At 46.1% G+C, this 288358-nt stretch overlaps 3 protein-coding genes across 14 annotated transcripts; 1 reads left to right on the top strand and 2 right to left on the bottom strand.

Annotated features, from left to right (window-relative positions):
* Nucleotides 1-60068: 60068 nt before the first annotated feature.
* BMAL1 (basic helix-loop-helix ARNT like 1) lies at nt 60069-181448 on the top strand. 10 transcript variants are annotated; one of them, XM_075927849.2, is made up of 22 exons: nt 60423-60527; nt 65651-65721; nt 79607-79695; nt 107815-107904; nt 110878-111017; nt 111606-111753; nt 116126-116146; nt 126960-126998; nt 127348-127389; nt 129575-129732; nt 130204-130283; nt 132135-132227; nt 133366-133483; nt 138458-138607; nt 149378-149624; nt 152825-152931; nt 153318-153468; nt 154058-154146; nt 159854-159962; nt 172907-173000; nt 179648-179750; nt 180790-181448. In XM_075927849.2, the coding sequence occupies exons 6-22, from the start codon at nt 111614-111616 to the stop codon at nt 180948-180950; spliced, it is 1902 nt and encodes a 633-aa protein (XP_075783964.1). In that variant the 5' UTR covers nt 60423-60527; nt 65651-65721; nt 79607-79695; nt 107815-107904; nt 110878-111017; nt 111606-111613; the 3' UTR covers nt 180951-181448. The 10 variants fall into 10 exon arrangements, with proteins under 10 accessions (XP_075783965.1, XP_075783967.1, XP_075783971.1 ...); XM_075927850.2 differs by lacking the exons at nt 60423-60527; nt 65651-65721 and adding an exon at nt 60069-60409; XM_075927852.2 differs by lacking the exon at nt 65651-65721 and having other exon boundaries at nt 60394-60527; nt 110878-111005.
* Nucleotides 181449-182143: 695 nt separating this feature from the next.
* BTBD10 (BTB domain containing 10) lies at nt 182144-243235 on the bottom strand. Of its 3 annotated transcripts, XM_089778614.1 has the most exons (9): nt 243073-243157; nt 240985-241097; nt 207121-207311; nt 194103-194388; nt 191793-191895; nt 189211-189331; nt 187840-188037; nt 185592-185702; nt 182144-183270 (listed from the first exon to the last, which is right to left on the bottom strand). In XM_089778614.1, the coding sequence occupies exons 3-9, from the start codon at nt 207272-207274 to the stop codon at nt 182960-182962; spliced, it is 1284 nt and encodes a 427-aa protein (XP_089634740.1). In that variant the 5' UTR covers nt 207275-207311; nt 240985-241097; nt 243073-243157; the 3' UTR covers nt 182144-182959. The 3 variants fall into 3 exon arrangements, with proteins under 3 accessions (XP_089634740.1, XP_014424367.1, XP_014424365.1); XM_014568881.4 differs by lacking the exon at nt 240985-241097 and having other exon boundaries at nt 243073-243235; XM_014568879.4 differs by lacking the exons at nt 240985-241097; nt 243073-243157 and adding an exon at nt 222070-222539.
* A 38295-nt stretch (nt 243236-281530) lies between these two features.
* On the bottom strand, nt 281531-284934 carry PTH (parathyroid hormone). The gene is made up of 2 exons (XM_075926047.2): nt 284849-284934; nt 281531-284460 (listed from the first exon to the last, which is right to left on the bottom strand). The coding sequence occupies exons 1-2, from the start codon at nt 284932-284934 to the stop codon at nt 284175-284177; spliced, it is 372 nt and encodes a 123-aa protein (XP_075782162.1). The 3' UTR covers nt 281531-284174.
* Nucleotides 284935-288358: the final 3424 nt, after the last annotated feature.

Genomic DNA, 288358 nt, shown 5'->3' with positions numbered 1-288358 from the left:
ACATTTAGGAAAAATCGTAAGTTATGCACGGGTGTGGGTTATACACGGGTTCAGGTTATATACACTATTTTATGGTAATCGTAGCTGGGCGGGTGATGACATTTTTGGGTATAAAAGTACAAAAATAATAAAGCGCTGTAAAACTTAAAACAAAAATTCAGTTTTCTCTAAATTTCAGCATGTTGATGTACCTCCCCCCCCCCCAGACTTCTCTCGAGTACCCCTAAGGGTACTAGTACCAGTGGTTGAGAAACACTGGTCTACAGCCAAGCACTAAGATACAACAGGATCTCTATCAAGCATTCTTGAAACTATAGTACCTACCTGGAGAAGTGAAAAAACAGATTAATAAAACCAGGCAGATATCCAGAGTCACCTATTGCAGGACAGATCCAACAAAGAAAGCAACAGCTAAAACCCCAGCTAAAATCTCTCTTATACATCATCAAGGATCTATATACTATCATAGATGATGATCCCTCACTCTCACAGATCTTGGGAGACAGACCAGTCCTCACTTAGCCCCCCAGCCTGAGACAAATTCTACCAACTTCATATCCCACAACAGAAACACCAAACTAAGAACCAACCCCTGCAGCAAACCTCGTTGCCAAATCTGTCCGCACAACTACCCTTGTCATGCCAGCATAGGACCTAACCATGTCAGCTACACCACTAAAGGCTCATTCACGTGCACATCTACTAATGCAGCGGTTCCCAGCTGCCGGTCCATCACTTGGGGAGGGGGCATGGGCAGGGCTTGTCAAACCCCGGTGAGAGCTACTCGCCAGCCCCGCACTGAGCATGCACCAGACCAGTACTGCGCATGCGCAAAGCGCCAGTGAATGGGGTGCATGGAGTGACCAGCTGAAATCTACTCGCCACGGGCGAGTAGATTCAGCGATTTGTCGAGCCCTGGGCATGGGCATCACCTGGGGAGGGAACAGAGGCATCACATGGGGGGCAGGCAGAGGGGGAATAGGCATAACAGGGGGGGCAGAAGTGTGGAAGTCAGGAGCAATGGCAGCAGGCAGGTGTGCCATCATGCGGCACACACGTTATCACACTGCTGCATGAGCTGGTCCGATGCGCAGTTCTGCCACTCTGCATCCTCCCGGATCTTCTGCTCCAGGGTCTGCTGCATGTTGCACACATGAGGTCTTCCTGGACCCCGGCATGCTTTTGGGTCCCCCAGGCTCTGGTGGGTGGCTCTGGTGGTGTGGCTCGTACCAGCTGGCATGCCCATGTGCTGTGTGCGGCACTCCTCGGTGAGTCTGGCATCATGCCTGCACCCTTGTGGCTAGCCTGCTTCCAGCCATGGCAGGTTCTGGAGGGCCCCCATGGCAAGACATGTGTGGCCTCCCCTGAGCCTAGCAGCAGGATCCCACCTGTGCTCAGGGACTGCCTGCTGCGTCCAAGTGCCACACACTAATGCTGCATGTGGTTGCACATGCGTGGACCTCAGCACAATGTCCAGCCTGAGCAGCCAGAGTGACACTCGCACCCCTCCCCTTCTCTGCCCACCTCCCCCACCCTGTGTGTGTGACAAACTGTGACCACTTATCTGAAGATCCTTCACCAGCCTCCAAAAAGGCCTGGGAGATGTCCCCGCTCACAGGCATTGGTTCCAGGGAGAGGGTCACGTTGTCTGTCTCCTCCTCCTCCTCTTCCTCCGGCTGGCCCTGGTCCTCCTGCTCCTCCTCCACCGTGAACTCCAGCCAGGCAACAATGAGGGTCTGGAGGCCAGCAGCCATGATGACAGGTGGGGAAGATGTTTCTCCACCCCCCAGGATCTGGTGCAGCTCCTGGTAATAGGGGCAGGTTGGGGTCCTGACCCTGAGCACAAGGTGCGCTCTTTGGCCCAGACATATCCCTGGCGCAACTCTTTCACCATGCTCCAGACCTGTTCCAAGGTCTGGGGTGGGTGTCTGTGCTCTGCCATGCTCTCAAATATGTCAGCATTTTGCTGCTTGGAGCATAGATCCTGCAATGTCTCCTCCTCACCCCACAGCTTGAGGAGGGACAGGATCTCCGCTCTGGATCAGGAGGGTGTGTGCCTCTTGGTCCCCATCGGTGGGTCCTGGAACCCCTGGAGCTGTTCTCTGAGAGGGCCAGTGTGATTGCAAGGGGCTTGAGGCTCTGCCATGGCTGGCAAGGCCTATGGAAGAGAGAGCCACGGGGTGAGGTGCTGCTCTCAGGCTGGCTTCCTGCCACAAGGCTTGTCCAGGGTGCCTGCAGCTTTAAGAGGGGCCAGGAGACAGGAACTATAGAGTCCTGATTACTTTGGATGGAATGGACACCAGGGCACCTGTGTTATTTCCTGGAGGCCTCTTTCAAAAAAAGACCCTCCTCCCTGTCCACATGCTTTTTTCCGAAAGAGCCCTTTTGGAAAAAGGCTTCTTCCTCGCAGAAAGAGGATTACCAATGCCGGAAAACCCGCTCTGGTCTTTTGATTTACTTTCAGAAGAACGCGATTGCAGTGTGGAAGTAACACAGGTTTTGTCGGGAAATCAGCCATTTTTCTGACAAAACTCTGTAGTGTAGACATACCCTTAGTTTCAAATCCCTGCATGAATGTGGGTATGTATTACACACACACACACTATTAACTGAATCGTAAGCAATAGGCCATGCCCAGAATAGACCTTCTTTATAAATGACCATATCACTATCATCACCCTTTCTGCTTATTATTTGTTAAACCCATTTCTGTTTTTTCTTAATATTAGACTGTAAGCCCGTTGGGAAATATCTATTTGATAAGGGGCTAGCTGTGACAAATGAAAGGAATAAGTCAAAACAGGTTTAGTGAAAACGACATACCATCCGGCAGTCAGGGGGACTAAGCTGGAACAGCATCTAACCACCTGGAACTCAAGTCAGTCAACTTAGCCGTCAGTGACCTCATATGGACTTCCTGACAGCCAGACGGCCAGCAAATCAAGCCATAGGATTTTCAACAAGAAATTGACTTGCTGTCCTGCGACCAGAGTGGCCAACAGGTGGATTTCCCATTGAATCCTATAGGTTGACCTGCTGTCCCATGAGCATACCAGCCACGAGGTCAACCTCCCATTGAATCCTATTGTGGATTTACCTGGTGCCCTGAGAGGACTCAGGGGCAGGGGAGGAGAGAAGAGAGAGGAAGGCCCCTGGTTCATTCCCAAAATCTGACACAGAAAGGCAAAAAGAAAAGGAGGAGGAAGGTCCCAATCCTCCTGAACTCCAGACTGACCCCAACCCACCACAGGAAGGGTGCTGGCTCAAGAAGGGCCCGCCTCATCCATTCTGCAAGTGCCACATCAATCAGGAGAGAGTCTTAAAGTGCACTGCCCTTCCCTCACCTTGCGGAGAGGGGAAGTGGCCATTGGAGCTCAGGTCCGGGCCGCTAGCTTCAGCACCAGAGAAGGAACAGCGGGGGCAACCAGAGCCGGACAGAGCCGGGAATGGAAGGCAGACTCAGTCCTCCCCTACAATGTCCACCTTGCCCACCCTCCCCCCTAGGGGTCAGGTATGATACCAGGATCAGTACTTCACGCCCAAGCTCACCTCTGGTTCCCGCCATGTGCCTATAGAGGGCCTGGGTGGGCTGGAGGAGGAAGGCTCGGAAACCACCGTTGATCGGAAAGAGACACACATGGGTAACATCCGCCCTGTGACCCAGTTCGGGTCATGTCATGCACTTTGGATCGTTCTCTGGTGGCTCGTGTCTAGAGGCTTGGGTCTGAAAACGCCCATCCTCACCAATCTCTATAGACCCCTCAAAATGTGTTGGGTGAAAATGACACACCTGCCTGTGGTCAGGGGGACTAAGCTAGAACAAGAACAGCTGACTGAGAACTGGTACAGACCACGGGCAGCGGGCTGCTCCAGCACTGCAGGAGGCCCACTGTGGACAGAACAGCCCCTGGCTGTGGCAGGCCCAGGCACCTCACGGGTAGGTGTCTGGAGTAGCCTCTGTCAGTGGCAGAGCTGCTCTGGACTGGTCATGTCAGCAGTGGGGAGGGAGGGCACAGGAAGGGACTGCTCTGGGGGGGGGGGGGGCTGAAGCATCCCTGCCTGTGTTTGGAGAGGGAGATGGGCCGCTCCTGCCTACCTGGGCTGGAGTGGTCCTCCAGTTAACCAATTGAATGGGATTTTACATCCCTGGGTACATAAAATATGGATTAGCTCCATTCCAATTGTCAAGTAATTTGCTCCATGTTTTCAGTTTGCAAGAAGTGATTTTTGGATAACTGAAAAAATATTTTGATTAGCTATGGTACGTAGTTAATCATACTAAGTTTTGGCTCTCGTGGGACAGGAGCGCCTTGAAAGGAACTATCTCATGCTTACAGCGAAAGAGTCCAGCTGACGCATCTTTGCTAATCCGAACACACACACTCACCGTGGGAGCAGCCAGACAGCCAACACAGGTTTCCCCAGAGACGGACAGGCTGTCCCAGCTGGCTCCCATATTAGGAAGGCAGGATAAGGGACCTGCTGAAGGGAGGGGAAAAAAGTGGGATCTCCAGTGAACTGGGGGTACGTCTACACTACAGCGCTAGTTCGAACTAACTTAGTTCGAATTAGTTAATTCGAACTAAGCTAGTTCGAACTAACGCATCTAGAACTAAAAACTAGTTCGAACTAGCGTTTTGCTAGTTCGAACTAGTAAGTCCACATTGAGTGGACTCTGAACAGGGCTTAATGATGGCCGGAAGCAGTGCCGGCAGGGCATAAAAGGAGGACTTAGAGCATGGAGATGCTGTCTCAGGCTAGCCGAGGGCTGCGCTTAAAGGGTCCCGACCCCCACCCCGGACACACAGTTCTAAGGGGTGCCCCGCTTGCAAAGAAGTTCTGGCTTGGAGTGCCCTGAGTGCCCACACTGGGCACATCACACCACTCGGCCATCAGCCCGGCTGCACTTGCCGCAGGCTGCCATCTGGGGAGAGGGAGTAATTGGGGGGCTGCAGGAGAGCTTCCACCCCCAGAAGCCCGCAGAGCCAGCCCAGTCCTCCCCATCGGGGGCTCGTACCCCATTCCTCCCTCACCTCCTTCCACTTGCCCTTCCCTAGCCCCCCTTCTTATTCATGTACAAAATAAAGATAACGTTTCTTCCAACATTGACTCTGTCTTTATTGAACAAAACTGGGGGAGACTGGGAAAAGGAGGTGGGAGAGGGGAAGAGAAAGGCTGGGAGAGGGGAGGGCAACTAACATGATCAGGGGTTGGGAACAGGTCCCAGATGAAGAGAGGCTACAGAGACTGGGACTGTTCAGCTTAGAAAAGAGGAGACGGAGGGGGGACAGGATAGAGGTCTCTAAAAGCAGGGGTTGGGTGGAGAGGGTGCATTCAGAAAAGTTCTTCCTGAGTTCCCATAAAGAAGGACTAGAGGACACCAAAGGAAAGGAATGGGTAGCAGGCTTGAAACTAGTAAGAGAAAGTTGTTGTTGTTCTTGACAAAGCAAATAGTTAACCTGTGGAACTCCTTGCTGCAGGAGGCTGTGAAGGCTAGAACTAGAACAGAGTTGAAAGGGAAGTGAGATAAAGTGATGGAGGTTGGGTCCATGGAGTCCTATTAGCCAGAGGGTAGGAGTGGTATCCCTGCCCAAAGTTTGTGGAAGGCTGGAGAGGGATGGCACGAGACAAATGGCTTGGTCATTGTCTTCGGTCCATCCCCTCCAGGGTCCCTAGGGTTGGCCGCTGTTGGCAGACAGGCTACTGGGCTAGATGGACCTTTGGTCTGACCCAGTACGGCCATTGTAAGCTCAGGGCTCAGTGTCGGGGGTCTCAGTGGACCCCCTTGATTTTCATGCACACCTGGTCCTGGGTGGCCAGGCTGGCAGCTCTCCTGCCCTAGACGGCCACTTTCCTGTGCCTAGTGCGGAGATCGTGGACGAGGTCCACGATGTCCGCACTAGCCCAGGAAGGTGCCCGCCTCTTGCGGTCCAGGGCAAGCTCCCGGGAGCCGCCAGCCTGGTCCCGGCAAGAGGGGGTGGGCTGGGGGGCATCGGGTGGGTGGCTCTGTGCCGTGCCAGGTGCAGGGTCTGCTAGCTGGGTGCTGGCAGGCTTGCACCTGGCACGGGCACCGTAGCCAGCCCGTGCCCCTTTAAGGGGTCCGGGGCCGGGAGGGGGGCATAGAGTTTCCCTGGTGTTGGCCAGAGTGGCCACCAGGGAAACCTGGGGAGGGCTAGCCTCCCACTAGTTCGAACTAAAGGGCTACACAGCCCTTAGTTCGAACTAGCTAGTTCGAACTAGGCGTTAGTCCTCGTAAAATGAGGTTTACCTAGTTCGAACTAAGCGCTCCGCTAGTTCGATTCAAATTCGAACTAGCGGAGCGCTAGTGTAGCGCATAGGAAAGTTAGTTCGAACTAACGTCCGTTAGTTCGAACTAACTTTCTAGTGTAGACATACCCTGGGAGATAGGGCATTAGGTTCTGCACCATAAGGTGATGGGCTCAATCCTTCCACCCATTTAGGCAGTGGCTGGATGGCCAACACCAGCTGCCCCAGGGATCAAGCTGGCTTCATCTGTAAGGTAGCCAGCAGTGTTCCCTGTAAACTGAGTACTTGGGAGCCTGCCCAAGAGAGGTTCAAATGATGTGTAGCTGGGGGTCTGTCTACACACAATGCTATTTTGAGATACCAAAGAATCTTCACAGCAAGCCCATTATTTTGAGTTCACTATTCCGACATCCCTGTTTCCCGCATTCTACAGGGAATAAGAGACGTTTCAGAATAGCGCTTTATTTCCAAATTTGGAATGGTGCAGACAGCACCAAATAAGGAAATAAGTGATTTTGAAGTAGCATCGAAATAAGATACACAATTTGCATAGCTCAAATGATATATCTTATTTTGAGTTACAGTGCTGTGTAGATGCTCCCAGAGCGCCCACAGCCAGCAGCATGTATTTCTATTGGTGGTGTGCATCTGCACTTAATAAAGTTTATTCTGTGCATGGATGGAAAAAATTAGAGGAAATATTGGTAGCCAGGTCCAAAATTATTTCTCTCCTATTCTTTCCTTGAGTTCAGAGTACTGGACTAGATAATCTACTGAGATCCTCTTCGGTTTTGCATTTTTAGGATTTGTGCTCTGTAGATAAGAACCAAATTCTTGAAGCTCACCCAGAAACCACAGACAAATCAGTTGCACATCACAGATCTTGGTATGCAGCATGCCATGGAACAAGTGCCTCACCACATTTTACTCTAGGTCCAACTTCTGAATATTCCAAGCCTGCTGGAGAGTGGGGAGGAACAGGGCAATTTCCTAGGGGCCAAGGTGATTTAAAAGGGTCCGGGGACCCCAGCCACTTCTGCCGCCAGCACAGCAGGGCTAAGGCCTCCCCTCATTCCATGCCACTTCCAGAAGCAGCCACCACCATGTCCTTGCAGCCCTTGGGAGGGTCTTTGCAGACCGCCCCTACCCCAAGTGCAGACTCCACAGCTCCCATTGGCTGAGAACTGCAGCCAATGAGGGTTGTGGAGACAGTGACTATGGGCAGTTGTGACAGGGAGCCTGCCCTGCACTGGCCCTTTAAGACCAGGACTCAGGCCCGGAGCCGGGGCTAGAAAGAAAGAGGCCAGCTGGAGCTATTTGAGGCTAGGGAGAGCCCAGCTAGCAAGGATCCAGTACAGCACTATTGGCTTGTAGAAGCCAGCTGTAATCATTAGGGCAAGTGTGAGCCCAGCTGACAAGGACCCAGCACAGCACTAGTGGCTTGTAGAAGCCAACTGTAATCGTTAGGGCAAGTGTGAGCCCAGCTGGGAGGTATATATAGTGAAGCACAGGTTGCTTGAGGGGGAGCCAGTGGAGAGCTGACTGCAGAGGAGGCAGGAGCTCCTTGGAGGGAGACATGCTGGGGATAGCCAGCAATAGCTGGAAGAGGGCCAGCCAAGACTCCCCTGGCTAGGGGCTGGAGGCAAAGCCCTGGTTTGCAGGTGGACTTTGATACAGCCTAGGTAAGTAGGGCAGTTGAGACAACCCTGATGCCTATGATGAGCAACCCATACAGACTGTAACTTGCCCTGAGAGGGGCTATATGAGGACAGTCAGGGGGCACTGAGGTGCACTGGGGTGTGAACCCCCTGACAGCAGTGATGTGCAGAAGCTCCTGGTCCCCTGCCACAGAGGTGTGCCAGTGGCTTTTGGGAACTGCCTGGAGTAAGGACTGACCCCGTGCTGCATCCAACCCCCTGCTCCAGCCCAGAGCAGTATTCCCTGTAAGCTGTGTGCTTGTGCGGCCACTCAGGAAAGATTCAGACGCCACCCAGATGATTAGCAGAGCGCACACAGCTAGGTTTTGTTCCTACTGGTGGTGCACAATCACACATACCTCATTGCACATAAATATGTATTCAGTGCATAGATGGAAAAATACCACATGTGGATGGAAAAGATTAGAGGGTACATTGGCCCATAGCCTGCACTCAAACTCCTTGGCAGAGCCTGTACTCTGCTCCTGAATCCAAATTCCCTCCTGCACACAAACTACTTTCCAGAATCTGAACCCTCATCCCTTCTGCACTCAAATTTCCTCCCAGAGCCTGCATCCAACACCCCCTGCTGCATCCAAATGTACTATAACGGACAGGTGCAGTACTGACCAGCACCTGGTGACTAAGGGGTTAAACTCAGGTAGCTAGCAAAGGTGTTGGCCAGGGTGCCGGGAGAGCCAATCGAGATAGAATGTTAACATTTGAATTATATAAGTTTCCTTGACTGCTTTCTTTGTGTGGAAAAGTTGAACCAGGAGTGGAGAGACATAGAATGATTTAAACCCAGGCAGGACTACCATGCCTCCAAGATATTTGGGGCATAGCAGTGGACTGAATACAGAGAAGATTAAAAATAAGTAAAGGGAAAAGTGAATCTATTTGAGTTCAGGGTATTTTTTTTTCTTTATTTTGTGGTTTGATTTGAACTGCTCTGTATGACTTTTCTCTGTTTTAATTTGATTTCCTTAGTTGCTCTGTAACATCTAGCAACCAAGTACGCTTTATTAACTTTGTCTTTTGTTGTGTAATAAAATCACTTTTTTAAGGTGATTATTTGATTCTTATGTCCTGGAGGGTCTGTCTGTGTGTATCTGCATGCCTCTGACTGAGAGGTCAGCTACCAGAGACTGCAGCTTGTTATCCTCTTTTCTTTTTTCAAGCTCTTTTTGGGCAAAAGAGGTTGGGGTATGCCTGGGGGTGGGTTCAAGTGTCCACCCGTGTTTTTTTAGAGATAAAAATCACTTGATGGTGGCAGTGATCCCCCAAAATCTTTGTATTTTGATTCTGGGGGAAAGTTTTTGTAACCAGTGCTTGTAGAGGCAAGCCCTGACACTCATCATAGAGCCTGCACTCCCTCATACACCTATGACAGACCAGGCTGGGTCTGGGCACTGCTGAGGGCATCAACTCAGGGTGAGTGGCTCCAAACCAGGGCTACTTACAGCCCTCAACTGAAGACCTTTCCCAAATAGGCCACAAATCACACAGAGCGCTTCAGCTGCCAATCTGACTAGAAGGAAGCCTCACAAGCAAAACTCCTTGGACTCTCCAGCTCTCTCTGTGCCACAATCAGCCCCAGACCTTGCACACAGGTGAGAGGTTATAAAACCCGATCTCACCAACTCCGAACAGATCCTCCCAGTCCCAAAGAACCAGCCACAGTACCTGGTCAATTTACACCTTAGATCTTACCCACAAGAGTATGCTGGGCCAATCCTTTAGAATCTAAAATCTAAAGGTTTATTAATAAAAGAAAGAAAAGGTTGAGAGTAAGATTGTTAAGAAGAATACATTACATGCACCAATCACCAAGTTCTTGATGCAGGCTCTTAGCAGAGATGTTACAAACTGACAGCTTAAAAGTCTCTGGTGTACATCCTGTATTAGGATGGGTCAGCAATCCTTCCCAGCTCTCTGTCCCTAGCAAGGATGCATCTGGAATCAGTAGCGAAATTGAAGACAAGATGGAGACGCCCGCATTGGATTTTTATATTCCTGGAGTCTCCCAACTTGGAGCTGGTCACATGATCTAGTGATCTATTTCTGTTTCACATGCAAGTAGCCATGAGGCACTGGCTAGTCCGCAGGCTCCCAGAAGCATTCCTCAGGTGTGGATTGGCCACTTTGAGAGCCATTGTCCATGAAGCAGTGCTTCATTACATACATCAGCGGAGCCAGAGCCATTTTGTGGGCAGCCAGTGGCTGCTTCTCCAGAAGCCCCAACCGGGACCAGAGCTGGAGCCAAGTCCCAGGCAGCTGCTCAGGTGGAGGATCCTCGCAAAGTGCTATATAGATTAAATGTAGCTACCTTGAAGCTGGAATGTGAGAGCTGGGTGTGCAAACAGGCAACTGACTTTTTCTTCAAAACGTTTGTGTGCTTGAGGAAATAAGTATGCACAAGTCACATATGCAAGCATGAATGTCTATTCTTAATGCTAGTTGAATAGTGCGGGAGTGCAGCAATGCCAAGCATGCTCATGAATGGGTGGTGAGTTGAAATTGCTGCAAGGGGATAAGGCAGGGGCTGGCGTGGAAAGTATAGAATACACCGATGTAGGGCAGGGTTGGGAGCAGCAGAGGATTAATTAATGGGCATCTATGTTTTTTAAACCACCCACCGCACCCAGGAAATGGAGCTGGAAATCTGAGTGAAAGCAGATAACACTTGATGCGTATTTAAACTCAATCTGTTCTTTTGTCACTAGAATGTGGCATGTGTCAGACAGGGAAAGTGAGACACTGGGTGTGACGGGGTGGGCCCCCCCCAGCCCCTGGAAGCGGGCCCACCCCGCACTGACCCGGCAATCGCGTTGTCCCTGGTAGGGAGGGCCAGGCAGCCTAGGACGGTGTGCGGGCCGTACAGCGCCGCCCTGCACACACCGGCCCGCGCGGAAGCCGGCGTTGCTAGGCAACGCGTCCCGGCGGCCGCAGGCAAGATGGCGACCGGAAGTGACGAGAGAGGGGGAGGGGAGGGCGAGAGGGGGTGACGTCAGACGCCGAGTAGGATGTGGGGAGGGGAGAGGCATAAAGTTCCGCGGGGGGAATAGGAGAGAAAAGGGGGGAGGGAGCTAGGGAGTTGGGGGAGAGCTTAAGGCAGGTAGGAACAGCAGGGTGGAAGGAGCCCAGGGCAGGGCACGGATGCCGGCGCACCGGCGGTTAAGGGTTTGACCCCTCCGGTGGGACAGGTCAGAGTGACTCTGTCCTTAGGGCCCTGGGCTGGGGTCTGGGAGTGAGGGTGGGCCCAGACCCCCCACCCTGCAAACCCGCAGTACTTTCGGCTGGCAGCAGGGATAGAGCCGGGAGCGCACCCCAGGGGTGCTCAGAGACTAATAATGGACAAGGGGGACCCGAGGACCCCCACACGTGGTGGAGAATGTGGGTAGGACTGAATCCCAAGGGGTAAGGGGGGATAGAGATATATAGGTTTAAAAAAAAAAAAAAAAAAGGTGGAGGGACACTGAGTAGGTAGGGAGGTGAGGAAGATACGTAAACTGAAATAAGGTCGAGGGTTGAGGGGGGGGGTGCCCCACCCTGGAACATAGGAAAAGAAAAAGACTGGTTAAGGCAGAGCAAGGGGAAGGAGGGGAAGATACACTAACGGTCCGTAAGGCATCTCCGAGCATGGAAACGGCAGAGATGCTTAAATGGCTAACGGAGAATCAAAGACAGCAACATCAACAGCAGACTGCCCTCATCCAGCAGCTCCCGGCTCAGCATCAGGACCAACAGAGACAACTTCTCCAAGAAGTAGCTGAGCAGTATAAATCCCACCAGGAACACTGGGTAAGACAGTGGGGGGGGATGGGCCGGGGCCAACCGGTAGGACAAGGGGGGGATCTAATGGAGGGAGGAGCCCTCGCCCAATTACCCGTGAGATTAGCAAAGATGGGGCCCCTAGATGACCCAGAGGCGTTTCTGGTCACCTTCGAAAGGGTGGCCACCGCCGCTAGGTGGCCAGAGCAACATTGGGTGACGATTTTAGCTCCGTACCTAACGGGCCCCGCACAGTTGGCCTATCGGAGCTTGGATCCCCGGGAAGCCCTACATTACTTTAAGGTAAAAGAAGCAATACTTGACCAACAGACAGGGCCTCAAGTAGCCGAGAAGGTGGTGCTAGAACAATTTATTAACATTTTACCAGGAGAGAGTCAGCGGTGGGTGCGCCGACACCATCCCGTCCTGCTAGGAGAAGCAGTTACTTTAATGGAGGACTACATGGCGGCGGAAGGGGGAGATGGGGTCACGGGAGGGCGAAAGGAGCCTCACATGGGGGTCGGGAGAGGTAGTGGCCAAGTCACACCGCGGTTAGGAGAAAGAGGGGGAGGGGGACCCCCCCCAGCCCGAATAGGAACCTCGGAAGACGACTGGCCCCAGTGTGGAATCGACCGGCAGCCCCCGAGCCGATGCCTCGGCCCGCCCCGCGAGAGACACGCCCGGATAATCCCCCTCCGACCCGAGGATCCACGGGTGGATGTTACCAGGGTGGACAGGAGGGGCACTTCAAACGGGACTGTCCATTTATGGACTGCTCCTATGGGCAGGTAACCATAACAGCGGCCCCGGCGGAGGGGGAGAGAGGGGGGAGGATTTTAAGGATAGTTGAGGTGAATGGGCAGTGGGCCACCGCCCTGGTAGACTCAGGGTGTGGGCAAACCCTAGTCCGGGCGGAGCTGGTGAAGGCGGAAGAACCCAGGGGCCCCCAGTGCATGTGCAGTGTGTTCACGGACGGGTAGAGGCTTATCCCACGACCTGGGTGCACTTGAAAGATGGAGGGCATGAGGGGTGGGCCTACGTGGCTCTCGTGCCCGGGTTGATTTATCCAGTCTTGTTAGGACGGGACTGGAAGGGCTTTGCACAAGCCCTTCGGGAATGGCCGGGACAGGGAGAGAAGGAGGGATTGTTGACGGCCGAAACGGGAATGGCAGTGGAGGGCGAAGAGCAGTTCGTGACCTCGGGAGATTTCCTGAGAGAACAAAGGGAGGACCCCCGCTTACAACAGGCGTGGGAACAGGCCGCTAAAAATACGGAGGAAGGAGACAAACAGAGGGTGGCGAGGACCTTCCCTAGGTTTGAAATACAGGGGGACCGGCTATATAGAATCACCGAGGGGAAAGAGGAGGGAGAGACGATCACACAGCTGGTGGTCCCAGCTAAATACATTCGGTATCTATTACGCCTGGCACATAGTAATCCCTGGGCAGGGCATTTAGGTTATGAAAAGACCGTAAATCGTCTCCTGCCGAGATTTTACTGGCCGGGTATCTACCGTGCTACCCGGGATTTCTGCGAGTCGTGCCCCGAGTGTCAGAAGGCCGGGACGGGGCAAGTACCACGTGCACCACTGGTACCCCTCCCCATAATAGAAGTCCCCTTTCAAAGAATAGCCATGGATTTGGTGGGGCCGTTGGAACCCACGAAAAGTCAGTGTCAGTATATTTGAGTGATAGTAGATTACACCACGCGCTATCCGGAAGCCGTACCCCTACGGAATATCACCGCCTCAACAATCGCGGAAGAACTAGTCAAGGTCTTCGCAAGGGTGGGAGTGCCGAAGGAGATTCTCACCGACCAAGGGACAAACTTCACATCCAACCTTATGAAGGAGTTATGCCGGCTATTCCAGGTCAAGACCTTAAGGACCTCGGTCTATCACCCACAGACGGACGGCTTGGTTGAGAGGTTCAACCGCACCCTTAAAGGTATGCTGCGGAAGTTTGCCCATGAAGAGCCCGGCGGATGGGACAGGGCTCTGCCTGCCCTGATGTTTGCAATACGTGAGATACCGCAAGCCTCTACAGGCTTTTCCCCCTTTGAGCTACTATATGGCCGACAACCCCGTGGAATTTTAGATATAATCCGGGAGACGTGGGAGGAACAGGGGACGCAGGCCATGGGGACAGTGCCCTATATCATCAAACTACAGCAAAGACTACAGAGGGTAGGGGAGTTCGCCAAACAGAACCTCCTTGAGGCCCAAGAGCGTCAGGCCCAATATTACAATCGAAGGGCCAGGCTGAGGGTCTTTCAGCCAGGCGACCGGGTTCTCCTTTTACTTCCCGAACAATCCTCGAAATTACTGGCCAGGTGGCAAGGCCCCTTTGAAATTATTCGGAGGGTAGGAGACGTCAATTATGAAATTAAAATGCCCGGGCGTAGGAAGGCCACCAATATTTATCATGTCAATCTCCTAAAAGCCTGGAGGGCCCAAGAGGGTTTAGTGGGGTTAGGAGAAGAGATAGGATGTAGATTCCAGGTGGGAAGGGAGCTAGCAGAAGGGCAGAAGGAAGAGATCTTAAACGTATTAGACCGATTCCCCCAGGTGCTAACCGAGTCGCCAGGATATACGGAGTTGTCATGGCATCACATTCGAACTGAGCCCGGGTGTACCATCCGCGACCCGGTTCGTCCCCTGCCCCAGAAGCTGTGGCTGACCGTCCGAGAAGAGGTTGATAAGATGATACGGTGGGGGGTGGTGGAGGAATCGCATAGCGCCTGGAGGAGCCCTATTGTACTGGTTCCCAAGTCTGACGGATCTGTCCGTTTTTGTATTGACTTTCGGAAAGTCAACGCGGTCTCCCAGTTTGATGCTTACCCCATGCCCCGGGTTGATGTATTATTGGAACGGCTGGGCACCGCTAAATATCTGTCCACCCTTGACTTAGCCAAAGGATATTGGCAGATACCTTTGACCCACGAGTCAAGAGAAAAAACCGCCTTCTCCACCCCCTTTGGCCTATACCATTTCATAAGAATGCCTTTCGGACTACAAGGGGCAGCCGCCACCTTTCAGCGCCTAATGGATCGGGTACTACGCCCCCATGAGGCCTATGCTGCCGCATACATAGATGACATAATTATCTTCAGTCAGACTTGGACCGAGCATCTGAGACGAGTAGAGGCGGTACTTTCCTCATTGCGGGAGGCCGGACTGACGGCAAACCCCAGTAAATGTTATTTTGGCCAACAGGAAGTTTCCTATTTAGGATATACCGTCGGCAAGGGACGTATCCGGCCCCAAACAAGTAAGATTGAAGCCCTGCGTGATTATCCGGCACCAAACACGAAGCGACAAGTGCGACAGTTCTTAGGGCTAGCTAGCTACTACCGCCGGTTCGTGCCCGATTTTGCGACACTGGCCGCCCCGCTGACAGATCTAACAAGGGACGCGGCACCAAAAAAGGTAAGGTGGGAACCCAAGTGCGAGGAGGCCTTTAGAGGCCTGAAGCAGCACCTAACCCAAGCAACGGTGTTAGCCCAGCCAGACTTCTCGAAACCATTTATCCTACAAACGGATGCATCAGAAGTAGGCCTCGGGGCAGTGCTCTCGCAAGGGGAGGGAGGGGAGGAACATCCCATCGTATACGTGAGTCGTAAGTTGCTGCCTAGAGAACAGAATTATTCAACCATAGAAAAAGAAGCCTTAGCCGTAAAGTGGGCTGTTAATCTTTTACGATATTACCTCCTAGGCAACACGTTCACGGTGGTAACTGACCACGCGCCGTTGCAATGGCTATTAGCCATGAAAGACTCTAACGCCAGGATCATGCAATGGTACCTAGACTTACAGCCGTACCGGTTTCAAGTAAGTCATCGAGCAGGAAAAGCCAACGGGAATGCAGACTTCTTCTCACGGAATATGGTGGAGGACCAAGGGAACCAAATGAGACACAAAAAGAACGTGAGGGGGAAGGTGTGTGACGGGGTGGGCCCCCCCAGCCCCTGGAAGCGGGCCCACCCCGCACTGACCCGGCAATCGCGTTGTCCCTGGTAGGGAGGGCCGGGCAGCCTAGGACGGTGTGCGGGCCGTGCAGCGCCGCCCTGCACACACCGGCCCGCGCGGAAGCCGGCGTTGCTAGGCAACGTGTCCCGGCGGCCGCAGGCAAGATGGCGGCCGGAAGTGACGAGAGAGGGGGAGGGGAGGGCGAGAGGGGGTGACGTCAGACGCCGAGTAGGATGGGGGGAGGGGAGAGGCATAAAGTTCCGCGGGGGGAATAGGAGAGAAAAGGGGGGAGGGAGCTAGGGAGTTGGGGGAGAGCTTAAGGCAGGTAGGAACAGCAGGGTGGAAGGAGCCCAGGGCAGGGCACGGATGCCGGCGCACCGGCGGTTAAGGGTTTGACCCCTCCGGTGGGACAGGTCAGAGTGACTCTGTCCTTAGGGCCCTGGGCTGGGGTCTGGGAGTGAGGGTGGGCCCAGACCCCCCCACCCTGCAAACCCGCAGTACTTTCGGCTGGCAGCAGGGATAGAGCCGGGAGCGCACCCCAGGGGTGCTCGGAGACTAATAATGGACAAGGGGGACCCAAGGACCCCCACACTGGGAAATACAGGAACTGAAATCTGAAAGAGATGCAGGTTCTGAACATCTCTGTTTATGGGATAAAATATTCAGTCACCTGACTTCCAAAATTGTTTATCTTAATCCTTCCATTTTATAACATTGTGGCTCAATGGTTAGTACATGGGATGGTGGTGTAAGAGAGGTGAGTTCTATTTCTGGGTGTGTCACTGACCTTAGATGAGTCCCTGGTCTATACCCACTTTCCTCATCTATAAAATAGTGATGATTGTGCTCTTCTTTGTAAAATATTGTGTGACCTGCTGAGGAAAAGCACAGTGAAAGCTATTTGCTTCTGGATGTGGTAAAAATAATTTTAAAAATATATAAAAGATATCTGTTAGCAACTTGGGTATCATGGTGGTGCACATCTGAAGAAGCGCACACGACCTCTATATTGGTGCACAAGACAAAACTTGCTCTGTTCACAGGTGAATAATCTTAGAGGGAACACTGGTCTGCACCTCCTATTGCATGCCAATGCCTTGCCCCCATCCTGAGCCTCACCCCACACCCAAACTCCCTCCCAGAGCCTGCATCCCTCACTCCCTCCTGTACCTCAACCTCTTGTCCCAGCCTGGTGGAACTGAATAAGGATGGGAGAGAGTGAATGACAGAGGGAGTGGGGATGGAGGAAGCAAGGGAGGGGATGGGGCAGGGAGCAAGGCCTTGGGGAATGAGTTGGAGCAAGGGAGAAGAGATGGGACAGGGCCAAGGCCTTCGGGAGGGGAGGGAACAGGGCAAGGTTCTTTGGGTTTCCACAATTAGACAGTTGACAACCCTACTGGGTGGGCATGTGAAAGCCTGGGCCATGCCTGAAGACTGCATCCAACAGCACAGCTGGTAGCTCACTGGGTACCAGCCAGCATGGGCACAGCACCACCCAAATGTCAGGCAGATGGCATCCATGCAAGTGTGGCTTGTTCGTGTGTGAGGGCCCACTGACCGTACTGCCTTGGGACCCGGAATTACTATTGGCGGGCCTGGAATAAATTCAATGTGCAGTATCCATTGAGAATGCATTACCATAGCCTACTCTTGAAGTATCAAAGACTTATATGACTGCATCAAGGTCCTCTTCACCAATAAATGGTTAGATTTGCTTAACCAAACAGAGCTCGAAAGGTGCCCTCTTGACTACAGCTGCTACCAGTTACTGAAAACAAACAGTCTCCTAAACAAAAAGCCAATTTCTTCTCGCTCTTACCTGTGTAACAGCACTAGCAGCTGTCTAGGTGAGGAGGGACTGCTCTGGAGAGCACCTTTCCAGGGCAAAGAACCAGTTTTGCTAAATTTTCTCAAGTGTAAAGTCGAAGGGTATGTCTACACTACCCCGCTAGTTCGAACTAGCGGGGGTAATGTAGTCATCCGCAGTTGCAAATGAAGCCCGGGATTTGAATTTCCCGGGCTTCATTTGCATGAAGCCGGCTGGCGCCATTTTTAAATGCCGACTAGTTCGAACCCCGTGTTGTGCGGCTACACGTGGCACGGAGTAGCTAGTTCGGATTAGAAGCCTAATCCGAACTAGCTACTCTGTGCTGCGTGTAACCGCGCGGCACGGGGTTCGAACTGTCCGGCATTTAAAAATGGCGCCGGCCGGCTTCATGCAAATGAAGCCCGGGAAATTCAAATCCCGGGCTTCATTTGCAACTGCGGATGACTACATTACCCCCACTAGTTCGAACTAGCGGGGTAGTGTAGACATACCCTTACTGATTTTAAAGGGACTAATTCCTTCTGAAAAGAGAGTGGGATTTGACCCCCAAGCTACATAGTGGCTCAGATTTTCTTAGCCAATGTTCAATAGTATAGCAAAACCGTTATCTAATTATATATTAGAGAGAGTCTGTGTGTCTGTTCAAGAACTCCTCTTGTAGAAGTGAGTGGGTCAGGGCAACCAGCCCTCAGCGCTGCCCGGACTGCACCCTCCATCCCAGAGCACACCGTCTGGGGCTCTGCAGCACGGCACGCGGCTCGACGGTGATTTAAAGGGCCCAGGGCTCCGGCTGCAGTAGCAGCTGCAGTAGCTACTGGGAATCCTGGGATCCTTTGAATCGCCAGGCCCCTGGGAAGTAGCCCCTGGTGTCCCACCCTGTTGATGGGCCTGCAGAAGGCTCTTCTAAGTCTTACCAACTGAGGTGCCAGCAGTAGCTGGGACTCATGGGTTGGTTGTAAACCACTCATTCCTGATTTGCTTGGTATATTGGTGGCATCCTTGAAGTATAAAGAGGCATGGATGCAGTCCAATAATCCCTGCCTAGCAAAGTAGCTCCTTGGGACCACAGCCAGAGAGTGTACACGCTACACTCGTGATAGGGATGGGTTTATTTATGACTCACGTCCCACAATTTCTGGGGAAGCAATGTGAAGTTTTCTTTCCTTTTATGTAGCAGAAAACTCCCTTTTCAATTTCAAGCAGGGAGAAAAGCCAGGAAGCCTTTTTTATCTTCTTAAAATGAATATCTTAAAATATAAAATATTTGTATTTATAAAAATCCTACTCTATACATGTGTGTATTTAAAATAATTACAAATTAGTGTTTATTAAGTTTTTATCTTAAAAGTATTTTAGGGATATTAATATTTAATCCTATGTGTTTAGATAGGTATTACTACACCCATTTTTCTGACATAGAAAGTGTAACGGAACATGTAAATGACTCATCTAGAGTGACAGAGATCACAGTTAGAATGGTACTAAAGTCAGATGTAAAGCTGGTCAGCAATTTTTTTATTACATGTTTTTTCTGGACACTGCTGATTTCAAACCCTAGACCTTTGCCCAGAAACATGTAGATTTCAGCAAAGGTTTTGTCAGGAAGTGTTCTCTTCCAAAATGGAATGGGGGAAGAGGAGGGACTGAGCATCAAATGTCAGTCTTCAGGGCACTCACCTGGGATGGGGGAGTTCAAAATTTTGTTCTGCCTAATTTGGAGTAGTGTCTTGAACCCAGGACTCTGACATCTGGGGTGAGTACCTAGGACTACAGAATCAGTCTCTTCCTCTTGTATGCAGTGAATATAAAACTATTTATGCAAGGTGGAACAGCTCCACCAAAAATATTGACTGTGTAGCCTGATGGTTAGAGCACTCACTTAACTAAGCATGTGGGATATTGGAGACTCAAGTTTAAGTCCCTGCTTCAAAACTTGAGTCCTTGCTCTCCCACCTCCCCAAGATGTGTCCTAACTATACTCTTTTCAAGGACATTTTTACAAGGTCTCAGTTTTGTTCCAATACACAATGAAAACAAACACTGAAACCTCGAAATATTTTGCAGAATGGAATTCTTGGCTTCTGTCCAACCCTAATAGGAGATCCTACTTTCCAATTATGATCATGCTTCTTATACCACATATCTAGATCAAAAATACATGCTTTTGACTTGCACAAATGATTCTTCCTAAAATATTGTACTCAAACAGTCATATTTACTTTCTATTAAAATAACAATAATAGTGATGAAATAAAGAACTTGTTTTTCCTTTTTGAGTAGTTATTTTAATGTTGCTGAAGTTTTATTGTAATTTGAATTATGTACAGGGCACCCACAGCATTTATAGGCATAAAATAGAAATTAAAGTGTATCTTTCTATATGAATTGTACATTCATTTTCATTCACTGGAATCTCCTATTTAAGATTCCCAGATATTCAGGAATGAAGTTTTAGATCATGAATACAATTTACCAGACTGATGTGCACCAGTAAATTCACTATACTTGGAAGCATACACTGAGCAGCCCTACAGCTGAAAAACAAATAATATGCCTGGTATTTGCTAAAAGGATGTTGTCTAGACAGCATCTTCTTTTCTGATGGATCTAATAAGTTCAGCAAAAACTTGAGAATAAATTGTGGTAAAAGTGAGGAAAAACAGATATTAATGTAAGAAACAGGAAATAAATATTTAACCCAATTAGTGTAGCCACAAAACATCTCAGACATTGGTCTTTGGCATACAATTAGTTTTCCTTTCTGCTGGCTCCTGGCCCCACGCAGGACTTCTAGCTCCTAGCCTGCACAAGCCTGCTGTCTCCTGGCCCTGCGTGGGGCTGCAAGCTCGCAACTGGCACAGGGCTGCTGTCTCCTGGCCCTGCGTGGGGCTACCAGCTCCCAGCCGGCACAGGGCTGCTGTCTCCTGGCCCTGCGTGGGGCTGCCAGCTCCCAACCGGCACAGGGCTGCTGTCTCCTGGCCCTGTGTGGGGCTGCCAGCTCCCGATGCACATGGGCTGGGAGCTGGCAGCCCTACAGGGCACCAGAAGTAGCAGCTCTGTTTCCAGCCCTGTGCAGGGGCCCAGTGGGGCTGGAGCAGATACCAGAGCTGACTGCAGGTGGGGGGCTGCTCCCAGGTACTAGTTAACCAATTAACTCACATCCCTACTCCACATTAATGGACCAGAATTAGTAGCTTTGTACATCGTGGAATGAATTAATCAATTCCAAATCTATCCCATTTTTGACAGACTTTAACATGGTAATATTATACCAATTCCCAAGGAGGGAGTTGATCTATCCACTATGACTTGAAATTATTTTGTTATGGAAGTGCAGCATTCAGCATCAGATAATTCAATTTTCATCTGCCAGAAAAGGGCAATGTTTTGTCAGAGTCCTTAATGGTAAACTCAACAGGTCTTAGGGTACGTCTACACTTGCTCCCTAGTTCAAACTAGGGATGCAAATGTAGGCAACCGAAATTGCTAATGAAGCGGGGATTTGAATATCCCGTGCTTCATTAGCATGATCTCACCGGCGTGTTACTCCGCTCAACAGCTGTTTCGAAAGTGAAAGTGAACGCTGGGACATGTTAGTTCCAACCAAATCCCTTGGTTCAAACTAACGTTACTCCTCTTAGGGATTCAGTCCATAATTATCTGTTCCATAGATGGGGCAAGCCCCAAGAAGGTCTTCTGGACACCCTACAGAGTGCTTATTACCTTCAGGAGCAGTTAGCACGAAGTGTTACCAGAAAGCATTTTTTCTCAAGTGAAATCAGGAGTTCCTCTCTGCCAGGGGTCAGGGGCCGCTTACACAAGTAAGAAGCGAAAACAACACCACCACAAAAGCCCACACTGACGTGGTGCCCAACTAAGAAGGAGAAAGACACTCCCCCGTATTCCCGTAGGCAGACCCAGATTAGTAGATTTTGTATGCTCTAGTCCCATGGGGGAACAATGAGGAAGAGGGGGCTGGAGCACCAGTGTAGGCTCCCCAGTGTTAAGAGGGAGCCCAGAGCCTTGGGGGCCAGATCCAGGCAAGTTGAAGGCCGCATCTGACCCCTGGGTCTTAAGTTCCTCACCCCTGCTCTATGCATTCCCTCCAGTTCCACTGATACAAAGTGCAGTTTGGAAAGTCACACAGGATAGAGCCAATACGCTGCTGCTTACCCTGACTCATGTTCACCCCTTTGATTTTCTGATCTTCTGCTCCTGCTATCAAATATACAAGTCCTTCTTACTAGTTTACTGATTCTTTTGTCTCAGGGTCAAGATTCTCCACAGGTATCTAACGTCTTTCCAGCCAGCAGACAAGTAGATTGAGATTGTGCAGCTAAGGTCTTTATTCTTAGAAGAAGCCTTCATCAGATAAATCTACTCAAAGGAGAAGACATTCTCTGTTTACACTGCTTGAAAGAAAGCAGATCCATTTTATTGATGCTTTTGATTTTATTCCATGGAAAAATAACACAAACACTTATGTTGTCCCCTCAATATCCACAGTGATATGCTATACTTTTATAACAATGTATATTTAATTAAACAATAATATATAATACTTTGTACACTTTTTGTTTGACAGTCTCAAACTCTTTTATGAATATTAACACATTTAGGCTGTGTCTACATTGGCAAGATTTTGCACAAAAGCAGTTGCTTTTACGCAAAATCTTGCCGCCTGTCTACACTGGCAGCGAGTATTTGCGCAAGAACACTAACGTTGTAAGACACAAAATCAGTGCTTCCTGCGCAAATACTCTGACGATCCCGCTCAGGGATAAGCCCTCTTGCGCAAGTATTCTTGCTCAAGAGGCCAGCGTAGACAGCAACGTTAATCTCTTGTGCAAGAAAGCCCGATGGCTAAAATGGCCGTTTGAGCTTTCTTGTGCAAGACAGCATCTACACTGGCGCGGATGCTTTTGCACAAAAACAAATCTTTTGTGCAAAGGCACATGCCAGTATAGACGCTCTCTTGCGCAAATACTTTTAATGTAAAAACTCTTCCGTTAAAAGTATTTGCACAAAATCATGCCAGTGTAGACATAGCCTTAGATGCATGACATATGAGAGTGGTAAATGTTACTGGCTCAATTTTACTGCTGGAGAAATTGAAGAGTGATCTGCCCAAGATCACATAGCAAGGTGGTGGCAGAAAGAGCAACAGGATCCAAGACTCCTGAGTTTTTCAGGATCCACTGTAAAGTAAAATGGGGAGGACCACCCAGCTAGTACTCTACTCTACTATGCCAGCTTGTGACTTCCACCTTTAGCTGCGGTGGTTTCCCCTTCGCTAGTTTGTGAAAAATGGTATCTCCTGCTGACTTAAAGTGAAATCACCACTGGCAGTAGATAAAGAAAAAGCACAAGAACAGTGAAATAAATTCAAGAAGGTGAACATGAGACAAGAAGGGAAATAGCAGAGGGAATTAAGATGGGACTGGAATTAGTGGAGTTAGGCAATAAATCCAGTTTCTCTCACGTGTGATGAGGAGGGATGAGACAGGTAGGCTAACAATAAGATCAGGGGAACAACTGGCAATAAACTAATCAGAGAATCTGAAATCTGCTGCAATTGAACCAGACCCCATTAGGACATACAGTAGACTTCCGATAATCCGGCACCTTTGGGACCCAGGGGGTGCCGGATTATCAGATATGCCAGAGTATCAGGAGGGTACTCCGGTGGGGGGCGGGGCTGTGACGGGTCTGCGGGAGGGGTGGGGCTTTGGCGGGGAACAGCATGGCAAGGGGCGAACCCTCTGCCATTTTGCATGGAGGCAGGAGAAGCCCCACGCAGCCGCCGGCAACAGGCCAGCTGGTGCTGCAAGTGGCAGCAGCGGACTTGGGGAAGCGGCGGGGCAGAGCAGCTGGGGGGTTAGTCCCTCAGTGCCGCTCTTCACCTGAGCGGTGCTGTGGGACAAACCCGGCAGCACCCCAGCTGTTCTGCCCTGCCCCTTCCCCAAGTCTTCTGCTGCTGAAACTGACGAGCGGCGGACTTGGGGAAGTGGTGGAGCAGAGCAGCTGAGGTGCTTGCCAGGTTGGTCCCGCAGCACCGCCCTTCGCCTCACCCCCTCTCCTCCGCCACTGCTTGCAGCCCCAGCTGGCCTGTAGCAGGCAGCTGCGTGGGGCTTTCCCCCGCCTCCTTGCAAAACGGTGAAGGGTTTGCCCCTCGCCACACCATTCCCCACCACCCCCGCCCCCCGACCAGCCGCAGTGCGGGTCCCAGCAGACCCATCACTGGGGTATAATCCCCTTCCCCTCTCCTCCTCTTCCCTTTTCTGGCCCGTGAGCATGAATGGGGCTCACAGGAGCTCCAATTGTCCAGCTGGCTGGAGCACTTCCGGGTTCCAGTTGGTACCGGGCTATTAGGAGTGCCGGACCACTGGATGCCGGACAATTGGAGTTTTACTGTAATTCTTCATTCTGTGGATGCAGATGTCTCTCTGCTTTTGATTAACCTGGCATGCCAGGCATCTAGTACACTCCAGCACCAGCAATCTTTATGCTTATGTCAGGCATACTGAACACAAAGTCTGTCAGGGTATTTCAACTGCTCCAGGAGTTCAGCCTCCTGAGTGGGAAAGTTGGCTAGGAAGTCCCACTCTGGTACTGTCTCTGAAGGCCGAACAGAAAGGAAAAACAAGAAGAAAGGCTTGGGTCACTAGAAATGTGTCTCATGATGCTAAGTTTAGTGCTGGTGAAGCGGGGTTATATACCCCCTGTAGAATTAGGCTGATATATTTACCTTTTTGAATCACTATGCACTATAGCGGTAAGTAATATGCATGTTCTCATTATGTTCTGGTGCCCTTTCCTAGCAGATGTCATTTATGCATTAACAGGTATGTTGTGAGCAAGACACGAGAAGTCATTCTTCTGCTCTACTCTGCACTGATTAGGCCTCAGTTGGAGTATTGTGTCCAGTTCTGGGCACCGCATTTCAAGAAAGATGTGGAGAAATTGGAAAGGGTCCAGAGAAGAGCAACAAGAATGATTAAAGGTCTAGAGAACATGAGCTATGAAGGAAGGCTGAAAGAATTGGGTTTGTTTAATTTAGAAAAGAGAAAACTGAGGGGGGACATGATAGCCATTTTCAGGTATTTAAAAGGGTGTCATAAGGAGGAAGGAGAAAACTTGTTCATCTTGGCCTCTGAGGATAGAACAAGAAGCAATGGGCTTAAACTGCAGCAAGGGAGGTGTAGTTTGGACATTAGGAAAAGATTCCTAACTGTCGGGGTAGTCAAACACTGGAATAAATTGCCCAGGGAGGTTGTGGAATCCCCATCTCTGGAGATATTTAAGAGTAGGTTAGATAAATGTCTAGCAGGGATGGTCTAGACAGTATTTGGTCCTGCCATGAGGGCAGGAGACTGGACTTGATGACCTCTTGAGGTCCCTTCCAGTCCTAGTATTCTATGGGTATGGACTGCTGGAAAGATTTTCCTTGTCAACACTCACAAGCTGCATACTATAGAAGGCAATGCTTTCTCTCCCCCCTCTCCCAGTTCCCTCCGCTTTGAGGATGTATGTCTTTGAGGATCATAATTGTGATTGGGTAAGCAATGTCTTATGGGTTTGGTTCATACAGTGGTCAAATACCCAGCATTATTATATGACTCATAAAATGCTTAAAGACATTATCATCTGAATGGTGGCTGTTCCTAATCTTTCTGTGTCTAATAAATTCAGGACTCTCTCCAGCTGGTGAGCAAACCGTTCAATGTCACTAATATAAACAAAGATGTTACTAATCATTAGCGCCATAAGCTCCATAATTCTGATTCTGCCCTTAGAGACAAACAGTACATCAGCAATGCTTTTTTATTCTTTTCTTGCACATTGTTACTAATTCTATTCAAACACAATAGCCAGTTTTTTTAAAACCAGCTCGGTTATATTGTGAGTCTAACCTCAAGCCTTCAAAGGCATTTCCTGTGTTTTCTGTGGGAAGCAATGACCTATGCTGTATACCTTAATACGGAAAAGGCTTCCTACGCTAGTTTTGTCTTTAATATAATTAATAAAGAAACAATCAGCTTTGATGTGTGGAAAATTAATCATATGTTTGTGATTTGCTTTTCAGCACTCCTGTTAGCTTGGTATTAGGCTCTGATCTACTCTCTTTTTATTTCCATGGTTACAAGAAGTCAACAGAATTCTGCTAACCACAAAAAGATATACTGATTATTTCCTTTTTTCCAAGAATAACACCAAAGTAACAGATTCCTTTAAAATGACAATAGACTTCCAACATAGATTATTTCTATGTTGGTTGATTTTTTCTCAAAAACAGCTGCAGGGTGTGTCTAGACTATGGATTTTTTTTTGAAAAAAGTGGCGTTTTTTCTAAAAAACTTCACTTGCATCTAGACTGCCGCCTCGTTCTTTTGAAATTAAATCGAAAGAACACGGCGATTTTTTGATATTGGTAAACCTACTTTTAAGAGGAAGAATGTCTTTTTTCGAAAGAGTTCTTTTGAAAAAAGGTGTTCTTGACCACAAACAGGGCTTTTTCAAAAGAGAGTGTCCAGATTGCCTGGATGCTCTTTTTCGAAAAAGCGGATCGCTTTTTCGAAAGTCTTGAGGTTGTCTAGATCTCTTTCGAAAGAGGCTTGTAGTCTAGATGTACCCTAAGGTATATTTTCCACTTACCATACTCAGAATTATACTCAATTTCTTTGTAAAGTTGAATTTCTGTTCCATTGCCCTTGAAGGCTTTAACTGTTATTTTTGACTCTGGGGAAGTCAGAGGAAGAGTGCTCTTTCTCAGACTTCCTGCTGTGTAGAAAGCACCAAAACCCGAAATAAACTATTTCAACTTAAGCTATGCAATTGACATAGCTGAAGTTGCCTAGCTTATTTCAGTTTTAGGACTGCTCTGTGGATGTGCCCAGAAAGAGCAGGAATGCTCACAGTAGCAAAGCATTACACACAATATTACATTTTTGTCTGTGTGACTGGGTCCCTGGTGGGCTAGGGCTAGGTTGCTGACTAAGCAGGCATGAGAAGAGCCCCCTGCCTACCGTACTCCGGGCCTAGAAATTCCATAGCACTGGCTAGTCAAGTCCTTAAGTTTGGGGCATGATCCAAGAGTCCAGATTACCCTTAGTTAGGGCTTCTCAGTAGGTTCCCCCCTTTTCCTAGAGGGGTGGAGTGGGGGCTTACTTGTTCCCTCTCCTGCTGAGTGAACAAAGTCTGGTTCATGTCCTCAGACGGCTGAACTAGGCTCCTACCTCCTTGCTAGCCAGCCCCAAAATGAGTCAGCTCCTTCCTTTTCTCCTCCCTGCAGACTTGATATTGGTTGCAGGTAAAGCAGGGTGGGGCTAGCTGGGCCCAGAGGTTTTCTTTAACCCCTGGGAGCCTGGGCCCTCCTTTCTCTACTCCCTCACAATCTGACTTCATCATAAATTCAGGTGTGGATGTGTAGAGCAGTGTTTCCCAATTGGTGCTCTATGGAACTCTCGTGCCCTCTCTTAAAGAGACAGACAAATTGTGGCGGGACTCTGCATTTTGGTTTTTTTTATTATTTTTTTGCTCGACAAATTTTACCCTGGCAACCCAAGGGGTTCCTTGAAATTCTTTCAAGTTGGAAAGAGTTCTGTGGAAAAATAAAATTGGGAAACACTGGTGTAGAGGATTGGAGCCTTATTTGGTAGTTTATGTTGATACACAGATACACAGAATTGCAATCTGTCTCTGTGCCTCTTGGTCCACTCATCTGAAAAAGAGGGTTGTGCCCACAAAAGCTCCATTTTTTTGTTAGCCTCTAAGGTGCTACGGGACTCATTGCTTTTTAATTTTTTTTAAGCTACAGACTAACATGGCTACCCCTCTGAGGGTATGTCTACACTACAAAGTTAGTTCGAACTAACTTTGATAGGCACTACACTAGCGCTCCGTTAGTTCGAACTTAATTCGAACTAACGGAGCGCTTAGTTCGAACTAGGTAAACCTCATTTTACGAGGATTAAGCCTAGTTCGAACTAGCTAGTTCGAATTAAGGGCTGTGTAGACCCTTAATTCGAACTACTGGGAGGCTAATGCTTCCCAGGTTTCCCTGGTGGCCACTCTGGCCAACACCAGGGAAACTTGTCTGCCCCCCTCCCGGCCCCAGAGCCCTTAAAGGGCCACGGGCTGGCTACACAGTTTGTGCCAGTTGCAAGGCTGCCAGCACCCGTGCCAGCAGACCCTGCACCTGCCACACCATGAGCCAGCCACCCGAGGACACCCAGCCCTCTACTGCTCCCCAGGACCAGCCTGGCAGCTCCCAGGAGCCTGCCCGGGGGCGCAAAAGGCGGGCGCCCGCCTGGTCAAGTGCGGAGATCGTGGGCCTCATCAAGGTTTGGGGGGAAGCCTCCAATGTCCACAATCTCCACTCTGGCCACATTCCTGTGGCTAGTCTATGGCCGCATGGCTGCCAGCCTGGCCGCCAGGGGCCACCAGCGCAGCCGGGAGCAGGTGCGCTGCAAGATTAAAGATCTGCGGCATTCCTACTCCCGGGCCTGCCAGCCAGGAGCCGACCCGGAGGCCTGCCCCCACTTCCATGCCCTGGACCGCCTCCTGAGGGCTCATGCCGTCCCTGCCCCCCGGGACGTGATTGACCCCGGGGCAGAGGGACCGCTCCTGGAGATGGAGGAGAAGGAGGAGGACTCTGAGAGCCAGGAGCCTGCCGCCAGCCTGCCCGGGACCCGGGACCCCTGAGGCACCCCACAGAGCCGCTCGCCTGTGTCGTCCGAGGCCGGGGAAGCGTCCACATGTGAGTACCCTCATGTTCCCCTTATGTGTACGGGGGGCTAGGGCGAGAGGGAGCCCCGGGACCGTGCGCCTCGGCCTTGCCCACCACGGAGCAGCAGCTGGGGATCCTGCAGGGGCCCTGGCCTTGCAGAGGGGAGCTGGGTTTCACACACCTGGGCCCCTGGGGTAATTGACCGCTGGTCTTGTTGCACCACAGCTGCAGCACCTGGGCCTGCAGGGCGCACCACACCGCCTGCAGCAGCCACCCGCGCCCGGGCCAGCAGGAGAGCCAGAAATGAGGAGGAGTACCAAGGGCGGCACCTACGGTTCATGGATCACCAGCTCCGCACCCAGCACCACTGGGTCCAGGAGGACCTGAGGCTGCGCCAGAGGAGTCTGGAGGCCCTGGAGGAGCAGGGCCGTGTCCTGCGAGGCCACCTCCAGAGCCTGCTCGACCGCTTCCCATTTCCTCCTCCTGCTGCTCCCCCTGCTCCTCCTGCTCCTCCTGCTCCTGCTTCCTCCACACCCCCTGTCCCTCCTGCCCCCCCCCCCCCACAACCATTTCCCACCGACGCCCCCGGACCCACAGTGTGGCGAGACGGGAGAGGCAGCCGGACCCCCACCCCTGAGCTTTCCTTTCCCTTCCTTCCTTCCCTCCCCTTCCAGCTCCCTCATCCCAGGTTTCCCCCTCCCCTCTCCCACTCTCTCCCCTCCCTCCACCCACCCCACTTATGTTAAATAAACATACGTTTTTGTTTGAAAAACAGGGGTCTTTATTTTACAGTAGGTAGGAAGGGGAAAGGGGAAGGGGGGTAGGATGGAAGAAGGCCCCAGTGGGGCATGCAGGGAGAGGTCAGTCCTCCTCCTCCACCAGGAAGCTCTCCCGCAGGGCTTCCCGGATCCGGACGGCCCCCCGCTGGGCTTCCCGGATGGCGGCGGTGCGGGGCTGACCGTAGTGTCCAGCCATGCGGTCAGCCTCAGCCATCCAGGCTGGCAGGAAAGCCTCCCCCTTTCGCTCACACAAATTGTGGAGCGCACAACATGCTGCCACCACGGGAGGGATGTTGTGCTCGGCCATGTCCAGACGGGTGAGGAGGCATCGAAAGCGGGCTTTCAGTTGCCCGAAGGCCCCCTCCACCACGATGCGGGCCCTGGTCAGCCTGGCATTGAAGGCCTGGCGGGAGGGATTGAGGTGCCCCATGTAGGGCTTCATCAGCCAGGGCTGCAGTGGGTAGGCAGCATCCCCCTCCAGGCACACGGACATGTCCACGTCCCCGACCCTGATGTGGCGGTTGGGGAAGAAGGTCCCGTCCTGCAGCCGCTGGCACACGGAGGAGTTGCGGTACACCCGGGCGTCGTGTGCTTTGCCGGACCAGCCCACATTAATGTCTGTGAACTGGCCCCGGTGGTCACACACGGCTTGCAGGATCACGGAGAAGTACCCCTTTCGGTTGACGTACCGGGACGCCTGGTGTTCTGGGGCACGGATGGGGATGTGCGTCCCGTCGATGGCCCCCCCGCAGTTGGGGAAGCCGAGGGCGCCGAAGCCCTGGATGACGGCGTCCGGGTCGGCGAGGCGGACCACCCTGCGGAGCAGCACCCGGTTGATGGCCTTGACCACCAGCGGAGAGAGACACAGCAAAGCGCCAATCAGTGGGGCGCCCGGGTGGCTGGGAGCGTTCGTGCCCTGGCAGTGCCCCACGCCCCACTCCCGGTAGCAACCCCCCTGGCGGCGTGTAGTACGGCCGGGATAGACCTACCCCTCCGGTGCAGAGCGCTTTCGCCTCCTCCCGCCCCCCCTTTGTCCCTGGGTGGCCCATCCCCTCCTCGCAGCGCCCCTCCCCCCCGGCTCGGTGGCCGACGAGTGCCGTACCTGCATGAGCACCGCTCCGACGGTGGATCTCCCCACGCCGAACTGGTTCCCGACGGATCGGTAGCTGTCCAGCGTGGAGAGCTTCCAGAGGGCGATGGCCACCCGCTTCTGGAGGGGGATGGCGGGCCTCATGCGAGTGTCCCTTCTGCGCAGGGCAGGGGCGAGCCACTTGCAGAGCTCCAGGAAGGTGTCCCTCCTCATCCTGAAGTTCTGGGTCCACTGTCGGTCCTCCCAGCGCTCCAGGATGATGCAGTACCACCAGTCCGTGCTGGTGTTCAGGCGCCAGACGCGGCGGGGCACGCCGGTGCCGGGGCGCCACCGCGGCTCCTCCATGGCCCCCAGGGCGGCCAGGTGGAGAGGCAGGGGGCTGACGTGCACCAGGAGGTGCCAGGCAGCCTCGAGCCATTGGTGGCAGGCTTGCAGCAGCAAGTCCAGAAAGTGCACCAGAAGGTGCAGGGCAAGCTGTGGCTCCATGTTGCCACCTGTGGTGGCTTCCCCGAAGGGAAACACCGACACAGACAGGCACAGAGACCAACGCTTTGCTGTCCCTCGGCGAGGTTGGCAAGGAAGCAGGAAAAGCTGAGAACCGGCTGTCCGGGGGGGTCCCTTTAAGCTCGAGCCTCAGATAGCCTCAGACAGCAGCCACACATAGCAACTACTGACCTGATGCCCTGCCAGAACCTGTTTCAGCTGCCCTTAAATGCCCCCCTGCGTCCAATCAGTGTGGACGCGCTAGTTCGAATTAGCAAAATGCTAATTCGAACTAGTTTTTAGTTCTAGATGCGCTAGTTCGAATTAGCTTAGTTCAAATTAACTAATTCGAACTAAGTTAGTTCGAATTAGCGCTGTAGTGTAGACGTACCCTGAGACTTTGCAACCTATTGGTGTAGTGTTAGATGTTCTATTGTACAAGTATTGTAGATATACCTAAAAGGAAGAGTTCACAATGTAGATAAAAAGGGGTTCATTTCAAATGTTGAATTCAGATGTAAAACTTATAAAATATTTCATTGTGAATATCTTTCTTTACAACATTGACCTGTGTTACTGTTTACTGTTACTAATTACTGTTCATAAAACAGAAGTTTCATACTTGGAATACAATTTAATGTCTCATAAATTTAGAGATATAGCAGTAATTGTTTGTACAGTCACCCCAAGCAATTGAGATAATAGCCATGATGTTTTAGCAATATAATTACAAATAAAATGTAGTTTGCTGAACATTTACATTACAAAAAGCACAGTTAAAAATGAAACAGTTGAAAATTTCAAAGATTTTAATGCTATTTCTAAGTACAAGCTTTCTGTGCTTGAACTAATTCAGGCTGAATGCTTGTAACATGAATCTTTATGTTAGGTAAACTTAAAGGCTACGTCTACACTGGCCCCTTTTCCGGAACATGTAAATTTCAGCAGTCGTCGTAGGGAAATCCGCGGGGGATTTAAATATCCCCCGCGGCATTTAAATAAAAATGTCCGCCGCTTTTTTCCGGCTTTTAAAAAAGCCGGAAAAGAGCGTCTAGACTGGCCCCGATCCTCCGGAAAAGTGCCTTTTTCCGGAGGATCGGGGCCAGTCTAGACGCTCTTTTCCGGCTTTTTTAAAAGCCGGAAAAAAGCGGCGGACATTTTTATTTAAATGCCGCGGGGGATATTTAAATCCCCCGCGGATTTCCCTACGACGACTGCTGAAATTTACATGCCCCTTCCGGAAAAGGGGCCAGTGTAGACGTAGCCAAAGAGAAAATCCTGAAGATAACAAGTATTTACTAATACCCATGGCTGTAAGAAATTACTGTATCTGCAATATAAGGAATCTGCACTACTAACTATACAGTACACTGTGTCCAATAAGGCAGATAAGATTACACAGGGACAAGGAAACAACTTTGGGTTTTGTTTTGCTGCTTCCTGTCAATATTTGAAAACCTTCAGGTAAACAAAAATATATTTACGAGTGAACAGGGGGCTGTTAACAGGGAGTTTGGAGAGGGAGTTAGGAAGGGGGTGAGATACACTCACCAGTCTTTAACATCTTTTCACTACACTCCTTCCCTTCAAGGAGGCATTGATTAACTACTGAGGAATCTCTCAGAAGGAAGGCAGGCATGGATGGTGATAGGTCTGCTGTTGTTACCTGCACAGCATGTGCCATGTTTGTCTTCCTTCCAGAAGAAAGAAGGGATTTCATCTGCACTAAGTGCAAGCTGGTCACCATGTTAGAAGAAAAAATTAGAGGACTGGAGGCCCAAGTATCGACCCTACGTTCTATCAGAGAGGATGAAGACTTCCTCAGTAGAAGGCAGCATTTAATTCTGCAGCCACAGCAGGCTGAAGAGGACAGGGCAGTAAAGGACAAGGAAGAAAACTGGCAGCATGTAACCTCTGGAAGGAGAAAAAGGCCACCTCACGTATCCCCCATTCCTGTAGAGGTAAGTAACTGCTTTCAGGCTCTCTCCACAGGCACTGCGGTAGAGAATAATTTGGCAGGGACTTCTCATGGAAGAAATCAGAAGAGAACACCATGTACCAGAAGGCATGGGATGGCTTAGCTCTAGGGATGGGGGTTCCATGACCACCACCCCCAAAAGCAGATGGGTGGTGGTGGTCGGAGACTCCCTCCTAAGAGGGACTGAGTGATCCATCTGCTATCCAGACCTGCAATCTTGAGAAGTGTGCTTTTTACCAGGAGTTCGCATTCAGGATGTGATCGAGAGTCTTACAAAACTGATCAAACCTTTTGATTGCTATTCCTTCCTGCTTCTCCATGTAGGAACTAACGATACGGCCAAGAATGACCTTGAGTGGGTCATAGCAGATTATGTAGTGCTGGGAAGAACGATCAAGGAATTTGAAGTGCATGTGGTGTTCTCGTCCATCCTTCCGGTTAAAGGAAAAGGTCCGGATAGAGATCATTGAATTGAGGAAGTAAAAGCGTGGTTGAACAGATGGTGTCGGAGAGAGGGCTTTGGTTTCTTTGACCATGGGATTCTGTTCTGGGCACAATGATTGTTAGGAAGAGATGGGATCCACCTAACAAACAGAGGAAACAGTATGTTCGTGGGCAGGCTTGCAAACCTAGTGAGGAAGGCTTTAAACTAGGTTCATTGGGGGACAGTGACCAAAGCCCTGAGGTAAGTGAGGAAGTCAAACACCAGGAAGAATCACAAGGAGGAACAAGCAACAAAGGAGGACATCTGATTCAGATGGAGAAAGCAGGGAGATCAACTGGTTATTTAAGGTGTTTGTACACCAATGCGAGAAGCCTGGGAAACAAACAAGAAGAATTAGAAGCCCTGGCCCAGTCAAAGAACTATGATTTGATTGGAATAATGGAGACTTGGTGGGATGACTCGCATGACTGGAGCGCTGTCATAGAAGGGTATAAACTGTTCAGGAAGAACAGGCAGGGGAGAAAAGGAGGAGGAGTTAGTTGCACTGAAATTAAGAGAACAGTATGATTGCTCGGAGCTCCAGTACTTAGAGGGAGAAAGGACTGTTGAGAGTGTATGGGTTAAATTTAGAGGTGGAAGCAACAGGGGTGATGTTCTGGTTGGTGTCTGCTATAGACCACCGGATCAGGTGGATGAGCTGGACAAAGCTTTCTTTGGACAACTGAGAGAAGCTTCCAGATCACAGGCCCTGGTTCTCATGGACAACTTTAATCATCCTGACACCTGTTGGGAGACCAATATAGCAGTACACAGACAATCCAGGAAGTTTTTGGAGAATGTTGGGGATAACTTCTTGGTACAAGTGCTGAAGGAACCAACCACGGGCCATGTGCAGCTTAACCTGCTGCTCACAAACAGGGAGGAACTAGTAGAGGAAGTAGAGGTGGGTGACAACCTGGGAAGCAGTGATCATGAGATGGTAGATTTCAGGATCCTGACCAAAGGAAGAAAGGAGAGTAGCAAAATACACACCCTGGACTTCAGAAAAGCAGATCTTGACTCCCTCAGAGAACTGATGGGCAGGATTCAGTGGGATGCTTACATGAAGGGGAAAGGACTCCAGGAGAGCTGGCAGTATTTTAAAGAAGTCTTATTAAAGGCACAGGAAGAAACCTCCCGATGTGCAGCAAGAAAAGCAAATATGGTAGGCGACCAGATTGGCTTACCGGGGACATCCATGGGGATCATAAACACAAAAAAGAAGCTTACAAGATGTGGAAACTTGGACTGATGACTAGGGAGGAGTATAAATATATTGCTCGAGAATGCAGGAGAGTTATCAGGAAGGCGAAAGCATAATTGGAATTGCAGCTGGCAAAGGATGTGAAGGGTAACAAGAAAGGTTTCTACAGGCATGTTAGCAAGAAGAGGGTGAACAGAGAGAGTGTGGGGCCCTTACTGGATGAGGGAGGTAACCTAGTGACAGATGATGCAGGAAAAGCTGAAATACTCAAGGTTTTCTTTGCCTCTGTCTTTACAGACAAGGTCAGCTCCCAGACAAATGCACTAGGCACCGGAGTATGGGAACAGGTGGACAGTCTTTGGTGAGGAAAGAACAAATTAGTAACTATTTAGACAAGCTAAACATACACAAATCCATGGGCCTGGATTTAATGCATCTGAGGCTACTGAGGGAGCTGGCAAATGTCATTGCGGAGCCTTTGGCCGTTGTCTCTGAAAACTCGTGGAGATCGAGAGAGATCCCGGATGATTGGAAAAAGGCAAATGTAGTGCCCATCTTCAAAAAAGGGAAGAAGGACAATCCAGGGAACTACAGACCGGTCAGCTTTACCTCAGTCCCCGGAAAAATCATGGACGGGATCCTCAAGGAATCCATTTTGAAGCACTTGGAAGAGGGGAAAGTGATCAGGAATAGTCAACATGGAATCACAAAGGGCAAGTTGTGCCTGACCAATCTGATTAACTTCTATGATGAGGTAACTGGCTCTGTGGACAGGGGGAAGTCAGTGGATGTGATATACCTTGACTTTAGCAAAGCTTTTAATATGGTCTCCCACAATATTCTTGCCAGCAAGTTAAGGGAATATGGATTGCATAAATGGACTGTAAAATGGATAGAAATCTGGCTAGACTGTCAGGCCCAACACATAGGCTACGTCTACACTGGCCCCTTCTTCGGAAGGGGCATGCTAATTTTGAACTTGGGAATAGGGAAATCTGCGGGGGATTTAAATATCCCCCGCGGGATTTAAATAAACAAGGCCGCCGCTTTTTTTCCGGCTTGGGGAAAAGCCGGAAAAAAGCGTCTAGACTGGCGCGATCCTCCGGAATAAAGCCCTTTTCCGGAGGATCTCTTATTCCTACTTTGAAGGTAAAAAGCGGCAGCCATGTTTATTTAAATCCCCCGCGGATTTCCCTATTCCCAAGTTCAAAATTAGCATGCCCCTTCCGAAGAAGGGGCCAGTGTAGACGTAGCCATAGTGATTAACAGCTCGATGTCAGGTTGGCAGTTGGTTCCTAGCGGAATGCCGCAACGATTGGTTCCTGGACCAGTTTTGTACAACATCTTTATTAATGACCTGGATGAAGGGACGGATTGCACCCTCAGCAAGTTTTCAGATGACACTAAGGTAGGGGGAGTGGTAGATATGCTGGAGGGCAGAGATAGGGTCCAGAGTGACCTGGACAGATTAGAGGATTGGTCCACAAGAAATTTGATGACGTTCAACAAGGACAAGTGCAGAGTCCTGCACTTGGGACGGAAGAATCCCAAGCATTGTTACAGGCTGGGGAATGAATAGCTAAGTAGCAGTTCAGCAGAAAAGGACCTGGGGATTAGAGTCGATGAAAAACTGGATATGAGTCAACAGTGTGCCCTTGTAGCCAAGAAGGCTAATGGCATATTAGGGTGCATTAGGAGGAGTATTGCCAGCAGATCCAGAGAAGTGATTATTCCCCTTTATTCAGCTCTGGTGAGGCCACATCTGGAATATTGTGTCCAGTTCTGGGCCCCCACTATAGAAAGGATGTGGATGCATTAGAGAGGGCCCAGAGGAGAATGACCAAAATGGTTAGGGGGAGGGAGCACATGACATATGAGGAGAGACTGTGGGATTTGCATTTCTTTAGTCTGCAGAAGAGAAGGGTGAGGGAGGTTCCAAAGAGGATGGAGAGAGACTGTTCTCAGTAGTGACAGATGGCAGAACAAGGAGCAATGGTCTCAAGTTACAGTGGGGGAGGTCTAGGTTGGATATTAGGAAACGCTATTTCCCTAGGAGGGTGGTGAAGCACTGGAATGGGTTACCTAGGGAGGTGGTGGAATCTCCATCCCTAGAGGTGTTTAAGTCTCAGTTTGTCAAAGCCCTGGCTGGGTTGATTTAATTGGGATTGGTCCTGCCTTGGGCAGGGGGCTGGACTTGATGACCTCCTGAGATCTCTTCCAGCTCTATGATTCTCTTATTCAGAATACGGGTCAGAACACATTGGCACAGCAAAATTTCATCTTCGATTTCCAGGAAAACTAAACAGTTTATATCATGTTTCCTGTAAGAAGATTGAAAAGAGTTTGGTGTAAGTCCTCTAATGTACCTGACCTATTTGGGGTGCATCCATGGCTTTCCGAAATTCTTTGGCCTCTTTACCCAATGTTAAAAGTTGCTTGAAGCTGATTTGGCACCAGTTAGAGCTGCTTCAAAGCTGCATTAACTTGTGCCAGCTGGAATTGCCCTCTAAGATCCATTTCATTTCCTCAGAATCAGTGGCTTCACTTGCTATGCCAGCTGGCTCAGGAATAAGTGCCATAGTGGTGGCTATTTAGGTAGCTTTCCTTCCCCTTTGTGCCACAGAAGGGGTTCCAACTGTACAGAATTGGAGCTGAAGATCTGGCCTTTATTTAAAAGAACTCAGAGATAAAACAGTTGCAGAATCAGAAAAGAGGCCATTTAGAGGACTTTAGAGCTGTTTATTGGTCTTTCAAGTTAAGATGACCAAGACTCACTAAGTAGGGTGTCAGTGAATTAAAAAATTCTGGTGACCTTTTCCTTAGGGGCATGTCTACACAGTAGCGTTATTTTGGAATATCAGAAGTTGTTCCAAAATAACTATGGGTATGTCTACACTACAAAGTTAGTTCGAACTAACGGACGTTAGTTCGAACTAACTTTAATAGGTGCTACACTAGCGCTCCGCTAGTTCGAATTTGAATCGAACTAGCGGAGCGCTTAGTTCGAACTAGGTAAACCTCATTTTACGAGGACTAACGCCTAGTTCGAACTAGCTAGTTCGAACTAAGGGCTGTGTAGCCCTTTAGTTCGAACTAGTGGGAGGCTAGCCCTCCCCAGGTTTCCCTGGTGGCCACTCTGGCCAACACCAGGGAAACTCTATGCCCCCCTCCCGGCCCCGGACCCCTTAAAGGGGCACGGGCTGGCTACGGTGCCCGTGCCAGGTGCAAGCCTGCCAGCACCCAGCTAGCAGACCCTGCACCTGGCACGGCACAGAGCCACCCACCCGATGCCCCCCAGCCCACCCCCTCTTGCCGGGACCAGGCTGGCGGCTCCCGGGAGCTTGCCCTGGACCGCAAGAGGCGGGCACCTTCCTGGGCTAGTGCGGACATCGTGGACCTCGTCCACGATCTCCGCACTAGGCACAGGAAAGTGGCCGGCTAGGGCAGGAGAGCTGCCAGCCTGGCCACCCAGGACCAGGTGTGCATGAAAATCAAGGGGGTCCACTGAGACCCCCGACACTGAGCCCTGAGCTTACAATGGCCGTCCTGGGTCAGACCAAAGGTCCATCTAGCCCAGTAGCCTGTCTGCCAACAGCGGCCAACCCTAGGGACCCTGGAGGGGATGGACCGAAGACAATGACCAAGCCATTTGTCTCGTGCCATCCCTCTCCAGACTTCCACAAACTTTGGGCAGGGACACCACTCCTACCCTCTGGCTAATAGGACTCCATGGACCCAACCTCCATCACTTTATCTCACTTCCCTTTAAACTCTGTTCTAGTTGTAGCCTTCACAGCCTCCTGCAGCAAGGAGTTCCACAGGTTAACTATTTGCTTTGGCAACAACAACAACTTTCTCTTACTAGTTTCAAGCCTGCTACCCATTCCTTTCCTTTGGTGTCCTCTAGTCCTTCTTTATGGGAACTCAGGAAGAACTTTTCTGAATGCACCCTCTCCACCCAACCCCTGCTTTTAGAGACCTCTATCCTGTCCCCCCTCCGTCTCCTCTTTTCTAAGCTGAACAGTCCCAGTCTCTGTAGCCTTTCTTCATCTGGGACCTGTTCCCAACCCCTGATCATGTTAGTTGCCCTCCCCTCTCCCAGCCTTTCTCTTCCCCTCTCCCACCTCCTTTTCCCAGTCTCCCCCAGTTTTTTTCAATAAAGACAGAGTCAATGTTGGAAGAAACGTTATCTTTATTTTGTACATCAATAAGAAGAGGGGCTAGGGAAGGGTAAGTGGAAGGAGGTGAGGGAGGAATGGGGTACGAGCCCCCGATGGGGAGGACTGGGCTGGCTCTGCGGGCTTCTGGGGGTGGAAGCTCTCCTGCAGCCCCCCAATTACTCCCTCTCCCCAGATGGCAGCCTGCGGCAAGTGCAGCCGGGCTGATGGCCGAGTGGTGTGATGTGCCCAGTGTGGGCACTCAGGGCACTCCAAGCCAGAACTTCTTTGGAAGCGGGGCACCCCTTAGAACTGTGTGTCCGGGGTGGGGGTCGGGACCCTTTAAGCGCAGCCCTCGGCTAGCCTGAGACAGCATCTCCATGCTCTAAGTCCTCCTTTTATGCCCTGCCGGCACTGCTTCCGGCCATCCTTAAGCCCTGTTCAGAGTCCACTCAATGTGGACTTACTAGTTCGAACTAGCAAAACGCTAGTTCGAACTAGTTTTTAGTTCTAGACGCGTTAGTTCGAACTAGCTTAGTTCGAATTAACTAATTCGAACTAAGTTAGTTCGAACTAGCGCTGTAGTGTAGACGTACCCTATGTGAGTATCTACACAGCAAGCCCATTATTTCAAAATAATATAAGAATAACAGGCATCTTATTTAAGATTCTGTAACCCTCACTGTACGAGAGGTAATGCCTATTCCAAAATAGCTATTTCGGAACAGGGCGTGTATAGACAGGGCAGCTGGAGTTATTTTGAAATAAGAGGACTCCAGGAAGTTCTACAGGTGCCCTGTTGGCCACTCTGTCCACGCTCATGAGAACTCTATAGTTCCCCCACCCCTGCAGCCACATGGGAAAGGGCTTGTGGAGCAGTGAGCCACAGAGCAGCAGCCTGCACAGCACTGGCAGCCACCAAGAGTGACCCTGTTGTTCCCACTGAGCCCTTCACAGCTGCAAAGGAGTTGGCAGCCAGCTCCCAGGACCCTGTCCAGGGATGGAAGAGGTGTGTGCCTTCCTGGTCTGGTGCAGAGATCCTGGGTCTCGCTGATATCTGGGGCAAGGAGGCAAACCTCCAGGATCTCCGCACCAGGTGCCGGAATGCAGATGTCTGTGGCCAGATGGCCAATAGCCTGGCCACCAAGGGCCACATGCTCACCCAGGAGCAGGTGCACATGAAAGTTAAAGAACTTAGGCAGGCCTATGCCAAGGCCAGGGAGCACAGTTCCCACTCCGGGGGCAGCACCACAAGCCCGTCCATATTATGCCCAGCTCCACCACATCCTAGGGGATGGGTCAGACCTTCCCCTTCCCCCCGATCCTCATTGTGGACTCAGGGCTGGAGACGCCCGTTGTCGCCCTCCTTGGGGGGCAGAACCAATGTAGAGAAACAGGAAGAGGAGCCGGATGAGACCAGTAGCATTTTGATGCTTTCCAGCCAACAGGTCATGCTTGCCCTGGAGCCGGTACCGCCACACAGAATGTTTCCCAGGCATTGTCCAAGGCCAGGGAAGGACCATGAGGTGAGGGCCATCACTTTCCCTAGACACACATGGGTAGAGATGGTGGGCAGCGAGGGGCAGTTGCATTCTCTGTGCTCAGCCTTCTCGGCCTGGGGAATCTCATAGGGTATGTCTACACTACAGCGCTAATTCAAACTAACTTAGTTCGAATTAGTTAATTCGAACTAAGCTAATTCGAATTAGCGCATCTAGACTTAAAAACTAGTTCGAATTAGCATTTTGCTAATTCAAACTAGCATGTCCACACTGAGTGGACCCTGAACTGAGGTTAAGGATGGCCGGAAGCAGTGCCGGCAGGGCATCAGGTTAGGATTTAGAGTGTGAAGCTGCTTTTTCAGGCTAGCCGAGGGCTGTGCTTAAAGAGACCCGACCCCCACCCCGGACAGACAGTTCTCAGTCCTGGCTTGGAGTGCCCTGAGTGCCCACACTCGGCACATCACAGCACTCGGCCATCAGCCCAGCTGCACTTGCCGCAGGCTGCCATCTGTGGGGGGGGGTCAATCGAGGGGCTTCAGGAGAGCTTCCACCCCGAGGAGCCCACAGAGCCAGCCCAGTCATTCCCATTGGGGGCTCGTACTCCATTCCTCCCTCACCTTCTTCCACTTACCCCTCCCTAGCCCCCCTTCCTGATGTACAAAATAAAGGACACGTGTTTTCAAAAATAGAAACTCTTTATTTAACAAAACTCGGGGAGACTGGGAAAAGGAGGTGGGAGAGGGGAAGAGAGAGGGTGGGACAGGGGAGGGCAACTACACTATCAGGGGTTTGGAACAGGTCCCATATGTAGAGAGGCGAAAGAGACTGGGACGTTTCAGCTTAGAAAAGAGGAGACTGAGGGGGGATATGAGAGAGGTCTATAAAAGCATGAGTTGGGTGGAGAGGGTGCATACAGAAAAGTTCTTCATTAGTTCCCATAATAGAAGGACTAGAGGATACCAAATGAAATGAATGGGTAGCAGGCTTCAAACTAACAACAGAAAGTTGTTCTTCACAAAGCAAATAGTCAACCTGTGGAACTCCTTGCTGCAGGAGGCTGTGAAGGCTACAACTAGAACAGAGTTTAAAGAGAAGTGAGATCAAGTCATGGAGGTTGGGTCCATGGAGTGCTATTAGCCAGGGGGTAGCAATGGTGCCCCTGGCCTCTGTTTGTGGAAGGCTGGAGATGGATGGCACGAGACAAATGGCCTCATCCCCTCCAGGGTCCCTAGGGTTGGCCGCTATTGACAGACAGGCTACTGGGCTAGATGGACCTTTGGTCTGACCCAGTACGGCCATTCTAAGCTCAGGGCTCAGGGTCGGGGGTCTCAGTGGACCACCTTGATTTTCATGCCAACCTGCTCCTGGGTGGCCAGGCTGGCAGCTATCCTGCCCTAGACGGCCACTTTCCTGTGCCTAGTGCGGAGGTCGTGGATGAGGTCCACGATGTCTGCACTAGACCAGGCGGGCGCCCGCCTCTTGCGGTCCCGGGCAGGCTCCCGGGAGCCGCCAGCCTGGTCCCGGGAAGAGGTGGAGGGCTGGGTGGCAGCGGGTGGCTGGTTCGTGCTGTGCCAGGTGCAGGGTCTGCTGGCTGGGTGCTGGCAGGCTTGCACCTGGCACGGGCACCATAGCCAGCCTGTGCCCCTTTAAGGGCTCCGGGGCCGGGAGGGGGGCATAAGTGTTTCCCTGGTGGTGCCCAGAGTGCCCACCAGGGCAAGCTGGGGAGGGCTAGCCTCCCACTAGTTCGAATTAAGTGGCTACACAGCCCTTAATTCGAACTACTTAATTCAAACTAGGCGTTAGTCCTCGTAGAATGAGGTTTACCTAGTTCGAATTAAGTTTGAACTAGCGGTTGTTAGTTCGAATTAACTTTGTAGTGTAGACATACCCATAGTAACCTGGAGCACCAGTTTGGGGCACACAGTCCCAGGAGGCAGCAACAGAGGACTCTTGTGCGCTGCCTCACAGGGTGTCTGAAGAGGTCTGTCTTACTCGGGACACTGGGGGAGTGGGACACCCTCCTACCCCAAGCCACCTCTAGAAGGAGGTCCGTCTGTCTGTACCCCTCTCTCTCTCTCTCTCTCTCTCTCTCCTCCCTGCCCCCCCTCCCCTCCAGGGACAGTGTGACGAGGCAGAGGAGCATCTGCCACTTACAGACACGTCTCCCCAAATCCTCCCCCCCAGTGGGCAAGGATACAAGACCTTTCCCTGTGGGACACCGCCACTGCTGGACCTGGCGGGTATGCAGCATGGAGGAAAACTCAGCCATCTGTGGCCCCCTCCCCCACCCACACGCTCCCAGTCTGACTAGCATCTTCCTATGCCTGCTTGTCCCTAGAATATGGGGGTAGTGAAGCTCCTGCTTTGGACACCTGTGTCCCTGCAGGAAAGGGCCCACTGTCTAGGCCACAGCTGGCCTTGCTCTAAACAGATCACCTTTGTCTGACCCAAGTCCTTTCAGTCTCAGCTCAGAGATGGGGGCTGGCTTCAGGCACAGCGGCTCCCGGGATAATTGCCTTTCACGCTATTCTCCACAGCTGGACCAGCTGCAAGAGGGGTGCGCTCTAACCTCCCGTACTATCTTCCTGATCTTGCATGACCCATAGGCACAGGCAAGCAGACAAGGACCTCCAGAAGGAGCACATCACCGCTCTATGAGCTCTGCAGCACTCCCTGGACCGGCAGTATCAGAGACTGCAGGAGCACCTACAGCTGCGCCACAACACCTGGCAGAAGCTGCTGCTACAGGGCTGGACCATGTGCATGGCTTTCACCACCATCCTCAACCGACTGGTGGCCGCTCCTCTTGCCCCCCCTATCTTCTCCCCCTAGCTGCCAAAGGCCACACACAAGAGGCAGTGGGACCACTCGAGGCAGACATCAATCCCAACCCCATCCCTGAGCCCTTCTTCTACCCTCCTCCTCCCCCTTCCACTTCCCTCCCCCGGTTCTTTACCCAGTCTTATCCCAGTTACATTTACCCCAATAAAACAAAATCAGTTTATTCTTTCATGTATTGTGTCTGCAGGGGATGGGGGGAGGAAGGGAAAGGTGGGAAGGGAGGAGAGAGAAGGGGAGGAGTGGAGGAGGAAAGGCACACTGGGCCACTGCAGACACCCCTTGTGGGGAGGCCCAGGAGAGAGTCTCACAGCTGGCCCTGGCTGAAACTCTCCCCAGGACTTCTGGGATGCTCATAGGCCCCCCTGATGGGTTTGCTGGATGGCAGCCATGTGAGGCTGCTTTAAGACCCTGCTAAGCTTCATGGCTTCTGTCCCCCATCCTAGCATGGATGTCTTTCCCTTATGTTCACAAAAGTTATGGAGGACACAGCACACAGCCACCACTTGGGGGACATTCTGCTCCCCAAAGTCCAGCTGGGTGAGGAGGTAATGGAACCTCCCCTTCAGACGCCCAAAGGTGACCTCCATCTTAGTGCAGGCCCTGTTGAGCCTGGCATTAAAATGTTCCTTGGTGAGGTCAAATTATCCGGTGTAGGACTTCATCAGCCTGGGGAGAGGGTAGGCTGTGTCCCCAACAATATAGATCAGCATATTCACATCCCTGACCCTGATGGTGTGGTCAGGAAAAAAAGTGCCAGTGTGCAGGTTCTGGAAGAGAATGGACTTTTGGAAGATGTGGGGTGTTGTGCGCCTTCCCCAACCACTGTGAACTGGCTGTGGTGGTTAACAAGGGCTTGTAGGACCATCGAAAAGTAACCCTTGCGGTTGATGCATTTGAATGTCCAGTGGTCAGGGACCCGGATGGGGATGTGGGTGCCATCAATAGCCCCCCGCAGTTGGGGAAGCCCATGTCAGCAAAGCTGGCGATGATGGGGTCCATATAGCCCAGGTAGATGACCTTGCACAGCAGAATGGTGTTGATGGCCTACACCACCTATAGGAGACACACAAAGAATTACACAGTTGTCAGGGCCCTCAGGAGGTCCCCAAGCCCAACCCACCCCCTCCCCCCCCACACACCAAGAGTAACTCCTACTTATCCCATCCCCCGGCAGGGCTTTGTGAGGGTGGGACTGGAAAACCTCCCAGGGAGGGGGCTTCCATCACCACCACCACTCCCCCTTCCCTAGGGATCCCCATTCCAGCAGTTCACCACCCTCCTGGGACAAGAGCATGAGAGCACCATACCGGCATGACCACCACCCCGACAGTCCATTTCCCTGCACCAAACTGGTTCCCAGTGGATCGGTAGCTGTCGGGTGTGGCGAGCTTCCACAGGGCGATGGCGACCTGCTTCTGGATGAGGATGGCGGGTCTCATGTGAGTGTCCCATCACCAGAGGGCAGGGAAACTACTCACACAGCTCCAGAAAGGTGTCCTTCCTCATGCAGAAATTCTGGAGCCACTGCTGGTCATCCCACCGCTCCAGGACAACCCAGTCCCACCAGTTGGAGCTGGTGTCCAGTCGCCAGAAAAGGCGGTGCACAGTATACAGGGAAGGGTGGGAGGGGTGGTGCTGCATGAGCAGCGCATGGAGATAGGAGAGGAATTGCCCAACAATGAGCTGGGTGGTCCTGTTCATGCAGAACTACAAGGGCAGGCTGCAGAAACTGCACCAAGAGGTGCAGCATGAGACGTAAGAGCCGTTGACTGCTTGGGGGCTGGGCTGGTTCCATGGCAGGAGTGCTGTGGTGTCTGCAAGGACAACCAGAGGACACACTGAAAAGGCTTTGTTGTCTCTCAAGGAGATAGACAAAGGAGAAGAGCCTGAGACATGGATGTACAGGGGGGTCCCTTTAAGCATGAGACTCCGCTAGCCTCAGGCAGCAGCTAAGGGAAGTAACTGCTATCCTGATGCCCTGCCTGAAGTGCTTCCGGGTGGCCTTAAATGCGATTCAGTGTCCAATGAGTGTGGACACTCTATTTCGAAATAGCAAGGGGCTGATCCAGCCCTCAGGGGGCCGTGGCAGATAGGGACTGCACTGGCTGCTCCAACCTGGCTGGTGCAGCCCCTGCCTGCCCCTCCAACCTCTGACTAATCCATTAACTGGTTAAACAGAATTTTACATCCCTAGTTTGCAGCTAAAAAATCCAAAACTTCTGTCTGCACTGAGCGTGTTTCAGCTTAAAGGTAATTGCAGCTCTGGGCTGTTTAGGTCACTTTGAAGCTGGGCATGTGAACTCAAAGAAGGGAGTTTGTGTCTCCTATGCTCTCAGCAACCCTCAGATAATGTGGAGAAACAAACTGCCTGATTCTAATGCATAGGCAACAAGAACTGGACCTATGTGACAGGGGTGCCACTGGGGGGGGGCACCTATGCATGCCGTGATGGGCAGGAGGTAATGAGAGAATGGGGAGGGGGGATTGGACTGAGGACAGAGGCTTCAGTAGTGTTACTGAGCATGCTCAGTACAAGTCAAGCACCAAATGTGGAGACTAACCCCATTTGCCCTCCCCCCTCACACACACATATCACCTCTTTCTAGGGGCTGGAAAAGTCTACATTTTTGGCAGACAACTTGCATCTAATTCCTATATAAAAGAAAGAAAATTAAATAAATTTAGACCCACTCAGCTCTAATACTAACATATTCTGACATCTTATGACAAGGCACTTAAGGGACACTGGTTAGCCTTACAATTATAATATCTATTATTATTTTAAACTTTAAAAAAACAAATGGTCTGGCAGCACTTTAAAGACTAACAAAACATGTAGATGGTATCATGAGCTTTCATGGGCACAGCCCACTTCTTCAGATGACCAGAGTTTTGAGTTTAGGGTATGAAGACCCAAAAAAAATAGGGGAGAGAAAAGAGGGGAGAAGGAAAATAAAGGAGAAGGGGGCAAACAAGGAGCAGAGGGTATGAAAATATCAAAGGGAAAAACAAGTAGGCAGAACTGACAATCTATAAGCACCTAAAGATTGGATAGTTAAAAGAAGCAGATACTGATCACAGGACAGCAGTTAGATAGGAAGGGTACTAACACAAGAATCTACACAGACAAAGAGCCGTCGGCACCTTCATTGAATGTTAGGTTGATAATGTCCCAGCCATCCTTTATCTTGATTGAGGAGGTCATCAGTGCGAGAACTGAATTTCTGGATGAATTGTAATTCCAATGCCTCTCTGTGTATTTGGCTTTTAGAATTGGTTTGTGACAAGACACTCTTTTAAAGAGTGATTAGATAGACTGAAGTGTTCTCCAACAGGTTTCTGTATATTCCCTTTATGTATATCTGATTTGTGTCCATTGATTCTTTCCTGTAGAAATACACAGAGAGGTGTTGGAATTACAATTAATCCACAAATTCAGTTCTCAAACAGATGGTGATCTGCAACACTAGATTCCAACAAAAGGACTGTAGGAAGTGGACATGGCAATCGAACAATGGGAAGTCCAAGAATATAATAGATATGATCTTGATAAGAAGATGGGTAATATCAGTACAGCAGTGCCAAACTTTCCAAGGAGCAGATATGGATTCGGTCCACAGTCCAGTGATTGTGAACATCAAGATGGAACTTAAGAGAAAGTATGACACACAGTTTAAGAAACAAAGGAAAATCTTGGCTCTTGAAAATCATGGAAAGTCATTCTAATGGCACAAAGAGCTGGAGAAAGACTTTTGTCTTAAAATTTGCAACCAGGTGTGAAAATATAAAGCTAAATGTCAGGTGAAGTTCAAAGAAGTATAACATATAATAATGTATGCCACTCCCAATAAAATTCATACCGCTACTAATCAAGTCTCTGCAGTACAGTGGGTGTGAAGTAGGGATGTGAATGGTAACCAGTTAACTGGTACATAGGAGCACCCGTGGCCCACTGCAGATGAAGGGCTGTTACAGCCCCACAGGCGCTGAGCCAGTAATGGCAGCCGGCAGCCCCAAGAGCAGGGAGACTGGGAGCAGAAGCCGGCCTCTCTGTGCTTGGGGCTGCTAGCTCCTCTTGCTGCCCCTCCTCTCCGTGTGGGATCCCACTTAATTGATTAACCGGTTAAAGCTGATTAACCAGGATTTTACCTCCCTAGTGTACCACCTATTATTATGTGTGATAGAGCTGATATTGTATTAAAAATTAATGCAACACAATAAGTTACCTCTATAGAACTGGAAATACTGACTGCCAATGTAATTTCAGTCTATTGGCAAATTCACAAAAACACACAAAGAACACTGCCAAGTTTGGCTCTCTGCTCCCATTGGGAAGTTGGTGAACTTCTGTTTGTTCATTTTTGTGCTGTTAATGACATGGTAATTGGCAGCAGCTGCATACTTGGTGAAAAATCTGCAAGCGTGGATTGCTGTTTGTGGTGTCAACCAGGAAGGCACCGGTGCTCAAATTATTGGAGGGACTGGCCTGCCTCCTCCAGCAGAGGTCAGTTAGAAATATGAAACAACTACCAGTATGCAGCCAACTTCTATTGTATATAAGCATGAAATTAACCAGTTTTCCAATATATAATTTAAAATGCCTATATTTCATTGTCCATTCTGCCAATGATTTTTCTGTGGAGAACATTTCCAAAAAATCCATCTAGGTTCATACATTGTGCCCATCAGTGTGATAGCTCTGTAACCACGTTTTTCCTATACTATCCTGTACCTTCCCTTGCCCAAACCCTTTCGCCTTACCATACCTCTACACTCACCAGGAGCTATTATTCTCTGTGTTTACTATTTAGACAGCTTTTAGGGGTGGCAAAGAATTTAGTGCCTTCAACTATACTGACTTTTTAATTGAATGGATGGATGGGGTAGTCCTGGAACAACAGGGCAAATAGACATTTGTATTTGCAAAAAGATTGCAATATCTTAACTTAGTTGAAATCTGGCAGCCATTTTCTACTTATGCAATGTAATATCTGGCAAATGGAACTACATCATGTATGCTGACAGGCTTTGCAAATAATTGATAAATACACAATGGCTCTTCTGTTATATGCATTCTTTACTGGATTTCTCCCATTTTGTTATTATTACTGATTTTTTTCCTTTTCTTACTCTTTTAGGGTATGTCTACACTACCCTGCTAGTTCGAACTAGGAGGGTAATGTAGGCATACCGCACTTGCAAATGAAGCCCGGGATTTGAATTTCCCGGGCTTCATTTGCATAAACTGGATGCTGCCATTTTTAAATCCCTGCTCGTTCGAACCCCATGCCACGCGGCTACACGCGGCATTAACTAGGTAGTTCGGACTAGGTTTCCTAGTCCGAACTACCGTTACTCCTCGTGGGCTTCATTTGCAAGTGCGGTATGCCTACATTACCCCGCTAGTTCGAACTAGCGGGGTAGTGTAGACATACCCTTAGATAATATCCTTTATATTTGTCACATTCTTTTATGCAACTTATTGTATGTATTGTGTGATTAAGGGAAATTTAAAGATATGTAATTTGTTCACAACATAAAAATGTTACCAGAGTCTATACCATGTTACTGAGAAACACTAAATTAAAAAAAATTAAAAGGGACAATAGATGCACATAAAGGCAGTGACACTTAAAAATGGACACAATACAGTTACGTTAGACTAGACCGCATTATATTACTATTTATAATTTATATAATTGTAGTATTTTATATAGACCTCAATCAGGGCTTCATTTGTAACTTCAGATTCCTACATTAGCCTCCCTAGTCATCTTCTAATCCGTGGAACGAGGAGTACAGCTAGTTTGGATTAGGAAGCCTAATCCAAACTAGCTACTCTGTGCCGCGTGTAGCCGCGCGGCACGGGGTTCGAACTAGCCGGCATTTAAAAATGGCGCCGGCCGGCTTCATGCAAATGAAGCCCGGGAAATTCAAATCCCGGGCTTCATTTGCAACTGCGGATGACTACATTACCCCCGCTAGTTCGAACTAGCGGGGTAGTGTAGACATACCCTTGAGTCAATGGATTTGGCTTCTTTTATAGCGAAGCTGTACTCCAGCTAGAAATGGAGTTTTATATGGAGAAAGATATTTGCTGCATTTCCAAGAGAATTTTCCTTTCTGATATCCTGTGAAGTTGCCACTACTCTGTAGAAAGAATAGAGCGAAACACTTCGGTCTCTCACTTGCTGAAGAGGAGTTCAATTAATCTTAGAGCTTGTCTACATTAACATATATTCACAGCAAACTGAGATGTAAGTGTATTCCACATTGGCTTGCCATACACTGTGTCTAGGTGGATCCTTCTGCCGCACATACTGACTCTGACCTTTGAAATGGTAGTAGATTAAAGTGCACTGGGAATCTTTTAATGCATGGCAGCAAGATCCACGAGGATACATACTGAGTATATGGTGCTACAGCAGTGCAACAGAAAGTAAAATATGTCTCAGTACATTTAAGCACACAAGCACAGGAGCAAACCATAAATGCATTTTATTAAGCTTTGCTAATTTTCTGTCAGTTCTAGGAGCTGTAGATTTTATTCATCTTCAAGTATCTTAGGGTATGTCTACACTACAGAGTTAATTCGAAATAACAGACGTTATTTCAAATTAACTGTAATAGCTGTCTATACATACAAACCGCTATTTCGAAATAAATAGTGGAGCCCTTATTTCGAATTAGGTAAACCTCATTCTACGAGGAATAACACCTAATTCGAAATAGCTAATTCGAAATAAGTGCTGTGTAGACACTTATTTCGAATTAGGGGGCCTCCAGCCCTTCCCAGTTCCCCCTGGTAGCTACTCTGGGCAAAACCAGGAAAACTACTCTCCTCTCCTGCAGCCCCGGGGCCCCTACAGGGGCAGACCCTGGCCACTGGGCACATGCAAGAGCCAGGCCTGCCAGCAGCTGCAGGCCCTCAGCCAGTGGCCACAGGATGGCAGCCAGTGGCAGCCAGCTCTCCCCCGCCCTGTCCCCCAGCACCCAGGGGCCAGCCAGGGGCCGTAGACGGCTTGCACTCTCATGGACTAATATGGAGATCATGGACCTCATTGAGGTTTGGGGGGAGGCCCCCAACTTCCATGATCTCTGCACTAGGCGGAGGAACACGGCCGTCTACGGCTGCATAGTGGCCATCATGGCCAGGGAAGGCCACAGGCACACACAAGAGCAGGTGCACCTAAAGGTGAAAAAGCTGCGGCAGGTGTATGCCAGGGCCACCAGGGGCGCCGCCGCAGCAGGGGCTGACACCTGCCCCTACTTCCCTGCCCTTGACTGACTCCTAGGGGGTGGGGCAGTCCACGCCAGCCCAGGAGGCAGCGAGCCGGGACGGAGAGCCCTGACCCAGGCACACCAGAGTGGCCATCGCCAGTTGTTCCAGCACCGGAGTCGTCAGGATCGTCCAGGGAGGCCATACCAGGTAAGTGCCAGCACTGTCCCCTACCTGGGGGGAGGTGGAGAGGGAGACCAGGGACCGCGCGTATGGGCCATGCCTCCCACAGATCACGCAGCCACCTGTGCACGTGCAAGCACGTGCCATGCCACCCTTGGGCAGGTGGCTTCAGCTGTGTGACAGCCAGGAGCCATGGCCCAATAGGCACATGCGTGTGTGAAGAGATCTGACACGCTCCTGACCCCGGGCCGGGACCCAGCAGGACACCCTCCCTTCACACAGCCCCTCTACACAGAGGCAGGGGACATCTCTCCCCCCCCCCCCCCCGTCCCGGCCACACTACACACAGCACAGGGGCATGGGTGTAGTCTTGGGGCAGCTCCCAGTCCTGGAGAGAGCCAGACATCCTGACCATGGCCTCTGTGCAAGCACATCGGCTCTAACGGTGCAGGGCACGGTCGCCTTCATGTTGCGGGTGGGAAGGGGCTGGGAATCATCCACTGTGTCCCCAGGGAGAACTGACCACTTCTCTTCTTTCTCTACAGATGCACCAGCTGCTCGTGCAGGGCGCACCACCCTGCCTGGGACATACTCCCGCAACCGCGGCCTGCTCCGGACCACCAGCATGCAGTAGGAGTACCGGGACCAGCACCTGGGGCCCCTGCGAGCCCTGCACTGCACCATCCAGGCCTGGATGCTGGAAGACCTGCAGATCCACCGGGAGCAGCTTGCTGAGGTCCAAGCCATGAACGCAAACCCGCAGGCCCTGCTGCAGAGCATGCTGCCCCGTGCTGGTCCTGCGCCTGCTGCCACCCCTAACTACTGTTCCTCCTCCCACTCCTGCCCCCCTCACTTCTTCCTCCTCAACCTCCGCACCCACCTCCCCATCCCCGCGGGGACGCCGAGGCCCCCTCGCCCGCCGTGCTGGGAGGTGGTTAGCCCGGCAAGACCCCTAGCCCTGAGTGCTGAGCTTCCCCTCCCCCCTCTTCCCCTTGCTTCCCCCTTCCAGCTCCCTCCTCCCAGTTTTCCCCCTCCCCTCTCCCACCCTCTCTCCTGCCCTCTCTCGCCTCCTTTCCCCTGTCTCTCCAGAGTTTCATTCCCCCTCCCCAGCTGTGTTAAATAAAGACAGTTTATATTTTTGAAAATACGTGTCTTTTATTTGACATCAGGAAGGGGAGCTAGGGAAGGGTAAGTGGAAGGACGAGAGGGAAGAATTGGGCACAAGCCCCCGGTGGGGCAGACCAGGGAGACTCTTAGTGCCCCTCGGGTGGAAGCTCTCCCGCAGGGCCCCCTGGATCCTGACAGCCCCTCGATGGTCCTCCCGGATGGCAGCCTGCAGACAGTGCAGCCAGGCTGCTGGCAATTTGTCCACGAGACACAGCAGAGTCCCATGGGGCAGGTCTGGTTCCATGTTGCAGAGTGCCGTGGTGTCCCGAATGAGGGCAAGCAGAGCACCCCGTGACATAAATGCTTTGCTGTCCCTCAGCGAGGTAGGGCAGCAAGCAGAGAAACCTGAGAACTGTCTGTCTGGGATGCAGCATCGGGTCCCTTTAAGCACAGACCTTGGCTAGTCTGAGGCAGCAGCCCCACACACTAAGTCCAACCCTGATGCCCTTTTGGCACTGGTTCCAGCCAGCCTTACCTTCGATTCAGGGTCCAATGTGGATGCGCTATTTTGAATTAGAAAAATGCTATTTCAAATTAGTTTTTGGGTCTAGATGCGAAATAAGTTCAAAATAAGTTAATTCGAAATAGCGCTGTAGTATAGACATACCCTAAAATTCAAAATGAAAAAAATTATTTGGAAAAAAGTATTATTGAAAAAAGTTCTAATACAAAAATAATGGTTTGGATGCAATAATGTCTTCCTCGGTCTACAGTTAAGTGCTAATAAACTTAGAGTTAATACATTTTAAAAATAAATACTTGTAGACTTTTGGATGTACTACAAGACCATAAGTGATAATTCTCTCTCTCTCTCTCTCTCTCTCAGGGTACATCTACACAGCAGCATTGTTTCAGAATAACTGATTCTGAAATAACACAGTGTGCGTCTATATTACAAGCCTTTATTCTGAAATAATGGCGGGCGAGAGGACGTCTTACTTTGACTCCTATAACCCTCATTTTACAAGGAATAAGGGAAGTTAAGGAAGAATGTTCTTCCTTCGACTTCCTGCTGTGTAGGCATAGTCAAAAGCCAAATTAAGCTATTTCGACTTAAGCTGCATAATTGATGTAGCTGAAGTTGCCTAACTTAATTCAACTTTAGCCCTGATGTGTAGATGTATGCTACGGCTACGTGTAGACTGCAAGCCTCTTTCAAAAGAGGATTTTTCGAAAGATACTTTCCAAAAAACCTCTTTCGAAAAAGAGCATCCAGACTACAACCAGTACTTTTGAAAAAGCTTTGAAAGAGAGCACCCAGGCAGTCAGGATGCTCTCTTTCGAAAAAGAACAGTTTGCATTACATAGCGCCTTTTTTCGAAAGAGCACTTTCGAAAAAAGGCATTATTCCTCGTAAAATGAGGTTTTCCATGGTTGAAAATACTGCTGCGCTCTTCTGATGTACTTTCGAAAGAACACGGCAGCAGTCTAGATGCAGGGGAAGATTTTTCGAAAAAAGTCACTTTTTTCGAAAAACCCTGTAGTCTAGGCACACCCTAACTGAGACCATAAATTATGGTTTGGAAAAAAACAATTAAAATATACATCTCTGACCATGTTGACTAATAGTCATTGAAGGACCTGTCCTCCATGAATTTATTTAATTCTGTTTTGAACCCAAAATTAATGGAATAAAGATAAATGGTTTTAACATTCTCATGATAAACGTCCCCTTCATCAACTTTCTAGAAAAACATATAGAAGCTTTTTCTCTCCTTGTTTCAAAAATTAACTTTTAAAGCAACTAATCAGCCTATATTTCTTGTATTAATTAAAGAAAATTATTGCAGTGCCTTCACTTGATTTATCATGAAGCTGCTACTTAATGTTGCAACTCTATTTCTGTTTATATCCAAAATTTGATTCCTCTCTAAAACCTACTCACCCTTGAAAATTGGGGTCTGAGTAGAGTACCTGGGGAAAAATTCAGGGCAATTAAAGGGGTTCCTAAAGTATAGTGCTCCCAATTATCAGCTGCTCTCAATATTTCAAAGGTCTTCTAATACTTCGCATATATGAGCTCTAGTACATGATACAAAGAATAACATCTAAAATCTAAAATATATATGTTATTAGGCCTCGTTTTGGAATTACAGAGTGGTATGACCCAGTGCTGTGATTCACCAACAGATTACCAATACTGTAAAAACTTCTGACCAGGACCGGACCAAGCCATTCCGGTGCCCCAGGCAGACAGGTTAATTGCGCCCGGGGTGGGGGAGGGCGCATATGCGACCCCGCTGCCATTCCAGCGCGTGGGGGAGGGCACATGCGTGGCCCCCCCCCCGGTGCGTGGGGGAGGGCGCGCGGAGCTGGCAGTGGTAGGACACATGTTCCCGGCTCCCTCCGCTGGCGTGCAGCACAGAGCGAGCTGAGCCTGGCTGTGCAGGGCCCTGCGGCTGCGGGGGGAAGGGCGCTGCTGGCTGGCGCTGTGGGGGTTAACGCAGCTCCCCCCCGGGTGGTCGCTGCAGGGTGGCCGCTGGAACCTGCTGCAGCCCATGATCCGGGAGCCGGGCATGCGGAGCCTGATGGCAGCTACATGGGGCGCTGCGCGCCCCTTACAGCTGCCATCAGGTGCCCCCTATAGGTTGGTGCCCCGGGCAACTGCCCAGCTAGCTCATGTCTTAATCTGGCCCTGCTTCTGACCAAAGTACTCTGTGGTACTGAATTTCCCAGTATGTTCTGAATTTTGAGAGCTACCTCCCCATCAGAATACCCTTTAACTTAAGGGAAAGTACACTCCTCATAAGTTCAAGTTTCTTCTTCTAGCTATGACTGTTAATATTTCTATACACTTCCAAATTTTTATTATTGACCATAGTCTGATGCCCCTATGCTAAAAGGCAGACAAGTATAATACCTTCTTATCATCTTTTCTCCCACTTCCGTTTTTACAGACATGGTACTTAAGTGAAGCAACGTGAAATTCTGGCAGAGATGGAAGTAGAATCCAGGACTGGTTTCCAAACACAGCAGACCCAAGTAACACCAATCTTAAATCTATCACTTCCTAATTCTTTAGTGCTTCTCTGTGCAACATTCACATTTTTAATATATAATAGTTACTTATAAAGTTCTTCACAAATCTGTAGTATTCTGAACAATTTGTAATCCTAATTCAATCTTTAAGAATCACATATGATATGTGCCATCAAATACAAAAAGCCAGGATTTGATTAATCAAATATTGTCACTTTCTTTAATACTTCATTAATAGAAAATACAGCGACAAAAACAATCTTATGTAAAGTGACTATAAGTAGGAAAGCGTCAGAGGGGCAGCTTACTTAGTCTGTAACTGGAAAAACCTAATAAACAATAAATAGTCTAGCACTGTGTTTCTTAAACTGTGTGCCGTGAGACGGTCGGAGGTGTACTGCAGCCTCTTTTAACTTTTTTTTTCTTCCCTGGTGGAGACAGAAACTCAGTTGGGACAACATGCGCGGCAATTAAAGGGGTTGCAACCTTTTTTTTTTTTCAATAACTTTCCCCCGGTGTTCCGCATTAAAAAAAATGATTGTTTGGTGTTCAATAACTTCATCAACGATTTAGATATAGGCATAGAGAGTACACTTGTGGGCTACGTCTACACTGGCCCCTTTTCCGGAAGGGGCATGTAAATTTCACCAGTCGTCGTAGGGAAATCCGCGGGGGATTTAAATATCCCCCGCGGCATTTAAATAAAAATGTCCGCCGCTTTTTTCCGTCTTTTAAAAAAGCCGGAAAAGAGCGTCTACACTGGCCCCGATCCTCCGGAAAAGGGCACTTTTTCCGGAGGATCGGGGCCAGTGTAGACGCTCTTTTCCGGGTTTTTTAAAAGCCGGAAAAAGCGGCGGACATTTTTATTTAAATGCCGCGGGGGATATTTAAATCCCCCGCGGATTTCCCTACGACAACTGGTGAAATTTACATGCCCCTTCCGGAAAAGGGGCCAGTGTAGACGTAGCCATTAAGTTTGCAGATGATACCAAGCTGGGAGAACATAAGAACGGCCGTACTGGGTCAGACCAAAGGTCCTTCTATCCCAGTATCCTGTCTGCCGACAGTGGCCAGCACCAGGTGCCCCAGAGAGGGGGACCGAAGACAATGATCAAGCGATTTGTCTCCTGCCATCTCTCTCCAGCCTCTGACAAACAGAGGCCAAGGACACCATTTTATCCCCTGGCTAATAGCCTTTTATGGACCTAACCTCCATGAAATTATCTAGCTTCTCTTTAAACTCTATTATAGTCCTAGCCTTCACAGCCTCCTCTGGCAAGGAGTTCCACAGGTTGACTACACGCTGTGTGAAGAAGAACTTTCTTTTATTAGTTTTAAACCTGCTACCCATTAATTTCATTTGGTGTCCTTTAGTTCTTCTATTTAGGGAACTAATAAATAACTTTTCTTTATCAGCCCTCTCCACACCACTCATGATTTTATAGACCTCTATCATATCCCCCCTCAGTCTCCTCTTTTCTAAACTGAAAAGTCTCAGTCGCTTTAACCTCTTCTCCTATGGGACCCGTTCCAAACCCCTAATCATTTTAGATGCCCTTTTCTGAACCCTTTCCAAGGCCAATATATCTTTTTTGAGGTGAGGAGACCACATCTGTACACAGTATTCAAGATGTGGGTGTACCATAGTTTTATACAGGGGCAGTAAGATATTCTGGGTCTTATTTTCTATCCCTTTCCTAATAATTCCTAGCATCCTATTTGCCTTTTTGACCGCCGCTGCACACTGCGTCGAAGTTTTCAGAGAACTGTCCACGATAACTCCAATATCTCGTTCCTGATTTGTCGTAGCCAAATTAGCCCACATCATACTGTATGTATAGTTGGGGTTATTTTTCCCGATGTGCATTACTTTACACTTATCCACATTAAATTTCATTTGCCATTTTGTTGCCCAATCACTCAGTTTGGTGAGATCTTCTTGGAGTCCCTCACAGTCTGCTTCTGTCTTGACTATCCTAAACAGTTTGGTATCATCTGCAAACTTTACTACCTCACTGCTTACCCCTTTCTCCAGATCATTTATGAATAAGTTGAAAAGGATTGGTCCCAGGACTGACCCTTGGGGGACACCACTAGTTACCCCTCTCCAATCTGAAAATTTATCATTTATTCCTACCCTTTGTTTCCTGTCTTTTAACCAGTTCTCAATCCAAGAAAGGACCGTTCCTCTTATCCCATGGCCATGTAATTTACACAAGAGCCTTTGGTGAGGGACTTTGTCAAAGGCTTTCCAAAAATCCAAGTATACTATATCTACTGGATCCCCCTTATCCGCATATTTGTTAACCCCTTCAAAGAACTCTAATAGATTAGTAAGACAGGATTTCCCTTTACAGAAACCATGTTGACTTTTGTCCAACAAATTATGTTCTTCTACATGCTTCACAATTTTATTCTTTACTATTGTTTCGACTAATTTGCCCGGTACTGAAGTTAGACTTACCGGTCTGTAATTGCCAGAATCGCCTCTGGAGTCCTTTTTAAATATTGGTGTCACATTGGCTACCTTCCAGTCATTAGGTACAGAAGCTGATTTAAAGGATAGGTTACAAACCACACATAATAGTTCAGCAATTTCCCATTTGAGTTCTTTTAGATCCCTTGGATGAATGCCATCTGGTCCCGGAGATTTGTTAACATTAAGTTTTTCTATTTGTTCCAAAACCTCCTCTAATGACACTTCAATCCAGGACAGTTCCTCAGATTCATCACCCACAAAGGACGGTGCAGATTCGGGAATCTCCCCAACGTCCTCAGCCGTGAAGACTGAAGCAAAGAAATCATTTAGTTTCTCCGCAATGGCTTTATTGTCCTTGATTGCTCCTTTTATAGCTCGATCATCTAGGGGACCCACAGGTTTTTTAGCAGGCTTCCTGCTTCTAATGTACTTAAAAAACATTTTATTTCTTTTTGAGTTTTTGGCTAGTTGTTCCTCAAAATCTTTTTTTGCTTTTCTTATTACATTTTTATACTTGATTTGACAGTGTTTATGTTCCTTTCTATTTATCTCACTAGGATTGGACTTCCACTTCTTAAAAGATACCTTTTTGTCCCTCACTGCTTCTTTTACATGGTGGTTAAGCCACGGTGACACTTTTTTAGGTTTCTTGCTATGTTTTTTAATTTGGGGTATACATTTAAGTTGGGCCTCTATTATTGTGTCTAAAAAGTTTCCATGCAGCTTTCAGGGATTTGGCTCTAGTCACTGTGCCTTTTAATTTCTGTTTAACTAACCTCCTCATTTTTATGTAATTCCCCTTTTTGAAATTAAATGCCAGGGTGCTGGACTGCTGAGGTGTTCTTCCCACCACAGGAATGTTGAATGTTATTATATTATGGTCACTATTCCCAAGTGGTCCTGTAACGGTTATTTCCTGGACCTGATCCTGCACTCCACTCAGGACTAAATCGAGAATTGCCTCTCCCCTTGTGGGTTCCTGCACTAGCTGCTCCAAGAAGCAGTCACTTAAGCCATTGAGAAATTTTATCTCCGCTTCTCTTCCTGAGGTGACATGTATCCAGTCAATATGGGGGTAATTAAAATCCCCCATTATTATAGAGTTCTCTATTTTGGTGTTTAAGACATGGTGTTCCATGGTCTTAAAAAGTTTAAGAAACACTGATCTAGCAGCACCTTAAAGACTAACAAAAGGGGATATAGATGTTATCAAGAGTTTTTGTGGGTGCAACTCACTTCATCTGATACCATCATGAAACCATCTGCATGTTTTTTTAGTCTTTAAGATGCTGTTAGACTATTAGTTGTTTTTAAAGTTTTATAAGTAGAAATTTGCAACAAATTTTGTGCCTACCATAACTATTTTTCAAGATAACAATTTTTCAAGATGCAATCAGTAAGATTGGCAATTGGACAGGGAGATTTTGAGACAATGGGATGTGATAATTACAGGTTCACATAATGATAATACAATGCAGTGTTTGGGTATGGCAAAATAAATGAACGCAACAACATTGTGACTGCAGTGGCACAAAACATACCCATTGTGTACTAGTACTGAGATATTCATGTTTCTTCCTACCCACTTCTTAGCATGTTTAAATTTAGCTTGTAAACTGGGACAATGTGTCTTTACTATGCTTTGTGAGGTGACTAGTACACTTTAAGATTTGTAGAATAATATTGCATTTAGACACATCAATTTTTGACACTGTGCAAGCACATTGTGAAATGATACCATTGATATTCAGTAGCAAAGCCATTCCCTTGTGCTGCAGTGTCATCAATGTGCTTGTGACATCACCACCTTGTGCTTCTATGTCATCTTCTGCTCTGCTGTGCTGGAATGTGGCGTAGGCAGGACAGAGGTGTTTGGGTTTCGTCATTCAGAAAGTTGGAAACCTTAGCCTTGTCTCATGGTGCTACATCATCCCTGTCGTGTCACGACATCACTTCCACGGCAACATCATTGCCTTGAGCCAGGATGTAGCTACCGTGTCATCACACGAGATCCTGGAAATCTGTTTGTCAGGAAAAAAACACCTGGAGTCTGCATTTTTATAGAGAATCTTTAGTTTTTACATCTGTGAAAAATAAAAACAGAAACATGTACAGTGGAACCCTGATTATCTAATTGGTATTAGGGCATGATTGTGGATAATCAGAATAGATAGATCTTGTTTATCAGCCCTACGTGGTAGGGCTTCAGCTTCAGCCCAGGGCAACAGCCCTGAAATCATCCCCGGTGCCAACTCTGCCCTCATATCTATACAAACAAATTCATCACTGGACCCAACCACTTTAGGTACCACATCAGAGGCTCATTTAATTGTTTCAGACCAATTCCACAAGCCAAATACACAGAAAAGGATTGGAACTTAAATTCATTTACAAGTTTAATTTTTATGCTAATGGTCTGAACCCACACTATTTTCCACCTTTTAATGACATAAACCAACTAAACAACGGAGGTGCTAATGGTTCATAATAGCCTCCTGTAACTTTAACAATCTCTCTTTTTATTCCTGTCCTCCCCTTCCCTTCGCTCCTCCCCGCCCCCCCCCGCCCCGCTTCCCTTATTTATTCTCGGATCTGGACTTATTATACTCCAGTCATCTGAAGAAGTGGGATGTGCCCACAAAAGCTCATGATCCCATCTACATGTTTTGCTAGTCTTTAAAGTGCTACCAGACTATTTGTTGGTTTTTAAGTTTTTCCTAAATAAGCTAGTTTTATGACATTAGAAAAATGACTGGTCTGATGTCGGCTAAAATGTAAGGCAGTGACCCTGCTCCACAAGGGATAGGTTCCACCTCTGTAAACCGGAATTCTCTGATCTGGGAACATTTGCGATAGGGCAGGACCATGGATGCTCCAGGGTCAGAGAGTCCCGGCTGCTGTGGTGAGTGGGGGGGCCAGGATTCTGGTGCGTGGGGGGGAGCCCAGCTGGGCTGCGGGAGAGTGCAGGCAAGAGGGGGTCAGGGTGGAAGGAAGGGGGGAGCCAGCCCAGAAGCGACCTCCCTGGTCGGGAACACGGCTCAGCTGGGAGCAGGGAGGCCCCGCTGCAGCGACGCTGGGGGGCGACAGGGCGCTAACACACGGTTAAGCGGTTCACTCATGACACGGGATTTTGCATCCCTGGTCCAGTGACGTCATGGCACTGACAGGCAGGCTGACGTCACGGTGACGACACTGCAGCCTGTGACGCTATTGTGGCGAACTGCCCCACCGGAAGAATTGCCCGCCGAGCGCGCCCCGCTCTTCCAGGGGGTGGGGCCGCCACAGAGCGCTCCGGCAGCGGCACATCCGGGTCCCGCCCGCCAGCAAGCCTTACGCAATCGCTGACCCCGCCCTGTTATCGCACACGCCTCCCTCCAGCCCCCAGTTAGACCTTCATGGGGGGGGCGGGAGGAAAACTGAAAAGTTCTTATTTGATTGGCCGCCTCGCCTCTGGCAGGCGCCGATTGGTCGAAGTTCTGAGGGCAGCTCCGGGAGGCCCTCTTGCAAGTCATTGGACAACGACCTTTCAGAGCAGCTCGCTCATTGGCGGATAGGGACGTTAGCGCTCGGGCCGGGGGGAGCAACCATTGGCTGGAAAGTAGGTTAGTGGTGCGACGTTCGGTGGCAAGCCAGGCGGAAAGTAGGTCAGGGACGGGGGCTGCCTGCACTGCTCATTGCCCTCAGCGCGCCGCAGAGGGGTACCGACCCCCTCCCCGTACGGTGAGGAGAGACGGGCTGGGTCTGCTGCGGCCCGGGCGGGGGGCTCTGTTGGGGGGAGGGGCTGCCGCCAGGCATCGCGCGGGGGCGACCAGGGACTCCTGGCTGGGGGGGATTCCTTCCTGGGGCTCGTGAGAGGCTGGGGCCGGGCAGCCCGCGGGAGCAGCGGGGGGGATTGTTTGTGGGCATCCCACATAGATAATCCTTACAAGTGTGTGTGTGCGCGCACCTACATTAGCGGTTCCCCAGGACCCAGGCTTTGCACGGATCTCAGCGTGGGCATAGACCGTGCGCCTCCTGACTTGGGAGTAGTATCCCCTCGCGCCTGCTTGTGGCTGAGACACGCTGACTGGTTTGACTTGAGGTTTGTCTTTGTTAAATAGTCCCTCTTATATAATACATTATAAATAAACTCTTATAGGAATATTATATAGGAACACAAAGAAATAGTAAGAAGCCAAACAGAATGAAATGGGTTCACTAATACACAGGAAGAAAAGCGACAAGTCGATTCCATTGATTAGTTTACATGGTGGAAGATGTCATGCATCAGTTGTTAGTGCATTGGTTAAAATAAATTGCTTGACTTGTAAATCTGAGGTAATTGTAATGATTGTTTCGGGAGGAAAATATACAGTGCTGGAACAAAGTGTGGGTCAGTCCCCTCATGTGCTCTCCAAAGTATGAGCGTTCCCAGCCTCCCCATAAGCAGTATTTAAATAGACCTTGTTATTTGGGAGTGGAATTGTTATATGTTAATTTTAGGAAGAGTCCGATTTAAAGGAAGTGAAACAACCTGTCTTAGCAAGACTGAGAAGGGATACTAAAATATTGAGTTTGACAGATGTCACTTTCAAAACTAGCTTATTTTTAAATTTAATATTTAAAAAAAAATTTCATGCCTCTTACATTAACTCTTTCAGTAAAGGCAGATGAAGAAAACAGGAAAAAGTGTAGTAGGCCAGTGTATCTTGCTATTAGATCATATTTAAAGTAGTTTGGAGTCTTTGCAGTTCTCTCTTTTTTTTATCTAAGCCACCCTTGAGCCTATTATCCCACAGTTAGCTGCCTCCACTAACTATCAGAAATTTTGCACCTGTGTGAAGAGTTTGCTCATGTGAGGAATGGGACAGTTTGATGAATACAAAATGTATGTAGTGAATACAAATATTTATAGTAGCACTCAGTGGCCTAATAAAGATCCTATTGTGTTAGAATAGTGGTTTTCAAAGTTATTTTTTTTCATGATTAGATCCTTAACATTTTTCAAACAGAGGTGTGAATTCCTCTGAAATCTTAACTATAGTCTGTAGACTCTGGTTTATCATTGAACAGACCACTATTCTAAAGAAAACCACTGTGTTAGAAAGTAAGAGACTGTCCCTCCCTCCCCTCATGATCTAAACGAGCGGCTGAGCACTGCATATTTTTTCACTTAGTTGTTGGTTGGTTGGTTTCAGTGCTTGGTTTTTTTTTTTATTAAAAATGTTTTACTTCTGATTAGTTGTTTGAAAGTTGTCATGTTTAGCACTGTTGCTGCTTAGAATGTTCATTGGTAGCTGTTATTTATATCCAGATTGAGAAAATAATATAATGCATTTTAATGAAATGTGCTTATGTATGGAGAACAATTACTGTGGCTTCACAATACAGTGATTTTGATTTTTAACTTGTTTATAATTGGTGAACCAAATGTGTGTAAAAGGCCCCATTTGAGAACAGTAGATATTTATTTCTTTGAATACCTCCATTTTCTAAATTATTCATATTTCAGAAAAAACTGTTTCCCCAACTTTCAGTATGTCATGTAGATGAAGGATACATGAACAAGAATCAGAATTTAGAAATCCACTTTGATTTAACTAGCACTCATGTACCACTCATAATATCTCTGCATTCCTTCCTCTTCTGTTTTCAGCATCTGAGGAAGTGAGTTGTATTTCACAAAAGCTTATTCCCTAATAAATTTGTTAGTCTTAAAGTGCCACAGTACTCATTTTGTTTTTGCTCGAATTTAGAGCGGGGTGGGCAATAATTTCTGATGGGCACTCCAAGAATTTGAACAGTGGTCAAGGGCTGCACTCTTCCATATTAATGGAGGAGGTGTGGGGTCTGGGATGGAGGTTGGGTGCAGAAGGGAACTTACAGTAAGGGACTGGGGTGCAGGAGAGAGTGGGAGGTTTGGGTGAAGTTGTCAATGGTGACCTGGGTTAGGGGGACTAGGGTTCAGGGTTTTGAGGTGTGACCTGGGGAAGGGGACTAGGTTGCAGTCTTTTGGGTTCTGACCTGGGGCAAGGGATTGAGATATGGAATCTGGGAGGGGACATGGGTGCAGAAGGAGGGGGCAGACATTTTGAGTTATGTGGGGTGTGGAGGGGGCAAAAGGGTTGGGGTGCCAGAGGCAGGCTCTGGCTGGGAGACTTATTTGCTTGACTCCCAGCCAGCAGCCTTCCCAAGCAGACTCCCTCCCTGCCCTGTCCTACGCTGGCTGCAGGGCCATGTGATTTTTGAACAGCTAGGAGCCTGGGGGGAGGCGGGAAGGGTGCTTCCCAAGCTGCCTCTTGACAACAGGTACCTCCCATTGGCCAGAAACTGGCCAATGGGATTGTGCTGGAAGTGGGAGCAGTGTGCAAACACCCCCTGCACACAACTGTTCAGACAGCCCTGCCACACCTGCTTTTATCAGCAGGGATCTATAGGCCAGATCTGGTGGCTTGGCGGGCCAGATCCAGCCCCAAGAGGGTATTTTTTCCAGGCCTGATTTAGAAAGTTATTGCTAATTGTGACACTTACTCTGTAGCTTTGTTTAAATTAACAAAGTTCCCCTCTTCTTTTTTTTTTTAAAAGTAGCAGTTTTAGATGAGTAGTCCTGTTGCACTGTAGAGATTAACAAAAATATATATCATAAGGTTTTGTGGGTAAAATCCACTTTATAAGATGAGTGGGTGGTGTGGGTATTACCCGTGAAACCTCATGATACTATGTATTTTTGTTAGTCTGCAAGGTTCCACAAGACTACCCATTTTTAAAGTTACAAACTAACATGCACGGCCGGCTTTAGGCCTATTCGACCGATTTCCCCCAAATTGGACCCCACGCCTAAGAGGGCCCCGCACCCTAAAGCCGGAAGTGTGCTGGCGTGCTGGGCACGCTGCCGGGGGCGGGGAGGGGTTTGGCCCCGGAAGAGGAGTGCAGCAGCTTCCCTGTGCTGTAGGAGGGATGAGTCGAGTGCAGGGGTTTCCCAGTGCCGTGGGGGGTGGGAGGGTGGTCGACCCTGGGGTTTGGTGGAAGGCAGGACATGACTCTGCCCTATAGCTGGGGATTTAAAGGGGCTGTGACTTTTTGTTGGGGTGGGGGAGAGGGGAAATTCCTGGTTGCTGGGGCCCTGTTGAAACTGTTCGAATTAGGTCCTGCACTTCCTAAAGCCAGCCCTGATAACATGGCCACCCCTCTGAGACAGTTTTAGACAAGTCTTTGCACCAATGTAAACAGGGCGTAAACATCCTTTAAAACAAGTTACCTGGTCATGATTGGAAGCTAAACTCCTCCTACGGACTTTTTCTATACTAAAGTTTATGTGGTGTTTAGAAGTATTAGTTAACTAACTTTAAAAAAACCTTACAAGCTACACTACAGAGAGACTGAATTCCAGTTGAAGTACTGAACCATAGTTCTCCTTTGCAATCCTCAAGGCTAAATTCTTCCCTCCCATCCAAACTCACGAATCCTGAAACTACCATTGTTGTGTGCAGTGCTGTAGCCATGCTGGTCCCATGTATGCAATGGTTCTCAAACTTATTTTATCATGCCCTCTTCTTTGTATCTAATTGTTTGTGTCCCCACCACTCATATACCACCTCTCAGCTCTGAAAGCCACATATAAATGGTGGCTACTGGCCAAGCAACAAGCATGCTGAGAACAGCAGCGCAGAGATAAGGATGGCATGGCATGGCATGCGTGGCATTGCTAGCGTTGGCAGTGGTGCTGCCATCAGAGATCGGGGCCCAGCTGGCAGCTGCTGCTCTCCTAAAGTTTCTTTCACACACACCCAGAAAATGTTCTGCTCCCCCTAGTTTGAGAACCTCTATTTTATTGGCCCACCTTCTGTTGGTGAAAGGGGCAAGCTTTCAAGCTTGGACAGATCTCTTCTGAAGCTCAAGAGCTTGTGTCTCTCTCACCAACAGAAGGTGGGCCAATAAAATATTACCCCACCCATCTTGTCTCTCTAATCTTGAAGCTATAATAACTGTCCAAAATAATAATATTTAAGCTTCTGTGACTACAGACTTAATCTAGTCAGTAAAACTAATACAAACATTATAATATCTTCAAATGAGAACTGCTACTTTAATACTGTCACATAAAATCTAGTATGGAAAATGAATATACACTAATTATCTATCCCTTTATATAGTCTATTATACCAAATTCTCAGTTCCCTAACAGTGTCTTTTATTTTGGCCTAGAAGTTCCAGTATCTGTTTGAGTTGAATAGACTGAAGCTGCTGCTACGCGGCAACTTAAGTTGACATTTGATATTTCTTAGGGGATATGAATTAGCCAACCTCTTGAGTGACATGACTTATACCAACTTAAGCACCACAGTAGACAGCACTATGTCGGCAGGAGAGCTTCTCAGATTGTCACAGCTATCACTGCTTTTGGAGGTGGAATAATTAAGATGATGGGAGTATACTTTCACAATCTGTCCTGTAGCATCCACTAACTGTAAATACTACAAAAGTAATAGCTAAGAATGAGTTCCAGTCAATACCAACTTTCTGTTCCTCATAATTTTATGAAACTTTTTTGGCTGAAGTTTTCCAAGTATGATCTTCTCCCCAAGCAGAAAGCTTTTTAAAAATTGGATCAGTCTATATGTGTTGAGTTATAATTATTACAGAAATCACCAAGTGTTTATGCAGCCTTTTTGAAGGAGAAATTAAGCTTAAAGAGAATTTTTTTTAAAAAATAAAGAACTAAAGTATAACTTTTTTTTTTAAAGGTAGCATTTTCATTTATGTGCCTAGAGTACTTTCTAACTCAGCTTTCTCCAGGGATAACTAAATTTGTTCAAAACTTTCAAATATTTGCTGATATGGCTGCCTTCTGTTCACTTTATTAGTTCTTCATCCCCTATCCCGAAGCCAAAGAAGTTAAATGCAAAATCTAATGGAAGTTTGAAGAACTTAGAATGTAAGTTTTCAATTATGAAAGTGGTAACAGTGTTAGTTTGTTACTTTAAAAAACAATGAGTAGTCTTAAGACTAACCTACTTTATTATACTCCTGAGGGCACCTTATCCCGGCTCCTTTCTCTCCCTCCCAGTGTCTCCTGCTGAACAGCTGTTCCTTGGCATGCAGGAAACACTGGGAGGGAGGGGAAGGAGTTGATCACAGGAGCCTGGGGACCTTGTAGGAACCCCAGAGGCCTCTCAGAGTAGCCTCATGCAACTCCCAGAGACCTGTGGACTTTACTTTGAAAATGTTAGTCTAAACCAGTGGTTTTCAAACTTTTTTTTTCTTGTGATTCAGTTGAAGAAAATTGTTGATGCCTGTGACCCAGCATAATTCTATCTTTTTTAACTAGAGTGCATGCTCCAAGGTGGGGCTGTGGGGATGAGTGGTTTGGGCTGAGGGAGAGTGCAGGGGTGAAGGCTTTGCCTAGGGGTTTGGGCACTGTGGTGAGGCCAGAGGTGAGGGGCTGGGGCGTGGTGAGGCAGAGGAGTTCAGTATGTAGGTAGGCTCTGTCTGGGGGTACAGGCTATGAGATGGGACTAAGGATGAGGTGAGGTCCAGGGAGGTTTCTGAGTTGCACGGGGGGGGGGGGGTCAGGTCTGACACAAGATTGTTAGGGCACAGGCTTACCTCCGGCCACTCCTGATCAGTGGTGCAATGGCATAGTAAAGTCCTGGCACAAGTGGACAGCACTGCACCCTGGAAGTGGCTGGCAGCAGGACCAACTCCATAGTCTGTCCCCATCCCAAGCTCTGGCTCCACACTCCTATTGGCCAGTTCCTGGTTTGTCTCCAAGCATTTCTGAGCAAAAATGGACGGAACGCAGTTTGAAATGGGATTGGCTTCATTTTTTAGCTTGTTTTGTGTTTTATCTTGTGAGAGTTGGCTGCTGGCTTCCACCTAGGAGCTGGACCTGGTGCTGACCAGTTCCAGGGCACAGCACAGTCTGCAGTGCCAGGACAGGCAGGATACTGCCTTAGCGCCCCCCCTCCCCCACCCACTGTTCACCTTGTCACTCTAGAGCAGCGGTTCCCAACCTTTTCCAGATGGGGACCCATTTTGACAATTCAGGAAGACTTGGTGACCCAGGGCAATTCAGAAAATGTGTGAATGGCTCTTTAAGAGACACCTGAGGAGACCTGGTGACCCTTTTGAAATGTAATGGTGACTCATAGGTTGGGAAACCCTGCTCTACAGCAAGGCAGGCCAGTGTCTTGTCTTTCCACAACCCTGTATTGGGTCGCAACCTGTACTTTGAAAATCACTGGTCTGAATGATGGCTAGTTAGCTATTTTACCCTCAACTATGAATTACTGATTCTGCATTAAATGCACCCTATTGTTTAAAAATGACACACATGTGGATATGTTTTCATTACCCTTTCCATCAGATCGTATGTACAACTCTAACAATAGGAGCTCCATATTTTATCTGGTCTTTTTATCGAGTCTGTTGAAAGAAATGTAATGCTATGTATCTAGGCCTTCATCTCCTTGGAAACCCTGATCTTTCACTCAACATTGTAAGCTTAATTTGCCTATTTAATCAATTTTTAAGAATAGACACAACGTCAAAGCAGCTACAGGTACCACTAGATTTCAGAAGCTTGACAGATTTGTGATCAATTAAATAATCTAAAACAAGACATATCATTTGTTTCCTTTGAGAAAGCTGATGGCTAATAGTTGCCTTTGCGCTAATTTGGACAGTGGCTAGCGAAAGCAAGATCATGTTTGAAGGCGATGGATATGATCTGGAAAAGTAAAGTGATTAGCTTAGGAGCAAAGCTGAGCATCTTGAAAACATGTATTTAGCAGCATATTGTACGGATATGAGACATGGATGAGAATAGGATGGATGCGGAAGATTACCAATGAGGAATTATATAGGAAGATACAGCTGAAAGAGAATCTACTGCAGAATGTTATACAATGGAAGTTACAGCTATTTGGGCATAGCTGCAGAATGGACAATAAGCAAAAAGTTAAGACCCTGGTATTTGGCATAATGAATGGTCAGAATAGGAGAGGCAGACCCCATAGATAATAGGTAGATGATATAGTAGATTGGTGTAGAGCTACTCTACAGATACTAAGCCACTCTGCACTGGACAGGGAAAGATGAAAGGAAATAGTAAGGGAGGCATCGGACACCAACAGGTGTTGAGCCCGTGGTGGTGGTTGATGATGGTGGTTGATGATGATATTATCTAAAAATAAATTTCAACTTACATTGTAACATTGCATTTTCAGTGATTTATATTTAACACAAGAATCTAAGTAGTAAAAATTAATGACTCTTGTTTTCCTCCCTTTCCTCTTATAAATGAATGTACAAATACAAGGTTAGTGGTGCCTAGAAGGGTCGTATCTTGTTCTTCCATGTTTTTCTCATTTGTATAATGGGTATTAAGCAGCACAGAAGTTCTGTCACCTTTTGAGCTCCTGCAATTTGAAAAGCTTGGTATTCATAGACTACTAGAATAGGAATGGACCTTGCAAGATGATCAAGTCCAGTCCCTGTCCTTATGGCAGGTCAAGCACCATCTAGATCATCCCTGACATATATTTAAGAGCAGATTAGATAAACATTTCCAATGATGGAGATTCAGGGCAACTTATTTCCAGTGTTTAACCACCCTGACAGTTAGGAAGATTTTCCTAATGTCCAACCTAAACCTTCCTTGCTGCAATCTAGGCCCATCGCTTTTTATCCTATCATCACAGATTAAGGAGAACAATTTTTCTTCCTCCTTGGAAGAAACACTCTTTTAGGTAATGGAAAACTATTATCGTGTCCTCCTCTGTCATCTCTTTTTCCAAACTAAATAAACACAAGTCTTTCAGTGTTCCCTCAAGTCATGTTTTCTAGACTTTTAGTAATTTGTGTTGCTCTTCTCTGGACCCTCTCCAGTTTCTCCACATCTTTCTTGAAATGTGCTCCCCAGAACTGGACACAGTACAGGCAGTCCCCGAGTTACGCAGATCCAACTTATGTCGGATCCGCAGTTACGAACGGGCCCATTTCCCTAGTCTCCAGCAGACCAGGGAGAGGAAGCAAAGCGGCGGAGCATGCGGACAGCCCAGACGCATCTGGGCTGTCTGCTGCCCGCGTGCTCCTCCGCTTTGCTCTGCTTTGCTCCCCGTCTCCCTGGTCTGCAGACCAGGGGGACGGGGAGCAAAGCTGCGGAACACGCGGGCAACAGACAGCCCAGACGTGTCTGGGCTGTCCGCTGCCCGCGTGCTCCGTGGCTTTGCTCTTCTTTGCTCCCCGTCCCTCTGGTCTGCAGACCAGGGAGATGGGGAGCAAAGCAGAGCAAAGCCGCGGAGCCCGAGGGTAGCAGGACAGCCACAGCGCGTCTGGGCTGTCCCGCTGCCTCCGTGCTCCACGGCTTTGCTCCGGACGCCTGTGGTACAGCAGCTGGGGCGCTGCCGGTTGGTCCTGTAGCGCTGCTCTGGGTGCTACTGGACCAACCCGACAGCACCCCAGCTGCTCTGCCCCAGGCGTCCTGATTCAGCCACTGCTGGTCAGTTTCAGCAGCGGCTGAATCAGGACGCCTGGGGCAGAGCAGCTTGGGTGCTGCTGGGTTGGTCCAGTGGCGGCGCTACTGGACCAACCCAGCAGCACCCTAGCTGCTCTGCCCCAGGCGTCCCCAAGTCAGCCGCTGCTGAAACTGACCAGTGGCTGACTACAGGAAGCCCCTGCCCCGGGCTTCCTGGAATCAGCCGCTGATCAGTTTCAGCAGCAGCTGACTTGGGGATGCCTGGGGTTCTTAAGTTGAATCTGTATGTAAGTCAGAACTGGCGTCCAGATTACATACAGATTCAACTTAAGAACAAACCTACAGTCCCTATTTTGTATGTAACCCGGGGACTGCCTGTACTCCAATTGAGGCCTAATCTGCACAGAGTAGAGCAGAAGAATGACTTCTTATGTTTTTTTTCCCAGTACTCCTTTTCAGGCATCCCAGAATTTTTTTTTCCCAACAGTGTCTCACGGACTCATATTTAGCTTGTGATCCACCATGATACCTAGATCCCTTTCTGCAGTACTTCTTCCTAGACAGTCGCTTCCCATTCTGTATGTGTGAAACTGATTGTTCCTTCCTAAGTGGAGTTCTTTGCATCTATCCTTATTAAACTTCATCCTGTTTACTTCAGACCATTTCTCCAGTTTGTCCAGATCATTTTGAATTATGACCCTGTCTTCTAAAACACTTGCAACCCCTCCCAGGTTGATATAATCTGCAGACATAATATGTGTCTCCTCTATGCCATCATCTAAATTGTTGATGAAGATATTGAACAGAACTGTTCCCAAAACTGACTCCTACAAAACCCCATTTGTTATGCCCTTCCAGCATGACTGTGAACCATTAATAACTATTTTCTGAGAACAGCCAATTGTGCCCTTACCTTTTAGTAGCCCCATCTAGGTTTTATTTCACTAGCTTATTGATAAGGTCATGTGAGATTGTATCAAATGCTTTACGAAAGTCTAGGTATACCACGTCTACTGCTTCCCTTTTAACCACAAGACTGGTTATCCTATCAAAGAAAGCTATCAGATTGGTTTGTCATGATTTGTTCTTTACGAATCCATGCTGGCTTTTACCTGTCATCTTATCTTCCAGATGGTTGCAGATGAATTCCTTATTTATTTGTTCCACTGTCTTTCTTGGCTTAGAAGTTAAGGTGACTGCTCTGTAGTTTCCTGGGTTGTTCTTATTTGCCCTTTTTCAGTCTTCTGAAATCTCTCCCAACTTCCATGACTTTTCAAAGATGATAGCTAATGGCTCAGATACCTCTTGTATCTGTTCCTTTGTATCTGTTCCTTTGTGTATTCGAGGATGCATTTCATCAGACCTTGGTGACTTGAAGACTTCTAACATAAAGTAAGTTTTAACTTCTTTTCCTATTCTAACTTCTAAACCTACCCCATTTTCACTAGCATTCATTGCATTTGGCATCCAGTCACCACTGACCTTGGTGAAAACTGAAACAAAAGAGTCGTTAAACACATCTGCCATTTTCAAGTTTTCTGTTATTGTTTCTTCTTCTTCATTGAGCAATGGGCCTAACCTATCCTTAAATGTTCTAAGTCATCTCTGACATCAGATACAACTTGTGAACCTAGACTGATTCCACACTGTAATTTGGGTGGCAGGAGGAGTTTCTAGTAGGAAGGATGCCAATGGGCTTCTTTTAGAGCTGGAAATATCATTCATAGGCGTTAAAGCACTAAGTGATATACTCCATTTTAAATGGCCCAGACTATCTATATTTCCTATTACTTTCTACACTTTACAGACAAACAGTGATAAATTAATTTTTTTCATAATATGTCATTGTTTTTGGCATCATTTTTCTTGCATGTCATTAAATTAGGAAGCTTTCCATTGAAACTGGGCACTTTAATAGCAGCTTATGTGAAGGAAGTATTGTAGCCTGAAAGGTTATTCTTAAGGTAAATATTTAATGGTACATTTTTGGTGTGGCTTCTGTTGAAATATAATTCCCATTAAGTAGTTAAAGTATCATAGGGTACATCTAGATGACCGAGTTTTTCCGGGATATCAGAGGTATCCCAGAAAAGCTCTACCGTGTCCAAGGAATGCATCTTCTTCTCCGAAAAAATAAAATTCAGAAAAGCAGATGCATTTTTTCGGCATACCTGTAAACCTCATTCCGCAAGGAAGAAAGAATGTTCTGAATGCAGCTTTTTATCCCAACATTTGGCCCAGTGTTTAAAAAGAAAAGCAGGAAAAAGATACGCAAATTGCAAACCGCAGTTTGCATACCTTTTTCCGATAGACCTTTGTAGTCTAGACACAGCCATAGTTGAAGAGTATTTCTAACACTTGCCATGTTTAAAAAATGGTAGTTTCGGTTTCTGAACAGTTTGCATTGTTACAAATAGCTTGGAAAATATGATGACAATTCTGCCCTTGATATATTAGATTTTCGTTTCATGACAGATTTCAAAGAATACAGACTTCAGCTCTGATATTTTAAAATGAAACTTGAAAAGGTTAATACAATCTCTATTTTGTGTGTTAAATATTTTCAGTGTTCTGGTGACATGAGTCTACAGAGAAAGCTAATTTAGAGGCAGAGTCACTTTGGGCCTGCTGTGCTTTTTTGCAATTTCAGCTGATTACCACATTGTTATAGATTACTGAGAATCAAAGAAATACCCTGCAGTAGTTGATGATTAGATTTTTTTTTTTTTTTTTAAGATGCAAGTTGCTCTTCATCTTATAACTCTGTATGTTGAGAACGAAGTGCATACATGACTTGTGCCCTTGCCTGCAATTGTTTGGCTGTCTTGGTACCATGGACAGCTGAAAAGTTAGTAAAATGTATGTTATACAATTAACTTTATATGTTTGTAACGAAGTATTTCTTCATCCTTGAGAATTTGAAACAAACTGTTTGTTAATGCAGAATGTAGTTTGTTCTCCAGTTGAGAAACATAAAAAAGTAGAGTTGGTTATCACCTTACTTAAACACTGGCATGATAATTCAAACATAGCTTTATGTTGTCAGTTCAGGACCAGGCAACAGAAGGAGTTTTCAGTCTTTACACTACTTATTGGCTAGAGTGGTCACTGTCATCCTGAGATACAGGGAATTTAAAATGAGTTAAAAAGTTTTGGGTACTGCACCTGCTTCCAGGGGCACCTACTATTTTAAAAAAATAATCCAATCCCATTTTCTTGTTCTTAGCTGTTTCTTTTCTTTGAGATGAAAGCGACCCATACCAACAGGAAAAGCCTATTTATTTGAGTGCATCTGTCTATCTGCATGTGTGTAGCTGTGGTACAAAGAGTGGCCAGCTGGTCTGGGGCTCCACCATCTTGCCTGTGCTCTCCCTGCCCCCTTCCCTGTGAGACTCTGCAAGCCGAGGAATGTTTAATATACGGTGTGCAAGAGTGGACTCATCACTTGAGTACCTCCTTATTGCTAGGTATTACCCCCTGCTGATGGCTGCCCTGGTCCTCTAATAATTCATCTCTTCTTGTGACTCAATCCTCCAGGTTGGTCACAATTTAAGTCCAGCTTAAGCAAACTCCTCTCTTCTTGTCTCTCCCACCTCTTCTCTCTCCCCCCCCACCCATTTTGTCTCTTATTTTCTGATACCTCAGCCTTGTTGTACGAGGCTGACACCACTTTTTTAATTCAATTTTTGTAAAACAAGTTAGATTTCTTGTTTTTTAATGTCCTTTCACTCAGTCTAATGCAATGATTTTCAACCTGTGGTCTGCAGATCTTGGGGGTCTGCGGACTGTATCTAAGGTTTTTGAACCTCACTTTGAAAATTTTTAGGGGTCCGCAAATGAAAAAGGTTGAAAACAACTTAATGTCATAGAATATGGTCAATAATTTCTTTGGTTTTGCAGACATTATACAGCCTTTGTCTTTTTAATAAATTTGAACTTACCCTTTAAGGTCGAGGGGGCTGCTAAGAAATGAATACTTCAGTCATTTATCATTCTTACGGAGTATAGTATTTCTGATTTTTTTTTTTAAGTGTACGTTGTAGAACTTCCATCTTTTTTGTTTCTTTAGTCCATCGTCCTTGCCATTCCTTTGCAAGTACCTGCATCTGATGAAATGGGGTTTGTGCCAACAAAACCTTATGCCCGGATAAATGTGTTAGCCTTTAAGGTGCCACAGGACTCCTCAAAGTTTTTCCTAATATTTCACCTAAATCTCCCTTATTAAAGTTGTAAGGCTATGTCTATACTTGCAAATTTTGGTGACCAAAGTGCTTTTAGCAGGCAGAAGTCTCCAAAACTGGAAACTTGCCAGACCGGTTTTTCTGATACCCGTTGTTAACAATTCATGTCCACATCTTCTGCTCCCTCGTTGACAGAAAAAGTAAAGCATGTCTTGTCACCTTCAATTTCTAAGCCCTGTGGGAAAATGCAGCATAGCTCTAGGTATGCTGGGAACATGGAAAAAAGTCCCATCGGCCATCCCAGACATTGCTGGATTTCCATCTTTCTTTCATGCCAGCTTGAGGAATTGCAGTGAGAAAACATGGATCCCAGGCTTCTGGCCCTTATGAGCACTGTGCAGAAGTCATCACGCATTACAGCATACCACTAGTAGATGATGACCATGACTTGTCAGATTTGTATTCGGATTAATCAGAATCCTTTTCAGATTCATCAGAATTGATATATCATTTGGTTATGGGAGACTGATATACTTATTGGGTCATTGCTTCTGGGCCAGGGAAACCAATCCCGAGTGGTGGGACTGCATTGGCATGCGGGTGTGGGATGAAGAGCAGTGGCTACAGAACTTTTGGATATGCAAAGCAACCTTACAGGAGCTGTGTGCTGAGCTGTCCCCTGAACTGTGGTACTAGAACACCTGAATGATAGCTGCTCTCTTTGTAGAGAAGCGTGTGGCTGCTGCTTTATTGAAGCTGACCACTCCAGATTGCTACTGTTCAGCTGTAAATCTGTTTGGAGCAGGCAAGTCTACCGCTGGGGCAGCATTTCTGCAGGTGTGCAGGGCAATAAATTACACTTTGATGCACAGGTTAGTGACTTTAGGAAATGAGGATGACGTAATGGCTGGCTTTGCTGAAAAGGGCTTTCCAAGTTGTGGTGGGGGCAATGCATGGATCACAAATCCCCATTATAGTGTCACCCCACCTTGCCTCAAAGTGCATCGGTTGTAAGGGGTACTTCTCCATGATGCTTCATGTGCTTGTGGATCACTGTGGGTGTTGCAGAGAGATAAGTGTGAGGTGGTCTAGAAAGCTGCATGATGCACACATCTTCAGGAACAGTGGCCTGTACAGGAGGCTACATGCTGGCACTTTCTTTCCAGACCAGAAATGTACAGTGAGAGATGTGCAAATGCCCATGGTGATTCTAGGTGATGTAGCCTACTCCTTGCAGCCCTGGCTCATGAAGCCTTACATGGGGCATCTAGACAGCAGTAAGGAGTGGTTCAACAGGCTAAGCTGCTGCCAAATGGCTGTTGAGTGTGCCTTTGGCAGACTGAAAGGGCAATGGTGGTGGTGTGTCTGTGGCAGGCTAGATCTTTTGGAGGGTCTCATTCCCCAAGTGATGGCCACATGCTGCTGTTTACATTAATTTCTGTGAGTAACGGTGGAGTACTGAGGCATGACACTTGGATTCACACTTTGAACAGCCAGACAGACAGACACTCAAGCGGTCAGAGGAGTGCATAAGTTGGCATGTCAGGGAGGCTCCAAGGAACCTCTTAGAAATCTCAGGCCTCCTCGTTGTCAATGTTGGGGTTGTAAGCAGGGCTGCTTACACACAGCTGATCCCAGGTTCTGCTGAAATGTCGGTGGAGCCCGGGATCAGCTGGGGACTCCCCAGCTGACCCTGGGCTCCATGCTGCACTTCTGCTTTGAAATGCACAAGAGCCCCTGCTGGGGACTCTTGTACATTTCAAAGCTGGCATGCAGCCCAGAGTCAGTGGGACTTCCTGCTGGCCCCCAGGCTGCAGGTGGAGTTCCGCATTCCTCTTTTGAAATGTACAAGAGCCCCAGTGGAGAGTTTCAAAGGAGGAATGCGGAAGTGCCTATCGACTAGTCGAGTAGTTGATGGAAATTCCATCGACTATTTGACTAGTAAAATAACCGATAATTAACATCCCTAGCTGTGAATAGGGGCTGCTGGACTCAGCGTGGGCTGGGACCGAGCTTGGTGGACAGTGCAGAGCGTGGGTGGCTTCCGGAGCTGGGACTGCTCAGTCCCGGCTCCAGTTGGCTCCTGAAGCTACTCCTGCTGCGGCTCTACACTATGGTCCTTATCGGCTAATCGTGTAGTCGAAACAATTTGTATTGACTATATGATTAATCAGATAAGCGCAGTTTAACATCTCTAGAAGGCTAAAAAGTAAACCTGTGCAGATGGGGGCTCCCAGGTCCCTGTACAGTAAGGTGCATGGGCAGTACTCAGCCAAGCAGTGAGGAACTGCTCTCAAATTATTGTTGTGAGGATGCCCAGCAACTCCTCATGGAAGAGACACCATGTGTTGAAAGAGCACCTTGAGGGCTGGCTTGGGAAAGTGTCGCAGCAGGGCAGGTGGGACAAAGGCAGCCCTGCCATGGGATCTTCATGACAAATAAGTACATTAGGGCCAATCTTTGACACTTTCCCAGGAAGATTCTGTTGCTATCCATGCGTGCCTCAGTGCTGTGTTTGGCCATAGTGAAATACAGCCTCTGGCTGTCCCCTCCCTGCTTTCTGATGGCATAGACCAGTGTTTCCCAATTTTATTTGGCCACGGAACCCCTAGAGTTGCCTTAAAAAAAGCCCCCTGCTGTGTTTTGTTGAGCAAAAAAAAAAGCCCTCTGCCATGGCTCTGTCTCTTTAACAGGGGGCGGGGGAGTGCCAGCTCTTCGCAGAACCCTTGCTTTCGCTTCACAGATCCCCAGGGTTCCCCGGAGCACCAATTGGGAAACACTGGCATAGACCACCCTGCATGTCTGCCGATGGTTGCCACCCACTCAGCCCCCAAACCAGCCCGCCTACATAGCAGCTACTCTCCGGGCACCACCTCCATCCCACCCTGCATGGCCACCACCTGCTCAGCTACCAACCCTGCCTGCCTGTACCGTAGTGTACCCTGAGTCCCTACTATTGCTTCAACATGTGGCGTTTCTTCCATGAGTTGCTGAGCATCCTCACAAAGATTGTTGGAGAACATTTCCTTGCTTCTGTGTACACAGATTGTCACCGGATTTACCCTCACCTCCTGGCCCTCTTCAGTCTCATCACCTTGTGCCTGTATATCTGGGACAAGTATATCTGGCTCTTTCCTCTTCTAAGAACTATCCACAGTGCCTGGGGTTTGGCTGTGGGGTCCTCACCCAGAATTCTGTCCAGTTCTTCTTTATAAAACAGGCATATTTTGCGTGCAGCATCAGACCGGCTGTTTGCCTCCTTTGCCTTGTGGTAGGCCTGCTGGAGTTCCTTGATCTTGGTTGGATATCTCGCTCATATTCCTGGCACACAGGGCTGCAGAAATGCAACTGTACATGCACAAATTCTTATGGGTCACTTGCAGCTCTGATTGCACCGAATATTCTCCTCATGCACTGATTAGATCCAAAAGCTCTCCAAGCAGGGGAGCATTTGGATCAAGAACCACCACCCCTGTTTCCTTGAAGACACCGAGAACTACCAGATACAATAAAACTCCAGTTGTCCAGCATCCAGTGGTCTGGCACTCCCGATAGTCCAGCACCAACTAGAACCTGGAAGTGCTCTTGCTAGCTGGACAGTTAGTGCTGCTATGAGCCCAATGGGCGCTCGCACCTGGGAAAGGGAAGGGGAGAAGAGGGAAAGGGGATTATACCCCTGTGACAGGTCTGCCGGGACCCGCACTGCGACCGGCCGGGGCGTGGGCAGGGAATGGAGCAGCAAGGGGCGAACCCTCCACCGTTTTGCAGGAAGGCAGGGGAAGCCCCGCGCCGCCGCCAAGAGTTTCCGGGAAGGGAGCGGGCTCCCCACCCCCCAGACTGCAATAGTTATCGCCGAGCAGGGGGGTGAGGGGCGGCGCGGTGGGACCAACCCGGCAGCACCTCAGCTGCTCTGCAACTTTTCCAAGTCTGCCGCTCATATGTTTCAGCAGCGGCGGACTTGAGGAAACGGCGCAGAGCAGAGCAGCTGGGGTGCTGCTGGGTTGGTCCCGCAGCGCTGCTCCTTACCGCCCTGCTTGGCGCCTGGCAGCACCCCCAGCTGCTCTGCTCTGTGCCGCTTCCCCAAGTCCGTCGCATCCCTAGAGGTTTTTAAGTCCCGTCTTGACAAAGTCTTGGCTGGGTTGATTTTAGTTGGGTTGGTCCTGCTTTGAGCAGGGGGTTGGACTCTGACCTCCTGAGGTCTCTTACAACCCTATGATTCTATGATACCATTTTTGGTATCTGATTTGTAACACACACAAACCTGTAGGGGGACTTTTTAACTTGCCTGAGCACTCAATAGTGGATTTAAAAGTAGCATTCTTCTATAAAGGAATTTCACAAGCCAACTACAGAGTAAGTTTGAGGCATTGACCTTCATATATAAATTTGACACTGTTTCCCTTGGCCTGAATGAAGACATTAACTGGATAGCCTATTATAAAACCAGCTTTTCTTATATTTAACACCTCATTGACATTAAAAACGAAGTATGGGACACTTCCAGCCCACTTGATTAGCCTTATTGGCACTACAATTCACAGGTATTTTTTTCTCTTATAAATTCTGACTCAAGGTTTTTTTCTCCATTTGTGGGTTTTGCCCATGAAAGCTCATGATACTGTATACATTTGTTAGTCTGTAAGGGTGTGTCTAGACTACATCCCTCTTTCGACAGAGGGATGTAAATTAGACACTTCGAAATTACAAATGAAGCCGGGATTTGAATTTCCTGTGCTTCATTTGCATAATTGCATCATGGTGCTCTTTAGAAAGCTCTATTTCAAAATAAAACTGCAGTCTAGATGCGGTTCTTTAGAAAATAGAAGCCTTTTTCGAAAGATCCTGTAAACCTCCTTTTTTACAGGATCTTTTGAGGTTTACAGGATCTTTTGAAAAAGCTCTATTTTCGAAGTTGCAGTTTTATTTTCAAATAGCACTTTCTAAAGAGGGCCATGATGTGATTATGCAAATGAAGTGCAGGAAATTCAAATTCCAGCTTCATTTGCAATTTCGAAGTGTCTAATTTACATCCTTCTGTTGAAAGAGGGATGTAGTCTAGACACACCCTTACAGACTAACAAATGTATAAAGTACCATGAGCTTTCATGGGCAAAACCCACAAATGGAGGAAAAAAGCCTTGAGTCAGAATTTATAAAAGAAAAAAGTACCTGTGCCAATAGAGGCACCCTAAGGTGCCACAAGACTACTTAAACAAAAAACAGGACTATGTAGCACTTTAAAGACTAACAAGATGGTTTAATAGGTGATGAGCTTTCGTGGGCCAGACCCACTTCCTCAGATCAAATAGTGGAAGAAAATTGTCACAACCATATATACTAAAGGATACAATTAAAAAAAAAAGTGAACACACATGAAAAGGACAAATCAAATTTTAGAACAGAAGAGGGATGGAGGGAGGGGGGAAAGGGGTTGAGGTAAATGTCTGTGAGCTAATGATATTAGAGGTGATAATTGGGGAAGCTATCTTTGTAATGGGTAAGATAATTAGCGTCTTTATTCAAATTTGCGTGTAAAGTGTCGAATTTAAGCATGAATGACAGTTCAGAGGATTCTCTTTGAAGTGAAGTCTTAAAAGGTCTTTGAAGCAGGATGCAGGTAATCAAGTCATTGAGACAATGTCCTTTCTGGTTGAAATGGCAAGAAACTGTTTTTTCTTTGTGATCCTGTCTGATATCTGTTTTGTGGGCATTACTTGTCATTTTTAAAGTTACAGACTAATACGGCTACCCCCTTAAGGCTAGTTAAGGACGCTTTCAGCCTTTACCCAGTACACTCTGGCTTTTGTGTGCTTATGCCAGGCCTTCAGCAATTTAATGTAAAAACAAAGTGAAATTTCCTCATTTCAGATTCTATCACAGATTGTAGCGTCTATTACATTTCCATTTAGGAATTTTGCTTTTTTTTTAAAAAAATCACTGCTAATGTGATGTCCATGGCATGATTTTAAAATTAATGTAATTGAGGAAATTCAGATATGTCTGTGACTTGATTCTTCACTAAGCATTGTGGGGGGTGGAGGAGATAGTTAGCTCCATCCCCTGGTTTCTGCACAATACGGTATTAAAAAAAATCCATACTAAACTTAAATGTCTAAAAATATTAATACACACTATTCTACTTATTTTTCCTAATTAAATAGGATAGGGGGCTGCATACAGGGGAGTTTGAGAGGGAGCACAAGAGATTCCACCACTGAACGGGCCACCAGGAGAGTGGACTAGCTTTGCGGTGAGTGAGTTTACTCAACTGTTTGCATTTTGTTTGTGTTCTGTTGCTGGTGATTTCAGTCCTTCTTGAACAGCAGCTGAGATTGTGACTGGGAGTGTTTTGATCTCTTGTTCCCTTGATGACTTTTGATCAGCCTCCTACTGTGTGGCCAACAAGGGGGTAGGCCTGCCCTAGGTGAGCAGGCTTTAAAAGCCAGAGTGACCAGGGAAGTGAAGCGGACAGGGAGCTGCAGACAGGGGGAGTTTGATGGAAGGAGTCCCAATACGGTTAGGAAGACCCTCAACACCTGTGCCAGCACTGCTTCTGTGTCCTCTGCCTGCTCCTGTAGCCAGATAGACCTCCTAACCATGGATGCCTCTACCCAGATCTTGGTGTGGTTTTGCAGGGACTGTGGCTTGCAATTTCCACTTATTGAAATCCAGGCTGGGGCAACCATCCAATGTGAAAGTTGCCTGCTGGTGGAATCTCTCAGGAAGCAGGTGGGAGAGCTACAGGAGGAGATGGCTAGGCTGAAGTGCATCTGAATCCACGAACAATTCCTTGAGAGGACTGCTGAAACACCACTGGTGGAGGAGATGATGTCTTGGAATGGGGGGTGGGTGGGGACACTGGCAGCTGGTTACTTCTGGCAGCAGGCAGTGCTCCACCCCTGCTTCGAACCCTCCCACTGTGGTGCTAGAGAACCATTATGCTGTTCTAAATCACCCCCTAAAGCAGAAGAGGAGAAGCCTTGTACCCCACAAGGCTGGGAGCTCTGCAGCCACCACTGCACGGAGGAAAGATAGTGGTGGTTGGAGACTCCCTTCTGAAGGGGACAGATGCACCCATCTACGGCCCTGACATGTCATCTTGAGAATTATGCTGCTTGCCCGGGGCCTGTATCCGAAACGTTATGGAGGCATTGTCAAGGATTACCCAGTCTTCTAACTACTACCCCATGCTACTCATCCATGTGGACACAAATGATACTGCAAGGTGTGACCTTGAACAGATCAAGAGTGACTCTACAGGGCTCTGGGCGTATGGGTGAAGGAGTTTGGACATAGGTGTGTTCTTTTCAGTTCTTCCTGTCAAAGGTAGGGCCCAGGCAGAGATGGGTGCATCCTAGAGGTGAATGCCTGGCTGCAAAGATCGTGTCTCCAGGAGGGCTGTGGCTTCCTCGACCATGGGATGCTGTTATAAGAAGATGGACTGCTAAGCAGGGATGGGGTTCACCTTTTGAGGAAAGGGAAGAAAGTATTTGGATTCAGACTGGCTAACCTAGTGAGAGAGGCTTTAAACTAGGTTCGACAGGGGCAGGTGACCAAAACCCACAGGTAAGTTGAAAACATGGAGACCTGGGAGATGGGTTGGAAATGGGAGGGAGCCTGGGCTATAATATCAGAGAAAGGAGGGACAAGGTGGAACTGAGAGGCAAGGTCAAATTGGTATCTTAGATGCCTATATACAAATGCAAAGAGTATGAGGAATAAGCAGGAAGAACTTGAACTGCTATTAAAAACAGCTATGACATCGTTGGTATCAAAGAGACTTGGTGGGATAATACACGTGATTGGAATAGAAGGGTACAGCTTACTCAGGAAGAATAGGCAGGGAGGGAAAAAGGGAGGACGTGTTGCCTTGTGTATTAAAGTATACACTTGAACTGAGGTGAAGATGGCTGTAGGAGACAGACTTGTTGAGAGTTTCTGCATTAGGTTAAAAGGGGTAAAAAAATATGGGTGATCTCATAGAGGACTGCTTCAGGCCACCTACCCAGGCAGAAGAGGTGGATGAGGCTTAGTGTGTTGTTTAAAAAAAAAAAAAAACCCTAAATCATCCAAAGCGCAGGATTTGGTGGTGATGTGGGACTCCAACAATCCAGACATATGTTGGGAAACTGACACAGCAGGGCACAGATTATCCAATAAGATCTTGGACTGCTTTGGAGACCATTTTTAATTTTTACAAGGTTGAGAAAGCTACTGGCGGGAAGCTGTTCTGTATTTGCTTTTAACAAATAGGGAGAAACTGTTGAAAATTTGAAAGTGGAAGGCAGCTTGGTGAAAGTGACATGAAATCATAGAGTTCATGATTCTAAGGAATGGTAGAAGAGAGAACTGCAAAATAGAGACAGAAGGCAGATTTTAGTAAACTGAAGCTATGTCTAGACTATGGAGTTTTTCCAGGATACCAGAGGTATCGTGGAAATACTCTGCTGCATCCAGGGAATGCATCTGCTCTTCGGACATTTTTTTGTGTAAGAGCAGACACACTCTTTCGGAAGCCCTGTCGTCCTCATTTCATGAGGTAAAAGGGCTTTTCTGAAAGAGGAGGCTTTTCTGAAATTTTGGCCCGGTGTAGACGGACCAAATTTTGGAAAAGCTTCTTCCGAAAAAACAATTGGAAAAAGGTAGGTGTAGCCTGAGAGAGCTGGTTGGTAGGTCCCATCAGAAGCAAGCCTTAGAGGAAAAACAACTGAAGAAAGTTGGCAGTTTTTTAAAGGGACATTATTAAGGGCCCAAAAGCAAATTATTCCACTATGTAGGAAAGATAGAAAGTATGGCAGGAGACCACTTTGGATCAACCAGGAGATCTTGTATCTAAAAATCAAAAAGGAGTCATATAAAAAGTGGAGACTAGGTCAGATTACAAAAGATTAATATAAGATTACACACAGGTATGCAGGGGCAAGATTAGAAAGGCAAAAGCTCAAAACAAGCTAAATCTAGCTAGATGCATAAAGGGTAAAATAGATGTTCTGCAAGTATATAAGGAGCAAGAGGAAGACTGGGACAGGGTATTGCTTAGTGAAGAAGGAGAAACAATAACAGGGAACTTGGAAATGGCAGAGGTGCTTAATGGCTTCTTTGTTTCGTCGAGAAGATGGATAGTGACGGGATGCCTAACATAGCAAATGCTAGAGGAAATAGGGTTGGTTTAGAAATTAAAATAAAAGAACAAGTTAAAAACCACTTAGAAAAGTTAGATGTCTGCAAGTCACCAGGGCCTGATGAAATGCATCCTTAGAATATTCAAGGAGCTGATGGAGGTCTGAGACTTTAACCATCATCTTTGAAAAACCATGGAAGTCAGGAAAGATTCTAGAAGACTGGAAAAGGGCAAATCTAGTGCCCATCTATAAAAATGGAAATAAGAACAACCCAGGAAACTACAGAGCAGTCAGTTTAACTTCTGTGCCATGGAAGATAATGTAGCAAATGATAGGTAACAGTCAGCATGGATTTGTAAAGAACAAATCATATCATACCAATCTGATAGCTTTCTTTGATAGGATATCAAGCCTTGTGGATAATGGAGAAGTGGTGGACTACTTAAGCTTTAGTAAGGCATTTGACATGGTCTCGCATAACCTTCTTATCAATAAACTAGGGAAATGCAACCTAGATGGGGCTACTATAAGGTGCGTGAATAACTGGCTGGAGAACAGTTCTCAGAGAACATTTCATCTGAAGAAGTGGGTTGTGCCCATGAAAGTTCACGATACCATCTATATGTTTTGTTAACCTCTAAGGTGCTGCCAGACTGTTTGCTGTTTTTTCAGTTAGAGTAACTCGGCTACCCCTCTTAAGTGCTCTGAGTAGTTATTAACGGTTCACAATCCTGCTGGAAGGGCATAACAAGTGGAGTTCCGCTGGGCTCTGTTTTGGGACCGGTTCTGTTCAGTATCTTCATCAACAATTTAGATGTTGGCATAGAGAGTACACTTAAGTTTGCAGATGATACCAAGCTGGGAGGGGTTGCAAGTGCTTGGGAGGATAGGGCCAAAATTCAAAATGATCTGGACAAACTGGAGAAATGGTCTGAAGTAAATAGGATGAAGTTTAATAAGAACAAATGCAAAGTTCCTTCCACTTACAAAGGAACAATCAGTTTCACATAGACAGAATGGGAAGTGATAGTCTAGGAAGGAGTACTGCAGAAATGGATCTAGGAGTCAGTGGACCACAAGTTAAACATGATGCAACAGCAGAAGTGGGCAATAATTTTGGAAGGGGGGCCACTTCACAGATATTATTCTCATCTATTCACTTAAACTTTTGTTTGCCTGAGGATTGTATACATTGGATTGATATATTTAGCTAACATTTTGTTAAACTGAGGTATTTAAAAAATAGGCATATTTTAAAGTTAACAGTTCACAAATTTTCATAGTATGAATTTACCTTTAGAGACTTCCATCCCCATGACAAAGAAGGGGAAGAACATTGTCGCACACAAGCTCGTCGGCCTTGTGAGAAGGGTTTTAAACTAGGTTCAAAGGGGCAGGTGACAAAAGGAGGGAGGGGAGTGTGAATGAAAGGGCTCTTTGGAAAAAGTGCTAAAAAGAAGGGAAATGGAAAAGTATAACAGGGTCATAGGGTAGTGTTCCCTCTAAGGTGTGTGCCTGTGTGGCCTCACAAAAAAAATTCTAAGCCTACTCAACTCCTTCCCAGAGCCACTCAGCAGCACTGACCTTGCTGCTGGATCTGGAAGGTGAGTGGCATGGCTGCTCCCATGGCTGGAGCCACGTGGCTGGGGCTATGTTGGGAGATGGCTGTTCAGGCTGCCCCTGGGGCTTGTGGCCTGGTGGCAGGCCAGCGGGTGTCTGCTGCCGGAGTTGGGACCACGGACTGCCACCAGTGTTTGCAGCCACGTGGCGGGTGGTTGTCTACTGCCAGGGCTTGTGGTTGTGAGTGTGGGTGGGTGCCACAGGGGTTTGGAGCTGCGGGAAATGGGGTGCTGCTGCTGGGGGTTGAGAGTTGCTGCCCAGAACTTCAGGCAGTGGCCACATGGAGGGCGGGTTGCTGCTCTAGGGCTGGAGCTATGTGGCTCAAACAGGTGGGGTTGGGGTAGAAAATACAGAATTAGGTCAAGTTCTCCCCAGCTGGTGATTTACCTGGCTAGGTTACTATAGTAGTGTCTTTTATACACTCAAGACATTTGTCTAACTGTTGAGCATGAACTGGCCCAATGATGACTCTGGTGCATGTGATTCTGTTGTTTTCAGCGTGTGCACCCGGGGTTCTGAAAAGCTGCAACTTCAGTCTGTTGTAGCTGAGTTATCTATCAACAGGCTTGGCTATGTCTATACTAGCAACTGAGAATGACACAGCTTAAGTCCTTCAGAGGTGTTAACGCCTCATCTCCCGAGACACAAGTTTTGCGGTGGCAAGTACCAGTGTGATCAGTGTGTGGTGGTGTACAGGAGTGCTGTCCTGAGGACAATGGGAATCGTGTTCATTGGGGGTGAAAGTATTTTGTCAGCAAAAGAGCTGTTACACAGCAGCTTCACTGCCGACTTCTAGCGGCATGCATGTGTTGCCACCAATCCCAGGAGCTAGTGCTCTGTCGGGATGGGGGCAGGGGCAAAGAGGGCATTTTCTTTGGGATGCTGGATGCGTTGACACTGCATCCGTAGTTTGAAGTAAGCTTCACAATTTGCATAGCTCAAATTCCATATCTTATTTCAAAATTTGGTGCTGTTTACAGTGTCAGATTTTGAAGTAGAGTGTTATTCTGAAATGTCCTTTAATCCTGGCAGAACGAGATTTACAGACACATCCAAATAGCATGGCTGTTATTTCAAAAGGTACTTTGAAGTAGCGGGTGCACTGTCAAGATGCAGAATATGCTATTTTGGGATACCAGAAGTATCCCGACATGCGCCGCAGTGTTAGATGTACCCTCAGTGATTCTAAAGGGCCTGGGGCTCTTGCCGCTGCTGCCACAGTATGAGCAGTGCTGCAGTGTGCTTATTCTTGGCCTCCTTTGACTTCTGTGGGCAGTGCGGCTTTAGAGCAGCCTTAAGGCTAATCTAACATACTGAAAACTTGTCAGTATTTTCTTATTTGACTTCATATTAAAGCATATCCAAGAATATTAAGGGAACTGGCACATGAACTTGCAAGTCCATTAGCAAAATTTTTTAATAAATCTCTAAACTCAGGGGTTGTACCATTTGACTGGAGAATTGCTAATATAGTTCCGATTTTTAAGAAAGGGGAAAAAAAGTGACCCGGGTAACTATAGGCCTGTTAGTTTGACATCTGTAGTATGTAAGATCCTGGAAAAAATTTTGAAGGAGAAAGTAGTTAGAGACATTGAGGCTAATGGCAATTGGGACAAATTACAACATGGTTTTACAAAAGGTAGATCGTGCCAAACCAACCTGATCTCCTTTTTTGAGAAAGTAACAGATTTTTTAGATAAAGGAAATGCAGTGGATCTAATCTACCTCGACTTTAGTAAGGCATTTGATACAGTACCACATGGGGAATTATTGGTTAAATTGGAAAAGATAGGGATTAATATGAAAGTTGAGAAGTGGATAAGCAACTGGTTAAAGGGGAGACTACAGCGGGTCATATTGAAAGGTGAACTGTCAGGTTGGAGGAAGGTTACTAGCGGAGTTCCTCAGGGATCAGTTTTGGGGCCAATTTTATTTAATCTTTTTATTGCTGATCTTGGCACCAAAAGTGGAAGTGTCCTAATAAAATTTGCGGATGACACAAAGTTGGGAGCTATTGCCAAGTCAGAAAAGGATCGGGATATCATACAGGAAGATCTGGATGATCTTGTAAATTGGGGTGATAGCAATAGGATGAAATTTAATAGTGAGAAGTGTAAGGTTATGCATTTAGGGATTAATAACAAGAATTTTAGTTATAAGCTGGGGACACATCAGTTGGAAATAACGGAGGAGGAGAAGGACCTCGGAGTCCTGGTTGATTATAGAATTATATGTGACGTGGCCGTGAAAAAGGCTAATACGATCTTGGGATGTATTAGGCAAGGTATTTCTAGTAGAGATAAGGAGGTGTTAGTGCCATTATACAAGGCTTTAGTGAGACCCCATTTGGAATACTGTGTGCAGTTCTGGTCTCCCATGTTTAAGAAGGATGAATTCAAACTGGAACAGGTACAAAGAAGAGCCACTACGATGATCCGAGAAATGGAAAACCTGTCTTACGAAAGGAGACTCAAGGAGCTTGGCTTGTTTACTTTAACCAAAAGAAGGCTGAGGGGGGACATGATTGCACTTTTTAAATATATTAGAGGGATAAATACCAGGGAGGGAGAGGAATTATTTAAGTTTAATACCAATGTGGACACAAGAACAAATGGATAGAAGCTGGCTAGTAGGAAGTTTAGATTTGAGATTAGACGAAGGTTTCTAACCATTAGAGGAGTGAGGTTCTGGAACGGCCTTCCAAGGGAAGTAGTGGGGGCAAAAGATCTATCTGGTTTCAAGATTAAACTAGATGGGTTTATGAAGGGGATGGTTTGATGAGATAACATGATCTTGGTAACTAATTGACCATTCATTATCAGTGGGAAATAGGTCAATGGAGGGATGATAGGAGTTACTATAGAGAACTTTCTGGGTGTCTGGCTGATGAGTCTTGCCCACATGCTCAGGGTTTAGCTCATCGTCATATTTGGGGTCGGGAAGGAATTTTCCTCCAGGGTAGATTGGCAGAGGCCCTGGAGGTTTTTCGCCTTCCTCTGTAGCATGGGGTACAGATCACAGCTGGAGGATTCTCTGCATCTTGGGGTCTTCAAAGTATTTGAAGGCTTCAATATCTGAGATATAGGTGAGAGGATTATTCTAGGACGGGTGGGTGAGATTTTGTGGCCTGCACTGTGCAGGGGGTCAGACTAGATGATCATAATGGTCCCTTCTGACCTTAAAGTCTATGAGTCTATGAGTAACATTTAAAGTCATTCACGTTGTTAATTATCCTTGTTTTAGTGTTCTTTCTTCCATAACATTTTAATTATATAAATTAACTTGGGTGGCACACATCTGAACAAATGCACATGACCAAACTCACTCCGCTCATGGATGGAAAATCTTAGAAGAAACACGGTCATAGGGGCAACAAGAATGATAAGAGTAGGAGAATCTACTTGCTATCTTAGATGGCTCTACATAAATCCAAACAGGATGGGACAAAAAGGGTGTCCCGAGGAGACAGAAACATTGTTCTCCTTGGCCTCTGATAAGACAAGAAGCAATGGGCTTAAACTTCAGCAAGGGAGGTTTAGGTTGGACATTAGGAAAAACTTCCTAATGGTCAGTGTGGTTAAACTCTGGAATAAGTTACCTAGGAAGGTTGTGGAATCTGCATTTCTGGAGATATTTAAGAGCTGTTTAGATAGACATCTATCAGGGATGGGTCTAGACGGTGCTTGGCACTGCCGTGAGGGTAGGGGACTGGACTCGATGACCTCTCAAGGTCTCTTCCAGTTCTAGTGTTCTATGATTCTATGAAAAATAAGAAGAACTGGAAGTATTAATAAACATCAGGACTCTGCACTTGAAGCCAGGCCTGCTGGGTTTTTGGGATACAACCTTGGGTATCACGGCATACCACCATATTGGGTTGCCTGGGAATTCCTGGGTTGAGGAGGCCAGCTTCTGAGGCTTTGTAATTTTGCATCCCGACGGACCCCCTCACTCCTGTTCCTGATTGGTTGGTGACTACTTACTGTAGGTGTGGAGAATCTTCTTTGGGTTTGGAGCTGCTGACCCACAGAAAAATCAGTTGGGGTCTGCACAAAAGTGAGAAGCAAAATGCACAAAAACAAATCCTCACTTATGTGCCCCTGGACTGAGAAGGAGAAAGACATTTCTTTCACACCAGAGCCTGGGGGGCCCACGCTAATAGATTTTGTGTGCTCTAGCTGCACAGGGTGGACGGCAGGAGGGTTGGAGTGCCAGTGTGGGCTCCCTAATGTTGGGGGGAACCTTGAGCCGGGGGGGGGGGGGGGGGGGCGATCGAGGCAAGCGGGTGGCCGCGTCAGGCCACTGGGCCTTATGTTCCCCACCCATGACTTACTGCTTCTCTTCTGGCCTTTCTGAGCACCAAACCATTACCCATTAATTGTTGTTCAACCATCCTTACTTGTATTGGTTCCATGATCCTAACAGGAATCACTATGAGAATAGTCACATTGCTCAAGGCAGAAGTTCCTGGGCCATGCAGTCTCTATGGTGGGGTGGAAGGGTGGGGAATCCCTTTTTTGGGCCAGGTGCCACTAATCCACAGAAAAATCAGTTGGGGTCCAAGCACAAGGGAAACCCCCCCCCCCCCAAACTCTCACTGACATGGCCTCTGACTGAAAAGTGGGAGGTGGGGGAGTTGTGGGGAGCGCTCACTTCACTCTCCTTGTGCTCCAACATAGCTTTTATGATGTGGTAACTGGCTCTCTAGATATGGGAAAGTCAGTGGATGTGATATACCTTGACTCTAGCAAAGCTTTTGATACGGTCTCCCACAATATTCTTGCCAGCAAATTAAGGGAGCATGAATTGGATAAATGGACTGTAAGATGGATAGAAAGCTGTCTACACTGTCGGGCCCAATGGGTAGTGATGAACAGCTCGATGTCAGGTTGGTGGTCGGTTTCTAGCGGAGTGTCCCAAGGATTGGTTCTTGGACCGGTTTTGTTAATGACCTGGATGAGGGGATGGATTGCATCCTCAGCAAGTTTGCGGATGACACTAAGCTAGGGGGAGAGGTAGATACGCTGGAGGGCAGGGATAGAGTCCAGAGTGACTTGGACAAATTGGAGGATTGGGCCACAAGAAATCTGATGAGGTTCAACAAGGACAAGTGCAGAGTCCTGCACTTGGGATGGTAGAATCCCAAACATTGTTACAGGCTGGGGGCCAAATGGCTAAGTAGCAGTTCTGTAGAAAAGGACCTGGGGATTACAGTGGATGAGAAGCTGGATATGAATCAACAGTGTGCCCTTGTAGCCAAGAAGGCTAATGGCATATTAGGTTGCATTAAGAGGAGAATTGTCAGTCGATCCAGAGATGTCATTATTCCCCTTTATTCGGCTCTGGTGAGGCCACGTCTGGAGTATTGTCCAGTTCTGGGCCCCCCACTACAAAAATATGCTATTGGAGAGGGTCCAGTGGAGGGTGACCAAAATGATTATGGGGCTGGAGCATGTGACCCACGAGGAGAGGCTGAGGCAGTTGGATCTATTTGGTCTGGAGAAGCGAAGAGTGAGGGGGGATATGATAGCAGCCTTCAACTTCCTGAAGGGAGGTTCCAAAGAGGATGGAGAGAGGCTGTTCTCAGTAGTGACGGATGACAGAACAAGGAGCAATGGTCTCAAGTTGTGGTGGGAGAGGTCCAGGTTGTATATTAGGAAAAACTATTTCCCTAGAAGGGTGGTGAAGCACTGGAATGGGTTACCTAGGGGAAGTAGTGGAATCTCCATCCCTAGAGGTGTTTGTCTTGGCTTGACAAAGCCCTGGCTGGGTTGATTTAGTTGAGATTGGGATTGGACTTGATGGCCTTCTAAGGTCTCTTCCAGCTCTATAATTCTATGGGCTTCCCACTGTGGGTGGGTGAGAAGCCTTGTGGGCTGGATCAGATCAAGCCAGTGGGCTGTAGTTTCACCATCCCTGCTATGGTTGTAAAATCCTAACTAATCAGTTAACCAGTTCAACCTAAGGCTAACCAGTTAATTAACTAAGCAGGATCTTGCTCTCCGTCCCCCTCTCCTCCCAGTGCAAGTAGGGGGCAGCAGGAGCCATCAGTCGTGTGGGGCTCCTGACTGCCTGATGGTAGGGAGGGTTAGCAGGAACTGGCAGCCCAGCTTGGGGAGGTGCAGGTAGCAGCAGGAGCCAGCAGTTCAGCGTGCCGGGGGGGTGGGGGGGAGTAGTATTGGTGCTGTAAGCTGTGATTCAAGTCCTGCCCATCCTCAGTGTCCTCAGCAGTGGCAGCTTGTGCACATGATCTCCTGTGTTTTCTATCTTCATGGCCACCCAGAACATATTACTTCAGGTTAGGAGTCCCAGTTTGTCTCATGGTTGGGAGGGCAATGTTGAACTTACTGGAGGTGCATCTCCATACCTCAACCACCTATTTTCTGCAAACAGATGGCCAATCAGAAAGGAAATCAGATACTGGATTAGTACCTAGCAATTCTCCCTCTCCCTCCCCCTTTCCCTTCTCCCATTCACATGTGGAATAAATTTTTTGTGCCCTGGGGTATGCGTGAATGTACACTACCAGTAGAAACACATGTTCCCAGCTACTGCCAGCACTCTGCTTTCATCAGCTGGGTGGCATTTGAGTCTTTCCTGCATAAGATAATCTATGGTATCACAGAAACTTAGTGGGATAAAACTGATGAGTGGAATATTGATAGAGAAGGGAAGAACAGGCAAGAAAAAGGGAGGAGGTGCTACATTATAAATAAAAAATATATACACTTGTCCAGAAGGAAGTGAAAAGACACATTAGTTGATATAAAACTAAGGCTATAAAAGGGGTAAAATATAGAGGGGACCTCAGGGTAGGGATCTATTCTAGACCACCACATCAGGAAAAAGGAGGTGAGTCCCTTCTAGAACAAAAACACGAAACATGACAATAAGGGACTTCTACTCTTCCAGCAGATGTCTGGGTAGATAGAAGACAAAATACAAACTTTCCAGTACATTCTTGGAACATAGTGTGAAAAACTTTTGCTTCAGAATGTGAAGAAAGTGATCCATTCTGAAATGACTATACATTAATAAAAGGAGCCAAGGAAGGTTCCAGGGGACATGGAAAACAGTAGGAAGGGATTTAATAAAGAATACTCTACAGCAACCTCTGCTGAAACAGAGAAACCCAGATTGTGTACCCACTGTGTAAAATACAATGCAAATTTTTAAAGTGTGTTGCTTAATACATTGGCGAGTAAGGTTGAGAAGTTTCTTTTTTGTTTGGTTTTTATTTTTGTTTGGGCCTCATTAATTTGATAATTGATTTACCTACAGAATTTGTATGGCTGGTGTGTGTGTGTGTGTGTGTGTGTGTGTGTGTGTGTGTCTGTAAATATATATAAATAAAAACTGGCAAAACATGAAGAGCTACGTGCCTGTTAAATAAAGAGAGCAGTTTATTTCCCAATACATCTGGACACAGAAGAAAGCTGAACACGACAAATAGAAACTTAAGAAAAGATTAGATTTTTTTTTTCTTGCATATCCTAACCTTTTAGAATTGGCATTCCATTTCAGTTTCTTCCTACAATAAAATAGTAAGAGGCTTCCCCACCTTTTTAGTATAATTAACAGTAGAGCAGTTGCTCCCCAAGACTGGACTAGGGTGGTGAGGTCCATGCCTTGCTATACCCCTGTAGAGTAAATGGTACAACATGGCCAAAAGATAGCAGGTTTTCCACTTTTGGCAGCGGATCAGGAGCAACATGGTTCAGTATGTGCAAATCAGGAGTTTTTTCAGAGCCCAGGCATTCCCACTTTGTAAGAGATTTGATCCAAAACCCACTGAAGAATCCTGTTTATTATTTATCCAAAACTGATTTAAGTAAATGGAAGAAGTTGACTTTGTTGGGCTTTGTATCAGAACTTCACTTAGAATAGTAGAAATGCTGTGAATCAGACTTACTCACACATGAGGCCAGCTTTTCATTCCTCAACTAGCCAGAAGGGATCCTTAGGTGGCTCAGAGCTGCTGGGACAATTTTTTTGCCATCCTGCTCTCCTGTAGTTGGTACATTGGATGCAGTGTTAGTCAGTTACAATAGAGAGCTTAGAAACCAAGTTTATTCTAACTTAGGGACGGATTGTGATACCCTTACTCCAACTGAATAGCACCTTACTCTCCAATTGTATTAGCTGATATTCATAGAGTAAGGTGCTATTCAATGTGAGTAGGAACACATGAATCTGGCCCACAGCATCTTAAAGACCCTGCAATTCAGGAGCTTTATCAGATCCAAGGCATTCTCACTTAAGTGATTTTGATCTATTTATTTACTAGAAGACTTACCTGGCATTGCTTGCTTCCTTAACTCAAATAAGTTTTTTCTTCATTTAAATTGTTGTTTGGTGTTGTGGCTGGGAATGAGGGAGAGAGGATGCCCGAGGCTGCTGTAGTAAGAGAAGGTGGGGGTTCAGGTGAGAAGTACCTGTCCATGGCTGCTGCAGTGGTCACAGTCAGAGAAGGGGTGTCTGTCTCCTGGCTCGAGGACCAACAGACACACAGATACAAAAATGGACAAATACTCTGAAATAGATAGCTGTCTCTTTTGCCACTTCTGTCCCCTGCTGGCCCAATGGGATTATAGTTGTCCCAGTTCCCATCTCTGGCCCCTTGATGCCCTCTTTGTGGTCATTCTAAAGTATAACTCTCTCCTTTCTGATCCCTCCCTTTTCATTTTATGAGAAACAATCGAATTCCATGCACATCCTGTTGTCCTGGCATAACCAAACCCTTGCTTTAAGTTATGATGGAAGCTGCATTCCAAATTTGGTGGTCCTAACTTATAGTTTGAGGCGTTCTTGAACAAATGAGCTCCAGAGGGACAGACACATAGACAGTTTCTAAAATATATAGTAGATTTGATCTTGAGAGCAAAGTGCTATTTTCCCTCCCACAACGAAGAAGAAGAGTCTTTAGAACAGTGGTCCCCAACCTTTAGAGCCTGCCGGATGCCAGGGGGCGTGGCCGTTCGCCTGCTGGGTGCCAGGGGGCGGGGACACATGCACGCCTGGTGGCGGCCCCCCCCATAGCCGCGTGCTCAGGGGCAGGGCCCCCCCATAGCCACGTGCTCGGGGGCAGGGACCCCCCCGCAAGTGCCGCGCGCCTGGGGCCGGTGCTCCTCCCAAGTGCCCCGCTCCTGGTGCCGCCTCCCCCCCACTGCAAGCGCTGCGTACCCGGGCCGGCACTCCTCCCATGCGCCCGAGGCTGGCGCCCTCCCCCTCCCCCCCCCCCCCCCCAGCACCACGCGCCCAGGGCATGAGCGGCCAATTCATAGCGCTCCCGGGGCCGGCGCTTACCATGCTCCCGGCCGGCTCTGGCACCACGTGCCCGGGGCCAGGCCAGGCCCAAGCACTTGGCGGGTGCACACAAATGGCCATGGCGCCCGCGGGCACCGTGTTGGGGACCACTGCTTTAGAAGGATTGAAATAAGTGAATATTTAAATACCCAGTGTCCGCATAAGGTGTACAAATCCAATTAATACCTATGCCATTAGTTAAATATAACTACAGGTTAAAACTCTCTAGTCTGGTGCACTCTGGTCCGGCAACATCTGTGGTCTGGCATGAATTTAATTAGCCAGATATCCATTTATCATGGGTGTGGCCACGTTTCCTGCAGTCTAGTAAAGTTTGTTTACAGCACTCAGTCCTGGCTCTCTGTTCTGTGTTCTTATTTAGCTCTAATTTACCTCTTAAGGCTACATTTATACTGCATCTCTCTTGTGTAAAAGCCTATGCAAATGAAGTGCAGATTAGCATATTGCCCCACTTCATTTGCGCAAGAGCCATTCTTCCTGAAAAAATGAAGAATGACTCTCGTGCAAGAGGGGATTTTTGTGCAAAAAGGAGCAGTCTAGACGGTTCCTTTTTGCGCAAAAGCGGCCCTAATTAATTATGAAAATGAAGAGCAGCAATATGCTAATCTGTGCTTCATTTGCATAGGCTTTTGCACAAGAGGAATGCAGTGTAGACGTAGTTGAAATGTCTTCTAAGACCACAGTAAGCAGTGGAAGTGTTGGTAAGGCTTCTAGACGATATTGATCTTCAGTAGTTTGGCAAATTCTCTGGTTTGGCTCCAGTCAGGCCATGAGAATGCCAGACTAGAAAAGTTCAACCTGTACTAACATTGTCGTACAGCTTAGTATTTTTGTGTGAAATTTCAGGATCTCATGGTGAGAAAGATGTCTCCAACCATTTTAAAGAAAAACTGGGTTTTTTTTCAAATCGAAAATGTTAAATTTTCCAAGATCATACTTGGTCTACTTTAAGCCAATTTTTAAAATATTCTTGAATAAGCTAGTTCATACTATGCAATTCTTAGCTTCTGAGACATGAAATATTACTATGAAAAAATGTAGATTTTTCTTGATTTATGCAATTATCTACTTTTAATCCAAGGATTTTCCATAAACAAAACTAGCGTCCCTGCCGTGATATTTCTCATGGAAATTGTTCCACAAATATGGTCTGTCACTGTGAAAGAATGCTTTTATGTTATGACATGCTTGTGATTCACAACAAGACTGCATAAAATTTCTTTTGCAATGAATAATAATATGATGGCAATAGTTGAATCTTGCCCTAGGTATTGCTCAGGCTGATAGTGCTTGCGTAAAGATGTCTTGACTCCCAGATGGGTGCCAAGGAAGAGTTAGTTGACCTACTTTTGCTCTGACCTTGATTTGCTCACTGAGATGTTGGTGTTCTTGTGATCAGATTTGCTGCATGATTAAGCCAATCACGTGACGACTGGCACTTAAAAGAAAAACAAAATACAGATGAACAGTTAGATTTGCTTTTAGTGCTTGATTTGCCTCACTTACATTTCAGTGCACCTAGTAAGAATGAAGATAAAATACATTTTAAAAAAAGAAGTGCTCAATTATAGACAGAGAGAAGAGGCAGAGTGTAATGTGGTGACAACATGCTTTGGGTTTTTTGTTTTTTTTTTCCTGGAAGTTTAATCAGGAAATGCTCTATATGGCATTCTTTCAAGTAGGTCCTTGAAGTATCTTGGCAACAAGCTCAGGGTCATAAATGGAAGAATTTGGCTGTGTTTATGTCTGTCTGTTTATAGTGTGTTATAGTAGTGTAGTATTGCATTATTTCTATAATATTTTGTGCAGTTGAATAATTAGCAGCTGGAGGCTGAAAAAAGATTCTAAAATCTACCTTTTTACATTTTTTTTAAAGTATTTTAATAAATTCTAAGCTGCCTTGTAATAGTTATTTGGGAGAACATGCTAGTGATGCTCTGATTATGGGGTTGACAGTATTTCCATTTTAAACTTCATTTCAAGGGATTTGTAACATGTCTGTTTTAAACTGACATGAGTCTGAAATGTAATACTCTGGCTTTCAAAACTGAAGTGAGCATCGTGGAGGAAGTGCTATAAAATTTGTTGTAAATCTATATAGGTAAGTATTTTATGTGTGTGTTTGCTTTTCATTTGATTACCCATATCCTTTGATATTGTTTACTTTTAGGAACATTAACTCTTCAGGTAGACGTTTTTTGCTTTTTATATATTTTCAAATATTTTTAGTACATTTAATTTTCAAACATTTAATTGCTAGATACACAGAAGTGTTTTGAATAGAACTTCAGAATGTAGCTTCATGTGTGAAAACTTACTCATACAAAAAAACCCCCATGCTGTTCCAAATACAATCTTCTGTTTCTCAGTACTGTTAGTGACCTTTAAATTGGTTTTCTTTTATATGCCATATGTGATGCTCAGGTTTCTCAGGATGGAGAGTTATGCCATGCCCCTTCCCCCCCCCCCCCCCACCTGGAGCAGATTGCCACAGGGAACAGCCAGCCATTTTGAGCAGCCTGGTGCTGCAGCAGTAGGGCGTCTGCTTTGGGGTCCTGCAGTGCTGCTGGCTGGAAGCCCCCTAGGTAAGCACCTTCCAGCTAAAGTCTACCTGTGGCTCCCCAATTCCTCCCTCCCCCCCCAACTCACAGGTCACCATCCAAGCCCTCTGCCCCCTTTCCTCTCATCCTCCATGTCACAACCCCTTCCAAACCCTGTAATAGGGATGTTAGATAGCGAGTAATAGAATAGTTGACTAACTGCATGAATTCTTAGCAGTTAGTTGACTATTCTGTAGTTCTTGGGTGTGGGGCCGGTAGCCGGTGCAATTCGGCCCTACTCCCAGGGAGCCTGTATCAGAGGCAGAAGCATAAGGTGCCAGTCAGGAGCCAGTCCATAAGGGCAGCCAGTTTAAAAACCAGCTCCCCTCATGGACTGGCTGCTTGCCGCCCTGTACTGCTGCCTCTGATATAGCACCCATGTCCATGGGGAACTTGGACCCCCTAGTCTCCGGGATAGGGGCAGCTGCCGCGAAGCAGCCCCTGACCGCGGTGGGCCCAGGCTTATTGGTTAATCTAGTCGATAACTCACAAATATTATTTTTAAACTTTAACCTCTTTTTCTTATTACACTAATAAAATTTTCAAATGAATCCTGAGTTTAGCATCTTTGTGCAGCTGATTTTGGTCTTGACTTTGAGTTCTGATTTTTGCTGGTTTGTAAGAACTTTGTAAATATAGTTTGTTATAGTTAGCTTTATTGTTCAAATTAACTGTAATGTTTTAAAAACAATGAGTTGTCTTGTGGTAGCTTAGAGACTAACAAAAATCTTTTATAAAACGACTTTGAAAAGGTGGTGTCTAGCTTCTTCTGACCAAGCAAATCATTTTAAAAGCCCCAAAATAATTCTTAAACTACATTTAAAAATAAATCCATTGATACAATTGCATCTTCCTGGTATATGGTGCCCACCATAAGGTTGAAACTAAAACGCAGTCCTGCCAGTTCGTTCTTTTGTTATAAATGTCATGGGGTTTACTGTTCTTTTTTTTGTCAGAGCCCAGGCACCTGGGATCATGTGCTCATGTGAGTACCTTAGTGGTTGTGTTTTTTCATTTTAACTAAAAGGCTACTCGGTGGCTTCAGAGCAAAGCTTGAAAACATTAATTCTTCTTCTTCGAGAGAGAGATGTCCCTGGGGGTGCTCCACATTAGGTGTAGGCACGTCCCAGCGCCACAGAGCGGATTCTTGAAAGCGGTGCATTGGGGTCTCATTGCTCCCCCTGGCACCATCACACATGCACGGCCACCCTCCCCTCAGTTCCTTTATACAATCCCCGGCTCCAGACAGACCCCGGCTCCAGACAGACCACTGCAGTACTCTTTGATCCTCGTTAGTTCTTAGACATAGACAGGCAAATTAGTTAACTCCAAGTTCTTCTCCCTAGTTCAGGGGTGTCCAAACTTTTTTCAAAGAGGGCCAGATTTGATGAAGTGAACATGCGTGAGGGCCGACCATTTTTCCTGACATTCTTTGAACCATTAAAATTAAATGCAAATTAACTATTTTATGCAAAGTTTATTGCAAACGGCAAACGACATAACACCAACTATACATGTTGGGCTCGTCTACACTGGCCCCTTTTCCGGAAGGGGCATGTAAATTTCACCTATCGTAGTAGGGAAATCCGCGGGGGATTTAAATATCCCCCGCGGCATTTAAATAAAAATGTCCGCTGCTTTTTTCCGGCTTTTAAAAAAGCCGGAAAAGAGCGTCTACACTGGCCCCGATCCTCCGGAAAAAGTGCCCTTTTCCGGAGGCTCTTATTCCTACTTTAAATATCCCCCGCGGATTTCCCTACTACGAAAGGTGAAATTTACATGCCCCTTCCGGAAAAGGGGCCAGTGTAGACGTAGCCGTTGTGTCCAAATATATTTATAACTGATTTAGACCAACTGACATTAACTGAGATTTTACAATGTATTCATCTCAATTGAAAAAAAAAAAACTTGCCTACACTAATGTGAAGGGTGAAACTGAGATCTGGACTGCAGCACATAGGCTAGGTCTGGTTCAAAGGCAGTCCCTGATCTCAGCAGCTGCGGAGTCCGTCCCTGCACTCTCAGCCCCAAGGTAGAGGGCTTGCAGGGTCAGAGGCGGGCGGAGAGCGCAGGGCACGCTGGCCTGACGGCTGCCCGGGGGCAGGGCGAACCCGTAGCCAAGCGGGGGAGCGGGGCTGCGGACGTGCCCTACTTGGTGGACTTTAGGACCGCAGCGGCCGCCATGGACGGCGGCGGCACGGCCGGAAGCGGCGCCAGTCAGAGGAGCGCCGGGGAGCCAGGAGAGGGGGAGGAAGCGGGGGCTGTCCCTGCACTCTCAGCCCCAAAGCGGAGTGCAGGGGCAGGGTTTGGGACTGCAGCGGCGGCGGCGACCCGAAGCGGCGCGCTGAGCGCGCCGGTTAAAAAAAGCACCGGGGAGCCGGGAGAAGCGGGGGGCCGTATTAAATCCGACCGCGGGCCGCATTTGGCCCGCGGGCCGGACTTTGGACATGCCTGCCCTAGTTGGTCTTAGGTTCTTTTATTAAAAAAGGCTGTTCACCTCGATTGGCTTCTCTTGCCATTTTAATATCACCGGGAGCAATGGGCTCACTCGGGTTTAAATGCTGCACAAACTGCAACAATGTGATGCCGGCCTTAGACAGCCATGATAAATGTGTAAAATGGCTCGGGGACTCTCCTGCTCAACAGGATTGTCCACACTGCTCTAAACTTAAGGTTTGGACACAGAGAGACAGAGACCTCAGTTTAAAAATGATTGATAGAGAGGGGCAAGCATCCTTCCTGAGACCCAGGCGGTCAGCACATTGCCAAGGACAAGGGGGGGGGGGGGGAATCACTCAAATCCCCAAAGAAAAGAGCCACTTCTCTTCCTCAAAATCTACACTCGCCTAAATGGCACTCCAAGGAAAGGCAGACAGCAAAAACTGACAAGTTACGCCTTAGTACCTATGATAAACCAGGCACCTCTGGTGCAGACTGAGCTCACCACAGACGCATCTCACGTGTTGTCCATCCGGAGGCTATAGCCCACATAGTGCCTGCCTCACAGAACTCTGCACCGAGCACAGTGCCGACCAGCACTGCACCTGAGATAACTGTGCTGAAAGCGGTTACCACGGCACCGCAACAGCTGACAAGTTAGTCATTCAGCACTGCACCGCCTTTGCTGTCCCCAACAACTCCTCATGCGGCATGCTCTGCTCCTAGAGTATCACAGGTGCCTTGGCACCTTTCACTCCTACAATTCCCTACAGGCATCAGAGAGACCTGGTAGTCTCCTCAGCTTTTAACTGTCCGTTTTTAAGCATTGACAAACCATCGTATTCACCACGACTGAAATACACATCACCGCATACTGCGTCATCAACTGATGTTGATGATGAGCCAGAGGTTTTCTCACCCCAGCTATTCCTATGGACAGAGGCATCGGGACACTCACTTCATTCTGATTTTCCCGACCCTACCAGTGACAGCATGGCCCTTTAGGCCCCATATCCATGGATATCACCATCCATGCTTTACCTATCCCAATGGCAATTTTGGAGCCCGTGGCCTCAATATCACAAAAAGAGATGAAGCACGCTGTGAAAGCACTTTCTCCTCAGTCCAGTCCCCTCGAATTGAGAGGGAATGGAGCGAAAGTAACGAACATCACTCCACAAATTCGGGTCCGGAGGCATTGCTTGACATAGCCTTGCCCGTCGCAGACAGTGAGCTGCTTATGCTACTGATCTCAGCAACCGCAGAGGACTTTACCTCTTTTCAGGACCTTTTTAAGAGAGTTGCAGCCGATTTAAATATCGACATGGAGGAAGTGCAGGACACACAACATGAGCTCACAAATATCCTGCAGGCGACGCCTTCTTCAAAAATGGTCTTTCCCATTAACTTAGCCATACTGGAACCTGCTGTCTGTGAAAATTGCTCTAAATGGCTCAGCAAAGAAATAAGCAACAACAAAACCATTCCACACCATCCAACAAGTATTACAAAAGACTTGACACACTCAACAAAAACGTGCACACATCAGCCACGTTGCAAATGAGAGTGGCCAACTACACAGCACTCCCTGGTAAATATGACTTCAATAATTATGCAAAGCCTAACACCTTTATTGATGATATACCAGACACCACAAAGATTCAGTTTAGAGTGATTGTCTCAGAGGGTCAGGCAATATCGAGAACAGCTCTTCAGGCTGCCCCAGACACAGCTGACACAGCTACAAGAGCAACAGCTGTGTCAGTTATGAGACATGCCTCATGGTTTAATTCCTCTGCCTTCCCTTGCAAAATTCAAGTACCTGTGGAAGACCTGCTGTTCGAGGGTGAAAAGCTCTTCTTATTGAATACCAACGACATCCTCCACTCAACAAAGGATTCCAGGGCAACATTACACTCTCTTGGCATTCAGACACCTGTAACAAGGAGAAGGCACTATAGATACCAACCATACCAGAGGCCAAGATACCCACATAACATTTCCAAAGGCAAGTCCACCTGCCATACTAACAATGTGGCTGTGTTAGACACCACCATCAACGATCTCAGTCCCTTCAACCATCTGCCTCAGCTATAATAAGCAAATTTGAGGAGTCTTTTGAGAGACTGAAAACCATCTTACCTCCTCCAGAGCTCCTAAATACAGTAAACTTCCGATAATCTGGCACCTTTAGGACCCAGGAGGTGCCAGATTATCAGATATGCCGGACTATGGGGGGGGGGCTATGAGGAGTCTGGGGTGGCATCCCCCCCAGACACCCTCATAGCCCCCCCTTCCGATAGTCCGGCTCTGCCCCAGGCGTCCCCGATTCAGCCGCTGCTGGTCAGTTTCAGCAGCGTCTGAATCTGGGACACCTGCGGCAGAGCAGCTGGGGTGCTGCCGGGTTGGTCCTGTAGCGCCGCCCCTTGGCGCTGCGGGACCAACCCAGCAGCACCCCTGCTGCTCTGTCCCAGGCGTCCCCAAGGGGCGGCACTACAGGACCAACCCGGCAGCACCCCAGCTGCTCTGCCCCAGGCGTCCCCAAGTCAGCCACTGCTGAAACTGACTAGCGGCTGACTCCAGTAAGCCCAGGGCAGAGCTGCTCTTCCCCAGGCTTCCTGGAATCAGCCACTGGTCAGTTTCAGCAGCGGCTGAATCGGGGAAGCTGGGCGCAGAGCAGCTCCAATTGTCCGGCTGCCTGGAGCACTTCTGGGTTCCCGATGGTGCCGGACCATCAGGAGTGCTGGAGCATTGCATGCCGGACCAGTGGAGTTTTACTGTACTAGGAAACCTTTCACTTACTGTCTGCCACTATGTTTTGGCAACTGGCTCAACATCGCATCTGACCAAATGGGTGTTACAGACAATTTCTTTTAGATAACACCATCCCATTTCTCTCCTTCCCCTCCTCCCCACTCCGTCCCTCTTTAGGGACCCCCTCACAAGACCATACTACAAGAGGTAGATAACCTTCTACAATTGGGCACTATAGAACTTGTTCACATAGATTACTGGATTTTATTCCCATTAGTTTTCTCACCCAGGGGGGAAAAAAACCGGGGCTGGCGCCCAATCCCTGATTTGAGAACCCTGAACAAATTTGTAAAGAGGCAAAAGTTCAAAACGGTTACACTATTCACCATTATTCCCGCTCTGGAGCTCAGTGACTGGTCTCTTGACCTACAAGATTCATACTCTCACATGCCTATATGACATACGCATAGATTTTTTTTTTCTTCGTTTCACCTTAGGTTTGCATCATTACCTATGTTACCCTTCGGACTTTCCACGGCACCAAGGGTTTTCTCCAAGGTGCTAGCAGTGGTCACGTCCCACCTCAGAAAATGTGGCATCACCATTTATCCATACCACGACGATTGCCTCATCAAGGCAAGAACCAGGCACGATTCCTATTGCTGTACCCATCTGGTACAACAGTGCTTCCAATCACCAGGACGCCTGATAAATCAGAACAAATCAGTCCTTAGGCCTACTCAGTCCATACAAGTCATTGGGACTCGTTTCGAGTCGACCTCAGCCATTGCCTCCCTACCTCCCAACAAGTTCCTGCGAATTAGTTCTTCTGCTCCGTGTAATGTCATGTGTCACAGCCCACAGCTGCCTATAACTTTTGGGTCATATGGAGTCTTGCAACTCTGTGGTCCCCCATGCCCATCTGTTCATGAGGTGTATTCAGGGATGGCTCAGATCGGTTTACAAGCCCAACCTACATTCAATGACCAAAATGTTGTCAATCCCCCAACCCAATAAAAAGATCATTACTGTGGTGGACAAAACCGTACAATCTATGCAGGGGCATACCCTTTCAAACCGCAGAACCCACAGTGGTTATCACCACAGATGCCTCTCTTGCTGGTTGGGGAGGGCACATGAGACCTCACAATCCAGAGCCTATGAACGTCAATAAAAAGGACACTGTATATCAGTGTCCTCAAACTGAGGGCTGTCCGGCTTGCATGCCAGCACTGTCTTCCCCACATCACTGGAATCCATGTCAGAATATATACAGACAATACGGCCTGTAGGTTTCATATAAACAGGCAAGGTAGGGAATGATCCCACGCTCTATGCAAGGAAGCCATAGCACTCTGGAATTGGTGCTTTGTTCATGGCATCTCCATAAGCGCATGCCACCTCCCTGGAGCCCTAAACACAACAGCGGATGCCCTAAACAAAGCTCTACCTCAAGATCACGAGTGGCAGATCGACAGTTCAGTCTGGACAGACCTATTCCCAGAGTGGGCCACATAGATCTATTCACCACCAAAGCGAACAAGAAATGCCCACTTAACTGCTCCAGGGTGGGCATGGGGAAGCACTCTCTCAGAGATGCTCTCATTCTCAAGTGGAATGCTTCCTTGCTCTATGCATTCCCTCCGTGTTCCCTCCTCAACAGAGTACTCATCAAAATATGGAGGGACAGTGAGGACTAGTATCCTAATAGCACCTTGTTGGCCCCAACAACTCTGGTTTCCCCTCCTGAGCAGAATGGCCCTGGATTGATCGATCACGCTCCCATGCAGCTTGTGTATACTATTCCAACCAGGAACCGAGGTTCCTCACCCTCAATTCCCCATTCTTCACCTCAAAGCATGGTACCTCAATGGTTCATGGGTGTAGAACTGCAATGTTCACAGCAGGTGCATACTGTGTTACTACACAGAAGGGCCCCTTCAGTGAGGAAGATGTACTTTAACAAGTGGTCTTGTTTGTACATTGGGTGGCCTCCCACAACCCAGAATGCCCCCTGCCTGCAGTCCTCAATTACTTACTTCACCTCAAGCAATCACAATTTCCCTGAGCTCAATCAGAGTACATCTCGCAGTAATAACAACCTTCCATATGGCAGTTGATGACACTACAGTTTTCGCACATCCCATAACCAAGCACTTCCTCAGTGGCCTACAGGCCCTATATCCTGACATTAATATGTCACGGGAACCATGAGACTTACATCGGGTATTGGCCACACTCTCAAACCTCCATTCAAATCCATGGCCACATGCTCCCTTCTCCATTCAGTGCTCAAAATGGCATTCCTAGTTGCAATAACGTCAGTATGTAGGGTAGGTGAGATGGCTGCCCTAATGGCAGGTCCACCATTTACTATCTTCTTTAAGGACAATGTCTCTCAATGGACGCTCTCAAAGGTTTTACATAAGGTATGCGCTGCTTTTCACCTTAACCAAGCAATGCACTTACCTCTATTCTTCCCTAAGCCTCGTGCCTACACCTTCAAGGCATAGATTGATACCCTCAACATCCACAGGGCACTTTTCTTTTATCTCCATATAACAAAACTCTTCAGGTCGTCCCCACAACTCTTCGTCTCCATTGCAGAACATAACAAGGGGCATCTGATATAATCTCAAAGACTATCCCATTAGATCTCTGCATCACCATGTGCTACTCTCTCAATCATCTACAAACTCCTACCTCAGTCCGTGAAAACTCCACGAGAGCGATCGCCACTTTGGTCGCTTACCTGAGGAAAGTTCCCATTGACGATATATGTGCTGCTGCTACATGGACATTAGAAAAAAAGTACGCTAAGCACTATGCGCTTTCCTCCGGCCCACTTCACACTCTAAGAGTAGCAAAGGCCATACTACAGACAACTTACCTGCCTGATCCAAAGTCTCTACCTCCATTGCACAAATTGCTTTGCAATCACCTACTGTGGAGCTCTCCAGGGATGTGTCTCTCTTGAAGAGGCGGTTACTCACCTTGGCTGTAACTGACATTTTTCCAGGTGAGCATCCTTGGGGGTGCTCCATTACCCTTCCTTCCTCCCTCCCCTCTACTTTGGGCCAACCAAAAAAAAGGCTTTTCTACTATGCCAGGTTCTGGATAGAGAAGGAACTGAAGGGAGGATGGCTGAACATGCGCATTGGTGCCCGGGGGGCCACGCTCTGCGCATGCGCAGCCCCAATGCACTGCTATCAAGAATCTGCTCTGTGGCACTAGGATGCACCTACACCTACTGTGGAGCACCCACAGGGATGCCCACCACGAAGAATGTCAGTTAGTCAAGGTGAGTTAACCTCCTCTTTTAAAGGCTCAAAAACCAGAAGGCAAACGAAAATGCAGCACTTGTGATTTTTTTTTTTTTTTTTTTTTTTTTTAGAAAAGAGTATTATTCTTTGGCAAACCTCATACTTATTTTGGGCCTGACTCATCATTTTGAGTAGTTGGGGTTGTCAACTCTGGATTCATCACATTTCTGTCTAGACCATGGCCACCACCTTGACCAGGGAGTGCTGAACTCTGTCCAATTGTGTGGGGACTTTATATATTGTCAAAAGAAATTAGAATAAGTTCACTATTTATTGTTAATGATCTATGGGTAAAATTTCCTGACTTAGGCTTCTGAATGTCATTTAGAAAAGTGATATAGGTTGATTTCAAGAACTATTTTCTACATCATCTTAAAAAAAAAAAAATCTAGCGTCTTAAATATTTACAAAGCAAAATTATATCTCCACAACTGTGACCTCACTGTTATAAATAATTTTGTTGACAATTTGTGAGGTGGTACTGTAAGACACAAAACTACCAATATTCCTTTTCTGATGTGGCATCTCTGTTACTGCGGGGTTGCAACTATGAAAGCTCTTTATTTAAAAAAAAAAAATCCTCTCCTAATCTCTTTGTGGATGAATAGTCCTTTAGATCCACCCAAGATACCACATTGTTCATCCAAGATCTTTTTCTGACTTTTGTGTTCTTCTGTTTTCAGCATTTCCTTTCACACCTCACAAACATACATCCTCTGCCGAATCCCTTAAAATATGCCTAGCAAATTATTTTTTTCATAAATCTGACTGGCATTTGCTGAATTCCAGTTATCTCCCAAACTTTGTCATTAGTTATGCAGTCTATCAGTGACATTTTCAAAATTCTTCTGTAACAACATTAATAGTTTATTATTGCTTGAGTATATGTGTTTACAGTCATAATTTAACATAGTCCCAGTGAATGTTCTTAAGAATTGGATTTTAATCTTCAGATTTATGTCCCTTCTCATTAGATGCTTATTGTTGCAGAATGTGTTGCACTCTTCCTATTGTGGGGTTGACTTCAGCATCTGCTCTTTCATCTTCTGAGATGATGCTTTAAGCAGCAATAATTTGCCATTTGCTGTCCAGATAGTTTGAATCAGCATTCAGATATGCTTACATCTGGTAAACAATCAGTTCACAAGGCTTTGCAGTAAGCTGACCTATCCAAACCTCACTTACATAAATCCATACAATAAACATGTTATAGCGGTGGTATCCAAATTTTTCCTGTCATGCCCTCCCCACCAATAATGAAATTTGTCCATCCCGCCCCTCCATTACTGCACTTAGCGGAGTTGACTCAGCAAAGGAACTTGGGCTGAAAGCAGAACTGAGGGTAGAACTGGCCTGGGGGAAAATAGGGAATGAGGTCAGAGCTAGGCTGCTGCAAAAGAGGTGGAACTGCAGCTGGGGGGAGAGTTGGGCTGGAGGCAGTGTAAAGAGGTGGAGTAGAGCTGTGGCTGGAGGCAGACTAGGGTTGGATGGTGCTGCCTTCCTCTCCCCCCTGTGGGGCTGGCCTGAGGAGGAAAGGGGGGAGGGAGGGAAGAGACAAGAAGAGTCCGCCCCCAGCCCTCTTCTCCCCTATTTATTTTAGTTCCTGACATCCAACACTCTGGTTATCTGAAGAAGTGGGCTGTGCCCACAAAAGCTCATGATCCCATCTACATGTTTTGTTAGTCTTTAAAGTGCTACCAGAATATTTGTTGTGTAAGTTTATCCTGTACCCCCGATGTTAATAAAGGCATTAGTTTTGTGTAATGATGGTATGGGGAAAATGTGTCTAATGATTGTGCTGTGGGGAAAAAATTCCTTCCTCTGTAAATGATTTGTCATAATTTTTCTTGTAACTTTATTCTGTTAAAAGAATTCAGTTCTTCATGATGGATGTATGGTGTGTTTCTTAACTGGCTGAGTTTCCTACTTTTTTATTTTTTCATCAATCTGCTGGTACAATTCCAGTTCTGTAATTTACCGCCTTGATTCTATGGCATTTGGCATTGTAATTGAATTATACAAGATCTGTTTGTTTGCACAAAATATGCTATTAAGATTTGTTTGTCCATGGTATAAAATTTTGGAGTGGGTTGAATTGTCAGTGGACTTTTTTTTATCTAGAAGTGTGTAGAAACTATATGATTGTGTTCTATGCTATTTGCTTAAATTGTTTTAATTTTGAGGGTGGAGTTGAAGTTGCTTTGAAATGTTTAGGATGTTTGATAACTTGCCGAAATTTTATTTATAAAGTTATAAAGAATCTTACTCTTATCTCAAGGGGAAGAGAACACTTTACAAATGTAATCTCAGATGCTGCAGTATGATTCTCATAGGGGCCTTATTGCAGGATCAGGGCCTTATTTTGTAGACTACTCCCTAACCAGTATTCAGTGTTTCTTTTCAGTATGGCTGCCTTTTTTTTTAAACATATCTAATTTGCCTTTTTAAAAACATATCACTTAATTCAGAATATTATGGCAGAATTTTAGCCTATGAAGATCAACCCCATGTATGTGCAGCCATGAATTAGAGGGCTCAGTTAATCATTGCACCTTGTGTAGTCATTTACACAAGTGGAAAGTTAGTACTAAGTGCTACCATTTTGATTTGTTAGTGTGTTGCACTCATTTTACATCGGTGTAATAACTGCACCTGGTACAAGATCCAAAGAGTTTATTGGAAAAACTTTAAAAAACTCACAAATAGTCCTGCAGCACCTTGGAGACTAACACAAATGTAGATGGTATCGTGAGCTTTTTGTGGGCACAGCCCATTTCTTCAGATGGAGTTTGGGGGGGGGTCAGTCCAGTTTTTCAAATAAATAGTGCAGAGAGGCTGGGGGAGGGGAGGGAGAAAATGGGGAGAGAAATTGTCCTTTAGAGTGTCCATGCTAAATGAAGCTGATAAGAATACTTTAGTACCCACTACCTTTAAGATGTGGAATATAGTGGGCCATCAGGCCAATGTCTTTCTTTAGACTTCTGTCCTAGGCATCAAACTTGTAAATGAAGTTAAGTTCTGAAATTAGAACTTAACTAAGCTGGCTTTTGCAATTGCTTTGAAATGATATGGTGACTTTGAGATCCATTAGTGAGTGCCCAGGCAAGTTAAAATGTTCCCCAACAGGTTTTTCTGTGTTGCCTTTTTGGATATCTGATTTTTGTTCTTTAATTCTTTCTCATAGAGACTGTCCAGTTGGGCAAATATACATGCCAGAGGGGCATTGCTGGCACTGAATGACCTAGACCACACTAGTGGATGTGCAGTTGTACAAGTAAGAGTTTACTTTTAGTCATGTCATCAAGATGATGCAGGACTTGACTTCAACTAATCTAGAGAAAGTATGGGCCGTAACTCTCCTAACTATAGAATCACAGAATCATAGGGCTGGAAGAGACCTCATGAGGTCATGGAGTCTGCCCCCTGCCCATAGCAGGACCAATCCCAACTAAATCAACCCAGTCAGGGCTTTGTCAAGCGAGACTTAAAAACCTCTGAGGATAAAGATTCCACCAACTCCCTAGGTAACCCATCCCAGTGCTTCACCACCCTTCTAGGGAAATAGTTTTATTAATATCCAGCCTAGACCTCCCCCACTGTAACTTGAGATCATTGCTCCTTGTTCTACCAGCAGTCACTACTGAGAACAGCCTCTTTCCATCCTCTTTGGAACCTCCCTTTAGGAAGCTGAAGGCTGCTATCAAATCCCCCCTCACTCTTCTCTCCTGCAAACTGAATGACCCCAAATCCCTCAGCTCTCCTCATAGGTCATGTGCTCCAGCCCTCTAATCATTTTGGTTGCACTCTGCTGGACCCTCTCCAATGCATCCACATCCTTTCTGTAGTGGGGGGGGGGGCCAGAATTGGACACACTACTCCAGAGCTGAATAAAGGGTAATAATCTATTGACAATTCTCCTCCTAGTACAACCTAATATTCCATTTTCTGTCTTGTCTACAAGGGCACACTGTTGACTCATCATAGAGCTGGAAGAGACCTCAGGAGGTCATCAAGTCAAGCCCCCTGCCCAAGCTTCTCATCCACTGTAATCCCCAGGTCCTTTTCTGCCAAACTGCTATTTAGCCATTTGGTCCCAATCCTGTAACAATGCTTGGGATTCTTCCATCTGCAATGCAGGACTGTACACTTGTCTTTTTTGAACCTCATCAGATTTCTTTCTCCAGCGTATCTACTTCTCCCTCTAGGAGAGTGTCCTCTGCAAACTTGCTGAGGGTGCAATCCATCCCCTCATCCAGGCCATTAATAAAGCTGTTAAATAAAACCGACCCTAGAACCAATCCTTGGGGCACTGCACTAAAAACCGACCGCCAACCTGACATTGAGCCGTTGATCACTACCCATTGGGCCTGACAGTATAGCTAGCTTTCTATTCATCTTACAGTCCATTTGTCCAATCCATACTCCCTTAACTTGCTGGCAAGAATATTGTGGGAGACTGAATCAAAAGCTTTTCTAAAGTCAAGGTATGTCACATCCACTGACTTTCCCATAGCCACAGAGCCAGTTACCTCATTATGGAGGCTAATCAGGTTGATCAGGCATGACTTGCCCTTGCTGAATCCATGTTTACTATTCCTGATCACTTTCCCCTCTTCTGAGTGCTTCAAAATGGATTCTTTGAGGATCCCCTTTGTGATTTTTCTGGGGACTGAGGTAAGGCTGACTGGATTGTAGCTCCCTGAATTGTCCTCTTTCCCTTTTTTTTTTTTCTTTTTTTTAAAGATGGGCACTACATTTGCCTTTTTCCAATCATCTGTGATCTCTCCCGATCTCCATGAGTTTTCAAAGATAATGGCCAAAGGCTCTGCAATGACATTTGCCAACTTCCTCAGTACCCTTGGATGCATTAAATCCGGACCTATGGATTTGTGTATGTCTAGCTTTTCTAAATAGTTCATAACTTGTTCTTTCTCCGCCAAGGACTGCCCACCTCCTTCTCCTACTGTGTTGCCTAGTGCAGTTGTCTTGGAGCTGACTGTCTGTGAAGACAGAGGCAAAGAAAGCATTGAGTACTTCAGCTTTCCCCACATCATCTGTCACTAGGTTACCTCCCTCATCCAGTAAGGATCCCACACCCTTTCTGATCACCCTCTTATTGTTAATTAATAGCTATTCCAAAAGATGTCAAGAAATTCCTATAGATGTTTGGAGGGCTCTGTGCTCCTGCCTTTTCCTCATCCCCTACTTAAGCATGACTCTGATAGAAGCCTTGTTCCCATTAATTTACTGTCTGATTGGACCAGCAGTTCCTCCCCTTCAAGAAGAGGAGTAGCTCAGTAGTTGGGGCATTGGCCTGCTAAACCCAGGGTTTTGAGTTCAATGTTTGAAGGGGCCATTTAAGGAGCTAGGACATATCTGTCAGGGATGTCACTTGGTCCTGCCAGGAGGGCAGGGGACTGGACTTGACCTCTCAAGGTCCTTTCCAGCTCTGTGAGATAGGTCTAGTCAGTTTTCTAACAGTAAAGAGCAGGTTTCCATTTAGAAATAACATGGTCAAATTTAGTATTTTATTTGGAGAAATCATGTTTTCTTAGTATTAAAAAAGTTGTTGCACCCAGTGTTCCCCATAAGCTGCGAGGCAGCACAGCTTCACAGATGATTAATCAGCCCCACCCAGTCAGATGCTCCGTGCAGGGAGCTGACTGAATGGGTGGGGCTGAAAATTCACCTGCACAGCTTAGAGGGCACTCAGGTTGTATACCCTGTTTCTGTGCTGAAGATTTAAGTACACAAACAGAAATTCAATGACAGTAGATACAAGGTGCTCTCAAATGCACAATGTAAAACTGATGCCTTGTTGTTTATAGTCATCTCAGATGTTCTTATATCACTATGCAAATTTCTACCAAATATTGGTAGAAGTGTGTTTAAGTTGATATGTCCTTTTGAAACCCATCTGTTTTTTTTTTTTTGTTGTTGTGTTTTTTTTCCAGTGATTCTGCTTTTAAGTCAACCAGTAATGTTATATCTGTTCAAAGTAGATTGTAAGCTGCTTTGGGCAGGTACATTACTTGTGAAGTGCCAGGTGAACATGTGGTACTATATAATTCATAGAAGTTTTGTGATTGATCAAGGAGAATTAAAATTTAGCTGTTTTGGGCAGCTGTTTTGTTTAATTTCACATCCTAGGACATGTTTGTCAAACTTAATTTTAGAAGAGGCTGGTTAGACAAACCAGACATCTTTTAACATTTTTGTGGCTTGTTTGTTTGTTCTTCCGATTCAGGTTTTTGAAAGAGGTCAATAAATAAGTTGCAGAGCATGAAAGAAGTTTTAAGGTGATTGCTGAGGCAGAACCAGCCAGCAGATTGAGTGCAGAACTTTTCTTCTAGGTTGGATCTAGGCTTCCAAAAAGTAAGTTTTAAGGTAAGAACTATCCATTGTTATTTAGTTGCTGCTGATGTGTAGTTACTTTGGTGTCCAATATTTTATTAAGTACAATATTCTGGTAGTGTTCCATGTGAAATATAGTTAAGTGGGTTATTTGGGCTATAGTACTCTAAAACATTGTTAAGGGTTCATTTATTTTACATCTCTGCTCAGTCTTTTTTAAGTTGTCTCAGAGTTTAAAAAAAAAATTGTTTTTTCTTTCTAAGGCTAGGTGTACACTGCAAAGAGAAGTCGGAAAAAGATACGCAAATTGTGAACCGCAATTTGCGTATCTTTTTCCGCTTTTCTTTGGAAAGAAGCTTTTCTGAAATTTGGCGCATCTACATGGTGCCAGATTTTGGAAAAACCTCCTCTTTTGGCACATCCCTTCTTCCTCGGGGAATGAGGATTACAGAGATGGTGGAAAAAATGCATCTGCTTTTTTGGAAATTGTTCCGAAAAAGTGGACATGTTTCTTGTACGCGACATAGGTATCCCAGAAAAGCTCTGCAGTGTAGACCTAGCCTAAATGTAATGTAAAAATAATAGCTCTAATTTTTGTTTTGTTTTGGGGGGTGATTTCAGACAATTCAATGGCTGACCAAAGGATGGACATTTCCTCAACAATAAGTGATTTTATGTCACCAGGACCCACTGACCTAATTTCCAGTTCCCTTAGTACTTCAGGAATGGATTGCAATAGGAAAAGGAAAGGAAGTTCTACTGATTATCAGTAAGTAGGATTTCTATTGCTATTAACTCAGCTGAGAGAAATACTTATATTTTCTAGCCTGTTGCAGTTTTGCTATGAAGCAAGCATATGTCATGGCACAATTTCTTGAACACATTTGATATCCTGTATTTATGTGACTATTGAAACTTCTTTAAATAAAAGCTTTATCCTAAAACAAAGGGGAAATTCCTGGCTTTAGACATGACATGTTGTTTTATTATAGTGCTTATAAGTTTGAAGGACATTTGAACTTGAACCTGTAACTCTTCCAAAGTACAGGTTAAACCTTTAAAATTCGGGACTCTGTGGTCCAGCAACATCTCTGGAGCGCAGCAGGGCTGTTACTCAGGAACGTAGCACCAGCCAGTGGGAGACTGGCAGCCCAGCCCTGGCTGGGCTGGAGGCAGTGGGGCTGGTACCTGGGAGTGCAGCCCCCGCCAGTGCTGGGAGGTGAGCCTTGACTCAAGGGTGCCAGACCAGAAAGCTCCCATCTTAAAATGTTGTCCTTCCTGGACTGCAGCCGAACGTAATTTTGGGAGTGATATTTGTAGAGCAATTCTATATACAGTAAAACTCCATTGATCCAGCATGCAATGCTCCGGCACGCCTGATGGTCCGGCACCATCAGGAACCCGGAAGTGCTCCGGGCAGCCGGACAATTGGAGCTGCTCTGCACCCGGCTTCCCCAATTCAGTCGCTGCTGAAACTGACCAGCAGCGGCGGAATCGGGGGCGCCTGGGGCAGAGCTGGACTATCGGAAGGGGGGGGCTATGTGGGGCTTGGGGTGGGGCGGGAGGGGATGCCACCCCAGATCCCTCATAGCCCCCCCTTCCGATAGTCTAGCACAGTGTTTCCCAATTTTATTTGGCCACGGAACCCTTTTAAACTCAAAAGAATTTTGTGGAACCCCTAATAGCAGTCTTATATATGGAGCTGAAAAAGTAGACCACAAATAAGTAAGGATAATAATAAACAAATGCTAAACAAGGTCATGAGATCAACACAAATGAAAATTGGTTTCAATAAAATTCATAAATGCTTAATATTTATTATTATTTTAATAATAACATGTTGTTGTAATGGAATTTTCTCGCGGAACCCTTATTTTCACTTCGTGGAACACCATTTGGGGAATGCTGGTCTAGCATATCTGATAATCTGGTACCCCGTGGGTCCTAAAGGTGCCAGATTATCGGAAGTTTACTGTATTGGGGGTGAAGTTGGTTAGGAAAAGGCAAACATTATTCTGCTAGCTGATTTTATTTTTTCATAAACCATTTGAAAATAGCTTAGAGATTTGGAATACTAGAAGTCCTGCTGATGGAGATGGATGTGGGCAGAATGCTGGATTGGTTATCAGATGACTCCATATTTTCACATGACCCTTACCACTGTGTGTTTGGGATGTTTATGCCTGAAACTGGGAGGGTATATGTTATATACAGAAATATTGATACGTTTGCTTTCTTTTAAGTTTTGCCTTTAGAAATACTCACACTTTTTTTTAAAGCATGGTATAGCAAACAGCAGCATTGCATATATCCTTTTCTTTAAAATAACTTTAGCAGTTTCTAAACTGTTTTCTTCTCTGTCTGGGGCCTCTACCATGAGATTAATGGTATTAATAATTTGGCTTTGCAGGCAGAAAAGCATGAGAAGTAGTATTTAAACTTCATAATATGTATATTATAATATTCATAGTATTTAAACTTCAAATCTTAGGTATAATTGTGCAATAAATGAGGGATGGGGAACTTTTCTTTCCAGTCGGTGCCACCGGCCCATAGAAAAATCACTTGGGGACCACACACAAAGAGAATCCTTCCTCCCACCCCCCAAAACTAGAGATACTCATCTTACTCCTAGGAAAGTAGGGCTCTGCTTGCGCTCCAACTGATGGGGGAGGGAGGACGGTGGAGGCTTGGAGCAAGCTAGTGATCATGCTCCAGCCCCTCAGGGGGGCACCGAGGGTCAGATTTGCTGCAAGGCTGGGGCTTGAACGCCAGTTTGCCCCACTGTGGGGGAGTCTCAAGCTTTGTCACAGGGTAGATCAAAGCAAGCCAGAGGCTGGATCCGGCCCATTGGCCATAGGTTTACCACCCCTGCAGTAAATAACATCAGCGTTGAGAAGAGACTTCAGATATCCTGTTGCCTGGTTCTTTGCCCTAACCAGTGTTCTATGATTTGCTCTAATGCCCATGTAAATCAAGGTTGAACTGAGCACTTGATCCAGTAGAAATTGGATCAGGTCCAGCTCTTTTTTTTTTTAAATAGGAAGTTCTATCATCTTGGTTTTTTTACTAACTTTGTCAGTACTAAAGCGATACTTAAAATAGATATATGAAGCAGAGAAGCTAAATGAATGGAGATAATTTAGGCCATAAGAATATAGTATTCCTAACTAGTGGGAGGAAATGGAAATAAGGAGATTTTTAGGAAAGTGAAGATTTTAGTCATTTATGCCAGATTTCAGAATAGATAATCCACAGGGCTTGACAAAATCACTGAATCTACTCACCCGTGGCAAGTAGATTTCAGCCGGTCGCCCCATTCACCAGCGGCACACGCATGAGCAATGCGGGTCTTGCTCCTGTACGGTGCGGGGCTGGTGAGTAGGTTTTGCCGCCATTTGTCAAGCCCTGATAATCCATATGCATCTCAAGATCAACCCAAAGGCTTTAAATTGCTGTCTAAAAGCATAAAAATCAGAATAGCTTACAGGAAGTTCTGATATCTTATTTAACTTGCTAGAGCAGGGGTGGGCAATAATTTTTGAAGGGAGCTCCAGAAGGGGCGGGGTTAAAAGGAGTTGAAAGGGCTAGTGCTTCCCTTACAGCTCCCAGGCATCATGTCGGGGAGGGGGCTGAAGGGAAAGCTGTGAGCCCTTTCAACTCCTGCTATTTAAAGGGCTCGCTGCTAGCATGTTGCCTGTGAGCCGGGACACGAGAGCCCTTTCAACTGCTTCTATTCTATTTTATCCTGCCTTCCTAATGCCAGAGCCTGCTCCATCCCTGGGGAAACTGGTGTTGGGGAGGGAGAGGGAGAGGGGGACTCGAACCCACCACACTGCGCTTGGCTCGTAGCTTGCAGGCAATGCCTAGGGCACCCTCTTCAATAATCCCACTGACTTAATCCCCAACATTGGGGCAATCCCTTCCCCCAGGCCAAGCCTCCCCATGAGCCCTCTCGGAGAGAAGGGCCGCTGCTGCTCACCCTTATACTGTGGCCTCGTCTGTGATACCTACCTCTCCCCCTAGATTAGTATGTGATCTAGACAAATTGGAGGTTTGGGTCAAAAGAAATCTGATGAGGTTCAACAAGGACAAGTGCAGAGTCCTGCACTGGGGACGGAAGAATCCCAGACTTTGTTAGAGGCTGGGGACTGAATGGCTAAGTAGCAGTTCAGCAGAAAAGGACCTAGGGATTACAGTGGATGTAAAAGCTGGCTATGAGTCAACAGTGTGCCCTTGTAGCCAAGAAGGCTAATGGCATATTAAATTGTATTAGGATGAGCGTTGCCAGCAGATGTAGAGAAGTGATTATTTATTCCCCTTTACTCTGCACTGGTGAGGCTACTTCTGGAGTATTGCATCCAATTCTGGACCTTCCATTACAGAAAGGATGTGGACACACAGGAGAAAGTCCAGTGGGGGGCAACAAAAGTAATTGGGAACTGGAGCACATGACCTATGAGGAGAGGCTGAGGGGTTTGGGCTTATTTAGTCTACAAAAGAGAAGAGTGAGGGGGGATTTGATAGCAGCCTTCAACTTCCTGAAGGGAGGTTCCAAAGAGGACGGGGAGAGGCTGTTCTTAGTGACAGATGACCGAGGCACAGTGATCTTAAGTTGCAGTGGGGGTCTAGGTTGTATATTAAGGAAAACTATTTTATTGGGAGGGTGGAATCTCCATCTCAAGAGGTTTTTAATTTCCGGCCTGGCTGGGATGATTCAGTTGAGATTGGTTCTGCTTTGGACTCGATGACCTCCCGAGGTCTCTTAAAATCCTATATTTCTATGATTCTAGACTTAGTTTAAATAAGTGATAAATCAGACTGGTTCTTTAGAGCCTCAGTTTAATAATCTTTCACATTCTCTTCTCTTGACCATAAGACACAGATAACCAGGAAGGGCTCCTTTTGGAAATAGGTCATAAACCAGTTTGTCACTAAATTATAAAAATTATTTGCTTTTTTTTTTTTTTTTTTTTTTTTCTTCCAGACTACAGAATTGCATGCCAATGTATCTGATGGGGCAGAGGGAAACCTGGAAACTTGAGACAAACGTTAGCAATTAGCAGAATATAGTCTAGTATATTCTAGTATATACTAATGCTCTTTATACATTGAGTAATAATTATTCTTTATCTTTGCAGACTGGATGGCTTTTCTTTTGAGTAAGTATAAACTAATAAATCTCTCTCGCCTTTTCCGTCATAGAATATCTATAACAAAATTTTTAATTTTGCTTGAGGTTCTCATAAGGTTCTCAGCAAACTACTTTTTTTTCAATGGTACTTTAATGTCTTCTAGTGTACAGTTTGGAGGATTTTGTGCATGATATGTTGTTCTTGCCTCTGAATGTTGGTTGGTCAGTTGTTGAAACCTGTCTGGAAAGGGGTTCTCTATGTAGAGCTTTATAGTTGATGCATGGAACCCTTGATGGATTTGGAGCATTGCGGTTTATATGCTATTGGGCTGCATCCTATTTGCAGATTTGGAAAGTACTGAGGAAACGACTGTCTGATTTTTAAGAAGGCCTCTCATCCTCATGTGACTTGTGCTAAGCCACACCTTACAACAAATGCCAGACTTTCTTAGTGTTACCAGGTGACAAACAGCTCGTAAGCTGTTTTTATCTCAGCCTGATGACTCTGTAATTCACTGGACCTAGTCAATGGCCAACAGTGTTGGCGCATCTGTAGGTTGTTGGAGATAATATCCATAATTTGAAAAGAAGGGGCTCTGCCCAACGGAGACATGTTATACTTATAAGAAGAACACGAGCTCTTTAATAGGCAAGTGATAGAAATGTAGCCGTGTTAGTCTGGGGTAGTTGAAGCAAAATGCAGGACAATGTAGCACTTTAAAGACTAACAAGATGGTTTATTAGCTTTCGTGGGCCAGACCCACATCAAATAGTGGAAGAAAGAGTCACAACCATATATACCAAAGGATACAATTTAAAAAAATGAACAAATATGAAAAGGACAAATCACATTGCAGAACAGAAGGAGGATGCGGGGGGGTGGGAAGGGGGAGGAAGGAAGGTAAGTGTCTGTGAATTGCTGATATTAAAGGTAGGGAGAGTGGGATGTTTGTGAGTTAATGGTATTACAGGTGATAATTGGGGAAACTGTCTTGATAATGGGTGAGAAAGTTCAAAGACTTGTTAAGTCCCTGGTGGTAAGTGTCGAATTTTAACATGAATGACAGTTCAGAGGATTCCCTTTCAAGTGCAGATGTAAAAGGTCTTTGTAGCAGAATGCAGGTGGCTAAGTCATTTAGAGAGTGTCCTTTCTGGTTAAAGTGGCAAGAAACTGTTTTCTCTTTGTGATCTTGTCTAATATCTGTTTTGTGGGCATTAATCCTTTGGCGAAGTGTCTGAGATGTTTGTCCAATGTACATAGCAGACGGACACTGGACAAACATCTCAGACACTTCGCCAAAGGATTAATGCCCACAAAACAGATATTAGACAAGATCACAAAGAGAAAACAGTTTCTTGCCACTTTAACCAGAAAGGACACTCTCTAAATGACTTAGCCACCTGCATTCTGCTACAAAGACCTTTTACATCTGCACTTGAAAGGGAATCCTCTGAACTGTCATTCATGTTAAAATTCGACACTTACCACCAGGGACTTAACAAGTCTTTGAACTTTCTCACCCATTATCAAGACAGTTTCCCCAATTATCACCTGTAATACCATTAACTCACAAACATCCCACTCTCCCTACCTTTAATATCAGCAATTCACAGACACTTACCTTCCTTCCTCCCCCTTCCCACCCCCCCGCATCCTCCTTCTGTTCTGCAATGTGATTTGTCCTTTTCATATTTGTTCATTTTTTTAAATTGTATCCTTTGGTATATATGGTTGTGACTACTTTCTTCCACTATTTGATCTGAGGAAGTGGGTCTGGCCCACGAAAGCTCATCATCTAATAAACCATCTTGTTAGTCTTTAAAGTGCTACATTGTCCTGCATTTTGCTTCAACTACCCCAGACTAACATGGCTACATTTCTATCACTATTCTACATGCAAGGCACTACATTTAGCCGTTTGGAATGGAAATCCATCAACCATATGAAGAAACTCGCACAGATACAGACAGACATCATCTTTCTATCCAAGTGCAAGAAAATGGACATCGTACCCAAAGGACTGAAAGTGAACAATCCACTAAGATCAACATACTTCACTGACTACAGTGAAAGACTCTGCCTCACACTATCCAAGAAATTAAGAAACCACCTGATAAGTATTTTATACAAGAAACAGAAAACCATCAAGAATGACATTTCTAACTTAGATCGTCTCATCTCAAGACAAACATCCACACCGACTGACACCTTGCAAGACTTTTGTTCCACCAGACAAGAAATCTACTATACACACTTCTATTCCCTACAACAAAGAAAAGACAATAAATTTTCTAACCTGCTCCATACCACTGGCTACAACAGCAACTGCCTCAACCCACCGAATAATATTGTTAACCTCTCCAGCTACAAACTCAATCCAGCAGAAGAGTCTGTCTTGTCCCGGGGTCTCTCTTTCTGCCCCACGTCCCCCACAAACTGGATACAATTTTGTGGTGACCTTGAGGCTTTTTTTCGCCGCCTCCGTCTCCGAGAATATTTCCAAACCACCACTGAACATCAATCTGATCTACCAGATCCCCCCTACCAACACCAAAGGAAAAATAATTCTATATGGACTCCCCCTGACGGTCGGAATTACAATCTGGATTTCTATATACACAGCTTCCGCAACAACGCACAGACTGACATTATTCACAAACGACAACAAGCGACACACAATCTTAGCCGCGCTGAACACCATGCCATCCAGAGTCTCAAAAACAACCTGGACATTGTAATCAAACCAGCTGACAAAGGGGGTGCTGTGGTCATTATGAATAAGGCCGACTATAACCAGGAGGCAACCAGACAACTCTCGAACACCACATTTTACAAACCTCTCCCCTCTGATCCCACCTTGGACTACCAAAAGAAACTACACTGTCTCCTTAAAAGCCTCCCCACAGCTACTCGGGAACAAATCCTCACAGAATCACCTTCTGACCCCCGACCAGGATTGTTCTATCTACTTCCCAAGATCCATAAACCTGGGCACCCCGGACGTCCCATCATCTCTGGTATTGGCACGCTCACTACTGGTCTATCCAGCTATGTAGACACTCTTCTCAAACCCTTCGTAACCAATACCCCCAGCTATCTCCGAGACACTACTGACTTCCTAAGGAAATTACAAAACATCGATAACCTCCCCAATAATACCATCCTTGCCACCATGGATGTAGAAGCTCTATATACCAACATCCCACATGAAGACGGATTACAAGCAATTAGAAACACTATCCCAGAGGACACTACTGCCAACCTGATAGCAGACCTATGTAACTTTGTTCTCACCCACAATTATTTCCGGTTTGAGAACAACTTATACCTCCAGATCAGCGGCACAGCCATGGGTACACGCATGGCCCCACAGTATGCTAACATCTTTATGGCTGACCTAGAACAACGTTTCCTCAACTCCCGTCCCCTTTCACCCCTCCTCTACCTACGGTACATCGATGACATCTTTATGATCTGGACACATGGCCAAGAAACACTGGAGATATTCCACAGAGATTTCAACAACCTACACCCCACCATCAACCTCAGCCTGGACCATTCTACACGAGAGATCCACTTCCTGGACACCACCGTACAAATCAACAATGGAAAATTAGACACCACTCTCTACAGAAAACCCACTGACTCATACAGTTACCTACATGCATCCAGCTCCCATCCAGAACACACCACACGATCCATCGTCTATAGCCAAGCCCTTCGATACAACCGCATCTGCTCTAACCCCACTGACAGAGACCAGAAGCTTCAGGATCTCTACCAAGCATTTATAAATCTCAACTACCCACCCAGAGAAACAAAAAAGCAAATTGAAAGAGCCAGACGAATACCTAGAAACCATCTACTTCAAGACAGACCCAAGAAAACCAACAATAGAACACCACTTGTCATCACCTACAACCCCCAACTTAAACCTGTCCAACACATTATCAAGAAACTACAGCCTATATTGGAACAGGATACCATACTCAAAGAGGCTCTGGGAGACAGACCCATAGTCTCCTATAGACAACCACCTAACCTCAAGATGATTCTTACCAACCACCACAGGACATACCACACTAATACCAACCCTGGTACCTTCCCTTGCAACAAACCCCGTTGCCAGCTTTGTCCACATATTCATTCTGCTGATACCATTATTGGACCTAACCAAGTGAGTTATAAAATCAAGAACACATATTCCTGCGCATCCAGAAATATAATCTACGCTATCATGTGCCGAAAGTGTCCGTCTGCTATGTACATTGGACAAACATCTCAGACACTTCGCCAAAGGATTAATGCCCACAAAACAGATATTAGACAAGATCACAAAGAGAAAACAGTTTCTTGCCACTTTAACCAGAAAGGACACTCTCTAAATGACTTAGCCACCTGCATTCTGCTACAAAGACCTTTTACATCTGCACTTGAAAGGGAATCCTCTGAACTGTCATTCATGTTAAAATTCGACACTTACCACCAGGGACTTAACAAGTCTTTGAACTTTCTCACCCATTATCAAGACAGTTTCCCCAATTATCACCTGTAATACCATTAACTCACAAACATCCCACTCTCCCTACCTTTAATATCAGCAATTCACAGACACTTACCTTCCTTCCTCCCCCTTCCCACCCCCCCGCATCCTCCTTCTGTTCTGCAATGTGATTTGTCCTTTTCATATTTGTTCATTTTTTTAAATTGTATCCTTTGGTATATATGGTTGTGACTACTTTCTTCCACTATTTGATCTGAGGAAGTGGGTCTGGCCCACGAAAGCTCATCATCTAATAAACCATCTTGTTAGTCTTTAAAGTGCTACATTGTCCTGCATTTTGCTTTAATAGGCAAGGCACTGTGTTTATGCAGCATATGCTAGCTGATTTGATACTGTATTCTTCATAAGGACGTGTGTGTGTGTGTGTGTGTGTGTGCGCGTGCGCGCGTGCGCGCATACACACAAGTCCTGCAGATGGTGTAGAAGGGCAGCCCAGCTTCACAGGTGATTAATCAGCCCCGCCCAGTCAGAGGCTCAGTGCTCCTGCAGCTTAGAGGAAACTGTGATGGTGGTATCTGTTGTGACTCAAGTCTATCTTGCTGGCCAGAATGAGTGGGGAGTTGGGGTCTTTTGATTGTGATTTGAAGTTTCTCTGAGGCTTTGCTTGAAGGACCAAACCCTGAGTCTAATTGCAAAAGTCCTTCACTTTATACATATAAGTTCCCATTGGAGTCTGTGAGTTTTGCAGTGTCATGCTGCAATCCTTGGTATGTTAATCTTGGTATTTCCCCACAGTTATCCTTTGATGTCTGTGGTCAGGCTTCCTTATCTCTTGTTTGTGGTCTCACCTTCGGGAGAGTCTGCCTGTCTCCAGGGCTTGGCTATTCAGCTAACTTCGTCAGCCTTCATCCTGCCTCAGGCATCATGAATGTTCTCTTATTATTTGCAAGTGTCTCAGGTCTTTTTGACCATCTGGACCTTCCTGATGACTTTCACACACATTCTTTGCTCACAAGAAACAATTTACAGAGCAAGAGTATTCCAAAGGATTACATAGTTACTAGAAGACACAACTTAATTTGCAATTCAGTCATTGTCTAATCACGAGAAACAAGGTAAAAGAGAAGCATGCTGACCTTAAAAGCAAATAATTATACATCAAACTTATATTCTTATACCAATAGTAAGAGATTACATTTTTGCTGCACGTAATCAGCACTATTGTAAGAGAACTTGACACATGATTATGGGGAAACCAACTTATCTGAATGAAAATTAATAAATCATTACAAGTATTGTTCCAATACTTGACTTGGCCCTCTCAAACTGCCCATAGGTCTGGGAGTGATACACAGTGGAGGTAGATGCATGAACATCTATTGGATGGATTGTCTCCTGTCAGAACTGAAACATAAATTTTGGGTTTCAGGCAGGAATGGTTTGGTATGGGAGTAAATGACGTGTCACCAGCAGCTGGGCTGTTGCCTTCAGCAGACAGTCACAAGAAATGACATGGACTGTGTTAGTCAGCCTACAACTATACGGACTGTGGTTGGGTCATCAGAATTTGGGAGCTTCACAACAAAATCCAAAATGAATGAGATCAGGTCTCCAGAAATATCAGATTCTTACCCAGGGTGTCTTAGTATAAACACAAAGAATGCAGGAATCTGCATAGACCCAGACTTCCACATGCATACCAAGACACCAGAAGAAATGAGCTATAGTTCTCTAAGTTTTGAGGCAGCCAAAGAGGCCTGTGAATAGAACCTCCTGGCTTATACATAATGCCTCGAATGAGACATGCCCTCGCGAAGTATATACCCACCTACTGACATCGATCACCCCATCCCATGTGGATTGTTGCACTTTGGCCATTCCCTAGCAAGCGTCTGAAGGAGAGCTGTCAGGTATAGGAAAGTCATGGTGTTAAAGTTACAGAGCTTTGGGAGATGGGGTGGTTCCTAGATGGTCTCGTCCTGGTAATAGTCCCATTTTCATAAAAGACTGTCTGCTTTCCCATTTCTAGTTCCCAGACTGTCTGAAACAGTGACATTGAATCAGGAGAAGAATATGCTCACTGACTTTGGCTCTGTGGTGATACTCACGTTTTTATGGCTGAGGAATACCTGTATTGGATGTCCAGCCCCTTCAGATATTGTTGCTTCTTTTTGAAAGTGAATTTAATGATGAGCAATTCAGTGTCCAGTATTTTGTAATTCCATCTGGAATGTGTAAGCGTTCCTGAACAGTGTGCAGAAGGGTGTAGTACTAATTGAGCCCCACACTTTTTGGGATAAGACAGCACCCAGAACTACACTAGAAAAACCTTTTTCTCTGATGAACAGCTGATTGGCATCTCTGTGTCCTAAAATGGAGGCTTGAGCTCTTGTGATTCAAATGACCAAAAGAACTTAATGGACTTGGATAATCTCTGATAAAATTGCTAATCACAGAAAGTGTTGCAGCTCCTGGGTTCTGCCTATATGTGGATTGCTTCAAATTTTGGTCCATGCAGATTACCTGGGGGAAAAGATGATACAACCCACAAATTCAGAGGATGGCTCATCAGACATAGATGTATGGAGTTGACATATGCTTCATACTTCTGCAGTCTTTCTGGGGTGAACTGGACACGATCATTGTGTCACTCAAGATCTTTAGAAAATACCGATACATCATCAAATTATATAAATATAGACTTGTCCAGGATGTCCCTGAAAATGTTGCTGGAAGGTGGTAGGAGCATTGGTTAACCAGATACTCCAAGTGCTAGAGTATTGTGTCTCAATCAAATCTCCACTAGTTTATATACCCTCTGATGGTCTAATTGTTGCTACTTTTTGAAAGTGAATTTAATGATGAGCAATTCAGTGTCCAGTATTTTGTACTTACGGCCCAGAGATCTTCCCAAGGGACTGGACAACAGGAGATTAGTTTTGACAAGATTCAGTGTGCTCTTGGGATGGAGAGGGATGTGCAAGGTAAAGGCTATCTCAAATTGACTTTGGAGCTGCAGACAGTTTAATCAATCACAGCCCAGTGGATGAGGATGGATGTAGCCAAATTTGAGTTACATCCACATCCTGGAACTTGGAAGTGCAAGGATACAAAGAAGTGGGACTACTAACCACTGAGAGATAGTGGAGATTAAAAATAATCTAGGCGTGGGCAACACTTAAACAAATGCTTTGTCTCAGAGTTGGAGGGTAAGCCAAGTGTCAGAGACCGATTCAGAGTCAGAAGTTGGTAGCAAGAAGGGGAACTAGGGTCAGAGTTGAACCTGATAGCTAGGGCCCTATCATTTCATGGCCATGAAAAATATGCACGGACTGTGAAATCAGCCCTCCCCGTAAAATCTGATCTCCCCTGGTGCTGGGAACCTGGAGCTTCTGGCTCCTAGACTGGTTGCGCTGGGGAGGGACCAGAGTTTTTCTTCCCTTGTATGGCCGCTCTTGGTGGAGAGATCAGACCCATCTCCAAGACCTGAGCTCAAGGCTTTCACTGCTTTTCCCCTGCCCTTCACCCTACTCTTGTCATAGCTCCTGGTCCAGGCACTGAGCTCAGGGCTTCCTTCTCCTGCAGCAGTCTCTGCTGGAATGAGGCTGTTGCTCTTGGTGGTTGTAGCCAGGGCTGCCTGCTGCTCCAGCCAGGGTAGTGAGTGGTTGGCATTTCTGCTCCCCTCAGTGGGGGCAGCCTGAACTTCTCCCACTCCACCTCACCACCTGCCACTTTTGTCATAGCTCCAGGTGCCAAGACCTGCTTCCTCCCTTAACAGTTTCTCCAAAGTTTGTGTGCCTGTCTGCTGCAGCCAGGGCAGCCTTGGATCGGTGCCTTCAGCAGTTCCAGTGGGAACAGCCCAGGCTTGGGGTACCCTCCCAACTGTTCCAACTAGAGCTTGGTGTAGCCCAGGCTCAGGATTTCCACACATCTCCCAGCCATTCCAGCTAGGCCTAAGACAGTCTAGGCTCAAGGCTTCAGCTCTGCAGCTGCAACTGGGGCTTGGGGGTAACCAGGCTCAGGGCACCCGGGCTTGGGGCTTCTTCAGGAGGACCTGACAGGGACTTCTGCCTTGAGGCTTCTTCTTGGGTTAAAGCTTCCATTTTTCCTCGGTGCTCCCAAATTCACTGGGGGGCCCTGTCTTCATATGTCCCAAGCATGGATTAGCAGGTAGTGCCCCCCTGGCTGGGGTATTGACAATAGTAAGGAGGAGATTCTACCCACCTCCATCTCTGGCGGAGCCTCCTCTACCGGCAGGAAGTTGGGCGGTGTGGCTTTCAGAGTCCTACTGAAAAGGCAGCAGAGAAGTGAGGGTGACAATCTGGGAACCCCCCTACAACAACTTTGAAATGCTTCCAGGATCCCATTTTAGGTCAGAACCCATTTTACTGTTATACACCATGAAATGTCAGGTGCAAATGTCTAAAATTGTGAAATTGACCAATTTTAAAACCCAGCGGTCATGAAATTGACTACAATGGGCCATGAATTTGGTAGGGCCCTACTGATAGCCAATAGTTAAGAGACAAGTGTAGGGATGGGAGCCAGAAAAAAGACAAGGATCTGGCACGGAGCATAGCAGGAACTAAGGGTAAGTCAAGAACAAGGAATCAGAGCAGAGGGGAATAGAAGTTGGATATATATCTCAGGAGACAGGTGAGAGAGAGATCTGACCCAGCAGCAACAGAAATTCTGCTTGATTGCTTAAACAGCCTTCCTGGCTTATGTAGTTGGCATGAGTCAATTGGACATTCTGATAGCACTTTTGTGAGGACCTGACCTTTTAGGACTTCTGAGGTGGTATTTCACCTCCCTCTCTTTGTGGAGATGGTGAATCAGACCTCAGGGCCCCCACCTTCTTCTCCCCTCCCCCCATGCCAGCTTCTAGAAAGACCCACTGAAACTGAGAACCTGTACCCTCAGGCCCTTACAGGAAGATTCCTAGGTTAGAATTCACTAGTAGAAGCTCCCTAACATCACTGTACTGAAGTGTTCTGAATATTCGCTCCATAGGTTTGCTTTGAAATTCATCTATCTTGAGAAGTACTTCCAGGTTTCCATTTGGAATTGATATAGAAAAGGAGTAGAAAATTGTCATGTCCTAAAATAGAAGATCAAGAACAAATCTTTAAATAAAGCTATAAAGAATTTTTCTGATTCTTCATGTGCACTTGCAGACTTCACACAAGAATATGAACACTAAGAATCAAAAAGGAGTTATAAACAGAATGAGAGGTCTAAATAACTTAGTTGCGGTCAGTTTAGAATAGGGTTGTAAAATCCTGTTTGTTTAGTTATCCAGTTAAATATATTAAGCAGCCTGCTGCATCAGGGGCTGTTCTGTCCGGGCCTGCTGTGGTCAGGGACTGGTTCCCCTCTGACTGGAGAGACCTCCTGCCTGTGGCGGGCTCTGCGGGTCTGGAGCACCCCCCGCTCCACAGTGGGTGGGGAGCTGCTCCAGCCCCCATGGTTAACCCTTAATGAACTGAAGCCTATTTTACTGCCTGGTACAATTACAGTAAAACTCCATTGGTCCGGCATCCAATGCTCCGGTACTCCTGATGGTCCGGCACCATCAGGAACCCGGAAGTGCTCCGGCTGCCAGACAATTGGAGCTACTCTGCACCCGGCTTCCTGGAGTCAGCTGCTTGTCAGTTTCAGCAGCAGCTGCTCTTGGGGACGCCTGGGGCAGAGCAGCTGGGGTGCTGCCGGGTTGGTCCCGCAGTGCCCGCCCCAGCTGCTCTGTCCTAGTCATCCCCAAGAGCAGCTAGGGTGCTGCCAGGTTGGTCCTGCAGCGCTGAGGGGCGGCGCTATGGGACCAACCCGGCAGCACCCCAGCTGCTCTGCCCCAGGCATCCCTGATTCAGCCGCTGCTGAAACTGACCAGCAGAGGCTGAGTCGGGGATGCCTGGGGCAGAGCCAGACAATCGGGGGGGGGGGGGGCGCTATGAGGGGTCTGGGGTGGTATCTCCCCACCCCAGACCCCTCAGCCCCCCCCTTCTGATAGTCCGGCATATCCGATAATCTGGCACCCCCTGGGTCCTAAACATGCCGGATTATCGGAAGTTTACTGTACTTGAACATGTTGGCTTATTCCACTGATGTAGCCCCTCATACTCCTTCACGGAAATATTTTTATGTTCTCTTTGAATAAATGGTGCATTACTTTTTGTACTAAAGAATTTAAAGGTGAAAAACATTTTGGTATGATTTTTTGCAATTACTATGTCTGATTTTCCTTTTAAGAAGCATGAATAAATGTTTTTCATAAGCAAGTTAACGTTCGCTAATTCCACTGTATCTCTCACATAACGTTTTGTTTTGATTTTTTTGTAGAGAAGGTATGGATACAGATAAAGATGACCAACACGGAAGGTACAATACTAAAATGTATAATTCAAGAGATTTAATTAGAGACCAGGTCCCTGATCTTTGATTTTTGTGGCATATCAATGAAGTCACAGAAGCTTGAGTTCCATGTGGGTCTGAGAATTTTCAGGATGAGGGCTTAATGTTAGAGTTAAATTAGCAAGTAACCTAAACCTTAGTGGAAAAACCTACTGTAAATAAAAATCATTTCTAAACTCAGTTTGTCTTCAAAAAATATTGTTATAATTGAAAATCAGCAGCTACTTAGTGTATACAAAAGGAATTATTTAGAAAATTATGTAGAAAGTATAATGGAAATAAACCTGACTTTGTAATTTAACTACTTCTTCATCAGGTTGGAATATACAGACCAACAAGGCAGAATTAAAAATGCAAGGTAAGCTATATTATTTCTTAACTTGCCGAAAAAAATGATATTCTAGTTCTCCTGTCATGTTGAGGAGCTTGTGCATCTGGGCCCAAATCTCAAAGTAAAAACTTATTTTGGTGCTTGTTTTTCCTGTTTGGCTATTCCATCTATTTTCAGTTTTAGAGATTTATTCTTTTATGAATTGCATTCTATTATATTAAAATACTAATATGGTAGATTTTTTTTTTATTGGAAATGCATAGTTAAAAAGCAATCCCCATTCACACTATAGCCTGGATAACTCCCTCTACATTGAACCAAAAGAATTGCATTCTATAAGGCTACGTCTAGACTGGCCCCTTCTCCGGAAGAGGCATGCAAAGCATGCAAGTCAGAATAGGGAAATTCGCGGGGGATTTAAATATCCCCCGCGGGATTTAAATAAACATGGCTGCCGCTTTTTTCCCAGCTTGGGGAAAAGCCGGAAAAGAGCATCTAGACTGGCGCGATCCTCCGGAATAAAGCCCTTTTCCGGAGGATCTCTTGCAAGTAGGAATAAGAGATCCTCCGGAAAAGGGCTTTATTCCGGAGGATCGTGCCAGTCTAGACGCTCTTTTCCGGCTTTTCCCCAAGCTGGGAAAAAAGCGGCAGCCATGTTTATTTAAATCCCGTGGGGGGTATTTAAATCCCCCGCGGATTTCCCTATTCTGACTTGCCTGCCTCTTCCAGAGAAGGGGCCAGTCTAGACGTAGCCTAAGTGTTAATCACATTGCTAGGCTGTAAAGTGCTGAAGTTCATGTAATATTAAACAAACAAAAAAGCCACTTTGAATTTAAATGTGTGGTATCAAAATGATGATGTGATACTCTGCTCAGTTTTTCTAAGCACTAGGAAGAGCCTAGTTTAGAGCTGTTTTTCTAAATATTTTAACAGTACAATAGGATGAATACTAAACTTATTTGGTAACCATAAAAGGGAACATTTACATAAAGCACATACTTCAGTAAATGTGAATATTATACTGAATTACACTTTTTAATGCTATGCTGTGGACACTGGTATTTATGCATCCTTGACCTTAATTTTTACATGATTCCTATAGTACTTCAGTAGATGTGCTCTGATACGAAGGCAGCAATACAAAACCGTAAAATAGATAGAACCTGCTTGTTAGATAATTTCAGTATTGATTGTAAATAAGGCAGCATACAGCGTTGCCCAAGATATGAATATCTGATGCTAAATTAGGGCCCCATCCTGTTACTTTTTACTCCCACAGATAATATTCATTCACACAAATAGTTAACTTTTAATATTTACTTCAGTGGGATTACTTTCGTGTGTGTGGCCTTAAGACAGGGATGGGCAATAACTTTTTATGGGGGTCCACTGCAAGATTTTGGAAAGTGGTTGAGGGCTTCACTCTTTCAGGATATTAATGGAGGAATTCCAGGTTCTGGGATGGAGGTTGGGAGCAGAAGGGAGCTTGGGGTAAGGAATTGGGGGTACAGGAGGAAGACTGGGGTCTGGGAGGGAGTTTGGGTGAAGAAGGCAGTTGTGACCTAGGGCAGGGGACTGGGATGTGACCTAGGATAGGAGGGGATTGTGATTTGGGGCAGGAGATTGGGGTGCCAGATCTGGGTGCAGGAGGGAGCCAGAGGGTTTGGGTATGTGAAGGAGGGGAAGAGGGTTGGGGAAGGGAGGGGCTGGGATGCTAGTGGCAGGCTCTGGCTAAGAGGTGCTTACTAGCAGAAACCTGAGACAGGCTGCTCCATGTGGCTCTGCTCCAGGCATGAAAGGGTGGAGGAGGAAGGGAGAAGGTTTCCTACACTGCCCCTACCTCCAGCAAAAATTCTCAGCTACTATTGGTCGGAAACTGAGAGATTGGCCAATAGGAGCTAAGAGATTTTGCTGGGGATGGGAACAACATGAAGTTTCCCTCCTCCCTCCCCAGCAGTTTAGAATGGAGAATAACTGGCTTTTTAAAGCGTGAGCTGTTCACTGCCTAAGGGTTCTGGTGAGGTGGCTGGATCCAGTGGCAAGGCGGGCCGGATCTGGCCCACTGGCTGCATCTTGCTCACCCTGCCTAAAGATAAGGGTTGCAGAATGGGTCTTGTGGTCTCTTTCTTTAAAATTTGTTGTTTTTTTGTTTTTTTCTGATCCTTTGAAACTTCGTTATGCTGTTCAATCTTACATTTTTGTTATTGCTTAGAGAGGCTCATAGCCAGATTGAAAAAAGACGCCGAGATAAAATGAACAGTTTTATTGATGAATTGGCATCCTTGGTACCAACGTGCAATGCTATGTCTCGAAAGCTAGATAAACTTACTGTACTCAGAATGGCTGTTCAGCATATGAAAACATTACGAGGTGAGTTACAAAAACTCTTGTCTTTTGTTCTGCATTGAGCTGTGAGGAATGGTCTGGTCTAGAGCTTTTGGAATAAGAGAATGGTCCATATGTGTTGTTATGGCTGCAGAACCCCTTATTTATATTGGATTACTCATGCTCTTGGGAGACATTATCTCTGTAAGGGATGATAGAGTGTTGAAATCCTGGCCCACATGGACACTGCTTTGACAGCATGCATTTAAATAAGCTTTGAGACCAAAAGCAGAGTCTTAAATTGGCTTACTAATTAAAGGCAATGTAAAGATTGCTAGGTTCCATTTGTTATAAAAGAAACTTGCAATTAGAACAGAGCTGGAAAAATCCCCTGAGTGACCATCAAAATGCACTAAAGAAAAAGTGTTTTGTAAACAAGAATATATTTATGCATAGTAAATGGTTGTATATTAAGTATATTACATGGAGTAGTCACTTATTTCTTTTTTCTTTAAGGTGCCACAAACCCATATACAGAAGCAAACTATAAACCTGCTTTTCTGTCAGATGATGAATTAAAACATCTTATTCTCAGGGTATGTTTCAACTTAAAATACTATTTAAAAAAATATTAATTTAGAGAAGGGGAGAGATGGGAAAGACCACAGTGCGTTTAACCAGACCCATGGTGCAACTTGAGAGACTGCTGATTTTCAAAGATGATGAACCTCTGCAATTTCACTTTGAAGTCAGTGGAACTTGAGGATGCTCAACACCTGAAAATTAAGCAATGGGAGGGAATAGAGGGAGCAAAAATAATAGGCCAGTTCAAAATATTTTCACACAAGCATTTTGGCATAAAATCACCCTACCATCTGCTTAGGCTTTTTAGTTGTTGGGTTACTGAAGTTAAAAGTAAATAAATGAACACCATTTTTTCAGCTCATTTCTTATTGGCTTGTTGTTTTTTTTGTTTTTTTTATAAAACTTTTCTGCACATACAATTTTCAGTGTATAATCAGTTGATGCATAAAAGTCATAACTGAGGTTGAGTAAACGCAACTGATTTTAAAAATAAAATCTATATACTATATCAGTGCTATAAAAACATAAGCTAAGCATTTTGTTCTAGTGCTTAAGCGCAGATGTAAAAATTGATTTAATAGGTTTGCTGTGCTTAACAAATCTAATTTAATTACCAAATATAGTATATGCAAGATTGAGTTATTTAAATGGTTCTGTGATTTGTATGAATTTACAAAATTAGGACCTGATCCCCCACAAATTCTTATGTACACGCCCATTGAATTAAGTAGAAGTACTTACATGCATAGAAATGTCTGCAAGGTCTGGACCGTACTTAATTTCCAAAAGAAGTTACAGAATCGTAGGATTGAAAGAGATCTCAGGAGGTCAAGTCCAACCCCTTCTAAAAGGAGGACCAATCCCAATTAAATCCTCCCAGTCAAGGCTGTAAGTTGGGATTTAAAAACCTCAAGAGACGGAGAGTCCATCACCTTCCTAGGTAATCCATCTCAGTGCTTCACCACCCTCCTAGGGAAATAGTTTTCCCCCATATCCAACCTAGACTCCCACCCCTCTCCCCCTCCACTGCAACTTGAGACCATTACTCCTCGTTTTGTCATCTGTTACCACTGAGAACAGCTTCTCTCGATCTTCTTTGGAACCTCCCTTCAGGTAGCTGAAGGCTGCTATCAACTCCCCCCTCACTTTTCTGTTCGGTAGACTAAATAAGCCCAAATCCCTCAGCCTTTCCTTGTAAGTCATGTGTTCCAGCCCCCTAATCATTTTTATTGTCCTCCACTGGATTTTCTCCAGTGCATCCACATCCTTTCTTTAATGGGGGACCCAGAACTGGATGCAATACTCGAGGCAATATTCGGCCTCACCAGTGCCGAATAAAGGGGAACAATCATTTCCCTAGATCTGCTGGCAGTGCTCCTACAAATGCACCCTGATTGGCCATTAGCCTTTTTGGCTACAAGGGTGTGCTGTTCACTCATATCTAGCTTCTCATCCACTGTAATCCCCAGTTCTTTTCTGCAGAACTGCTGCTTAGCCAGTCAGTAGAATTAATATAAAATTAAATAAAGCTAGGTAAAAAATAAGGTTTGCTATTGATTTTATTAAAATTAATTTAAGAAATGTATTACATGAGATCATATGGGTTTTTACTACTCCTGAAATTGTCTTTAAGTTCTTGTAATTAAGGAGCATAGTGCCAAAAAAATCTAATTACAAGTGCAAAAAGATGTTTAAGCTTTTTCTCATAATGTCATACTTTACTAATTTAATTATTTCTGTCGATGTAAAGATTTAATGTTAATATAGCAATCCTACTGTGTAACAAAGGTAGCTAAATGCTAAAAATATATAATGATCTGTTTTAAATATAATGTAATAATATAAATATCTATCCTAATTAGGCAGCAGATGGATTTCTGTTTGTTGTGGGCTGTGACAGAGGGAAGATATTGTTTGTTTCAGAATCTGTCTTCAAGATCCTCAACTATAGTCAGGTATTGTTCTGTATCTTGGGAACTAATAATGGACAGACCTCAGAGACTGAAAAGTTTTGTTTGGAAACACATCTAAACTTTGGAGTATTTATCTAAAAAGTCTTTTTGAGTCTGGAGTTATTTCAGAAACTGACTAATTTGCAAGATTTACAAAATTTCCTGGTTTCTGGTGGATTGGAAATAAACCTTCCTTTTGGTAACACTACTTCTGATTTCAGCTTCATACAGGAAGTGCAGAGCAATATCTGTTCACCTTTTATAAAACTACTTGATTCTGGTTTTATTTTATCCAAATTTTGAAAAATGGTACTTAGGGTTTTAAGCCAGTTGGACACCTCTATGTTTTGGGAAATTTTTCCATTTAGTTCCAGTTTTATCTACTTCGATTGCCCTTCCCTTCTTGTTAATAAAGTAAAGTCACGTAAGGTTTGTACTGAGAATCATCTTTTGCAATCAGGCAACAGCAGCCCTCTGTGTAAACAGTGTTGCCTTTATATCAGTTTACCAGTAAATCAAAATGCATTTGAGTTTATAGTAGCTGGATGGCAAAGAGGAGGGGTGCTAATATTTATATAAGTAGATGCCCACGGGAGCAGTATAAGGGAGAACAATTTAAATATGGGTGGCATTTGACAAGATGAGGAATCTGAGCAAAATGAAATTATACTTATGCTACCATCTAATATGACAAGCTATTTGGAAAAATAATCAGCATACTCAAACCAAAGGCAGGTTTAATATACACTTAACACAAGGTTTGAATTTTAGGAAACCTCTTGTTATGATGCTACCATATCCTTAATTTTCTGTACCACCTTCTCCTTCATTAAAAGTGTATGAACTTCAAAACTAAATTAAAAAAATAGTCCATTGGCTGGATTTTTGTTCAGGGTTCATATTCTAAAAGCTTTGGGAGACATGAATATGTTTTAGTTGTAATTTTTCAATGAATACTTGCTATGTAATTGGGAATAAACCTTTTCAGGGAAAAGAGGCCCAAACTTTGACTGCAATAGACTGAAGAAACTGTCATAGTAGACTGACAAACTAAGTGGCACTTTAACATTTATGCTATATTTCCCAAATTTTAACACGCGTATTTATTTTTAATTTCTGATTTAATATTCCATATCTACAGAATGATCTGATTGGTCAGAGTTTGTTTGACTACCTTCATCCTAAGGATATCGCCAAAGTTAAGGAGCAGCTCTCTTCTTCTGATACCGCACCCCGAGAGAGGCTCATAGATGCAAAAAGTGAGTATTTGTTTCCTTGAAATTTATATACTTTTATCATTTCCTTTTTTATACCAGATATATCAATTAAATGCTGGCTAATACTGTTTACTTCCACTGTGCCTTACAACTAAGGATCTTCATGGATTAATATTTATAAAATACTAATGAACTAATTTGTACATCTCAAATGGATTAATTAATCCTTGTCCATTTTACAAAGGAGAGACTGAGTTGCAGAGAGGTCAAATGACTTGCTGAAGACCATACAAGTAATCTTTTTGGTAGAACTAGGAACCGAGTCTAGATCTCCTAACTTATTTTCTTGTGGTTTTAACTACATAAACCGTTCTTCTACAAACATTGCAACAAAATGGGAAATGACTGCCTAGAAAGGAGTACTACCAAAAGAGATCTCAAGGTCATAGTGGGTCACAAGCTATATATGAATCCACAATTGGACACTGTTAAGGAAAAAAAACAAATATTGTTCTGGGATGTATTGTCAGGAATGTTGTAAGGAAGACCTAAACAATTCTACTCTACTCTGTGTTGATTAAGCCTCAGCTGGGCAGCACGTAAGTCAGTGGTCTCCAACCTTTTTACACCCAAGATCACTTTTTAAATGTCAGAACAAGTCAAGATCTACCGCCCCATCCTTCCCCAAAACCCCACCCCTTCCTTGAAGCCCCGCCCTCTCAATTCTCCTCCTCTCCATCACTTGCTATCCCCAGCCCTTATACATTCTGTACTGCCTGTTTTTTCAATTCTTCTGTAGGAAGAGGTTTTTCCAACATTTGGCCTGTCTAGACTGGACCAAATGTCAGAAAAGTCCCTTCTTTCGGAAGACCCCTTATTCCTCGTGGAACGAGGAATACAGGGGTTACCGAAAGAGCATATTTGCTCTTCCATTTTAAAAAAAGTGGAAGCACAAACATGTTCCTGGATGCGGAAGAGTTTTTCCGGGATATCTCTGGAATCCTGGAAAAAGTCCTGCAGTCTAGCCATACCCTCACTGGGTTGAGACAGGATGTGTGGGCTCTGAGGTGGGAATGAGGGATTTGAGTGTGGGAAGGGGTGAGAGGTGCAAGCTCTGGGAGGAAACTTGGATGCAGGAGGAGGTGGAGAAGGGGACGCTGGCTCGGGGAGGGGACTCCAAGCTGGGGAGTGTTGGGGTCAGATGGAGCGGTGGAGTACTAAGCAAGCCACAGGCTTATGGATGTGAGGGTGCAGGAATTTGGGTTGGGGTATGTGAGGGGCTCAGGGCAGGGGGGGTCCAGTGTATGATAGGTTCAGATCTAGGGTCTGGGAGTGGGGGGGGAGGGGGCGGGGGCGGGTGCAGGAGTGTTATGATGCTGCGGCCAGATGGGGGCTTGGTCCCAGTTGGGGGTTTGTTGGCCATGCTTCACTTTTAAATAAAATATTATGCCAAACACACACAGTTTCTGCATTGTCTTTATTTATGAGAAGGGCAGAGAAGCTGTTTTGAGTCAGGGGTCACTGACCTGCAGAAAAGTCAGCTAGGGGCCACACCAGTGAGATGCAAAAAAATAACTCCTCCAGAAACCCCTCAAGCCTCACTAATGTGGCCTCAACTGTGCTGGTGGGAGCAGGGGACATGATACTGGGGAAGGGTGCTAGTGGGTGCAGGGGCAAGGGGCAGGGAGCTGGAGTGGGGGACAGGGTGCCAGTGGGACAGGGTGCCAGTGGAAGCAGGGGACAGGGTGCCAGTTGGGGTAGGGGACAGGGACTCTCCCTCTTCCCTCCCCCTTCCCCTCCACCTGCCCCCGGGACTCCTCTCTCCTCCCCGCTGCAGAGGAGGGAAGCCCCGGCGCGCAAATCCTCTGGACATGTCTCCAGGGACGACTTCCCCCTCCCACGGAGCAGGGAAGCCCCGGTGCGCGCTTTCTCCGGGGCCAACTCCCCCCTTCCCGCAGAGGAGGGAAGCCCCAGCATGCACCTCTTCTGGGGACTCCCTTCCTCCTCCTCTCTCCTCGCCCCCCTCCCCTCCCCCCAGCAAGTTCCCGGCATGCCACAGACCTGGGGGAGGGGAGCAGCCAGCGCATTTCCGGAACCCCCAGAAGTGGCGCGCAGCTGCAGGACTTCCGTCCACCCCAGAGGAAGCCGGCACTACCTCCATTGTCTCTGGAGGTAGGTAGTGGGGCTTCTTAGGGGTTGGGGCAAATGAGCGGGGGGGCAAACGCCTTGCAATTGACTGGTCAAGCCCTCGCGATAGACCAGTTGATCGTGATCGATGGGTTGGTGACCACGGACTGAAGTACATAAAAGGCGAAGGGAGAATACTTGTTCTCCTTAACTTCGGAGATCAGGACAAGGGGCAATGGGCTTCAATTGCAGCAAGGACACTGTGGGTTAAGCACAGGAATAAATTACTTGGGGAGGTTTTGGAATCTTCATCATGGGAGATTTGTACGAACAGGTTAGATCAACTCCAACTCCCCTTGGCTGGAAATGGTGAACCTGAACCAATAGGAGCTGCAAGGCTCCAAGGCTCCGGACACTTTAGCTAACCAGTGATGCAGGCCTACTAGCGGCTTTCCCAAAATGGGCCTGTGTAACACTTTGAGAAACACTGGACTAGGTAATACTAAGTCCTGCTACAAGTTTTGGGGATTGGACTAGATGATCTTAATGATGTTCAGCCTAATGTTTTCCTTTTCTTAATCTTGTCATAGTATCTGTTTGGTATAGTAGCCTTTAAGTAGCTATTTTATATCATTTGTCTAAATGCCAGGTTAAAATGTAGTATCCAATAACTTCCCAGAAAAGGGGAGAAATGCACATTCAAGGAATTGAGTTCATCATCATCAAGGCCTTGTCTTTGCTAAGAAAAATGTGTTCCTTCCTCATGCTTGTAAAATCCTGATGTAGACAAGTCAGTCTGTCATTCTCACAGGTGTTACCAGGACAAGATATCTCAGTGGTAACTGTGTTAGTCTTATAACTTTATAAATGAGTAGTCCTGTAGCACCTTAGAGACTAACAAAAATATAAATGTAAAATCATGAGCTTTTATTGGCAAAACCCACTTCCTCAGATGAGCACTATGGTAGAAACTAGGGTTCAGTTGAACCAGATAACTCACACGAAAACTAGAAACTATATTGTCTTTCCTTGGATTTTATCTCATATTAATTAGTTAAAGGAGGTAAGAATATAACCTTTGTCCTACTGAAGATGCAGCCCTTGTGAGGCTCGGGTGGTGTAACTATACAGTGTGGATGACTTGTTTGTGGACGCCATTTTTTGAGGGGTAATGTGTTCTAGAATAATCCTGAAACAACTCTGTGGCAGGGATTAAGGTTTTTTCAAAGTTTCTTGTACACCTTTTTGAAAAGATTTGTGACTCTTTGAGTGGTTTATTTCTTGGGAAGAGTAAAAAACTGACAACATAAATAATAGCCAGTCAGCTTAGATATTATACATTATCTGATTATATTTTTATACAGTTAAATGTACCTGAATTTGTTAGTAACTAATGAATTTTGTTTGCTTGTACAGCAATATGGTTAGTGAGTTAGGAAGCTACTGCTAACCCTGGATGTCCTCTTTTGTAGATTGGAAATCCTTGTAACGGAAGACTGGCAGGAAGCTATAACTTTTTGCATTGGCAGGGTGATTGCCTAGGCCTATGGCTTTTGGGGATAAGTAGTTTAATAATCAGGTGACCATATTTGTTTTAGAATGTTATTTGGTTAGTTTTTAAAGCAAGTTGCTTTAATAAGAACATTTTCATATTTAAAGTAGCGATTCAGCATCTTTGCAACACAAGTTTATTATGACCGTTAGAGTACGGGGATTAAGGGGTCCTTTGTGCAAATTATTTTTCTGTGTTCAGATGTGGTGCTTTGCACACGCAAAATAGCAGGTGTAAATCTAGAAGTCACTTATGAAAATTAGACAAAGTATGTCCATTTTCTTCTCAAGCACATGTATAAATAACTTTGGTTGCAGGATCAAGGCCAGTGATTTTTGAGGCACAGAAATATACAGACCCACTGAACAAGCTATCCAAAGTATTTTATTTCTGAAGGGGGGCAAAGTGGAAGAGAGTGAGTGAGAGCACACACTTTTGGACCACTTAATATTATATAAGTTTCAAATAATTTAAAGATATCTGATACTATTTGCATGTTTTACATATAAATGGGGTATTAAACTGTTATATGATGTAAGTTATGACAAAGTATGAGCTCATAAATTGCTTGTTAGCTGGTGAGCATCATTTGTGAAGTGTCAAGTCTCCAAATTCCTGAGGTAGTCACTAACAGCAACATGGGATTAACAGTATGCACTGGAAAACATTTAAACACCATGTGTACTGTTAACATCTCACATAATGAATAGGCCAACAGCCTGATCATTTTCAAGTCGGGGTGTCCGCCCTGGCATAAGCAAACACAATTCCAGTGGCATTAATAGAATTATTCCTGGTTGCATCAAGCTCTCAAGGAATCCCAAATGTCATACATGTCTTGTAAGTTTACCACAGGCTCTATTAATGGTTTGTAGCAAATGGGCCAACTGCACAGTTAGAGAGCAAAGGAATTGCAAAATCTGTTGGAAAGAAAATATTGCAACAAGTCTCTGACTTTCATATTTGGGACCCCTTAATCCTAGGTTGGTGTTCCTATACCTGATGTGGTCACTGTTGACAGTTGTCACACAGATAAATTATCCAGCCATGTAATTTTGTTTTGCTGTTTGCTTGGCTAGTAAATATATCTTCCAACAAAAAAGAAAGAGCAATAAATAGACCTTCTTTAACTTGGAGGAACAAGAAATACGTGAGTCTTCTCCATGTAAATCCCAGGAACGCAGCATTAGATATGTGATAAATAAAAATCAACTCAGGGTGCCGAGAAGTTGATATGAGTTTTCTGAGTACATTACGCTCTCCTTAAAGACTTTACTGGGGAGTTAATAATGTACTTGAATTAATTTTAATAAAGGTAACTATTTTGTTTTATGCAGCTGGGCTTCCAGTTAAAACAGACATAACACCTGGGCCATCGCGACTTTGTTCTGGAGCAAGACGTTCCTTCTTTTGTAGAATGAAATGCAACAGACCTTCAGTGAAAGTAGAAGACAAGGATTTTCCTTCTACCTGCTCAAAGAAGAAAGGTAGTGTTTGAACATATTATCAAATATCATTATAGTTTTACAGTTATTTTCTCTGTACTGTTGCTGTATGAAACACCTACTAGAGCAACAAGAATAACTGTGAGATTAAAAACAAAATAACATTCCGTTAATTATAAAGAATTTTGAAATAGAATTGCTCTATTTTTAGAACAGCTATCACCGTTGTGACTTTGTAAAGGTTTTTACTCTCTCTACGAAAGCTCATGATATTATATATTTATATTTTGTTAGTCTCCAGGGTGTTATGGGACTACGTTTTACTTTCTTGTTCTCTTTTTAGCTCCCAAAAAGTAAATGTCATGCAGTTACATTTTTGAAAGAGTAATTTTGTTAGTGGATAAGGCAAAATTCTGCTCTCTGAAGTAAGTATGGCTTTAATTTAAATTGATGGTAGCTATGTGCAATTATTTTGGGTGTCTGAATGTGACTATATGCCCTAAGCTTCAAAGTAATAGTTCATAGGTATCAAACAACTAGATTCACAAAAGTACTTACATGCCTGATTGTCAGTTGTACCTAAAGGTTGGATTTAGGCACAACTGACATTCTCAAAACCGCTATTCAGTAGCTAGCTAACATGATAGGCATCTAAACTCCCCATGGCACCCAAGTTTCTTTTGACAGACCAAACCAGTAGGCATGCTCAGCAGTGTTCCCTCTAACATTTTCTATCTTTGAGTGGGCTGAATTTTCTTTTGGGTGGGTTGAAATTTCTTAGGTGCAACACCAGTATTGAGGTAATGTATGGATGTCCACCCACCAGTACAAACAACAAACCTAGATATAAATATATATTTTAAACAGTCCATAAGTGTGGAAGAAAATGTATTAAAACAAGGGATAATTAACAAGGAGTAATGCTTTTTCTTCAAGTGATGTCCCAGTGGGTGCTCTACTGTCGGTGTCGGGTCGCCCTGGCTCTGCAGATTAGAGTTTTCCGTAGCAGTAGCCAATTGGACTGTGCATGCACACCAAGCGCCCTGTGCTTCGTGCGTGGCCCAGCCCCCCTTTGGTAACTTCTTCGCTACCCTGGGCTGCAGACGGAACTTACGTCTCTCCACAGAGATTACCTCAGTTAGAAAAATGTAATTAGTTCAGTTGTTCTCGTTAGTTACATACTTAGTAGTGTATAATAGTGTTTTGTTGTTTTTAAAAAACAAAAAAAAAAAAAAGCCGTTTGCCGCAGCCTCACTTCCAGAAAGAAAAAAGTAAAGAGAAGCTGGGCTGGGAGCAAAAGCAGAAGTATTGACCAATGCTTATGTCATGCTGGGCTCCCCAGGCTTTAAAAAAGGTGACAGCTGTCACAAGCCTATGCCCGCATGAGACGGACATTTGTCCTGCATGGGGTAGGCACGCATTCAGCAGAAATGCCCCCATTGTCAGCTCCCTGAACTGGCTGTGAGGGCTTGCTGTGATGGAGAGATGTGCCTCGGCATGCTCCTTTTTGATAAGGCACTTCAACCACCTGAGGCCAGGAACTCTTTCTCCTGTTCTGACCCTCCCAGCATAGAAAAACAGAGTGCGCTCCCCAGCACCAAACAAGTGCACAGACAAGAAGTACTTTGTTCCCACCAAGGGATTAGATTTCTGTTCTCACCCACAACCCAGTTCATTAGTAGTGGATGTGGCACAGCACAGGTGAAAACTTTCCCAGTACAGAAATGTTTCCCAGGATAAAGAGTCCAAGTGCATGGATTTATTTGGTAGAAAAATGTACTCGTCCTCCACCCTTCAACTCTGCATAGCAAATTATTCCGCCCTCCTCGCTAACCATGATTTCAGCAATTATTCCAAACTCACGGAGTTGATGGACTATCTCCCTGACACTAGGAGACCTGTGTTGAAAGTCTAGGAGGGCTACACAATGACTTGTCTTGCTTTGCTAATGGCCCTAGAGTACATTGCAGACACTGTGGCCCATTCTACTGCAACATCTGTTGTTATGTGGTGAGCCTCTTGGCTTCAAGCAGTGTGAGTTGCTAAAGAGCTTCAAAGGAAGGTGGAACATCTCTCCTTATTAGGGAGAAATTGTTTTGAGCAAAGACAGATGAGGTTCTACATACGAGCAAGGATGCTCGCACTACACTCCGTAGCATCAGCATGTTTACCCCTCCATATCGCTGCAGATGGTACACACCTTATCATCGGCACTCTTATTTCTCCTCCTCCCACTAACAACAAAGGGAGTTTGATCAATCCCACACCAGACCTCGTGTACAGAGGAAGCAACAACAAAATAATTGTTCCAATTTGCAGTCCAAAAAGCAGCAGATTTGAAACATTAATCGAAGGCCTGCCCGACCTCTCCCATCTTCATATTCTTCAAGATCACATCACTGTTTTTAATCACCACTTGCACCCATTCTGTCAACTGTGGGCTACAATTACCAAGGACTGCTGGGTCCTGGAGGTCGTAACATCTGGCTACTCCATTCCCTTTACTTCTCTTCCCCTCCCACCTTCCCTGTCATTGTTCAGGGACCCCTCTCACAAGGAATTCCAATGGCAAGAAGCTTCTCACCTTCTCACCATAGAAGCAGTCAAGAGAGTGCCCGATCAGTTCAGGGCCAAAGGTTTTTTCTCCAACTATTTCCTCATGGGGAAGCAAACGGGAGGATAGAGGTCCATCTTAGATCTGTGCAAGTTTAACAAATAACTATGCAAGCAGTGGTTCAAGATGGTGACTCTTGTGTCTCTAATTCCAGCACTAGTTTGCAGCCCTCGACTTGCAGGGTATGTATTTTCACGCGACGATTCATCCATCACACAGATGATTCCGTCATTTTACTATAGCATTGGAACACTTCCAGTATTGAGTCTTACCATACAGCCTTTCCTCAGACCCCAGGGTATTCTCAAAGACTCTGGTGGTAGTTGCTGCACACCTATGCCAACATGATATGATAATTTTCCCATTCCCTGACGGTAGTCTCTTAAAGAGTTCATCTTGTGTGAAGACACTTGGCATAATATTTATAGCCAGAGACCTCCTCTAGTCCTTTGGTCCCATCATCAATTATCAAAAGTCTGCTTTTTAGCCACTGTAGACTTCATAGGCGCTTGTCTCTATTCTCTCACTGCCTTCGCTTACTTACCAATGCAGAGATTCCAAGCCATACAAGATCTGGTTGGCACAGTTTCCACAAGTCTGAGGATGACAGTACTTTATCTGTTCACAACTGATGGGCCATTTGGCTGCCACAACTTACGTAGTGCATCATGTTCGTCTGCATCTTCACTGCCTTCAGCATTGGCTAGCATCCTTTTATATCCCATCCAAACATCGGGTTCACAGGTATCTTCCCCTCCACCCCCCAAAGTATCAGCCTCCCTCTTGTGGTAGACAAATCCAAATAGCCTGTTGTCCAGAGTACCATTCCAATGCAAGCAACCATGGTACAGATCACAGCCAATGCATCCATGATCAGATAGGAAGCACATCTAGATGGACATTTCACTCAAGGTCGGTTGTCTGACCACAGAACAGATCTATACATAAACCTCCTAGAACTTCAGGTGGTCATGAACGCTTGCAAGCACTTCTGAGCGCACACAACCAGTTGTACAGTGCGAATACTCACCAGCAATATGACAACTATGCATTACATCAATCGGCAAGGTGGGGCGTGTTCTCGCTTCCTGTGTGTGGAAGCAGTCTGTCTATAGAATTGGTATATTGGCAACAAGATAACTTTGACTGCTTCGTATCTCCCTGGCATAAACAGTACTGCAGCAGACACCTTGAGCAAACATTTCATCGTAGATCAAGAACTGAGATCAATCGGCAAGTACTCCAACCCATATTTCGGAAAAGGGGGTTTCCTCAGATTGATCTGTTCTCCTTCCACAACAATACCAAGTGCCATGCATATTACTCAGGAGTGGGCGTAGGACGTGGATCATTTGGCATTGCCTTCTTAATCACCTGGAATGCCCAGATATACTACACCTTTCCGCCAATCCCGCTGATTCCAAGAGTATTTGGAAAAATAAAGAGGGACTGTGCTCAAGTGATTCTCGAGTGATCTTCCTGGTCTGGACAGACGTGGGTTCCTTATCTTTACTGGATGTCTTTTCGACCCCTTTTGTCTCCTACTGTCATCCAGATCTACTGGCCCAGAATGGGGGACTGTGCTGACTCATCACCCGCAGACACCCAACAGCTTGGCTTCTTGCTGGTTCCATGACACCGAAACACTCTGTTCAGACAAGGTAAAGGATTTCCCGCTGCATAGTGGGTGTCTTACCACTTGCACTACTTACTTCCAGAAATAGACAAGATTCTTGGCCTGGTGCACAGAGTTATTTCAACCCATATGGAGTTCTGCTGTATATGATCCATTGTAAAGAGAGTGACATCCCTTAGCATCACTCCGCGATTGATACAAACAGGTGTTGTGAAGTACAGAAGGCTCTAGTGTGGTCTATGTAAAAAGAAAGAGCTTCCCCCCCCCCCTTTGATTTGAAGCAGTTCAATTTACCCCTAGCTTCTCTTAGAGTCCATCTTGCTGCTATCACTGCTTTCCATCCCAGAGTAGAGTGATATTGTATCTTTTCGCACCCTACTATCAGGTTTCTCAAAGGTCTCCCTTACCTCATTCCACCACTATAGACCTTCACCACCATTATGGAACCAGGAGAAGGTGTTAGATACTCTTACTCGATCTCTATTTGAGCCCTTGGTGAACTTGTCCTTTGTCTCTGATGACCATGAAGGTAGTTTTTCTGCTTGAAGTAACACGTGCCCGCAGAGTTAGTGACCTTGCGGCCCTTACAACATTGCTATCTTACACTGTTTTTACCAAGGACAGTGTTATGTTGTGCCCGCACTCATCCTTTCTACCAAAGTCTGCTCTGACTTTCATGTCAAAGAGCCAATTGTCTTCTCGACCTTCTATCCAAAGCCACGTTCATCCTCACAGGAAGCTCTACTACATACTTTGAATGTTTGCAAAGCTCTTTCTTTTTACGTAGACCACACTAGAGCCTTCCATACTTCACAACATCTGATTATATCAATCACTGAGTAATGCAAAGGGATGTCACTCTCTTTACAATGGATCTCCAACATCATTGTTTCCTGTATTACACAATGTTATGCCGTAGGAAGGAACAGAATTTGGACACCGTATATGAAGCAAGCAGGAGAGTTTTATTACACACAGCGCTGTTGGAGTGTCACATCGCTCCGTGAACACTGCCAAACAATAGATTACAACCAGTTGTATAGGATTCTCAGTGGGCAGATCAAAGTGATGGAAGGGGGAGGGGATGATCCTGAACCCCCTGGATAGATGCTAATCATGAGGCAAAATAAAAGCAATAATATAAAGTTACATAGTGCTCAATATAATTGCTCAAATAATATCTTGGATCTAGTAAAACAAGTATTTAAACAAAGCAGCCATCAATTATCATTTATGTGTTAAGTGGGGATATGTCTGTCAGCTTCAAGAAGGTGTCTCTGCACAGATGTGGTTCATCTGGGGATTAAAGCAGAGACATTAGGAGTACTTGACAATGGTACATTTGTTCTTAGCAGCATTGAATGTGTCATGTCCTGCCTCCCATCCTGGTTCCTTAGCTGTACGATGGCCTTTCTTTGATGGGCTAGACTGGTGGGAATGGGGGCAGGGGGTAACCATCATGTACTGTGTGTATGCGCCAGTCCCAGACTCCAAATTTAGAACAGGGGCTCTTAAAAGAATATCATAGCCTGCCTCAGAAATTTTTACCGTGCAGTCCCTCCTCTTAACCTCAGGGTTCACAAGCCCGCCAGGTAAAATACAATAGTTTGTGTTTTCAGTTTGTTTTGGAATCGCTGATACAGCACCAATACCAATGGAATGGTACCTACTGGTGTCTGACTGCCCAGACTGACCACGCCATCGAACTAAATGTAAAGCCCTGCCCTTCCACATACCCATCTGCATGCCTGATGGTCCCTCGTCGATTAGTCCTGACCGTTGACGGAACGCTGCTCCACCATGCTCCGGCAATGATGGGTAATCTGACTTGGGATTCTGAATGGCACAACGGAAGTAAGTACCTAGAGGAGAATCGAGGAGTTGGTGGCTAAGGCTCAACGACCCATTGGGATCAGCCGTCTGAGGTACTCACAGATAGGGGAAACCGTGGACCAAGCCAAAACCAAATATTCCAAGGCTCTCAGCCAGGCAGTAGAAGTCAAGACAATGATTATGGGTATCGCCTTCACTGGCGATGGATTACCATGAGGACAGGTGTAGGTAATATTCTGTCGAGTCATGTGGGCAGTGTCTATTCTGACCTTTCTATTGGTATTGGTGCTGCATCGGCGATTCCAAAACAAACTGAAAACACTAAAACTATTGTATTTAACCTGACGGGTTAGTGAACCCTGAGGATAAGAGGAGGGACTGCACGGTAAAAATTTCTGAGGCAGGCTATGATATTCTGTTAGAATAGGGGTTCTTAAATTTGGAGTCTGGGACTGGCACACAAACACAGTACATGATGGTTACCCTCCGTCCCCATTCCCACCAGTCTAGCCCATCAAAAAAAGGCCATTGTACAGCTAAGGACCCATGATGGGAGGCAGGACATAATACGAAACATTCAATGGTGCTAGGAGCAAATGTACCATTGTCAAGTACTCCTAATGTCTCTGCTTTAATCCCCAGAGACACCTTCTTGAAGCTGACAGACATATCCCCACTAAACACATAAATGATAATTGATGGCTGTTTTGTTTAAATACTTGTTTTACTAGATATAAGATATCATTTGAGCAATTATATTGAGCACTATGTAACTTTATATTATTGCTTTTATTTTGCCTCATGATTAGCATCTATCCAGGGGGTTCAGGATCATCCCCTCCCCCTTCCATCACTTTAATCTGCCCACTGAGAATCTTGAAGCTGACTGACATATTCCCACTTAACACTTAAATGATAATTGATGGCTGCTTTGTTTAAATACTTGTTTTACTAGATATAAGGTATTATGTGAGCTATGGGTGGAAACACTATAACTTTATATTATTGCTTTTATTTTGCCTCACGATTAGCATCTATATAGCGGGTCTGGGATCTTCCCCTCTTTTCCATTCCTTTGATCTGCCCACTGAGCATCCTATACAATTGGTTGTAACCTATTGTTTGGCAGTGTTCATGGAGCCCTAACGAGCAATGTGACACTTCAACAGCGCTGTGTGTAATAAACTCTCCTGCTTGCTTCACATACAGTGTCCAAATTCTGTTCCTTCACCATACAACACAGAACGCTCCCTGCTCCACCAAGAGCACATACCACTGGAGCAATATCGACATCTACAGCCTTCCTGTGAGACATTCCCCTTTGGGACACCTGCCATGCTGCTACATGGTCTTCAAATCATACCTTCCTAAAGGACTACGCTATTCTTCTACATCTTTCTAATGATGTCTCAGTAGCCGCTGCAGTGCTATCCACTGCCAAAAAACGGAGACTCTGAAGCCTACCATCTTTATCTTACCTGATTACTGCTATGAAGTCACCTACATGGGGACATCACTCTAAGGAGAGAGGGAAATTACTCACCTTGTGCAGTAACAACGGTTCTTCAAGATGTGTGTCCCTGTGGGTGCTCCACTTCCCGCCCTCCTCCCCTCTTCTTCGGGGGTTTCTTTTCCTCTTTTTCAGATACTTAGGCTATATGAGGAACTGAAAGGGGTTAGGCCATACGCACGAAGCACAAGGTGCTTGGTGTGCAGTGCAGCCCAACTGGCTACTGCTATGTAACTCCTATTTGTGGCACCAGGGCAACCTGATACCTACAGTGGAGCACCCACAGGGATACACTTCTTGAACCGTCATTACTGCACAAGGTGAGTAACTTCCTTTTATGATGTTTATTTAATATGAAATTAAATACAAGGAAAATTAACATTGCCCTTGGATTACATGTATTATTATCCTAACTTAAGCTAGTAAACATACCAAAATGCTTATTTTCCACAGTTAGCTCAACTTTAAGATGTTAAACAAATCTGAGTCAACCAGAAATAGTCATGCTCACTTTGCAAATATTAATACAATATTTACTGACACTGGAAAGGAGAGTAAAAGGCGTTCACTCAGGCTTATATAGTTTATTTGGGGAATGTTTAGGTCCATGATATACAAATATAAGTGAAACTGAGAGCTGTAAAAATAAGTTTTCGTGGTTTGAAACTTTCACCTTATATATGTCACCAACTCAAATAGTAGAAGCCCCAGAACAAATTTAACACATGGCTTCAGGGTTTGTACACCGATCCAAGTTTGAGAGCTTTCAACTAAGGTTTTATCCTACAAAGCAACTAGCATCATACCTAATACTTGCTGCTACTTACTCATAAGAGCCAGAACTCTACCAGATAGCAAAAATCTGGCCTTAATGCAATACAATTTGCCATGTGTTAATTAGTAACACAGGATTTAAAAAATTCATTGAGATTAGGATCAGAGTTTTAGATATCGGCAACACTCAAAAAAAAAAGTATGTTAAAAGAATCTTTTTCCTTCTTACCATAAGCCATTAATAAGACCTATGTAAACTTTATTTAAAAGGTAATTATGCACATTTCCTGGCGCAACCCCCCCCCCCCCCCCAACGTAGTCTGCTTCCCCCCAGGTCCTTTCCAAGGGAACTTTTATGCTATTAAAAGTCGTTCCTATCCCTTAGCTCCCTAAGATAACATCTACAGAACAAATTTAGCAGGGGCTTCAGCTTACATGGTTCTCAAGGGAACACTCAGTTTCACAGTTACCCTTCTCTTTTATCCAAATCCTTGTCCTTCCATGCATTTCATCTCTCATAATGTCTCTTTACAACATGGTGTTCTTTCCCTTCCCCCCAAAGAAAACCTTACCAAATGTATTGATTCAATCAGAAAACCATCCCCCCTCCCCCCCTTCTGACCCATTTGCAGCCTCTGCACATGACTGTGGCAGTCCTATTTCCTGCAGCCAGGGAGAGAAGCTTTCCAAATTCGGACTCACCAGAGTTTAAAAAAGTGTATGGAGAAGATCTTAAAATGACCAGAGAAATGGCTGAAACTTGGGGGTGTTTCCCATTTCCAGTGACAGTGCAGGGAGAAGTTTGATCTTGCTCTTACTGGAGGAGATCCTGAACTGATTCCAAATGGGGTGAAAGTAGGAAAGCATGGAGGAGGGGGAAGAGAGAGGTGCTGTCTTGTTAGAACGGAGCAGGGGGAGGGGTGCAAATTGGAGAGAATAGGAGCAAAGTAGAAGGCAGAAGTAAACAGGCAACTGTGGAAAACTGGATCCCTGCCCAGCCAATTCCCCAACAGGCGGGCTAGGGGAGACTCAGGAAGGGGGAAGGTTGCCGCTCTGTTAGCAATTCATAGTGCAGGGAAGTATTTGGGGGTGAAGCAGAGAAATTGACTAGATCTGGCAGCACCTGTAACTTACCCAGCATTTTCCACATGGCTGGGAGGCAGGCAATGAAGCACCGATCATCCCCTTGGAAGAGGGGGGCCCCCCTTTCCTCTTCACCTGGTAGCTCAAACTCCATCAGGGTGACATGGTCCTCTATGTATTTCCTGCCTCCCTGATTGGAGAATTCACCATCAGCAAGTACAGACCGAGGTGTGGAGTGGGGACAGGACCAGGGTCAAAGCTGAAGCCAGCTCCTCCATTCATAGCAGGCAGCAGCTGCTACTGCTCCTCCTCAGTGAGAGGGCGAGTGCCCCACCCTTGCTTTCCCAGGCGATCAGCTGAGTTCCCTGCCTGTGCAGGGTGCTCTGAACCTCTGAATGGGGTGCGGCCACACATCTTACAGAGAACCTTGATGATCAGGGCTTCACACTTACTTTCCTTGGGCAAGATTGAGGAATGGGACAGTGGCAAAATCAGAAGTAGAACCCATATATCTTGTTGTTCTGATAATTTTGTGAACATGATCTCCAATCAAATGCATCATATGAAATTATTCAGGATGCCTGTCTTCAATTAATATATTTTAAAGGATGTCTATTAACTTTTTATCTAGAAAAATTTGACACTGTTTTCATTTAACAACCCGTGTACAGAATGCCAGTATATATTCTAAAGGACATTTATTCTCTTATAATTGAAGCCTCTTTTCTATTGTTTGTAACCTCTGGAAATTTAAAACTGAAATATTTTACTTTCAGATTATATTTTCCTCCATACCTTGTGTCTCAGCACACCAATTTATTTTATCCTATTTGAGCTAAAAATTAACAACGAATAAGCTTATAGTGTGACTTCTTAAAATTGCTACATTATGTCATTTGAGGTAAAATGCAAAATCAATATTGACTGCAATTGCTGAACTAACATAAAGGGTTTTGATATTAGCAGAGGTTTCACAATGGTAAATTTCATACTACCCATTTGACTTTTCTCTAATATGCAGTGTGCATTCATATATATCTCTTCTGCTTTAATTCAGGAGTATGCAGCAACCTAGTTTTCCAAGTATCAGAGGGGGTAGCCGTGTTAGTCTTCCAAGTTTGAGGGGGTAGCCGTGTTAGTCTGATTCTGCATAAACAACGAGAAGTCCTGTGGCACCTTATAGACTAACAGATTTATTGGAGCATAAGCTTTCGTGGGCAAAGACCCCATGCATCGCCAGATGCATGCTATATTCGTCTAGATTTCCAAAATAGAAGGAGGAGAACTGCAAGTTAGCAAACTCGATTGAGAGTTACATTTATTTGAAGGCAATACTGATAATGTTAACATTTTCTTTTGTAGCAGATCGCAAAAGCTTTTGCACAATTCATAGCACAGGATATTTAAAGAGCTGGCCTCCAACAAAAATGGGACTAGATGAAGATAATGAGCCGGATAATGAAGGCTGTAATTTAAGCTGTCTTGTTGCAATTGGACGGTTGCATCCTCATGTAGTTCCTCAACCAGTCAATGGTGAGATCCGGGTTAAACCTACAGAATATGTGTCTCGACATGCAATAGATGGAAAGTTTGTTTTTGTAGATCAGAGGTAAGAATAAGTTTATAATTTTCTTGGTCACCGGAGTAGTTGTATCATGTTGATACTTGTTACATATCCTGATAAACTGTTTGTTCAAGAGAACTACTACTATGAAAATAAAATTGTAAATAATAACTCTGTTGTTGTACTTTATAAATAGTGCTAGTCACAAAATCACTTTCGTGTAAAAATAATTCCATGTAAAAAATGGGTTTACAATATATATTATTTATGCTCTCATACACTACAGACTCATTAGCAAGTCTAATCAAAGCAAAATTATATGTATATTTTAAAAACAAAATCATACAAAGTTTGGCAACTTTGGTTGCCATGAAGATGGAGCAACAAAGTTTCTATTTAATCAGGCTGGAAGAAGCAACCCTCCAATGCAAACATGAGGATAAATTTACTTTTATTTAAAATTAAAGCATTTAAATGTAAATGGAATAACATTTTTCTCAAAGATGAACTCTTTTCTGCAGATGCTTGATGGTAATTTCTATAGGAAATGGTTTAAGGAGATATACTGCAGTAATAATAATTTGTAAGTTAAAGTATATCTTAAAGTTAAGGATGTGATTTTAAGTGTTCAGCTGAATTTGTGCCTTTAGAAGGAATCTCTCATAAATTACTCTGGTGTAGACTTTAAAAGAATAGTAATCTGAAAGTTTCAGAATCTTTTAAACAGAAACTAGCAAATATCACTTAAACTGCTTTGATATCAGTAGTGTGGTTTGTTTTTACTACTTAGGTTTTGATTTCTGTCATTTTCCTGTGTTTAGTTTTTGTTCACATCTTGTTGTCCGAGAGCAGAGTGTGTTCAGAGTGGTGGGGGTGAAGCTGCGATGTCAGCCTCACAAGGCAGGGAGGGAGACTCCTCTCAGTGGGCTACCAGGCCTGTGGGTTAGTGTCAACATCCACTGCCATTGCTCTGTTTTTCCCTCGCTGCCCAGTGCTGGCTCTATCCCAAAAAATATTCACATGTGCCTTTCCCACACTGAATATCAAATGGGGATGGAGATATTGCTTGTATTGTTGTCTGGGTTGGGGGGAACAACCAAAAATTGTAACTCAAAGTAAGAGAGCCACAGCCTCAAAAGTTTGAAACCTGTTGTCCTTGAGCATGGTTTGTCAATCTAGGAGTCATAGACAGTTTCAGGGAAAGTTGAGATAGATGAAAAGGGGAGAGGGGTGTGGAAATGTTTTTCTTACATGAGGTCATGCTTGGAAAAGATTGAGAATAGCTATCCTGGAGCATGTTTTGCTTTCATCTGCTTATCTTTTGGACTACAACATTGTTTTGGGAGCACTTGTCCTTACAATGAAATACATGTTACGGTATGTAAGTACCATCAGTATTTCTAGTACCAAACAATTTAACTACATTGTGCAAATGTTTAATTTGGTCATTTCTAGTTGCACCATTTTTGTTTCCTCTCCTGATATTATTTTCCTCAGTCCTTGTGTCAATCAGTTCAGAATCTGAGAGAGAGAGAGAGAGAGAGAGAGACCTCTGCATGCCTCATATCTTAGTTTTCTAACCTATTCCTTATTTAATGCACAGTTGTCCCCTGGATTGCAATTTGCTTTTCCAGTATTCACAGATGGAAGAGGATAGAAGAGATTCATTATCATATAGAAACTTGTACAGATCTATTATATCAGTAGTGCACTTTCTGTTCTTTTTCTTGAGATTTTTTTTCTTATAAGTGAATTGCTTTATAATTATGCCTGTAGCTCAACTAAAAATAGTTGGCACAGCTCCTGGTTTTCTAGTTAAGTACAGTACAGCTGCTAAAGCAGATGGCATCAAGTGACCTACCAATGTAAAACTATTTGCGAACAAGTAATTTCCATGCTAATGCAAGGTAGTAGTAATGCAAGGAGTATGTCCCTGGTGTCAAAAGGAGTGTTTATAATGTGGAGTTTCTAAAGCAATACAAAGAAATTTAGAGGACCATCTTGGAAATTGCTGTGCTTTCTTATCCTGAACCAGAAAAGAAGTTAAGCACAAGTTTTATTAGAACAAGAATGCTCAGGACATTTCAAGATTCATTCCTTAGTCTGTAATCTTGTGACATTCAGGAGTCTATTATTCTGCACAGGGAATAGAGCATTTAAAAAAATACTTCCATCCTGCATTAGGGTTTATGTGCATGCATTGAATATAGGCTTACAATATAGAGAGATCCTTGTTATTGGAATATCAAAACCCTAAACCTCTCTCCAAATATTCCAGGATCTTGGTGTGTTAATTCTGAAGTTTTCTGATGAAGTAAAAATTTGTTGTCTTTGAAGAAAAAAATGTGATGAAATGAAAGCCCTATGTAATGTCATACATTTGTGTATGCCTGTCTGATTATAGTGCTAATAAAGATGGTACAGTCCGGTATCTCAGTGCAAAATTCAGTAAAATGTATTTATTCTTACTCCTTTACTTTTTCTGTGTTTTTCATTTCCAGTCATCTTTTGCTCCTCTTTTAGGCCTTTCAACAAAGAATGGGAAACACTCCTACCTAAAATACCATTATTAACAAAAGCAGGCTTTTTGACACAACAGGATGCACGAAGGAAGAAAACAGATTTTAGGACTTTTGAAATTGAATGCTCTTGTTAAAATACTGTTCTTAGTGTTGTAACTGTGTCATTCCCAGTAAATGAGAGGAACCAGGTGGGTGAGTTAATGTCTGGAATTGAACCAATTTCTTTGGTGAAAGAGATAAGTTTCTGAGCCACTTAGCACTGTACTTCAAATCTGTACATGAAGAGGAGTTCTGTGTAGCTTGAAAGCTTGTCTCTCTCTCCTACTGAAGTTGGTCTAATTCAAGATATTACTTCACCCAGCTTGTATCTTTTATTAAAATGTAATTTTATGTTATCGGGCTTCCTCAGTACCTTGTGGGCTGCTACAAGAAAGCTTTAGCCAATTCTAAATATTCCAAATTATAATTTACATCCAAGACTTGGTTCTTGTATCTGTAGATGATACATCAGAACAGACTATTTCAGAGAAATATATTAGTATTGTGGGTGTGTTTGTTTCTGTTGTTTTTAGCCTATTTCCAAATTAAGGTACAAATGATCAGTTTATCCCAAGTTAAAATAATATATTCTACATGATTGTTTGACAACTGAGTAGGGGGGCATGGGTATATTTTAATAATATTGATGTACCATTTTATTTTTAAAATGTTGTTTTATTTTAGGGCAACGGCCATTCTAGCATACTTACCACAGGAACTTCTAGGCACTTCATGTTATGAATATTTTCATCAAGATGATATAGTACATCTTGCAGAATGCCATAGACAAGGTAAAATCATTTATAATTCAGTTTTAAGTATGAGGTTTCAGTTTCAGCAAGTCAAAACAGTCAAAATAGATATTAGTCTTCCTGATATTTCACACACAAATTACAAGTTAAAGAAATAAGGTTTTTTCAGCTTGGCAAACATTAAGATTTTTCTTGCATGAAAAGGATTTTGTTTGATATGCATTGAACAGTGTAAATATCCTAGTAAGTTAAATTAGTATGAAGTCTTCTAATTGGCACCATCAGGTGCAAAGATTTAAAGAAGTGTTAGAAATAGTGCTGTTCGAAGGAAGGAAACTGGGAGAATCTGCATCAACTTACTACACTTCATATATAGAGTGCAGGTCTGGAAAAAAGGGTTGGTCCTTATGTGTCTCTCTTCTTAGTTTTACAGACAAGAGAAAAAATTACAACTAATTGTTACAAATTTAAAATAAAAGATGGCTCCTTTATTATCTTGAGGAGTCGTTGGTTCAGTTTCATGAACCCTTGGACCAAAGAAGTTGAATACATCGTCTCAACAAATACAGTTGTTTCGTAAGTATTTTCTTCTAGCAAGTGCACTTGAACATCAGGAATTGTAACCCTTCTTCAAGTGTAAGAGCATGGGAATTGCTCTAAAAATGTGTACAAATATATGACATTAAGCATATGAGCTTAATAGTGGCTGCTCTTACAACAAAAGGAATGAAATCTAGAAATTAGCTGATCTTTTGCTAAAGTTTCTATAAGTATAAATAAATAAACGTATAGAGTAAGACACTGATCTTTTAATTGATTGTACCACACGTGCATTGTTTAACCCATGTGAAGCCTCCAGTTTCTCCACTGGGGTTCTGTGAAGATGCAGCAGTTGCTCCTGTACAATGACTTGTCTGATCAGCTCCTGGATCAGCTGCTCCCTCCTGTTAGGAGAAGAGCAGCGTGGTCTCAATAATGCATGCTTGATGGGTCGTAAGAGTTTTGTTTTTGTTTTAGAATTGTTTTTAATACGTTGGGCAGCTGTTTCTATGTACTGTGTCCAAGTGATGATTAAATTTGTCTTATAAATCACAAACACTGAAACTGCCCCCCTTCTAACATACTATTTGATCACTATTTCTTCCTGTTGGTTTTAAACCCTCAGCACCAGTGTACTTGATGGTGGCGATGCAGCCTTCCCACAGCTTGCAGCGTCTCCGCACAGCATGGACAGTGTACTTCAGGCTGGAGAAGGTAACTACACTATAGTGAGAAACTTGTGTTGGTTAGACCATGCTCATTAGTAGACTTTCCTTGGTTATGAATTAACCCTGTGTGCTCCAGTTGCTTTCTGTCATTCATCGGAGATTATTAATTGCTCGGCAGATGATAGGTGCACGCAGTACGTGACATACATACATTCCAACAAGGTCTCTGCCCCAATGAGGGCAAATCTAATTTAGGTAGAAATAATACAAATGATGGTTGAGGGCTGAGGTGCCGGAGTAAAAACACGCACTCATAAGGATCCGTGATGGAAGGCTGTAAAGAGGGATTTAGGGTTGAGGAAAAGTGTTTTCTGTATGAGGAGAGCTCCAGGTGTAGAGTGTTATTTTTTGTAAAAGACACCTGTTCTGATAGTGAGCTGGGAGTGTGCCCAAGGAGCACGTAGTACAACTCCGCTTAATCCTTAGCATCCCCAATCCTATCTTTAAGACCCCCCCCCAACGCCCAGTTCTGCCACTTCTCCAATGGCAGACACGAAAGTTGGTCTAATAGATGTTTGTTGCCTGCCAACAGCCCAACGGGCTGTTCGGGCAGCTAATGATCAGCCATATATAGGAGACACTCTGGTCATTTAATTGGCCACTCCCACACTGGCAGTGGGAATGGGAGGCTTGATGACGTAAGAGCAGTTATTGTGACTGTAGGCATCACAAGGATCCCCTGTCCTGGGGAAGCCCTGTAGTAGCTATTTTAGCACAGTTTTGTACTAAATAGAGCTGCAGAAATCTGCCCCAAATGACTGAAAAATGAATTGAGAATGAGAGAGGACTGACCATGAATGTATTGGCCAAGGAGGTGGTGGGAAAAGGAACAGGAGTGAGATGAAGGCAAGGATGGCTGCATTGCAGTAGTTCTGTCTGAATTTAATGTGTAGTGTTTGGATCTTTGAAATGAAAGATGGGATATAAAAGGATATATTATTTAAAAATCTGTAATAAAATGTGTGTTTCTTCTTAGATTAGAAAAAAAATCATATTACATTATAGAATCCTAGGGCTGGAAGAGACCTCCAGATGTCCTCGAGTCTAACCCCTGCCCAAAGCAGGACCAATCCCAACTAAATCATACCAGCCAGGGCTTTGCCACGCCAGGACATAAAAACCTCTAGGCTACGTCTACATTGGCCCCTATTCCGTAATAGGGATGCAAATGTAGCACTTTGGAATAGGCAAATCCGCGGGGGATTTTAATATCCCCAAGTGCTACATTAGCATCCCTATTACGGAATAGGGGCCAATGTAGACACAGCCCTTGAGATGTAGATTCCAGTCCCTCCCTAGGGAACCCATTCCAGTGCTTTGCCACATGCCTAGTGAATTTGTTTTTCCTAATATCCAATCTAGACCTCTTCCAGTGTAGTTGGAGACCATTGCTCCTTCTTCTGCCATCTGTCACCACTGAAAACAGCTTCTCTCCATTCTCCTTGGAACCCCCCTTCAGGTATTTAAAGGCTGCAGTCAAATCCTCACTCACTCTTCTCTTGTAGACTGAACAAGTCCAGATCCCTCAGCCTCTCCTCATAAGTCAATGCTTCTGGTGAATCTGAGGGAGTTTGCTGATCTGATTGCAGAGCCATTGGCCAATATTTTTTTAAACTTGTGGTGATTGGGGGAGGTCCTGGATGACTGAAAAAATAAAATCTGGTGCCCATCTTTAAAAAAGGAAAGAAGGAAAATCCAGGGAACTACAGATCAGTCAACCTCACCTCAGTTCCTGGGAAAATCATGGAGGGGATCCTCAAGAAATCCATTTTGAAGCTCTTGGAGAGGGGAAGGTGACCAGGAACAGTTAACATGGATGGCAAGTCATCTTTGACCAATGTGATTAGCTTCTGTGATGAGGTAACTGGCTCTGTGGACATGGGAAAGGCAGTGGATGTGTTATGCCTTGACTTTAGCAAAGCTTTTGATATGGTCTCCCACAGTATTCTTGCCAGTATATTAAAGAAGTGAGGATTGGATAAATGGACTATGTGGTGGATAGAAAACTGGCTAAATCATCGGGTTCAGTGTGTAGTGAGCAATGGCTTGATGTCTGGTTGGTGATTGATACCAAATGGAGTGCCCCCAAGGGTCGGTTCTGGGACCGATTTTGTTCAACATATTTATTAATGACCTGGATTAGGCGATGGATTGCACCTCAACAAGTTTGCGGATGACGCTAATCTATGGGGACAGGTAGATACGTTGGAGGGTAGGGTTAGGGTCCAGAGTAACCTAGACAAATTGGAAGATTGGGCCAAAAGAATTCTGATTAGGTTCAACAAGGACAAGGGCAGAATCCTGCACTTGGGACGGAAGAATCCCAAGCACTGTCCCCAGCGTGTAGCAGACTGGTTAAGCAGCAATCCAACAGATAAGAACCTGGGCATTATAGTGAATGAGAAGCTGGATATGAGTCAACAGTGTGCCTTTGTAGCAAAGAAGTCTAACAGCATATTAGGGTGCATTAGAGGAGCATTGGCAGCAGATCTAGGGAAGTGATTATTCCCCTTTATTCGGTACTGGTGAGGCCACATCTGGAGTATTGCATCCAATTCTGAGCTCCCACGTTACAGAAAGGATGTGGTTGTGTTGGGAAAAGTCTAGCGAAGGGCAACCAGAATGATTATGGGGCCGGAGCACATGACTTACGAGAGGCTGAAGGATTTGAGCTTATTCAGTTTATAAGAGTGAAGAGTGAGGGGGGATTTGATAGCAGCCTTCAACTTCCTGAAGGAAGGTTCCAAAGAGGATGGAGAGAAGCTGTTCAGTGGTGATAGATGACAGAATGAAGAGCAATGGTCTCAAGTTGCAGTGTGTTTGAAGGGGAGGAGGTGTCTAGGTTGGATATTAAGAAAAACTATTTCTCTACAAGGGTGGTGAAGCACTGAAAGCACTGAAATGGATTACATAGGGAGGTGGCAGAAGTCCTGGCTTGACAAAGCCTTGGCTGGGATGATTTAGTTGGGTTGGTCCTGATTTGGGCAGAGGGCTAGACTTGATGACCTTCTGACGTCTCTTCAAACCCTATGATTCTATGATTAGATCCAGCCCCATGGATTTGTGTATGTCTACCTTTCATAAATAGTATTTAACCTGTTATTCCTCCAGTGTGGGCTGCCCACCTCTTTTCCTGTACTATGCTGCCTAGTACAGTAGTCTGGGAACAGGCCTCCTCTGTGAAAACAGAGGCAAAAACAGAGTCTTTTCCCACATCATCTGTCACTAGGTTACTTCCCTCATCCAAAAAACAACAAATGGTCTGGTAGCACTTTATAGACTAACAAAACATGTAGATGGTATCATGAACTTTCATGGGCACAGCCCACTTCTTCAGATGACCGGAGTTATGAGTTGGGATGTGTATACCCGAAATAAATAGGGGAGGAAAGGGGAGGGGAGAGGGAAGAAAAAGGGAAGGGAATGGGAGACAGAGCATCAGTAAGTATCTGAAGATTGGATAGTTAAACCGAAGCAGATAAAAATCAAAGTCAATAGATAGACTCCCATGTCAGGAATGATACAACACAGAGAGCTGCTTGCACCTCCAATGGCTTTTAAATTGGTAGTGTCCCAACCAACTTTCATCACAACTGAGTCCATTAGCATGTGAATTGAATTTGCGGATGAACTCTAATTCTAATTTTCTTCCCTCTCCCCTCCTCTTCCTCTCTCCTATTTATTTCAGGTGTTCACATCCCAAACTCATAACGCCAGTCATCTGTGCCCATGAAAGCTCATAACATCTACATATTTTGTTAGTTTATAAAGTGCTACCAGACCATTTGTTTTTTTTTCCCTTTAAGGCTATGTCTAGACTGCAAGTCTTTCGAAAGAGGCTTTTTTGAAAGATACTTTAGAAAAAGCCTATTTTGAAAAAGAGTGTCTAGACTACAGCCAGTACTTTCGAAAAGCACGCCACTTTTTCAAAAGAGAGCATCCAGGCAGTCTGGATGCTGTCTTTCAAAAAAGCACAGTTTGCATTACATAGCACCTTTTTTCGAAAGTGCTCTTTTGAAAAAGGGCATTCTTCCTCATAAAATGAGGTTTTCCGTGGTCGAAAAAACTGCCGCGTTCTTTCGATTTACTTTAGAAAGAACACGGCAGCAGTCTAGACGCAGGGAAAGTTTTTTCAAAAAAAGGCTGCTAACAGACTCTCAGCTACCCCCTGAAGCTTCCCTCATCCCCCTTCCCTGAACACCCTCTTATTGCTAACATGCCTGTAGAAACATTTCTTGTCACCCTTCACATCCCTTGCTAGCTCCAATTCCAGTTGCACTTTGGCCTTGGTGATTACCTCCCTGCATGCTCAACTAATATATTTATACTCCTCCCTAGTCACTTGTCCAAGTTTCTACTTATAAGCTTCCTTTTTGTGTTTAAGCTCATGAGAGATTTCACTAAGCCAAGCTGGTCGCCTACCATATTTGCTTTTCTTACTGTGCATATTAGAAAACATACAGAAAATTCTTTCTTATGGAAGAAACTGAGGCTACTTTAGTGTAGGTTCATGAGTTCAGTTTTGGTCCAACAGTGATTCTAGCATCACTCAAATTTGATCAACCCACCCTCTAACATGCTAAATCTGGGTGAGTGGCATTGGAGTCTCAGTGCTGCTCAAAATTTGTGCCTGTCATCAGGAGATCAGACAATAACATGTCCACCTTGCCTAGGCCCAGATTCTGCCATCTGACATATTATGCTAGCAATGAAGCAGCTCACCAGACCAAGAGCCTGAAGGTAGATATAGGGGTGGGGATATCCTACTGGAGTGAAAGGAGAGGCACAACTAGGAGTGGTCCATTGGCTGCAGGCAGGGCAAAGCCTTTGTCTGCATGGAGAAGGTAGTGGCCCCATAATTCTTGGCTCTCTCTGTTCTACTGGCTATCTGCTGAGTTGAGATGATTTGTAGGGCTTTAGGGACCTGACCCTGCAAGGTGCTGAGATTGCCTGGAGAGGTTGCTCGGTCTGTGTATGAATTGTTTACACAAGGAGGACCGTTAATAATTGCCCCCAGTTAATATTCTATCATTTCCTGTTTATATTAGTTCATTTTATGTGCAGTTTTTCCTCTTCTTTCCTCACTGTGCCTGGAGTAGAACAAACTCCTCCAGGCTTCCCCCTAAGTGCTATTCAGGTGCCAAGTCTGTATTAGAAAAACATACAGCAATTTTAAACCGCTCTTTACTCCCTTGTCAGACATTTGCAGTTACCCAAATGGGCTTGACTGAAATGTTTAGCAGGTAACTGAATTATTCCCCACTTGGTGGTGGTGTTCTGTTGACAAATGCTCATTAGTACTTTGCTTAGTGTGTGTGTCAGAAAACCAGTTCTCCTCACCCCCACCCCCGAGTGTGTATAGACGTCAGAGGAGCAGCTAATATTAATACATGAAGTATTCAGCACTAACCGGGCAAGGTGCACCCAGCTGGGCTGGGCCTTTTCATCTTTCTGCAAGCTCTTAGTTCTCATAGATGTGTCATTAGATATATAAGCTCTGAGTCTGAGCTGCCTCTCCCAAGAGGCACTTCCTAGCTGGGCCTAGAATTTACACACTTCATATTCTGGGCCCAGTACCCAGCATAAGTTAGAGCAACGCTGGGACTTCCTCTCTCCCCCTGCCTTGAAAAACCTTGCGCAGTTTCTTCCCCTTTCTGTAAATGTGATCTTACAAATATTGCTTCATATTTTAGGTGGCCCAAAAAGGACCCATCCTACAGTTCCTGGCATTCCAGGTGGAACAAGAGCTGGGGCAGGTAAAATAGGCAGAATGATTGCTGAAGAAATCATGGAGATTCATAGGTGAGAGAAGCTGGTATTCTGATCTAACTTAACAGATAAATTGTGTTACGAAGAAAGTAAGAAATGCCCCACATTTTTTATTTCCATATAATAATCTATCAGGGATGATCTTTGACGGTGCTTGTCCTGCCTTAAGGGCAGGGGATTGGACTTGATGATCTCTCGAGGTCCCTTCCAGTTCTAGTGTTCTAGGATTCTATAAGCACCAACTATGACTTTGCAGTTGCAGTATAGCGGGTATTACAGTGAAATTTTATCTGTTCTAAGGGTACTCTGACATGATCAAGACAGAAATGACATCGTAACCGAGAAATTGTTTCTTCTTCGTCTTTTAAAGTAATTTGTGTACATGCTTACTGTAATAATCTGATTCCTTGTCACTGTAATCAGTTTAGCAGCTTTGGAAGAGGCAGAAAGAAATTAGCTAATAGTGAAAGAGGTTAGCTCTAGAGAGAAATCAATGAAGAAAATAGTCTGGGGGAAAATTAAGTTTCACAGGAATAAACAATGTGGCCCCTGAATACCAAAGAATGTTGAATAGGAACAAAGATGTTAAGATTAATAGGTAACCTGCAGAAGAACAAGGAATGCTAGGTGATTTATCAATAGATGTAAGTTACATAAAGGTCTCAAATACAGGACACTGCCAGAGGGGCAGGGGGAGGCGGGAGAAGGAGAGCTCAAGGATTGTCTGGGCTTAGGAGGTGCCCCATGGCTATTCTGGGGAGAAGGTTGTGTGGGTGTCTTGAGACCAATGAGAGAGTTTTTTCCCCCAAGATATGGCCGGGCACGTGACACAGCCAGACTAAGACGCCCAACAAAAGAATAACAGGGAAACGGGAACTGGGTTGTTGTAGGAGTTTCTTTTACTCTGTAATCCTGGGGAAATGTGTTTGTTGTCTCTTTAGTTAGAGACATGCTTGCTGACACCAAAATAATTTAAACTGGTGTGATTATATTATGCTATTTTGAGACAGAATATATGCAAAATTTTAAAATATTGTGCACGGAACTTTTAATTTTTTGGTGAAGAATTCCCCCAAGAGTACATGCATGGACAGAGCTGGTGCCTAAAAATGGGATTCAGAGAAGCCAGCATGCTGAGCGGGAGGCCACTTTGGGTGCATCTACACAGCACGGTTATTTCAAAATAACAGATGTTTTTCGTCGAGTAGTGTCCCCGAGGGTGCTCCACTCGAGATGCTGGGCTTGTCCCGGTGCCGCAAACCGGAGGATTTTTGGTAACAGTAGCCCTACCGGACCGCACATGCGCAACTGCTGTCTCGTGCCGCTCAGCTGAGCGCGGTCTGGTCTTGTCAGTTTCCCTTCAACCGTCCGCGGCCGCAGACGGAGTTAGGATGCACTCCCCCTCCTGCCTGAGGAGAACGAGAGATTAGTTTTAGAAATAGAAGTTTTTCCTCAATTTACTGTTTATTAGCGTTAGCTTAGTTGTTTTCTTGGTAGTTACAGTTCTATTTAAAAAAAAAAATGTTCTTGTCATAGTTCAAGTTTTAAGTTTCAGTCAATAGATAAAGACCTATGCCAGGATTATCAAGCTTTAAGAAATGCACCCAGTGCCAGGATGCCATGCCAACATCAGACGGGCACTCGTGGTGTATAAAATGCCTTGGAGAGGGACATGTTCCGCTTAAGTGCAGTCACTGCACTAAATTAACCACCCGTGCCAGGCGTGACTGGGAGCTGAGGCTGAGAGTGCTTTTATTTAACAAAGCCCTTCAGACCTCTGATAGGAATGAGCCGTCTTCCACTGCCTCAGGGACGCATGAGGCTCGTCCACTGGCTCAAGGATCTCCTCACAGGACCTCTTATCCCTTTGAGAGGGTGAGTGTCGGAGACAGATCAGACACCTCTGGCGTTCTGCTGAGGTGTCCCATTGACAGGACCGGCAAGGGCCGCAGCTCATCAGCCCCAAACTCCGCCCGCACCAAAGACCCGGTATCGGCACCTGCAAAAGGGCCGCGAGACTCGGCACTGGCAAAGGCTACAACAGCCGGTTTGAAGCCGGCAATGGCCGCTGCGGCACCGGCTTATCGGGCGCATGCGCAGATGAACGCAAGTGTGCCGGCACCCACAGCACTGGTGCTGGCAACTGCACTTCCGCTTTCCTCAGTGCCAGAGGCACCAGCATCAGCGCTGCAGGCAGGCACCGTCACTCCACGGCCCTCGGCACTGACACTGCCTCCTCCGGTCCCACAACTAACTACTCCAACGGCACCTACTCCAGCGGCATTGGTGCTTCACCTGGGCTACAGCCAGTCTGTGGAGACTGTTTCTTTACCACCCACCCCATTGCAGACGGCACCCTCTTCCCCTCTCAACAGCTCCTTGCAGACCAAGGCACAGCACAAGTCAAGATGAGTCCGAACACCATTGCTCACTCCATACCGCGCTGTTTTTTCTCCTGGATCTTTGTCACTGACCTCATCACCGCGCTCCTCATTAGAGATCAACCAGGGACCATTACTACAGGTCACCTCATCAGTCACTGCCACGAAGATATTATCGAGCGCATTACTCTCTATTTTACTAGAGTCTTCAAGACCTTCAGGATATTCACGTCGGCATGGAACACTACGAGGGTATTCGCCAAGATGCTCACCAGGCTCATATCATCACAGACTGTATTATGACCCTTACTACCACGAACGTCATTCCTCACCTGGCAGGAGGTACCTACGTTCGTGATCCCCGCGCCCTAGTAGACTGGTCTCTCCACACTTGCATCATTAGAATCCCACACTCTGACGGTTCTACCAACTCCTGTGGAGGACTCTTCCTTGATCCAAACTCATGAGAAACAGCAAGACAACTACACTCCAAGCCGGGAACCTCAGAGACTTGATTTCCCTGCTGACCACTCATCTTTATCACCAGACGATGCAGTTTTCCCCGGAGATTTATCTCCAACTGAAGACCATAAGCAATTTCAAGAACTCTTTTAAGAGGGTTGCTCAATCTCAGAGCATTCAGACTATGGATGTTCAACAAAAATACAATCTTTTACTTGAGAACTTGCAACCTTCCCAGAAATCGAAGTTGGCGCGTCCCTTTAATGATGCCATTTTGGAAATTGCCAACAATATCTGGCAGACTCCGGTTACGTCCTTGCTGACCAACAAACGATCGGATAAGAAATATTTCATAAACCAGAAGGGTATGGAGTTCTTGTTTACTCACCCCTCCAGCCCAATTCCCTTGTCATGGATGCTGCACAACAAAGGTCCAAGACAGCACAAGCTAAAAATACCGCAAATGACAAAGAGGTCAAACACCTAGACTTCTTAGGCAGGAAAGTGTACTCTTCTGCCACTTCTGCACGGAGAATGAGTAATTACGCGACTCCCCTCGCAAATCATGATTTTGACAATTATTCAAAATAGTTCCTCTTTTAGAACATTTACTGGACTCAGTGTCAAATTCTAAAGGCGGTAATACAGGAGGGCTGCACAATGGCCCAAACAGTATTGCAGATCACTCTTGACACTGATGGCACAGCGGCTCGTGCCACAGCTACTGCTGTAGTCGTGCTTCGTGCTTCCTGGTTACATCAAGCTGCCCCGAAAGATCTACTAAACAAGGTAGAAGACTTTGAGCGACGAGTGACTGGCGATCAATCAGCCAATCAGGTATTCCATTCTGGCAAGGAGTTTGCAAAGTCATGCGGGACACTGGGGATGTACTCGCCTTTCTATAGACACAAGAGATACATGCCATATAACAAACAGAGGCCCTTCTCTTATGCGGCACCTCGAGCCAGACCATATGAACAGCAGAGGCCAAGACAGCGTCCGCAAAAGCAACAGCAGCAGCCTAACAAAGCACCCGTCCACCAGCAAGGTCGGCAGCAGGTTTGATGTGCTGATCGAGGGACTGTGTACCACCCCTTTCACGGAGGCTCCAGACAATGTGCAAGGCTTATTCCATCAACGGCTGAGACCTTATCAACAACGTTGGTCTCTTATAACCATCGACAGTTGGGTCCACAACATAGTTGCTTTAAGATACGTCATCTTTTTCAATTCCATCTCTCCCCCCTGCCCCGTCTCTTTTCAGGACCCCTCTCACAAGACTCTTCTACAACAAGAGGTCTCTTGTTTGCTTACCATAGGGGCAGTGGAGAGGGTAACAACTCAATTTCATGGGAGAGGTTTTTACTCTCGTTACTTCCTCACCCAGAAGAAATTAGGGGGGTTGGAGGCCTATCCTGCACCTACGTTGTCTGAACCGCCACCTGCAGAAACAAAAGTTCAAGATGGTCACGTTAGCCTCTATTATCCCAGCTTTCAACAAAGGGGATTAGTTTCGCATCCCTCGATCTACAGGATGCCTATTTTCATATAACAATACATCCTGCCCACAGGCGGTTCCTTCGGTTCATAGTAGGAGCCGACCATTACCAATACTGAGTGTTACCTTTCGGACTTTCAGCAGCGCCACAAGTTTTTTCCAAAACCCTGGCTTACCTTCGTCATGATCTTTCCGTATTTGGACGATTGCCTAATAAAGGACCCCGCTCTCGACGAAGCTACATGGGCAGTTACCACTATTGTGACGGTGTTCGAGACTCTCGGGCTCATAATCAATTTCGAGAAGTCCTCCTTGACACCGAGTTATAATCTAGAGTTCATCGGTGCAAGACTCGATTCTTTGACCGCAAGGGCCTACTTACCCATGAAGAGGTTTCAGCTAATCTGGGATTCGGTACAGACTGTCTCAATTTCTCCCAGATCCCGTATACTTACCTGTCTATAGCTGCTTGTCCATATGGCAGCCACCACATATGTGGTACCGCATGCAAGACTCCACCTGCGCAGCCTTCAACATTGGCTGTTCACTGTTTACAAGCCCAGTGCACACGGCACAAACAGGACAGTTTCTATTCCCAAACGGGTCAGGACCTCACTGGCATGGTGGGACAACCCCAGAAATATGTTAACAGGGGTCCCCTTTCAGGGTCTCTGGATGCCTCAAGAATCCTTGCAACACGAACTTCCTTGAGTTATGAGCAGTATTCAACACTTGCAAACACTTTCTCCACATCATCCGAGGCCTTACGATCCAGATACTCACTGACAACATATGCACGGTGTACTATCCATCGGCAAGGAGGCGCATGTTTGCGGCCCCTCTGTGCAGAAGCAGTACGTTTGTGGAACTGGGCGAATCGGCAGAGTATTGCCCTGACTGCTGCATCGTACCTTCCCGACAAGGACAATGTTATCACCGATAACCTCAGCAGGCACTTCCTTCCTCAACACAAATGGGAGTTGCACAACACAGTCGTTTGCAACCTATTCTATCCCCGGGGCTTTCCCGATATAGACCTCCTCGCCACCTGTCACAACAGGAAGTGCCATCAGTATTGCTCACGGGCAGGCATCGGCACAGATTCCTTGGGGGGATGCTTTCTTCCTCGACTGGAGTAGTCACCAACTGCTTACACCTTTCCTCCGCTCTGCTCATTCCAAAGATGCTGGAGAAAATAACATTGGAAGGGGCAACAGTAATTTTGATAGCGCCCTTTTGGCCCCAACAAACGTGGCTAGCACAATTGTCGACAATGTCGGTGGCGCAGCCACGACTAACAAGGTTGTTCAATTTACTGTCTCATTGCGGTACAATGATCCACCCGTACATTGAGCGCATGCACCTGACAGCGTGGCTCCTAGCTGGCTCCAAGAGCATGAGTTAATCTGTTCTCGGGAGGTGAGACGTGTTGATTAACAGCAGACGACACGCTACTCGCTTACCTGCAGAAATGGTATCTGTTCCAATCCTGGTGTCAGCAAGAAATCTCGACCCTCTCTCCTTACCTATCCAACAGGTGCTAGATTATATTCTGCACCTAAGGTTGGCGGGGTTGGCGATTCCTTCCCTCAGAGTGCATTTGGTGGCAATTTCGGCCTTCCATCTCTCTAGCGACGGATATTCAGTATTTGCACATCCTCTCACCAAAAGGTTTTTAAAGGGGCTCAACAACCTATATTCACTTTACAGGACCCTACTAGGACCGTGGGACTTGCCTTTAGTCTTAGACATTCTGACTTGCCCCCCCCCCCCCCGCCTCCTTTGAACCACTTGCGACATGTGACTTACAAATGCTCACAATGAAGGTAGCGTTCCTACTTGCCATGACATTGGCACGCCGAGTGAGTGAATTAGCGGCTCTCTTTGCTGATCCGCCGTATACAATATTCTCTGACTATGGTGTGGTTCTTCGCATACACCCCACTTTTTTACCGAAGGTGAATTCTGCCTTCCATATAAATGAACCTATAAGTCTACTGACATTCTACCTCAAACCTCACTCTCCTCCCAGGAAGAGTCACGACTGCACATGCTAGATGTCAGATGAGCGTTCGCTTTTTACCTCGTCAGGACACATGCCTTTAGGAAGTCTCAGCACTTGTTCCTGTTTAAGCCGAGCGTTCCAAAGGCAAACAGCTTTCCACACAATGCATCTCCAGCTTGATTGTCATGTGCATCACACGATGTTATGCTCTACATAACAAATCGCTTCCGACGTGACCTCGTGCCCATTCTACCAGAGGCATGGCTTCATCCACTGCCTACCTTAGGGGTGTGCCATTGCGAGAGATATGCCGTACAGCAACCTGGTTGTCTGCTCTTACCTTTGCTAAACACTATGCCCTGGCGAGCATACTGAAGACCGATTCAGCGGTGACCTAAGCTGTTCTGTCCACAGCGCAGAAGCAATAAGTCCAAAGCATGCGTGTAGCATTAGACCATGGCTGTGTACTCACCTCAAGTGGAGCACCCTCGGGGAAGCTATTCGACGACGAAGAGAGAGTTACTCACCTTGTGCAGTAACGTCTGTTCTTCGAGATTTGTCCCCGTGGGTACGCCACGTCCCTTCCTCCTCCCTGCTTTGGAGCTTCTGTTTTCTGTTTTTCAGACGCTTCTGGTTGGGAGGGAAACTGACAAGACCGGACCACGCTCAGCTGAGTGGTGCGAGGCAGCAGTTGCACGTGCGCGGTCCGGTAGGGCTACTGCTACCAAAAATCCTCCGGTATGCAGCGCTGGGATGAGCCCAGCACCTCAAGTGGAGCACCCACAGGGACACCCATCTCGAAGAATAGACGTTACTGCACAAGGTGATTAACTCTCTCTTATTTCAAAATAACAATGCAAGCATCTGCACAGCAATTCTGTTATTTCAAAATAACAGTTGGTTTATTCCAACTTCTGTAAACCTCATTCCACATGGAATAATGCCCATTTTCAAATATCTCCGGCTGTCATGTCTATACCAGCCCTATTTCAAAATAGCTATTTCAAAATAAGGGGCCTCCAGGAAATACCACAGGTGCCCTGCTGGCTGCTCTGTCCATGCTCCATCAGGACTCTATAGTTCCTCTACCCCTGCAGCCCTTAAAGCTGCAGCCACAGGGGAAAGGGCTTGTGGCAGGAAGTTGGCACTGACAGCCTACAGCCACAATGCAGCTGCCACAGCATGTCATCGGGCCATCATGAGTGACCCACAAGCCCCCCAAGAACCCTCCACCATTCCCAGGGGGCAGACTGATGGCTCCCAGGAACCTACCAGGTGCTGCAACAGGTGCTTGCTGTCCTGGTCTGGGGTGGAGATCTTGGCCCTCATTGAGGTTTGGGGCGAATAGAAAAACCTCCAGGATATCCACTCCAGATGGTGCAATGCCAACATATACAGCTGCATGGCCGACAGCATGTGAGGCCACATCCGGAACCAGGAGCAGATCCGGATAAAAGTGAAGGAGCTCCACCCGGCATATGCCAGGGCAAGGGAGCACAGCTCCCGCTCCTTCCCATATTACCAGGACCTGCACCGCCTCCTGGGGGCAGTGCAGTCCCTTCCCCACCTCGTCATCACCCACCCGGGGGGCAGAGCTGGTTGTAGGGAAGAAGAGAAGGACCCTTGACACAACCAGCACTGTCACTATGCTGACCCTGGAGCCAGTACTGCACGGCCTGCACACATCCTCTAAGGCTGGAGAAGGAACATCAGGTGAGTGACCTTAGTTACCTCACACAGACAGGGTGGAGGTGGTGGGCAGTGAGGGGCTGGGGTGTGCTCCTCACTTGGCCTTCTCAGCCTGGGGATCGCACTTCAGTCTGTGCACGTGGATGTATGTGCAGCACCAGTCTGGGCCACACATCCCCAGGCAGCTGCACCACAGCACCCCTGGGCTCCTGCTCACAGGATCTGGAAATGCCGCCCATATTCCTGACACCAGGGTGGGACACCTTCCCATCATAAAACACCACTAGAAGGAGGCTTGGGACACACTCACTCACTCACTCACTTTCTCTCAGGAGTGCCCCACAGAGCACACAAACATGACTGTAAGCTCAAAGTAGCACCTGCTCCCAGGGACAGCACTGCCAGGTGCAGGACCATCTGCCACTCACTCACCCTCTCCTCCAGCCACCAGGGACACACGTTCTCTCCCCTTGGGACACTGCCACTGTCAGACCCAGTGTGTGCACGGCACCAAGGCAAGCTCAGCCAGCCCAAGGCCCTCCTCCCACCCGCAGTATCCCAGTGTGGCCAGTAGCTTCCCATGTCTGCTTCTCCCCGGGATGTAGGGGTGGTGAGGTTGCTCCCCTGGGGTTATCTGGGTCTCTGTAGGAAAGGGCCTGCTGTCCAGGCCGCAGATGGCCTTGCTCCCAGGACATCACCATCTGACCCGAGAGCTGGCAGTCTTGGCTCATAGAGGAGGGCAAAGCTTCAGGGACCATGTCTCCAGGGATGACTGACCATCTCTCCTTATTCTCCCCGGCCAGACCAGCTGCGAGAGGGGGCAGGCAACACTACCCATGGCAGCCGTCTGACACTGGGGGACCTGCAGGCACTGGAGAATGCAGGAGGAACTACTGCGGGAGAACATCTCCGTGCTCTGGGCCGTGCATGAGACACTGAACCAGAGGCTCCAGGAGGATGTGCAATTGCAGAGCGACCTGCAGGAAGTTGCTGTAGCAGGGCCGCACCATGTGCACAGTTGTCCAGTCTCTCTTCACTGGCACGGAGCCAGCTCCTGTTCCTGCTGCCACTCTTGCCCCAGCCCCACCTCCTGGTCCTGCCCCATCTCCCATGCCAGACCCTGCCCCAGCTTGCTCCCTCCCTCCCTGTTGGATCACTGAGGTCGCCGCACATGAGGCGGTGGAACCAACTGAGCCAGGCACAAATCCCACTCCCAGCCCTGAGCCTCTCTTCACTCCTCCTCCACCCTCAAAGGTTCTCATCTCTCCCCTCCCTTCCTCCCCTCACTCTCCTCTCCCAGGTTCTTTTCCCCAGTCCCCTCCCCAGTTACTTTGGCCCCAAATAAAAACCACACAGTTTGTTTAAAAAAAAAAAAAAAAAAAGTCTGTTTGATTGTCTCTGCAGGAGAAGGTGGAGGGTGAGAAAGGAGGGGTGAGGGAGGAAAGGCAGAAAGGGGTGATGCCCATGCCCAGGGGAGTGTCACTGGGGTCCTTTGTGAGAAACTCTCCCTCAGGGCCTCATGGATGCGCACCCTCTCCTGCTGGGCCTGCTGGATGGCAGCTGTGTATGGCTGCTCGAAGACCCTGCCAACCCGGCCAGCCTCTGCCCGCTAACCTGGCAGGAATGTCTCCACCTTCTGCTCACAAATATTGTGGAGCACACAACATGCGGCCACCACCTGGCAGATGTTCAGCTCCCCAATGTCCATCTGCATGAGAAGGAATCTGAACCATGCCTTGAGATGCCTGAAGGTGCCCTCCACCACCATGTGGGCCCTGTCAAGCCTGGCATTGAAGTGTTCTATTGAGTGGTCAAGGTGGCCGCTGTAGGACTTCATGAGCCAGGGCACAAGAGGATAGACCGCATCCCCCACAGTACAGAGTGGCATGTCCACTTCCCTGGCCCTGATGGTGTGATCGGGAAAGAAAGTGCCGGCTTCCAGCTTTTGGAAGACACTAGAGATGCAGAAGACGCGGGCGTCACATGCCTTCCCCAATCGGCCAACAAAGATGTTGGTGAACTGCCTGTGGTGGTGGTCGAGGGCCTGCAGGACCATCAAGAAGTATCCCTTGTGGTTGATATAGACAGATGCCAGTGGCCAGGGGTCCGGATGGGGATGTGGGTGCCATCAGTAGCTTCTTGCAGTTGGAGAAACCCATGTCGGCAAAGCCAGCAATCATGGGGTCATGTGGCTAAGGTGGATGTCCCTGTGCAGTAGGACGTTTGTTTATGGCCTACACTGCCTTTAGAAGGAGACAAACAGAGGATCACGGGGTGCCAGAGTTCCCTGAGGCCACCCCCCCTCCCACACACACACACCCTCCAGGGGGATGGTGGGTTGCGTGTGTTCCATCATGTGAGGGAAGGGGCGAGCCAGGCACACAGCTCCAGGAAGGTCTCCTTCCACAGGCAGAAGTCCTGGAGCCACTGCTGGTCATCCCACCGCTCCATGATGAGCCATTCCCACCAGTCAGAACTGGTGTCCAGCTTCCTTTGTCTTGTGCTAGGACTGCCTCAGCTCCTTTATTGTAACATGGCACTGCTAAGGGTCCTTTCACCACCAGGCAGCTTGCAGTCTTGGTATAGACATTGGCATTTCTTTTGCTGTTTCAAAGCTCCAAGAGAATGGATTCCTCTCCCCATGTTTCTGTGAGGTTCAAGATCTGCACACTCCATGCTGGCTCTCCTGGGAACTGGAGCTCATGGAAGTCATTGCCGCATGTGCTGCTGAGGTATGCTGCCTGCTCTGAGGTGTGTTTGCAACACTGGCCACCCGGAAAATGGAATTCAAACTTTCCTGGGGCTTTTCCTGTTTACCAGGAGCGCAGAAGAGGTGCGGTGGGGTGCCTGCTGGAGGCCAAGAACCTTGACTTTTGCTATGCTGAGTCTACACTACCGGGAATGTGACTGCACAAGGTCGAGTATTGCATCACTCCTCATGAAAAGCAGGAATACCAAAATCCACTTCAGCAGCCCTTAAAGTTGGCATAACGGCCGTGACAGTATAGACTCTGTTTAGAAAATCAAACTTAAGTGGCTAAACTCAACCTAAACTTCTAATGTAGACCAGGCCTTAGTTAAAAATTAATTTAAAATTCCCACTCTGCTTGAATGTCAGTCCTAAATATCTCCAGTAGATGGCCACAGGTGTCACACAAGCCATGCCACATTTCACACTGGAATAAAATGGCTTGTCCATGAATTGCTAGTGGCCTGCAGGTTGCAAGTTGCAGTGGGCTGGATGCCAGTTGACTGCCAAGTGTCTTGAGGCAGTCGTCTTAAAAGTGAAATGGTATGGAGTTAGAGCAGTAATTAGTGCTCCATAGGAGATAAGAGGGCAGTGTCTTGCATGTCATTATTTTAACAGTGTTCATTTCTGAAGTGTGAAAATTAAACTAAGACCAGTTTGAAGTGTGTTAATGTTAAGGAACTCTAAAATTGGCACAAGTGCCAGATTTGTGTGTCTGACTCCAGATCTAATTTGCTTAGCTGAATGTGTTTTTGAACTGCCAGACTTGTGATCTCAGCTGGGGATCTGAAAGTAAAACTTGCTGTTCAGGGTGAGGAGAATACACACAATATTAGAGCAGGTTTTGCCCGCAAAATCAGGGGGCCATCTTTCCACTGATCAAGCCCCCGAAATGACGGCTGGTCTAATATAGATAACATGGTTGTCAACAGCCTTATAAAAAGGGCTGTTTTGTATGGCCAGTTCAGCTGCCATAAAAGAGGCCCCTATCATGTTCCCTGTACACAGCTAAATTCCCCTGCACTATCAGCTGAGATTGCTGGAGTCATGGGACCTGTGCTGTCTAGCACATGAGGTTCCTTGCTGCATGGATCCTCTGGATGAAAAAACAAGAAAATCTCACATATCCAAACATGATTCTGCAGCCTTAGTTTAGTTGTTAAACCTGATGATGCACAAGTGTGGAAAAAATCCAGCTCCTTCTCTCATAACTTTGCTGATACTGAAGACACAAGAGGAGTCAAAACATAGTTTAGTGCTCTTTCACCAGCTGTTTCTATTTTCCTGTACTGTCTTCTGTTCATAACGTTCGTACTTAAAATCTGCTGTGGTGAATGAGTTTCCATCTTAAAAAAATTTGACACTTTTTTGTGCAAAATACTCTGTGCACATGGAAAAATCCTGAAGTGAGCAAAAGTAGCATGGCTTTGAAATGTCTCTCTTTACTGCTTGTTCTCTACACCATAGGGATGAAAACAAATGCTCCATATGCCTGTCATGAAGAAAAATATTAGGAAGAAGTTTGTCCTGTTAATATCTCAAAGTATTAAGAAACTGCACAGAAGTGTGGCTCTTTTCTGGGTTTCCTTTCTTTCAGTGTTATTGTTTGGACATTGTGGGCCAAACCTTCCTTTAATATGCATATTACAGCAGCTCTGCTACTGCTTGGAAATATTTCCAGCAGAGGCTGTGCAAGAAAATGGCATACGGCAGAGCTTGCATATGCCAGATTCAAGTAATTGATTATGTACTGTCTGTGCTGTTCAGGATAAGAGTGATAGCAGTGTTAATGTATGTATAGACAAGCACTGCAGATCTCGTACCCACCGGAAAAAAGTAATCACAAAGCATAAAACTGATGCTAACACCCAATCTGTATTTTTGTGATGACACTGAGGAGTCCTGTGGTACCTAAGAGACTAACGGATTTATTAGGCCATACGCTTTCATGGGTAAAACCCACTTCATTAGATGAATTGAAATGCATTTTTTTGGGTAGTCTTAAAATGTTTAAGGCCTCTGCACCTGGAGACCAACTTGGCTATTAGTCAGTTGCTGGCACTACATCATAGGGATGAAAACAAATGCTCCATATGCCTATATCACCTACGTGATTCATTGTTCTCGAGATGAATAGTGCATTAATCACATCATTTTGCATTGCCTCTAATTTTAATGACTTTGGTTTGAAAGGATAAGAGGGTCATCGCCTTCCAGCTGTGGTTCCAGTCCATTGAACATCACCAGCACGCCTCCTCCCGACACTTCTTCTCCCGGAGGCAAAAAGGTGAGAAGAAACATTTCTAAAATGTGAATTACGTATTGCCTTTCACAAAACTGATCCTTTGGCTGCCCGAGTCTAGGGAAGTGGAACATAGCATACTTTCGAGTGTTTATACATAGTGAAATAGCCATCCCAGAACACCACTTGTTGGTCTGGGCGTTATGTGAGAGACATAAAGTTCAAACCTCTATTCCAAGTCAGGCAAACTGAGCACTTGAATCTGGACCTCCCATGTGAGTACACTAACCACAGGACTATCGAGGTTTGGGGTTGAGGGGCACAATCTCCTGTGGTTTTCAGTCTAGCCTTTCCAAATTTCCTTTTTGAAAAAACAAATAGTGGTTAACAACTAGTAGTTAAAGTGTCCCATATCAAACTGAAATGTTCTGTTTAACCCAGTCATTTCTTTTGTTTGTTTCACAAGAAAACCTAAGCATTTTAATGTAGGAGTGATCAGAAATTGAGACTATTTTCTTTGTTTAATGAACCTTGCATTGCTATGATAAGTCCTAGGACGAGCACAGAACCTTCCTCCAAAATAGGGATGTCAGTTGCAGCTAACACATGCAGTGAACTTAAAAATGAATTTATTTTTTAATGCGAGTTAATCGCACACCTCTTGGGACAGGCCTTGGCAGCAGCTGAGCGGGAGGCACAGGCTGAGACACCAAGCAGGAGGTGGTCAGAGACAAGAGACTCTGGGTGATTTGAAAGCCAGTTGAACACCTATCCCTGCCCACACCACCTGCCCTATCCTTCCCCCTTAGACATGGCCAATCCTAGAGGTGGATGAGGGAGGGTGCTGTGCTGGGATGGGGGGGGGGGGGGGGGGAGAGCCAGTCACACTGCTCCGAACTGAGCCTGCCTCTTTTCTGCTGCATGGGGTGGCAAGGGTTACACCCCCCTGGTCACCATGCAGCTGGGGCTTGAGGAACAGGGTGGAGTCTGCTGCTGCCTGAAAATGAGTTCAGCACTTTGTGGTCTGTGCTTGAAAAGGCAACATTCCCCTCTCCCTTCCTCCCCCCCTCCCCCACACAAATACCTGTATTCAAAAATAATAATATAAAGAGAACACTGTACATTTTGTATTCTATATTGTAGTTGAAATCAATATGATAGAAAACACCCAAAATATTTAATTATATTATCATTACTTAATGGTGTGATTAAAACTGCAATTAATCACAACTTTTTTTAATCTTGTGGTTGTGATATATTTTGTAAATTATTTTCAAGCCCTAGTCTGGACCAGTGTGTGCTATGTTGGGACTGGAGCACAGTATGGACACATGTGGGATGGCTTAGTTGGGGTTGGTTCTGTGTTGGGCGGGGGGTTGGACTCAGTGCTTCCTCCAGCCCTGGGCTCCTGTGTGGAGAGAGAAAAGCAGCCCCTCCCCCCAAGAAAGCTCAGTTCATACAGACAGAGGGAGCTGAACTGCACTTATTGCAAGCACATGAATCTCATCTCCCAGATCCAACAAGCACTCATTTCTTCCTTGGGCACCGCTCTCCTGCATGTGGAGAAGAGCTTTAGCTGTTTTCAGTGCTGCAGTAAGAAGGGACTGGACTAAATTTGGGATAATCTATCACATGGGAATCTAAAGTTACATGTTTACTAAAAATTGGAGACACCTGCTTACTACTGTGTCAAACTTATTTCACATTTTAAATGGAATTATTTTAATATTCCTCCATGCATTGGTTCTTTATTTGCACTATACACGTATGTATAATATATCAGGTGTTTGCTTAATCTCCCTCATTGGAGAAGGCTCCATCTAATCTTTGCTTTTGAAATTCTCTATTGCGATGCCCAAGAGCCCTTTGCAAGAATTCTATGGCAATGCAATCCCTGTCCCCTTGTGACAAAATTGTGCTCCAGCATCTCAAATTTCATTTTATAAAATTATTTCATGTGGGGTCAGAACATTGGTCCATCCATCCATCCCCGTATCCTGTTTTTCATCTGGCCTCTGCCCTCTACTTCAGAGGTTGGTCAGGACAATTTATTTGAATGATCCATCTCCAATTTCTTAGTTCCAGCTTTTGGCAGGCAGAGTTTTAGGGACACACAGCATAGGTTTGGGTCCCTGCCCATCTAGGCTAATGGACACTGATGATGGACCATAAGATTGTGTAATTATTTTTAACCCATTTAACATTTTGGCCTGCTCAACATCCTGGATCAACAAGTTCCACAGGTTGACTGTGTACTGTGTGAAGAAATACGGTCTAGTGTTTGTATTAAATTTGCTGCCTATTAATTTCAGTGGGTGACCTCTCATTTTAAAGACCTGTATATCGCCCCTTAAACATCAGGTTTTTTTAATCTTTGCTCTTATAGAAGTTGTTCCATCACCCTTATTGTTACCTTTCTTCATGCATTTTTTTTGTTTGTTTAATTCCAATATAACTGGCTAGAGCAGGGCTACAATGATACTCTCAACATATGCTGAGGGCCACAACTTACATGTTTGTTGCATATACATGCAAATAGCTTTCACACTGAGGGGCATGAACACAAAGATTAAGGCAAGACTACACAACAAGGCTGTGTCTAGACTGGCATGATTTTCCGGAAATGCATTTAACGGAAAAGTTTTCCATTAAAAGCATTTTCGGAAAAGCGCGTCTAGATTGGCACAGATGCTTTTCTGCAAAATCTAGACACGCTTTTCTGCAAAAAAGCCCCAATCGCCATTTTTGTGATCGGGGCTTTTTTGCGGAAAACAAATCTAAGCTGTTTACACTGACCCTTTTTTGCGCAAAAGTTTTGCCTGAACGGGAGCAGCATAGTATTTCCGCAAGAAGCACTGATTTCTTACAGTAAGAAGTCAGTGCTTTTGCAGAAATTCAAGCGGCCAGTGTAGACAGCTGGCAAGTTTTTCCGGAAAAGTGGCTGATTTTCTGGAAAAACTGGCCAGTCTAGACACAGCCCAAGGCTATATAGAGGCATTGTTTTCAAAATAACTTTTGAAAAATGTAAACAGCTGGAGGATTTTCCTAAGGCCTGGTCTACACAAAGTTAGGTCAACCTAACTACATTGCATGGGAGTGTGAAAAATCCACACCCTGAGTGGTGTAGTTCAGTAGACATCACCCCCAATGTGGATAGCATTAGGCCAGTGGAAGAATTATTCAATCAACCTAGCTACTGCATCCTGGGGAGGAGGAACCCCTTCTGTTGACATAGGTAATGTCTCTACACTGAATCAGTACAGCGGCAGTACTCCTAGTTTAGACAAGCCCTAAATCTGCAGAACATCAAACAATATCCCACTGAGGTGTCAACTTCCTGTTAATAGGGCATTGCCTCACATTTAAGTATGTCAACACCCTGTCATTTTAGATGACACACCCAACAAGTGCTTATTACACCATCTCAAAATGCTTAACACAGTTGCATGGATGACAAAACCCAACTGTTCCATAGCCTCAGGCTGCTCTGGTGCAATTACTTGTTGTCAGTACAAAAACATGACCTACTGAACGCTACAGACACTTCATGTGAATTTAATTCTACATCACTGATGAAACTATTGCAATGGTATTTTCATAATTAACAAACATCTAGAGTGGCTCATTTTTTGCTGCTGATTACCCAGGTCCTTCAAATGGCTTCACCAATATCATGTAATCAGGTATTATAGAGTTGCCAGCCCCCATTAGCTTCTACTTCCCAGAACAATTACAGGGGAGGCGTAAGTTCTTATCCAGAACTGCTGTAGCTATATAAAGGAAAACAATTATTTTATTGTATTTCTGTAGCGTGTAGGCACCCTACTCACTGATCAGGGCACCATTGTATTAGTTGCAATACACACACAGAACCAAAAAATGGCCCCAGCCTCCAGGGACTCTGTCTAAAACAAGACAGACTGATCTATGCATGTGCTAGTCCCTTCGTCCAAAGCTGGGCAGTAATTTTCACCGAGGGACCACTTCATGAATTTTGGTATGTGAGCATGGGCTGGAAGGGGTGTGATTCAGGGGTGGAGGGACTAAAAGTGTGAGAGACACAGACACAAATTGCATGTGTGACTGACTGTGCTTGTGTACACCCACTCCCCTCCCCCCTGCACGCGCGCGCACAGTCTCTGCAAAGCAGGAGAGGGAGTCGTCAACAAAGAGGCCAGCTTTCCTAAAACATAGCTTCTCTCAGAAACTTACCCACTAGCAGCCAGCACAGTGTGTCACTTTTCTGTGGAGGGGGTGCAGGGTCTAGGATGGAGGTTGGACACAGAAGGGCACATGGGGTAAGGGACTGGGGTGCAGGAGAAGGTGTCTGAGAGGAAATTTGGGCAAATGAGGGGGATGTGTAGGGAGAGGGTATGGGTGCAGGAGAGGATTCTTGGGCACTAGGAGGGGGTACAAGGTCTGGGAGGGAGCTGTGACCTAGGGGAAAGGGGGTACAGAATACAGAGGGTTTGGGAGGTGACTAGGATGCAGGAGAGGATTCTGGCCTGGGGAAGGGCGGTACAGGATCTGGGAGAGAGTTGTGACCTGGGGCAGGGGAGTTCAGATAGAGACCTAGGAGAGGGAGTTGGGATACTGGAGGGACAGGATTGCCAGAGGGAGGCTCTGGTTGGGAGATGTTTACCTAAGCCAGCAGCCCTGCAGCACCCCAAGGCAGGCTGGGCCCCCTGCCTGCTGCAGCCACAGATCACTTTATACTGCAGGCTGCTCCCTCCATGTGGGGCTCGGCTCTGGGAAGGGGAAGAGACTTGTGCTGCTCCCATCCTCCAAGCCAAGTTTTCAGATTTTATTGGCTGGTTGTTTCTGGCCACTAGGAACTGAAGATTGGGCTGCAGGTGGGGAGATTACACAAAGCTTTCCCCTCCCTGCAGAGCAGAGACCCACCCACAAACTGAGCTTAAAACAGCTGTGTGCCTGAGGGTCCCAGACATGTGGTTCACAGGCTGGTTCCAGCCCCCAGACTGCATTTTGCCCAGCTCTGCTCTAAAGTAAAGTGTTACAACTTTTGCATATATTACGTAACAAAACTTAGCAGATGCTCTTGCTCCATGGGCAAAGTGTAGTATTGGTGTCTTACACCTGCTAGTCACCTAGGCTGTATTCTGCAAAAATCTTTTCAGCTTGTAGAGCACTTCTTAATAATCTCTTATCACAACCTCTACTGGTAGAAAGCAGCCACCAACTAGATCTGTGGTCAAAAATTCAAGACAAGGTATCAGTGCTCCCCTGTGAGGAAAGCACTGTGTTTTGGTTTTAGAAAGAAACCCGTGTTTCCATACTGAAAGGAGAACAGCTGCTTTGCAGCAAGCAGTCTCAGCTGGCATGTCACTGAAGAGATCACCACTGAAAATACCGTTAAAGATAATTACTTGTGGAGAAACTAGATGTTAATAAGGCTAAAAAACTGAAGTCTTCGCTACTTGGGTTTTTTTAATATAGAACCTGAGGTGTGATTGTAAACAGCTGTTACACCAGTAAAATCCCCCTTAGGGGAAGATACACTCGCAAGAGTGCTTTTGTTCATGTCACATGGAAAATAAAAAATGCTGTTTTATATCAGACCAAGTGTCCAGATTATACCAGTGTAATTATACTATGGGAACCTAAATCTTTCCCATTTCAAGAAGCCCGTCGTCAAAGGATCTGTCCACACATGGTGCAAGGAAGCAAAATGGGAATAAAATGCTACCCATTCAGATTAGTCATGTCCATCCTCTTTGCACTCACTGGACAGATGGAAATAACTAGACAACTTGCAAGGCAGTGGAGAATCAGGCAGCAATCCTCATTTTGCCTGAGTATTGTTCTTGTGAAGATATTCCTTTGAGTAAGTTCAGAATTAAATTACTTTAATAAGCACAGCTGAGTAGTTAATAGAATCAAGGGGTTTTCTGCTTTGTGCCGCCTATTGTATTAAGCATGGAGCAAAACATTCTCCATCTCTATTCAGGGCATCTGGTAGGTTCTTTGCAGTGCAGATACTCAAAGGAATGTTGCTACCCCATGGCACTATCAAGAGGATCTCACTAGTATGTTCTTCCGGGCTAGGACAGTAGCCTACATGTTTGCACAGCATTTAGGCACCACCCATATTACACAAATATTCACCTTCTAAGCATCAGGAGTAAGGCAAAAATTACTGCAATCTTTAAAATCACAGGCCTTTCAGCATGTAGGGAAGGTTCAAATGCATTTTGTAGATAGCTCCATTTGCTGGACCTTAGGAAATTCCATAGCAAGAACTCACTGCTGCCAAAAAAAATTAAGCATGTGTTTTTGAAAGAGCTGCTATACAAAGATCTTTGGTTACAATACCTTTTGTAGCAGTTCTCTTCCTAGTTGGTTGTACTTTGCTTTGACACTTTTCATTGGAGGCTCAAAATTATTGATCCAATAATGCACATCAGCTACTTTAAACTACCTTAAAATGCTGCATGTTTAATTTCTAACAAAGTTGGTTTACAGGTAGATTGACGTATCTTCCCCAGTCTTCACCACATTAATATTAAACTGTCTTGCTGTGAAGTCTCACCAGGAAGCTGTTTTAAAAGTTTGTATGTTTGGATCCTAAGACTTGCCATGTGTCTTCCTTTTGATAATGTGTTACATTAGTTAACGCTGAGAGAAGCAGGAGTACCACAAGAGACTAGAAATTGACATTTATTTGTTTTTAGATTTTGAATGGCGGAACTCCAGACATTCCCTCTGCTGGTTTACTATCTGGGCAGATCCAGGATAATTCTGGCTATCCCTATTCTGACAACTCCTCCATTCTTGGTAAGCAGAGTCAAACAATGCCATCAACAGTTTAGAGGCATGACAAAAGTAACTAGTCATCTCAAAACTTCAGCTTTACACAAAACTATCTAGAAAAAAGATTAGGATTGAGAATATTTTAGGACATAGGACCAAGTAATACTCTTCCAAGGGAAATTAGTAATAAATGCCTTTAGCTCTGTACTGATAAATGTGTTACACCTTGGCTCCCTGCACACCCTAGCATGATCTCTTCATTCACAGAATAAAGTATATACACAATAGTAATTTATATAATGATTTCTCCAATGAAGAAAAGTGGTAAAAAAAATAGTGCCTTCTAAACATCTATCCTATATGGTTTTCAACACCTAATTTTTCCCCTTTGGACTCTGAGCCCCTCATTTCCTTTCCTTCAGAAGCCCAAGTGCCGTTGTCAAATCATGCTGCTGAAAGTGAAATTGGATATATTTGAGAGTGGTCTAGGTTGGGCACTAGACTTGCTCATTGGTCACTTAAAACTGCTCCCCTGGACATTTTTCCCCTTTCATAAACCTCCTGTAGCCTGAGTCATCCACTAAATCAGAGGTGGGCAAATACCAGCCCACCAGGGTTAGCCTGTGATTGGCCCGACAGCTGTTTTTACATGTATCTCCGCAGGTATATGGGGTCTCAGCTCCCATTGCCTGCAGATCACCATTCCCAGCCAATTGGAGCGGCAATGGCCCATACTTGTGGAGATAAACATAGCAGCGGTTCACACATGCTACCCTGGTGATCCGCTGTTGTTTTATTGCCCATCCCTGCACTAAATAACTATTCAGTCCCACAGTTTACACAAATCCCATGGTGAATTATTTTGTCCTTGGGCTGAGTTCCCAGATCTGTACTGTAAGCATTGGTAGTCGGACATCTGCCCCCTCAGAATGCAGCTGAGCATGCTCACTCAATGCAGTTAGTTACTGACTTTTTCCTGAGAAATCATTTGATAGAATATGTGAAAACCACATTTTAAATGCTTGTTGCTGTTTGCTGCAGTTTTCTTTTAATACTTTCACAGGGGAGAACTCTCACATAGGCATAGATATGATAGACAACGACCAAGGATCAAGCAGCCCCAGCAACGACGAAGCTGCAATGGCAGTTATTATGAGCCTACTGGAAGCAGATGCAGGCCTTGGAGGCCCTGTAGATTTCAGTGACTTACCGTGGCCCTTGTAAATGTGACATTGATATTCAGATGCTGAATTTATAAGTGCATTATTGGTGGAGTTCTACAGTCTGTGAAGCTTGGATTATGAGAATAGCTTTTATGTATAAATTTCATAAAAGCCATATCAGAACACAATTCATTCTACCATGTGTTATTTCAGACAAAGTGGAGATACACATGCTACAGTGTTCTTGCATTATTGATTTGGTTAGCTGTGTATAACTTGCGTTAATTGTATATTTTGGGATTCTGTTCTTGTTGAATTTTTTTAAAAAAAATCACTGCAACTCTGCACTGTTATCATTGGTAGCTTTTATATGCAAATAGTCATTTCAGATGTATGATGTGTTTTTACACTACAAAAAGCTCCCCATGTGGATATTTCTTATACTAATTGTATCATAAAGCTGTTTATTCTCTTTGTCAGAATACTATAAATATTGTTAAATTGTAATGTATTAGAACAGTTAAATATTTTTAAAATAAATGTTTCCCTTGTTCTAAAATGCAGCATTTACTTTATCCTAAACTTCTGATAAAACCCGGCTTAAGAAGCGTGCTAAGAGCCATAGATTGTGCCTTGTTACTTCAGAAAAAATAAATATTTAGTCCCAGGGCTTCATTCTCAGCTCACTTCAGCAAATTTCATATACACACGGGTGCTTTGTAGTTAAACACATTTCTAATGTTAGCCTTTTTTATAGATTTGGTTCTCCCACCATTTCAACAGCTTAAAAATCAAACTATCTTTGGAAGTTCAATCATTTAATAAATGTAAAGAATTATATTTACAATATTGTCTTACAACTGACATCCCAATGGAGGAATATTAATGGGTTTTTATTCTGGGGGTGTTCTGATTGGGTGCATTGACACTTCTCCCTCTTATAAGTATGTCCTGTAGTTAAAACAGTTTCTCTAGTAACCTCCCCAGCAATACAATCTCTTATCTAGTTGTCATGAAGACGTAAACAATTTTAATATTTTGATTCAAAAGACAGGAATCCCAGAGCACTGGGGAATCTGAACTGGCACTCAATGACTGATAAGTGAAAAATTAAAGACTGATGCCATTCCTTCCATCAACACAGTCATACAGGAGAAAGGAGGAATAAGTAGAGAAGGAGTAAATGCAGACAGTCACTGGAATTTGACTAGTATATACAATTTTTGGTAAAAAATAACTCATTTGTCAAATTGATTAAAATAATGGAAATTTTATTTGAATGAAAAACTTGAATTTACAATCATTTAATAAATGAAGAGTGAACCACCTGCATTCTTCTATTCCATGACACGTATTACAAACTTTTAGTAAATAAATATCTCCATCAACAAATTCAGGTAAGGCAAAATTTAAGAGAAATCCTCCTATCAGTTGTTCAGACCTGTTGAACATGGCTCACATTACAAACAAGTGAAAAAAATTCACTGGAGAAATTTGAGTTGAGCAGAATGTTAAATGGGTAACTGAATAAGGTCCTCAATCCAAAAACCCCAGTGGTAATCATTTTATGCTTGCTCATATACAATACACTTAAGAGTCCATCTATTCAGAGCCAACTATTTACATTTAACTGAATAGACTTTGATAGAAGCACTTTCTTAAAGTTAGCATTGTGCAATACATTTATAAAAATGGCTTTGAGAATCCATTTACCAAGCAGCCATTCATAAAGTGCTACTATCAGTTCTGATTCTGCATTTTGCCCTCTGTAACAATATTGAATGTACAATAGCCAGCAAATCCCATTGTTTCTGATGGGCCTAGAGTGAGAAGGACAGTCCAGTGTACAAACAGCCAATATCACAAACCTACTCAAACAAATACATGTACATAACTGGAACCTCAGGATGTTTTAGCTGTACTCTCTAAAAACCATGATTACATACACCTTTGGTCTCTGCACTATCCTAAACACTGTGTTACACAATGAAGAAAAGCTGGAATTGCAGTGCAGCATGAGAGAGTGTCACTTTTTAAAGTAGCATGCTTTTGTTTGAATAAGAATCTGAATCAGAGTGCTGGGTTTTGTCCCTCTGCGTCCACATCATTGTTGCTGGGCGGAGGATGAATAGGTAAAATATCCAGCTCATCCACTTGTGGTGTGGGGTGCATTACCACTAGCTGGTCCTGAGGGATATCTGCCGCAGCTGCTGCTAAGTTTGTAATCGATTTACTTTTTACACACTGAAAGTCAACATGCCGACTCTTTCCTTCCTCTTTCTCCCAGGACATCCGAATGAACGGTCTTTGGACATAGTTGTAAATGACCTCTGGCCTCCCGCCTGGTCGTTTCTTCACTTTTTCTTTGTATGTGGGATAACCTAAAATATTAGAATAAAATGACAATTAAAGTTTCCAGCACTACTTAGCTCAAAGTTTTCCTTTCACCAGCATGTATCTGTTTGCTGAGACACACTGAAGTTAAGCAGTGACAGAGCCGTGTTAGTCTGGTTTAGCTGAAACAAAAGACAGGACTATGTAGCACTTTAAAGACTAACAAGATGGTTTGTTAAGTGATGAGCTTTTATGGGCCAGACCCACTTCCTCAGATCAATTTGTGGAAGAAAATTGGTATGACCATATATACCAAAGTGATACAATCAAAAAAAAGTGAAAACACATAAAATTTACAAATCAGATTTTAGAACGGGGGGGGGGGGGGGGGGGTTAGAGGAGAAGGTTAGTTTCTGTGAGGTAATGATATCAGAGGTGATAATTGGGGAAGCTATCTTTGTAATGGGTGAGATAATTAGCATCTTTGTTAAGGCCCATACGTAAAATGTCAAATTAAAGCATGAATGACAATTCTGAGGCTTTTCTTTGAAGCAATATGCATGTTTTAAGGTCATTGAGAGAATGGTCAGTCTGGTTAAAATGGTAAGCAAAAGTTCTCTCTCTGTGAAAGAGTTAAGCAGCTCTGTTTCCCTGTTAGCATAGAGAATGATGCAGGACCAGAGGTTTTTTTAAACATCTTGCATTCCCCAGTTTATGAACAAAGCACAAAAGTTTACACACGTTAGCTAAAATCCAAGACAGACACTAAGGCCATTTACTATGAAAGCAACTTTCTGGACCCAGTGAAGAGAATACCTGTAAAAGCAATGCTAATAGCTCTCCCCTCCCGGCAGACTTTAGTATGCTACACTCAACAGCTCTATTAGTACAGTGGTTTTGACTTTTTTTTCATGCAACCCAGTTGAAGATTGTTGATGCCCATGACCCAGCATAATTCTATCTTTTTGGCTAGAGTGCAGGCTCCAGGATGGGGCTGTGGGGTTTGGTTGGGGGTAATAGTGAAAGCTTTGCCTAAGGTGTGGGCTTTGGGTGGGGCCAGAGACGAAGGGTTTGGGGTGCAGGCTGTGGGGCAGAGGGATTCAGTATGTGGGCAGGGACTTTGGGCTGGGACCTAGCGGTGGAGTACAAGAGGTGCAAGCTCTGTCTCGAGGTGCAGACAGGAGATGGGGCCAGTGATGAAGCGTTCAAGGTGCACGAGTGGTGTCTGGGTTTGGGACAGGATTGGTGGGGTACAGGCTTACCTCCCGCAGTGCCCGGTCAGTGATGCGGTGGGATGGTAAGGCAGGCTTCCTGCTTATCCTGGCACAGTGGACAGCACTTCACCCTTTACAGGCTGCCCCCACCCCAAGCTCTAACTCCACACTCCCATTGGCCGGTTCCTGGTTTGTCTCCAGGCATTGCTGAGCAAAAACGGACAGAGCTCATTTTGGGCTTGGTTTGAAATAGGATTGGCTTCATTTTTTGTGGCTTGTTTGTGAGAGTTAGCTACTGGCCTCCACCTAAGAGCCGGACCTGCTGCCCAGGGCACAGTACAGTCTGAAGTGCCACGATAGGCAGGAAGCTGGTCACCTTGTCACTCTACAGCAAGGCAGGCCAGTGCGCCCTGTCTTTCTGTGACCCAGTATTGGGTCACAAACCACACTTTGGAAAAAAAATATCACTGCTTTAGAGAACATGACCATTCATTCCAAAACAATCAGGTGCATATTTTAGGGTTAGTGAGCTAGATTCATCCCTAACTGGCAAGTGGAACTATTGCATTTGTGTGACTATTTATGTAAGATCATAAACAAGCTCACATTTCTTAAATTACAATGCTGAGTTCAGTTCTTGCTTCTAAAAATTTAAGAACCCTGATCACTTTACAGTCCATTAGCTGTCCTTTGCCTGACCAAAGTTGTGCTAAAGGGTCTTCTAGGCTGGAAGAAGGCTGTCATGAATACAACTGGCCAACACTGCTCAAACTACTTTTAGGGGGGAATTTTCCTTGACAATTTTCATAAAATCTGGCTTATTGCATTTTTGAATGACAAAATTTTTGTTTATGGAAAACCAGTGTTCAGTAAGCATCAAATGCTTTTCCTGCTTTCCTATCAACTGCTCTAGTATTACAGTTCCGAGTGACCCAGTTCCTCCCTCCCTCTTCAAAAAATGTTCTTCAGTGAAAAGGTATCTTACAATTTGGATAGAAGCCAACAGGATGAACAAATTAGTTTCAACCATAAAACAGACTAATATGCCAATACCACTGACTTACAATAGTTCATACAGCAACGTAGGAACAATGGCTTATATAGCAGGGTCTTTGCCAGAGGATTAGCTTGAAAGCAATGAAAATTAGTTTTACCTTCAATACCCAATCGAATCTTCTTGAGTCCCCTTTCCTTCAGAACAGATTTGGCCACATCTCTGTTTTCAATATACTTGAAGAATCTATACAACTTTGTGCTGTAAATAACTGGGAAAATTGCATTTCAGAGATTAATAAAAAGTTGTACCAAAAATTTTTAGCCTCCAGTTAAAAACCTCCAATGAAGATGGTCTAAGTAGTGCTTACAAATGAGGCCAAGAGGACTGATCAATACCAGTTTAACATTACCTCGAATTCAATCATAAGGGATCATAAGCTCGTATTCCATTATTTTCTATAAATCTGTAATTCCACTTGAAACGTCTTAAAAATCTAGGCTACTTTAAGTTAACTAAGATTGAAATCTGAGAAAAATAAAGGCATATTTTCCAACATAGCTTAAGGCAGGGCTTCTCAGCACACGGCCTGCAGCCCATTTGTTTGCAGCCCACAATGCAGTTTGGGTTTATGCGGGGCTGAATATGTGGCCTGTGGGTGGGATCCTTTGAACATAAAAGACCGAAGCAGACAGGTACAGAGTGTCAGCATTTCTAGCCCCCAGGTAGGAGGTGCCAGGAGCACAAGGAGCATTGTGAGAAGTGCTGGCTGCTTAGCCTTGTGGGTAGAGCCTGAGGAGGTGCTGACTGGCTCATACTGGCCATGTTTGGTTCCAGCACCAGGGTTTAAGGCTTAATCCTGTCAGTGTATTATTTGCATATACATTTGCATGCATAAACTTAAGTTGTAGCGCTTGGCATGTGCTGGGGATATCATTGTGGCCCCCGGGGCTTCCAAAGTTGAGTAGCCCTGGCTAAATGTATATAAACTGATGGACTGGACGGTTTCTCCCACGGTGCTCATTCATGTTTATATTAGGGATGCTAGTGGGTAGGCTCTGTAGCCCTTGACCCCTTCCTGTTTTCATGCCTCTAATACAACAAGTCCCACTAGCATGCATCACAACTCCCCTTCTCCCTCCACTGCCTCCCACACAGGCCGGAGTGGAGGGGAGGGCAGGTGGGAGCCTTTGTGCAAGGAGAGGCTGATGGCTCCACAGAACTCTTGTGGAGCCACCTGCCCCCTATGCTGCTGCCTCTATCAGGAGGTGGGGGAAGGCGGGTTCCCCACAAGCACTGGCTCCTGCCTATCGTCCCTCCCCCCATGTCAATGTGTAACTGATAATATGTTAAGCAGTTACACATTTACTAAAAAACTGATCGTTAACATCCCTAGTTTATACAGACTGATGTTTTCTTAAGGAATTCCAGAATAGAGACATGGCAGAGTCTGCAGTGCAAATTAAATGGCACTGAATCCCAAGAAAGGTAATGCTCCAAGGTGTGTTGTGCATATAGACAATTTCCCTACACACACATTAACATTTTTGCCGATCTACTTGCAAGTGGATTAGGATTTACCTTTGGTTATTTCTTTAAGAAAAAAGCTTCCTAAAAAGGGCAGATACTTCATTGACTCCACTGATCTAGTGCAGCCTGCTAAATACAAAGGCAGCTTCTCAAAATTTTAGATCAGTAGCCCTTGACCCCTTCCTGTTTTCATGCTGTATTTTTTCATGTTTAAATAGGAATTACAGAGATTCACACAAAAAGACCAAGAGCAAAGACATGAGTGTTTAGTGAAGCCGAACTAATTAGTTTAAAAAAAAATTGAGACCATTACTAACTGCCTCCTTAAGATTAGGAATCTCAACAGTCTTTGCTCTCCTAGAAGAGGGACAACTTTAAACAAATGGAATCCATGTTTTCAAACTGAAAAAGTACTTCAAACTTCACAAAAATACAGGGGTATGAGGAAAAGGCTCTTCATTATCAATTGCTTACAACTCATTTATGGACCAAACTGTTAAAAATGTTTTCATAATGCACTAAGAACACTGTCTGGTGCACTCAATCCATTTCTCTTTTGTAAACTAATTCTTAATTTGAAAGTAGAATTGGCCAAAAATGGGAATCATTCTTCAAAGTATTTGTTTGTCTTTTTCCCCCTCAACTCCTCATGTCCTTTAGTAAGTACCGTATTCCTATCTTTGGGCAGAGCGCACTGTCACACGGCTGTGTTCTCTTTACTTCAACTGATACAGCATAACATATCAAATACAAATCTGTGCACCAGCAGCAGTGAGGATGTTGTAAAGGTCCGATGGCGCCTGAGTTTAATACTGATACAGAGTCAACGGAACACTCCGATGGAGCTAAATTCAATCCAGGCATAAAACCAGACTTACTTTGTGAATATTCCTCTCCCATCTGTGGCGGATACTCTTCATCCCAGTCAACCACATCATCATCCGTAAGCACAACGATATGGCATTCTCTCTCGCCACTTTGGGCACTAGCTACCATCAGTGGAAGAATCATTTCTTCAAGGTAAAATTCAAACTGTCTGCGAGCACCATCATTTGATAATTCATGCATAAGAGCACCTGAAACCAAACCCATACAAAGCATACTGACATTGGGAATCTTGGTAGAGAAATGGGGGCTAGAATTAAAATTGAACAGCAGCACAATTCAACCATAATGAAATAAAACAGGGCATATGTCAATTCTTTTGACTATTGAATGATATGATAGATTCCCTTTCATTTATTATATGGCACAAGCAGACCTGCCTTTCAATTTAAATACCCAGAAATAATGTGCCATGGTTTGTGCAGGAAGAACTGCCCTGCAATTTGCTATTCTCCTATCAGGATAATATGGTAACTAGATTATGCATCCATGTCTTTTTACATTAAATGACAATGCTGTTGTATTTTTCATACATATATGACCATGATTTTTAAAACTTCCTTCATTTGTAGGAAAAAAAGAAAAAAAGATGTTTGCAGTCCTGTAGAAGTCCAGGGTGAGAGGAACAAGGCAGATGAGGTAACAGCTTGTATACGGCTAACTTCTGTTGTTGGAAGAGACAAGCTCCAGAGAGTAGTTCTTCTGGTCTGGGGAAGGATACTCTATGAAACGCCAAGTTCTCAATTCTGAAGACTGACTCTCTAGGTGAAGCATTACACTAATATGATATTACAAGCATCAGAAACAGACTCATAATGGAAAAGTGTGCCAGTTAACTGCTTCAAAACTTGAAATATTATCTAGGATGCATTTTAGTTTTGTGCCCATTTTATCTGGACCAAAAGACTTAAGTATTGTCTCTTACAAGTCTGGAGCATTGGGATGCTAAATGTATTTTATACATCCATTTCTCACCATAACAGCGTGTCATTTTTACTGTCTAAACACTCAAGTTAGAGAACCATCAACTTTCTGAGTAACAAATGACGGGTGATTTGTTCATTAACTTCACCTCAGAAAAGATCTCTGCTGTCAACCAACTGCTGATATTTCTCCACTTGTCTATACAAGGACATGCATGAACAAATAATGACTTGAATGAGATACTTGTTCTAAGAGCAGTGCTGATTTAAACACTGAAAAGAGCAGAAAGGAGAAAGGGCTGATCTCACAACCACATTTTATACATTCCAGATTATGCATTTGATTTTTGCAATATTTTACAGTAACATCAACACTTCAGTGTAAACCACACACACACTAGCACCTGTACACTACAATTCTTGTAATAATTCCACACTTACTGAGATCTCTGCATTTGATTGTACTATATTCAAAGGAGATGCAAAGATAGTCACATGCTTCTCTCAGTTCAGGAATAGATATTCCATCAGGACAACGGATTATCCCCGTTTTGTAGTAATCCTTGTAAAATAGAAAAATCACAAATAGACAATCATTTGTTGACAAAGTCATTATTAAACAACCTTTTCCACATTAATAGAATCATAGAATTCTAGAGCTGGAAAAGATCTCGGGAGGTCGTCGAGTCCAGCCCCCTGCCCAAAAGCAGGACCAACCCCAACTAAACCATCCCAGCCACAGCTTTGTCAAGCTGGGTCTTAAAAACCTCAAGGGGTAGAGATTCTGCCCCTCCCCAGTGCTTCACCACCCACCTAGTGAAATAGTTTTCCTAATATCCAACCTAGACCTCTCCCCACTGTAACTTGAGACCATTGCTCCTTGTTCTGATACCTCACTACTGAGAACAGCCTCTCTTCATCCTCTTTGGAAGCTCCCTTCAGGAAGTTGAAGGCTGCTGTCAAATCCCCCCTCACTCTTCACTTCTGCAGGCTAAACAAACCCAAATCCCTCAGTCTCTCCTTGTAGGTCATGTGCTCCAGCCCCCTAATCATTTCCGTTTACCACCACTGGACCCTCTCCGATGCGTCCACATCCTGACTGTAGTGGGGGGGGACCAGAACTGGATGCAATACCCCAGATGTTGCCTCACCAGAGATAAATAAAGGGGAATAATCACTTCTCTAGATCTGCTGGCAATGCTCCTCCTAATGCAACCTTATATGTCATTAGCGTTCTTAGCCACAAGGACATACTGTTGTCTTATATCCAGATTCTCATCCACTGTAATCCCCAGGTCCTTTTCTGCAGAATTGCTACTTAGTTGGTCCCCAGCCTGTAAAAATGCTTGGGTTTTGTCCGTCCCAACTGCAGGACTCTGCACTTGTCCTTGTTGAACCTCATCAGATTTCTTTTGGCCCAATCCTCTAATCTATTCAGGTCACTCTGGACCCTATCTACCTCTCGCCCTAGCTTAATGTCATCTGCAAACTTGCTGAGGGTGCAATCCATCCCCTCATCCAGGTCATTAATAAAGATGTTGAACAGAACTGGCCCTAGAACTGATCCTTGGGGCACTCCCAAACAGACCGCCAACCAGACATCCAGCTGTTGATCACTACCCTTTAAATCTAGCCAGTTTTCTATCCATTTTTCAGCCCATTTATCCAATCCATACTTCATTAACTTGTTACATTCATAAATTCTAATGGTTTGTATTGCAATCTTAAAGAACAAAGACTGAACCATAAGATTAAGTATAATCATATTATGAAAATATTAGAGTTCCCAGAAGGGCCACTATCAAGTGAAAAAAATAATTTTAAAGTTTTAGTTGCATGACATTTCTATTTTAAATGACAGATTCTTGAAACTGAACATTTAAATAATGTATTTACACTGTTTACTGTTGACATGTCACTCAGCTTCCACTGCTCTAGAGCTCAACCCACAAAGTAGCACAGTAGCCAGACTGCATTGTACTAATATTTATGACAGTCTAATTGTCTTTGCAGACTGCACTTTACATTTTTCTGCAAGCATAAATGCCACTTACAGTAGATTTGTTGAAATAATTCTTCTGCAGTTGATGAAATAAGTTAAGAGCTGGTAAAACTAAAATGCTTTTTTTAAACTCAAAAGTTTACAAAAAAAGCTGTTTAGAGGTGAAATCTCTCATAAACATCAATTCCTGCGGCTTAGCCAAACTCCTGAGGCTGGAAACACAAGTGCACTTCAAAAACAAAGTATTTCCAGATGAAGTCATTTTTTCAAGAGGAAAATAATCACATAGGGTATGTCTACACTACCCTCCTAGTTCGAACTAGGAGGGTAATGTAGGCATACCACACTTGCAAATGAAGCCTGGGATTTGAATTTCCCGGGCTTCATTTGCATAAGCAGGAGCCGCCATTTTTAAATCCCCACTTGTTCGAACCCCGTGTAGCGCTACACGGGGTTCGAACAAGCGGGGATTTAAAAATGGCGGCTCCCCGCTTATGCAAATGAAGCCCGGGAAATTCAAATCCCAGGCTTCATTTGCAAGTGCGGTATGCCTACATTACCCCGCTAGTTCAAACTAGCGGGGTAGTGTAGACATACCCTTATTTATGAATAATGTATGTAAAAAGCCATAGAGAAATACTGCCTCACCAGCATCTCTGTCACTGATGCCTATTAGGGATATTTACATATCTAATCATGTAATTGAATAGTTGTGTAACTGCATGAAATCTTAGCAATTACATGACTATTCCATAGTGGAGGGAACTGACTTTTAAAGGGGCTCCCCCAGCACTGGCTCCTGCCTGCTGCCCACCACCCCTCGCTGCAAGGGGGTGGAGGAAGAGCATGTAGTCAACAAGCTTATCGGTCCAGCCTTATCAGTTATCATGTAGTCTACTACATGCTGATATCCCTAGTGCCTATGTAGTTTTAAAATACAGTGTTCAGCTTTTCCAGTCTCAGGAATTATAAAATCCATGCCAGCTGTTGGTTAAACCATACTACTGAAAATAAAACTCACCAGAATAGCACGAAACACAGTTGAACCTATTCCTTCAGCTACTTCATATTCTCCCTTTTCATTTGGACGGGTGAAATTATGTTCTCTGCCTGATCCAAACATCCTATTCAACAGAAGAACAATTCAGTTAGAACTCACTTGAGATTTACACAACTTAAATGAAGCACAACATCCTAAGAGTGCAGATGATGTGGAACAGAATTCACACATCATCTCAGAAGTTACGCGCCCTCTACAGTAAGATGAGATGTACTGAACAGTTCACATACAACTGGCCAAACTTTGGAATTTCTACTTTGGACATTTTAGAGTTTGATTTAGTTCCAAGCTGGAATGAAAACAAGCAATTTAAGATAGAATTTTTTAAATTTTCTATCTTGAAAAATATTCAAAAATTTTTGTTTAAAACAATTATTTCACACTGATATTTATTATGCAATACATAAGGTTGCAGGGAGACTGGGGAGCAGTTGCCACGGAGTAGTAAGAGGAACATGTTCTTCCAAGGTTAAAGGCCCTGCCTCTACAGCAGTCCGAGTTCTGAAAGTGAGGTATCCAGCTTATTCCCAATCTCAATGTGTTACCATTGCACTCCCCTTCAATCTATCTCTGTCCGTGTGTCTTGATTCAGAGCCTCTTCCCTCTGCTTCTGGCTCCTATCATTTCCCCCCATAAAATGCTCCCAGTAGAGCATTTGGCTTGTCTCTCTGCTATACATAAAACATCAACATGCACTGTGCAGTAAGGAGCAAGTTACTGGGCCTGCATACATCACAATTGCAGCAACCTAATGAAACTGAAGAAAGCATTCTGTGGTGAAGCCACAGGTAAAATTCCCTGCTGTGTAATTCTCCTGATCTACTATTTTAAAAATGTAAGTTTGACATCGGCAAAGCACCTGAGCCTACTTAAAATTTTACATAATTAATAGGAGCAGTGTGCATATTATGCAAAGTTACTCCCTCTGAAATACAGGCTTACTCTGTGCTTCCCAGTTAAAGCCTCCTATCCTCCTTAGTAATGGAGCTACAACATTAAACATTTTCAGACGTTTAGAAAACTTCATTATTCTTACACTCTTCATGACCATAGGAATGGCCATACTGGGTCAGACCAAAGGTCCATCTAGCCAAGTATCCTGTAGCCTGACAATGGCCAGCACCAGATGTGCCAGAGGGAGGGATCACAACAGGTAATCCTCATGTGATCCCTCCCCAGTCACCCACCTCCAGAGAAACAGAGGCTAGGAATGCCATTCCAACCAATCCTAGCTAATAGCCATTGATGAACCTAACCTCCATGAATCTATCTAGTTCTTTTTTGAACCCTGTTAAGTCCTAGTTTTCACAATATCCTCTGGCAAGGAGTTCCACAGACTGACTGTGCGCTGCGTGAATAAAAGCTTCCTTTTGTTTGTTTTAAACCTGTTGCCCATTCATTTCATTTGGTGACTCCTAGTTCTTCTGTTATGGGAATAACTAAATAACTTTTCCTTATTCATTTTTTCGACACCAGTCATGATTTTATAGACCTCTATCGTATCTCCCGTTGGTCTCCTCTTTTCCAAACTGAGAAGTCCAAAGAGTTTTTCATCTCTCTTCATATGGGACCTGTTCCAAAACCCTCTTTTTTGGGGGGAGGAGGGGGGAGGCCCTTCTCTGAACCGGTTTTCAGTGCCAACATATCTTTTTGGAGATGATGCCACCACATCTGTACACAGTACAGGAATCCCCCGAAATGCGACCACCTGAGTTGCAACCCCCTGCACTTACAACCATTTCTGTAAGTGTGGAAGGGGCCAAAAACCCCCGACTTACATCTTCGGCCCGCATTTACGATGACACTTGATGCCTATTGTAAATGAGGGATCGAGTTATGATGCCCCCGACTTGCGATGCTTCCCCAGGAACTGGTCGCATCACAAGTCAGGGGCCGCCTATATTTAAGATGTGGGTGTACCATAGTTTTATATAGAGGCAATAAGATATTCTCGGTCTTATTTTCTATCTTTTTTTCAATGATTTCTAACATTGTTTGCTTTTGTGACTGCCGCTGCACACGGAGTGGATGTTTTCAGAGAACTATTCACAATGACTCCAAGATCTCTCTATAAAGTAGTTGTGGCCTCAGTTACAAAGTCATGTGAAGTGATATACTTAAAAAAAACAAAAAAAACCATTTAAAACATTAAAGATAAAACATTAGTAGCCAAAACATTAGTGTTCATTATTTGCTTTACAAATAAGTGGTTCAGACAGAATCAGTAAATATTTAGAGTGCCCTATTCCACAGAATAATAATACCACCAACCTGCCCAACATTGTATTAGGCTGTGCAGTAAAAATCGAAGGATCTACGACAAATCTAGTGTTGTCCACAATAAGGGTAACTCGTTCAGAGGTTCTTATGCTCCTGGCTCCTTCTTTTGCATTCTCATATACAAATACCATTTCCCCAGCAGGCTTGCAACTCCCATCTGAACTTGATTGGCTACTGTTTCTACTGTTGTTCCCAACACTGCTAGTGGAACCATTTGGGGAAGTTTTCAGAGGCCGAGGACTGCTTGGCCGAGATGAACTGTGATCCTTTTCTCGATCTAAAAACAGAAACGGGGGAGGGGGCATTAAAAATGTTATGGTCACAAAAGCTTGTCAGATCATCTTTATTTCTTACAAACACTCATGAGCATGGTAACCTGATTCACTGAAAAAATGGCTTAGGACTTATCTGCACAGCAAGTTACTGCATAGCAAGCACAGCACATTAGCTTGCCATGTAGTAGCATCCTGTATGGACATTGCTACAGCACAGTGAAAATCTCAGGGTGTAATTTAGCATACCAACACTCCCACACACTATCAGCAAGCTTGAGTGGTAGATTCACATACTAGCTTGCAGAGTAGCAGCTTGCAGAGTAGCAGCTTGCCATGTAGACAAGCCCTTAAAAGCTAAAAATTAAGACACTACACCAAATCTGGCTACATTTTGAACCTAAGATCCTATTTCCTAGGTATATAAGCATCCTTTTCTCTCCCAAAGAGCTCCTGAGAAAATTTTACATTCCACGTTGAACGTACTGTACGAGTTTAGTTTCCAGCAAATTTTAAAAAAGTATCATATTTTAAAAACATTGATTCATAACAGCAGTTAAGCTTTTGCAGTGTTCTGTACCATTTGCTTTAATCCTATTACTACCCTTGGTCAGCCATTGACTAGCAGAAACTGCTAAAGGAGTTAAGTGCACAACTAGTGTGAAGCATGTAAGTAGTCTTTTACCTGCCTAATGGACTATCAGACACCTCACAAAAAGCAGCAAGAAACTTTATAGCGAACAATGAGGTAACACTACCTATAGGGAATTTTTACACCTACCCCCATCTGTCAGGAGTTTAAGTCCTGAAAGCATGAGGATTTATATCCATTACAAAAAAGGATTTCAATCATTACTTATATTAATGTGAAAGTTTTCATCTATAAAAATCTCTAATCGTCTGACTTCTAAGCAACTCTTGGCCTTAATGTTATAACAAAATATTGCAACATTTTTACATTGGGAGGGGGCAATTTAACATCTGCCTTTGTTTCCTTTTAACACTGCCTCATCACATGGCAAGGGTGAACAGTAACATCAGATTTACTTACTGTATATCAGTCATTCTGTGTACCTCACATCCCTTGTTGTGTTTCCTTTCTAATCTCTAAGACTTTTCTCTCTCAATTCCATTCCAAGCATAACCATTTCGCCACGTGGACCAATTACAGTAAAACTCCAACTGTCCGGCATCCAGTGGTCCGGCACCAACTGGAACCTGGAACTGCTCCAGCCAGCCAGACATTTGGAGCTGCTCCATCCCCAGCTTCCCCAAGTCAGCCGCTACTGAAACTGACCAGCGGCTGACATGGGGAAGCTGGGGGCAGAGCCGCTGGGGTGCTACCAAGTTGGTCCCGCAGCACCATCCTCTCCTACGCTGCGCAGTTCCCCGCAAACCCCCCACCCCCACCCCAAACCCCTCAGAGCCCCCCTTCCGGTACTCCGGCATATCCAATAATCAGGCGCCCCCTGGGTCCTAAAGGTGCCAGATTATCGGAAGTTTACTGTACTTGCAAACACCCAGCAGACACCATTTTACATACATCAATAACCTCATTGATTGAAATATGAACATAAGTGTATATAGCACCAGGGCTAACATTTTTATCAACAGCTTTCTTTCTAGCATAACATATTTGTCATTACAAAACATAAGCCAGAGGCAGAACAACCAGGGGGAGTGAAGCAGAAAGGGGGCTACAGACAGGAGAGTTTCACAGATAGAGTCCTAATACGGATTGGAAGACCCACAGCATCTGGGACAGCATAGTTTCTATTGCCTCCACCTGCAGCCAGACAGACTGCCTGACTATGGATGCCTCTATGCAGATCCTGGTATGGTTTTGCAGGGACTGTGGCTTGCAATTCCCACTTACTTAAATTCAGACTGGGGAGACCATCCATTGTGGAAGAAGCCTGCTGGCAGAATCTCTCAAGCACCAGGTGGGAGAGAGCAACAGGAGGAAGGTGCTAGGCTAAGAAGCATCCTAATCCACGAAGAATTCCTGGAGAGACAGCTGAGGCTGAGGAATCATCCCACTACACAAGACTGCTGACACACCATTGATAGAGGAGCAGATGGGTCAAGGAAACTCGGACAGCTGGTCACTTCTGGCAGCAGGCACTGCTCCACCCCTGCTCCCAAATGTGGTACTGGGGAACTGTTATGCTGTTCTGGAAACAGAAGATAAGGCATCACCCCCCCTAAAGCAGAAGAGGAGAAGCCTTATACCCCCAAGGCTGGGAGGTCTGCAGCCACCTCTGCAAAGACAAAATGTAGGGGGAATGGAGGCAAACACCCTTACGTATCTCGGGAAGTGCTGCCTGACAGGGGCCTGTATCCGAGGCATTACGGAGGCATTGTCAAGGATTATCTGGCCCTCTGACTACTACTCCATGCTATTCATCCATGTGGGCACTAATGATACTGCAAGGTGTGATGTTCGACAGATCAAGAGTGACTACAGGGCTCTGGGTATATGGGTGAGGGAATTTGGAGCACAAGTGGTATTCTCCTCAGTACTTCCTGTCAAAGGTAGGGCCTAGACAGAGACAGCTGCATCCTAGAGGTGAATGCCTGGCTTCAAAGATGGCGTCACCAGGAGGGCTGTGGCTTCCTTGACCACGGGATGCTGTTCCAAGACTTTGGACTGCTAAGCAGAGATGGGGTTCACCTTTTGAGGAAGGGGAAGAAAGTATTTGGATTCAGACTGGCTAACCTAGTGAGAAGGGCTTTAAACTAGGTTCGACGGGGGCAGGTGAACAAGGCCCACAGGTAAGTGAAAAACATGGAGACCTGGGAGATGGGTTGGAAATGGGAGGGAGCATGGTCTATAAAAGAGAAAAAGGAGGAACAAGGCAGAACTGGGGGGTTGGGACAAAATCAAATCAATATCTTAGATGCCTATAAACAAATGCAAGAAGTAGGGGTAATAAGCAGGAAGCACTTGAAGGGCTAATAAACAAACATAACTATGACATGGGTGGTATCACAGAGACTTGGTGGGTTACTACACGATTGGAATATTGGTATAGAAGGGTACAGCTTGCTCAGGAAGAATAGGCGGGGGGGGAAGAGAGGATGTGTTGCCTTTTATATTAAAAATGTACATGCTGGGACTGAGGTGGAGATGGACACAGAAGACAGACTTGCTGAGAGTTTGAGTTAGGTTAAAAGGGGTAAAAAAAATCAAGGTGATGTCATGCTAGGGGTCTACTACAGAACACCTACCAAAGCATAATAGGCAGATTTTTTTTTTTTTTTAAAAAGCTTCAACACAACTCACAAAATCATCCAAAGTGCAGGATTTGGTGATGATGGGGGACTTCAACTATCCAGACATATGTTGGGAAACTAACACAGCAGGGCACAGATTATCCAATAAATTCTTGGACTGCATTGGAGACAATTTATTTCACAAGGTTGAGAAAGCTACTGGGGGGAAGCTGTTTTAGATTTGATTTTAACAAATAGGGAGGAACTGGCTGAAAATTTGAAAGTGGAAGGCAGCTTGGGTGAAAGTGACCATCAAATCACAGAGTTCATGATTCTAAGGAATGGTAGAAGGGAGAAGAGCAAAATAGAGACAATGGATTTCAGGAAGGCAGATTTTAGTAAACTCAGAGCTGGTAGGTAAGGTCCCATGGGAAGCAAGAGTAGGAGGAAAAACAGCTGAAGAAAGTTGGCAGTTTATCAAAGGAACATTAAGGGCCCAAAAAGCAGACCATTGCAGTGTTTCTCAACCATTGGTACGAGTACCTTTAGGGGTACTCTAGAGAAGACGGGCGGGAGAGGGCGGAGGAGGAGACAGGAGACGTCAACACAACTGAAATTTGGAGAAAACTGATTTTTTGTTTTAAGTTTTGCAGCGCTTTATTATTTTTGTACTTTTTACACCCAAAAATTTCATTGCTTACATGCCTATGATTAAGATTTTTAAACAAATGAGCTGCAATGGTAAAAAAAAGTGTACGCATCTGAAAACTGTAGGTACTGGGGTACTTTTTTTTTTTTTTTTTTAAAGGGTACTTTATAAAAAATGGTTGAGAAACACTGAACTATTCCATTGAGTAAGAAAGATAGAAAGTATGGCAAAAGGCCACCTTGGCTTAACCAGGAGACCTTCCATGATATAAAAAGTGCAAACTAGGTCAAATTACAAAGGATGAATATAAGCAAACACCACAGATATGCAGGAGAAGATTAGAAAGGCAAAGGCAGAAAACGAGCTCAATCTAGCAAGAGACAAAGAGTAACAAGAAGATATTCTATAAATATATGAGAAGTGAGAAGATGACCAAGGACAGAGTAAGCACATTGCTCAGTGAGGAGGGAGAAGTAACAGGAAACTTGGAAATGGCAGAGGCTTAATGACTTCTTTGTTTGGATCTTCACCAAGAAGTTTGATGATGAAGGAATGCCTAACATAGTGAATGCTAGTGGAAATGGGGTAGGCTTAGAAGATAAAATAAAAAAAGAACAAGTTAAAAACCACTTAGAAATTATTTAGAGAAGTTAGATATCTGCAAGTCATCAGAGATTAAGGAAATGCATCCTAGAGTACTCAAGGAGCTGATACAGGAGGTATCTGATCCTTTACCCTTGAAAAATCATCTTTGAAAAATCACGGAAGACAGGAGAGATTCCAGAAGACTGGAAAAGGGCAAATATAGTGCCCATAGAAAGGGAAATAACCACCCAGGAAACTACAGAGCAGTCAGTTTAACTTCTGTACCAGCAAAGGTAACGGAGCAGGTAATTAAGGAATTCATCGGCAAACATCTGGAAGAAAACAACGTGATAGGTAACAGCCAGCATGGATTTGAAAAAACAAATCATGTCAAACCAATCTGATAGCTTTCTTTGATAGGTTATCAAACCTGTGGATAAGGGAGAAGTGGTGGACGTGGGTTACATAGACCTTTTTTAAGGCATTTGATATGGTCCCACATGACCTTCTTAGCAATAAACTAGACAAATACAACTTAGATGGTGATAGAAATGTAGCCGTGTTAGTCTGGTGTAGCGGATACAAAATACAGGACTATGTAGCACTTTAAAGACTAACAAGATGGTTTATTAGATGATGAGCTTTCGTGGGCCAGACCCACTTCCTCAGATCAAATACTGGAAGAAAATTGTCACAACCATATATACCAAAGGATACAATTTTAAAAAATGAACACATATGAAAAGGACAAATCACATTTCAGAACAGAAAGGGTATTGGGGGAGGGAGAGGGAAGGTAAATGTCTGTGAGCTAATGATATTAGAAGTGATAATTAGGGAAGCTATCTTTGTAATGGGTAAGATAACTAGATCCTTTGTTGAGACTCAGGTGTAAAGTGTCGAATTTTAGCATGAATAATAGTTCAGAGGATTCTCTTTCAAGTGCTGTCTTAAAAGGCTTTTGAAGCAGGATGCGGGTAATTAAGTCGTTGAGACAATGTACTTTCTGGTTGAAATGGCAAGAAACTGTTTTTTCTTTGTGATACTGTCTGATATCTGTTTTGTGGGCATTGATCCTTTGGCGAAGTGTCAGACATTTGTCCAATGTACATAGCAGATGGACACTTTCGGCACATGATAGCATAGATTATATTTCTGGATGCTCAGGAATACGTGCTCTTGATCTTATAACTCACTTGGTTAGGTCCATTAATGGTATCAGCAGAGTGAATATGTGGACAAAGCTGGCAACGGGGTTTGTTGCAAGAGAAGGTACCAGGGTTGGTATTAGTGTGCTATGCCCTGTGGTAGTTGGTAAGAATCATCTTGAGGTTAGGTGGTTGTCTATAGGAGACTATGGGTCTGTCTCCCAGAGCCTCTTGGAGTTTAGTATCCTGTTCCAGTATGGGCTGTAGTTTATTGATAATGTGTTGGACAGATTTAAGTTGGTGGCTGTAGGTGATGACAAGTGATGTTCTATTGTTGGTTTTCTGGGGTCTGTCTTGAAGTAGATGGTTTCTAGGTATTCGTCTGGCTCTTTCAATTTGCTTTTTTATTTCTCTGGGTGGGTAGTTGAGGTTTATAAATGCTTGGTAGAGAACCTGAAGTTTCTGGTCTCTGTCAGTGGGATTAGAGCAGATGCAGTTGTATCAAAGGGCTTGGCTATAGATGATGGATCGTATGGTGTGTTCTGGATGGGAGTTGGTGTGTTCAACCACGGGACATACCACACTAATACCAACCCTAGTACCTTCCCTTGCACCAAACCCCGTTGCCAGCTTTGTCCACATATTCACTCTGCTGATACCATTATTGGACCTAACCAAGTGAGTTATAAGATCAAGATAAGATAAGATCTGCGCATCCAGAAATATAATTTATGCTATCATGTGCCGAAAGTGTCCGTCTGCTATGTGCATTGGAGAAACGTCTCAGACACTTCGCCAAAGGATCAATGCCCACAAAACAGATATTAAGACAGTATCACAAAGAAAAAACAGTTTCTTGCCATTTCAACCAGAAAGGACATTGTCTTAACGACAATTACCTGCATCCTACTTCAAAAGCCTTTTAAGACTGCACTTGAAAGAGAATCCGCTGAACTGTTATTCATGCTAAAATTCAACACTTTACACCTGAGTCTCAACAAAGGATCTAGTTATCTTACCCATTACAAAGATAGCTTCCCCAATTATCACCTCTATTATCATTAGCTCACAGACATTTACGTTCCTCCCCCCGAGCCTCCTGTTCTGAAATTTGATTTGTCCTTTTCATATGTATTCATTTTTTTTTTTAATTGTATCCTTTGGTATATATGGTTGTGACAATTTTCTTCCAGTATTTGATCTGAGGAAGTGGGTCTGGCCCACGAAAGCTCATCATCTAATAAACCATCTTGTTAGTCTTTAAAGTGCTACATAGTCCTGTATTTTGTAACAACTTAGATGGGGCTACTATAAGGTGCATAACTGGCTGGATAATCATTCTGAGAGAGTAGTTATTAACGGTTCACAGTCATGCTGAAAAGCACACGTAGGGTTCCGAAGGAGGTCTTTTTTGGGGCTGGTTCTATTCAATCAATGATTTAAATGATGACAGAGAGGTACGCTTATTAAGTTTGCAGATGATACCAAGGGGTTGTAATAGGGAGGGGTTGCAAGTGCTGTGGAGGATAGGGTCATAATTCAAAGTGATCTCAACAAACTGGAGAAATGATCTGAGGTAAAATAGGATGAAGTTTAAGAAGGACAAATGCAAAGTATTCCACTTAGGAAGGAACAATCAGTCTGACACATACTGAATGGGAAGCAACTGTCTAGGAAGCAGTACTGCAGAAAGGGTTCTAGGGGTCATAGTGGACCACAAGCTAAATATGAGTCAACAGTGTGATGCTGTTACAAAAAAAGCAAACATGATTTTGGGATGCTTTAACTAGAGTGTTAGACATAAGAAGTCATTCTTCCACTATACTGTGCACTAATTAAGCCTCAATTGGAGTATTGTGTCCAGCTCTGGGCAGCACATTTCAAGAAAGATGTGGAGAAATTGGAGAAGATCCAGCAAAGAGCAACAAAAATTATTAAAGTTCTAAAAAACATGAGCTATGAGGTTTGGAAAAGAGAAGACAGAGGGGACATGATAGTGGTTTTCAGGTATCTAAATAGGTTTCATTGGGAGGAGGATTGGAAATTTTTCTCCTTGGCCTCTGATAGGACAAGAAGCTTAAACTACAGCAAGGGAGGTTTAGACTGGACATTAGGAAAAACTTCCTGTCAGGGTGGTTAAACACTAGAATAAATCGCCTAGGGAAGTTGTAGAATCTCCATCACTGGAGATATTTAAGAGCAGATTATACAAACATCAGGGTATGATCTAGACGGTGCTTGGTTCTGCCATGAGAGCAGAGGACTGGACTTGAACTCTCAAGGTCTCTTCCAGTTCTAGTTTTCTATGATAATGTGCAACCAACAATGTAAATCTTAGAGACATTTAATACATTAAGAAACTAGTTAACTTTTAAAATATACAACCTAAAAGTTTCAAGAATAGTGATAGAAATGTAGCCGTGTTAGTCTGGTGTAGCTGAAACAAAAAACAGGACTATGTAGCACGTTAAAGACTAACAAGATGGTTTATTAGGTGATGAGCTTTCGTGGGCCAGACCCACTTCCTCAGATCAAATCTAACAACAGATATTAGACAGGATCACAAATCAAAAACAGTTTCTTGCCATTTCAACCAGAAAGGACATTGTCTCAACGACTTGATTACCTGCGTTCTGCTTCAAAGGCCTTTTAAGACAGCACTTGAAAGAGAATCCTCTGAACTGTCATTCATGCTTAAATTCAACACTTTACACCTGAGTCTCAAATGATCTAGTTATCTTACCCATTACAAAGATAGCTTCCCCAATTATCACCTCTAATATCATTAGCTCACAGACATTTACCTCTCCCTCCCCCATCCCCCTTCTGTCTGAAATTTGATTTGTCCTTTTCATATGTCTTCATTTTTTTAATTGTATCCTTTGGTATATATGGTTGAGACAATTTTCTTCCACTATTTGATCTGAGGAAGTGGGTCTGGCCCACGAAAGCTCATCACCTAATAAACCATCTTGTTAGTCTTTATAGTGCTACATAGTCCTGTTTTATGTAAAAGTTTCAAGGCAGACTGCTAGGAGCGGGATTTTCAAAAGCACATAAGTGATTCAGAAACATACATCTGTGGCTTCAAAATGCATACCCTGAAGCAGGAGTCACTGGGTGGGTGAAGCATGTCAGCCTTTTTAATTTGACAAAGTTCTGTATGTAAGAAGTTGGTTTTATTTTCAAAGTTACACAGGCTATTTATTTATAAAATTCTGTGCTGCTTTCAGAGTAGGAATGTTAAAGACCCTGAAGGTGTCTTTTTGGCATAATTGAGCATTTTAAGTATGAAATGTCTCTGTACCAAAAAAAAAAAAAAAAAAAAAAAAAAACCTATGTAAAAGCTAATTAGGAAGTTTTATAAGTACAAAATATCCACTTTAATAATTTACTACAAAATAGGAAATAAAGCAGCTTGCGAGGGAGGGATTGCTTGTTTTAAACACAACGGCTATGTCTAGACTGGCCAGTTTTTCCAGAAAATCAGCTGCTTTTCCGGAAAAACTTGTCAGCTGTCTACACTGGCCGCTTGAATTTCCGCAAAAGCACTGACTTCCTACTGTAAGAAATCAGTGCTTCTTGCAGAAATACTATTCTGCTCCCGTTCAGGCAAAGTCCCTTTTGCGCAAAGCTTTTGCGCAAAAGGGTCAGTGTAGACAGCTCAGATTTGTTTTCCGCAAAAAAGCCCCGATCACGAAAATGGCGATCGGGGCTTTTTTGCGGAACAGAGCGTCTAGATTGGAAATGCTTTTGTGGAAATCTATGCCAATCTAGACGCTCTGTTCTGAAAATGGTTTTAATGGAAAAGTTTTCCGTTAAAAGCATTTCCGGAAAATCATGCCAATCTAGACGCAGCCAACATGGATTTTACCCACCATGCTCCATATCCCTATGATCAGGGCTCGACAAATAATGTAATCTACTTGCCCGTGGTGAGTAGATTACAACCCGGAAGAGCCAGCACAGAGCAATCTGCACATGCACAGAATGCAGAATGGTGCGAAACCGCGTGGCGGGTGAGTGGGGCTCACTGCCGCTTGGCAAGCCCTACCTATGATAACCAAGTCACTCCCTCCATTCTTAGGGGCAGAAGAAGGAGTAGTAGCAGGTATTCTCTCCTATCCACAGAGAAAAGGTGGTGACAAGGCACTTCCTTCCCCTCCCCCCATATACACCTACACTAAAAGGAGGTAGGGGAGGCCTTGTATTTCAACTTGCTATTGAGATGCATGGAAAGTTTGTGTGTCTCAGAGCTAGTATATCATTCTTCCAGAGTCTGCAGACCTCACTGCACTGACGACATTCATTCAAGTTCTTCACAACGGTGATAAGAAATCTCAAGTATCTGGCTAAGAAAATAAACACTCAGATTCTGATGTAGTCACATGATTCCAGAAGATGGTCTCTATAGTTTATGTACATAATCTGGCCCCAACTGAAAAAAGAAACTTCAACTATCCAGACCTTCAACTATCCAGATCTTGGGACCTAACAGACACTTGCACCGTAGAAGAGGTTAGGATTGTTCCCAAATTAGCACTTAGGAAACAGACTGCTTTTGTCAAAAGCAAAGAGGTGGATGAAATTGTATCCTTCAGGTTCTGGGTTACAACTGCTATTTCTTTAATTGACAAATGAAACACTGAAGATGGTATTCATACCTGTTGAATTCTGGGAATTAAACATTTTTCTCAACTGCCTCAATACTGAACAGACAGGCTGAGGCAGTATATTTTATTGAGCCAATTTTGTTGCTGAGACACAAACTTTTGAGCTACACAGAGCTCTGGTCTCGGAAAGGCATTCAGTGTCACAATTAAACAGACGGCTGAACAGCTAAGCTCCAGTAACTGCCACATGGAGTGAACATCTCTATAAATAGTCATCTATTTTGGAAACCACACTGTGCAGCAATGGGAAAAGCCCAGTAGCTGCACAAAGTATTAAAGGCCTTTTATTAAATATAAAAATGATGAGTGAGTTCAGTCTCTGCACTTTCATGAAATGAGTCTAACGATCTGCTTCTTGATCTCTTATATCAGTGGTTCCCAACTGCCAGTTCGCAGACCAGAAGCGGGCCATGAACCCCTGTCTGCTAGGCCGCAGCACACTGCCAGGCCACATCTCCAGCTGTTAATAAGCCCCACTTGCTGGGGTTCCCCACAAAGCAGCAAGGTGAGTGGCCCTGCAGACAGCCTCACCATGGCCCCGGCACCAGCTCGGGTGGCCGCTTGATAGGCAGCTGCAGCACTCAGCTTGAGCCAACTGCCTTATGGAGCCCAGCTGCTGCAGCGTTTATCAGGAGCCCAGCTGCCGTGGAACTCAGCTGGAGCCAAGCACCACGTGGAGCCAAGCTGCCACGGCACTCAGCTGGAGCCAAGCTGCCACAGCACTCAGCCGGAGCCCGGTGTGCTGCATGCTCTGCGCAACCCTCCCACCATGCAGGAAAGTGCTCTGCACTCAGCTGGCAGCTGTGAGGCAGCAGCAGAGCTGGGTGATGGGGGCAGGTATGGGGCAATGGGGGTGGAGCTAGTGTTTGGGGCTCTAAGAGGTGGGGTGCTGACCCTGAGGGGAACTGACACATCCAGGATGTGGAGTTGGCACGGGGGGGCTTTGGGGGTGAGGCTAGTAGTGAGGGGGCTAAGGGGGGGCAGGGCTGGCACTGGGGACAGGGTTAATACTGGGGACTGAGGGCTGGCAGGGGGACCAGGCGGATTGGGTACAATGTGGCTCAGGTGCAATGGGGCTCTGGAAACAGGAGGCTGGCACTGAAGTATTGGGGGTGGGGGGCTATCACTAGGCAGCTCTAATGGCGAGAAGCTGGCATGGGGAGTGGTTGGGTACAGAAGACTCTGAGGTCAGTGGCTGGCAGTGGAGGGGCAGTGGAAGGGTGAGGGGCTCTAGATGTTAGGACTGACACTGAGGACCTGGGGTCCAGGGCTTTTTATACTGCGGACTGGCAAACCCATTCACAAACCTTTGGCAGACTGGTAAAATTTTATCTGCATATTCATTTTATACATTTGGTACGAAAAATGTTGGTAACCACAGTCATATTACCAATAGCAGTACAGAGACTCATTTTGAAGCAGGGGGCAAAAAAATATAGCAGCCCTAGTACTAAACACCATTAACTTGACTTGTTCTGCTATTGAAGAGTATGCCAGAGACTAAATTGCTATTTATAAATCTACTACTAGCTCATAAAAAAAAAAAAAAAAAAGATAGTTCCCAAGAACAGAAGAGGGACAAGGGCTTTATTGGAACAAAGAATTAATATCTGAACAGAAACATTCATTCGCAATTGCATAGTAGTCAAGAAAGGGAGTGTGTTCAGATTTCCAGCTCAACAATCCACTTGCCCAGTATTAACATCACCTTAAAATGTTAATGCAAAAACAAATTTACTAGCATTGGGATTGTTAAACATCACAAAACAGTAATGTAAGGATGCTCATTTCTCAGCTTGTTTCTGACAGAAAAAGAATTAGTTTACTTTAGAGCTAGAATCAAGTAAAATTTCAAGTATAAATTGGCGATCCTTTAAAAAGGATCCATGCAATCAAGCTGTTTGACATTAGGTTTCTATTACCAACATGGCATGAGGGCTAATCATGACCATACAACAAAACCATTTTGGCTATATTTCATAAATTGTGCAAACATGTGGCAGGAGCACCCAAATGTCAAACTCAAAGAAATATTTAGCAATTTGTTCACCTCATGATGTTCACTTCCATCTGATATACCAACTCCTCCTATGTGATGTCACATAGGCAGGAAGCCAGTCTTCAGAAAGTACAGAGAGGCTACGTTTTTGTGGGTGTTTTTTTTTAAAGCCAATGATAAAACTAGGACATCATATCAACACAGGAACAGCAAAGCAAACAAACTGGCAATGTAGTACCTCAATGGAAAACAAGAGTTTTAGAATAAAAAGTCTAAAGTAGACTATTACTTTCTGGTCTATGATAGGCATTTTCCTAGTATGAGAAATTTGAACACATTGATAATTGTGTTATAACTTTTGATAGCATGACATTTAAGAAAAAGTGTTCTTAGTCTGCCCTATTCAAAGGAAAAATGATCATATTAAAAGATTAAGTTTTTGGAACACAAATTAGTCTCCAACCTACCACCATGGTATTGTCTTGTTGGTGAAGTTACATTCCTGATACACGGAGTGAGTTGAGACTCTGCTCTTTCATGGGATGAGTCTCGTGATCTGTCACTTGATCTGCGTCTGTCCCGTGATCTCTCATGTCCACCACTAGCACCATGAAGGCTCATTCTGGTATTTACTCTCTTAGCAACACAAGATGGTATACTAAAAACAAACCAAAAATAAATCTCTTCAGCATTTGACAATTCTTAGAGCAACTGTCTGTAAAACCATTCAGACTTTGAAAAATAATCCATTATATTTCTATATAAATTTTTAAATATTTTATACTCAAGATACACAAAACTAGATTCATTTTGCTTACCTCCAATTCATTCATATATCACATTCACATATTTCTGTATCTATGCTGTATTCATTTAGAGAAACAAAGAATTATTCTTATATCATTGCACAGCAACCTGTAGTAAAATGCTTCATGGTTTGTAAAATCTCATTTCACAGAATCCCTTGCAGAGCTCTAATAAAACAACCATGGCAAGTGATGCACATTTTAAAGTCAGAAGAAAATATTATAATTACTTCAACAAAGTAGCATAATGTACTTTTGAAACAAAACCATGAAATTAAAAAGGGACAAGTTTAGTATCCTAAAATTGAGTTTATAGCTTTTGTAAGATGAGACTTACAAATGTTGCCATACCATTTTAAAATATAATTTGTCCCGAGAGAAATAGAAAAATGAAAACCCGAACCATAACAACCCAGCAAGCACAAAGCAGTAAACTAACTTTATTAAAGATGAAAAGTTGTTTAAAAATCTACAGTGTTAGTAACAAACAAGGAAACTTGTTAAATATTTTAACATGACAGTGTAAGATCAAAGATTTAAACAATATAAAAAAGTCTTCTATTCCTTCGCTTAAACAAACAGAACGTGTTCTCTTAGTACTGGCACTTTCAGCATTTAAACAGTTTTTCCTTATAGGTGTGAAAATATTTGCGTTAAGAACTGGATTTCAAGCTTCATGATTTCAGAAGCGAGCTAAAATTACTTATTCAAACTGATTTATTCAATTGATGCTGCTACAGCCTGGCATGGGAATGATTCCATACAGTCCTCTTTTGCCCCCCCTAGTTGAGAATTCTAGGAAGTAGTGATATTAACTACTGGGTATTTGTGTAAACATGTAACTGCTTGAAATTTTAGCAGTTACAAATTCACATGGGGGGACAGGTGGGAACTGGTGCTCATGGGTAGCTGGCTTAAAATCTGGTTCCCTGTGAGCACCAGCTCCCACCTGCCCATCCTCCTCCATACACTTACTGCCTGTGATAAACAACAGCAGCGGCACGGGGGGGAAGAGAAGGGCAGGCAGCTCCAAGGAAGCCGGTGCTGAGATGGGGGAAAAAAAAAACAGCTTGAGTGCCTCTGTGGGAGGCAGCAAGGTGAGGGCAGGCAGCGCCGCTAAAGCCAGCACATGTGTTGGCTCCCTCCTGGTCTCTCCCTCGCCACCTGTCTGCCTGGTCCTACCCTTCGCACTCTCTACCCCCACTTCCTTAAAAGCAGTGTGAGAGTCAGCTCCTGCCTCCCGCCATTGCTGTCTCTGATAGAGACATGAAGAGGTGGGGGGGAGAGTGTAATTGATAGAATTAACCGATAAGCCCAGGCTTATCAGTTAATCATGTAGTCCACGACATGCTGCCATCCCTCCTAGGAAGACTATCAGTACAGCCAGTCCCCAACTTACAGCCACCTTGACTTACAACCATCGCGGTCTTAAATGCGGGCTCCGAGTTATGACACGACCTGCACTTACGAACAGCGTGGTCGCAATGTAACTCAATGGGTTCCGAGTTACAATCATTCCGAGTTACGGCCAAGCGTTTGGTCTGTAATGTGTTAGTAACTTGGGGACCAGCTGTAGAGACATGAAGACTTGAACTGATCCCATTATAGGATTTCAATATTTGATCACAGAACGTAAATCACTTTCTAAAATATTCAGTACTGGATTACTGAGGCACAGAGAATCAGCCTAGCAGGCCTACATCAGATAAAGAAAGCAATTTTCCTACTTGTTTGTGTCCAAGATACGGGGGGCTTGAATTACCCACTCACTTGCCAGCTTGTAAATCAGGGATGTATAAGTTTATCAGGTAGTCAAGTGAAGTACTTGACTACTTGCTTCCCCCCTGTCTTTCTGCCTCTGTATAAGAGACAGCATGGAGAGGTGGGGATAGAAAAGGAGGCAGAGCTGGCAGGGGACCCAGCTCAAAAACGGGTTTCCCTAGCACCATCTCCATGGTGCCACCTGCTCCCCCCACCCCCACCTCTCTCACTGGCAGCAGGGCAGATGGGGGAGGGGAGTAGGAGAAGGCAAGCTGTTCCAGCAGCAGCCTCTGACCACAAGGGTCCCTGTTCACAGCGACTGGGGCTGTCTCTGCACAGGGCCTGCTCCAGCAGCAGCCCTTTCCCGCGGCTGCTGTGAACAGAGGCTGCTGGACTCAGTGCGAGCTGGGACCAAGCAGTCCCGGCTTCTGCTGCTCCAGAAGGCTGCGCTTCTGCATTTTAAATGTAGTAAGAGCCCAGCAGCTTTTATTACATTTAAAATGCAGAGTCAGTGCAAGCCGGACTGCTCAGTCCCAGCTCCAGCCACTACCCCCACTGCGGCTCCACAAAGCAGCCCCTTATGAACTTAACGTATTGCATCAACTACATGATTAGCCAGATAACTGTAGTGTAACATCCTTCCCCCAGCTTGCATGGATCTGGCCCCCGAAACTAGCTTAGTCTTTGCTTCTCACTTGTGTGCAGCCCTGCAATGGCCCGGGTCAGCGGCAGGTCATGCTGACTTACCACCCTGTCCGGCTAAATAGCACTTTGTGACTTCTAGTGCTCAGGGCGAGCATCCATTCAGGTCATGGGTGAGGGCTCAGGCTGCAGGAAGAGCCGCAGACCATGAAGCTAAGCAGGGTAAAGCAACAAGCAGTCTATATACAGTTCAACAGATAAGGTTCAGTGTCTGCCTGCCGGCAGGCCTATCTATAAGCCCAAACACTTACTCAGGGTGGGACTGGATCCAGGTACTCAGTAGCACAAATCAAGGGGCTCAGGCCTGACTGGAAGCCAAGCAGCAGTTTACAGAGGTCATGCCCTTGGTCACGGTGGGGCAGCAAGCAAACAGTTTAAGCAGTTCAGGAACTCAAGCTTCTCTGCAGGCTGAGATGCTGTTTATAAGGCTCAACCCTGGGTCAGGGCAGTGCAACAGGCAAACAGTACCAACAGCAAGATGTCGAGATGTTTTAAACCAGTGGTCCCCAGCCTGTGGAGGTTTCCAGGCGCCAGGGGGCATGGCCGTTAGCCCGCTGGGCGCCAGGGGGTGGGGACAGGGCCCCCCCATAGCCGCGCGGCCCCCCCCCCCCATAGCCGCGCCCGGGGCCGGCGCCCCCCGCCCCTCCTCCAAGTGCCCGGGGCCACCTCCAAGGGCCGCGCGCCCGGGGCCGGAGCCCCCTCCCCCACCCCCAAGCACCGCACGCCCGGGGCCGGCGCCCCCCCCCCTCCAAGCGCCGCGCGCCCGGGGCCGGCGCCCGCCCGGAGCCAGCGCTCACCATGCGCCTGGAGCCGGCTCCGGCACTGTGCATGCGCCACATGCCCAGGGCCAGGCCAGCCCCGAGCACGTGGTGGGCGCACACGAATGCCCCCGTGGGCGCCAGGGGCCGGCGCCCCCCCCCTCCAAGCGCCGCGCGCCCAGCGCCCCCCCCCCTCCAAGCGCCGCGCGCCCAGCGCCCCCCCCGGGGCAGGCACTCACCATGCGCCTGGAGCCGGCTCCGGCACTGTGCATGCGCCACGTGCCCAGAGCCAGGCCAGCCCCGAGCACGTGGCGGGCGCACACGAATGCCCCCGTGGGCGCCATGGTGCCTGCGGGCACCGTGTTGGGGACCACGGTTTTAAACAGTTACACTTTCAAGCCAGTCGGCAGGCTGAGGTGGGGGTCGGGTCTCCTTGCAGGTAGAGAGCCAACAAATGCAGGGGAGTTCTCCCTACAAGGAGAACCTGCCACCCAAGGTGGGGAGGTGGCAGGGGTACATCCACGTGCTCCACTGCGTCCCAACCGCTTCCCAGATCTCCCTGTGGGCCAATCGTTACTCCTCAGGGTCCACTGGGGACAATGGCGCTGGCAGGTGTCCATGGGCTCTGGGTTACTCAGCAGTCCAGGCGGCAGAGCCCAATCTCCAGGGCCTGTTAGGGGCCCTGGCCATCTCAGCCTGTGTTTGGAGCCTGGCAGTGGTCGGGGTGATCTTGGACCATTTTCAGATTCTGGCAGTGGGCCAGGTGGTCCAACTCAGTCATCCCTTCTACAGCGGGGCAGCCATGCCTTCCTTTTAGAGAGCCCAGCTGGGCTCTAACTGAGCTCTCAGCCCCTGCCTTTCTGCTTCCTATGGGTGGGGCTCGGTGACTCTAGCAACGCCCACCAATGGGATCTTATGGAGTCATTTCCCTTCTGGATAAGTGGGTGGCCACGCTGACTCACTACAAGCCCCCAACTTATTTTTCTGTGGATCAGTGGTCCCTGACTTAAAAAAGGTTCTCCCCACCCCTGTTGTACATCACACACAAACACACACACACACACACACACACACACACACACACACACACACACACACACAACAGTACACTAAGTGTTTAAAGAAAGGACTACTGAGAAAAGATGAGAATTCAAGAACAACTCTCTCCAGAAAAGGTGGTAGCAATTATGATCCAGTTTAATAATAAATCTGTCTAGTTTCATAGTATTTGATACACAAACTTGACAAGCCAGTTTTTGAAATATTTTTAAAAGACTGATTTTGCCAGAAGTTGGGAATGGCCAACATGAGATAATCACTTGATTACTTGTTCTGTTCATTCCCTCTGGCCAACTGGCATTGGCCCCTGATGAAAGACAGGATACTGGGCTAGAAGGACCTTTGCTCTGACCAAATATGGCCATGAGAGACTCAGACTACTCAAAAGGTAAGCAGCCAGCAGATAATACATTTCCCTTCAGCACTGGATAAAGCATAAATGTCTAAACACAATACAACAGAACAATGAGCCTCATGCCATCAATGCTTAATCTTGATACTAGACTTCACCAAATTAAAAAAGACTGGTGTCACTTCAAGAGGAGGAGTTGGTTATTGCTAGCTAAGAGACATTCAAGAAAATTCTATATTTTAATATATACACAAGCACCTCAAAGTTTAAGATCTAAAGATTCTCCATACCCTACTTGGGCTCAGACTACGAGGAAAAAATTTCTACCAATGAGGCAAAAAAATGGTGCAGAGAGAAGCTACTGCAGTACCATGTTCTGCCAAGCTTAAAATATGCGGCAGCAAAATGACATCTTCTAGATGTAAAGTTGGCTATGAGATTACTGAAGAAGGTAAAAAAGTGCAAGTTTTCATTTTTAGAGGGTTGCAAGAATCAGATGCACATTTCAAAAGGATTCATTACCAAATGATATTTAAAGGAGGCAGAACCTATTTTAAAAATAATAAATACTAAATAAATGTGTACTCTAGAAAGTCAATGTGTGGAAACTGTACTTGCCTCTTCCATTAGGCAAGTAAAATAGGACTTTTCCTTCAAGAAAATAAGACTTGCAACAGAATTTGCCTACAAATATTTGTAACCCCACCTCAGAGTTCATGACGATTTTGGGAGAGAACATCTTTAAAATCCTTATTTTTCTTCTAAGTATTTGCATTTTTAAACTCAACTACTTTCAGTGAAAGACTATACAATATTTTTAAAAATTGTGACAGGCTGCAGGCAGCCGAAAGTAGGCAAACATTCAAAGCAACAAAAGTTTGTCATGTCTACAGTAGATTTCACAATCATGATAATTCACAATCATTCATACTAATATTCAAAATTTCAAGTTTAAACCAATCAATCACTTACAGTCATTCTAACTAGAGATGTAAAATCTCATAATTGCCTAGCCAGTTAAATATATTGTTTAACCAGTTAACCAATTAAAGGATGAGCATGGAGAGCCCGGTCCAGTCCAGCTGGAATGCCTCCGCTCCCCCACCCCTGCTCCTGGGCTGGAATACCTATTTGCACTCCACCCCTTGCCGCAAGAAAGGGCAGCTTCAGCCCAGCCAGAACAGCCCCCACCTGCAGGGTGCCCAGCCCTAACAGAGAGGCTGCTCTGTGGGACACTGGAGGAGCCCTGGCCTGTGGAGGGCCAGGGTGTCCTGTAGGCAGGATCTGCTCCAGTGTCCTGATCAGAAAAGCATCTGCCTAATGCAGGCAGGGGTTGCAATGGAGCAGCCCCTGCCCATGGCAGGCCTACAGACCCACTGGTTACCCTTAAATAGTAAGGGTGAGACTTACCGATTAACCAGTTAAACCGTCACAGCCTTAAATCTAACGCTCTGCAAGTAATCAGTGTCCTTACAGCCAGTTCTGTGTTATCTCACCATTCGTTCAGCTACTCCGGGGTCTGCAACCCCCAGCATGTGCCGATTTTTACTGGGGTGGGAGCTCATCCCTGCCACTCCCCCATGCAGAGGGGAGCCCGCGCTGTGGCTCCAGCCTCAGCCGTGCGGCTGGAGACTGGATCACCAGCTCTGGCTTCTTCTGAAGAGAGGGGCGGAGGGTGCAAGAGAGGCATGTGCGTGCATCCCTGGGGCTACCGCCTGCTTCAGGAAAAGGCAGAGCCAGGGCTGGGTGGCCATCGCATATGGTGTGCCAGGGCCCACGCTGCACTGCTCCCCACGGGCTGTGAACAGGAACAGGAAGCCCCTTCCCCAATACCCTGCTGTGCCCGGCTGGACTGGAGCCAAGCCTGGGCAGCCCCAGGCTCTGCCTCTCCCAATAGCAGAGCTGCAACCTGCAGGCAAAGGGCTGGGCCGGGCAGAGAAGGCCTTGCCTCTCCTAGCCCCACCGCTGCTCCTGCGGGGTTGCGAGTCCCAATACTGCTGCCCTGCCTGTGAGTGCGCTACAGGCAAAGGGATGAGGGGGCAGCATGGGAGGAGGCAGGGATTGCACTGAGGGGCAGGAGACCAGACCGGGGGGGGGGGGGGGGGGAGAGTCATGGGGCTGAGGGGAGCAAAGCTGGAGCTGAGAGAAGATTGGCTGGGGGGGGGGGGGGGGGAAGAGGGGGAAAAGAGAAGCTACATTTTCCTTTACTCCTCAACTAGCTATTTGACTGCATTCTCAGCCTCTCACCTTTTCTGAGTTACTCCCTCAACCCTTTCCCGCCCCCAAACTCTCTCATATCCCCACCCTACACCCTCTTCTGCTGCTGAACTCCCTTTCAGACCCTGCCCTTCTCACCCCTCATGCAGCCCCATAGCTATCCCACTTGCTGGCAGCCCAGTCCCACACATTCAATCCCTCTCTTTTGTCCCTACCCCAGAGCCTAAGGGAATCCACAAAATCCACTAACTCTGGAACCTCAGGAAAGTAAATCTGGCCTATGGGAAGCCCTGAACTTCAGTCCTCCTTCTCCCTTCCCTTCACCTTGTGGAGGCTGGAGTGCCAGAAGAGTGAGGTGTGTGAGCTGGGAGCCACATCAGGAAGGGTTGGAGGTTTTGGAAGGAGGTTTTTTTGCTTCTCACTTGTGTGATTCCCAACTGATTTTTCTGAGAGTCAGTGACCCTCAGCTCAGAAAAGGCTCCCCACTCCTGCCATAAATAAAGAAAATATTGAAACCTTTTGTGTTGGACATAATGTTTTACTTTATTTAAAACTAACATGAAAAAGTTAACATTTAATCGGTGTAATCGTTTAAATTAAACCACTCCCAGCTGCAGCACTAGCAAAATAGCTCGGGTGTAATTATGAAATTAATGGTGAGTTTCCATTAGCAACTGGTGGTCCATGGAAAGGTTTACATCGACCCAGGTGGTCCACAGCATGCACAATAGAAAGGCTCTTTCCTACCCCGAAGGCAGCACAGCTCAGGGCAGGAGGCTTAAATCCTGGCACGCTGCTTCGGAAAGGTTGCCATTGCCTCAATTACTCCATTGCTTAACTGGATTTATATATCAATTCATCATGGGAACGTATGAGCAGACATCCCATAGTACCTCAGCAAGGGAAAGTACGTAAACCTTCTGGAAGTCCTAATCTGCCCTCTTCCCCTTCCCCTCCCCCCTCCTCCAAAAAAAGCGGAAAGGCAGGAAACAAACATGGCTAGGGAAAGTGGGGGTGGGAATGGGCCATGCATACCCTGGAAACAACTCCAAAATGTGCTGAACTAGTTACAGGAATATGATTACATATATGACCAGGCATAACAGGAGTGAAACAGTTCGCTAAGTTACTAAGGGATCGTCTACACTAGACGCCTGACATTGGTGCAGCCATGTCATTGTAATCCGGTGAACATGATCTATGCCAATGGAGAGATTTATTATGCCACCGGAAGAGCTATGTCAGCACAAGAGCTTCTCCTGCCAACATAGCGCTACCACACTAGCAGCTAGGTTGGTTTAACAATGTCACTTGGGGGAGGGGGAGGGAGAGAGAATTACTTACATTGCTCAGGTGTAAGCAAAAGGAGTGGTAATGTAGACCTGGACTAGTAGTTTTAACTATGTGGTTAAAAGTGTCTAATTTCATAGTAACAAAATCTATCAATGACATTCTCCAAATATAAATTTCTTTACACAAAACAATGTGCTCCTTCGACATGAAACAATACATGAGACCCTAGAGTGCTTTGGCATTCAAGAGACATGAGCCAATGGAAATGTATGTTCTTCAAGAAAGGATATTTATAGATTTTACTATATGCCTATAAGTTAAAATCTGTGTACAAGGAAGCCCAATACTTCAGGTTGAAGCCAAGCCCTTAAAAAAAAATCAAACTACTTCCAGTGCAGGCACATCCCAGGCAATATTCGTAGCTCCCACAACACAACACAGTCAACCCTAGTTAATTTCTCAATGGGAAATCTCTAAATGCTACAGGAAGTAGTGCTGGTGATTCAATAGGCAATGTAGTTTCATCTTTGTCAGTCCTGAATCAACACCCTATGAAAGAGTCAGCACTCATTATGTTGCTAGAAATGCCTTCTTCTGAACAAACTGTAAAAACTAAGACCTGCAGTGTTCTGACCTCTCAAAAAGGTACCAAAGCATTTTGTGTAACTAGTAGGAAGTCATGAAGGATAAGATTCCAGGCCCAATGTTTGCATTCCACCCACACTCTCCATGTAATTGGAATTGTTGCTCCTTCTCTCCTATCCTGATGTAGGTGTCTGCTTTCCATTTTTAATACACACTAGGGATGTAAAGACCCGCCTACAGTAGTTAGCTGGTTAAACAAATTGTTTGATCAGTTAACAACCAGCCTGCAGGCAGCAGGGGCTGCCCTGGTTCTGACCTCTGTCCAGTCACAGGTGGCGAAGGCTACTCTATCTCAGCATGGCCATGGGGGTCCAGCTGGCAGGACCAGTAAATTGGGTACCTTCTAAGCAAGCCAATAAAGCCACCTGCTTACCAGGTAACCCGTTAACCTCTGACATCCCTAAGACACACAGAGAGATTAGACTCCCAGACGTAGAATATGTTCTTTTAGCTGCTAGGTACTCTATGTCAGACTTAAGTACAAGGGATGTAAGATACTAATCAACTAGTTGACTAACCGATAAGCAAAATCCTGGGGTCCCCTCAGTTCCAGGCCCAGTTCCAGCCCCACAAGAGGGGGCAGGCGGCAGTATACCTTTGACATGTACAAGAGTCCATACTGGGGCTCTTCTACATTTTAAATCAGAAGCACTGCATGGAGCCTGGGGCCAGCGGGGAATTCTCTGGCTATGTCTACACTGCCATTTTTTTCCCTCCTGCAGAAGATATGCAAATCATGCTCTCATTTGCATATCTTCTGCCAATCCTTTTCGGTGATGAGGTTTTGCCACTAAAAAGTTCCGTATAGACAGGGCCATTTGTCAGGAAAAAAACCCTTTCTTGCAAGATCCTGTAAACCTCATTTTTTGAGGAATAAGGGATCTTGTGAAAAAAGGTTTTTCCCCCGACAAATGGCCCTGTCTACATGGGGCTTTTTAGCAGAAAAACCTCTTCCACAAAAAGGCTAGGCAGAAGATATGCAAATGAGCACAATTTGCATATCTTCTGCCTAAAAAAACGGTAGTGTAGACATAGCCTCTGAGGCTCCATGCAGCACTTCAATCTTTGAAATGTAGCAAGGACCCACCCGGCTGTTGCTATGTTTCAAAGGCGAAATGCCATGCAGCTCTTGCTACATTTCCAAGCGGAAGCGCCCTTATTGACTAATCGAATAGTCGATAGAAATTCCATTGACTATTTGATTAGTTCATTAATCTCATTTTAACATCCCTATGAAGTACGCAAGCCAAACTGATTGAAACAGCACCAATTGAAACATGAGCACTTATCTTAATTATAAAAAAACATAAGAACAGCCGTACTGGGTCAGACCAAAGGTCCATCTAGCCCAGTATCCTGTCTACCGACAGTGGCCAGCACCAGGTGCTCCAGAGAGGATGGACCGAAGACAATGATCAAGCGATTTGTCTCCTGCCATCCCTCTCCAGCCTCTGACAGACAGAGGCCAAGGACACCATTTTATCCCCTGGCTAATAGCCTTTTATGGACCTAGCCTCCATGAAATTATCTAGCTTCTCTTTAAACTCTATTATAGTCCTAGCCTTCACCGCCTCCTCTGGCAAGGAGTTCCACAGGTTGACTACACGCTGTGTGAAGAAGAACTTTCTTTTATTAGTTTTAAACCTGCTCCCCATATAGTCACTTAAATGTCAATGTTATTGTTGAAATGTATCCAGACAAATTTAGAAAACGCATTTACTTGAGCACTTATTATATCTGGAAAACTTTACAGTTCCATTCATCTGAAAATGTACTACAAAATAGAATACTATTACTGAAACAAATATTCAGCAGTAAGCAAGGTAGTTAAAAAGGGACAAGCTAATCCTCAAATTTTGGGCTATATAAATCTAAAGCATATTAAAAATTCTAATGTGTAAGAATTAATAGAAACATGAACAACAATTAAAGGAGTTTACTGTTGTGAGCCAGAACATTGCAGCACGAGATTCATTTCAGAGTATCTGGAAATTGAAACTGAGTGAAATAAGAAAAACAAACCTGATAACTTAGGATTCAGATCATTCTGATTTGTAAAATTGTTTCAGTAATTAAAGATGTTAATAAAGGTTGTACCTAAGGATGTTAAATATGGGTTAATTGAATAGTCAAATAACCTCATGAATTCATATCAGTTGACTATTCTATAGTCCCCCGGGGTGGGGCTGGCCACCAATGTGCTCTGGCCTCACTCCCGAGAAGCCCCCTGCCACTCTGCATATTGCTGCCTCTGTATCAGAGGTAGCAGCACGGGGTGCCAGGCAGGTGCTGGTCCGTAATGGGAGCCAATTAAAAAGCCAGCTCCCCTTTATGGACTGGCTACCTGTCATCCTGTGTTGCTGCCTCTGATAAAGAGGCAGCAGCATGGAGTGGCAGCAGACCTTGTCTTGGGGAGAGGGGGTCTGAGCTCCTGGAGTCAGCATGAGCCGGAACTGAGCCAAGCTGCCTGCCCACCTGGTTCCTAATAAATGCACTTTAAATGCTGAGCCACAACAGGGGTAGGTCCCAGACCTGGTGCGAGCCAGGCTGCTGACCAGCCTGCTACATAATTTATTGGCAGGTGGACAGACGGGGGGGGGGGGGGGGGGAGGATGCATGTAGTCTATAGCATTAACCGATATCTTCTTGCTTATTAATCAACTACACTATTACATCCCTAGTTGGATCTCCCTGGTCCAACATCCTCAGGACCTGACCAGACACAGAAGAGGGATTTTGCTGGACCAGTGGAGGTCATGTCCACCCCACATCCCGGCCACCACCTCCCCCCCCCCAGCCCTGGACCTACCCCACTGCCTTATCAGCTCACGGGGCTCCCAGCTGCTAGCCCTCCACTGGGACTCTCTGGTCCTGGAACAGGACTGAGGATGTTGCCAGACCACAGTCAAACGCAGCAAAATCTGATTCATACCAAAAACTAGTACAGAGACAGTGCACTAGATGACTGCATTCATTAGTAAGTGCACAAAAACAAAGACAATTCATCACGAAATGCATTGTATCAGTTTTACCACTGATATAGTTTAAGCTGTAACACTACCAAGAGTAGTGTTAATCTTAATCAAATCAAATCTTAGGCTGTCTCCACAATGAGACTGTAGTCACCAGCATACAGTTGAAGACAAGCTCTAGGGGTCTAAACTGGGGTTTTTTACAGCAGTGTAGCTACTGTATTACAATTCAGCCACAGCAAACTCCTGTAACTGAGCCACACTGGTGAAAAACAGCTTCACTAGTAGGTGCAATCCCATTTTCAAACAAGAACATGTGTGCCAACCAAATTAAATTTATAGCCATATGGTATGACTAGACATCTGCACCACTGCAGCTACACCATTGATCAGTCACATAGCTATGGTCCCAGTGTAAACATTACTCCATAGTACCCAGTTTGTGTCTCTGCATTAATCTGTAACTTCAGTCTACAAGAAAGCTATGGTGTTTTGCCTGTCACACCACAGCAAGTGTCCAGATGAATCACTAAGCTGCACCTCTCTATTTCATTCTAAACTTTTGAGGGCTTGCAACTAGGAAATTTCGGAGACCTGAAAGTGTTAAATAAACAGAGCCAATTACCTATAGATTGCTGAAAAAACAAAAATAAAAAACCCTTGCATTTGCATTATAATCAATATATGATTACAAAGGTAATTTGATTTGGTAGTTTTGAGAATGTTTTGGTCACACTAGAGCAGAGGTGGGCAATAATTTTTTTGCCAGGGGCCACTTCAGAAATTTTTGAAGTGGCCCAAGGCAGGACATCAAGCAGAAGGGGCAGGGCCATACTTCATTCCCTACCCTCAGGCAATGATTGGTCTGAGGGCCGGGGGGAGGGGAGGCTAGCACGCGAAGCTTCCTCTACTCTGCCCCCGCCCTGCAAGCAGCATGTGGCACTTAAAAGTGCCATGTACTCCTGGCAGGGCAGGAGGAGTCTTTGCATGCTCCCCCGCCTCTCAGGCCAATTAAGGCCTGGGGGTGAAGGAATGGCAGGGCCTCCATGGGCCGGATCCACCCACATGGTGCGCCAGATCCAGCCCGCGGAGGTCCTTTTGCCCACCCCTGCACTAGAGGAACAGAGCAAATTTTAAAAGCATAATTTGGAATGTAAATTCTCCTTAATTGTATTTTTAATTAAATTTGAAACATTTTGAAGTCAATTGTTAGTCTATTTTAATCCAAATCAAAATTATATTGACCCAATGCTGAAAATGAGGGGAACAGCAGCAGTAAGACAGACAATACAACAATTTTGGCTTTTTCTTAAATTGTCAACAAAGCAGCAGCGCAGTCTGTTTTACTGTTTTCAGAACTAGTCAAGTAAAAAAAAAAAACCCAAAAAAAGCACAGCTCCAGGGGAAAGACTTTATATTGAATGGCTCTCGTTGACAATAAGAGCAGGGAGTGTGCATTTAAGGTAAGAATTTTGCTCAAAACCTGTTACAACTATATTAAGATCTTAACACAGTGGGACAAGATCATCCAGAAACAAAACTCATTTCCTCTTTCATTCACTTGAAGAATACACACAAACAGCAGCATACCAATGGTTTAAAAAAAAAAAAAAAAAAGTCACAGAAAAACATTACCACAGGAGACCTTGAAAGATTTAACTCTGAAGTGTCTTATTTTGTCAATTATTTTTCCACAGGGAAAGATCTTATTCTGATGATTCCTTAAATATACCAACATCCACAAGCATGGGCTATCACTACTTCTTCAATTCAAGATGAACGTTGACACAACACTGGTGCATACTCATCTAAAACTTTTGGGCCAACCCACCTAGAGTATTTATTTTTCCATCACTAACTAGATAAAAACGTTTTGAGCAAGAGGTATAGTAGTAAAAAAGAATTCTGTAAACTAATCATTAAAACCATTTTCCCCATTTCTCACTTGGGGAACCTCAGTCTATTTGTGTTTACACTACACAATTAAATTTGCCTTCCTAATATATTTTGATTTTTTTAAAGCAATTGTATTACAAACTTAATATGCTCAAAGTTTTACTTAAGCACAGAGAAGTAGGTAATGGGATTGGGTTGAATAGTAAATTCTGTCAAAAGTGCAAGCTTGTTAAAGTATTATGATGGATATGGTTTGTAATTCTGCACTCAGACAAGAATTGATTGTTTTGTCATTTATAAAAAGTCCTATTCCAATTTAAAATCTACATGCAATTGTGATAGAAAAATTTTACCCTTTCAGAATAAAACTATTCATTTGATCCCAAACAAAAAAGGATTAATTTTATCAAAGCAATTTCCATAGATTTCATATTGTTAGGCTAATCTACACTTCAGTGAACACTGTATACATTGTAATGGTTTATAAGCAATTTTTGTTGCATCACAAATAGAATCATAGTATATTGATGCCTATGATCAGCAAAAATGTAGTCAGTTGAATTACACTAAGCCAATAACAAAACCAACTTTCATACAATTGCTCTACTTTCTATATTTTCTAAAGCTTTTATTAACTAATTTTCCTAATATATTAACCTATAGATAACCTCTGCTCATGCAATCGCCACTTTCAGAAAAGGGAGGCCAATCTTTAAACAAAGTTGTCTCAGTATTTTTTAAAGTTTTTTTTTAAAGCAAGAGAAATTCCTCTGTTTACATTACACTGACTTATCTTAGAAGTAACAAGACAGTCACACACACACACACACACACACCCACACCCACACGTCAGCTCATTTAAATTGACCAGGATATCCAAAGGATAGTGCATCTCCATACTGTCTGCTCTGTTACGTATTACTCACAGATTATCCCATTATCAGTGGTTACGCACCTTCCTGTTGTATACACCAGAGAAGAAATACAAAAGCATGGAAACAATTTTGAAATCAGAGTACAAAAGAACTGTGCTCCTTCCAAGAAAACAGCTCTGGAAGCCAGCTCACCATCCTTTGGCATTACTTGCTAACTTCAGCATATTTGCTATTTCCATCATCTCATTAGCCCACTGCACCATTAGTCAGTCTTACTTTTTTCTTCTATTTTCCTTCCTCTCTCAAGACTGACAACCTTTTCATATCTATTCAGTCCACTGAGTGTTCAGAAATGCAAGCCTCTCCCCGCCCCAATATTAATTCAATTCATTTTCTAACAGTCACTGTCTCAGCCATGCATAGTGCAGTACTGACGTCTGACCTCGCAGCCTCCTGTGAGCTGAATTCATGCTTGCCATTTCACCATCCCTAAGCAGCCATTGGATAATAAAATTGACAGACAGGGTAAAGAGCGCACAAGAGAAAAGCTATTTGACATATCGCCAAGTACCATCTGTGAAGCTATTTCTAGTCTTGCCAGCTTGTTAGGTTTCAGTACACACAAGACACCTGAAAAGGTTGTTGCTAACTTTGTCACACATTTTTCATGTTGGTTTTATGGCTATTCAAGACATTAGTTGATATTTTACAATCTGTCTATATTAATATATAGAACTAAAATGGTCTTTTGCTGATACCGCAAGCATATGCTGCGATTGATTTTTGAGGTAGAGGGAAGATAGGTTCCCAACTATGGACCTGGAAATTTGAGAACTGCATGTGAAAACAGGAAAGCACATGTGAGAATGAGAAAATGATATAGCAAAGTGTACTAAGCATATCACTATGTAATGGACACAAAGCAAATCATCTCCTGGCCATTGCATTCTTACAAAAAACAGATTTTGGTTGCAAGTCCAGTTTCTTGTCTACAAATGGGAGTAGGTAAAAGCAGCCCAAGTCTATATTTAATTGTTTCAGGGTCAAATTTCCTCAAGTTATTTTGTGTTCTGAGTGCTACACAAAATTTTTTAAATTGCATGATTCATATCACAAACTATTGTTTAACGGTCATATTACATTTAAAGAGGGAGGTAAATCTCAGGAAAGAAATGCCCATGATATAAAATGTAAAGAAAATTAAGAAGCAAATGGTTGAAGTTAGACAAGAAAGCTGATCAAGAAATTTTAGCCAGGAAACAATTTAGATTTAGAAAACAAAAGAAACAAACCATACACGTTAATACCAGAGGCAAGAGAATAGCTTTCAGCATTCTAGACTTCTTGAAGGATTTCAAGAATATGGCTTTTGAACAATAATAAAAAAGGACTTACAACTAACGTGGAAAGTTAAAGGACTGAAGAAAGATTTCTGCTCATACAGTTTCAAAAATATAACTTCATGGAGCTCTCTTTGCTGTTCTGATTTGTTAGCTACACCAACTATCATTGGCTTCCAATATTTTTTCCTCCCTCTCAGACCGATGTCTACCACCAGTTGACTTCCATCCTTTGTTCGGGTAGTCTTCTGCCTTATTTTAAGATATCATGCATCTTTATGAAGCTGTCAACTGTCAAGGTAGGAAACAGGTACAGCTATTCAAGTGCCTTCAGTCACAGGCTCATGAAGCTGTAATTGCAGGATCCTTTTTTTACCCTCCTGCAATGGAATGAGCCCAAACTCAGAGTCTCTTCTCCCTCTCAGAGCAAGCAAAAGGGCCTCTTACAGCAACACCCACACTAGGGGCAGCAGGCTCCATCACCATTTTACTGGTTTCAGGTGGAGAACATGTGCCCTTTCCTAGCACCTCACAGAATAAGTCAACATTAGGAGGTCAGGCTCCAGATCCCTCCCACTTTTCAGACCAGGTGGTTTATCCTACAAAATGTCCCAAAAGGTATGATTCAGACATCCATCTCTCTTTAGGGCTCCCACAAGCAACTCTTCTAAAGCACCCATGACACTTCTGCTTTGTGGTGCAACAAGCTTTTCCCCTTACAGAGATAGGTACACACCAAGGATGGAGTATCACCATATTACTCAGGGCTTCAGATCCACTTCACTTGAAAATACTATCCGTGGAAGTACCTACAAAGAGACTTTTCAAGTAGTGGGTAATATTTTCTGGAGGTGGATTTACACTGAACTCCTATCTTCAGTTAGTCAGGTTATCCAGCATTCTGCAACATCCTCCATGAAAAACTGCTTGTTGCCTTTCTTTGTACTTTTGGCTCCTCCTCCATTTCCTAACCCAGTCATTACGATGTGTTTAAAAAAACCCACCACCCACACACCACAATTCAAAGAGGTAATAATTTCCACACAGAGGAAGAGGAAGTGTCTTAGGGCAGGTCTACCCTACAGAATTACTTTGGTAAAACATCATTCAAGAAGCCTTATATCTGCTATATATTTGACTTTGTGAGTGTGCAAGTCTGTTCTAAACAGCAAGAGCGAAGACCACCAAATTTCACATGCAGCTTCCTCTTATAACTTAAAGGTAAAGATTTTCAGGGGAGGGGAGAAGCTTCAGCTCCCTGATGCATACGTGGATGTATAAAGCCATACAGTGACAGAATCATGAGGCAGGTGAAAAGGGCTGGCTGGGGATGCCCAATCACACCTGGGATTCCCCAGCCCTGAGCCTCCCTCCTCCAACCTTGAGGGACAGCAGGAGGAGCTGCAGCTACCCCTCTCCCCCATTCATACAGGAATATTGTTAGCTGTTCCCATTCATCAGGGAGTATGGGGAAGTGCACAGTTTGCTCCATTCTTCAATCTGGCATGAGAGTGTGGGGGGGGGGGGAGGGGGGGAGACACAAACCTGGACCTGCCTCAGCAAGGGGACATGCACCCCTCCCCCCAGCTGTGCCCACAGAGAAAAGCCTTCATACTGAACCCCTCATCCTCAGCTCACCCCAGAGTCCTGATGGAAATGAAGAAAAACAAATTAATTGAAATAAAGACCTAAGAAATGCCTGGTAAATATTCTAGTACCTTTAAAGCATGATAGGGTTGACTTATCAGCCTTAGCAGATGGCACTTTGAGGGCAGACAAGATAAAGACAATATGACACCCATTAAGGATGTAAAATCCTGGTTAACCACTAGCTGGAATACTGCTCCCATCACCCTTCCCCACACTTGGGGGCTGCCGGCTCCTCTGCATTCGGGGGCTGGGAACAAGAGCTGGCAGTTCAGTGTGGGGTGGCTAGCTCCTGCTCCTAGTCTAACCCTTTACCCATGGCGGGCTCCAGGCAGGGGGCTACTCTCATGTATCCGTTAGCAGTACCAAGTAAGCATCTCCTGGTTACCTGTTCACATCCCTAAAGCCCACCCAAGGCCTTTGTATACTGCTGCTGGTAACTAGACATTTAAAAAAAAAACTCCACACAGTTTAGTCTGATAGTCTAATAAAAATTTCCCACAAATTTAATTAGAACAACATACTTAAGAGTCAAGAAAATCCAATAGGAAAAAGCACAGCAGCCAGCCAGCAGAAAATGTGATGAAAAACATCTTGGAAACTGATGACTAATCACTTTCTTTAGCACATTAAATCAGAGGTGAAAAAAAATAATCGGTCTGAATTTTCAAGTTATTCATTATAGAAACTGAATTTATAGATAGGAAAGGTTTCCCTTGCAATAAGAAACAGGTTAAATTAAAGGTAACATAAGACTGGCCATAACGGGTCAGACCAAAGGTCCATCTAGACAGTATCCTGTCTGACGACACTGGCCCCAATACCAGATGCCCCAGAGTGAGCGAACAGAACAGGGAATCTTCAAGCAATCCCTCCCCCGTCACCCATTCTCAGCCTCTGGCAGAGAATAATGACACTATTCCTACCCAACCTTGCTAATAGTCCAGGAATGTATTTAGTTTTCTTGAACCCTGTTAAAATCCTGGTATTCACAACCTCCCATGGCAAAGAGTTCCACAGGCCAATGGTGAGCTGAGTGAAGAAAAATGTCCTTTTGTTTGTTTTAAACCTGCTACCTATTAATTTCATTTGGTGACCCCTAGTTCTTATGTTATGGGAACAACTTTTTTCTTATTCACTTTTTTGACATCAGTCATGATTTTAATAGACCTCTGTCATATCTCCCCTTAGAATAGAAGAGACTAAGTTGAAGAGTCCCAGTCTTTCATCTCTCTTATATGGGACCCATTCAATATCCCTAATCATTTTTGTTGATCTTTTCTGAACCTTTTCTAATGCCAATATATCTTTGAGATGAGTCAACCACATCCGTACGGATGTAGAATCCTGTAGCAGGGTCAGTCCCATTCCTGGGTCCCAGCCCCCTGGTTAGTCCACCGCCCCACAGTCCAGGTATTGCGGATTGGGCCCTGCCTTTACCAGGGTGGGCCTTCTGTTCTCCAGCTAAAAGAGTGTGGGGCAGATGTACCTAGGATAGCATGGGTTAGGAAACCAGTCCTCCCCTAATAGCCCACAGATGGAGTTTCAGGCTTCTTGGGGAAGGGAGTCCTAACACTCCTTATTGGAGCCTCTCCCCTTCCCTGCCCTTATTGGCAATGATAATGTTGTCTTGATCAGCTTCTCTGACTCTCCTTATCAGTCACAAGTTTCTCTCCACCTCCACTCTCCAAACTCCCCTTCCTCTGCTCTGCCCTCCCCCACAGGAAAGGCTTTTAAAAGGGTCCCTTGGCAGCCAGAAATCAGCTCAGCTGGCCCTTAATTGATTTACAGCAGCCTTGTTTCAGCTGTTCCTAATTAACCCAGGCTCTTGCTGTTTTTCAGAGCAGTCTCTCTCCCCCTCTAATCAAGCCCTCTAGCCTCCTCTATCATAAATGAAACAAAAAACAGGACTATGTAGCACTTTAAAGACTAACAAGATGGTTTATTAGGAGATGAGCTTTCGTGAGCCAGACCCACTTCCTCAGATCAAATAGTGGAAGAAAACCATATACTGTATACCAAAGGATACAATTTTAAAAAAATGAACACATATGGAAAGGACAAATCAAATTTCAGAACAGAAGGGAGATGGGGGGGGGATAAATGTCTGAGAGCTAATTATATTAGAGGTGATAATTGGGGAAGTTATCTTTGTAATGGGTAAGATAATTAGAATCTTTATTTAAACTTAGGTGTAAAGTGTCGAATTTAAGCATGAATGACAGTTCAGAGGATTCTCTTTCAAGTACAGTCTTAAAAGGCCTTTGAAGCAGGATGCAGGTAATCAAGTCGTTGAGACAATGTCCTTTCTGGTTGAAATGGCAAGAAACTGTTTTTTCTTTGTGATCCTGTCTAATATCTGTATTGTGGGCATTGATCCTTTGGCGAAGTGTCTGAGACGTTTGTCCACTTTACACCTAAATTTGAATCAAGACTAATTATCTTACCCATTACAAAGATAGCTTCCTCAATTATCACCTCTAATATCATTAGCTCACAGACATTTACCTTCCCCCCATTCCCCTTCTGTTCTGAAGTTTGATTTGTCCTTTTCATGTGTTCATTTTTTTTAATTGTATCCTTTGATATACAGTATATGGTTGTGACAATTTTCTTCCACTATTTGATCTGAGCAAGTGGGTCTGGCCCACGAAAGCTCATCACCTAATAAACCATCTTGTTAGTCTTTAAGTGCTATGTAGTCCTCTTTTTTGTTTCAGCTACACCAGACTAATACGGCTACATTTCTATCACTATCATAAATGGTTTTATACAGAGACAATAAGATGTTCTCTGTCTTATTCTCTATTCGTTTAATGATTCCTAACAGTGTGCAGCGGCAGTCAAAAAAGCAAACAAACAAGAGTTGATGTTTTCAGAGAACTATCCACAGTGACTCCAAGATCTCTCAAGTAGTTGTTGCTGAATTAGTCTCCAGCATATTATGGGTATAGATTATTTTTTCCAAATGTGCATTACTTTACATTTATCAACATTAAATTTCATTTACTATTTTGTTGCTCAGTGACTTAGTTTTGTGGATTTTTTTGAAGCTCTTCTCAGTCTGCTTTGGTCTTAACTATCTTGAACAGTTTAGTATCATATGCAAATTTTGCTACCTCACTTGTCACCCCTTTCTCCAGATCATTTATTAATAGGTTGAATAGGACTGTTCCCAGGAGAGACCCTTGGGGGATACCACTAGTTACTCCATTCTGAAAACTTACCATTTATTCTTACCCTTTGTTTCCTATCTTTTAATCAGTTTTCAATCCATGAAAGGCCCTTCCTTCTTGCCCCATGATGACTTACTTTACTTAAGAGCCTTTGGTGAAACAGCCTGTCAAAGGCTCTCTGGAAATCTAAGTACACTTTATCTACAGGATCCTCCTTGTCCACATGTTTGTTGACCCCCTCAAAGAATTCTAGTAGATTAGCAGGGCATTATTTCCCTTTACAGAAACCATGTTGACTTTTCCCCAAAAAATTATGTTCAGCTATGAGTCTGACACAGTTTTATTCTTTACTATATTTTCAACTAATTTGCCTGGTAGTGATGTTATACTTACCAGTCTAATTGCCAGGATCACCTTTAAAGCCCTTTTTAAATATTGGCATCATGTTAACTATCATTGGGTCCAGAAGCTGATTTAAAGGATAGGTTACAAACCACAGTTAATAGTTCTGCAATTTTACATTTGAGCTCTTTCAGAAGTCTTGGGTGAATGTCATCTGGTCCCAATGATTTGTTACTGTTAAGTTTATCAATTTGTTTCAAAACCTCCTCTAATGACACTTCAGTTTGGAACAGTTCCTCACATTTGTCACCGAAAAAGAATGTCTCAGGTTTGGTAATCTCCTCAGCCGTGAAGACTAAAGCAAAGAATTCATTTAGCTTCTCCGCTATGACTTTATCGTCTATGAGTGCTCCTTTAGCATCTCCGTCATCCAAGGGTCCCACTGGTTGTTTAACCGGCTTCCTGCTTCTGATGTATTTAAACATTTTACTATTACTTTGAGTTTTTGGCTAGCTGTTCTTCAAATTCATTTTTGGCCTCTTATTCCCCTCCCCCCCCTTAATTTGACAGAGTTTATGTTCCTATTTTCCTCACTAGGATTTAATAATCACTTTTAAATGCCTTTTTATCTCTCTGCTTCTTTTACTAGGTTGTTAAGCCATGGTGGTGCTTTTTTGGTTCTCTTACTGTGTTTTTTAATTTGAGGTATACATTTAAGTTGGGCCTCTATTATGGTGTCTTGGAATCCATGCAGCTTGCAGGAATTTTACTTTTGTCACTGTACCTTTTAATTTCTGTTTAACAAATCTCATTTTTGTGTAGTTCCTCTTTCTGAAATTAAATGTCAGAGCGTGAGCTGGTGAGGTGTTTTCCTCACCACAGGGATGTTACATTTTATTACGTTATGGTCACTATTTCCAAACAGTCCAGTTATATATACCCTTTGGACAAAATTCAGTGCCCCACTTAGGACTAAATCAAGAACTGCCTCTTCTCTTGTGGGTTCCAGAACCAGCTGCTTCAAGAAGCAGTCATTTAAGGCATCAAGAAATTTTATCTCTACATCCTGTCCTGAGGTGACATGTACCCAGTCAATATGGGAATAGTTGAAGTCTCCCATTGTTATTGAGGTTTTTTTTTTTATTTTGATAGCCTCACTAGTCTTCTGTAGCATTTCATAGTCACTATCACTATCCTGGTCAGGTGGTCGACAATATATCCCTACCGCTTTATTCTTGAGTGGATTAAACAGTTATAAAATTGTAAGAGTCAATCAAGTTACAGATTCATTCATCACCTATAAACATGTCTCATCCATCACCATATTCCGTATTAACTCAGATGTCCCCAATCTGCAGTGACAACTGGGAGCGCAGTAAGGCTCTTACAGGCAAGAAATGTGAAAAATTAAGATAGATTGAGAAATGAGACAGAACTCAGAAGTACCCTGGTCTGATTACACTGGTCTACAATTTTTTAGAAGTCGTCTGCTTCAGAGATAAAATGTACTATTTATTACGTATTTTAACGTGCTGAATTCAAATATGACAATTAAAACAACTGATTGGCTACTGTTTCCAAGATATTTAAGTTTTTACATTTTACGTCAATGTATATTGTGTAGATAGTAGAGTTTTAATCATAAATTGTAAACCTAGGTCTTTTCATGTGTTTATGGTTGCTTTACATGATAATATTTCACCTGTCCTGTTTATGTAACACTTTAAAAATCAGCAAAAAGGGTTATATAAATAAAATGTATTATGAAACAAAAGGCAAAACACTATTATGTACATAGTTTAGTCCTATTCAGTGTCTACTCTGCTCCAATGACTGTTGGAGTGGCCAATCTATCTTGATGTAGTGGGAATCTCTTGCACGACTATCCCATTTGCAGAGAAAACAGCAGTAATTTGTGTATCCAGTCTGCAGACCAAGGAAGAGAGCAACAACCTTCAAATTGCCACAAAGCTGCCACTGGATATTGGTCATAGTTTATGAACCTCAAAAGTTGTTTCATGTTGTCATAGGTTTCCTTCATATGGACTGCATGACCAACTGGAATTGATGGCAAAACATTGCTATTATGCAGCAAAACATCCATGACTTCTAGGAATAACATGATGCAATACCAGCTTCAGATTGCATCATTCATTGTTTTGCCTAAAAAGCAAGTACTGTCCAAACCCAGTCAGATTTATTCATAGATCCAGTCTAAGATGTATTTTAGTCATTTCTGGTTTAAATTGAGATCCCTTCCCTTTATAACTCACTTATCCTCCGCCATTCGCAAGTCAAGGGATGTTTAGACTGACCCAATAGCATATCTTGAAAACTAGAGCCAATCAACAATTTTAAGCATCATTTTCGTTCTCAGTGACCCAGAATTAGTCAAGTTTGACTACATTTATTTCAGAAGCATTTTGGCTGTAGAGCAGTGTTATCAACCTTTCACACAAAAACTTGCAAATAGCTCCAGATCATGTAATGTCTTTTTACACTTAGGAAAAACGGAATAAAAACCTATATTAAAAATGCTAAGATTGCATGATTACACATGAATTGGGAAATGTCCATTTATTTGTCCATGCAACCTTCACTTCATTCCCTTGTTAAGATGGATTAGAATGCAGTCTAATTATATTACTACCACATGAAATGTCTCAAAACATTTTTTCTCTAAAATGATGTAAAGTATATCCTATTAAATGGACATGAATGAAGCCTACGTGTCGATTCTCCACAACCTTAGTAAGGCCTTAAGTTTGTGTCCTAGAAAGCTACCACCACAACATCTATATACATTTTAGGGTCTTCTTTTGCAAAGGTCAAGTAAGGTACAAGCTGTACTGAATTGACTGGTCATTCAAAATAACGTAATTAGTACTTTTGCTAAGTTTTGGGCTAAGCACACTTGTTTTCTAGTAATTCAACCTTTTGCCTCATCCAACGCTACTTTTCATATATTTCGGTGCCTCATTTAAAAATGTTTGTCTCTTTACACCACAATACAAATTATGTATTGGTCTGTAATATTGTCATCTGAATCAAGCCAATTTCTTGTTCATATTTCCCCCCAAAACTGCCTATATTATGCAGTGGTCAAATTTAGTTTGGATTCTTTCCCTTCAATCGGTTTGGCGTGTTACGTAGATTTATAACTTTTAGAGCACTTAGCACTACAACATTATCTTAACTCACTATATTTTTAAAAAGTTTTTCCATCTCATCATGTCACTCTGGCATCCCACATGCTCTGCACTCCCCTGGCCCAGACACTGTTTAGGGACCCACAAAGCCACCTGGAAGCCCAGCCTGGGCAGATTCCACCTCCTGAAAGGCTGCGGCCAGGGCTGGGAGTGCAGGACCCTTGGGAGGCGCAATTTGTCCAGGACAGGCTGCCTTACTATCCCCAAACAGTGTCCAGGGCAGGGAGCGATTCCATCCCAGGGCTGGGTGCTGCTCCGGATCAGCCTGCCACAGGAAATGGGGCTGCAGCAGTGCTGTCAGCATTGCTCAGAGGAGAAAACCCAGGTAGAGGCTCCAGGGCAGCTGAGGGCCTTGCCAGAGGTGCTGTGCATGAGCAGCCCACGGGGCGGGCTGAGCTTTGGTTTGCTGCCCAGTGATGGGGCCACAAGGCCCTGCTCCTCTCAGGTGGGGGCGCTCAGTGCTCCAGTCCAGGGAGCTTCTTCAGCTGATGTGAGGACTATTTTATTGGCAGATGGGGTAGGAGTGGGACGGGTGTGGGGTGGGAGACTGGCTAGTGACTGAAGGGCACAAGCTGGCGAGATGGGCCAAGCACGTTCGGACAGAGGGGCCCCTCCGGGGTATGGTGGGAGAGAGTGGAGAAGGGTGAGTAACTTGGGGCCATGGAGAGCGCAGATCGGCTCAGTACAAGATTAAAAGACTGGTGAGAGCCCCCTCCTCTCAGCAGCGCGCATGCTTCTCTGCAAGTCACCTCTGGTGCGGAGTCTTGGGGCTTTCTCCTCTCCCCTCTCCCTGCAGAAAGCCAGTGCTTTTTTTCCTTGGGGTCTGGGAGGGTCCAGGCTAGAACACCAGGCATGTGGCGAGCCCAAGACACCTAGCCCGAGCAACCAGAGGCAGCAGTTCACTCCGAGTCCCCAAGAGTCAGGACCCCCAGCACAGCGGGGAGCCGCTACTGCCGCCTCTTGGCACAGACCTGGCCCTCCTCTGGCGGCCAGAAGGGTCCGAGAAGCTGGGGGGCAGGCTGGGGAGGAGGATAGGGGGCCAAGAAGGCCAGGGCTAGTTGTAGCGGGGGGGGGGGGCAGAGGCGTGCATCAAGAGGTCAAGAGAGGTTGGGGAGGGGTCCAAGAGGCCAGGGCTGTGGCCGGGGGGAGGGGGGACAGCGGTTGAGAGGCCAGAGGTGGAGCAGACCCCCAATCCTCCTCAGCAGCCAAGGGGCCAAGAGGCCAGGGCTGGTGGGATGAGAGCTGGGCTTGCTTACCCCAAAAGACAGGGAGGTTGGCGAGCGTAGCAAGCAGAGGGCACCACCCCCTAGTTTATCTTAAACAAGACAGTTGCTTGAACTTTGCTCTATTTGAGACACATTGGTACTCAAGTGTATTAATTCAACTGTTTTACCAGATGCATATTTGACTGAAATACAATTATGCCAATTGCATGTCTTCGATATCTCCTAATGTAATATTAAACTTTTAGACTTGCAAATTTAAACTGATACAGCAATAGCCCATTACCGAGGGAAGAAGGTTTAACCATAAGAAATGGAATACAGCATTCTGGTCTTATGAATTGTATTTCTAGCTCAACTGTTGAATCACTTCATTAAATGATTATCAAGTCACAACTGAGTAGTCTTCCTACCAGTAAAATGCGTAGTCTAACACTAACCTGACAGGAACGTTGTGAGATAATTAATGTTTAATAAGGGCTCAAATCCTAGGACAGACACGTGAAGAGAAACCTTGTTAGAAAAATATGTTTGTTACTCAAGCTAATGTCTCATTTAGCTTCTATTTTGAATACAACATGCTGAAAAATAAATGTTTTCCATGAACTGTCTTCAAATGGAGTAAAAGAACCCCATCATAGTAGTCCTGTAGCACCTTAGACACTAACAAAAATACACATATAGGTTTTGCCCATGAAAGCTCATGTTACTTAAATTATATCTAATTTGTTAGTCTCCATGGTGCTACAGGACTACTCTTTTTTTCAAGTTACAGACTAACACTGCTACCCTCAGACTTCCAAATTGAGTATTTACAAAGCATCTCAAGTAGAAAAAAAAAATCTGAATTTAGGTAAAGGACTCTTTTAGAACTCAAAAGCAATCAAGTTTGCTAAACAAAGTAGAGCTATGAAGAGTGAAAAAAATCATGTAAACAAATATTAATTCATCCCCATGAGCAAGCTCCAAATACAGTAAGAATGCTGTTACACAGATCTGAATTGCCAGTTCACTATAATAATTTCTAGGGAAAAAAAAACTGTCTGGTATCCATCCCTACTATTCGGTTATCTATGTAGCAAGCTACCAATGAAGTGAATTCATAATTCACTTGACTTGGAAAAGACTAAGAAAAACAACAAATACAAATTAAGATTAGAGAGGCTGATAATTGATTCCAAAAATTACTTACAAGTGACATTTTTAAATGTAGTTGTATTTAAAAAAAGAGAGGGAGAACTCCCACATTCATGACAAGATATACCACAACCAAATACACAGGTCTCAACAAATACACTTGCCCGCAGCGAGTAGACTTTGCCAGCTGGCGAGTGCAGGGGCGGACTGGCCCAGTGGGCTGTTGTTACGGGCTGGCTGAAGCCCACACTACGGGAGGCGCGTCCCCATCCAATCCGCCAACCAGCAGAGGAGCAGAGCGCTGCCAGGGAGGGGGAACTGCGGCGATTCTCAGCGCCAGGCTGCCTGTGTGCAGCTGCAGCGGAGAAGGGAGAGCGCCGGCAGACAATAGGACTTTGGCATGATGTGGCCCCGCTGATTTTAAAAGGCCGTGGTAGCTCGGCTCTGGCTGCATGTCCCCGGCAGCTGACTGCAGCGTGCGGCAGAGCCAGGCCCCGCCCCGCTGTCTCCAGTCCTGCCACGGCCCCAGCCCCTTGCCGGCGAGAGACTGCTCCCTGCCTACCGTCCGGCTCGCTGTGCCCGCCCCGTGCGTCATGTGGCTCCCGCCGCCCATTCCCCACGTGCCCCCTGCACCCCGGATCCCCTGCTCTCCCTCTGGCTCTGCACCGCCCTTGCATCCCGCTCCCCCCGATCCCCCCCAGCTCTGTGCTGCCCGTTCCCTGCACTGCCCCTAGACCCCGATCCCTCTGCCCCTCCCGTTCCTCATGTCCCATTCCCCATGCCTCCACTGCACCCTGCTCCCCCCAATCCCTACGTCCCTCTGCCTCTATGCCTCCTGTTCCCCGTGCCACCCCGTTCCTCCCCCGCCCCACACACACACAGTTCCCTACACCCCTCTGGCTCTGTGCTGTCCCTGCACCCTGTTTCTCCTGTGGGTTGGGAGCGAGGAGTGCTTGTCCATAGGGAGGGGCTGGACAGGGCAGGGAAAAGGCTGCTGTGACCCAGCAGCGAGTGAAAGGGGGAGTTCACTTGAAGCGCCTTTGCCTTTATGGAAAAAAATGAATGAATATGCTATTTATAGGGCTAAAATGCTGGGACAAAAATGAAAAACAAACAAACAAAAACCAATGCAAAATGCAAACATGTAAAAGACAACAAGGGGGGGGAGAATGTTTTACTTGGCCCTGGGGGAGGGGAAGCGGCTGGGCTGGGCTGGACGGAGGGGAGGGGAAAAATATGGGGAAGGGGCTTGTGCTGAGGGGAGAGAAGGGAAGAGAAGAGGAAGGGGTCACGAGAAGAAGAAGAAAGGGGAAGGAACCAAGGGGCAGGGATGCAGGTGAGACAAATCCCAGGGGGCCAAGCGCAGACAATGAAGAAAAGGGCAGGAAGGGAGGTGTCAGTGGGAGGGGGAAACAGGGTAAGGGCCCTGGGGGCTAGAGGGAGGAGGGGGAGGTGCTGGGAGAAGGCTTGAAAGAAGGGGTGGGCATGAGGAAGGTGGGGATGGAGCAAGGCATGTGTGAGGGCACAGGGGCATGAGGGGAATGGAGGCGGTGCTGAGGGGATGGGTATCAGGGAACAAGAGGGATGGGGGCAGGGGCGGTGAGGGAAGGGGGAGGAACCAGGAGGGTGCAGGTGCCAGGAGATTCTAGGAGTGAAGCAGAAGGACAGACACCTGCAGGGGAGAGACCAGCACCAGAAGGGAGAGAGAGCAGGTGTGTAGAGGGAGGTGTTAGGAGAGGGGATAAGGGGCTACTGAAGGAATGGGCACAGTGGGGAGAGAAGGGCTGGTGGAGGGGGGCAGGTCTCAGGAAGGCTGAGGGCAGTGAGAAGGGAAGGAGTCAAGACAGCAAAGGAGGGTGAGGGGTTGGGGGGCAGCAGCACCAGGGGAGCTGATGGAGCAAGGGGAGGAGACATGGCAGCAGAGGGAAAAGGTAGAAGTTTATAAGATATTTATTAATAACTTGGGTGATATTTATTAAGAATATATTAGTTATTACTGTTCTTATTCTTATTAGGAATTTATGCCATTAAAAAAAAATTGGGGGGGGGAAGAGTGGCGAGTGTCTTGTCTGGTGAGCAGGGTTTTCCGTAATTTGTCGAGCCCTGCAAATACAGCTATCTTTAATAGGGACGTAAAATCCCAGTTAATCAGTTAACTGGTTAACCAACTAAGCAGGATCTCCAGTCCCCACGCTGGGGCCTGTGCCACTTGATGACGCCATGGCAGCTTTGCCAACTCCAAATCTGCGCTGGGGCTGCAGCCGAGACCGGCTCCCAGACCCAGCTGTATTGAGACTGGCTACTGGGGCTCGACCAGCCCTCTGTCCACATCCAGCCACATGTGGGGAAACTGCTCCCAGAAAACCGGTCAACCAGTTACCCGTTCACACCTCTATTTTAGAATGATATTAATGGTAGCTTTGAGATGCAATAGATTGTATATGGCACCTACCTTGCATGTTTACAAAGCTTACAGGATCTATTATGCAACTTCCGATCCCAATTCCCTGGATCGCTGGAGTTACTATCTTAAGGATGAAGCCATCCTGCCATCCCACTGCAAGCTTCCTCACACTATTGCTCTGAAAATCACACATGCAGCACTCAATCTACATTAAAAGAGCAGTGTCAACCTTTAAACAACGCCATACAGGCAGGGACTGCTTTAATCTGTTAACTGGTTAAAAAAAACATTTAAACAGTTAACCAATTAAACTGGATTTTACATTCCTATCTAACAGTTAATGGTTCTGCTCGCCATCCAGTTACCACACAGAATTTCGAACAGCAGTTACCGCAAAATCTTGAGTATAATGCACACTTTTTCCCCAGTTTTTAGGGTCAAAGCCGCGGTGCGCATTATACATAAGAGCTATTTTTTAAAGTTTTTTAACTCCCTCTCCCCTCCGCACAGAAACTCTCTCATTGCAGTGGGGGCTGCAACCCAGCCTGGCTCCTGAACAAGGCGAGGAGCCGGCTGCGCCGCTAGGCTGCCCAGTACTCCTTCAGCCTGCACCCGGGGGCCCCTGAGGCAGGCACAAGCTCAGGCGAAGTGAGGAGCTGGCTGCGCTGCTAGGCTGCATCGCCCTGGCTTACTGCCTGCCCCATCTCGGCGCAGGTAACTGGGTAGGGGCCCCCCGCGGCAGGCAAAGCAAGGAGCCGGCTGCGCCACTAGGCTGCAGCACCCTGGCTCGCTGCCTGCCCAGTGCTCCTTCAGGCTGCGCCCGAGGGTCCCCGCGGCAGGCGCGAGCTCAGCTGGGCAGGGGGTTCCCGTGAGCCCCTTCCTCCCCCCCACCCCGCGCACACACACACTAAAATCGCGAGTATAATGGGGGTGGGCATTATAGGTGAGAGTTTAGTTTATTCCAGAATTATGATGTTTAAAAGGCAGGTACACATTATACATAGGTGCACATTATACTCAAGATTTTACGGTATATAGTTATAACCTTTGCTCAAAATCCCATCAGAAAAGAATTGTTTAAATGTTAATACTGAAAAATCCTACAAATTCTAGAATAGACGTAAGAATTAGGTGCAAACATCCAACGGATTTTGCAAACCTTCACGATAAAACTGTTTCTCAAACTGAAACCAAACAGTCTTGCGTTGAGCAAGAATACTTCTATATAAAACCACAAACCTGTGACTGAAAAAAATACAGCCAATGGAAAACCAAGTGGTATAAAGTATGTACGTCTGGGAGTAGACAATGCATTCTAGAGAGATTTGAAAATTTCCAATGTATCAAGTAATTCTTCACTATTACAAGAATGCCAAGCTTTATGACTCATATAAGCAGTTAATCTCTAATGTTCATAATATATGGAAAGCCTAGAGAAAATTATTGTGAAAAGAATCTGCTACAGTGGTTTGGACAGATTAAGTTGAATATTTTATAATCTTATCTTACTCTGTCTTTTCACTGTTATCCAAGTTCCAGTTTACACGTTTTAATAATGAAAAGTTACTCTCAAAACTAATAAGAATGCAAAAAGTTTATATGGCATAAAACAAAATTTATTGCAAAAGTTTTCCAAGCATCAAAATATTTTGAAAGGCAAAACATATGACTTTTGGACACAGTTAATGAAGACTTTAGAAGACATAATTCTGTTAGTGCAGAGGAATGGGGGAAAAAACAATCAATTTCTAAAATGAAGTTGTAAATTATTTTATAATTTGTGATGTCCATTTCTAACAAATGAAAAGAGAAACTAGTTTTAAGAATTAGAAAAATCTACTTAACACATGTAAAATCATTTTCAGCTAGCTATTTAATTAGTCTGTACCATTATGCCCACAATAGTTCACTTACATGCACATAGTTAACTTTTTAGCTTCAGTGGAACCACTTGAACACATATGGTTTATAGGATTGGGGTATTACTATCTTAAGAAATGTTCAACAAGTCTTCCTTTCATTTCTACACTAAATACAGTCTAGCATAAAACAATGGTTGGTATGAAAAATGAGGGAGTTGTGAGTGATTTTTAATGTAAACATAATTTCCCCTGATATTAACCTGCCTGAACATTAAAGGATAATCAAAGGATGCTATGAAGGAGGAAAAGTCACAAGAAACAAAGCAATGGAAATACAAGGTTCCTTGAGGAAGCAATAAGGGAAGAAGTGCCATCAAATGAAACTCTGGCTATAGTCAGACAAGAATGGCTTCTACTTCCCACAGCTAAACTTAGGATCACAGATAATCCTCAAACCTCACAGATGCTAGAAAAAGGAGGGATGGAGTGCGAAGTCAATGGATATCCCAAGTTGTATCTATGAAAATCTTACACTGACATATGCAAAGACATTCCAGAGATGGAGTCAGCTGACAAACTTTCAAAACTATCAAAAAAGACTTAAGGTTTTACTGATTTTACTCTATGCTTACACACTATACCTTTTCAGAACAAATGAATAAAGTTTGTTTTGAATATATTGTTTCTATATCACTGCAAAAGCACAATATAGGTGTGACGGCGCGTTGGGGTTCCCCCATCTCCTGCACCCCGAAATGGCACAAACAGACTGCACCAGCCGGTGGAATAGAGGAAGTTTATTGCCTCTCCAGGATACAGCACAGCACAGATGTAATCTGGTCACAGAGCTGGGCTAGGATGCCTCAGGCCCCCTTGAGATGGGGGAGACTGGGCCCCTAAACTCCAGCCCCTTTCCCTAGGCTGTCTCCTCCATGCTCACAGACAGCAACTAACTAACACTCTTCCAGCCCTGCCCCCCAGCCAGGGCAGCATTCCACCTTCCTTTGTTCCTCTCCATGGGGGGTGTCTGGCCATACCGGTTGAGAGGTCCCTTTGCATAGTGACTCATCCTGTTTTGCTGGGTCGTGGTACCCACGGCAGCCAGTGGGGGTTACCCCAGAGCCAGCAGCATAGAAACCAGCCAGGTACCCCCCACTACGTCACAATAGGCTCCAGAATAGAAGTCACTACAGCTCTCAAAACCAACTTGTGCCTTTGTTGTCATGAATCAAGAGGGGTACAGCTACACTGTAACACTATTTCGGGATACCAGAGTACCCCAAAATAGCTATCCCCCATGCTGAGGTCCCTGTGGATGCTCCATGCTTGGTGACTAGCAAGCCATTTCAGACTGTGGTGGCTGGGGCTTCAGAATATTGCAATAAGACAATGATAATGCTATGGAGCCTAGTGAAATGTTGACTACATAAGAAAGTGCATAGTGCTTAGCAGAGGTCAGTTGTGATGCCCAAGTGGCTGGCTTGCATATGTCCATTAGTGGCACGTTGCAGATACACGGTGGAAGAAGATACGGTGCTGGCGGAATGAGCTGTTAAAAGTAATGGTGGCTGTTGGCCCTTTAGGATGTCATGAGATCACTATTCATTTTAATTCAACATATTTTAAAACAAAAATCATATTAAACGTGTACAAAAAATAAAGCTAAAAAATAATATGAATATTGACAATTTTCAATGCAAAGAGTGGCTTTCTTTTCTTGGCAAATTCTTTTTATATTTGGTTTAATACTAGAAAGTTGGATTCACATCTGGCGCAGCATTCAGTCGATTTCTGTATTTCGCTAGGACGTGAGTTTCACTATATAAACTAGGGTCCAAAACCAAGTTCTCTGGGAAGCAACTCCAGGACACAGCCTCAAGATGAGAGCTACCAGACCTTAATCCTGCGCCAGTGACCCCATGCAAAAACCGGAGTCCCCCAGTTGAAAATGATCCTGACTAGCCATCAAAAATAGCTAATTTCTCTTACTGGGAGCAGTGAACATTGTGTGCTTAGCGTGTGCCTTCTGGTTTTGTGACTGTTAATAAATAGAGGTTAAAGATGATATTTTTGTATAAAGTTCCTTCACTGGAAAAACCTGTGGCTGACTCAGGCCAGACAACTCTGGCTCCTGGGACTCAGGCAGTTTCATCACTATGCAGAATTCTGTATTCAGGCTGGAGCCCAAATCCAGAAGTCTAGATAACAATGAAAAAGTCCCTTCTTAGATCAAGCCCCTTAAGTCTGAGTCAGCTGTTATGGGACAACTGTGGGTTTTTCTTTACTATGTAAACATACCATTAGGCCCTGGGCAAAAGTTTTAGCTGTGTGGATGGAGGAAAGTGCCCAGTCTTAGTGAAGCCATACAGGGAAAAGATGGTAGATTTAGACAGCCTGGATATAAGGGCGTGGAAAGAGAATGAGTCAGAGATGAAACCAAGGCTGCAGTCCCAAGTAAAAGGACTAAGTTATTATCCTCTCCCCTTACTTCTCTCTCTCCTCTTTGTAGATGTGGATAACCAGTTTTATCTCTAAAGTGTTACTGTAACTTGTTGGCCCTACCAGGATATGACACACACAAGGCAGGTGAAGCTCAAAAGCTTGTCCCCATCCATAAAGATAAGCTGATCCAATAAAAGATATTACCTCACCTACCTTGTATCTCTCAGATGTGTATAATTATATGCATCTCAGGTGATGTAGAAAGAGGTAGATTTTAGGTTGAGCAGAAGGAGGCAGGTCTGAAGTAGCAAGGAAGATCTGTAAATCTGCATGAAAATAATTAAGCCCCTGTTTTTTTAATGAGATATGATTGGGGGGGAGGCGGGGAGAGAGGAATTCAGGAGCCCTAAAGGACTCCCACTGAATGTTGGGAGCAGTGATGAACAGTATTCTGTGAATGAAACACTGAAGAAGCAGTCTCAGTAAGAGGAGAGCCAGAGAAGACAGACATTGCAAGCCAAAGATTTTAAAAGCATGACTAATGATGTCAAAGTCAGTCAATATAAGAACATAAGAACAGCCGTACTGAGTCAGACCAAGGGTCCATCTAGCCCAGTATCCTGTCTCCCAACAGTGGCCAGCACCAGGTGCCCCAGAGAGGGTGGACCGAAGACAATGACCAAGCGATTTGTCTCCTACCATCCCTCTCCAGCCTCTGACAAACAGAGGCCAAGGACACCATTTTATCTCCTGGCTAATAGCCTTTTATGGACCTAACCTCCATGAAATTACCTAGCTTCTCTTTAAACTCTATTATAGTCCTAGCCTTCACAGCCTCCTCTGGCAAGGAGTTCCACAGGTTGACTACACGCTGTGTGAAGAAGAACTTTCTTTTATTAGTTTTAAACCTGCTACCCATTAATTTCATTTGGTGTCCTCTAGTTCTATTATTTAGGGAACTAATAAATAACTCTTCTTTACCTGCCCTCTCCACACCACTCATGACTTTATATACCTCTATCATATCCCCCCTCAGTCTCCTCTTTTCTATGTAAGAGTGAGGAAGATAAGAGTATCTGTTTGTGAAATTTGATGAGCAGTAGTTAGGTGAGTGAAGTGGGCATTTCCAACACTGGGGACGGAGCTGAAAGAACTCCAGACAGATGCTGGATTACATTCAATGAGCGCTAAAGGGAGGAAAGAGATGGAGTGACAGCTAGAAAAGTTAGTGGGGTCACCAGGAGGGTTTTGTAAGATAACCAATAATTGAATAAATGCATAACCACATCAAATCTTAGTGGTTACTTGATAATCTCCAGGGCGGGACCAGCAACCAGTACACTCCTGGCCCCACTCCCAGGGAGCTCCATGCTACCCCTGTCCATGGATAGAGGCTCTGCCGGCATACCATAGAGCAGCTCCTGCCGGGGGGAGGGGGGGGGGGCTGAGCTCCCTTTGGGGAAAGGGTGTGCTGGCATCCCATCTTACTCCCAGGGAGACAGGGATGAATATCAGCTCCTTGGGAGCAAGCACACACCAACAGTAGACTTATAAAATGGCTCCTGACAAGTACTGGCTCCCCCCTGCTGACCCCACTCCCAGGGAGCTGGATGCTGCCCTGTGCTTCAGGCTCTGATACAGTCACCATTATATGTCTCTCAGCAGGGTTTTTCACCCATGGTCCATAGACCCCAGTGGCAGGTCAGATAATGTTTAAGGTTTCCAAACAGGTCCACACCTACACTTGAAATGAAGGGGTCGGCAAATGTTGAAAACCACTATTTTAAATAAAAAATAGGATTTTAGATTACACTGAGAGACTGACCATTTCAACATCACCAAAAACAAGTTTCTCATCCAAAAGAATCAGGAGCAGACTCCAGTCTTAACAGCAGCTCACTGGTTTACCACCTAGCCATCAGTGAGAGTAGTTAGCGCACTGTGGTGCTGAGCAGCCCCAAAGCCAAGTGCACAGAAGACTGTAGTCAAAGGACCGTTTCAAGGGACACTGGTCTCCGCTGCGCGGTGGAGTGCAGAACTGGCACCCCAGGGGCCAGGGCCCTTTCCCCCCCCCCGAGAGGAGATGCAATCCGGACACGTGACAGAAAACCTCCCTCAGCACAGGGCCTCTGCAGCCACCCCACCCCGCGCTGCGAGCGGGACTGGACAACCGACCGCCCGGCCCGTCGCGCAGAGGCGGTTACGGAGCACGGGTCGCGCCGCTGCCGGCGTGAGGGGAAACGTGCTCCGAGCGGGGCTCTTACCGACCCGCCCCCGCCGAGGGTTTGGCCGACACCTCACCTGCCCCGCCAGGCTTCAGGACTCCAGCCGGCCGCTACCGCACCGCACAGGCCGCTCAGCCTCAGCCTCAGCCTCGGCCTCTCAAGCTCCTCTCGCGAGAGCAGAGAGCGCGAGGGAGTATCGCGAGAGTAGCGCAGGATGAGATGTGGGCGGGGTCACCTCCGGCCGGAAGTGAGGCGGTGGTGCCGCGGGGTGAAACCGAAAGCGAGGCTGAAGCGCGGGTGGAAGCGAGTCTGTCTCTAGCGTCAGTGATGCTCGTGCCTTGGTCCCCGTGGTGTCCTGGGGCGGTGCCCAGAGCCGTGCGCAGCCGCAGTGGGATGGGCGGGCAGGAGATGGGGTTGGTGCGTGCGTTGGTAGATTGACAGGCGGGAGCTGCCCCCTCAGCCGGGCCAGAGCCCAGGCGGCTGCGCAGCGCCCCCGCGTGTGGCGGGGTGAGAGGGGCTGGGACGGGCCTCGGCGGCGCGATGTGCTTGAGAGCGACGCTGCCTGGTTACCCCCCTCCCGCCCCCTCCGCTACCGCTCATGGAAAGGCGGCGGCGGGAGGTGACGGGGCGGTGGGAGCCGGGACCCGAGGGGAGCGGACTGGCTCTTCCCGCCCGCCCCCCCCCCCCCCGCGCCGTGCAGAGATCGCAAGTGGGGGGGGGAAGTGGCTGCAAGCCCCCCCCCCCCCCCCCCGCGTGGTGGATACGTGTTTCCCCAGATACAACGAGAGACAAAGAGATTTATTGGCGCATGAGCTCTGGTGGGCAAAGACCCACTTGGTTAGATACCTGACGTGGGTCTGCGCCCAGGAGAGCTCATGCGCCAATAAATCTGTTAGTCTATAGGTGTCACAGGACTTCCCGTTTAGGCAGATTCACACTAAGGCTATGTCTAGACTGGCATGATTTTCCGGAAATGCTTTTAACGGAAAAGTTTCCCGTTAAAAGCATTTTCGGAAAAGAGCGTCTAGGTTGGCACAGATGCTTTTCCGCAAAAGCACTTTTTGCAGAAAAGCGTCCCTGGCCAATCTAAACGCGCTTTTGCGCAAAAAAGTCCCAATCGCCATTTTCGCGATCGGGGCTTTTTTGCACAAAACAAATCTCGGCTGTCTACACTGGCCCTTTTGCGCAAAAGTTTTGCGCAAAAGGGACTTTTGCCCGAAGGGGAGCAGCATAGTAGGAAGTCAGTGCTTTTGCGGAAATTCAAGCGGCCAGTGTAGACAGCTGGCAAGATTTTCTGGAAAAGCGGCTGATTTTCCGGAAAAACTGGCCAGTCTAGACACAGCCTAACCTCTCTGATTCACAGACAGAGGCGTTCAACACCCTCAGTGCCGGTACCTCAGCGCGGCTGCGAGGTCACTCTGCTTCTCCCTACCCCTCCCCGCCCGGATATTTGTGAATCTCAGAACAAGAACTCTTTGTTACGAGATGAGGCAAGAGTCTTTCCTTGCAGGCTATACTGAGAGGTTTGTGCTGGACAAATGGTTTTTCATCACCACTTTTTCCATATTTACATATGAGAAACAGACACTTCAAATACCAATGATGGGCAAGTGATACTTGACTCTTCTAATCCATTATACCAGTGGTCCCCAACCTTTTGGGACTGCCGGGGGCGGGGCCACCCATATGCCGCATGCCCGGTGCCGGCACCACCCATGCACCACACTCCTGGGGCCGGCGCCGTTCCTGTACCACATGCCCAGGGGTGGGGCTGCCCGTACACCATGCACCCGGGGCTGGCACCGCTCCTGTGTCACACACCCAGGGGCGAGGCTGCCCATACGCTGTGCGCCTGGGGGCGGAACAGCCCATGCGCTGCATGCCTGGGGCCAGCGCCGTTCCTGTACCATGCGCCCAGGAGCCGGCAGCGCCCATGTGCCGCGCACCTGGGGCCAGCACCACTCCTGTGCCGCATGCCATGGGGCACCGATGCCCATACGCTGCGCGTTCAGGAGCCGGCAGCACCCATGAACCATGCACCCAGAGGCAGGGCCGCCCATGTGCTGCGCGCCCGTGGCTAGTGCCAGCCCTGTGCCGCGCACCCGGGGCGGCGCAGCCCCTGTGCCACGTGCCCGGGGCCAGCACCACGTCTGTGCCATACTCCCAGGGGCCAGCACCGCCCATAGGACGTGTGCCCAGGGCCGGCACAGCCCTTGCGCCATGCACCCGGGGGCACGGCTGCCCATACGCTGCGCACCCAGGGGCCGGCACCGCCCATTTGCCCGGGGGCGGGGCCGGCCCCTATCACTCAGGTGGCGCACAGAAATGGCCCACGGGCACCATGTTGGGGACCACTGCATTATACCATCGCCATCACATAGCTATCTCTTTGTCTGGCAGAGTTTATCATGTGGATGAGACAAGTTTGCTGATGTTAATTCTAAACAAAATAAGGTTAAGCTTATAAATCTGATTCAGGGAGTGTTCCACCAGCTCCTACTTCATTTCAAGAAAGGATTCAAAATCCTATTCTTAATTTATAAATCACTTAATGGATTGGGATTCTCTCTTTCAGGAATTACCTATCCATTCATGACTCTTCCAGACAGTTAATGAATGTTCCACAAGGTAGACAAAGTGCCGCAGTTCGGTGCATGCTTCAAATGGGATGAGAATACACCAGCCCAAGCCTGGGTTCATTCAGGTCGAAACTCAATGCCCACCTCTTTTCTAAGGCTCTTATCCATTAGTACTATCAATATTATTTTATATTAGGGTAATGCCCAGGCTGATACCTCAGTCTCCACCTTTGTAGTGAGCATCGTACAAACACGTTAAAAAACAAGTCAGTTTCCCAAAGAATTTACTGTCTAAAACCAGAGGCATCTTCTCTCTTGGAAAGCTGAAAGAAGAGTCTAGAGAGGGAGGAAGAGGAAAGAGGAGGCCAAATATTCATAATGTAGGGAGATTAACAGAATGCCTTTTGGACACAACCTTAACACATTTTAATAATTGTTCAGTCGTTAGATACCACATAACATGAACAATGGAGGTATGCATGATAGATGGTGATGGAATTGTTCAATAGCAAGCACAGCAACCTGAGTTTGGATGGCACCAGATTTGAGGAGGCAGTGCTAGCATTCACCTTGCAAAGGATGATGTCAACCTAGTGGAGAAAGTTCACCAAATTGGCTATCAGATTCCAGAGATTGGAACTCAGTGGCTGTCTACACACTGGTATGAATTTCCGGAAATGCTTAAAACGGAATACTATTCCATTTTCAGTTTTTCCGGAAAAGGAGCGTCTACATTGGCAGGCTGCTTTTCCGGAAAAGCCCTTTTTCCGGAAAAGCGTCTGTGGCCAATGTAGACGCGCTTTTCCGGAAAAGACTACTGGGCTGTCTACACTGGCCCTTTTCCGGAACAGTGTTCCGGAATAAGGACTTATGCCCGAGCAGGAGCAGAATAGTTTTTCCGGAATAGCGGCTGATTTTGTACAGTAGAGCATCGTTGCTTTTCCGGAAATGCAAGGGTCAGTGTAGACAGCTCGCAGCTTATTCCGGAAAAGCGGCTGATTTTCCGGAATAAGTGGCCCAGTGTAGACACAGCCAGAGTCTTTGCCTGCTTTGCTCTTTCAAGTTTGTTATGAAGTTTCAGTGAGTTATTCTTTTTGACCTTGCTCAATGCATTATCAGGACTGAGGTTTTGGAACTAACTTTTTCAGATAGGAAATCATTAATCTCTCTCTCTATAAAAAAAACTTTTTCTTGCCAGAGGACAGAATGACATCATCACACTGCTCTCATGCTCTCTGGCCATGAAAGCCCCACCTCCTATGCCAGGGATTGGCAACCTATGGCTCCTGAGCCAAGTATGGCTCTTTTGCAGATCCAGTACAGCTCCCCCATCACTTCCCTCCCTACCTCCCCCACCAGCAGGGAGCCCATGTTAGGACTCCAGGCTCACTTTCCTCTCGGCGAGGTTGAAAGGGGAAGGGGAAGAAAGCCCCGATGCTCCCCATTGGATCTAGCTTGCAGGAAAGAAGCAGAGCCAGAAGCAGCTGTGTGCACTGCCACTTCCCTTCCCCAGCTTGGGTTCAGCAGCACTGGGACACACTTCCTGGAGGCTTTTCCCGCTGCTCCTATTGGCCAAAATCTGGCAGATGGAAGCAGTGGGAGGTGGTGCCTGAGCCACACTGCTGGGAACTGTGTGAAAGCAAGTAAATGGTCCCTACCCTCCAAAGCTGAGACCCTGTACCTCCAGCCCGCTCACTCACTGCCCTGCTGAGACCCCACACCCAGAGCCCTCTCACTCCCTCCACCAAGATCCCACACCTCCAACCCCGTACTCACCGGCCTGCTGAGACCCCGCACCCCCAGCCCCCTCACACAGCCCCTCCACCCCCTGCCACCACACTCACCGCCCTGCCAAGACTCTGCACCCTCAACCCCCTTTCCCCCTCCACTGAGACCCCATGCCCCCAGTCCCTTCACTCACTGCCCTGCCAAGACCCCACACCCCTATCTCCCTCACACACATCCATCCTCTACTGAGACCCCATATTCTCAGCCCCCTCATTCACCCCTTCCACCAAGGCCCCGCACCCCCAGCCTGCTCCTGCACCCTCCCGCTGGCCAGACACCTCCTCCCCAACCTGCTCCTGCACCCTCCCCCCTGGCCAGACATCCTGCCCCCAGCCCATTCCTGCACCCTCCACTTTGGCCACACATCCTACTGCCAACCCACTTCTGCACCCTCCCTTGCTCCTGTGAAAGCCACCAGAGGGAGGGAGGTTAGCAAGCATAGTGAGCAGGGGATGCAGCTCCCTTGTAAGTGTTAGGCTTCATGCATACACCTGATGTAAGTTTTTTCTCCCTTACAACCTTAAATGGCAATGAGTAGTCCTGTGGCACCTTAGAGACTAATAAAATATATATACAGGCAGTCCCCGGGTTACGTACAAGATAGGGACTGTAGGTTTGTTCTTAAGTTGAATCTGTATGTAAGTCGGAACTGGCGTCCAGATTCAGCCGCTGCTGAAACTGATCAGTTTCAACAGCGGCTGAATCTGGACGCCAGTTCTGACTTACATACAGATTCAACTTAAGAACCCCAGGCATCCCCAAGTCAGCTGCTGCTGAAACTGATCAGCGGCTGATTCCAGGAAGCCCGGGGCAGGGGCTTCCTGTAGTCAGCCACTGGTCAGTTTCAGCAGCGGCTGACTTGGGGACGCCTGGGGCAGAGCAGCTGGGGTGCTGCTGGGTTGGTCCAGTAGCGCCGCCGCTCCTCGCCGCTACTGGACCAACCCAGCAGCACCCAAGCTGCTCTGCCCCAGGCATCCTGATTCAGCCGCTGCTGAATCTGACCAGCAGTGGCTGAATCAGGACGCCTGGGGCAGAACAGCTGGGGTGCTGCCCGGTTGGTCCAGTAGCGCCCAGAGCGGCGCTACGGGACCAACTGACAGCGCCCCAGCTGCTGTACCACAGGTGTCCAGAGCAAAGCCACAGAACACGGGGGCAGCGGGACAGCCCAGACGCGCCATGGCTGTCCCGCTGCCCTCGGGCTCCACGGCTTTGCTCCCCGTCCCCCTGGTCTGCAGACCAGGGGGACGGGGGGGGGGGCAAAGCAGAGCAAAGCAGAGCCAAGCCTCGGAGCGCGTGGGCAGCAGACAGCCCTGTCCGCTGCCCACGTGTTCCGCCGCTTTGCTTCCTCTCCCTGGTCTGCTGGAGACCAGGGAGAGGAATGGCCCCGTTTGTAACTGCGGATCCGACATAAGTCGGACATAAGACTCGGGGACTGCCTGTATATAGTATCATGAGCTTTTGTGGGCAAGAAACGTTTCTTCAGATGAGATGATAAAGCTTATGATTTTATATATATATATATATATAATTATTATTAGTCTCTAAAGTGCCACAGGACTACACATTGTTTCTAAAGTTACAGATTAATACAGCTACCTCTCTGAGGGTGTGTCTAGACTACAGGTTTTTTTTTTTTTTTAAAGTAGCCTTTTTTAAAAAAAACTTCCCCTGCATCTAGACTGCTGCCATGTTCTTTCAAAAGTAAATCAAAAGAATGCAGCAGTTTTTTCGACCACGGAAAACTTCGTTTTATGAAGAATAATGCCATTTTTTGAAAGTGCTCTTTCAAAAAAAGGTGCTATGTAATGCAAACTGTGCTTTTTCGAAAGAGAGCATCCAGACTGCCTGGGTGCTCTCTTTTGAAAAAGTGCCTTGCTTTTTCGAAAGTACCGGTTGTAGTCTAGACGCTCTTTTTCAAAAGAGGCTTTTTCGAAAGTATCTTTTGCAGTCTAGATGTAGCCTGAGAACATTAAATGGCATATGAGAAACTGGAAACTTAACTATTGCACGCAGCAAAAAGTGAATCAGTTAAATGAGCTCTCTATTTCTGTCCTATAACAATAGAGAGGTAAACCAAACTTTTCTAGAAATTCATCATTACAACAATAAAATGCCAGCAATGCAAGTACAAAAATCAACAAAGTAATTTGCATGTCTAATGAGGCAAGGAAGCAAATGTTTTATGCTCTTTAACAGCAGTCTGAGCAATATTCAAAAGGGGCTCGTCTACATTGGCCCCTTTTCCGGAAGGGGCATGTTAATTTCAGAGATCGCAATAGGGAAATCCGCGGGGGATTTAAATATCCCCCGCGGCATTTAAATAAAAATGTCCGCCGCTTTTTTCCGGCTTTTAGAAAAGCTGGAAAAGAGCGTCTACACTGGCCCCGATCCTCCGGAAAAAGCGCCCTTTTCCGGAGGATCTTATTCCTACTTTGAAGTGCTTATTCCTACTTTGAAGTAGGAATAAGATCCTCCGGAAAAGGGCGCTTTTTCCGGAGGATCGGGGCCAGTGTAGACGCTCTTTTCCGGCTTTTCTAAAAGCCGGAAAAAAGCGGCGGACATTTTTATTTAAATGCCGCGGGGGATATTTAAATCCCCCGCGGATTTCCCTATTGCGATCTCTGAAATTAACATGCCCCTTCCGGAAAAGGGGCCAGTGTAGACGTAGCCAAGCAGTATTTAGAGGAGACAGCGGCAGCTAAAACAATAGTAGTTTTCTCAACTGAGTTGACCTTACAATTTCTTCAGTTTTTATTGGAGTATATTTTGCATGGTTTCTTTGCTGTTTTGCTTCATCTGAGGCTACACTCCAGAGTTTTGTCGGAAAAATAGCCGTCTTTCTGACAAAACTTGCGGAACGTTCACACTGCAATTGCATTCTTCCGAAAGTAAATCAGAAGAACAAAGGAATTTTTCCAACATTGGTAATCCTTTTTCTAAGAGGAAGAATCCCTTTTCCGAAATGGATGGGAAGGAGGGGTTGGTTTTTTTGTTTGTTTGTTTATTTTTTGGAAAGAAGAGGCCTCCAGGACATAGCACAGGTGCCCTGGTGGCCACTCCATCCAAAGTAATCAGGATGCTATAGTTCCTGTCTCCTGGCCCCTCTTAAAGCTGCAGGCACCCTGGACAAGCCTTGTGGCAGGAAGCCAGCTTCAGAGAAGCAACTCACCACTTGGCTCTCCCTGCCACAGGCCTTGCCATCCATGGCGGAGCCACAAGCCCCCCACAACTCTTGGCCTCACAGGGAGCAGCCCCAGGAGTCCCAGAACCCACCCAGAGAGACCAAGAGGTGGGCACCCTCCTGTTCTGCCCCGGAGATCCTGCCCCTTCTTGAGCTGTGGGGCAAGGAGAAGACCTTGCAGGATCTCCGCTCTAAGTGCCGCAACACGGACATTTATGACCAGATGGCTGAGTCTCTGGAACAGTGCAGACACCCACCCTGGACCTTGGAACAGGTCCGGAATAAGGTTAAGGAGGTTCGCCAGAGATATGGCTAGCCAGGGACCAAAGCTCACCCTCTGGGGCAGAACCCCACACCTGCCCCTATTTCGACAAGCTGCATCAGATCTTGAGGGGTGGGGAAATGTCTTCCCCACCCATCCTCTTGGACTCTGGCCTGGAGACCCCAGTCATCGCCCATCCAGAGATTTCCACGGAGGAGGAGCAGGAGGACCAGGGCCAGGCAGAGGTGAAGGAGGAGGAGGAGGAGGAGTAGGAGATGGACACTGTGACCCTCTCCCTGGAGCCAGTGCCTGTGATCCAGGATGTCTCCCAGGCCTCCTCAGACATATGGGAGGGATCTTTAGGTGAGTGGTCTCAGTTTGTCACACACACAGGACAGGGGAGAGGAGTGCACAGGGGGCGGGGAGCAAGTGTCGCTCGGGCCGGACGTTGTGCTGTGGTCTGTGCAGGTGCAACCATGTGTAGCATTAGTGTGTGGCATGTGGACATAGCAAGCAGCCCCTGAGCACAGGTGGGATCCTGCTGCCAGGCTCAGGGGAGGCCACACACGTCCTGCCAGGGAAGAGGGGGGCAGCCTGCCATGGATGGAAGCAGGCTAGCCACAAGAGCACAGGTACGAACCCACACAGACCAAGGAGTGCCGCACACAGCACACAGGCATGCCTGCACATGCAAGGCAGCAGCCGCTCCCATGGGCAGCACTGCAAGCCGCAGCTGTGTGTGTGGACCTCAGGGAGGGCCAGGCTGCTCCCGGCTCATCTGCCTCCCATGAGGGGATCCCACTGTGTCCAGACACTTCCTTTGCCTGCTTGTCCATGGGCCAGGAGAGAGGGGGGCTGGAAGCGGGCAGCATGGTCCTCTGGGCACATCAGGTCCCCTGTGAGGTATGGCCCACTGTGCAGGCCACGCATGGCCTTGCTCCCAGGATACCCTCCTCCTCTGGCCCGAGGACTGTTGGTCACTGCTCACAGAGGAGGGCATGGCCTCAGGGATAGTGTCTGCAGGCATGACTGACCACCTCTCCTTCTGTGTGTTCTCCACAGCTGGACCAGCCGGGGCTGAGGGGCAAGCCACACCACCAGAGCCAGCTGCCAGAGCCCCAGGGAACCTGAAAGCACATCAGGGTCCAAGAAGACCTCATGCACCAGCATGTCAGTGTCCTGCATGATATGCAGCAGACCCTGGCACAGAAGTTCTGCTAGGACTTGGAGTGGCGGAAACGTGCATGGGACCAGCTGATGCACTGGTGTGATAACGTGTGTGCCATCATGTCGTGCATGATGGCACACCCACCTGCTACTGCTGCTCCTGGCTTCCACCCTCCTGCCCATCTTGCTATGCCCATTACCCCTCTGCCTGCCCCCGCATGCCTCTGCTCCCTCCCCAGGTGATGCCCATGCCCCCTCCCCTAGCACTGCCCATGCCTCCTCCCCAAGTGATGCCTGTGACCCCTCCCTCTGCTCCCCCACCATCCCTGATCCCACTCCAGCCCCCCCTCCTGTCCACTCCTCCTGTGGTCCCTAGACCCACCCAACTCCAACGAGGTCTCACACCCGAAGTGGCACGTCTAGCTGCCCCTCCCAGCCCTGAACCCTGCTCCTCCTCCAGGTTATGAGCCCCCCCAACTTTTTCTTAGTTTTAGATGAATACAGACTTCGTTTTGTGGAAAACCCAATAGGTATTTATTGGGAAGTCAGGGAAGGGGCAAGGGGAGGGGTTGAGAGGGGGAAGGGATAGGGCTGCAAGCCAGAGGCCCCTATTGGGGAGGCCCTGGGGAGAGTTACTGGGGTCCTTGAGAGAACTTCTCCCTCAGGGCCTCCCGGATATGCACCCCAGCCTGATGGGCCTATCAGATGGCAGCTGTCCATGGCTGCTGGAAGGCTTGCCCCTTGTGGCCAGCATCTGCCCCCACCCCGGGAGGCAGGCCTATCCCTTCCTCTCCACAATGTTGTGGAAGATACAACATGCTGTAACCACCTCGGGAATGTTGTGCTTCCCCATGTCGAGGCAGGTCAACAGGCACTGGAAACATGCATTTAGGTGACCAAAGGCATACCTGACCTGAATCCTGGCCTGGTCCAGGTGGGAATTGAATTGGTCCCTGCAGAGATCCAGGTGGCCGGTGTATGGCTTCATCAGCCATGGCATGATGAGGTAAGCCACATCCCCCACGATGCACAGGGGCATCTGCACATACCCAACCACAAAGTCCCAGCGGGGGAAGAATGTCCCCGCCTCCAGCTTGCAGTACAGGCTGGAGTTTCTGAACACTCAGGCATCATGTGCCCGGCCCGACCACCCAACAGAAATGTTTGTAAAGTGTCCATGGTGGTCGACCAGGGCCTGCAGCACCATGGAAAAGTAGCCCTTTTGATTAATGTACTGGTCCACGCGATGGTCAGGTGCGTGGATCAGGATGTGGGTCCCATCAATCATTCTGCCTCAGTTTGGGAACCTCGGGGCAGCAAATCCGGCCATGATCGAGTCCAGATCTCTCAGGTGGATGACCCTCCTCAGCAGGAGGGAGTTGACATCCCTCATCACCTCCAGAAGGAGGCAAAAAACACAGAAAACAGAGAATGAGAGAAGGGGTGCATGAGTCCTTTGGAGGTGCCCATCCCCCTCGTAGATCCCCCCCACAAACACCCTATGAGGCCATTCCCCCAGCAGCAGGGCTGTGTGAGGGCAGGACAGCACAACCCCTCAGGGATGGGGCCTTCCCCCCATCCTCACTCCACCCCTGCAGTCTCCAACCCCTCTTTCCTGAGGGTCCCCCTTATCCAGGTCTCTCCCCACTTCCCTGCAGGGACTGCACCCTGAGAGCTCCTTTCCTCCATGAGAAGGGCCCCGATGGTGGACTTCCCCATGCTGAACTGGTTGCCTATGGACCAGTAGCTGTCCAGCACCGTCTGCGATTTGGGGTCGTGTCATGACCAGGAGGGCTGACCAGTACCCTGGTGGCTTAGAGGTTAACTATGTCTCCTATCCCTAGCCAGGTATCTGGTCAGCCAGTAGTAATGCAGGTAGGGATTTCAAACTGGAACAAAGGAATTTTTATCTTTTCCCTCCTTTGTCTGAGTCAGAGCGATTTCTTCCAAGTAACTGGGAGATGGGAAGGCCTGTCTCTCTCCAAGAAAAGTCTTCTCACAATGTGTAAGTAGGGCAAAGTTTAGTTAGCCCATCAGGTTTTATTGTGTTCTGGATTGGGGATTCGGAACTGATGTCTGTGCTATTAAAGATGTTTTTTTCTCTTATAACTAAATTTTGAGCCCATGGGGGGTTCCCCATGGCTACGTCTACACTGGCAAGAATTTCCGGAACTGCTTAAAACGGAATAGTATTCTGTTTTAAGTTTTTCCGGAAAAGGAGTGTCTACATTGGCAGGCTGCTTTTCCAGAAAAGCCCTTTTCCGGAAAAGCGTCCGTGGCCAATGTAGACGCGCTTTTCCGGAAAAGAGCCCCAAGCGTCATTTTCGCGATCGGGGCTTTTTTCCGGAAAAGACTACTGGGCTGTCTACACTGGCCCTTTTCCGGAACAGTGTTCTGGAATAAGGACTTATGCCCGAGCGGGAGCAGAATAGTTTTTCCGGAATAGCGGCTGATTTTGTACAGTAGAGCATCGTTGCTTTTCCGGAAATTCAAGCAGCCAGTGTAGACAGCTCGCAGCTTATTCCGGAAAAGCGGCTGATTTTCTGGAATAAGTGACCCAGTGTAGACACAGCCCTTGAATATATCAATTGGTGGCTCCTACCATCTAGCCACCTCAACTATGCTTGCAATGGGAGTTTTGTTTTCATAATAAAAGTTTGTTTTCTTTTTCTTACTAATCAGTATTGATTCATTTTTGTGTCCTGAGAGGTCTGTCGGTCTGACTAGGAGTCAGCTACCACAGACTGCAACTTCTTTTCTCGTTTCTTTTCAAGCTCTTTGAGGAAAAGAGCTTGAGGTACCCCTGACTTTTAAGGAGGAGGTTTCCCAAGTGATCTCTTCTCTGCTTTTCTTAGAATACTTGGGTGGTAGCAGCGGATATTCCCCAAAATCCAGGTATTAGGATTTGGGGGGAAGGAGTTTTCTGTACCAAAGCCTGTAGCGATAAGGTTTTGGGATGCTTTTGCAGGCCCCCACTTCTGCATTTGTCGTGCCAGAGTGGGGAACATCCTTGACAAATGCTATGGGGCAGCTCTGGCTCCATGGCTCAAAGGAAAAAGCTGTGATGTCCAAAAACAAAAGGGCAACAGCAGGCACTGCTAGAGCTTTGGTGTCCCTCGAAGAGATAGCAATCACGCAGCAGAAGAAGAGAAATGGCTGTTCATGGGGGTCCCTTTAAACACATGTCTGCAAGGCTCCGGCACCAGCAATCGGAAGCAACTGGTCACCTAAAGCCCTGCTTGAACTGGTTCCAGGTGGCCTTTTATGTGAGAGAGTGTCCAATCTCTTTTGCAAAAGTTTTCAATGTGCGTTTGTGTGTGGACGTGCTCTTTCAGAAGAAGTTTTCTGGAAGAGATCTTCCGCAAAAAACTTCTTCCGAAAGAAGCCTGCAGCCTAGACGTAGCCTAGAGTAAAACAGTTACTATGATATTAGTTCTGTACAGCTTTTAGAATTTCCTTTTGAGAGTATAAAATCTCTTTACACTAGCAAGAGTCAGTGATTGCTGATGTGTTCAATGTTTTAATAGTGATTCATGCATGGAATGTTCATATAATGAATTCAGGATTCAGTTTTTCCTTTCTTCTTGCAAGCAGCATAGTTGTTTCAAAATTAGGAGTGTGGTTCTACGCACTCGTTATGGAGAGATCTTGAGCATGGTTTTGCATTCCTGACCATCTCAGATAATAGCCATTGATGGATTTACCCTCCATGAATTTACCTAACTGATTTTTGAACCTGGTTATACTCTTGACCTTCAGAACATTCCCTGGCAATGTGTTCCACAGGATGACTGAGCATTGAGTGATGTACTTTCTGTGGTTTTAAATCTGCCTTTTTATTTCTTTGGGTGATCCGTAGTTCTTATATTAATAGACAACTAGCCCGTCATAAGACGGGATTTTCAGGTCTCTCCTCCATGTCTGTCTTCTCTCCTGAGCCTCCGGTCTCTCACTCCATGTCTCTCTCTCCTCATAGACTCATACTCATAGACTTTAAGGTCAGAAGGGACCATTGTGATCATCTAGTCTGACCCCCTGCACAGTGCAGGCCACAGAATCTCAACCACCCCTCTTAGAATAATCCTCTCACCTATATCAAAGATATTGAAGCATTCAAATACTTTGAAGGCCCCAACATGCAGAGAGTCCTTCAGCTGTGATCTGTGCCCAATGCTACAGAGGAAGGCGAAAAACCTCCAGGGCCTCTGCCAATCTACCCTGGAGGAAAATTCCTTCCCGACCCCAAATATGGCGATCAGCTAAACCCTGAGCATGTGGGCAAGACTCACCAGCCAGACACCCAGAAAGTTCCCTATAGCAACTCCTATCATCCCTCCATTGACCTATTTCCAACTGATAATGAATGGTCAATTAGTTACCAAGATCCTGTTATTTCATCCAACCATCCCCTTATCATAGAATCATAGAACTGGAAGAGACCCCAGAAGGCCGTCAAGTCCAGCCCCCCGCTCTAGGGAGGACCAATCCCAACTAAATCAACCCGGCCAGGGCTTTGTCAAGCCGAGACTTAAATACCTCTAGGGATGGAGACTCCACTACTTCCCTAGGTAACCCATTCCAATGCTTCACTACCCTTCTAGTAAAATAGTTTTTCCTAATATCCAATCTGGACCTCTCCCACCACAACTTGAGACCATTGCTCCTTGTTCTGCCATCTGTCACTACTGAGAACAGCCTCTCTCCATCCTCTTTGGAACCTCCCTTCAGGAAGTTGAAGGCTGCTATCAAATCCCCCCTCACTCTTCGCTTCTGCAGACTAAACAGACCCAAGACCCTCAGCCTCTCCTCGTAGGTCATATGCTCCAGCCCCCTAATCATTTTGGTTGCCCTCCGCTGGACCCTCTCCAATGCTTCCGCATCCTTTTTGTAGTGGGGGGCCCAGAACTACCTAGTTCGTGCTGCGTGTAGCCGTGGGGCACGGAGTCCGAACTAGCGGACATTTAAAAATGGCGGCACCCGGCAACATGCAAATGAAGCCCGGGAAATTCAAATCCCGGGCTTCATTTGCAACTCCGGTTGACTACATTACCACCCTAGTTCAAAGTAGGGTGGTAGTGTAGACATACCCTAACCCTCATCCACGACCTCCGCACTAGGCACAGGAAAGTGGCCGTCTAGGGCAGGATAGCTGCCAGCCTGGCCACCCAGGAGCAGGTGTGCATGAAAATCAGGGTGGTCCACTGAGACCTCCGACCCTGAGCCCTGAGCTTAGAATGGCCGTACTGGGTCAGACCAAAGGTCCATCTAGCCCAGTAGCCTGTCTGCCGACAGTGGCCAACACTAGGGACCCTGGAGGGGATGGACCGAAACAATGACCAAGCCATTTGTCTCGTGCCATCCATCTCCAGCCTTCTACAAACAGAGGCCAGGGACACCATTACTACCCCCTGGCTAATAGCACTCCATGGACCCAACCTCCATGACTTTATCTAACTTCTCTTTAAACTCTGTTCTAGTTCTAGCCTTCACAGCCTCCTGCAGCAAGGAGTTCCACAGGTTGACTATTTGCTTTGTGAAGAAGAACTTTCTGAACATTCATTTCATTTGGGCTACGTCTACACTGGCTCCTTTTCCGGAAGGGGCATGTTAATTTCACCTATCGTAGTAGGGAAATCCGCGGGGGATTTAAATATCCCCCGCGGCATTTAAATAAAAATGTCCGCCACTTTTTTCCGGCTTTTAAAAAAGCCGGAAAAGAGCATCTACACTGGCCCCGATCCTCCGGAAAAAGCGCCCTTTTCCTGAGGCTCTTATTCCTACTTCAAAGGATCAGGGCCAGTGTAGACGCTCTTTTCCGGCTTTTTTAAAAGCCGGAAAAAAGCGGCGGACATTTTTATTTAAATGCCGCGGGGGATATTTAAATCCCCCGCGGATTTCCCTACTACGATAGGTGAAATTAACATGCCCCTTCCAGAAAAGGGGCCAGTGTAGACAAGCCCCTCGGTGTCCTCTAGTCCTTCTATTATGGGCACTAATGAAGAACTTTTCTTTATGCACCCTCTCCACACCACTCATGCTTTTATAGACCTCTATCATATCCCCCCTCAGTCTCCTCTTTTCTAAGCTGAAAAGTCTCAGTCTCTTTAGCCTCTCTTCATATGGGACCTGTTCCAAACCCCTGATCATTTTAGTTGCCCTCCCCTCTCCCACCCTCTCTCTTCCCCTCTCCCACCTCCTTTTCCCAGTCTCCCCAAGTTTTGTTCAATAAAAAGAGTTTCTATTTTTGAACACACGTGTCCTTTATTTTGTACATCAGGAAGGGGAGCTAGGGAGGGGTAAGTGGAAGGGGGTGAGGGAGGAATGGGGTACGAGCCCCCAATGGGGAGGACTGGGGTGGCTCTGTGGGCTCATCGGGGTGGAAGCTCTCTTACAGCCCCCCGATTGACCCCCCCGGATGGCAGCCTGAGGCAAGGGCAGCCGGGCTGATGGCCGAGTGCTGTGATGTGCCGAGTGTGGGCACTCAGGGCACTCCAAGCCAGGACTGCTTTGCAAGTGGGGAACCCTGAGAACTGTCTGTCCGGGGTGGGGGTCGGGTCCCTTTAACCACAGCCCTCGGCTAGCCTGAGACAGCAGCTCCACGCTCTGCCCTGCCAGCACTGCTTCCGGCCATCCTTAACCTCGGTTCAGGGTCCACTCAGTGTGGACATGCTAGTTCGAATTAGCAAAACGCTAATTCGAACTAGTTTTTAAGTCTAGATGCGCTAATTCAAATTAGTTTAGTTCGAATTAATTAATTCGAACTAAGTTAGTTCGAATTAGTGCTGTAGTGTAGACATACCCCCAGTCCTAGCTGTTACCATTTAAGAGAAGTTCTTTAACAGACACACGGACACACACCTCTCTCAAACATATAGTAGATGTTGAGGTTATTTTTTTCCAATGCACATTACTTGCACTTAACACAGAATTTCATCTAATATTGTGTTGTTCCATCTGTCAATTTTGTGAGATCCCTTTAAAACTCTTTGCAGTCAGCTTTACACTTAACTATTTCGACTAATTTTATATCATTTGCAGATTTTCTCACATCACTTTTTACCCCTTTTCCAGATCATTTATCAGTATTTTGAATTACACAAGTCCCAGTATGCATGATTGGAGTGCTCTGCTACTTAGTTCTCCGCATTGTGATAACTGACCATATATTCCTACATCTTGTTTCCTATATTTTAACTAGTTGCTGTTCCATGTGAGAACATAAAAACAGCCATACCAGGTCAGACTGAGAGTATATCTACACTGCAACACTATTCTAAAATAACATAGCCTGTGTAGCAGTAGTAGCGGGCAAGCAGATGCTGATTGGGGGGGACCCCTAGACAGTGGGTGCTGGTGGTGATACTGGTGGGGTCTTCTTTACCGCTCCCTCTGGAGGGGGGCAAGTCAACAAGCCCCCCCCCAAACAGCAACAGCAGTGGCGGTGGTGAGGAGCAGCGTCAGCAATCACCCTCAGTGGGGGTATGTCTACACTACCCCCCTAGTTCGAACTAGGGGGGTAATGTATGCATACCAAACTTGCTAATGAAGCCCGGGATTTGAATTTCCCAGGCTTCATTAGCATAAAGCCGGCGCTGCCATTTTTAAAAGCCGGCTAGTGCGAACCCCGTGCCGCGCGGCTACACGCGGCACGGGCTAGATAGTTCGGACTAGCAAGCTACTCCGAACTATCTGTACGCCTCGTGGAACGAGGTGTACAGATAGTTTGGAATGGCTTGTTAGTCCGAACTATCTAGCCCGTGCCGCGTGTAGCCGCGCGGCACGGGGTTCGCACTAGCCGGCTTTTAAAAATGGCGGCGCCGGCTTTATGCTAATGAAGCCTGGGAAATTCAAATCCCGGGCTTCATTAGCAAGTTTGGTATGCATACATTACCCCCCTAGTTCGAACTAGGGGGGTAGTGTAGACATACCCTGGGAGAGGTCCAGCAGAAGCAGAAGAGTAGGCAAGCATGTGGCCACCAGGGAGGTCAGGCAGGGAGACCTCCATCCACTGGGGTGGTAGCAGCAGAGGCAGGAACAGGAAGGAGGGAGGGGAACAGGAGCAAGAGTCGCACTCACCACACCTTCCTTGGAGTGAGTCACTATTTGAATGACGGGAGGTATGCCCGCCAATAAGTTTAAAACAAGGGAACTTGAAGGGGACACCAGCAGAGACCCTCGGACAGCGCCCACTGCTCCTCGAATCTGTCCAGGGAGCCAGTGGATGCCACCCAGAGGAACTCTGCCCTAATGTGTGAGACTAGGGAAGAGCGGAAATAGGCTCCAGAATCACAGAGCACCCCCTCAGCCAGCATCCTCCTCCTCTTATGATAGATGGCGGCTTTCATCCGGGCCAAGAGGAGGAGATTAATGAGGAGGCCTCATGACTTTGGGAGTATCATGGACAGGGGGAGTGCGGATCAGAACTCGGTGACTAAGGGGTTAAACTCAGGTAGCTAGCAAAGGTGTTGGCCAGAGGGTTGGGAGAGCCAATCGAGATAGAAACTTGAAATTTGAATTGGATATAGATTCTTTGCCTGCTTTCTTTGTGTGAGAGAGTTAGACCTGGAGTTAAGAGAGACAGAATGGTTTAAACCCAGGCTGGACTACCATAGCCACCTCCCCCTGGAATTCAGGGCATGGGACCAGACTGAACAAAGAGAAAATTAAAAGTGAGCACCAGGGAAATGTGAGACCAGTCGCATTCAGGGTAATTGTTCTTTATTTTGTGATTTGGTTTGAACTGCTCTGTGTGAATCTATGCTTCCCCTCCCCCATTTACTACCAGCTAAGCATTGTTCCAGAGATGCTCTCTGATTTTAAAAATTGTTTTCCTTAGTTTCTCTGTAACATCTAGCAACCAAGTGTGCCTTTTGCAAGTTTATCTTGTATTTTGTAATAAAAATCACTTCTTTTAAGGTGATAATTGGATTCTTGTGTCCTGGAAGGTCTGTCTGTGTGTATCTGCATGCCTCTGACTGAAGGGTCAGCTACCAGAGACTGCAGCTTGTTTTTCTCTTCTCTTTTTCAAGCTTTTTTGGGGTGAAAGAGCATGGGGTACCTTTGGGGGTGATTTCAAGTGTTCACCCCTGTTTGTTTTTTTAGAAATCAAAAAGCACTTGATGGTGGCAGCAAATTCCCCAAAATCTGGGTATTAGGATTCTGGGGGGAAGTCTTTGTAACCAGTGCCTGTAGAGGCAAGGTTTTGAAGCTCTCTTCTGGGCCCCCACCTTCTGCATTCATAGTGCCAGAGTGGGGAACAACCTTGACAGGGGGCCATGGATGGAGTGTGTGTGTAAAGGAAAAGGTGAGGTGGAAAAGTGCAACCAGAAACTAAGCAGGAGGTTCTACAGGAGCCGGAAAAGGAGCTGTAACCTGGTGCATTCAAGGTAGGTGTGCACAAGGTTTTCCCTCACACTGCATAAGGGGCAGGCATCAGGGATAGGGGTGAACTGTGCCAGGTACATGCACGTGCTCATGGCTCCATGGAAGAACCGCCAACTGATGTCCCCGATGGGCCATGAGATCAGGGTAGAATACAAACTGGCCCACCGGGGTTCCTCACCCTCCACAGGTGTCAGGTAGTCCCGCCACTTGGAATCAGGGTGGGACATGGAGGTGAGGAAACGCAAGGTGTGGAGCATAAGTATGTACAGGTGGTCTCAAGGAGTGATTTGATAACAGACCAGCTTCAGATCCTGTAGCCAGATGGGGTTCCAGGAATGGAGAGGCTGGTTGCCCATGGAACAGGGGGCTGAGAAAAAGGGCCGGACAGTTTACGGTGAGGGCATGCGGGATACACCCTCTCGCAGGGCTCACTTTTGCTTCCTGGAGTATGTGCAAGGGGGTTCAGAGGGTGGAGAGCCCCATGCACTGAGCGAGTGCTTGCGGTTGCACCCAGTCCACCCTGTCATAGTCCAGAAGGCCTCTGACCGAGGTGGTTTCTGCCAGGACCAACCTCCAGCTCACCGAGGGAAACTCTGCCACCAGCACGCGCGAGGCTGGATTGTGGAGCAGGGTCTCCGTGAGGAGATCTGCCAATTCTGTGGCCACAATGGACCTAGTTGCTGCAAACAGGTTCCAGATCTGGAGCAGTTCCTGGTAGAACTCTGGCAGCTCCAAGAGGTCTTGCGGAAGAATCCTTGGGTGGAGAAAAAAGAGCTGTTGGTCAAAAAAGAGCTGCCCTCGAAGGCAGTGGAGAAAAGCGTGTAACAATGTGCCCCATGCCAGACTACCTGCATTATAGAGGAGTCTCTTCAGGGCCTAGAGGTGGATGGTCCAGACCTGGTTGCACATGCAGGCCAAGCTCGGTCTTGCCTCTTCCAGGGGGATACACAGGACTCCTGCAGAGACCTAGTGCAGTCTTGGCCAGAAGAACTCCAGGGCTATATTCTGGAGCTGGGCCAGGACCTTCAGGGCCAGGCTCAGGGTATTGAGCATGGACAGGACTAGTTGGTTCAGCAGCAGTGCACTCCCTTGCAGGGAAAGACACTGGAGCAGTTCTGTGCATCTCCGCAGCCGCTCACTCACCCTGGCCTTCAAATTCTGTCAGTTCTCTAGTGGGGAGGGATGCGTGGTGGATAGAAAAATTCCAAGATAGAGCAGAGAACCTGCACTCCACCTGATGGCCTGACGTGCAGGTGGGAGGGAGTCTGCCTTCCACCCGTCCCAAACCACAAGGCCAGAGCTCTTGATCCAGTTGACCCAGATGGAGGAGGCCACCGAGTAGACGGCTTGGCCACTGTGTCAGTTCTGATCATGGTAGTTGTTGGGCCCCCAACAGAGAGGGAGGGTGACTGCTCCACCTCAAAGATGGAGGGGGCATCCCTAGGCCCGGGACCTGGTTCCCCAGCACCATCTGTTACCCCAAGGGGCTCAGCGGCCTCAGAGGAGGTGCTTTTGGTGACTGGGCCGATGGGCAATATTAGGGGCATTCTGAGGGTGAGAGAGGAAGCAGCCTCCTGGGGCATGGGTGAGGGAGGAAAAAGGGGATGGTGCAACTGAGTCAGCGCCCAGACTGAGGCCCATAGGCAAGGGGTTGTCCTCCCCCTGGGTAAGTGAAGTCAGACCCAGGGCCTTGATCTCCTTGAAGATGGAGCTAAGAGCCATCCCCACGGCCCCATCCTGCCTGTCAGCAACCGAGACAACTACTGCCTCAGCAGGGACAATGAGGGTGCAGGTGGTAAAGGGGCTGAGGGGAGCTTTAGCCAAGGCCTCCTAGAGGATGGACTTCCCTAGAGGGATGTTGCCATCCCTCTCTGCTGCTGTGGTGTCCTTGGCTGGTGCCTCCTCCTGATGCTCGTTGTGGGTGATGTTGGCAGTGGTGGCTAGCCCACCCACTTCTAAAAGCCCCTCCCTCAGCCTTGTGGGAGGAATGACTGGGCCCAGGGTTCAACTAATTACAGGGGACAAATGATGAAAAACAGGCTCAGAGGTGTGAGTCAAAGGTTTAAAACAAGGGAACTGTAGCTGAGTCTGTGATTCAGGGGTCCTGGGGCACCCCCAGTTCGTGGGCCCTTGCTGTGATAGGTCCTGAGCCGCCCCTGCTCCCGGCCTCTACGGCTCCGTTTCCACGGTCCTCTTGCTGCTGTTGGCTCCCACTGAGCCTGTCACTCCCCTGTCCACCCTGGTCGTCTCCCGGGTCTCGGGGCTGCTGTACCCAACGGGCCACCCGGCGGTCGCCACCAGTCCGGGCCCGCTCTGCGCCGCCCCGTTCCTCACCGGTCTGGCCGTCCACCTGGGGTGCTGGGTTCTTGGCTCTGGGCGCTGCACAGTCTCCCGCTGCGTCCCTCGTGCGCCCTGCAGAGGAGGCTGAGAGCAGAAACTCCCCTGCTCTCCCTCAGTCCTCCCCCCTTCCTGTTCCTCCCGCCGCCCTTTTGAATTCCCCGCTCGGCGTCCTGCCAGCCCCTCCCTGGGCCGCCTTCCGGCCCCTGGGTCCTAGCGCCCACCGGCTATCGTGCGGGCTGCCCTGCGCATGCGCGCCGGCCGCGCCGGCTTCCCCCGGCTCTGCAGCCTGCGCTACCGCGTTGTGCCGGCCTCCTGGCACCAGCTGATCGGCCGCACGTGGTGTGGGGCCTTGGCTCCGGGGGCCGAGAGTGCGGGGGTGAGCCCCCCCATCACACCCTTCCCTCCTGGTTTCTTTCATCTCTTCCTGCTCTGCGCACCTGGACAGAAAGTCTACGTTAGTATGTTCCCGTCCTGCCCGGTGCGCTATTTTGAACGAATACTGCTGCAAAAACAGGTACCATCTCATTATGCGGGGATTAGCTTCTTTCATGTTATGCATCCATGTTAATGGTGCATTGTCTGTCACTAAGAGGAATGTATGGCCCAGGAGGTAGTATCTCAATGCTTCTATGGCCCACCTAATGGCCAGGGCTTCCTTTTCTATGGTGGAATAGCGTTGCTCTCTTGGCAATAGTTTGCGGTTCAGGTATACGATGGGCCTATCGCCCCCTCCTTATTCTTGGGCTAAGACTGCCCCCACCCCTATATTTGATGCATCTGTCTGTACAATGAAGGGTTTGGTGAAGTCCGGCTGTGTCAATACCGGTGCCGTGACAAGGCTCTGTTTTAGCTGCTGGAACGCCTCTTCGCATTGTGCTGTCCACTTTACCCTTTCCGGGTAGCCCTTTCTCATTAGGTCTGTTAGGGGTGCCACCCTCGTGGCGAACTGCAAGATGAACCTGCGATAGTATCCAGCCAAGCCCAGGAACTGCCGCACTTGCTTCTTTGTGGATGGTGCCCGGTACTTCTGTACCGCTTCCACCTTGTTCACTTGCAGTTTCAGGCAGCCCCTTCCTACCACATACCCCAGGTACGTCACCTCTGCTTGGCCGAATGTGCATTTGCTAGGGTTAGTCATCAGCCGCGCCTCCTCTAATGCCTGGAGGACAGCTCGGACGTGGTTTAGATGTTCTTCCCATGATACACTAAAGATAATAATGTCATCAATGTAAGCGGCAGCGTATGCCTGGTAGTCTCGCAGCACCCTCTCCATTACCCTCTGGAAGGTGGCCGCCGCTCCATTCAACCCGAAGGGCATCATGAGGAAGTGATATAGTCCTGACGGTGTGGTGAAGGCGGTCTTCGCCTGCGACACGGGTGTGAGGGGGATCTGCCAATATCCTTTGTTCAGATCTAACATTGACAGAAACTGTGCCCGCCCCAGCCTCTCCAGTAACCCCTCTACCCGGGGCATCGGGTAGGCGTCCATTCGGGAGATGGCGTTAACCTTTCTAAAATTGATGCAGAATCGCAGGGTCCCGTCCCTCTTGGTGACGAGCACAATGGGGCTTTGCCAGCCACTCCTAGATTCTTGTATGACCCCCATCCGTAATATCTTGTTTACCTCATCTCGCACTGGGTCCCACATCTTTCGCGGTAATGGGCGGAGCGGCTCTCGAACCTTTTGTCTGGGTGACGTCTGGATATGGTGGTAGCCCATCGTCGTTTTCCCCGGCTGGGTTGACAGTACGGCTGCAAACTCCTGCAGCAGGTTCCTCAAGCCCTCCTTCTGGGGCTCTGTCAGCTCCGCTCCCAGGGCTGCCTCTGTCCCTACTTCTTCGATATCGCCACCCCAGGGTCCTAATTCCGGCTCTGCCCTTTGCAGGCTGACCATGAGGCCTTCTCGATCTTTCCATTCTTTTAACAAGTTGACACGATAGATTTGGGCCCCCTTTCGCCGGTCGGGGAGCTTGATCTCATAGTCGACCAGGCCCATTTGCCAAATGATCTCATAGGGGCCTTGCCACTTCGCTAGTAGCTTCGATTCTGCCGATGGTAGCAGCAGCAGGACCCTGTCTCCCGGGGCGAAGACCCGCACTCGCGCCTCTCAGTTGTAGTAGCAAGCTTGTCTCGCTTGGGCCTTGCGGAGGTTTTCCTGGGCAAGCTCTCCGACCGCCTTCAGCTTCTCTCACAGTTCCAAAATATATGGGACCGTCCCTTGTACTCTGGAGGCCTGCTCTTCCCACTCCTCCTTGATTAGGTCTAATATCCCCTGGGGCTCTCTCCCGTAGAGCAACTCAAACGGGGAAAACCCGGTAGAGGCCTGGGGGACCTCCCGTACTGCAAACAGGAAGGCCGGGAGGAACTGGTCCCAGTCCCGGGGGTCTATGTCTACAAATTTCCTGAGCATGGCCTTAAGTGTCCTATTAAAATGCGCCACCAACCCATCCGTTTGGTGGTGGTATACGTAGGTGCGGAGCCATTTCACCTTTAGCAGGCGGCAAAGTTCTGTCATGACCCGCCCCGTGAGGTTCGTTCCCTGGTCTGTTAGTATCTCTTGGGGTAATCCTACCCCTGAGAACACCTTAACCAGCTCCTCGGCTAGGACCGGGGCCTTCGTGTTGCGGAGCGGGACCACCTCTGGGTAGCAGGTGGCATAGTCTATCAATACCAAAATATGGCGATTGCCCCTCCGCGACCGCTCTAAGGGCCCCACTAGGTCTAATGCTACCCTTCTAAACGGCACGTCCACCACTGGCAAGGGTACGAGGGGGGCCCGTGCCACGTTCTTCCCGGCCACTCGTTGGCACTTGGGGCCCAAATTACAAAAGTCTTTGGCCTCCTTGTGAACACCTGGCCAGTAAAACTGTTGCAGTATGCGCTGCAGTGTCTTTTCGGTCCCTAGGTGCCCTGCCCAGGGATTGGCATGAGCTGCTTCCAGCACCTGCCACCGCCACTGGGTTGGTACCAGCAGCTGCCGCAACTCCTCTTGTCGGCTTGGCTGGGGGAGTACCCGGTAGTCATTCGCCTCTTACCTCAAAACGAGGTCCCTGCTCGCCTGTCCTGGCCGGATCTGGTGCAGCCCCCGCTTGCTCCCAGGTGTGCTTTAGGGATTCATCCTCTCACTGCTCCCGTACGAAGTCTGGGTTGTCCGCCGGGTGCTCTCTCCCAGCTCCGTCGCTCGCCGCATCTCCAGCTCGGGCCTCCCGCGTGGGCTGCTCTCCATCGCGCAGCATCTCCTCGCCCACCTGCTGGGTGTGGTGTGCCTTCCCCCATTCTTGGATAAGCTGTAGTAGCCCCGGCCAGTCCCGCCCGAGCACTACAGGGTAAGCCAGGCTCGGGGCGGTGACCCGGCACCTTTGTGGCCAGCCCCCAACTGTAATCGGTACCCACCGCGTAGGGTAGTGCTTCACGTCCCCATGAATGCACTGCATCGCCACTGTAGAGTCCACAGCCCCTTCCCGGGGCAGCAACTCCTCCCATACCATCGTCTGGTTGCACCCTGTGTCCACCAGGGCCCATACCACTTTGTCCGCAATGCCTACCTGGACAGTAATCTTGCCGTTGTCACGACCCCTTGCCTGCTGAGCTGCCATCAAGGCCCTTCCGTATGAGCAGTCCATGAATGGGCAGTCTCTGCAGAAGTGCCCCTCCTGTCCACACTCGAAGCAGGCGCCGCGGGTTGGCGCTTCAGGGGGTTTCGGGGTGACCGTTTCCTTTTCCCGGGGCAGGCTCTGTCTCCGGGGCCCAGATGGTGCTGTGGTAGAGTTCTCCTGTGGCAGGTTTTAAGGGTGCGAGCTCCACACCCCATGGCTCCCGCCCGCGCCCCGGGCCGGGGCCGGCGGAGTGGGGTGGGGCTCTGCGAACCCACCGCCTTTGAGAGTTCAGTTATCCCATCCTCCGGGGTCCATGAGTGAGTCTGGTCCCGGGTGCGATCACCCCTCGCCCTGTATGGGGATGAGGGGGCTCGGCGGACCCAGTCCGGTACCTTCCCGGGCGGCCCCGGGCTCCGCCCTGGGACGCAAACTGGGGCGCCCTAACCGGGCGTTTCGTGGCTGCCTGGGGCTTCCCCCGCTTCCCCCGGCACGCGCCCGCCCCCGCTTTCTGCTGCGGCGGGGCTGGCGGCGCCGCGCCGAGCGGCTTTCGGCCATCCACGGCTGCCGCTTCCCGCTCGGGAGGGGAGTCCTCCCCCGCTCCCAGTGCGGACCCCGCTGGGTCCGTCACATCTCCTCCCATCTTTTCCACGGTATAGGCGGCGCGCCCCAGGATCCGCGTGCCCTTGCGGTACGGGCTCTTCCGCGCTCCCCTCGGCCACCAGAGCCCTCAGGGCTCCTCTCTGTTTTCTCCTCTCCCCCTGCCGCCGCCATATAATTCTCCAGGATGGAGGTTGCTTTCCCCAGGGTGGTAGGTTGGTGGCAGCGGACCCACAAGCGACTGTCCGGCGGCAGGATCTGCAAGAACTGGTCCAACACTATCATTTCTACTACTTGCATCGCAGATTTTCTCTCCTGTTCTAGCCACCGCACAGCCGCCTCCTTGAGCCTCTGTACCACGGCCCTGGGGCGCTCCCCCGGCCAGTATTTCTCTGCCTTAAATCTCTGCCGGTGTGTCTCCGGGGTAATCCCTGCCTGATCTAAAATAGCCTCTTTTACCTTATGGTAGTGCAGTGCGTCCCGGGCCGACAGTCCCCGGTAGGCCCCTTGCGCAGCACCCGTGAGGTACGGGGCTAACAGGGTCGCCCAGTTTTACTCCAGCCACCTAGCCACCGTGGCCACCCTCTCAAAAGTTACGAGGAATGCTTCTGGGTCATCACTCGGGGTCATCTTCATCAACCTCAGGGGTAGAGCTAGGGCCGAGCCTGCACCTGCAACTTCGCCCGTAGCCCCGGTTGGGCCCCTGGCTCCTACTGCCCCTTGCTGGAGCCACCGGTCCATCTGGCCCTGCTGCTGCTCCATTAACTCCCTTACCAGCCTCTGCTGTTCTTTCTGTTGCTCCACCATTTGCTGGAGGAGCTGCGTTTGCTGTTGCTGCTGTTGACGCTGGTTGTCGGCCAGCCATTCCAGCAGCTTCCCTGCATCCATCTCCGTACCCAGAGCTGTCCTTAATCTACCCCTCCCTTTGTGTCTATACATATATACAGTGCCCCCCTCTCTCTCTCCTTTTTTTTTTTTTTTTGGGTGCTCACTAGGCTACTCTTACGCTCCCCCTAACTCCACCAGGGGGAGGCCCACATTTTCCACCAGTGTAGCCGAGTCTGTGATTCAGGGGTCCTGGGGCACCCCCAGCTCGTGGGCCCTTGCCGTAATAGGTCCTGAGCCGCCCTTGCTCCCAGCCTCTACCGCTCCGTTTCCACGGTCCTCTTGCTGCTGTCGGCTCCCACTGAGCCTGCCACTCCCCTGACCACCCTGGTCATCTCCCGGTGTACCGGTAGTTCGGAATAGGAATCCTAGCTCGAACTACCTAGTTCGAGCCCCGTGTAGCCGCGCTGCACAGGGTTCGAACCAGCGGGGTTTTAAAAATGGCGGCTCCCCGCTTATGCAAATGAAGCCCGGGAAATTCAAATCCCGGGTCTCATTTGCAAGTGCGGTATGCCTACATTACCCTCCTAGTTCGAACTAGGAGGGTAGTGTAGACATACTCTAATATATTTAAAGAGTGCAATCATGTCCCCCCTCAGCTCTTTTGGTTAAGGTAAACAAGCCAAGCTCCTTAAGTCTCCTTTCATAAGACAGGTTTTCCAGTCCTCGGATCATCCTAGTGGCCCTTCTTTGTACCTGTTCCAGTTTAAATTCGTCCTTCTTAACCATGGGAGACCAGAACTGCACACAGTATTCCAAATGGGGTCTCACCAATGCCTTGTATAATGGCACTAACACCTCCTTATCTCTACTGGAAATACCTCGCCTAATACATCCCAAGACCGTATTAGCCTTTTTCACGGCCATGTCACAATGACGGCTCATAGTCATCCTATAATCAACCAGGACTCCAAGGTCCTTCTCCTCCTCCGTTACTTCCAACTGATATGAACCCAGCTTATAACTAAAATTCTTGTTATTAATCCCTAAATGCATAACCTTACACTTCTCACTATTAAATTTCATCCTATTGCTATCACTCCAATTTACAAGATCATCCAGATCTTCCTGTATGATATCCTGATCCTTTTCTGAATTGGCAATAGCTCCCAACTTTGTGTCATAAGCAAATTTTATCAGGACACTTCCACTTTTGGTGCCAAGGTCAGCGATAAAAAGATTAAATAAAATTGGCCCCAAAACTGATCCCTGAGGAACTCCGCTAGTAACCTTCCTCCAACCTGACAGTTCACCTTTCAATGTAACCCGCTGTAGTCTCCCCTTTAACCAGTTGCTTATCCACCTCTCAACTTTCATATTAATCCCTATCTTTTCCAATTTACCCAATAATTCCTCATGTGGTACTGTATCAAATGCCTTACTATAGTCGAGGTAGATTAGATCCACTGCATTTCCTTTATCTAAAAAATCTGTTACTTTCTCAAAAAAGGAGATCAGGTTGGTTTGGCACGATCTACCTTTTGTAAAACCATGTTGTAATTTGTCCCAATTGCCATTAGCTTCAATGTCTCTAACTACTTTCTCCTTCAAATTTTTTACCAAGATCTTGCATACTACAGATGTCAAACTAACAGACCTACAGTTACCCGGGTCGCTTTTTTTCCCTTTCTTAAAAATCGGAACTATATTAGCAATTCTCCAGTCAAATGGTACAACCCCTGAGTTTAGATATTTATTAAAAAATTTTGCTAATGGACTTGCAAGTTCATGTGCCAGTTCCCTTAATATTCTTGGATGAAGATTATCTGGGCCCCCCGATTTACTCCCATTAAGCTGTTCAAGTTTGGCTTTTACCTCGGATATGGTAATATCTACCTCCATATCTTTAGTCCCATTTGTTATGTTACCATTATCCCTAAGCTCTTCATTAGCCTCATTAAAGACAGAAGCAAAGTATTTGTTTAGATATTGGGCCATTCCTAGATTATCCTTAACCTCCACTCCATCCTTAGGGTATGTCTACATTACCCCGCTAGTTCGAACTAGCGGGGTAATGTAGGCATACCGCACTTGCAAATGAAACCCGGGATTTGAATTTCCCTGGCTTCATTTGCATAAACTGGGCGCTGCCATTTTTAAATCCCTGCTCATTCGAACCCCGTGCCGCGCGGCTACACATGGCACGAACTAGGTAGTTCGGACTAGGCTTCCTAGTCCGAACTACCATTACTCCTCATTCCACGAGGAGTAACGGTAGTTCGGACTAGGAAGCCTAGTCCGAACTACCTAGTACATGCCGTGTGTAGCTGGGCAGCATGGGGTTCGAACGAGCAGGGATTTAAAAATGGTGGTGCCCAGTTTATGCAAATGAATCCCGGGAAATTCAAATCCCGGGCTTCATTTGCAAGTGCGGTATGCCTACATTACCCCGCTAGTTCGAACTAGGAGGGTAGTGTATACATACCCCCTGACTTTTAGCCTTTCTCACTTTGTCCCTACATGCTCTAAACTCAATAAGGTAGCTTTCTTTATTGATCCCTCCCATTTTCCACTCCTTATATGCTTTCTGCTTTTTCTTAATCACTTCTCTGAGATGCTTGCTCATCCAGCTTGGTCTAACACACCTGCCTATGAATTTTTTCCCTTTTCTTGGGATACAGGCTTCTGACAGCTTCTGCAACTTTAACTTAAAATAATTCCAGGCCTCCTCCACCTCAAGATCCATGCCAGGTACATGCTCATGCTCATGGCTCCATGGAGGAGCCACCAACTTTTGTCCCCGTTGGGCCATGGGAATAAGATGGAATAGACACTGGCCCACCAGGGTTCCCCACCCTTGACAAATCTTAAGCAGTCCCGCCATTTGGTATGGGGTGGTATACGGGGGTGAGGAAATGCATCATGTGGAGCACGAGCGTGTATAGATGGTCTCTAGGCATGATTCAAAAACAGACAGGCTGCAGATCCTGCAGCCAGATGGGAGTCCAGGGATGGGGAAGCTGGGGGGCCATGGAACAGGGGCCCAAGAAAAAGGGATGGAGGGTTTGCTGTGAGAGGAGGAAGATACCCTGCTGTAGGGCTTTTTGCAGGAAATCGAGAGTGGGCTGCAACTCAGCCACCTTCACCTTCTGAAGTATGCATGGGGGGTGGGTGTTGGAGAGTGGAGAGCCCCATGCACGGAGTGAGCCCAGGGGGATTCACCCAACCCCCCTGTCACAGTTCAGGAGGTCTCTGACCTAGGAGGTTCCTGCTAGGACCAACCTCTGAAGCACTGAGGGAGACTCTGCCATCTGCACGCACAAGTCTGGATTGTGGAGCAGGGGCTCTACAAAGAGGTCCACCCCCTCTTAGGCCACAATGAACTTGGTCACCACTAACAGCTTCCAAGTGTGGAGGAGTTCCTGGTAGAATTCTGGCAGCTCTGAGAGGTCTGGCAGAGAACCCCTTTGGTGGAGAAAAAAGAGCTGATGGTCATATCAGAGTCCTTGGAGGCAGTGGAGGAAGTGCTCCATGCCGGACTACCTGCACTATACAGGAGGGCTCACAAAACAGGGCCCAAAACTGACGGCCTTCAGAGTGCCCAGGAGATACCCATTGTCCACCCTGTCAAATGCCTTCTCCTGGTTAAGGAACAGGAGGGAGAATGAAAGACCATCCCTGCGCTCAAGCTCCAAGAGATGTCAGAACAGATACAGATTGTCAAAGACGCTGCGGACCGGGACAATAGGTCTGGCTGGAATGGACCACATCCGCAACCATGGACCACAGTCACGGCAAGCTGTAGTGAGTCAATGTGGCCTTCCTCTGACCTGGAAGGGGAAGAACTCCCTAAGAGTATGTCTACACTACAGCGTTATTTCAAAATATCTTATTTCAAAATAGTTAATTCGAAATAAATTATTTCAAGATAACATGTCTATCCTTCCAATGTATTTGGTACCCTGGTGTGACTGTGTCCCATTGATTAACATCATTCCACCAAGTTTGTGATGCCTATTGTATCATTATCCTCCTTTAATATGAGGCACTCTAGTTCACCCATCTTTTTATTTAGAACCTCCCTCTTATTTCATAATTGCGTACTTTGCTTAATATCTTTTGGTAATTGATCTTGTGAAACATTTTTGAAAGTCCAAGTACACTGTATCAACTGGTTCATCCCTGCTCACATGCTTGTTGACATCCTAAAAATTCTAATAGATTGAGGAGGCATGATGTCCCTTTACAAAAGCCATGTTGACTCTTCCCAACATATCATCTTTGCCAATGTGTCTGATAACTTTACACTTTTAAACAATTTGCTTGGCCTTGAAATTAGACTTACTAGTGTGTAGTGGAAGTCCAATCCTAGTGATATAAAAAGAAAGGAACATAAACACTGTCAAATCAAGTGTAAAAATGTAAAAAGAAAACCAAAAAAATTTTGAGGAACAGCTAGCCAAAAACTCAAAAGGCAATAGCAAAATGTTTTTAAAGTACTGTATATTAGAAGCAGGAAGCCTGCTAAACAACTGGTGGGTCCCCTAGACGATCGAAATACAAAAGAAGAAATCAAGGACGATAAAGCCATTGCAGAGAGACTAAATGATTTCTTTGCTTCAGTCTTCACGGCTGAGGATGTTAGGGAGATTCCCAAATCTGCACCGGCCTTTGTGGGTGTTGAATCTGAGGAACTGTCCCGGGTTGAAGTGTCATTAGAAGAGGTTTTGGAACAATTAGAAAAATTTAACATTAACAAATCACCGGGATTGGATGGCATTCATCCAAGGGTTCTAAAAGAACTCAAATGGGAAATAGCAGAACTATTATCTGTGGTTTGTAACCTATCCTTTAAATCGGCTTCCGTACCTAATGACTGGAAAATAGCTAACGTGACACCAATATTTGAAAAGGGCTCTAGAGGTGATCCTGGCAATTATAGACTGGTAAATATAACTTTAGTACCAGGCAAATTAATCAAAACAATAGTAAAGAATAAAGTTGTTAGGTACGTAGAAGAACATAATTTGTTGGACAAAAGTCAACATGGTTTCTGTAAAGGGAAATCCTGTCTTACTAATCTATTAGAATTCTTTGAAGGGGCTAACAAACACGCAGACAAAGGGGATCCAGTAGATATAGTATACTTAGATTTTCAGAAAGCCTTTGACAAGGTACCTCACCAAAGGCTCTTGTGTAAATTACATTGTCATGGGATAAGAGGGAAGGTCCTTTCATGGATTGAGAACTGGTTAAAAGACAGGAAAAAAAAGGTAGGAATAAATGGTAAATTTTCAGAATGGAGAGGGGTAACTAGTGGTGTCCACCAAGGGTTAGTCCTGGGACCAATACTGTTCAACTTACCCGTAAATGATCTAGAAAAAGGGGTAAGCAGTGAGGTGGTAAAGTTTGCGGATGATACTAAACTGTTTATGATAGTCAAGACAGAAGCAGACTGTGAGGAACTTCAAAAAGATCTCACCAAACTAAGTGACTGGGCAACAAAATGGCAAATGAATTTTAATGTGGATAAGTGTAAAGTAATGCACATTGGAAAAAATAACCCCAATTATACATACAGTATGATGGGGGCTAATTTGGCTACGACAAATCAGGAAAGTGATCTTGGAGTTATCGTGGATAGTTCTCTGAAAACTTTCACACAGTGTGCAGTAGTGGTCAAAAAGGCAAATAGGATGCTAGGAATTATTCAGAAAAGGATAGAAAATAAGACCCAGAATATCTTATTGCTCCTGCATAAAACTATGGTATGCCCACATCTTGAATACTGTGTACAGATGTGGTCTCCTCACCTCAAAAAGATATTTTGGCCTTGGAAAGGATTCAGAAAAGGGCAACTAAAATGATTAGGGGTTTGAAATGGGTCCCATATGAGGAGAGGTTAAAGCGACTGGGATTTTTCAGTTTAGAAAAGAGGAGACTGAGGGGGGATATGATAGAGGTCTATAAAATCATGAGTGGAGTGGAGAGGGCCGATAAAGAAAAGTTATTTATTAGTTCCCATAATAGAAGAACTAGAGGACACCAAATGAAATTAATGGGTAGCAGGTTTAAAACTAATAAAAGAAAGTTCTTCTTCACACAGCGTGTAGTCAACCTGTGGAACTCCTTGCCAGAGAAGGCTATTAAGGCTAGGATTATAATAGAGTTTAAAGAGAAGCTGGATAAATTCATGGAGGTTAGGTCCATAAAAGGCTATTAGCCAGCGGATAAAATGGTGTCCTTGGCCTCTGTTTGTCAGAGGCTGGAGAGGGATGGCAGGAGACAAATCGCTTGATCATTGTCTTCGGTCCACCCTCTCTGGGGCACCAGGTGCTGGCCACTGTCGGCAGACAGGATACTGGGCTAGATGGACCTTTGGACTGACCCAGTATGGCCGTTCTTATGTTCATATGTTCTTACGTTCGTATGCAATGGCCCCACTATTACACAGGCTTCCTGCCCTACTTCTGATGTATTTAAAATATGCTGTTTTTGAATCCTTATCTAGTTGATCTTCAAATTCTTTCTTGGCCTGCCTTATACTTTTACATTTGTCTCAGCAGTGTTTACACACCTTTCTATTTTCCTCACTAAAAACTATGCCTTTTTACCTCTCTTTTAATTTTCTCTTTAGCCATGGTGGCATTTTTTTTGGATCCTCTTACTTTCTTTTAATGTGGGGTATACATTTTGTTTGAGCTTCTATTAGGCTATGTCTACACTGCAAAGATAAATAGAAAAAATAAATCTTTTTCTGATTTACTTCCGAAAGAGGTTTTTCCAAAATTTGGGCAGTCCTACATGGACTCTTGGAACATCCCTTCTTCCTCGTAAAACCAGGTTTACAGAGATGCCAAAAACCACATCCGGTTTTCCAACATTTTTTTCAGAAAAGTGGACTCATTCCTTGGAAAGCTCTGTAGTCTAAACATACCCTTAAATAGTTTCCATGCTGTTTGCAGGACTGTCTGCATTGTGATTGCTCCTTTTCATTTCTGTTTTACTAGTTTCCTTAATTTTATATAGTTGCCCTTTTAGAAATTAAATGCTACTGTGGTAGGTTGCTATAGCATTTTTTTTCCTATGTGGTTATTAAATGTAGTTATATTATTGTTGAGACACAGAGGGTACGTCTACACTACAGCGCTAATTCGAACTAACAGTTCGAATTAGTTAATTCGAACTAAGCTAATTTGAACTAGCGCATCTAGAACTAAAAACTAGTTCGAATTAGCGTTTTGCTAATTCGAACTAGCGCGTCCACACTGATTGGACGCAGGGGGGCATTTAAGGGCAGCTGAAACCGGTTCTGGCAGGGCATCAGGTCAGTAGTTGCTTTGTGTGGCTGCTGTCTGAGGCTATCTGAGGCTCGAGCTTAAAGGGACCCCCCTGGACAGCCGGTTCTCAGCTTTTCCTGCTTGCTTGCCAACCTCGCCGAGGGACAGCAAAGCGTTGGTCTCTGTGCCCGTCTGTGTCGGTGCTTCCCTTCGGGGGGGCCGCCGCAGGTGGCAACATGGAGCCACGGCTCACCATGCACCTTCTGGTGCACGTTCTGGACTTGCTGCTGCAAGCCTGCCAGAAATAGCTCGAGGCTGCCTGGCACCACCTGGTGAACATCAGCTCCCTGCTTCTCTGCATGTCCGCCCTGGGGGCCGTGGAGGAGCCGCTGCGGCGCCCCGGCCCCGGCGTGCCCCGCCGCATCTGGCGTCTGGACACCAGTACCGACTGGTGGGACCGCATCGTCCTGGAGCGCTGGGAGGACCGACAGTGGACCCAGAACTTCAGGATGAGGAGGGACACCTTCCTGGAGCTCTGCGAGTGGCTCGCCCCTGCCCTGCAAAGAAGGGACACTCGCATGAGGCCCGCCATCCCCTTCCAGAAGCGGGTGGCCATCGCCCTCTGGAAGCTCTCCACGCCGGACAGCTACCGATCCGTCGGGAACCAGTTCGGCGTGGGGAGATCCACCGTCGGAGCGGTGCTCATGCAGGTACGGCACTCGTCGGCCACCGAGCCGGGGGGTAGGGGGGCTGCGAGGAGGGGATGGGCCACCCCAGGGACAAAGGGGGGGCGGTAGGAGGCGAAAGCGCCCCGCACCGGAGGGGTCGGGCTGTCCCGGCCATACTACATGCCGCCAGGGGGGTTGCTTCCGGGAGTGGGGCGCGGGGCACTGCCAGGGCACGCACGCTCCCAGCCACCCGGGTGCCCCACTGATTGGCACTTTGCTGTCTCTCTCTCCGCAGGTGGTCAAGGCCATCAACCGTGTGCTGCTCCGCAGGGTGGTCCGCCTCGCCGACCCGGACGCCGTCATCCGGGGCTTCGGCGCCCTCGGCTTCCCCAACTGCGGTGGGGCCATCGACGGGACGCACATCCCCATCCGTGCCCCGGAACACCAGGCCTCCCAGTATGTCAACCGCAAGGGGTACTTCTCTGTGATCCTGCAGGCCGTGTGTGACCACCGGGGACAGTTCACGGACATTAATGTGGGCTGGTCCGGCAAAGCACACGACGCCCGGGTGTACCGCAACTCCTCCGTGTGCCAGCAGCTGCAGGCCGGGACCTTCTTCCCCGATCGCCACATTAGGGTCCCAGATGTGGACATGCCCGTGTGCCTGGTGGGGGATGCCACCTACCCACTGCAGCCCTGGCTCATGAAGCCCTACACGGGGCACCTCAATCCCTCCCGCCAGGCCTTCAATGCCAGGCTGACCAGGGCCCGCATCGTGGTGGAGGGGGCCTTCGGGCGACTGAAAGCCCGCTTTCGATGCCTCCTCACCCGTCTGGACCTGGCCGAGCACAACATCCCTCCCGTGGTGGCGGCATGTTGTGTGCTCCACAATTTGTGTGAGCGGAAGGGGGAGGCTTTCCTGCCAGCCTGGATGGCTGAGGCTGACCGCATGGCTGGACACTACGGTCAGCCCCGCACTGCCGCCATCCGGGAAGCCCAGCGGGGGGCCGTCCGGATCCGGGAAGCCCTGTGGGAGAGCTTCCTGGTGGAGGAGGAGGAGGACTGACCTCTCCCTGCATGCCCCACTGGGGCCTTCTTCCACCCTACCCCCCTTCTCCTTTCCCCTCCCTATCTACTGTAAAATAAAGACACCTGTTTTTGAAACAAAAATGTCTGTTTATTTCACATAACTGGGTGCGGGAAGGGAGGAATGAGGGTTGGAGAAGGGAGGGGGAAACCTGGGACGAGGGAGCTGGAAGGGGAGGGAAGGGAGGAAGGGAAAGGAAAGCTCAGGGGTGGGAGTCCGGCTGCCTCTCCTGTCTCGCCACACTGCGGGTCCGGGGCGTCAGTGGGAAATGGTTGTGGGGGGGGGCAGGAGGGACAGGGGGTGTGGAGGAAGCAGGAGTGGAAGCAGGAGCAGGAGCAGGAGGGGGAGCAGGGAGAGCAGGGGGAGGAGGAAATGGGAAGTGGTCGAGCAGGCTCTGGAGGTGGCCTCACAGGGCACGGCCCTGCTCCTCCAGGGCCTCCAGACTCCTCCGGCGCAGCCTCAGGTCCTCCTGGACCCAGTGGTCCTGGAGACGGAGCTGTTGATCCAGGAACCAGAGGTGCCGCCTCTGGTACTCCTCCTGGTTCCTGGCTGTCCTGCTTGCCCGGGCACGGGTGGCTGCTGCAGGCGGGGTGGTGTGCCCTGCAGTCCCAGGTGCTGCGGCTGTGGTGCAACAAGACCAGCGGTCAATTTCCCCAGGGGCCCAGGTGTGTGAGACCCAGCTCCCCTCTGCAAGGCCAGGGCCCCTGCAGGATCCCCAGCTGCTGCTCCTTGGTGGGCAAGGCCCAGGCGCACGGTCCCGGGGCTCCCTCTCGCCCCAGCCCCCCGTACACATAAGGGGAACATGAGGGTACTCACAGGTGGACGCCTCCCCGGCCTCAGACTACACAGGCGAGCTGCTCTGTGGCGTGCCTCGGGGGTCCCGGGTCCTGGGCAGGCTGGCGGCAGGCTTCTGGCTCTCAGAGCCCTCTTCCTCCTCCTCCGTCTCCAGGAGCGGTCCCTCTGCCCCGGTGTCAATCACGTCCCGGGGGGCAGGGACGGCATGAGCCCCCAGGAGGCGGTCCAGGGCGTGGAAGTGGGGGCAGGCCTCCGGGTCGGCCTCTGGCTGGCAGGCCCGGGAGTAGGACTGCCGCAAGTCCTTAATTTTGCAGCACACCTGCTCCCGGCTGCGCTGGTGGCCCCTGGCGGCCAGGCTGGCAGCCATGCGGCCGTAGACGACCGCGTTCCGGTGGCTAGTGTGGAGATCGTGGACATTGGAGGCTTCCCCCCAAACCTTGATGAGGTCCATGATCTCCGCACTTGACCAGGCGGGCGCCCGCCTTTTGTGCCCCCGGGCAGGCTCCTGGGAGCCGCCAGGCTGGTCCTGGGGAGCAGTGAAGGGCTGGGTGTCCTCGGATGGCTGGCTCATCCTGTGGCAGGTGCAGGCTGTGCTGGCACGGATGCTGGCAGCCTTGCAACTGGCACAAACTGTGTAGCCAGCCCATGGCCCTTTAAGGGCTCCGGGGCCGGGAGGGGGGCAATAGAGTTTCCCTGGTGTTGGCCAGAGTGGCCACCAGGGAAACCTGGGAAGCCTTAGCCTCCCACTAGTTCGAATTAAGGGGCTACACAGCCCTTAATTCGAACTAGCTAGTTCGAACTAGGCTTAATCCTCGTAAAATGAGGTTTACCTAGTTCGAACTAAGCGCTCCGTTAGTTCGAATTAAGTTCGAACTAACGGAGCGCTAGTGTAGCGCCTAGGAAAGTTAGTTCGAACTAACGTCCGTTAGTTCGAACTAACTTTGTAGTGTAGACATACCCTGAGTAATAGCAACCCTAGTCACCTCTTGGACTAGATCTTGTGTTCCATATGGGACTATATCAAGAATTCCCCCGCCAATTATTGGTGCCAGGACAAGGTGCTCTAAGAAGCAGTTTTTAATGGTGTCTAGAAATTTCATCTCTATATCCCTCCCTGAGATGATATGAACCCAGTGGATATGAGCAGGGCTTGACAAATAATACAATCTACTCGCCCATGGCGAGTAGATTGCAACCCGGAAGAGCCAGGTTTGGGCGATCTGCGCATGTGCAGAACGATCTGCGCATGAGCAGATCGTCGGACAGCATGGCTGGCGAGCGGGGGTCACCGCGGTTCGGCGAGCCCTGGATATGAAGATAGTAGAAATCCACTTTTATTATTGAATTTTCTGCTTCTGTAGCCTCTTGACTCTCTGTGTGTGTTTCGGTCACACCACCCTGAGTAGGTGGTTAGTATTCTCACTGCTATACTCTTATTTTTCAAGAATGGAATTTATATCCGATGAGTCTGTGGCAGTGTTTCTCAAACATTTTTTAAAAAGTAACCTTTTAAAAAAAAAATATATATATAAGTACCCCCGCAGTACCTATAGTTTTCAGACACACAACATTTTTTTCTACCGTTGCAACACATGTGTTTAAACAACTTAATCGTAACCAGGCGGGAGATGACATTTTTGGGTACAAACAGTACAACAATAATAAAACGCTGTAAAACTTAGACCAAAAATTCAGTTTTCTCCCAATTTCAGTTGTGTTGTCATACCCCCCAGACTTCTCTCAAGTACCCCTAAGGGTACTCGTACCACTGCTTGAGAAATACTGATCTATGGTACAGTTTGATTCATTTAAGTTTTTTACTTTATTTAGCTCAGTGCTTTCTTTCACATATAGAGCCACTAACTTCCCACCCCCAGCACAACCCACTCTGGCATTTCTGTATATTTTGCAATCTAGTATTGCCGTGCCCCATTGATTATCCTTATTACACTAAGTTTCCACAATATATATTGTGTCCATAGCCTCATTAAATGCCTAGCACTCTAGTTCATCCGTTTTAGTGCTTAGATTTCCAGCACTTGCATATAAGCACGTGTTCATTTTATCTATGTTTAGTTGCTTGTGATTATGTGTTAGACATAAATCCCATTTAAATATATCTGTGCCTCAGTAGCTTCTACATGTGCTTTACCAACTTCTTTCCTACCCTCTTTATTGGGATATGGAGTTCATTCATTAATATATTCGTCTCTACCTAAACAGTGTGCTCTTCTGCACCTGTCAGCTTTCCTCAAGCCCTTAGTTTAAATGACATTTCTACAGCCTTTTTTTATGCCAGCAGTCTGATTCTGTTTTGGTTAAATTAGAGCCTGTCCTTTCTGTATAAATATCCCCTTTCCAGAAATGTTCCCCAGTTCCCAATAAACTGGAACCACTCTGAGAAACCTGCTAACTGGCCATTCCTGTGTGTTTATTTACTGTCTCCACAGACATAGAGTCTTGCGGCTCCCATTGGCTCTGGTTCACCATTTGCAACCAAGGGGAGCTGCGGGAAGCAATGGCCCAGCCCACTCTGCTTCACATGGTTCCCCTGGGCTACAAATGATGAACCGGAGCCAATGGAATCCACAAGGTTCTGTGGCTGCAAATCCAGTAACACACTGGAATGGCCAGTTAGCAGGTTCACAGAGTGGTTCCGAGGACCACTTTGAGAAATACTGCAATAAACCTAAAATATACCTCCTTGCATCATCATCTCATCCACACATTTACCAATGTAAAAACTGACAGAAAAATCAAAGAGTTCATTATGCTTTACAGTCATGACCAAAAACTTTTGGTCCATTTTATTTGGGGGTACACAAGCGAGACACAGATACAAAAATGCAATTTTATTCCTGTATAAGTTACACAAACATACCACAAAAGAATAAATAGAAAGTGCACTTTACAGCCCCAGGCCTACAAATAGATGTACTTTCATAGATCCCTAAACACCATCATTTTCCATTGATTGTAATGGGACTTGGTGCAGGGTCTGCATTAGCGCATCATCTGTTTGCAGCATCAGGGCTTTTACATTAGTAAAGGTATAGTGAAGATAATGAAATACAGCTTACTAGCTGCCAGGACATTTCTAATATTCAGAAGATTTGAATTTATATTTTGAAATTATTTATTATTTGTTCATTGTTTTTTCAAAGTGTGCTAGGAGACAAATAGACAAATTCTAGCGGTGTGCAAGCAGGGAGGTCGCCAACTCCCATGAAGTGCTGTGCCGTTGTGCCCTGCTCTGCCTTTATCTATTGATCTGGGCTCTGACTGGCCCTTTTTCCATTTGCTTCATTGCTTGGACAGTCCTTCTCACGTCCCTCCTTTCAGTCATTGCAAGGAGTGGGAGGTGTTTATTTCCCTGGCTGGCAAAATGGATCGGAAATATAGAGAAAGCTGTGCTTACTGAGACCAATGGTTCATCTAGTCCAGTATCTGGTTCTGATCGTAGGCGCTGGATCTGGGAGTGCTGCAGCACCCCCTGGCTTGAAATGGTTTCCATCATATCCTGAGTTTACAGTTTGGCTCACTTGCTCCCAGGACTCCCACCATACAATTGTTCCACCTGCCACATTCTGGTAGTGATATGTAGCAGAGGTTTTGGAGGAAGGTGTCAGAAACTATATATTAGAGGGATAAATACCAGGGAGGGAGAGGAATTATTTAAGTTTAATACCAATGTGGACACAAGAACAAATGGATATAAGCTGGCTAGTAGGAAGTTTAGCCTTGAGATTAGACGAAGGTTTCTAACCATTAGAGGAGTGAGGTTCTGGAACGGCCTTCCAAGGGAAGTAGTGGGGGCAAAAGATCTATCTGGTTTCAAGATTAAACTAGATGGGTTTATGAAGGGGATGGTTTGATGAGATGACATAATCTTGGTAACTAATTGACCATTCATTATCAGTGGGAAATAGGTCAATGGAGGGAAGATAGGAGTTACTATAGAGAACTTTCTGGGTATCTGGCTGGTGAGTCTTGCCCACATGCTCAGGGTTTAGCTGATCGCCATATTTGGGATCGGGAAGGAATTTTCCTCCAGTGTAGATTGGCAGAGGTCCTGGAGGTTTTTCACCTTTCTCTGTAGCATGGGGTACAGATCACAGCTGGAGGATTCTCTGCATCTTGAGGTCTTCAAAGTATTTGAAGGCTTCAATATCTGAGATATAGGTGAAAGGATTATTCTAGGAGGGATTGGTGAGATTTTGTGGCCTGCACTGTGCAGGGGGTCAGACTAGATGATCATAATGGTCCCTTCTGACCTTGAAGTCTATGAATCTATAAGTCTATGAAACTCCACAGTGGAAATCATGGAAAACTTTGAATATGGGGAAAGTTTCTTCCTTAACTCCATCAGTTAGAAGTTTATGCGCCAAAGCTTGAGGGTTTATATCCCTTGAAAATTTAGGTTTGGGAATTTTGTTTGTTATTCTTTTTCTACTTATAATTTATCTATAAACGTTATTATTCGTACAGATATTCATATCCAATCCCTTTTTTTAATTCCACTAAGTTCACAGTCCCTGTGTCACATTGTGGCAATGATTTCCACTGGCTAATGGGAACCTGTTGCAAGGATTTTATAATCTATTGCCCTTTTCCTGTATGTATGCACATGAGTAATGCTGCCTGCATAAATTGTTAGCCCTACATGCATAAAGTTACACACACATAGGGCCTAATTTAGTAAGTGAATAATTTACAGACAAAAATGGGGATGAAAATATTTTGTGTGAATTAACTTTAAAATCAAAATATCTGACCTATACCTCATTTCCACTTTATCTAACCTTGCACCTAGATACTTGCCATACAGTTCCTATTGTTTATGTCATACATCTTATCCTTTTGCTCTTTGTTGGATAATTAAACCTTTCCCTTATTTTAATATTATATTTCATCCTTGATTTTTCTATTGCTTATGAAATTAGTTTTAATTCTAGCCCTTTCCTTTTAATAATTTATAATCTTTTGCTTTTTGTGTTTAAATTGAAGTCATCTTATTTATTTGTATGTGTAATTAACACTTCCCAGATCTTTGTTTGAAACTGATATAAGCTTAACTTTATGCATTGTGAGCAGTGGATCAATGTGTGCAGAATTAAGCATATATTTAAATCCTCACAGAACTTGTTCTCTATTTATTATGGGATCAGATTCTGCCATCCTCATTTAGGTTGATTAGTAACTTATTCTGTGGATGATTCCACTGGGTTAAGGTGCCACTTAATATGGTTAAGAGTGGTAGAACTTGACTTTAAATTCTTTTCTTTTCTCTTAAATAACCGCTAAAGTTAAGTGGTAGAACCTGGTCTAAAACCCTGCCTTTAAAAACCATTTATATTTAAATCTCCTGCTTGTTTGGCTTTTAGACATACATGTTTAAATGTTAGAAATAAATGGGTCAAGTTAGCAATTGAATTAGACATTCAGAAATTATCGGCATTTGAGATGGGTGCAATTTCTTCATCTGTGTTTGTAAAGGACCTACCGCGGTGGCACTGCAGTCTTGGTTGATGCCTCTAGGAACTAATGTAATATACATACTAATAAAATGCCCTATCTGGTCAGTGCCTTAGACATGCGTTCACTTGGACTGATCAATGCTATGCGTCTTTCACTTGGACTTTGTTTTGAAGAATATGTCCCTGTAAGCTTTCTCCAGAACAATAGGTTTCTTCTGCACTGCTGCCTGCAAATGCCCAGGGAGCAGCCTCCGATTTCTGATCTCCCCCAGAACAATATCATCCTTCTTTCGGGGCCTCTGGGTCCTTGCATCCACCAATGCCTCGGGGGCACTGTGCACATCCTGCAGTTTCAGCTGAAGCCAATCCTGCCTCTCCACAGTATGCAGGTGCTCCCCAAGATTGTGCATCAGTTGCATCTCACTTACTGACCTCTTCCTGTATGAAAGGTGAACAAAGTAACAGTCTCATAATGGCCCTGCCTTGAATTCTTGATCTCCACTCAAGACCAAGTTTGGGAGCCTTTGCGTTCAGGGAAAGGCACATTTGTTCAACCTGGATCTTTACCCAGAAAGGGATATACTGTCTGAAAGTGGGAAGGGGAACAGTGATATGTGAATTGGTGGTGGAATTATTAGTGGGAGAAGGGCTAGAAGAGGGCCTAGTTTTGTGCCAATACTGTTTAGCCACTGACATTGTTTATTTTAATTCTTGTACTTGATGCCAGATTTGCGATAATGCGATAGGCATGTAACCAGTCAAAATGAAAGTAAAGAGAATTGGTAAAAATATCCCCAAATTCCAAAACGCGTAGCAGTATACTTACATTGCTGGTCTTCCATCAGATGTTGCAAAGATACAAATTGCATATATAACAATGGCAGTCTTAGCCATGTCTTTGATAGGAAACATGTTATCTGTAAGGACAGAACAAGGACATTTTTATATTTATGTTTCAATTATTTCAAATCCATTAAACTAGGAGAACAATTGGCGTTAGGTAAAGAGAAAATGTTCTGAAGACATTTACAGTTGGAAAAGAGACCATGTAAAAATATCTTTCATGTGTTGTACATAGAACAAGGAATTTAGGGATCAGAAGAATGGGTTCTATTCATAATCCTGTGTAAATCTCAAAACTGCTATATGCTTCCCCATGTTACCATGGGCATGATAATCTTATAAATATTTTTGAAAGTTTGTTTGTTTATCCCGAAAGATCTCTGAAATGGTAAGAGCTAAAAACAAAATTTTGAACGGATACTACTGATTTCCCAACTTAAATAACTGGATTAGTTATATGTCGAAATCGGTTCTCCCAGAGCCCCAATTGGGCCCACTGATAATTAGCTTTTAGTAGTGCCTGATCATAGGCATTTGCTGGATTCTTCTGTTAAGTGTTTAACATAAACTGCAACTACAAGATCATTTTCTTCTGGTTACGAACTAAGTAGTTCATCTGTTCTCCACTAGGCAATGCATTTTGTAAGCACAGCAGTAGCTATGTTAATTTCTTAAAGTAATATGATAAAAGAAAAAGTATTTCCAATAAAATGTTATGTTAAAGTAATTTACATAGCTCTTTTCCACACCTTTTGTTATCAAGAAGTGAGTTAAATGTAAATGCGTTTTGTAAGTACATCACTAACTATGTTAATTTTTTAAAGTAATATATAAGAGAAAAGTATTTCCAATAAAATATGCTATGTTAATGTAATTGACATAGTTTATTCATCACAGCTTTTACTGTATTTTCTCCGAGCGACATTGGGTATTTCTGCTAGTATATACACTTTTGGTATTTGTGGGTGCAAGGCAGAGTTTAGTTGCAAAGTGTTACTTACTCTGAATTTCTGTCTCCAGGAGATATTTGTGAAATCCTTGAAATACTTGCATACAGCTATGTAAATTGGAAAGAGTTATATTTTGTCTGCTTTTTTGGTGTTATTAGGCTGGATTTGCTGATTTTACTGATCGAACCAAGAACCTTGATTCTTTATGGCAGCTTTACACTGGCATAACTACTGAGCTCTGTTGTGTTAGTCCCTGTATAACCTAATGTGAGGGGGAAACCCCCCAGAATTTGGCCCTAAGTTTTTACAATTGCTAGTAAATAACAGAATTTCAGATTTCAATTTGAGTTCTTAGTGGTGATAGATAGAAATATATCTTTTGAATTGTAAGCCAAGCAAATTTGATGTGGAGTAATTGAGGCAGAATAAATGCAGGGGTATTTTACAATTTTATTTTATTTTTTACAATGCAGGGTTTTTACAATTTTATGGTTATTTTCCTGTTTTATCTTTTTACAGTTTTACTGCAGGTAAGAAAAGCTTTTACAGTACCACGTTTTAAATCATAGCATGAATATACTCAAAGCACAGCATCTAATTTACTATTTTAAGCCCATTGGTTGAATTCACTTTGAGATATGTGCATTCATAATTTAATTTTAAAAGGCTGATTCAGTAAACAACATTAAAAACAGCAGATTCTCATTTCATTCAATTTTTATGCTTAGTCTAATCAGAAAACAAAATACACAAACTGAATTATGATTTGTTATTAAATCACTTATCTAGTGCATCCTAAAAGAAAAATAAGGCATACTTACCAAATAATGTTCTAAACAGGCTTGTGATTCAGATAAGTCAGTAGCTGACCGTTTTTGATGTTGAGTATATTTAAAGACTACTGCATTGATCTAGTGGACCCCTTAAATGTAACTCTAAAATAGAACTTCTAAGTAACTAAGGAGCCCTTTTATTGTCTCAGTTGATGTCACTCCCAACACACGCCCCCTGATCTTCATCTACCAATCTTATGTTTTTTTGATAATTGGGCATTTAAAGAAAGAGACAAAGGAAAGTTTAGGCTAAAAGGAAGTATGCTGGGTAACTGAAGAAGTTTGACTTTTAAGAAGCTGAATTTGGGTTGGGAGGAAGATGCAAGTAAATAAATTTATGTCTGTGCCTTCATTTATTGATCAGCTTTAAATGTTAATGAGTCCACAGATGACTAATGATACTAATTTGAAGGTGAAGTGGAATGACCAAATAAAGTAAATGTAATCTTTCAGTAGCCTTTATTTTTCAGTCCCTAAATAGCTTATTCAGAAGAAGTCTTGTTATGCAATAAAGAAGAGAGAACAACTCTTTTCAATTTAAAAGTTTAATTCAGTACTGAAACTTGTTTTCAGTACTCATTTTTGCAAAATAGAACAGATTAATACTGATGAAATGGATCAAATATTCAAATATTTTTATAACTAAATTGCAATTTCTACTCGACCCACTCTGTTTCTTGGTTCTACAAAAAGATTTTTGACCTTTGTCATTCCTTACTCCTCTAAAAAGGGAAAAGAGTTAAAATTGGTATTTCCCAAATGCCAGCTATGGCTCCAATTCAGCAGGATACCCAAGCAGGTACCTAATTTTAAACATGTGAGTGGTTCTATTAACTCAAATGTCTACGGTCTTATAAATTAATAAAAGCAAGGTAGGGTCTTAATGTAGGGTGATTAATAACATCTTGCTGTTTGAGGTCTACGTATGCTTATATCTCTGTAGATTACAACTTATAGGACAGATGTTCAGAAGTTTCAGGGGTTAGCCGAGCTAGTCTGTATAGAATAAACTTAAAAAACAACGAATGGCCTGGTGGCATTTTATAGACTAACAGAACAGGACAGATGTTGTATCTAAAGGCCCTGCTTGCTTCTTATAGCAAAGAACTCCAATCAGATAGAAACTTGCACCCCATATATTCCCACTGAAGTCAGTGGGGGTATGTCTACACTACAAAGTTAGTTCGAACTAACGGACGTTAGTTCGAACTAACTTTCATAGGCGCTACACTAGCGCTCCGCTAGTTCGAATTTAATTCGAACTAGTGGAGCGCTTAGTTCGAACTAAGTAAACCTCATTTTACGAGGATTAAGCCTAGTTCGAACTAGCTAGTTCGAATTAAGGGCTGTGTAGCCCCTTAATTCGAACTAGTGGGAGGCTAAGGCTTCCCAGGTTTCCCTGGTGGCCACTCTGGCCAACACCAGGGAAACTCTATGCCCCCCTCCCGGCCCCGGAGCCCTTAAAGGGGCACGGGCTGGCTACGGTGCCCGTGCCAGGTGCAAGCCTGTCAGCACCCAGCCAGCAGACCATGCACCTGGCACGGATCGAGCCAGCCACCCGATGCCCCCCAGCCCTCCCCCTCTTCCCGGGACCAGGCTGGCGGCTCCCGGGAGCTTGCCCAGGACCGCAAGAGGTGGGCACCCGCCTGGGCTAGTGCGGACATCGTGGACCTCATCCACGATCTCCACACTAGGCACAGGAAAGTGGCT

The sequence above is a fragment of the Pelodiscus sinensis genome, chromosome 5 (genome assembly GCF_052426305.1).
Source record: "Pelodiscus sinensis isolate ZL-2025 chromosome 5, ASM5242630v1, whole genome shotgun sequence".
Taxonomy (NCBI): Eukaryota; Metazoa; Chordata; order Testudines; family Trionychidae; genus Pelodiscus; species Pelodiscus sinensis.
The sequence above is the reverse complement of the archived record's forward strand: the minus strand, read 5'-3'. Positions and strand labels throughout refer to the sequence as shown.

Bases quoted from the DNA above. Each gene is read 5' to 3' on its own strand.
- PTH (XM_075926047.2), bottom strand. From the start codon at position 284,934: ATGTTTCCTATCAAAGACATGGCTAAGACTGCCATTGTTATATATGCA. The intron at 284,461-284,848 runs GTAAGTATACTG...CCTTTCATACAG, and splicing joins TCTGATGGAAGACCAGCAAT to GAAGAGGTCAGTAAGTGAGA.
- BTBD10 (XM_014568879.4), bottom strand. From the start codon at position 222,194: ATGCCAAAGGATGGTGAGCTGGCTTCCAGAGCTGTTTTCTTGGAAGGA. The intron at 207,312-222,069 runs GTGCGTAACCAC...GTTTGTTTTTAG, and splicing joins CTGGTGTATACAACAGGAAG to TATACCATCTTGTGTTGCTA. The intron at 183,271-185,591 runs GTAAAACTAATT...CTAATATTTTAG, and splicing joins GATTCGATTGGGTATTGAAG to GTTATCCCACATACAAAGAA.
- BMAL1 (XM_075927850.2), top strand. From the start codon at position 111,614: ATGGCTGACCAAAGGATGGACATTTCCTCAACAATAAGTGATTTTATG. The intron at 133,484-138,457 runs GTGAGTATTTGT...TGTTTTATGCAG, and splicing joins GAGGCTCATAGATGCAAAAA to CTGGGCTTCCAGTTAAAACA. The intron at 152,932-153,317 runs GTAAAATCATTT...CTCTCTTCTTAG, and splicing joins TGCAGAATGCCATAGACAAG to TTTTACAGACAAGAGAAAAA.